This window comes from Ornithorhynchus anatinus, chromosome 12 (assembly GCF_004115215.2).
Source record: "Ornithorhynchus anatinus isolate Pmale09 chromosome 12, mOrnAna1.pri.v4, whole genome shotgun sequence".
NCBI classification, from domain to species: domain Eukaryota; kingdom Metazoa; phylum Chordata; class Mammalia; order Monotremata; family Ornithorhynchidae; genus Ornithorhynchus; species Ornithorhynchus anatinus.
In genome coordinates this window covers 59,025,972-59,277,618 of record NC_041739.1, presented here as the reverse complement: position 1 = coordinate 59,277,618, position 251,647 = coordinate 59,025,972, and the positions used below count along the sequence as shown (strand labels likewise).

Genomic DNA, 251,647 nt, shown 5'->3' with positions numbered 1-251,647 from the left:
TCATCCCCATTTGACAGATGAGGGAACTGAGGCACCGGAAAGTTAAGTGACTTGCCCAGTGTCACACAGCTGACAAGTAAATACGATCGAATCGAAGGGAATTGATTAGGCGACGGTCCCGATCGTCTCCGTTCTCCCTTCCCTCCACAGTCCCAGGTCCCCAAAGGACAGGCCTCGTCCCCCCCGTTCCCCCCTCCATTCATTCAATCGTATTTATTGAGCGCTTACTAGGCGCAGAACACTGTACTAAGCGCTTGGGATGTACAATTCGACAGCAGAGACAATCCCTGCCCAACGATGGGCTCCCAATCTAAACGGCGGAGAGAGACAACAGAACAAAACAAGTCGGCGTCACTACCATCAAGATAAATAGAATCATGTACATCATTACTAAGAGTAATAAATGATATATACAAATATGCACAAGTGCTGGCGGGAAGAGCTCCGCAAGAGAAGCAGCGTGGCTCAGTGGAAAGAGCCTGGGCTTGGGAGTCAGAGGTCATGAGTTCGAATCCCGGCTCTGCCACTTGTCAGCTGTGTGACTGTGGGCGAGTCACTTCACTTCTCTGTGCCTCAATTCCCTCATCTGGAAAATGGGGATGAAGACTGTGAGCCCCACGTGGGATAACCTGATTCCCCTGTGTCTACCCCAGCGCTTAGAGCAGTGCTCTGCACATAGTAAGCGCTTAACAAATACCAACATTATTATTATTATTATTAACCCCCGGTCCCGCCCTCCTGGTTCTCCCCTCCCTCCACAGCGAAGCTCGGTGGAAAGAGCACAGGCTTGGGAGTCAGAGGTCGTGGGTTCGAATCCCGACTCCGCCACTTGCCAGCTGGGTGACTTTGGACAACTCCCTTCACTGGGCCTCAGTTCCCTCATCTGTAAAATGGGGAGGAAGACTGTGAGCCCTACTTGGGACAACCTGATCACCTTGTATCTCCCCCAGAGCTTAGAACGGTGCTCGGCACATAGTAAGCGCTTTGCAAATACCATCATTATTATGAACTTCTCTGCGCCTCCGTTACCTCATCTGTAAAAATGGGGATCGAGCCTCTGAGCCCCACGTTGGACAAACCGATTACCTCGTAACTACCGCAGCGCTCAGTCCAGCGCTTGGCACATAGTAACCACGTAACAAATACCATCATAATGATGATTGCTCTTAGACCGCAAGCTCGTTGTGGGCAGGGATTGTGCCCCTCTGCCGCTCCACTGTGCTTGCCCAAGCGTTTAGTACAGTCCTCGGCCCACGGTGAGCGCTTAACAAATACGCCTGGATGAATGAATCAGCTGGTGTCCACCCCAGCCTGGGAACGGGGGCACGTAGTAAGCGCTCAGCAAACACTGAGCCGCTGGGGGCTCAGCTGGGGAGGAGGAGGAGGGGCAGAGCGTTGCTACAACGTAGGAGCGTCCTTGACAGCAGACGTCAAAGGGGCTTCAATAATCGGCCGCCTATAAATATGCCGTGGGACCGGACGGGCGGCAGCCACGCAGTAGGAGCTGGGCGACAGCGGCTGCAGCCTCCTCCTCCTCCCCCTCCCCGCCCCCGGGACCCCCTTCCCCTTTCCCCAGCCCCCCCCCCCAGTCCCGCCCCCCCAGGAGGGAGGATGGCCCGGCCGTTTGCACCCTGAGCTCGGTGGAAGGCTGCCCCTGTCCTGAACCCCGTCCCCCCAATCCCCTGTCACCCCCCGGCCCGAGGGCAGTGCCATGGCCGAGAGCCTGCGGAGGCTGGCCAGCCTGGGCACCTGCAAGCTGCTGCAGGACAAGCTGGAATCCTGGTACGAGGATTACCACGTGAGTCCCCAGGGGAGACCCCCATCATCCCCCATCAAGGCCGGACCGACCACCTCCTCAGCCTCCAGGGGTCCAAGACCCCCCCACTCCCACCACGACCCCCTGGGAGGAAGGTGGACCCCTCCCTGCCCACCGAGGCCCGAACCCAACCTGCTTGGTTTGGCTCCTACTTATGAAGTTCAACCGGGGCTGAGGGGAGGAGACCCCCGGAGACCTAGGGGGCTGTAAGGCCACATAAAATAAATGGTGGTATCTGTTAAGCGCTTACTATGTGCACTGTTCTAAGCTGGGAGATACGAGGCGATCAGGTTATCCCACGTGGGGCTCACAGTTTTAATCCCCGTTTTACAGATGAGGTAACTGAGGCCCAGAGAAGTTAAGTCACTTCCCCAAAGTCACAGAGCTGGCAAGCGGCGGAGCCGGGATCAGAACCCACATGTCTGGGTCAAGTTATTTTACTTCTCTGGGCCTCAGTTACCTCATCTGTAAAAGAGGGATTAAGAGGGTGAACCCCATGTGGGACGGGGACTGTATCCAAACCAATTAAAACTTGTATCTATTCCGGTGCTGAGAAGAGTGCTTGGCACATTGTCAGCGCTTGACAAGTACCATAATTATTTAAGGGAGGCTACCCTGGGCTGGGGGTTCCCTCTGCGTGACTCCCCCTCCCCACTAAGCAGCTCACCCTGGTCCAGATATAAATCGCCCCTCTCCTTCCCCCCCCCAAGGCATATAGGGGGAGGAAAATCCACCCTGCTGATGGGATTTATTGAGCTCCTACCTAACTCTTGGGCCCCCTGTGCCCGCAGCCACTCGGACAGCTAAGATACCCACTTTAGTCTCCAATGTTCAAGGGTAACACTTGGCTGGCACCTTCTAGACATAGGTGTGCAGGGGCTTGAGAATATCGTTCTCATTAGGACTCAGCCTCTAGACCGTGAGCTCACTGTGGGCGGGGATTCTGTCTGTTGTATTGTACTCTCCCAAGTGCTCAGTACAGGGCTTCAGTAATAATAACAACGGTATTTGTAAAGTGCTACGTGCCAGGCACTAGAGTGGATACAAGCAAATCGGGTCGGATAGATTCCTTGTCCCACATGGGGCTCCCAGTCTCAATCCCCACTTTCCAGATGAGGTAACTGAGGCACAGGGAAGTGACTTGCCCTAGGTCACACAACAGCCACGTGGCAGAGATGGCATTGGAACCCACTATGCCATGCTGCTTCATCCATATGATTTAATGAATTAATCAATGGTTTTTAATCACTCAACCGCATTTGAGCTCTTACTGTGTGCAGAGCACTGGTAATAATAATGATGGTATTTGTTAAGCGCTTACTATGTGTCAAGCACTGTACTAAGCGCTGGGGTCGATGCAAGGTTATCAGGTTGTCCCATGTGAGGCTCACATTCTTAATCCCCATTTTACAGTTGAGGGAACTGAGGCACAGAGAAGTGAAGTGACTTGCCCAAAGCCACACAGCTGATAAGTGGCGGAGCCAGAATTAGAACCCATGACCTCTGACTCCCCAGCCCAGGCTCTTTCCACTAAGCCACGCTGCTTCACTGCACTAAGCACTTGGGACAGTACAACGTAACAGAGTTGGTAGATACATTTCCTGTGCCACATATTGAGCACCCACTGTGTGCAGAGCTCTGTACTGAGCTCCTGGGAGAGTGGAAAACAACAGAGTTGATAGGCACTTCCTGCCCAAAACAAGCTTACAGTCCAAAGGGGGAGGCAAACATTAATATAAATAAATTACAGATATGAAAGTAAGTGCAGTGGGCTGACTGAAGATGAGATGAAGACCACAGGGGCGCAAGGATGACACGCAAATTCGTGAAGCGTTCCATATTTTTATATATTATTTATTACCCTATTTACTTTGTTAATGAGGTGTACATCCCCTTGATTCTATTTATCTTGATAATGTTGTCTTGTTTTTGTTTTGTTCTGTTTTGCTCTGCTGTCTGTCTCCCTGGTTTAGACTGTGAGCCCATCACTGGGCAGGGATTGTCTCTATCTGTTGCTGAATTGTACATTCCAAGCGCTTAGTACAGTGCTCTGCACATAGTAAGTGCTCAATAAATACTACTGAATGAATGAAGTGCATAGATGACGCAGAAGGGAGAGAGAGAAGGGAAAAGAGGGCTTAATAACATAGGTTAACACAGCCAAAGTGTGTTCTGGGTGCAGAACACTGTAGTAACACAAGCAACTCCATTTATAATATTACTTGTGGTATTTGTTAAGCACTTACTATGTTCCCAGCACAGTATTAAGCACTGGGGTAGATACAAGATCATCAGGTCCCACACTGGACTCAAAGTCTATAAGTAGAAGGTAGAATAGCACTTGTGTGTGTAGATGTAGATATTTATAATTCTATTTCTTTAATTAATGATGTGTAATAGCACTTGTGTGTGTATATGTAGATATTTATAATTCTATTTCTTTAATTAATGATGTGTACATATCTATAATTCTATTTATATTGACACTATTGATGCCTGCTGACTTGTTTTGATGTTTTGTCTCCCCCCTTCTAGACTGTGAGCCCGTTTGGGCAGGGATTGTCTCTATTTGTTGCTGAATTGTATTTTCCAAGTGCTTAGTACAGTCTCTGCACACATTAAGCGCTCAATAAATACGATCGAATGAATAGGTACTGAATCCCCATTTTACAGCTGAGGAAACTTAAGCACAGAGAATCAATCAATGGTATTGATTGAGCGCTTACTATGTGCAGAGCGCTGTAGTAAGTGCTTGGGAAAGTACAATGCAACAGAGTTCGCAGTCACGTTCCCTGCCCACGAGCTTTCAGTCTAGAGGGGGAGATGGACATTACTATAAATAATTTAAAATACATAACCTAAAGATCTGTACATACATGGGGTTTTGGGTGGGGTGAATATCAAATGCTTACACGTCATGGATCTAAGTGCAGCCCAAGGTCACACAGCAGGTAACTGGCAGAGCCAGAATTAGAACCCAGGTCCCCTGTTCTTTCCACTAAGCCACGTTGTTCCCCAAGGGTTCCCGGCCTGGTGAAAAGAATGAGGAACTGAGAGCCAGGAGACCTGGGTTCTGGTTCCGGTTCTGCCTCTGGCCTGTGGGATACTCTCGGGTGAGTCAATGAACCTTTCTGGGTCTCAGATTCCTCGTCTGTAAAATGGGGATAAAATACCTACTCTCCCTCTTTGTGAGCTCCATGACGGGCAGGGACTTTGGGACCTGATGATCTAGTATCTACCCCAGTGCTTTGAGCAGCGTTGGGCACAGAGTAAGCCCTAATAATAATAATGATATTTGTTAAGCGCTTACAATGTGCCAGGCACCATTCTAAGCGCTGGGGTAATTACAAGATAATCGGGTTGGGCACAGTCCCTGTCCCACCTAGGGCTCACAGTTCAGCGACAGCAGCTGGTTCCAGAAAAAACATCAAGGGGGGTGGTGGGCCAGAGCTGGATCCTAATGAGAAGCCAGGAAGCAGGGACCTGGGCACTGAGGTGCTGCCCGGGTGGTGACAGGAATTGATCAAAGGCCCCAAAATCCTGTTCCCGAGGTACGACTGAGACTGTGAGCCCCACATGGGACAGGGACTGTGTCCGACCTGATGATCTATCTACTCCAGCGCTCAGTTCAGTGCCTGGCACATAGTAAGTACTTAACAGATACTATATTAAAAAAAAAATTGGCTGGCAACCCCTCCCGGGGCTAGAGTGAGAGTGACCTCACGTTCCAGATTTTCAGGGCGGTCTCGGCTTTGGCCAGCCCAGCTCTCCCCAGAGGCATTCTTGGGGTGGCATATGAAGTCCCCTTTTTTGGGGGGACAACCCGGCCTTGAGCCAATACCCGCCCTCCTCCCCACCACCTCTCCCATCACTTATTTTCCAGCAGGGAGCTGCCTGCCTCCCCTGCTGCCAGCAGATGCCAGGGAGGGTGGAGTGGGTAGGGGAGACAGAGAAAGCGGGGGGCGAGTTGCAGACTGGAAACAGTAGGGAGTAGAGAAAGAGCATGGAAAGGTTACCGAATCAATCAATCCATCAGTCGTATTTATTGCGTGCTTACTGAGTAACGTATTAAGCTCTTGGGGGAGTACGATACAACAATATAACAGACACGTGCCCTTCCCACAACGAGCTTACAGACTACAGGCAGGACGAGTTTATGAGAGATGAAGACATGCTTCTACTCTAGTGAGCCCCACAGCTTCAAGCTGGAGTGCAAATACCACTGTGGGGTTGCCGCTTTCTCAATCACTGATAAAATAAGTAGCTCATAAATAAGCTCTGTATCTCTGGCAGGTTGTGATCTCATTAATGATGAGAGCTGGGGAGGCTGGAAACTCTAAGAACACATTTACCTGGCACTAATAGCTGTTTCCTGCATTCAGTGACATCTTTGCTGCTCTTTTCCTTAGTCAGGTTGGGCTAGCCCGGCCAGCAGGAATACGTGGTGTTTTCAAGGGACGGGATTGGGGGAGTCTGTGACACCCCAGGGTCGTGCTTTGAGGTCGGGGCAGAGCTCGGAGGCTTAGCTGTGGCTTCCCCTACTCCTGAGAAAACACAGGAGACCCCAGACCCCAGGAGGGGGCATCTGAGGGGACCCGACCCTGGCAGTCACCAGACCGGCCCTCTGCAACATGGGGCATTTCCCGGGTTGACTGGTGGCTGCCCATCCCCTTAAGGACGTGGTGATGCACCAGTACCTCTCAAGCCCCGGGGTGCTGCTTACCGCTGACCACCCCACCTAGACTGCCCCCGGCAAGCCGGGCCACAGAGCCGCAGGGAGATGCCCTCGGGCCGGAGGGGCTCCATTTTGGCGGCCAAGCCAGCCCAGTTTCCCCCCCGAAACCGCTGGGCTGGTCTCCCTGGTCCAGTGTCTCTCTAAGGTCTCCCAGGCCATGGACCAGTTTCCCTGCATCCTGCTGGCACAGTCCTGCGGGGTGGGTCCGGGCCTGGCCACTGACTGGCCCAGTCTGGCTGGTCTCCCCAGCCTCTCCTCCTGGGCCCAGGCCGGTCCAATCTGAAGGAGTCTCCCTGGGGGTGTTCTTCTAGGCTCCCTTTACCCATCAGTCTGTGGTATTTACTGAGCGCTTATCGTGTGCAGAGCACTAGGCTAAGTACGTAGCAGAATACAACACAGTACAGTAGGTAGAAACAATCCCTACCTGCAAGGAGCCGACAGACAAGAGGATCAGGCCCCTTTCCTCCCTCTGCCTTCCCGCCTGGCCGTCTCCACGGGGTTGGCACAGTGAGGCCCGGGCAGAGGGCCAGGCAGAGCCCTGGGGCAGCCAACCGGCAACAGACTCGAGGTCTCTAGCAGCCAGCCACTCGGTGGGCTCGGAGTGCCACATGGGACCTATCCCAGCCCAACCCCAAGGGGCAAAACGGATGAGCCAGCCGGCCACCCGAGCTCACCTTAGCTTTTGGCCCGTCAGAGAATTTCCCTTTCCCCACCGTGCCCATCGCTACCGGGTTCTGGGTGTGAAATAATCCCCATTCCACCACCTGTTGAGCCTTCAGCCTGCACCTTTTACCGGCTGAATGGAAATCCAAGGAAATAAGGGAAAGGAAAACACACCCTGGCCTTCCGCCTTTTCTGTGGGTTTCGCAACGACCTCGTGGCCTATTTGTGATTCTACATTAGCCGAGATGTCGGATTCTGGGTACAAAGGGGAGTGAGGGTTGCCATAGTGGTGACCCAAACAGAAGATTTCTCTTTTTCTGTCAACAAGATCTTGGTGATACTATTCGGGAGGCTTTAATCACCTGTTACCTAGACAGCACGCCGCCTGACGAGGCAACCAAAGACAAGGAGTAACCAAAGACAAGGAAGTAGAAAATGGGATCGAGAAGGCCGGCACATCCTTGGGGAGACCGTCAAACCGAGTGTGGAGGAAGCAGGGCATCAGGCTGCAGCCTGAGCTGAAGGTCTATGGAACTGAAGTGATGCCCATATTTCCCTTTGGTCGCGAGACCCGAATTCCTACTCCGGAGCCACATCCGGCTCCTTGAGCAGTAGCATCACCGTCGTTCATGGGGCCGGCATGACAGCAAATGGTACCACGAGATTGCAGCCCACCATAATAATAATAATAATTGTGGTATTTCTTCAGTGCTTATTATGTACCAGGAACGGTACTAAGCACTGGGGTAGGTACAAGCTAATCAGGTTGGACACGGTCCCTGCCCTACATAGGGCTCACAGTCTTAAACCCCGTTTTTACAGATGAGAGAACTGAGGCCCAGAGAACAACAATAATAATAATTATGGTATCTGTTAAATGGTTACTATGTGCCAAGCACTGGTCTAAGCGCTGGGGTAGATACAAGGTAATCAGGCTGTCCCACATGGGGCTCCCAGTCTTCATCCCATTTCACAGACGAGGTCACTGAAGCACAGAGAAGTGAAGTGGCCTGCCCAAGGTCACGCAGCAGGCAAGTGGTGGCAGAGCCTGGATTAGAACCCACGTCCTCTGATTTCCAGGCCCGTGCTCTTTCCACTAAGCCATGCTCTTAGCACACCTCACCTCATTCGTGCTCTGCCTCAGCCCGTTGAACCCCCCCAAAATACCCGCTGTTGAGGCCTTGCTATCAAGACAACACTCTCTCATCTAGAGATGAATTTAAATGATGATGATGATTATGGTGTTCATTAAGTGCTTACTGTGTGCCAGGCACTGTACTAAGCGCTGAAATGTAGCCTGGGCTTGTTGCTCAAATCACAGATGTATTATACTCTCCCAAGTGCTCAGTACAGTGCTCTGCCCACAATAAGTGCTCAATACATACAACTGAATGAATGAATAAATGATACTGGTGGTGCCAGTGGTGGCGAAACTTCGATAATCAAAGTTCAGCATAGATTCGTGGATCCAGAGAGACCCTTGGGAGTTTCGGCACGTGTGGCTGTCCTTGGCATGCAGTGGCTCCGGTTAGTTTCGTGAGGGTCCCGCCCGGGCACTGACACGTATTCCGCCACTGGGCTGAGCCCCGGGGTGGGTACGCACTCGTGGCATCCGACTCAGCCTCCGTCCCACCCGGGACTCACCGTCCGAGTGGAAGGGAGAGTGGGTGATCTCCTGCCCATTTGACAGAGGAGAAAACGGAGGCCCAGAGAGGGTCAGCAGCTTGCCCGTGGTGACCAGGCCGGCCAGTGGCAGAGCTGCGAGAGCTGCTTCGGGCCCCGTCCCCACCCTGACTTGGCCCGCTGAGTTGAGCTGCCTGTCTCTGCCCTAGCCCCCGGCCAGCCTGTCTTCCCCACCCCCGGACACCCCTCCCCTGCCCCCGGACGCCCCTCACCTGCCCCTTTGCCTCTGCAGCTGAATTCGTGCGACGAGAACGTGAACCGCTGTTGCGAGATCATCGAGCTGAGCTCCCGGATCCAGGGCCAGCTCTTCTCCATCCTCAGCCTCACCGCGCAGGAAGGTCAGAGCTGCTGGAGGCAGGCCAAGCTCCGGGCCGGCACGTGCCCAGCGTCCCGCTGCCCCCCGAGTCCCACTTTCGGCCTCGGCCGTGCCCCTGCGAGACAGGCTCACGCCTGACTCTCGGATTCCCTTAGGGGGCTACTACGCCGGGGTGGAAACCATCAAGACCCGCCTGCTGCCGTGGTTGGGGAACTGCTTTGCCAGCACATCCTGGAGCCCATCCTGGGACACCCCAAAGACCCTCATTCAGGTACGGCGGGTCCCTGGGGGGGAAGCCGCTTGCAGGCTCCAAGTTTCTGGAGGTAAAGTGAGGCACGGGGAAGACAGCGTAGGCTCCTCCGGGACAGGGATCGCATTTTCTCCCTCTACTGTTCTCTCACGGGTGCTCAGGCCAGTGCTCTGCAGACAGAGCACGCAGAGAAGCAGCACAGCCTCGTGGATATAGCACGGGCCTGGGTTCTGATCCCCACTGTGCCACTTGTCTGCTGTGTGATCTTGGGCAAAATCCTGAACATCTCTGTGATTCAGTTATCTCAACTGTAAAATGGGGATTAAGACTGTGAGCCCCATGTGGGATGTGGACTGCGTTCAACCTGATTAGCTTTTATCTACCCCAGCGCTTAATACGGCGCCTAACACGTAGTTAGTGCTTAACAAAAGCCATAAAAAAACAGGTGTTCAATAAATACTAGTGATTGATTAAAATCACTCTGATCAGCATCGACAGCAATTACAGGGCCCCCATGGTGGGCAGAGTGCTGTTCTAGGCACTTGGGACCGTACAGCCAAAGATACGATCCCTCCCTTCAGGGAATTTACAATCTAAAGGAAGAGATGAGCAGAAATAAATCGACAAAGCTATGATAGGCTAAAAACAAAAATATTCAGTTACAGGGATAAATACTGAGTGCTTTGGTGGCTGGGACAGAAAAATGACCAGGAAGGTGGGAGGATGAATCAGGGCCTCTAAGAAGGGTTGTGGCGGGGATTTAAACAGGGAGGGAGTTCCAAGCGGGCGGTCACGTCAGAGGCGAGTGCCAATAAAGAAATCCACGGTTACGGAACCGCCGCCTTGACGCTTATGGTATTTGTTAAGCGCTCGCTATGTGCCAGGCACTGTGCTAAACACTGGGGGTAGATACATGTCAATCAGGTCAGGCACGGTCCCTGTCCCACATGGGCCTCCCGGAATAAGCGGTCTGAACCCTATCCTAGACAGGCCCCAGAAAGTGGGCTTTCCTTTGATTTCACTGCTCTTTACCGAGCGCTCAGCACTGTACTGAGTAGTCAGGAGAGTACAACAGAAACAAGACTCATGTTCCCGGCCTTCAAAGAGCCTACGTTCATGGGGACAAACAAGGCTATAACAGGCGGTAGCCAAGAATGTCAGGGTGAGTCGGCTGAATAAAGAATTGAAGGTACTTATGTATGGAAGTGCTGAGGCTGGGAGGATGTCCATAAAGGCTGACTGGTGATAGACTTGGGGTTGGGACGATCAGGGAAAAACCCCAGGAACAGATGAGATTTTAGGAGGGCTCTGCAGTTGGGGAGAACTTTAGCCTATCCATCATTTGTATTTTTCTTGAGTGCTTACCGAGTGCAGGGCACTGGTACTAAGCGCTTGAGAGAACACAAGATAACAATATAACAGTATATCCCTTGGCCACAAGCTTACAGTCTAGAGGTCTGGCATGTCTGGGGAAGGAAGGTGCTCTGGGGAGGAGTGTGAGCCAGGGGTCAAAGCCAAGGAGAGTCATGGAGGTGAGAGGGAGAGGAGAGCGGGACGTGAGAAGGGGCAGAGAGCTCTGCGGCCCTGTGGGCTGAGCCAGAGAGGTTCTGTCCGCCAGCTCCGCGGACGGAGGCGGGGAGGAGGCTGAGGTCTGGGCTGGCCCGTCTCGTTGAAGGAGTCCCTGGAAAAGGACCGGCAACTGAGGGCTCTCTGCAGCAGCCGCGATCGGGAGCTCCAGGACCTGGAATCCGAACTGACCACCATGCGCTTCCAGCTCGGCAGGGTCCAGCAAGAGTAAGAGAGTCACGTGCCTTACTGGGGATTAAGACTGTGGGTCTCATGTGGGACAGGGACTGTGTCCAACTCAATTAACTTCTATCTACCCCAGCGCTTAGTACAGTGCCTGGCGTATAGAAAGCACTTTAATACCAGAATTATTAATTCATTCATTCAATTGTATTTACTGAGCACTTACTGTGTGCAGAGCACAGTACTAAGCACTTGGGAGAGCATAATTATTACTACTATTATTATGTTTCCCAAATAGGACCCCACCCTGAGTTTAGCAAACAGGCCCGAGGGGCGCTGAATCAGTGACTTTGGTTAGGGGCCACTTTCAGGACCCCAGTATCGGCCAGATAGGAGGGTCCTGAAGTCAGTAAAGCCCCCAGTCTGGCCATAGCCAGTTTCTCACCCTCCACGCCACTGGCTGAACCTAAAGACCCGCCCGATTCCACCTCTGCAGGACACAGGGAGGTGATCACACTGCTGGGGGAGCCCAGGAAGGGGCAGTCTCACTCTCTGGGGGGAGGGTCTCCTTTGACAATTCTCCTCTCCCCACCCCCAGCCCCTGCTTCCCTCTTCTGTAAAATGGGGATTAAGGCTGTGAACCCCACGTGGGACAAGGACTGTGTCCAACCTGATTACCTTGTATCTACTGCGGAGCTTAGAACAGTGCTTGGCAAATAGTGAGCGCTTAACAAATACCGTAATTATTATGATTATCTCAGCCCTGGGCCGTTTCTCTCGGCTTCAGATCCTCACCACCCCCAACTTGTGGGAGGACTCCTTTTCTGAGCCCCGCCAGGGTCCCAGTCTCCGCTGCCCCCCGGCCTTGCACCGAACACACTAGCGAGCAGGAGTCCCTCCTTTCCCTCCCCCCAGCTGGTGGTTTTCCCCTGATTCTGGGACTCCCGGGACAGACTGGCACCAGTGACGCCCGCCGGTGGCCTCGAACCAAGAGCTCGTAGCCAGCCGGGACTCCCACACCTCTCGCGCCCGGTTTCTCTTGCAGTCTGGCCCAAGCCCAGCTGGCTCTCGAAGACACCAAGGCCAAATCCTCCACCACCCTGCTGGCCGCTGAGGAAGAGATAGTCAAGCTGAAATCCGAGTAAGGAAAGCCTGGGCACAGAGATGCTGGTGGCTGCTAGCCAGGGCCACCGCCTGGGGCCGCATCGAGCCCGAGGTGGTGGGAGAGGGGGTCCCTTGCTGGGGAGGCCACGGCCTCGGCGGGGTCTGATCTGGCCGGGTGGGCCGTGGGGTGTCAAGCGAAGGAAGGCCGTATCCCTTCGATCGGTCAATTACACTGACTGAGCACCCCAGGGACAGAACACTGTACTGAGCACCTGGAGTAGCACAGGAGGGGGCAAAGAAACAACCCCTGCCCTCAAAGACCGCTCAATCAATCCAGTGCCCAACTCTGTCCCATGGCCTCCTGCGGTAGAGGGCCCAGGCGGTGCCTTCGGTCTGCTAGGGCTTCTTGCCTGCTCAGAAGCCCCAGTTCTTGTCGGAACCCCAGGGGGACCGAGGCTGGCGGTCCAGGCCAGACTGCCAGGCCGGGCTCCCGGGGCTAGTCGGGGAGGGGAGTGGACTTCCACCCGTGTGGTTCTGCGTGGCCCAGGCTCCAGGCGTCCCAGGCCCAGGATGAGGCTCACCAGTGGAACCTGGCCCGGCTGGGAGACTACGAGCGGCAGATGCAGCGGTTGAGGGATGAGATGGCCAAGCTGGGCGGGGAGAAATCCACTGTCCAGAACAGGTAACGGCAATCATCCCCGGTCCCGGGGTCAGAGAGGTGCTGCTGACGGCAAGAGCGATAATACCCCCGGGAGTGAGGGGCACACGAGAAGCCCTCGCACACTGGCACTCTGGGGCCAGGAAACTTTCATCGGGCACCTTTCCTGACCCCCTGCCCTCGGGGGTGAGCGCTGCTCAGACCCTGATGGTGAAAAGGTCAAGGGATGTCCTACCTCCAATGGGACCTGAGCTTTAGTAGCATCTGCAGCACTGAGCCGTCTACTGGCCCGGTATCCCGTGCTCAGGCGTAGGCCCGCGTTTTGAGGCGGCCGAGAGGGAGAACAGTTACAACGTGTGGGTCACTGACCAGAACCTGAGGTCACCCTGGCAGCAGACCGCTCCCGGGATGGTCCACCCTGCCTCGGGATGACTCTCCCTGTGACTAGGGAAGTGTTGGGGATCTCCAGGGTGGGCCCCAGCTGCCCGGCTGGCTCCCCCATAGCCCACGCAGCAGCAAGCGGGAGTTAGGGAGGATTTTGAGGGAGCTATCTTTCTGGGATCGGGGCGGGAGGTGGGAGAACCCTCACCCGGTTCAACTGTGAATGTGGGACCAAGAAACAGTCATAACGACAGCCACGACCCTGCCGCCACTAAGAATTCAAGCGGCACTTTCCCCTCAGCGACGGCATTTGACCCTCAGGCCAGCCCCATTTCCCAGATGGGGAAACTGCAGCCCGGAGAGGTTCAGCAACTTGCCCAAGGTCTCCCGGAAAGACTAGTCTGCTCTTCCCACTCGACCACACTGCCTCCCCGGGCTCCAAGGGCCAGGACCATCCATGTCGGAGGCCGGATGGGCCCAGCCCCCTGATGTCATCCTGGCCACTTGGGTCGGGGGCAGGGGGCTGCATTTCGCCTGCCCCCAACCCAGGAGGGCTTGTTAGTGCAGTGGGAGGTGGTTCCTCTGGATCAGGATCCCCCAGCTTCGGGCACCTATCTTCCATCCTAAAATACATGTTCTCCCATGAAATGACGGTCCCCCACAAAACGACAGTCCCCCACTAGAATAGGCACGGACCTTAAGTTTCCCCAAAGTCCCTTCCCATCTGTGACCTTTCATCCTTACAACACCCACCGTTGAGGTAGGGAGCGGCAGCAGCATTCTCCTCCCGGGACAGGTGATGAATCCGAGACCCAGAGAGGGCAAGTGGCCTGCCCAGTGACACCCAGCGGACCGACGCGGCAGAACCCCGTACCCCTCCACCCCCGGGCCGGTCCCACCTCCCCCTTCGCCGTCCCTCTCGGTCTTTCTCCGCCAGGATCTCCCGGAGCCGGTCCCCCAGCCCCGGCCCCCGTGGCAGCCGGTCCCCCAGCCCCAGGCCCCGGCGCCCCTCCCCCAGCCGCCCCTGGCCGACCGACGCTTCACGCCAAGCCCACCTGGTGTCCCGCTTCAACGCCGTGTACTCCCAGGAGCGCCGGGAGGCGCAGGCCCTGCTGACGCGCTACATCGAGGACCCGGAGGTGGTGCATCGGATCCTGTACATAGCCACCGTGGTACGCGCTACCGGGCCGGGGGGGCGGAGGGAGGAGGCCGTCAGTTTAGCGGAAGGCCATGAGCCTCTGAGAGACCCTGCCTCCGGCAGATGCGCTGGGAGGACAGCCTGGAGCCACCCCCCAACCCTCCTCGCTAGTACTGACTGAGCTCCTAGTGGGTGTGGGCCATTGGACTAAACCCTAGGATGGGTACAGAGATAGAAGTCACCACCCCTGATCTTTAAGAGTTTCCAGTCTTATGAGGGAGACAGACCTCCAAATTAGTTACAGATGGGAGGAAAGAGACGAGAGAGCGATGGACGGGTGAATAATAAGAATGTAAATAGGGTAGGTAAATCTATTATGTACAAAATGCAACAGAAGCATGTAAATGCATGAGTGCTGAGGGAGTAGTTGACAGGATAAGACCTGGGGAGAGGGAAATTAATTGTTTCATGGACCCAGCACAGACCATCCAACACCCATGACTCTCCCCTCTCCATCCTCGACTCACCCCCTGTGTTCCAGCACAGACCATCCAAAAGCCTCAACTCCTCCATTGACCCAGCCTAGACCATCCAAAAGCCCTGACTCTCCCCTCTCCATCTTCGATTCTCCCCCAGTAATCCAGCATGGACCATCCAACACCCCCGAGTCTCCTCCAGCAACCCAGCATAGATCATCCAACAGCCCCGACGCTCCCCCAGTGAACCAGCAGAGCGCTGGTCCATGGTCTAATCCAAATCCCTCTTGAACTTGTTGCTCCCTTCAGCTGCACGGGTCCCCACAGGAGCCGATTCCCCGCTTGGAAGATGCTCCCTTGGGTCTGTACTGAACCCATCCTCGTCCTGCTCCAGAGGGGCCTGTCTCAACAGCCTTGTCCACTTCCCTGCTGACTCCATACTGCTGTGGACAACCCCCAGCTTTCATTCTGGGGGTCATAACCCATCATTCAATTCCATTCAATTCCGTATTTACTGAGCGCTTACTGTGTGCAGGGCACTGTACTAAGTGCTTGGGAGACTACAGTATAACAATAGACACATTCCCTGCCCACAACCAGCTTATAGTCTAGAGGGAGAGAATGACGTTAACAGAAATAAATACATGACAGAAATGTACATAAGTGCTGTGGGCCTGGGAGGAGGGATGAATAAAGGGAGCAAGTCGAGACGATGCAGAAGGGAGTGGGAGAAGAGGAGGGGCGGGCTTAGTCAGGGAAGGCCTCTTGGAGGAGATGGGCCTTCAGTAAGGTTTTGAAGGAGGGGAGAGTCATCGTCTGTTGGATCAGAGGAGGGAGGGAGTTCCGGGCCGGACGCAGGACGTGGGGGAGAGGTCAGTGGCGAGACAGACGAGATAGAGGTTCAGTGAGAAGGTAAGGATTAGAGGAGCAAAGTGTGCGGGCTGAGCTGAAGTAGGAGAACCCCAAGCCCTCCCCCGCCCTCCCCCTGACACCCCACTCTTGCAAAACCCCAGGGCCCTGGGTCCTCAGGTCCCATTCCTCCCTGCCAGGGCAGACCCATGTCAACACCCTCAGCTCAGAGGCTGGACCTACCTCTCGGGGGATGCTGTGGCCATCCCGAGCGAGGATCCGCTCTGACCCTTCTGGCCCCTCTTCTCTTTCTCTAGCAGTAGCAGTGAGCACCCCACCCCCCACCACCCCACTGCGGGCAGGGCACTGTCCTGAGTGCTTGAGGAAGACTGTAAGATCGCTGTGGGTAGGGAATGTATCTGTGTATGGTTGAATTGTACTCTCCCAAGCCCTTATAGTGCTGTGCACACAGTAAGCGCTTAATAAGTAAGACCGAATGAATGAAGTTCAACAGAAGCAGCCGGGGATACATTCCCTGCCCATAAGAAGTTTCCTCTCTAACCGGGGAGGCAGCCACAAATCATGATGAGCCGAGCAATCAGAAGAGCCGGGCGACTACGTAACTGAATGATGACGATTAGAGAGCCGAAGAAGGAAAGTGCTAGAGATGGAGGCTGACGGGTCGATATGGTTCGGGAAGCTGGGAGTTCATCGGGAAAGACTTGCTGAGGGAGCTGGGATTTTAGGAAGGCTTTGACCGTGGAGAGAGCCACGGCCTGGTGACTTACGGCAGAGAAACAGTGTGAGCTCAGGGGAAGTATGGTCTAGTGGATAAAGCATGGGCCTGGAGGTCAGAAGGACCTGGGTTCTAATCCTGGCTTCACCACTTGTCAGTTGGGTGACCTCGGGCAAGTCACTTCACTTCTCTGTGCCTCAGTTTCCTCATCTGTAAAATGGGGATTGAGACTGTAAGCCCCACATGGGACAGGGGCTGTGTCTAACCTGATTTGCTTGGATCCATCCCAGTGCTTAGGACAATGCCTGGCACATATGGCAGTGCCTGGTAGTGCTTACCAAACACCACAATTATTCTTATTATTATTCTTATTATTATTACTTGGGAGGGAGGTGGACCGCGGGCCATGGGGTTTGTGGCCATCTGACCCACAGGAATCCTTCCGGGCGGCCAAGACAGCCTTCAGGCACTTCAAGATCCGCGTGAGGAAGTCGCTGGCCCCGTCCCACGTGGGGCCCGAGTCCCTGGAGGATGCCGTCCTCGACTACATCAGCCGCCAGCAGGAGCTGTACGACGTCCAGGGCAGCGTCAATGTGAGTCCGGCCGGGGCGGGATGCCACCGGCCGGGGCCCCAAACTGGGAAGCCCTCTTGCCCCCCGCCCCCCGGGTTGAGAAAGACCATAGAAAAGATGTGGGATCAGGCCCCGCTGCGGGAAGCTCGGAGCTGGCAGGGGGTCCGGGGATCCAACCGGCCCCACCTGGGTCCCGGCGGAGCGAGGGGTGAGGAAGAAGGTGTGGGTTCCCCGAGACGCTTGCCCCCGACCCCTGGCCGGGCGCCGGGCCCACCTACTGCCCTCTCCGGCAGGATGTGATCCGCGCCATGAACGTCCACCCTAAGATCTCGTTCCCACCCGAAATCGACTTCATCCTGCTCAGCTCGTTCATCCGGGAGCTGTGCCGCATCGCTTTCGCCATGCAGACCCTGCAGCCTGCCCTGGACATTGCCCTGGGCACCGACGGCGAGCTCTTCAACGAGCGCAAGTAAGAGCTGTGGTGGACCCCGGAGTCACAGGGGGTCCCGGTGCCCAGAGCCCAGAGCCACAGGGGCACCTTGTGCAAGACCCCAGAGCTGCTGGGGGGGGGCCCAGTGCCAGGAGACCAGAACCAGAGGGGGGCCCAAGGTCAGAGCCAACCGGGGACCCTCAAGCCAGAGGGGGCCCTAGAGCCGCAGGGGGGACCCAGCGCCTAGAGTCCAGAGTGACAGCGGGAACTGACCTCCAGAAACACAAAAGATCTCGATGCCCAGTGCCGCCCTCTCTCCCCGGTATCTGGACCCGCCACGTGGCCGGGCTCCCCCTCCTACCCGGCCGGTCCCTCGGCCGCCGCGTCCCCCTTCCCTCCCACCCCCTGCCCCGCAGCACCCTCCGCGCTCCCTGCAGTGGGCAGGCCCCGTCACCCTCAGCCCATCTCTCGGTGGGTCTGGCCAGGTACCGCCGCACGTACGACTCCGACTTCACCGCCCCGCTGGTGGTCTACCACGTGTGGCCGGCCCTTATGGAGAACGACAACGTCGTCATGAAGGGGGAGGCTTTCACCAAGAGAGGAGTTCTGGTAGGGCCAACGACGCGGTGAGGACTGGGGTGGGGGGGTAATCCTGGCTGCTCTGGGCTCGCCCTGGGCGGTGGCGGTGAGGCTGGTTGGCCCAATGGGACACTGTAGCTCTCCCACATCCTCCACTTCAACCAGTGGCACTGAGCCCTTACTTTTACTGAATACCATCCTAAGCGATGTCCCGTCTGCCCCTCTCACTCTCTGTCCTCTGGTTCCCTTGTTCTCCAGCACCGGGGAAGGGTCTTCGTGAGCGCCCGTGAAAGAGTGTTGGGGGGAGGGGACTGTCTCTGGGAGCCCTGGATCCAGCTCAGCCTCCCCCTCAAATGGAAAAGTTGCCTCCTGCTCTTTGAGGAGATGTGCCTGGAGAAGTCAAATCTAAGTATGAGGGAGTCGGATTTAATCCCCATTTTAAAGATAAGGGAACTGAGGCCCAGAGAAGTTAAAGTGATTTGCCTAAGATCACCCAGAAGACAAGTGGCGGGGCTGGAATTAGAACCCAGGTCCTCTGACTCCCAGGACAGTGCTCTTTTTCCACTAAGCCGCACTGCTTCCCTAGGTACGGCACTTTTTGTTTCCCCAACCCCGAGTTCTCTCGTATTACGGATCTCGTCCTGGGGCAACCTTGTGGGGCAGGGGTTATCTTCCCCATTTTCCAGAGGAGGAAACTGAGGCCCAGAGAAGTTAAGGGATGTGCCCGAGGTCTCACAGGGGGTCAGGGGCAGAGCCGAGACTAGAAGCCATCAGGCCGCCAGCTCTGCTCGCTGTCTACCAGGTCGTGCTGCCCTACGGAACCTTAAAGAGAAATGGCTACCCCATCCATTGACCTACCCGGGGCAGGCCTCCCAGGCCCAGACCCCACAGTCGGCCCGACGGCAACCCCTGCCCTGGCCGCCCACCCCCGCTCTGTTTTGCAGTGGTGCCAGACGAGGAGCCGGAGCCGGAGCCGCAGTCGAAGTCGGAGCCGGAGTTCCAGCCCCGTTCGCTCCCGCTGCACCTTCCGCCAGTTTATGGTAGGGGCCGTGCCGAGGTTACATTACAGCAGGAGAACTTCGGGTTGGGAGTCAGGAAGCCTGTGGGCCCGGGTCACGGAACCTCCGGGGAGGGGCCTGGGTTCCCCGGGAGACCCTCAGCGAGACCTAAGCACCCGCCTAGATGCGCCCGCCTAAATTCCCGCGGCCGGTCTGGTGCCATCGGGACCGGAGGCGCGCCGTGGCTCGGCACAGAGGGCCCAGAGCGTCGACCTCCCAACATCTGGCCCTCACGCCCTCAAAATCATGTTCCGGACACACAGAGGCCACCGGGTCCTGGTCTGAGGGGAGGAGGCTGGGCCTAGAGCTGGGGGTGGGAGAGAGGACCCAGGGAGGTGGGGATGGGTTGACCCTTAGCCACAGTCGGGGGTAGATTGAGGGGGGGGAAGGGGAGCTGGCCGGCCCATTTCATTGCCTGTGCGGGGATTCGAAGGGAGGGAGGGAAAGAGGGCACTGATTAGCCTCTGGCACTCTGTGCCTTCCAGCTGTCTCGCAGCCGCAGCCCCTCCCCATTCAGGAGCCCCAGCCCAAGTAAGTGGCGTTTTCCCCATGGGGAAAGGGGAGGCACGGGGGTGGGGGGGGGGGTGAGGAAGGGGGGATCAGACTAGGGATGGGAGCTGGGAGAGGAGCCAGGAGGGGAGCCGGGCAAAGCCCCTGCTCTCCTGGTGCTGGGGAGCTCCATCCGGCTGGTCATCCCCACTCTGTCCCTCCTGATGGGCTGAGTGCTGGGGGTGGAGAGGGGACACCCCTGGGATCCCCCAGGGCTCCAGAGGATGTCCCGAACCCTCCCCCGGGAGAAGACAGGACTCAACACAGCACGGCTGTTCCACCTCGGTCCCCGGAGGGTCTCTCCGGGGGTCTCTGATGGGGGATCTCTCCGCCCCCAGGGCTCTAGCAGGGCTGGATGTGCACCTGGAGTCCGCCCGTCCGTCCATCTGCCCGCCCGCGTCCCTGGTGCTTCCTCCCCTTGCCCCCAACCCTCCCTTACGATACTGTGAATGCAAATTCTGTCATCCTGGCAAGGGTCAACTGTCGTTTTTCTTTAACTGGAGGGTAGGGACGGGGAGGCGGGTGGGAGTAAGCAAGCCCCAGCCCCGGAGACCACACTGCCGGGCCAGGCCGGACCCACCCCAGTCCAGGGCCCAGCCCCAGGTCTTCTCCACTCTCATAGGCCAGCGCCCAGAGGGAGGCAAGAGTCGGTCCATGCCCGCCTCCCACCGTCTCCAGGCAGCGGAGTAGGTGCCCACAGTGTGCGAGTCCAATGAAAGCCTAAGACACAGTCCCTATCCTCAAGTAGCTCACAACTGAATGGGGCAACAGGCAGACAGGGAGAGCACAGGTACCGTGGGAAAACGGATGTAGCTGGAAGTAACAAACGACGAACCGCTAACGGGAATAAATCTATCGCTAATACACACGAAGGCTGAGGTGACTGATGGGGTGGTCAATCAGGGGAGCCATCCTGGAGGAGTGGCTCTTTTGGAGGTTCTGAGGACTGGGAGGGCAGTGGTCTGGCACGTTTGAATGGGATGGGCGGGGGGGGGTCTCCAAGCAGGGGATGAATGAGAGCCCCGGTGGAGGCAGGAGAAGCAGCGTGGCGCAGTGGAAAGAGCACGGGCTTTGGAGTCAGGGCTCATGAGTTCGAATCCCAGCTCCGCCACTTGTCAGCTGTGTGACTGTGGGCAAGTCACTTAACTTCTCTGTGCCTCAGTTCCCTCATCTGTAAAATGGGGATTAAGACTGTGAGCCCCACGTGGGACAACCTGATTCCCCTGTGTTTACCCCGGCGCTTAGAACAGTGCTCTGCACATAGTAAGCGCTTAACAAATACCAACATTATTATTATTAAGCAAGGGTTGCCACAGAACAGACACCTCCACCCCCCGCTGCCTGGACTGAAGAAGGGTGCAGGGGGTGGGGGCTGGACCCCAATTTCCCAAGCGTCCCCCCCCCACCCTGGGAGCCGGCGGGATTGAGGGGAGGGTTCTTGGACACAATCCTGAGCCCTGGGATGCCACCATTCATTCATTCGTATTTATTGAGCGCTTACTGTGTGCACAGCACCGTACTAAGTGCTTGGAAAAGTACAGCACAATAATAAACAGGGAAATTCCCTGCCCACAACAAGCTTACAGTCTAGAGTGGGGGAGACAGACAACAATACAAATAAAAAGACCCTCAATCTGCTCTCCCCCTCCTACTGTACCTCGCTGATCTCCCAATACAACCCAGCCGGCCCCCGCCAATTGAACAATCAAACAAAGGTTTTCATTGAGCGCGTACTGTGTGCAAAGCACTGATCTAAGCACTTGGGAGAGTACAGTATAACACAGTTGGTAGACATGTTCCATGCCCACAATGAGTTTACATTCCACTAACACCAACCTACTCCCTGGGCTTCCATCTGGTCCCTCCCACGCTGACTCCTCACCCACGTCCCATGTCCACCCTCCAGCCTGGACTTCAGGAATTCATTTAGTATTTATTGAGCGCTTACTATGTGCAGAGCACTGTACTAAGCGTTTGGAATGGACAATTCGGCAACAGATAGAGGCCATCCCTGCCCAATGACGGGCTCACAGTCTAAACGATGTCTCGGAGACAACCATAAGATGGGGCTGCTGCTTCAGTGATGGGGAGAACAGGAGAAAGGTGTCACGGAAGCTTCCTTGCTCGAGAGGAAGGGAAGGAGGGAGAGAGGGAGAACGGGAATCTCTTCCTCCTCTCGCCAGGGATCGCAGGGGCTGAGTCTGGCCAGGGGTTGGACTGTCAGCCCCGGACCGACCGGCCACAGCTCGATCCGAGGGCCGGTGTCGGCTGACCCAGGGGCCCTCACGACTGAGGCCGCGTGGCCCGACGGGGGAGGAGAGTCCAGATCAGTCCCTGGCCTGCTGTGTGTCCTTGGGCGCTGTGCCAACCTTCTCTGGGCCTCGCTTTCTTCCCTTGTAACGAGGATGTTTGCAGGCCACGAGGGCAGGAGGTGCTATGGGAGATAACTGCTGTTGGGGTGGAGGATTTGCCCGGGTTCCAGAGTAGGCAGAAGCCTCCATTTCCTGTTCAAAGAACCCCCTCCCCCGCCCCAGTGCCCACCTTGGGGGAAGAGTTTCCCCCACAGTTTGGGGGAAGGGGGATTCCCCGCTCCACTGTCTTGTGCCCACCCTTCCCCTCCACACCTCTCCCCCCTCATCACTCAGAGAGACTGGGCAGACGCTCTGTCCAGAAATCTGTTCTATTAATTCCTCCTCTGGGCGGTTTCACTTTTCATCCTTTGGGACCAATGAACTAAAACCATAAAGCCCGGCTGGAGGGCGGGCCGCAGGCCAGGGGAGGACCAGGGGCAGCAGGCGGGCGGCAGGCCAGGGGCGACAGGCGGGCCAGGGGCGAGCCGGCTCCAGTGAGCAGCAGGAAGCGGCAGTTTGGAGAAGCGGGGGCTCGGCGGCTGTTCGCCTGCTTCCTAATCACAATGGCTACCTTGGGGCTAACCGGGGCCAGCGGCAAGGACGGCCACTCTTGAGCAGGCCGGGGACCACCTAACCGTGAGAAGCTCCAGATGCCACGGTCGGAATCCGGGGGAGTCTGAAGAAAGACCCGCTGGAGACCCGGGAGAGACAGGAAAACCATCACCTCTTCTCGGGGCGGCACGGGACACAGGGCATATAACAGACAAGCTAGCCCTCAACCAGCTTACAGTCTAGAGGTGGAGACAGACGTTAATTTCAATAAATTAATTACGGATATGTATGTAAGTGCTGTGGGCTGGTCGAGGGGGAGATGAATAAAAGGGAGCAAGTCAGGGTGACGCAGAAGGGAGGGGGGAAGGGGAAAGGAGGGCTTAGCAGCATGGCCTAATGGAGAGAGGCCAGGCCTGGGAGTCAGAAGGACCTGGGCTCTAATCCTGACTTTGCCCCTTATCTAGTGTGGGATCTTGGGCAAGTCACTTAACCCGGGCAAATCCTCAACCCCAACAGCAGTTATCTCCCATAGCACCTCCTGCCCTCGTGGCCTGCAAACATCCTTGTTACAAGGGAAGAAACTGAGGCCCAGAGAAGGTTGGCACAACATCCAAGGACACATAGCAGGCCAGGGACTGATCTGGACTCTGTTACCTGTAAAATGGGGCTTAATCGGTCAGTTAATCGGAGAGCTTATTGTGTACAGAGCACTGTATTAAACACTTGGAAGACAGTTACTGTCCCCACCTTCCAAGGCACATTTTCTCCAAGAGGCTTTCCCTGTCTAAGCCCTCCTTTTCCTCTTCTCCCACTCCCTTCTGTGTCGTCCTGACTTGCTCCCTAAATTGCTCCCCCCTCCCAACCCCACAGCACTTATGCACATGTCTGTAATTTATTTCTATTAACATCTACCTCCCCTTCTTAGACTGTAAGCTTGTTGTAGACAGGGAATGTGTGTGCTTATTGTTATATATATCGTTTCCCAAGAGCTTAGTACAGTGTTCTGCACATAGTAAGCACTCAATATGATTGATAGAGTACAAAATAACAATATAACAGACACACTCCCTGCCCACAACAAACTTAGAGTCTAGACTGTGAGCCCTATATGGGGCGTGGACTGTATCCAACCTGATTAACTTGAACTTACACCAGTGCTTAGTACTCTGCCTGGCACACAATAAATGCTAAACAAATACCATAAAGGAAAAAAAGTGAGACAATTACCCTGATTTTTCCCATCTGAGAAAACAGAGTTATTTTGTTTGCCAGGGCAGGTGGGCGCAAGAGGACAACAAATGGACCAAAGTTCAACAAACCAGGGCCCTGGAAAATTAGGGAAATTCCTCTTTCCCGTCAGAAACTTCTCCTGGGGGTTCCCAGCTTCGGTAATCCACGGATCTCTGGAAGTCACGGTCCCATTTTGCCTCTGCCGTGCTACCGGGGAAGGTGGAGCAAAGGGCACACGAAGGCGTGTACTCTCCCTAGTGTACGGGCAGCCTCTCGGCCGGGAGGCCGGGGAACGAGCACACGCAATCGGCTCATCGATCCACCGCTCCGTAATAATAATAATTATGGTATCTGTGAAGCACTTACTATTTGCCAGCCACTGCACTAAAGACTGAGGTAGATAGATAATTGGGTGGGCCACAGTCCCTGTTCCACACTGGGCTCCCAGGCTTAACCCCCATTTTACAGACGAGGTAACTGAGGCCCAGAGAAGTGAAGTGACTCGCCCTAGGTCACGCAGCAGACAATTGGCACAGCCGACGTTCCCAAGGGGGATTTCTCCTAGCACAGTTACCGATTTATATTCCTCTCCCTCTGCCCCTCCAGCCTGTAAACTGGGTATGGGCGGGGAACAGGCCTACCACGACGGTTGTAGTGAACTCTCCCAGGCGCTCAGTATAGCGCTCCGCACCCAGTAAGCGTTCAGTAAATACCTTTGATTGATTACAGCCCTCCACACTGTACGAATGATCGAACAAATACGATTTTTTAAAAAGTGGGAAGTGACCGTTAGGCTGTGGATTTTTGGTAGAATGGCCACTAGGTGGCAGTCAGGGCCCACGCTTTCCTTTCCATCCATTCAATTCAATCCTATTTATTGAGCGCTTACTGGATGCAAAGCACTGTCCTAAGCGCTGGGGATCCCCCAACATAATAAACATACCCATTTCCTGCCCACAACGACCTAACAGTGCAGAGGGGGAGACAGAGATTAAGATCCATCAATCACTAAATAACAGATAGGGCCAGAATTCCTCCCAGCTCTGGGTGCACGAAATTTTCCTTCTCCAAATCGTCCACGCCCGACCCCCATCTTGCAGCAGTACTGACCGGGCTTCTTTAGTGTGCAATTATTCAGTGTGTATACGGATGAAGTGATGAAGGTGGCGGGCTCGATCGGGGTGTGTGCGAGGCCTCAGAGAGGGAAGGCCCGGAGCTGGGTGGGTCGTGATGGCTTGGGCGGGAGCCGTGGTGAAAACCAGCTGCCACAATGGTGGGGTGACAGTCGGGAGGCCTGTGAGCTCATTGTGGGTGGAGAATGTTTCTGTTTATGGTTCTACTGTACTCTCCCAAGCGCTTAGTTCAGTGCTTTGTGCTCCATAAATACGATCGAATGAATGTGGAGAAGAACCACCACATGGGAAAAATTTGATCGATAGGAAAGCAAGGCAACTTGAAAGAGCAGGGGGTCAGGAGACCCGGGTTCTTGTCCCAGCTCTGCCCCTGGCCTGCCGTGTGACCTTGGGCAAGTCCCTCAACCCCTCTGAGCCTCACTTTCATTCATTCATTCAATCGTATTTATTGAGCGCTTACTCTGTGCATAGCACTGTACTAAGCGCTTGGAATGTCCAATTCGGCAACAGAGACAATCCCTGCCCAATAACGGGCTCACAGTCTAAACGGGGGAGACAGACAGCAAAACCAAACAAGTAGTCTGGCGTAAATATCATCAAGGTAAATCTGTAAAATGAGGGTGTCATTCCCTGCCTCGCAGTAGAGGTGTGGGTGTGTGGATGAAAAAGGACGGTGCGCGGGAACAGAAAGAAAACCTGGCAGGGAATGAGATTGTAAGCTCACTGTGGGCAGAGAGGCACTTAATACAGTGCTCTGCACAGAGTATGTGCTCAGTAAATACGACTGAAAGAATGGACTGAATGAGACCCCGGCTCCAAGCCCACGCCCTCCCAACAATCTTAGAGCCAGAGCCATACTGGGCAGAAGACCTCGCCCACCCTGACCGGTTGGTAGCCCAAATTCCAATTCGGCCTGGAGTTGGCCCGGCCTGGCTTGGATCCCTCCGGTCGGGCCGGCTCCGGTCTGAGCGAGACCTCCGGCCGTGAGGACGGCGATGATCTCACTCCAGGTGGTCCCCGTCGTCGAAGCAGGCGGGGGGACCTGGCCCGGGGTCTGGGCGTCTGGCCCTGAGCCGCAGCTTTGAAGTCCAGGTGGCTGGAGGAGCTGGAACACCACACCTGGGAGGCCCTGCCTCAACCCCTGCCCACCGGGAGCGGTTCCTGGTGGAGGTGGGTGGGTGGGCGGGCCGGAGGGGCACACTCCTGAAAACTGGTTAGATATTTCAGCTCCCTCCAGACTAAATTTATTATGGGCAGAACATGTCTGCTAATTCTGCTGTACTCTACTCTCTCAAGCGCTGAGGACAGTGCTCTGCACATAGGAAGCACTCAGTAAATACCATTGATTGATTTCAGGTAGGCACTCCCGTCTGCAGAGCAGAATCAGTTGAAAGGGTCGCTTTCCCCAAGAGGCAGCAGAGCAGCTCCAGAGGAAGCCCGAGCACACGAGCCCGTGAGCGTGGCCATCCCATCCCGGGTCAGACTGCCGTCCTCCCAGGGCAGGGCTCTGCCTCCGACAGGGAAACTGGGATTTCTGCACTGTACTCTTGGAAGCCCACCCTTCTGGCCAAGAAAAGAGCAACCAACACACCCGACTCTCCCCTAGTGACGCAGCACAGACCATCCAGCCCCTCTGTCTCTCCCCTTTCCAACCCTGACTGTCCCCATTGACCCAGCACGGACCGTCCAACCCCCCCTGACTCTCGCCCCGGTGATCCAGCACGGACCAAACACCTCCTGACTTTCCCCTCTCCATCTCTGACTCTCTCCTGGTGACCCAGAACAGACCTTCCTGCACCCCTTGACTTTCCCCTCTGTTCTCAGCTTCCTGTAGGAACAGCTAAGCCTGTTCTTACCTCACTTCCCACTGGAGGAAGAAGATTTTCTGGCTGTACTCTCCCAAACTGCTCTGTACACAGTACGCTCTCAATAAGTACAACTGACTGATGGATTGGCCCGAACCTGCTGATCTCCAGCTCCAATCAAAGTGCTTGGGAGCCCGCAATATAACAATACATATACACATTTCCTGCCCACAGAGAGTTTATAAGTCTAGAAGGGGAGACAGACATTAATATCAATCATTAAATAACAAATATGGACACAATTCCTCCCAGCTCTGGGTGCACGAAACTTTACTTCTCCAAATTATCTACCCGCGTGCCCCATCTTATCCCGTTGAGGGGGGGATTAGAGGGGACAGCCCTAGTCCATGTGTGTTCTGTCCACCCTGGTATCAGTCCTGTGCAATCCAACGGTTTGGGGTTAAATGACTTTCAGGTTTTAATTAGAATTAGCAGACAAGTTCCCTGCCCTAATCTCCCAGCAGACTGAGCTGGACCTGCCTGCAGACAATGCTGGTGCTCTTTATGCCCACCCTCAGGTGCTGAGAACAATAATAATAATAATTTAGGTATTCATTAAGTGCTTACTATGTGCCAAGCACTCTTCTAAGCACTGGGGTAGATACAAGATAATCAGGTCAGACGGTTTCTGTCTGGGTCTTAATCTCCATTTTACAGCTGAGGCCCAGAGAAGTGAAGTGACTTGCCCAAAGTCACACAGCCGACACGTGGCAGAGCCAGGATTAGAACCCTCGTTCTCTGACTTCCAAACCGGGGCTCTTTACCTCTCAGAAAAGGCTGGGGTCTCCCGGCTAGGAAGGCAGGGTCTCCGGGGGTCGGGTGGGGGGGTGGGGGGGGCAGGTGGGCTGGTCAGCAGGTTATTAGGCCAAGGACCCGGCCTGTGCCCGAGCAGCTGGAGGAGCCATCAGGGGCCCGGGGCCAGGGGCCAGATGCAAGCTCCACGAGGAAGGCGGTGGTTTGGGGGAATCCAAGAACCCTTGGAAGCCCAGCGCTCAGCCTCTCCCCGCACCACACCCCGTCTCATTATAAACATCCAGAAAATTGCAGGGTCCTTGTGCCTAATTAGCAGTGCCGGACGGCTGGGAAGCACCAGCCCGCTGCTCCGTCCCACTGGCACCGCTGCAGAGGGGCAGGTTTGCCCGCCGAAGCGAATCTCAAACTCGGGCGAAGCGCTTGGGTCCCCCGTGGCCTCCCCTCACCCAGGCCACGTCGACCGGTCAGAAAATGTTTGGGAAGCAGCACGGCCTAGTGGATAGAGCCCGGGCCTGGGAATCAGAAGAACCTGGGTTCCAATTCCGGCTCCACCTCTTGTCTGCTGTGTGACCTTGGGCAAGTCACTTCACTGGGCCTCAGGCACTTCATCTGTAAAATGAGGATGAAGACCGTTAGCCCCATATGCGACGGGGACTGTGTCCAAGCTGATTAGCTTGTATCTACTCTAGTGCTTAGAACTGTGCTTGACACATAGTAAGCACTTTACAAATATTATTATTAAAATTATCTTTCTAGGTAGCCAATTAGTCCAGCCAACTCTCGACTCTCCATGGCATAGGGGCAGGGGCTCTAGAGTGTAAGCTCCTTGTGAGCAGGGAATGTCTTATATTATTGTCCTCTCCCAAGCGCCTAATACAGTGTCCTGCACACAATAAAAGCTCAATTAATACAATTCACTGCATCAAGGGAAAGCCGGTGGGAAACGGTCACAAAGGTCCACAGAAAAGTTAAGTGACTATAATAATCTCCTCCAAGAGGCCTTTCCTGACTAACCTTTTTATCCCATCCCAGTTTCCCTTCCATGTCATCAATGCACTCACTCCTTTAATACTCAATCCTCCCCTGCCCCAAAGCACCCACATAAGCTCCCTCTCGACTAAGCGCTTTGTGGGCAGGGAATACGTCTGCCAACTCTCTTACTTTGTACTCTCCAAAGTGCTTAGTACAGTGCTCAGCACACAGGAAGTGGTCCGAAAATTGGATGGCTTATGTGCACATCCTTTTGCTCTGGCATTTCCCTACCTGCAAATGATTTTAATGTCTGTCTCCCCCTCTGGTCTGAAACCTCCTGAGGGCAGGGATTCATGTCTCCTGAGGGTAGGGATTCATGAGAAGCAGCGTGGCGCAGTGGAAAGAGCACGGGCTTTGGAGTCAGGGCTCATGAGTTCGAATCCCAGCTCTGCCACTTGTCAGCTGTGTGACTGTGGGCGAGTCACTTAACTTCTCTGTGCCTCAGTTCCCTCATCTGTAAAGTGGGGATTAAGACTGTGAGCCCCACGTGGGACAACCTGATTCCCCTGTGTTTACCCCAGCGCTTAGAACAGTGCTCTGCACATAGTAAGCGCTTAACAAATACCAACATTATTATGTCTACCAAGCTGATTGTTCTCCCATGAGTGCTTAGCCCAATGTTCTGAACCCGGTAAGCAGTCCCTTTATTTATCTCCCCCTCACAGCCCCACAGTGCTTATGTACATATCTGAAGCAGTGTGGATCGGTGGAAAGAGCCGGGGCTTGGGAGTCAGGGGTCATGGGTTCTAATCCCAGCTCCGCCACTTGTCTGCTGGGTGACCTTGGGCAAGATACTTCACTTCTCTGTGCCTCAGTTCCCTCAACTGTAAAATGGGGATGAAGACTGTGAGCCCCACGTGGGACAACCTGATGACCTTTTATCTACTCCAGCGTTTAAAACAGTGCTTGGCCCGTAGTAAGCCCTTAACAAATACCACTATTATTATTATTATTCTATTCATGTCTGTCTCCCCCTCTAGACTGCAAGCTCGTTGAGGGCAGGGAATGTGTCTGTTACATTGTTATATTGTCCTGTCCCGAGCCATTAGTGCAGTGCTATGCACCCAGTAAGGACTCAATAAATTCGACTGACGATCAATAAAATACGATTGATTGAGTTGGCTCCAAGCGGGGACCTTTCAGTTCCTTTAGAAATCCGCCGTGCGCAGGCAGAGTTTGAGCCAGCAGGGGGCAGCAAAGGCCAGAGTCGTTTAATAATGTTGGTTATTTTTTAAGCGCTTATTATGATAATAATAATAATAATAATGTTGGTATTTGTTAAGCGCTTACTATGTGCCGAGCACTGTTCTAAGCGCTGGGGTACATACGGGGTCATCAGGTTGTCCCACGTGAGGCTCACAGTCTTCATCCCCATTGTACAGAGGAGGTCACTGAGGCCCCGAGAAGTGAAGTGACTTGCCCCAAATCACCCAGCTGCCAGGTGGAAGAGGCGGGATTAGAACCCATGACCTCTGACTCCTAAACCCGGGCTCTTGCCACTGAGCCACGCTACCTTTGTGTCAGGGACCCAGGAATCCGGGCCGGTGGGGGAGAGGGAGGAGGAAGATTTGAGCAACCCAAACTCCAGAACCAAAGTGGCCCCAGCTCTCCATCTCCCGTCCTGTTGGGCCCCGCGGGCCGGGCCTAATGACAGCAGTGAAGCCTAATGGATAGAGCCCGGGCCTGGGAGACAAAAGGAGCTGGGTTCTAATCCTGACTCTGGAGACTGTCTGCTGTGTGACCTCGGTCAAGTCACTTCACTTCTCTGGGCTTCAGTTCCCACCTCTGTAAAATGGAGATTAAGGCTGTGAGCTCCATGTGCGACCGGGACTGTGTCCAACCCGTCCACCTTCTATCTACACCAGCGCTTAGAACAGCCTCTGACACATAGTAAGCGCTTTGCTGTGAGCCCCATGTGGGACAACCTGATTACTTTGTACCTCCCCCAGCGCTTAGAACAGTGCTCTCCACATAGTAAGCGCTTAACAAATACCATCATTATTATATTGAGAAGCAGCGTGGCTCAGCGGAAAGAGCACGGGCTCTGGAGTCAGAGGTCATGGGTTCGAATCCCGGCTCGGCCACTTGTCAGCTGTGTGACTTTGGGCGAGTCACTTAACTTCTCGGTGCCTCAGTTACCTTATCTGTAAAATGGGGATTAGGACCGTGAGCCCCAAGTGGGACAACATGATTCCCCTGTGTCTCCCCTAGCGCTTAGAACAGTGCTCTGCACATAGTAAGCGCTTAACAAAATACCAACATTATATTGTACTTTCCCAAGTGTTTAGTACAGTACGCTGCACCTAGTAAGCCCCCACAAATACGATTGATTGATTGAACAAACAGCATCCTCTTCCCCCGAGGGGCCGCCAAGGAGGGGTCCACCCAACCCCAAGCGCCGGTTTTGGTGGGGAACAAGCCCCCCTGGGTTTGGTGTTTTGCCAAATACACACTAGTAGGGACAGGCTGTTGCCGGGTAGAAGTCACTTCACCTCAGCGGACCCTTCCAGAAGGCCAGAAGACAAGAAGGAGGGTCGAAAGCAGCCAGAGTCTCCCCAAAAAGATCCAGTCCAGCACCCTGTTCACCGTGGGACCACCATCTGGAAACCCCCCCCCCCACCGTGGGACCACCCACCCAATGCTCCAAGCTAGTCAGTTGCGGGGCTGCGAGTATCTTTTCTAACCTGAGCAGGTTTTCTTTTCTTTAATGGTATTTGTTAAGCGCTTACTAAGTGCCAGGCATTGCATCAAATGCTGGGGTAGATACAGCCCACGTCACACAGGGACTCACTGTCTTGATCCCCGATTTACAGATGAGGAAACAGAAGCACAGACAATAATAATAATCATCATCATGTTGGTATTGGTTAAGCGCTTACTATGGGCCGGGCACTGTTCTAAGCGCTGGGGTAGATACAGGGTAATCAGGTTGTCCCACGTGAGGCTCACAGTTAAATCCCCATTTTACAGATGAGGTAACTGAGGCACAGCGAAGTGAAGCGACTTGCCCACAGTCACACAGCTGACAAGTGGCAGAGCTGGGATTCAAATTCATGACCTCTGACTCCCAAGCCCGTGCTCTTGCCACTGAGCCAAGCTGCTCCTCTAGACCAGCAAAGTGACTTGCTCAAGGTCACGAAACAGACAAGTGGTGGAGTCGGGATTAGAACCCAGGTCTTTCTGACTCCCAGGGCTCTAACCACTAGACCACGCTGTTTCTTGCCTCTTTGGGGTCAGAATGTTCAGGTTTCCTCCTCCCTCAGGTGGGGAAGGGTGTGTCATTCCCACCTTGGTGGAAAGACAGTGGATTGTATAATAATAATTTAATAATGTTGGTATCTGTTAAGCGCCTACTATGTGCCGAGCACTGTTCTAAGCGCTGGGGTAGACACAGGGGAATCAGGTTGTCCCACGTGGGGCTCACAGTCTTAATCCCCATTTTACAGATGAGGTCACCGAGGCACCGAGAAGTTAAGTGACTTGCCCAAAGTCACACAGCTGACAAGTGGCCGAGCCGGGATTCGAACCCATGACCTCTGGCTCCAAAGCCCGTGCTCTTTCCCCTGAGCCGCGCCGCTGCCATGCACTGTTCTAAGCACTGGGGTAGATCAAGGAACATGTCTACCAACTCTATATTGCACTCTCCCGTGCTCCGCACACAGTAAGCGCTCAATAAATACGACTGAATGAATGCTTAGTTCAGTGCTCCGCCTACAGTAAATACTCAATAAAAGTGGCTGATTGATTGAAAGAGCGTACAGCTGGCAATCAGAGCACCTGGTGCTACTCCCAGCTCACTTCCTAGCTTTGAGACAGTCATTTCACTTCCCTGTGCCTCAATCTCCTCATCTGGAAAACGGGTATCCAATACTTGTTCCCCCCACCTCTTTAGACTGTGAGCCCCGCGCAGGACCGGTTCTCCGCCTGCCCTGATTATCTTATATCTACCTCAGTGCTTGGCACCTAAAAAGCACACGGTAAATACCACAATTATCTGTAAAATGGGTTCAGGATCCCTGCGCGCTCCGTCTCTCCTAATCCACCGTGGGACGGGGCCTTTGTCCATTCTGATTATTTTAGACCAATCCCAGGGCTTAGTACAGAAAGCGCTTCACCAACAGCCTCGTAATCATCGTGATGATTATCCGAGTGAAAGTTTTTTTCCGGTGTTCAGGAAGCAATTTCACGGAGAGGGGCCCGGGGGCAGTGCCCACGCTGGGCTGAAAAGAGACCGAGTCCCTACCTTCCGTTACTAAGCAGCAACCCAGAGCGCTCTCCTATTTGGAGAGTTGGCTAACAAGGCACAGAGGTTTGCAAGCGACGACGGGGGGGTCGGTGTATACACATGTCTAGATACACACACGTGGCGGCGACCAGGGTTTCACACCCTCGTGCGTTGCCATGGAGAGGTGGGTACCACACTCCCGCAGGCAGTCAGGCGGCTGGCAGCGTGTTTGGATTTGAGGCGGGGATTTAGGTGGCGGCCTGCCAAGCGCTATAAAACCGTCAGAGATTAATGAGGGGCTGGGGGGAGACTGCACTCAGGCCCCGCAAAGGGGAGCTGGAAATGTACCAAGCGCACGAACCACCGAACGAATGGAAAAATTTTAGTCGCCCCTTATTGAACTCCCGTGGTCGCCCGCCTGACCCAGGCAATTACTGCATGGCTCGGTGGCAAGAACACGGGCTTGGGAGGCAAAGGACGTGGGTTCTAATCCCCCCTCCGCCACTTATCTGCCGTGTGACCTTGGGCAAACCACTTGGCTTCTCCGTGCCTGTTTCCTCATCTGTAAAATGGGGGTGAAGACTGGGAGCCCCACGTGGGACCACCTGATGATCTTGGGCTTGGCACCTTCTAAGCGCTTAAGAAATATCATTAATTAATGAGGTCCCGGAGGATGGAAAGCTTATTCTCCGATGAGTGAGTGAGGCACCGACTTGGCTCCCGAAAGGCCTCACCCCTGGAGGTGAAGCAATCGATCAATAATAGTCGGGGGGGGGGGGGTCCACGGGGTGCAGAGCATCGTGCTGAGCATTTCACAACACACGGTAGGTGTAAGAGACGTGCAAAGCTCCCTTGAGAGGGGGAGGGTGCCAATCCAACAGTCGCTCTCCTAATCGCGCAGCCCCCAAACAAATCTGCCCAAACCTCCAAAAACCTTGGGGGGGAAAAGGGGAGTCGGGGCAGGAAGAGACCCCCTCCCCACCCCTTATGTCTTGTGCCCCCATCACCCATCTGGCGACATTCCTCTTGCAAAAGGCAACATTAAAATCAAGGCCCTACCAGGCTCTGAAACCTGGCATTCACCGAGCCCGTTCCTGTAGCCCCTCTGCGGGCACCGGTGCCAAGGCTGGGGCCCGGGACCTGCCGAGCCCCCCTCAAGCTCGGGGCAGCAGCAGACACCCCCGGGCTTCCTCTCTGGGCCCGGCGGGAGTAAGAGGGATTCGAGGAAGAAGAAAGGAGGGACAGATGGGGAGGGGGAGAGAAAGGGGAGAGGGGAGGGTAAGAGGGAGAAGGGAGAATGTGAGGAGGGGGACGGAAGGGGTCGGGGCACCGTGGGCGAGGCCCGGGCAGGAGGGAGGGCAGGTCAGAGGGGGGGGAGTTGAGTGGGGAGGGGGCGCCGGACCCCTGGACGCCCTCGGGCCCCCGGCCTAGGCAGCCCTGACCTGCGGTGACCGCGGACCAACCCCGAAATCGCGTCTTACCTGAGTCGTTGTCCAGGGTCGGGACGAGAAGAGCAGAGAAGAGACCCCGCCAGGGCCGGGGCGAGGTGACCTCGGGGAGGAGACCCCCGCCGGACAGTGCTCCGGTGGCCAGGGCCGGGGCAAGGTGACCGTAGGGAGGAGACCCCCGCCGGACCGTCCCTTGGTACTGTGAGCCCGTCTGTGGCCGAATTGTCCCTTCCAAGCGCTTAGCCCAGCGCTCTGCACATAGTAAGCGCTCAGTAAAAACGATTGAGTGAATGGCCGGGATAGGGCGAAGTGACCTCAGGGAGGAGACCCCCGCCGGACCGTCCCGGGACGATCACGGCGGGGCGGGGTCGGGGGCGATGAGGGGCGGGACGAGGGGAAGCACGTAGCAGGAGGGAAACAGGTGGCAGGAGGGAAGAAGCTCGTGGAAGGAGGGAAACAGGTGGCAGGAGGGAAGAAGCACGTGAAAGGAGGAAAACAGGTGGAGGGGGCAGGCCTGGAAGCTCCGTCGGGGGTCCCGGAGGAGGAGGGGAAGGGGGCCAGCACCTTGGGGTCACCTTTGCATTGATACACTTAATAATAATGTTGGTATTTGTTAAGCACTCACTATGTGCCGAGCACACTGTACTCAGCGCTAGGGTAGATACCGGGTCGTCAGGTTGTCCCAGGTGAGGTTCACAGTCTTCATCCCCCTTTTACAGATGAGGTCACTGAGGCACCGAGGAGGGAAGTGACTTGCCCAAAGTCACGCAGCTGACAGGTGGCGGATCCGGGATTAGAACCCACAACCTCTGACTCCTAAACCCGTGCTCTTTGCACTGAGCCACGCTGCTCCACTTCCACCGTTAGCGCTTTTGATGTGAATAATGACTTATGGCACTTTTTAAGGACTTATATTCATGCATTCATTCAATAGTATTTATTGAGCGCTTACTATGTGCAGAGCACTGTACTAAGCGCTTGGGATGAACAAGTCGGCAACAGAATATGCATCATCATCAGTATTTATGATGGGCTTGGGAGTCAGAGATCATGGGTTCTAATTCCGGCTCCACCGCTGGTCGGCCGGATCACCTCCGGCAAGTCACTTAACTTCTCTGTGCCTCAGTGGCCTCATCTGTAAAATGGGGATGAAGACTGTGAGCCCCACAAAGGACAACCTGATCACCTTGTACCGCCCCCAGCACCTAGAACAATGCTTGGCACATAGTAAGCACTTAACAAATACCATTATTATTATTATTGAGTGCTTACTAGGTGCAGAGAACTATACTAAGCATTTGGGAAAGTACAGTGTAATAGATCTTATTTATCGAGTGCTTACTGTGTGCAGAGCACTCTACTAAGCGCCTGGGAAAGTACAACAATATACAGTGACATTGCCTGTCCTCAACGATCTTACAGTCTGTGGGGAGAGACGGATATCAATACAAATAAATAAAAATACAGACGTGTACATAAGTGTTGTGGGGCTGGGAAGGGGGAAGAGCAAAGGGAGCAAGTCGGGGCGATGCAGAAGGGAGTGGGAGATGAGGAAAAGTGGCGCTTAGTCTGGGAAGGCCTCTCGGAGGAGATGGGCCTTCAGGAAGGCTTTCAAGGAGGGGGAGAGGAATGGTCTGGTGGATTTGAGGAGGGAAGGCGTTCCAGGCCAGAGGCAGGACGGGGGCCAGGAGTCGGCGGTGAGGCAGGTGAGATGGAGGCCCGGTAAGAAGGTAGACACTAGAGGAACGAAGTGTGTGGGCTGGGTTTTAGAAGGAGATAAGCGAGGCGAGGCAGGTAGGGGCAAGGTGATAGAGGGCTTTAAAGCCAGTGGTGAGGAGCTTTTATTTGATGTGGAGGTGGATGGGCAACCACGGGAGTATTTTGAGGAGGGGGGTGACATGTCCTGAATGTTTTTGTAGAAAAATGATCCGGGCAGCAGAGTGAAGTCTGAACTGGAGTAGGGAGAGACAGGAGGCTGGGAGGTCAGCAAGGAGGCTGATGCAGGACTCATTCCTCATGCCCTCCTGCCTGCCTGGAACTGCCTCCCACCTCAAATCTCACAAACCACAACTCTGTCCATCATCACTACCCTTCGGAAATCCCTCCTCCTCCTGGAAGCTTTCCCTGATTAATCTCAAATCTCCCTAGGTCATAATCCAACTTGCATCCCAGCACCTTTGCATTTATGCACTTCTACTGGTAGGGCTTTTGATGTGAATACTTATTTAACTATTTAAGGACTTCTCTGCCTCCTCATCATCATCATCATCAGTATTTATTGAGTGCTTACTATGTGCAGAACACTGTACTGAGCCCTTGGGAGAGTACAATACGAGGTTGGCAGACATGTTCCCTGCCCAAAACAAGCTTACAGTCTAGAGGAGGAGACAGGCATTTTTATCCATCTTTCCAGCCTCTTCCTTCTAGCTGTAGCTCGTCTTAGTGCCTGCTTCCCCTGGTAGATTGTATGCTTCTTGTGGTCAAGGATCGTGTCTACTGTTCTCTCGCAAGGCGTTCTCAGGCCCCTTTTCTCCTCGGGACAGAGTGATTTCATGGGCAGCTGGCAGTGATAAATCTCTAAAGGGCCCCAGGACCCAGGGCCCCGCGTTGGGGGCCCTCTGTGGTAGCCCTTCCTTTGCCGCTCGGAGCCACAAGCTGAATGCCAGATCTTCACTCAACACCTGCTTTCCCACGGTCTCCGAAGTCACTTCCCGCGCTGCTGGCCGCATCGGTCCCATCCCACAAGCTACTGCGCTTCGCCTCGGGGCCGGCCTCCAGAGGGATCGGCCTCCAGAGGGACCACGGCTCCCAGCCCGGTCTCGGTCTCCTCCCCCTCCGACTCTGCTTGGCATCCTCAAACCCAGAGCTTTTACTTTCCACAAACTGTTTTAAAGGCAACGTGTCAAACTGCCTGGGATTTCGCAAGGTTGGACATTAACGCTTGAGGTCCTTGGGTTGACTACTTTAAAAATTTAGGTAGGTTAGTCAAAATCAAAACGCGGGTTCCTAGCCAAACAATCAAACCCCACACCAGTACTAGAAATATTCTGGTTTGGTGGAGATGAGTGAACACGGCCCTGGGAAGAGCAGGCAGGAAGAGAGCATTTCCCTGACCCAAGCAGAGTCTAACATAGCAGTAGATCATAAGAAGCATCCTGACTTGTTCTCCGGGGATGGAAAAGCCACCAAGCACGGGATGGTCAATGCATTATGGCCCAGCAGCAGGACGATGAGGGATCAGGTCGTCGGGCAGCAAGGGGTGAGGCCCGGGACCCAGAAACTAAGACCTCGACTCCAGGGAGAACCAAGCTCGGTCATTCTCCCCGCGGGAGGAAATCCAAGGCTCGGGATCTGCTTCGGACTTGGTACCACTCATTCTTGGACCGGTTTTGGTTCCCTCCAGTGAGGTCTGGAAGCCCCAAACCTCCCAGACAAAACGAGTAGCAGTGAGGTCTTAATGGAAAGAGCACGACCCGGGAGCCAGAATCTAATCCCCGCTCTGCCACATATCTGTGTGACCTCAGGCAAGTCGCTTCACTTCTCTGGGCCTCCGTTCCCTCATCTGTAAAATGTAAGCCCCATGTGGGACAGGGACTGTGACCAATTCGATTATCTTGGGTCTACCCCAGCACCAATATGGTGCTTGGCACATAGTGAGTGCTTAACAAGCATCACAATTATTATACCAACAACCCACTATGCCAGCTCCACTCCCCTCCAGCCTTCCTCCTTCTCCTGGCCTGCTGCATCTGACCCCAGCCTGAGCCCACAAAGCCCTCACTCGCCCAAGTTGAGCCAGAGGAGCCGGGCGGCTTGCTAGAGGATCCTTGCCCTCCAGGGCCCCAAGGAAATGTGCCATCCTTTGCTCTCCCCAGACAGCGAAGATGGTGTTTCCAGGGCCAGCAGGCGGGGAGCGGAGCGGGGGTCGGCCTGTAGGCTGGGTGTTTTCCCGGGGTGGTGGCCGGAGAGGCCGTGACGGTCCCCACCGCCGCCAGCACTACCTCCTGGTTTTCCGTTTGGGTCCGGGAGCCGGGGAACGCAAAAAAGCCGGGGAGACCGTGGCTCATCGTGTCTTCCGGGGACGGAGAGCCAGTTCTCTAGCCAGGCCAGTTCCTCCTCCCGCAAACCTCTGCCGAAGATCCCCTTCTCCTTGCCTTGCGCGACACGCTAGCTCCCACGGGCCCGGGTGTCACCCGCTCGCCTTCCGGGTCCAAACGGTCGGTTCGGAAGGTCCTGGTCGACCCCTGTGCGTGAATAGTCGAGCGCCATTACAACCCGGTTGGGGACGTCCGCGTGGTTCCGACAGTCTCCCTTCCGAACAGAGATACTGTTTCAATAAGCCAGCAACAACACGGCGACATTCAAATAGGGTTTTTAATCACCTTTCCCACAAAGCAAATCGTCATCCGCAGCGGACGTGATCCGGCCTCTCCCTCCACGCCACGTTCCTTCCACACGAGTCCTCTTCCCATTAGAAAGTGCATTTCCTATTGCCCTCTCCCAGGCGCTCCAACAATGTTTCGCACCCAGGAGATGCCCGGTACAGTATTCTGCACAAACAGTAGATGCCCAGTACGGTGTTCTGTGCCCGGCACGTACACGGTACTGAGCTCTGCACTCAGTACGCACCCCATTTAGTGCTCTGCCCACAGCAGGTGCTCAGTACAGTGCTCTGTACACGGGAGGTGCTCAGTAAATACCATTCCCAGGCTAGCAGAAATCCCAATTCCCAGCGGCCATTCCTTTGGGAAACCCAGAGAGGCCGGGAGATCCTCGGGTGTGGATCCTGAGCAAAGGCAAGGCTCCCTGGCATCGCCGCTTTCTGGCTCCCACCCCTGCCGCGGATGCTGTAGACGTGGGGACCCACTTGTCTCGCCTGCAGTGCCGACCTATTTAGAGGCCACTGGGCCTTCGGCTGCTGCCTGCCGGACGCCAGTCCACCCTGCGGCCTCGGCCGGCGCCCGGGGGGCGGGTAAGGTGACGAAACCAGATCCCATTCACAGTAGATTTTAGCTTAAGGGACTCCGGGACCTCAGCTGGACAGAAGCCGAGTGCTGGACTCAGAAGCGCTACAGGTAGCATTTGCGGCGGGGGTCGGAGGGGAGGAGGAAAAGAGGGGAGCACAACAAAATCCTGGCCAAATGTCCACATCACAGCCGCCCCCTAGGCAGAAAGGTCCCGGGTGACGGGCCTTCTAATAAATACACGAGAAATACAAAACGGGAGGAGGAAATAGAACGAGCTGAGGTTTCTTCTGGGGTCTCCTCTGGCCGGACCCCTGAAGGAGCCCTCCGTGCGGGAGACCTCGGCGCGGCCTCCGCGCCCCGCACCCAAACCGGCCCTATCTCTCCCTCCCGGCTCCTCTTCCCGCTGCGCTGGTCCCTGGGCTCCCCGGAGAAGTCGGCCCCGGGTCACGCTCCCGCGGGCCGCCCAGACCCTCTTGGCGGGGGCTCGGAAGGAACGTCTGGAGTGGCCGGCCCCAACCCGATGGGACGGTCACGGCGGCGTTTCCCCGTCTCCCGGCGTCTGGAATCTTCGGAAGGCCACGGGTCTAGGCGCGCTTGGAGCCCGGAGCCCGGCTGAGGAGGCTCAGACTTGGGGAACGTCGTCACGCCGACTGCCGGGTTCTCGAGCGGAAGGTGGGCGGAAGGCCGATGGTTCTTGCTCTCGCTCGGGTGGGGTCCCACCCGCCCCGGTCTCCCACCGCTGGCCCAGGTCCACCCTGCCGCCACCATCTAGGAGCCAGAGGCCGAAGCCCAGGCTGGCCGGCCGTTCCCGGGAGAGAGGGCCCCCGGCTATCCACGCCGCTGCCGCCCGCAGATGCCACGAGCGGCATCCGGCGGAGGTCAGAGGAGAGGGTCTTTGGGACTTGGGCGGCGGCGGGGGTCTGTGTCGACGCCCCCCCCCCCGCCCCCGGCCCCGGGATGCGATCCGGCAGCTCGGAGACTCACTCCCTGGACTGGTAGAACAAGATGTAACCGGACTCGGAGTTTTTGGAAATGTCCGACGTCAGGCCGTAGAACTCCTCAATGGCTTGAGCATCGATCTTCTGCACGGAAAAAGACCAGACACAAATTGTTTTTGATGCCAACTTCCCGGGGGAGAGGACACCACTGGAAGACGGCAGATACACAGACACAAGGCCGATTCGCTGGCAAGGCCAGAGCCCCAACCAGAGGGCAAGGGTGGGGAGGGCATGTCACCGGGAGACCGACTGCCCCGCGTCCTCCCACACACAGTTCACGGCACCTCGAGCTTCCAGGGGGCCGAATGTACACGGTCCCATCGCCATCCCACAAGACCAGCACAGACACCAAATCCCGCCGCCCTGCCTTGCATCCTCTTGCCCGTCAACCGATGCCCGACTCGCTACCCAGCTTAGAGAAGGAGCCTGGGCTTGGGAGCCAGGTGATCTGGATTCTAATCCCAGGTCCATCCTCTATGTGACCTTGGTCACGCTTTCTCTGGGCCTCAGTTTCCTCCTCTGTAAAATGGGGATTAGAGTCCTCATTTGTAAAATGGGGACTGGATCCCTTGCTTGTAAAATGAGGGTTTAGACTGTGAGCCCCGTAAGGGACGGGGACTCTATAATCTTGCATCTACCCCAGTGCTTAGCACACAGTAAGCGCTTCAGACATCCCACAATTACTACTATCATTACCGTTATTCCCAAGGAGCCTGGTCACCGCTCCACCTCCTCCCACCTTGTGGCAATTCCCCCTAGTTCAGGCACTCGATCGGCGGATTGACCGAGCGAGAAGCACTGGGCTGAGCGCTCTACCGCCATGTTGCATTCTCAACGGAGCCTTCGTTGGCAGGACAACGTTCGCCTGTAGGCTGACAGCAGGAGCCCCAAGCGGGGCACGAGGGGTTTCTTCGGGCCGGCTTGTTTGGAATCCATGGTCGGTGACCTACTTTCCGGAGTGAGACTCCAGCTCACTTTCCCCCTTTTCCTACCCAACAGATTGGGAGCCCCGTTTGAGACAGGGCCTACGTCCCACCTGAGCGTACTGTATCGACCCCAGCGCTTAGTACGGTGCTTGGAATCGACCACCATATTATTACTGGAAACCCAGGATCGTCATCCTCTTTTAGGACAAAGCACGTGCCGGGGAAAGAAGATCCGGCCTCTGACCCCGCAGAAACCTCGGGGAGGGTCCCGCATGCCCTAACATCCAACAGTTTGGGGGAGTTTTGTCGGTGGCGAGGGGAGCCCTGGATTTCAGCCCCCACCGGCAGAACTAGAGGGATTTAGAATGGTTTTCCTCCTGTTCTCAAATCTGTTTTTTCAGAGCATCTGCTCCATAATCTGACCTGCATCTTTGGCCCTGCCCCCACTAAAATGGAGTCCCCCTCCCCTGGTGGCCCCCGGCGGGCCCAGGCCGTCAGCCGCAGGCGAGGATTCGAGGGAGCTGAGCCCGCAGCTTTAGTTCGCCCCTTCTCCGGCCTTCTGCCCTCCTCCTTCCTGCCCCTCTCGGTGGCTGAGGCAGTCCCAAGGCCCACGGAGGGGCTGGCCACCGGCCGAGGGCAAGGAGGTGGGGCTGTGGCTCGGTGGACGAGGAGAAGCCGGGAGCCGGGGCGGGTGGAGCCGGGATGGAGCCAAGCACGCGCCACCCGGGTTGGAGCTGGTCTAGGGCATGGAAAGGCACTCACCAATGACAGAGGGGACGTGAAAAGGGATTCCCTACAGGCCAGACACACAGATGTACAGTCTCCCCCTCTTTACTGTAGGCTCACTTTGGGCAGAGAATGCGTCTACCGACTCTATTATACTGTACTCTCCCAAATGCTTTCTACGGTGCTCAGCACACAGTAAGTGCTCAATAAATACGACTGATTAATGAGCTGACTGATGTACCGACCTCGACGATGTCATCGTCAAACAGGAGCCAGAAGCCGTGACTTTTCACGATGGTGATGTAATGGCCCCGGTTGGGGCCGCTGGAAAGACAAAGGAAGTTGTGAGTCTCAGTCAGGGGTCACTCACACTTACCTCCCTGGCCCCGATCCTCCCCCATCCCGACCCTCACCCTCAACTCCAGGTTGTCGGGACTTTCGGTGTCATCCCTAACGGCCTCGGGCCGGGGACGAGGGGCAAGGAGAGGCTGAGTGGTCTGACCGTCCCCCAGTCCGAGCATCGGCGTGGGAGGTCACGTGGTCCACATGGCCACGTAGAGAAGCGGCATGGTGAAGTGGATAGAGCACGGGCCCGGGAGTCAGAGGACTTGGGTTCTAATCCCGGCTCTGCCACTTGTTTGTGTGACCTTGGGCAACTCGCTTCCCTTCTCTGTGCTTCAGTTACCTCATCTGCAAAACGGGAATAGAGACTGTGAGCGCCACTTGGGACAGGGACTGTGTCCAACCCGAGTTGCTTGTAACCACCCCAGTGTTTAGTACAGTGCCTGGCAGATAGTAAGCGCTTAACAAATATCATTACCATTATTATTAATGCTATTACTGGTCCAGGCCAGACGGTACCCGGCTGAGGGTCAGGAGGCCTGGGTTCCAGTCCCTGCCCCTGGCCCGCTGGTGACCCCGGCACGGCGGGCTGGTGGTTCCGGCCACACAGCTCCCCGAGGGAGCTGTTTCCCTTTGGTCACCCCCTGCCGGAGGAAGGCGCGTCTCCGTCCTTTCGGTTTGGGCCTCTTGCACTCTGACTCCACAGGGTACCCCCCCTTCCCCGGGTCGGTTTAGGAACGGCAACCGTGGTTCCCCCCCGACATTCCCGTACATCACATTTTGGGACCTCGAGCCCCCACCTCCTCTCCCCAGGAGCCTCTCCCCGACTGCCCGGCCCCCGTTACCTGCCACAGTGCACCACCACGGCCACCAGGTCATACATGCGGTCCAGGTTGACGGCGTCGCTGGACGTGTTGAAGAGCCGGAGCTCCAGCGGGAAGACCACCCGGTAGGACAGCTTGGTGTAGCGGTGCAGCTGCTCCATGTACTTGAACCTCTTGAGGTGGAGCGCCAGGATCATCGGGAGCTTCTTCACCCTCATCCTGGGAAACGCACGGGCATCCCGCTCCAACCACCGGCTCCGGGGAGACGCCCGCCCGTGGTGGGCGGCGGAGGGGAGGGACTGACCCGACGGTCCCGGGAGGTGCGGGATTTGGGGCAGTCCGGCTCGGCTGGCTGTGCGTGGCCGGAGCCAGTGAGTGGGGAGGGCGGAGCGGGAGGCCCCGGACAAGGAGGCGGAGGAGGAGAGTCCCCAAACGCCCCCGGGAGGGCCGGTGGGCAAGGGCTCCGGTCCCCGGGGCGGCGGTGGAGGGGGTGAGGGGATTGGTGATTTAGGATGAATCAGAGAGGGCTTCCTGGAGGAGGTGGGTTAGCACCAGGGGTCTCCCCTTTAAGAGCCACATTCCCCCTTTCTCCCCACCTTTTCTGGGCCTCCTGTTTACTGCAGCAGGTTTCGCAGTAATACTTCTGCTCGCTACACAGGGTCTCCGTGTTGCTGAAGTCTCTGCGGGGAAACACATTCCAAACCGAGATTAGGGCTTCACTGTGAACGCCGCCCACGGCCCGAGAACATCAAACCCACCCGGTACCCAGCCCCTTTTGAGGCCAGAATGCCGTACTGGACTCCTACTCCGTGAACAGCGCTGTATTGGATGCCTGCAGTGCGCAGAGAACTGTGTTGGGCACCTACTGTGTGCAAAGTTTAAACTTGGCAGCTATCAATCAATCAAGTGTATTTATTGAGTGCTTCCTGTGTGCAGAGCACTGTACTATCCGTGTGTGAGGGCAATGCAGGGAGGAGTGAGAGAAGAAGAAACGAGGGCTTAATCAGGGAACTCTGTGTAGAACGCTGTTCTGGGCGCCTGCTGTGTGCAATGCTGTGCTGGCTCCACTTCCTGCCTCACTTCCTGCCCTTGCTTTCCCCCGCCGCTGTCCTGATGGCTCCTTGGTTTCATCCTCCCCTTGCCCCTCTGGGGACCGGCCGGCCACTGGCCATTGGCCACGCTGAGAGCTGGGACCCACACGGAAATGCCTCCTGAGGTGATGACGATTGTGGTATTTGCTGAGCGCTTAGTTTGTGCTTGAGCGCCGGGCTTCTCGGGTTGAACACAATCCGAGTCCCACCTGGGGCTCACAGTCTCGGTCTCCATTTTACAGATGGAGAGAAGTGCCCAAGGTCACAGAGCAGGCAAATGGTGGATCTGGGATCAGAACCCATGGCCTTCTAACTCCCAGGCCGGTGCTCTTTCCGCTGTGCCGTGCTGCTTCCGACCGTCGCTTCGGGACACGTTGTGTTCCTGGATTCTTCTCTCACGAGCTGCCAGTACAATGCTGGGCAAACAGCCTGGAACCCAGAGCGATGGGGCAACCCAGAGGAACCCCCAGGGCTCCTACTGCACATCAGTGCTCTGCTCTGTCCCTCCCTCTGATCGGGCGGGGGAAAGGGTGAGCTCAGGGGTCACGAGTCTGAAAGACACATGGCTACCTCCCCACGTTCCGCCGCCGCCTGGGAAAGAGTCCTCTGTTGACCTAATTAGAACTCAGCCTCAGGGAGGCCGGCCCGGCTCAGCCAACACGGAGCTGCGTTTGCCAACTCCACCCAGCCAGGGCACCCGTCGGAACTTGTGGGTGGCGGGTTCGAGATAAACCAAAGGAAACACTCCCTCGCCCAGCAAGAGGGTGAGCGTGTAGAAGTCATTCCCACTGAGAGATCTGAGGGCAAAACATCAGCAGGTTCCACAAGGATTGGGACGATCCAGGGATGAGGAGTCCATCCTGGATCTCGGGGGAGAGTCGGGGATAATAATAATAATAATAATAATGTTGGTATTTGTTAAGTGCTTACTATGTGCAGAGCACTGTTCTAAGCGCTGGGGTAGATACAGAGTAATCAGGTTGTCCCATGTGAGGCTCACAGTTAATCCCCATTTTACAGATGAGGGACCTGAGGCACAGAGAAGTTAAGTGACTAACCCACAGTCACACAGCTGACAAGTGGCAGAGCGGGGATTCGAACTCCTGACCTCTGACTCCCAAGCCTGGGCTCTTTCCACTGAGCCACGCTGCTTCTCTAATAATCTCTAATAATAATAATCTTGGTATTTGTTAAGCGCTTACTATGTGCAGAGCACTGTTCTAAGCGCTGGGCTAGATACAGGGTAATCAGGTTGTCCCACGTGAGGCTCACAGTTAATCCCCATTTTACAGATGAGGGAACTGAGGCACAGAGAAGTGAAGTGACGCCCACAGGGATGGAGAGGGTAGAGGCAGGGGTGTCGGATGGCTCTCCCGGGGTCACTGGGGGGAGAGTCAGGGATTTAAAGGGCAGAGTCGGGGTGTTGGATGGTTCCTGGGGAGAGTCAGGGATGGAGAGCAGAGAGAGAGGGTGTTGGACGGTCCGTGCTGGATCACTAGGGGATAGTCAGGTAAGGAGAGGGGAGAGTCAGGGGGGTCTGATGGTTCATCTCTAGCCGGGAGAGGTCCAGGAGGGTAACTACTACATGCTTCCCTCAGGGGCCCCCGGTGCCCTCAGAGTGACAGGCAGAGTACTGGACGATCCGGCAGCGACCAAATCCCACACAGGCAATCTGTCTCCTTCTGACTCTGGCGCTGGGAGGACTAGATTGCTAATGCGAGAAAACCCTCAGGGGTTGATTGAGAGAAACTGGAAAAACACTGAGTGTTGCAATTTGTTTTCCCGCGGGGTGGGGGTGGGGGGCTTGTTTGTTCATCTGCAGGCAGAGGAACTAAAGATACAATCTCCTGGTGGGAGACGAGTGTGGGCGTGGAAGGAAGGAAGAAAGGAAGGAAGCAAGGAAGGAGGGAGTTCAGATAAGCATCCTAAACCAACAAATCTTCTTAAACCATGAACTGCCCAGCACCCCAACAGAGCCAGCTCCCCCCAACCCCGCTCCCCGGGGAACATCAACCGTGCTCTGGACCGCTCCAGAACGGAGACCCTGCTCCGCACGTTTGGGAAAACAGACGGCACGAATCTCCTGCTTGGACCTTTAGGCCCCACGGGGCGGGGGAGAGGTCACACTTCCTTTCAGCCCTCCAGGCGGGGTCCAGGTCCCGGCCGAGGTGAAGACCACGAGTGTCCAGTGTGGTCCCCGTCCCTGGCAAGGGCACCCCTGCGTAAATTGGCTGTGGACCGTCAGCCCTCTGAGACTCCTAGGAGCCGGAGAGAACCGCGGGCCCGGAGAGACTCGGTTGGAGCTGGGACACTGGGGTCCAGTTTCTACTCCCGGCTCTTCCGCTGGCCTGCTGTGTGAGCTCGGGCGAGAACCTTAACCTCTCGGGGCTCCCGTTTCTTCCGATGTCAAAAAGGGTGAGAATCCCTTCCTAATTCTGCCTCCCAGGGATGCTGTGAAATGGGAAAGGGCTTCTTCGCTTGGGAAGTGGAGCTGGAGATGGGACACAGAAGGGCATCCGAGATGGGAAGCAACGTGGATTAGTGGAGAGAACATGGGCCTGGGAGTCAGAAGGACCTGGGTTCTAATCCTGGCTCCACAACTTGTCTGCTGTGTGACCTCGGGGACGTGCCTCAGTTACCTCTAATCCTCTAATAATAATAATAATGTTGGTGTTTGTTAAGCACTTATTAGGTGCAGAGCACTGTTCTAAGCACTGGGGTAGATACAGGGTCATCAGGTTGTCCCACATGAGGCTCACAGTTAATCCCCATTTTACAGATGAGGTAACTGGGGCACAGAGAAGTTAAGTGACTTGACTGTGAGTTCATTGTGGGCAGGGAATGCCACTGTTTATTGTTGTATTGTACTATTCCAAGGGCTTAGTACAGTGCTCTGCACACAGTAAGCATTTAAAAAATACGACAATGAATGAAATGGGGATTAAGACTGTGAGCCTCAAGAGGGACACAGACCGCGTCCAATCTGATCACTTCATATCTACCCCATTGCTTAGAATAGTACCCGGCACATAGCTTAACAAAAACCATTATAAAAAACAAACCACCAAAAAAAACAACAACCCAAGATAGGAGGAAGGGCAGACTGAAAAGGTTAGGACTCTTCAGCTTGGAGAAACCCAGGCTGAGAGGAAAGAGTTAGTGGTGTTGGATGCTCTGTGCTGGGTCACTGGAGGACAGCCAGTTTGTTGTGGACAGGGATTCTCTCTATTTGCTGCTGAACTGTACTTTCCAAGCGCTTATTACATTGCTCTGCACACAGTAAGTGCTCAATAAATACGATTAAATGAGTGAATAAATGGTCCCTCCCTGACCACGAGGTCGTCGTCCAGAAGGGCAGGCAGCCCACGGCTCCTCCCAGCATCCTGGTGCCGTCCGAAAGAGTTCTGGGCCGGAAGGGGTTAGCCCTGTGCCCTGGCCCTAGGCCCGCCGTCCTCGGCTCCCCGGGGAAAGACAATAGACGCAGCCGGAGCCAGGAGCACCCCCACAGTCGGGCCTTCGGCCAGCCCAGCCTCGGGGCCCCCAGGGCTCCTCTGGGGAAGCGGCTCCCAGCCAGAGATCGCACCCCGGACCAGCGGGAGGAAGAGCCGCCAGCCCCCGGACCACCAAGAGTCGCTCTGCCCGTTCTCACGGGACTTTCTCGCGTTCCCCACAGGGTCAGCAAGCACCGGCCAACACCGACGCGACCCGACACCACCCGGGGAAGTAGGACGGAGCTCCCGCGGCCCCGTCGTCCTCATCCCAGATTCCGCTCCCTCTGAGACCTTCTGGGCCAGGGGCCCCAGTGTCCCCTCACTTCCATCGGCTCCAGGAGTGGGTCCCAGCCTTCCCTTTCCACCCTGGGGCCACCTTCTCCTCTGATCCCCAATGGAACCGCCCCCAGGGCGTCCCCCCCCCCAACCCCCGTCACTGCCATGCCAACTCAGGGCAGCCCTCGCTTGGCGACCATGGCATAGTGGCAAGAAGCGGCATAGAGTAGTGGATAGAGCACGGGAGTCACAAGGTCATGGGTTCTAAACCCGGGTCTACCACTGTCAGTTGAGTGATCTTGGGCAAGTCCTTTCACTTGTCGGTGCCTCAGTTACCTCATCTGTAAAATGGGGATTGAGACGGTGAGCCCCACATGGGACAGGGACTGTGTCCAACTCGATTTACTTGTCCCCACCCCAGCACTTAGTAGAGCGCCTGACCCATGGTAATCACGTAGCAAATATCATCATCATCATTATTACTATTATTATTATTTGCAATGCATGGGCCGGGGAGGGGGAAGGGGAGCTTGGAAGGGGCAGCTGGTCCAACCCCTTACCATTCACATCTGGGAACAGCTGTCGAGAACCCTGCAGCTCTGCTCTGACTCGAGCTGTGGAAACCCAGGTATCCTGAACCGCCCAACCCACCCTGAGGAAATTCTAGTCCACAGACAGGTTGGCAGTGAGGACAGGGTGGGGCTCTGCCTGGCGCTGCCCGGAAGGGAGCACTGGGAAGGCATAACCAATCCTTTGCCCAGCTGCGCCCTCCCCTCCCCACACCCAGAGAATCCTCATTCACCCCTTTCCAGAGACTGGGGAGAAATGGGGCCACTAGAAGGAAAGGTAAAGGAAGAGATGACCCACCTCAGTGGGCAGGGGAACCCACACCAACCTTGGCGGGCTTGGGGCTTCCTGCATTGTCCAGACGGTTCCTGGCACAACAAGCAGGCCAGCTGGCGTGGCCAGCTGGCTAGCAGTTTGACCCCATAAAGACCTCCTGTCCATGAGCATTCCTGTCATGGGGTCTGACGGCCCGGGCCTAAGGACCAGCCACATAAAACACCGGGCACCCTGGCCCTATGGGTACCCTACCACACCGCCGCAGCCCCTCACCCCTGTGTGCCCTGGAAAAGGATGGTGGATCGAGGGGGTGGGGGTCGGTTGCGGATCTCAGCCGGAGACACCGTCTCACCTCGGCAGAGCCGCCGTGGTCTACCGGCCAAGGGCAAACTGAGACCACACGTGAACACGGACGGACAAACCGGGCTTCACTTGGGCCTGTCGACATCCTTTTTTTTTTTAATGGTATTTGTTAAGTGCTTACTATGTGCCAGGCACTGTTCTAAGCAGCGGGGTAGATACAAGGTAATCATGTTGGACACAGTCCATGTCCCACAGGGGGCTCACGGTCATAATCCCCATTTTACAGATGAGGGGACTGAGGCGTAGAGAAGTTAAGTGACTCGCCCGAGGTCACAGAGCAGACAAGTGGCAGAGCTGGGATTAGAACCCAGGACCTTCTGACTCCCAGGCCTGTGCTCTAGCCACTGGGCTATGCTGACTTCCCTCCCTCCCTCTGAATCATGCCTAAGGCAGTGCTCGGGGAGAGGGCCAGGGTTTGCATTTGGAGGGGGAGAGGGGCGGTGGTTCAGAGAGCCAGGAGGTAGTCCCAGCCTGTCCCATTCTGCTGTGTGACCTGGGGAAAGTCGCTTAAACTCGCTGGGCCTCAGTTTCTTCATCTTTCAAATGGGGAGAATAATTCCTGGGACTCGTTCTTCAAAGGGATGTGGCGAGGATAAATGAGATCACTGATGCGAAGGCACTTGGGGAACAGAAGAGTGCCGTGAGTTATAAAGACTTATTTAGAGCTTTTTGAGGACAAAAAAACAGACCTTAAAAGACGCCTGAGGTCCTTCTCTGGTCGCCGTCAGAGGGCTCGCTGCCCAGGCGGAAATCCCCATGGGCGGCTGTGCAGAGAGGCCTAAAGACCCTGGGCCCAGACACCTGTCCCCCGCAAGGCCGGGTGGGGTCACGGGGCACAGCCCCCGGGGCTTACCTCAGGCAGTGAGTGATGGACGTATTCTGCTCCACATCCACAGAAAGGTCCAGAAAGTCTTCGTCTTTACTGCTGACCTGTGGCCACGAAAGAAGGAGGCGGCGGCAGGGAGGGGTAAGACCCAAGAGGCGGAAACAGTGATGGCACGGTGACTGGGCAGGGGGACTCCTAGCCGCCGTGGAACGCTGACATCCCCAGAGGGGCAAGGCTCAATGACCCGCCCGGTGCCCTCCTCACGCCCATCAGCTGGGTAGCCCTGTCTTTCCCCGGAGAGGCCAAGCAGGGGAGGTCAGGGTTGTGTGGGAGCAGAGGGGGCCAGAAATGGCGGAACATTTGCTCCTCAACCCTGCCCCTCACTCTCCCACCTGGGCTGGGAGAGAGTCTTAGTCTGGCAGTCACTGGGAGAGGGGCTTGGGCATCTCTCTCCCCCCGATTTTTAATTTTTTTTTAAATGACATTTTATTGAGTGCTTACTCTGTGTCAAAAACTGTTCTAAGCGCTGGGGTAGGTATAAATGAATTAGGTTGGACAGAGTCCCCATCACACAAGGGGCTCACAGTCTAAGTCGTGGGAGGGAGGGAGCGAAGGAGATGGCAAATGCACCCCCAAGATGGGAGCGGACGTGGCTCAGGTTCCAGTGCCTAACCCGGGCCAGGGCTCAACGCGTGTCGGGGCGGCGGCTCACCGTTTCGCAGTTGAGGCACCGCGTTTCGTTGGTCAGCGTCCCCTGGAAGATCTCGTGGACCCAGGTCGGTTCCGACTTGTCGTTCTCCCCGGCCTCGCTCAGGTGACCGTTTCTCAGTTTCCCGTTGGGCTTCTCCTGCTTCTTCTCCTCCTGCAGGATGTCGGCGATTGTGTTGAGCAAGTAATTCAGAAACTCGTGGGCGTCCTGCTGCATGTAGTTGTCGAAGAGGTCTGGAAAGAGGACGCTCGCGGTCACGCGGGCGGGGGGCCGGGCCGGTCCCCTCGGCCGCTCAGCTTCATCCGGGGTCTCTGGGACCGTGACTCTTTTCCCAAGAACGAAACTCCCTCCCTCGCCAACGGCGCTTCTGAACTACGAGACAAAGCTCGGTTCAGAGGTGCCCAACTGGGGGGCGGGGAGCTCCCCTCAATGCTCTGGGGTGGCCGAACGACAGGCTACTAGTCAGCCATTTCGTTCCGTGCCGGGAGGCCAGTTCTCCTACGGCCCAAGTCCATTTCTCCTGGTGGGAAGCTGGTGGGAGCATGAGGAGCAGTAATCGGTCCAACCTACTAGGAGGTGTTTGGCACATGCCCATCTACAGGCCCCAGGCCTAACAGCCCCATTATGCTCCCGAAGAGTTGCTGCTCCTCCCAAAGTGCTTATTATGACCATCATTATCGGGTATTTATAAACCGTTTACTATGTGCCAAGAACTGTTCTAAGCGCTGGGGTAGATACAGGATTCCTGCCTCGGGCCTGGAACGCCCGCCCTCTTCAAATCGGACAATTACTCCCCTCCCTTCCGACCCCCTTCAAAGCCTTACTGAAGGCACATCTCCTCCAGGAGGCCTTCCTTAAACCCCTCCTTTCCTCTTCTCCCACGGCCCTCTTGTGTGTCACCTTGAGTGCTCCCTTTATTCTTCCCCCCCTCCCAGCTTCACAGCCCTTATGTACATATATATCTGTCATTTATTTATATTAATGTCTGCCTCCCTCCTTCAGAACTATAAGCAAGTTCGTTGTGAGCAAGGAATGTGTCTGTTTATTGTTGTATTGGACTCTCTCAAGAACGTAGTACAGTCCACTGCACATGATAAACGCTCAACGGACTGAATGAAGGAATGAATACAAATTAATCCCCGTCTCCCATGGGGCTCACGGTCTCATACCTTTCCCGGACCAATACGGGCTCAGTCACTTCTGACCTATGGCCAGGGAGTAACCGTAAGGTATTGGAAAAATCAGCACCATTCTGTTTAATTAATGAATCGACTAAGGCATATATTTCTTCTGGCTGGGATCCTGGGGAGTAGGGAAGCTCGGAGCAGTGAAAAGCAGCGGGGGCCGATAGAAAGGGTAAGAGCTGGGCAGTCGGAGGACCTGGGTTCCAGTCCCAGCTCTGCCACTTGGCCATGTGGCCTTGGGCAAGTCACTTCACATCTCTGTGCCTCAGTTTCTTCATCTGTCAAATGGATGGGGGAGAATTCAATACCTGTTCCCACTCGTAGTTAGACTGTGAACCCAAGTGGGACCGGGACTTTGTCGGATCTGATTGTGCTGTATCTAGTCCAGTGCCTAGTTCACTGCTTGATAAACAGTGAGTAAAAATAAATACTGTAATTATTATTATTACATTAGCACTTAGCACACAGTTAGAGCTTAACAAGCCTCGCAATTATTATTATGACCGTGAGCACGCTGTGGGCAGGGAATGTGTCTGTTGTCGTACTGTACTCTCCCAAAGGCTTAGTGCAGTGCTTTGTGAACAGTGAGAGCTCAATAAATACCACTGAATGAGTGAATGGTGCTTATTATTGCCCCAGCCTGCAGTGGTCCTACGGGAGACTGTCCAGGATGGACTGCAGACAGACCGGCCCCCTTGGCCCGGTCCTGCCCACTGCCCTCCTTCCTGGCACAGGGGCGGGGGTGCCAATCCCCGCCTGGCACTGCGGCCCAGCCCTCATCCCCTCCTGCTGTCAGCCCCTCACCATTCTCTTTCCGTAACCTGGAGATGAACTTCTTGGGCGGGATGACCCCCACTTTCTTCTTCTGGGTGGCGATGCTGTGGAAGAGGTCCGCCAGGCAGGCCAGCAGGTTCTCCTTCTTCTTCTGCTGGGCCTTGTAGGCCAGCACGTTCTCCCGGAACGGGCGGCAGAAGTACAGGGCCTGCAGCACCGAGTTACAGTAGCAGGTGTTCCCAAACTGCCGGGGCCGGGGAGAAGAGAGAGCCTCAGGGGCCGCCCATCCACCTGTCCATCCACCCGCCCGCCCGCCCAGACCAGGGCACCGCTCGCGGGATCCCGACCGCTGGAGGCTGGGTGGGCTCCGGTTCTGCCAGGACCCGGTAGGACACACAGCAGATGCTCGGTGAATACCACCGACTGAATGATAACGTCACTGGCTCTGTTTATGGATTTTAAGATGAGCCCCTATCCAGGGAGAAAGGGAGCGGGGTCTCAGCACTGAACCAGGAAAACGACGTGGCCTTGTGGCAAGAGCCCGGGCTTGGGAGTCAGAGGATGTGGGTTCTAATCGTGGCTCTGCCACTTGCCTGCTGTGTGACCTGGGGCGAATCACTTCACTTCTCTTTGCCTCAGTTACCTCATCTGTAAAATGGGGATCGAGAATGTGAGCTCCATGTGGGACAGGGACTGGGTCCAACCTGGTATCTTGCAGGTACTCCAGCACTTAGAACAGTGCTTGGCACATAGTAAGTGCTTAACAAATACCATAATTATTCTAGGTTCAGGACCAGGAGCAGGAGACGGAAGTGAGTGGTAGGGAAGAGGTGGCTCCAGCCTCTGTGAACATCCTGACCCTCAGCTCCCGCCCAGGACTTCCCACCCAACAGACATTTCAGGAGCAAGGGGTCATCACCGTAAAGGGCCTAGGGTTGGCTGAGCAGAGATGGGGAAGGAGATGGGCACAGACAAATTGGCGACAGCCTCCATACTTTTGAACCAGGTTGTGCAGTTTACCAATCAACCCACCTAGCAATAGTATTTACTGAGCACTACTCTGTACAGAGCACTTGGTAGAGCACAACAGTGTTGGAAGACACAATCCCTTTCCCGGAGGAGTTTACAGACCAGTCAGGGGAGACAGACATGAAAACCAATTATGGGGAGGAGGAAGTTATATGACTATAAAGATATGTAAACAAGTGCAACAGGGTGTGGGGACACCCAAATGCATCAGTGATGAGGAAGTGCTGAAGTCGAAGAAAAGGGGGAAATAAGGTGGGGTTTCGAGAAGGTAATCGGGGAAGGCCTCATCTTCCCAGAGGGAAGTGGTCGTGAGGAGGGGCGGGACGGGGCAAGATTGACCTAAAGACTGCCCGATTTGCTCGTATCCACCCCAGCACTTAGTAAAGTGCCTGGTCCATAGTAAGCACTTAACAAATACCATTATTAGTATTATTATCATGTCAAGAGGTGGGCCAGTATGGGTTCAAGGGTCGGCTGGTCCGGGGCAGACCAGCTGCTGATTTGGCCTGGGAAGGCCCAGCCAGCAAGAACCCTGAAGCCAGGGAGGACCCTGAGGAAAATGTCTGGGGGAGAGCCCACAAAGAAGACCCCTAGAGAGAGCACTCAGGCCGGGGTGGGGGGGACCCCACCTCTGGAGAGAACCCCAGCCCACACACTTCTCTCCTATAAAATTTAACTACTCACTGTCCTTCGCTCTCCTCTCTCGTCGGTGACCCCTCGCTCTCACCTCACCCCCACGCCTAGAGCTCCCTCCCCCTACGCATCTGAAGACCACCACTCTCCCCATCGTCAAAGCCCTATTGAAATCATATCTCCTCCAGGAAGCCTTCCTTGACTAACCTCTCATCCTCCCACCACCCTACTTCCTCACCCCGACCCCCACGGAACTTTATGTACATATCCTTATACCCGGTTGCTTCCCTTACCTGTAATGTATTTTAATGGCTATCTTCCCCGCTGGTCTGCAAGCTACTTGAGGGCAGGGATTATATCTACCAAGTGCACGGTACCCTCCCAAGCCCTTAGTACAGGGCTCTTTGTGCTCTGGTTAACTGATCGAGCTCCAGGGGACAATCTTCAGGAAGGGCCCCTTCCCCCGGCCGCCGTGCCCCGGACGAGACCAGAGTGTGGCTCCAGCTGCCCCCCATCCAGAGGCAGAGGGTAAACCGGAGGGGACACGGCCGATGACGGCGACGCCGAGCAAGAGTCCCAGGCCCGGGGCCCAAAGCGGACTTACGTTGACCAGTCCGAAGTAGTGCTCGTTGATGGGAAACTGCTCTGGGCCGATGTCTTTCTCCAGAGCCGAGGCATTGGTGCCCTGAGGAAAAAAGAGCAATGGCGACTCAGTCTGGGGTCAGGCAGTGGTCACCCGGAGGCCGAGGGGCCAGGGATGCCTCTTCCACAGCCTCTGATCCAATCGCACCTGGAGAGGCCAGCCGAGAGATGTTCTAGGTGAGGGAGAGCCCGGGGGAGGCCTTGTGAGGCCCAACATTTCTGTCTCTAACCGATTTCCCACACCCGCCCCTTTCCTCTCCACCCTCCTCGGCACCACGCCGGTCCCACATTTTCAATTATTCTCTATTCATCGGTTTGTGACTCCAGGTCATTCCCATTAGATTCTGAGCTCCTCAAGGACAGACACTGCGGCCTGTACTTTTCCTGTAGGCCCCCAAGTGACCATCACAGTCCCTCGGCGGCTGACACGGCTCCCGGTCCGCACCCAGTGGGGACCCAGCATGGGCTCCCGTCTGCACCCAGCGGGCCCTCGATGACTAAGAAAAATGACGACGACAATGACGCTCCTCAGCTTGGGGAGAGTCTCCCCGATGGAGCTCCACGTTCAGTGCATCGGTCAAAGGAAGCTGGGGCTGCAGGCCTGCCCATCCAGGGACCGTCCCCATCGCTGTCGCCAAGGGTCGATGGAGCCCCTCTTTCCCTCCGGTTCTGTGGGGAGCAGGGCCCACCCACACGGGGAAGCTCTGCCCAGGGGAAGCAGAGCAGGAGAGGCAAGAGCCCCCCTGCAATCACAGCCACAAACCGACCCTCAGAGAAGGCTCCGGACCTGCTGCTTCTTCCCGTGCCCCGAAACCGGGACCCTCCGGCGAGCTCTGAGAATCACTCCAAGGCCGAGAGAGACATAAGCTAGTCTGCTTTCAGAGTTCTGCCCGCTCTGGCTGGCCCCCTGGCCCGCAGCTTTCTCCGAGTTTATTAGCCACGGGAAGAAACAGTTTCCGGCCAGCTGAACGGGTTTGCGCAGGGTTGGCCCGGCCTGCTGGGGTCTGTTCCAGCCTGGAGAGCCAGGCGACCTACTTAAACCAGAGGCCGGGTTCTTCCTCCCCAAGTCGGGTCTGCCCGGCTCCCCGATTCCCTGATCTGCCCCTGCAAATGCAAGTTCACCTGAGCCATCCCACCTTCCCAACCCAGGGGGGCAGCTGGCTGCCCACCGTCCTCCCCCACACTCCCGGCTTCCTGGGTTGGAGCGAGTCGGTCCCTGAGCGGATCCAAGAGATGAGAGGATGAGGGACCCCTCGGGGACACCCGTCGGGAGACCTGAACCTGCCACCAACCCTTATTTACTATGGAGAGAGGCATTCCCGTGAGGATCCTCGCTGGACCAATGCCCTGCCAAGGAAACATCCTGAGCAGAATCTGTCTTATCTAGGGGTCCCACTAGGCTGCTTTGGGGTGAGAACAGGGGTCATATCTGGGACAGTCCAACACCTGCAATTTTCGGGGGTGAGAACAGGGGTCATACCTGGGACCCACATCCACAACTTTTTGGGGTGCTAATGGGGGACAGGTCAGGGTTGTCCCGCCATCTGTGATGTTTCAAGGCGAGAACAGGGGGAGGGGGTTGCCTCAAGCCCCCAGCTGTTGCCCCTCCGACCCTTCTCCTTCCTCCCCCAGGGTCCAGAGGCCACGCCAGCAAAGCTCAGCATCAGGAGGGTCGGGACTACCGTGGACGGTCTGTGCTGGGGCAGGAGGTGCCATCGAGGCCAGCTGGTGGGAAGAGGCAGAATGTGGCGCTGAGTCTCCACGTCAGGATCCGGGGGTGGGCAGCCACCGCCCCACCAGCGGGTGTGTAACAAATCCGACGGGCACGTCACCAGGGAGGGCCGGGGGCCTCGGGACCCAGGATGTCAAACCTCCATCTTCCTCCCATCTCTCAACAGTCGGGACCCACTTCCTGTCAGTCAGCCAGTCGTATTTATTGAGCGATTACTGTCTGCAGGCACTGTACTAGGCGCTTGGGAGAGTACAGTACGACAATAAACAGACACATTCCCTGCCCACAACAAGGTTACAGTCTAGAGGAATCAGATCTGAGAACAGATCTGACCCCAATTGGTCCCCACCACATAGGCCGAGACTCAGCCAAGCCAGAGAGGCGTTCCGGGGAAAACCAATCCAAGGTCTCAACTGATTGAACAAGTGACCAAGGGGAAAACTCATGGAAACCCCTTATCCCGACCCTCGGGGCCTGTTGGGATTGGGGGACCACTCTCAGCGAGAAAACAGCTCCCTCTTCCTGCTGGAGAAGATTCCCCAGGCTCTTTCTCACTATCAATCAATCAATGGTCTTTATTGCATGCTTATCGTGTGCAGAGCACTGTGCTAAACACTTGGGGGAGTACAATAATACAGAGTCAGTAGACATGTTCCCTGCCCACAAGAGCTTGGTCTAGAGGGGCCCCAGGGCCCCAGTACTCTTCCAGCCTGGTATGGGAGGCTGGCACCAAGCAACATAACTTAGTCTTCATGTCTAAGCTGCTTCATGAGAAGCAGCGTGGCTCAGTGGAAAGAGCACGGGCTTTGGAGTCAGAGGTCATGGGTTCGAATCCCGGCTCTGCCACTTGTCGGCTGTGTGACTGTGGGCAAGTCACTTCACTTCTCTGTGCCTCAGTTCCCTCATCTGTAAAATGGGGATTAAGACCGTGAGCCCCACGTGGGACAACCTGATTCCCCTGTGTCTACCCCAGCGCTTAGAACAGTGCTCTGCACATAGTAGAAGAGAAGAGCGTGGCTCAGTACCCCAGCGCTTAGAACAGTGCTCGGCACATAGTAAGCGCTTAACAAATACCAACATTATTATTATTATGTCAAATCCCGGTAAGGAAGCTCTTGTCCTAGACATCATCGAACTGTCATTATCGACAGCATTTATCGAGCACCAGATTAGCGGGCTGGGGAACACACAGAAGGGGAATAAGACATGATCCCTGCCCTGAAATTACTTACAACTGGAAGTGACAGGAGGCAGTTTCTGAGATAACGACGGCTACCGGTGTTGGAGATCTTTGTTGCGAGTTGCCCTGGGGCCAGCACTCATTTCATCCATTCCGGCAATACTATTTATGGGCCGACTACTGTGTGTAAAGAGCTCTCTAATGAGCACCTGGGAATACACGATCAAACTAAGGGCCAGGGACCCTCCCCTCAAGGAGCCTGCAATTTCATGAGGGAGACGCACATCGTACATGAGCCTTCCAAGTCTCTCTAGTTTTGCAGCAGGGGTGGTTTTCTATCATGGGGCGAAAAGCGGGTGGAGGCAGAGAACCCGGGGGTTTCCCTGAGTCACAAGTGCTACAATCACGCACTCTTGAGAGCAAACCACACCCCGAGGTGAAAGGCCTCTTCCCCAAAATGCTGTGCCGAAAAAACACAACCCGCCCGCACTTCATTGGTACCGATGGCCGATAAGCGTCCCTGGAGCTGAAAAAACTTTCCCAAACTCAGCGACCTCCCCCCATTTCCAGACAGGAGAAGGTTGGAACCCCGAGAACCCATGGAGCAGCCTGAGGGACCCAGAGGGCCCAGTTCCATCCGGGGAACAGCAGTAGGGCTGCCGATGTTTCCCTTTTGTGGAGTCCTGCAGGGCTGGTCTGTAGACCGTTATCCAGCGTGGCTCAGTGGAAAGAGCCCGGGCTTGGGAGTCAGAGGTCATGGGTTCGAATCCCGGCTCTGCCACTTGTCAGCTGTGTGACTGTGGGCAAGTCACTTCACTTCTCTGTGCCTCAGTGACCTCATCTGTAAAACGGGGATGAAGACTGTGAGCCCCACGTGGGACAACCCGATTACCCTGTATCTACCCCAGCGCTTAGAACGGTGCTCTGCACATAGTAAGCGCTTAACAAATACCAACATTACTACTGTATAGATCTTCATCACCCTATTTATTTTGTTTATTTTGTTTAATGAGATGTACATCACCCTGATTCTATTTATTTGCCATTGTGTTTATGAGATGTTTTTCCCCTTGACTCTATTTATTGCCTTGCTCTTGTCTGCCTGTCTCCCCCGATGAGACTGTAAGCCCGTCAAAGGGCAGGGGCTGTCTCTATCTGTTGCCGATTTGTACATTCCAAGCGCTTAGTACAGTGCTCTGCACATAGTAAGCACTCAATAAATACTACTGAATGAATGAATGAATACTATTATTATTATTATTATTATCTCCCCGCATCTAACCCCCTGACCAGCCCGCCTAATCCACCAGCCTCTGCACAGCTGCCAGCGGCCTCGGCCGGGGTGGTCACAGGGCGCCAGAGCTTCCAACAACAGAGACACGGACCAGGGACCGGAAGCAACTCGGCCGGGGTCACGCGGCAAGGGGGCGGGAGAGCCGAAAAGAGCCTTAACTCGGATGGGGTGCATCACCCGCCCCATTCGCAAGTCCACAGGATCCGCTCGACTTCCTGGGGGCCCGTGACCCGTCACCCGTGTTCCGGCGTTGGCCGGGCCTCTCCGACAGCCCTGGAGAAGCAAGGCCTCGCCAATGGAGGAGTGACCGAATGGCACGGTCCCCAACACGAGCATTGGGGGAAGGCTGGACATTCCCAGTGGCAGTAAACTCTACTACTGCTCCTAGTCGGGATCTCCGGTGAAGCAGTGTGGCCTAGTGGATAGAGCACAGGCTTGGGAGCCAGAAGCACCTGTATTCTAATCCCGGCTCTGCAATTTGTCTTCTGTGTGACCTTAGGCAATTCACTTCACTTCTCTGCCTCAGTTACCTCATCTGAAAAATAGGGATTAAGACTGCGAGCCCCACGTGGGACAGAGACTGCATCCAACCTGAAACCTTGTGGCCCAGCGCTGAGAACAGTGCTTAGCACATAGCAATTGCTTAACAAACACATCATCATTATTATTATCTCTTCCTCCTCCTCAGTAAAGTGGTCCCTTCAGGAAACTCCTGGACCTCACTGAAAATATCACGTCCAGAGGGGAACTGGCCAAAGCAAAGAGACGGTAGCCGCTGGCTCTGCCGTGGCTCTGGACATTTCCGGCCGGTTCGGGATAAGGAGGGAGTCATCACGTTCCGGCCGAGACCAGCCTTTTAACGTGGGCCCAGCCCTCCCCGCTCAGCTCTGGTTTGAGCGGGCTGATGGAAAGCAAAGGGCAGGGCAGATGTTGATGTGGAAGAAGGGTGGATGCAGACGGCTGAAAGCCTCCAACTCCGCCTGGGCCGAGAACACGGTCCGACTGTTCCTTGGGGATACGGAGATGTCGGGGCCTCAGAGTTGAGAGGATTAAGCTCCCCTCTTCCCCACCCACAGGACAGGTCTGGTTTCTCAAGGGTGGGGAGATTTGTTTCCTCTAAGTCTCTTCCCATTTGGCTGCAAAAATGGTCTCTCTCTCTTCTCCACCCCGTCGACCTCTGCTTGGGTCTGCTACCAAACAGAGTTGAATTCCTTCACATAATCCCTGGAATTTGAACAAAGCTCTCATTTCCGAAAACAAGTTCACATTCCTGAACTCATTTTCACCTCTCAGCATCCCTGGGAGGCTCAGATTATCCACCCCATTTTACAGACGGAGACACCGAAGCCCAAAGATCATTCGGGCAGAGCTATGGCTGAGCCCAGACTTATAATAATAATAATGATGTCGGTATTTGTTAAGCACTTACTATGTGCAGAGCACTGTTCTAAGCGCCGGGATAGATACAGGGTAATCAGGTTGTCCCACGTGAGGCTTACAGTTAATCCCCATTTTACAGATGAGGGAACTGAGGCACAGAGAAGTTGTGACTTGCCCACAGTCCCACAGCTGACAAACGGCAGAGCCGGCATTCGAACCCATGACCTCTGACTCCCAAGCCCGGGCTCGACTAGAACCCAGGTCCTCTGGCTGCTGGATTCCCAGAGCTCTCCACTACCATTCTCCCCAGCCCTTTCCCTCTGCTCCCCCTTCCCCTCAGCACTGCGCTCATTTGTATATATTATTTATCACCTTATTTTGTTGATAAGGTGTTTTTCTCCTTGATTCTATTTATCTTGATGATGTCGTCTTGTTTTTGCTTCGTTCTGTTTTGCCTTGCCGTCCGTCTCCCCCGTTTAGGGGGGGATTACGGACGGGGAAGCGAGAATCCGTAGGAGACCCACCTGAAATCAATTCATCATCAAATGCGGACGCTCACACCCACCCAGCTGGCCTACCTCCCTGGGTCAGACACAGGCGAAGGTCCAGCTTGGCTTTTCCCCCCCGAATTGGGCAGGTGGCTCGGGTTCCACCTGAGGGAAGGTAGGACAGGAATTTTCAGTCCTCACCAACTAGCTGTCCTGCCTCGGCGGGCCAAGAGGATCCCCATCACGCCCTGGGAAAACGGAGGCTCAGAGAGATTAACGGCCTTGGCCGACATCACCGAGACAAACGGAGAATCGGGGAGGCCAAAGCTCAACGCCCCTGTAAGAGTCTAAGCTCCTTGCGGGCGGGGATTGCGCCTACCGGCTCCGTAGCCCTGTGCTTTTCCCGAGCGTTGGGTACAGTGCGCTGCACACGGTAAATGCTCCATAAAGACCACTGAACGATTCCACATTTCTAATCCGTGAACTATTCCACCGGGAGCTGTCGGAACTCACTGTGGGCTTCCCTTTGATGGACGGGGCAGAAGAAGGGGGCCGGCGCGGTTGGGGAGGTGAGCCGTCTTTCGCTCCGCCTTGCCTCTTCACCAAAAGCACATCCGGGCCTGTGCTCTCTCGTCCTCTGAGCTGCTCGGTGAACCGCTCTGGGCCTCAGTTTCCCCATTGGTAAAATGGGGTAGAGCCCTCCACTACGTCCTGCTAGCTCCCGGGTGGGGGGGGGGGTTGTAAGAATAAAATGAGATCACTGATGTGAACGGAGGAAGCCCACAGGTTGGAGGCCTCTCTCAGAGAGGGGCCCATCACCAGGCTGGCGTCCCTCACCCTGGTCCCGCACATCAGATCCGGTCTTGGATGCCGTCCCTCCGCACCGAGGGACGGGTCAGGGCCGGGGGATCCGACACCAATTCGCTCCCGGGACCAGGGACCACCGCTGCGTGGCCCTGGAGGGCAGGCTTGAGAAGCGGCATGGCGTAATGGAGAGACCGTGGACGTCAGAAGGTCATGAGTTCTAATCCCCACTCCGTCTGTCAGCTGTGTGACCTTGGACAAGTCACTTCACTCCTCTGGGCCTCATCTGTCAAATGGGGATGAAGACTCTGAGACCCACGTGGGACGACCTCATTACCTTGTATCTACTCCAGCGCTTAGAACAGTGCTTGGCACATAGGCAGCGATTAACAGATACCATTATTATTATTATTATATTGAAATTTAAATGATCCCTATTCTGGGGAACCCTGTCCCCCTTCCCATCCTGCTCTCCAAGCAAACCCCAAAGGAGCCAAGCTGGAGCCACCACAGAGAGGCTTTTCATCGTCGAGAGAAACTGAGGCCGCAAGAGAGAGTGAAAGAGGAAGGTTGGAGGGCCGGCTGGCAAGAGCACGGGCTTGGGAGCCAGAGGTCATGGGTTCCAATCCCAGCACCGCCACTTGTCTGCTGGATGAGCTTGGGCAAGCCAAGCAGCCCTGTTCAGTGGCAAGAGCCCAGGCTTGGGAGTCAGAGGTCATGGGTTCTAATCCTAGCTCCACCTCATGTCAGCTGTGTGACTTTGGGTGAGTCACTTAGAGAAGCAGCGTGGTGCAGTGGAAAGAGCACGGGCTTTGGAGTCAGGGCTCATGAGTTCGAATCCCAGCTCTGCCACTTGTCAGCTGTGTGACTGTGGGCAAGTCACTTCACTTCTCTGTGCCTCAGTTCCCTCATCTGTAAAATGGGGATTAAGACCGTGAGCCCCACGTGGGACAGCCTGATTCCCCTGTGTTTACCCCAGCGCTTAGAACAGTGCTCTGCACATAGTAAGCGCTTAACAAATACCAACATTATTATTATTACTTAACTTCTCTGTGCCTCAGTTCCCTCATCAGTAAAATGGGTATGAAGACTGTGAGCCCCATGTGGGACAACCTGATCACCCTGTATCCCCCCAGTGATTAGAACAGTGCTCTGCACGTAGTAAGCGCTTAACCAATACCAGCATTATTATTCTCTGTGCCTCAGTTCCACTCATCTGCAAAATGGGGATGATGACTGTGGGCCCCACATGGGCCAACCTGATTACCAGCGTGGCTCAGTGGAAAGAGCACGGGCTTAGGAGTCAGAGGTCACGGGTTCTAATCCCTGCTTCGCCACCTGTCAGCTGTGTGGCTTTGGGCAAGTCACTTGACTTCTCGGGGCCTCAGTGACCTCATTTGTCAAATGGGGATGAAGACTGTGGCCCCCACGTGGGACAACCTGGTAACCCTGTACCTCCCCCAGCGCTTAGAACAGTGCTCGGCCCATTGTAAGCGCTTAACAAATACCAACATTATTATCAAAATGGGGATGACGATTGTGAGCCTCACGTGGGACAACCTGATGACACTGCATCTCCCCCAGTGCTTAACCCATAGTAAGCACCTAATAAATACCAACATTATTATTAAAATGGGGAGGAAGACTGTGAGCCTCACGTGGGACAACCTGATGACCCTGCAACTCCCCCAGCGCTTAGAACAGTGCTCGACCCATAGTAAGCGCCTAATAAACGCCAACATTATTATTAAAATGGGGAGGAAGACTGTGAACCTCACGGGGGACAACCTGATGACCCTGCATCTCCCTCAGCGCTCCGCACAGTGCTCGGCCCATAGTAAGCGCTTAACAAATACCCACATTATTATAACCTTGCGTCTACCCCAGCGCTTAGCACAGTGCTGGACACATCGGAAGGGCTGAACAAATCCTCTAAATCTTCTTCTTCTCCCCGGCTGCCCCGACCCCGAGCTTTGCCCGACCCCCTGCCCCTTTCTCGGGTTGGGGACCGGAGCGGGGGGCGACTCGGGCTTTGGGGGGGTGGTCGGGGCAGGGGAAGGCCCACTTGGCCGGTCACCCCCGGGGCTGGGGGCGCCGGGGGGAGGAGGGAGGAAGGGGGGAGGGAGAGGCGGCTTTAGCCCGGGGGTCTGCCCGAGGACCCCCCCCCCCGCCCTCCCGCGACCCCCGGCCCCCCGGCCGGCACTCACCATGTTACAGAGGGAGGCGATGTTGCGGACAGTCATGGGGCTAAAGGGAGCAGCGAGCCCGCACCGCCATCTTTACCGGGGGAAACCAGGCCCGCCCATGGCCGGGGGCGGCCGCGATGGGCCGCGATGGAGGGGCCGGACCCCGGGAGGGGCGGCCGGAGGACGGTCAGCCTCCCTCCGTCCGTCCCCCCCCCCCCCGGCCAGGAAGGGAGGGCAGGGCGGAGGTCCGCTCCGCGTTTGGGGTCACAGCCCCAAGGGCCAGCGGCGCCGCACCGGCGGCATCACCGTCCGTCCTCACCCCTTGGCGCCGGACAGGACCGGGCCGCAGCGGCTCCGGGAAACCGGGACCTGTCGGTCCGGTCCTGTCTTGTCCAGTCGTGTCCTGTCCGGTCCTGCCTTGTCCAGCCGTGTCCTGTCCGGTCCTGCCTTGTCCGGTCGGGTCCTGTCCGGTCCTAAACGGTCCTGCTTTGTCCAGCCGGGTCCTGTCCGGTCCGGTCCTGAACGGTCCTATCTTGTCCTGTCCGGTCCTGAACTGGCCTGTCTTGTCCGGTCCTGAACGGTCCTGTCGTGTCCGGTCCGGTCCTGAACGGTCCTGTCTTGTCCTGTCCGGTCCTGCACGGTCCTGTCTTGTCCTGTCCGGTCCTGAACGGTCCTGTCTTGTCCGGTCCGGTCCTGAACGGTCCTGTCTTGCCCGGTCCGGTCCTGAACGGTCCTGTCTTGCCCGGTCCGGTCCTGAACGGTCCTGTCGTGTCCGGTCCGGTCCTGAACGGTCCTATATTGTCCTGTCCGGTCCTGAACGGTCCTGTCTTGTCCGGTCCGGTCCAGCCGTGTCCGGTCCGGTCCTGAACGGTCCTATCTTGTCCGGTCCGGTCCAGCCGTGTCCTGTCCGGTCCTGTCCGGCCCTGCCCCTCCGGCCGGTGTCGGAGCGGCCTGCAGACGCCCGGCCGGGAGGCTGGGGGGGCGGGGGACCCAGGAGGCCCTTAGGGAGAGGCTCCCCTCCTCCAGGAGGCCTTCCCGGACTGAGCCCCCACCCCCTTTCCCTCTGCTCCTCCTCCCCGTCGCCCCGACTCCCTCCCTCCCTTCGGCCCCCTTCCCCGCCCCCCCCCCCCCAGCGCTCGGCTCCCTGTCCACTCCCAGCGCTCAGCACATAGTAAGCACCCGAGGCGCTGGAAGGAATATCTGTACGGATTTATTGCTCTCTTTTCCTGATTGAGGGGCATCGATCGGGGGCTCGATCTGGAGCCGCAGCGTGGCTCAGTGGAAAGAGCCTGGGCTTGGGAGTCTGGAGGTCATGGGTTCGAATCCCGCCTCTGCCACCTGTCAGCTGGGTGACCGTGGGCAAGTCGCTTCTCTGGGCCTCAGTTACCTCATCTGTCAAATGGGGATTAAGACAACCTAATTAGCCTGTATCTCCCCCAGCGCTTAGAACGGTGCTCTGCACATACTAAGCGCTTAACAAATACCAATATTATTATGATTTGGATGGCATCGACGCCTGTCCACTTCTTCGGTTTTGTGGTCTGCCTCCCCGCCCCCTTCGAGAGAAGCAGGGTGGCTCCGTGGCAAGAGCCCGGGTTTGGGAGTCAGAGGTCATGGGTTCGAATTCCGACTCCGCCACCTGTCAGCTGTGTGACTTTGGGCAAGTCACTTCTCTGTGCCTCAGCGACCTCATCTGTCAAATGGGGATGAAGACTGTGAGCCCTACGTGGGACCACCTGATGACCTGGTATCTCTGCCAGCGCTTAGAACAGTGCTTGGCACTTTGTAAGCGCTTAACAAATACCAGCATCATTATTGTTACTAGACTGTGAGCCCGTTCTTGGGGAGGGATGATCTCTGGTGCCGAATTGTACTTTCCGAGCGCTTAGGACAATGACAGTGACAGTGTGAGTCATGAGGACCTGGGTTCTAATTTCGCCACTGCTATTTGTCTGCTGGGTGACCTCGGGGAAGTCACTTCGCCTCTCTGGGCCTCAGTGACCTCCTCTGTCAAATGAGGATTAAGACTGTGAGCCCCATGTGGGACGAGGACTGTACCCAACCCTATCATCTTGTAATAATAATAATAATAATAATAGTAATAGTGGTATTTCTTAAGTGAACAGTATGTGTCAGGCACTGTACTAAACATTGGGGTGGATAATAAAAATAATAATAATAATGGTATTTGTTAAGCACTTACTGTGTACTATACTTACCATCAAAATAAATTGAGAAGCAGCATGGTTCGGTGGAAAGAGCCCGGGCCTGGGAATCAGAGGTCATGGGTTCTAATCCCAGCTCCGCCACCTGTCAGCTGCGTGACTTTGGGCAAGTCACTTGCTTTCTCGGTGCCTCAGTGACCTCATCTGTAAAATGGGGATGAAGACTGTGAGCCTCCCGTGGGACGACCTGATTACCCTGTATCTACCTCAGCACTTAGAACAGTGCTCTGCACATAGTAAGCGCTTAACAAATACCAACTTTATTATTATTATTATTAATCAATCCACCGTGTTTACTGAATGCTTACTGTGTGCAGAGCATTGTACTAAGTGCTTGGGAGAGTACAATATAGTGGAGTTAGTAGACATGTTCCCTGCCCATAGGTTGCTTCCCAGATGGGGAGAAAGACATTAAAATTTATTATCGATGTGAAAATAAGTGCTGTGGGCTGACGGGGGTGGAGGTGGTGAAGAACTCCAAGTACAAGGACAACACAGAAGGAGAGGGAATAGGGAAAATGAGGGGTTAGTCGAGGAAGGCCTCTTGGAGGAAATTCAGTCCATCGTATTTATTGAGCGCTTAGCGTGTGCAGAGCACCGTACTGAGCGCTTGGGAGAGTACAATACAGCAATAAAGAGAGACAATCCCTGCCCACAACGAGCTCACGGTCTAGAGGAAATGAGATTTGAATAAGGCTTTGAAGAAGGGGACGGGTTCTAATCACGCGTCGGCTGCGTGACCCTGGGCAAGTCACTTCACTCCTTCGTGCCTCAGTTACCTCATCTGCACCTCGATTCTATTTATTTGCTATTGTTTTAATGAGATGTTCATCCCCTTGATTCTATTTATTGCTATTGTTTTTGTCTGTCCGTCTCCCCCGATTAGACTGTTAGCCCGTCAAAGGGCAGGGACTGTCTCTATCTGTTACCGAATTGTCCATTCCAAGCGCTTAGTATAGTGGTCTGCACATAGTAAGCGCTCAATAAATACTATTGAATGAAAAAAATGGGCATTAAGACTGTGAGTCCGATGTGGGACAGGGACTGTGTCCAGCCCCATTTGCTTGTATTCCCCGGCACTTAGTACAGTGCCTGGCACATAATAAGCGCTTAACAGATACCGCAATTATTATTATGTCCTGAAGGCAGGAGGAAATACGAGAGTGCAGAGAAGGAGAGAGATCAGCGCTGGAGCTGTAGATTTGGGAATCGTCCGCCTAAGGATGGCAATTGAAACCATGGGAACAAAGGAGTTCTCCAAGGGAGTGGGAGTAGATGGAGAATAGACGGGGACCCAGAAATGAGGCCTGAGGGACTCCCACAGTTAAGGGGTGGGAGGCAGAGGAGGAGCCTGCGAAAGGGACTGGGAGAATGAGCAGACAGAAAGGAGATCTGGGAGAGGACAGTGTAGTGAAGCCAAGATGGGATAATGTTTCTGGGAGAAGGGGCCGATCCACCGTGTTGAAGGCAAGTGAGCGGTCGAGGTGGATCAGGACGGAGTACAGGCCATTGTACATGTCAAGAGGGAGAGCACTGGAGACCTTTGAGAGGTCTTTATAGTGTGTATTGTACGATATAAAATACAATCTTTTGGCAGCTTCTTTGGAATGAAGGGGAAAGAAGCCAGATTGGAGGAGGTCAGGGAGAGAATCGGAGAGGAAATGGAGACAGTGGGTCTAGACAATTCCCTCAAGGAGTTTGGAGAGGAATGGTAAGAGGGAGATGGGGCGATAACTAGAGCCAGGGTTAAGGCAGGATCTTTTTAGGATGGGGAGACATGGGTATGTTTGAAAGCAATGGGGAAGAAGCCATCGGAGAGTGAATGGCTGAAGATGGTGGTCGGAGAGGGAAGAAAGGACGGGGCAAGTGTTTTGATAAGGTGTGAAAGGACGGGATTAATATCTAACCACCCAGGTTATGTCCCCTAACTGCCTTTTCATCCCTTGTGCCCCATTAAGCGCTCTTTACCACCTACCACAGAAACTTCTTAGGTGCCTTCCAGCGTGTCTCAGTGGAAAGAGCCCAGTCATGGGTTCGAATTCCGGCTCTGCCACTTGTCAGCTGTGTGACTGTGAGGAAGTCACTTCACTTCTCTGTGCCTCAGTTCCCTCATCTGTAAAATGGGGATGAAGACTGTGAGCCTCATGTGGGACAACCTCATTCCCCTATATCTTACCCCAGTGCTTAGAACAGTGCTCTGAATGTAGTAAGCGCTTAACAAATACCAACATTATTATTATGCACAAACTCAATTTCATATCCCCTTTTACTTCTTCCTACTCTCTGTAGATTAGTGTCCTTCTCCCCTGCTAGACTGTAAGCTCCTTGAGGGCAGGGATCGTGTTTAATAACTCTATTGTACTCTCTCAAGTGTTTTCTACAGTAGTCTGCTCAGTAGACACGAGACCGATTGATCGATAGCCAGGGAACTTGCGGGGGAGGTGAGACTCAGCCTAGGCGGAGTGCAGGGAGAGGAAAAAGGGGAGGGTCAAAGATATTGCCAAGACAGAGCACCAGCTGGATCGAGCTGGACTGTGGCCTCTGGGGACAGCTACCCCATCTCCCATCCTAAACTCTAATTCTAGCTTTGCTCTTCTTGTAAAAGCCACCAAATTCACTTTTTTTAAAATTTTGGAAGAGAATCCCCAAACAAAGCTAATCGAATTAGCAGGAGCAGCTCCTGGCTTGGGAGCAATGAAACTGACTGGGAAGAAGCTGAGTGAGAACCAGGAAGGGCTTTCATGAGGCCTGGGGAGGCCGGGCATCCCGGCTCAAGTGATGGGCTGGGATCCTCCCCGCCAAGCAAGCCATAATTTAGTTATATTAATGTCTGTCTCTCCTTCTAGGTTGTAAGCTTGTTGTGGGCAGGGACTGTGTCTGTTTATTGTTCTGTTGCACTCTCCTAAGCACTTAGGATGGAGCTCTGCACAGAGGAAGCCCTCAATAAATACGATTGAATGAATGAATGAGAGCAAGTAGAAGGCGCCACCTGTTTTTGTCCTTCCAAAGCGGCAGCATGGGGAGGCCGGATCCCGGGGGCAGCGGGAAGCTGGACTTCAGGGCAGCAGAAAGTGGTGCCCCCTAAGCTGATGCCCCTGCAGCCTGGACCCTCGGGGCCTGCGGGATCCACCCCACTATCACTCTGACCCCAAAGTCCGCATGCGGGGCGGGAAGAGAGGCCTCAGAGGGGGCGGGAGGGGTGCCGGGAAGGGTAAGGAATAGGAGGGTGGGGAGGTTGACAGGGATGAGGGGAAGGGGAGAGGGCAGGAGAAGCTGGGAAGCTGAGGCTTGGGCTTTGGTCTACCCTGCTCCCGGCTGGTTGACTTTGCCCTGGCCCTGGAGGGCAAGGCCTGGGGCGCGGGGGAAATGTTTGCGAGCTGCCGGGGCTCCCACGCCTCACCGTGAGTACGGAAAAGATGGGAGTGGGATTCCGGAGAGGGGGATGGAGCTGGGGAAGAACAAGCAGGTTTTGCCGAGGGACTGAGTTTTGGCCTTCCGGGGCTGGTGGGGGGTTGGGCATCCAGCCCAGACAGCTGTGGGGGAGACAATGGCTTCACCCCCTCCGCTGGGACCCATGGGGGATGACAGAGGGAGGGGGGTAGAGGCGCCAGCCCCAAAAGAGCTGGCTCTTATGATGGCGAGCGTAATTCCGAGGATATCTACTTCTTCCTGGATTCGCCTGAAATGTCTGGCCCTCTCTGCGTCTTACAAGACATAAAATGATGATGACTGGAAAAAAAAGCATTGGGGAAGAAGCAATAAGGGCCAGTTGTCACTCATTCCTGAAACTCTACAGATGGTAAAAAACAGAGGCTCATTGTTCCCAGTGAGCCCAACACAAAGCACTGTGTCTCTCAGCGGACAGCTCACCCTTGTGTCCCCGCTTCTCAGCCAAGCCGGGACAAGCGTTCCGAGCTCAGGCGACTCTTCCCCACAGGTCGGCCGGCATGGCCGCTCCGTTTCCTCAAAGGCCCGTGAGGGTCACCGGTCTCCACGATCACCAGCTAGAAGACAACAGTGAGGAGAAGGGATACGGCAGAACCCGTAACCGTCTCTTCCCGGCAGATCATGGCGGAAAGCTCTGCTGCCGGGAGGAAGCGAGCTAGAGAAAACCCGGGCCGGTCTGGTCTCCTTGACAGATGAAGATTCAGAGTGATGTGGAGTTTTCCCTGATTAAATGCCTCCAATCGGGAAGATTCTCATTTCCCACAATCAGGATGAATGGGGGGTTCGTTCACTTCCTGTGCAAATGTTCCCATTCAAGGACTGAACATCGGTGAGTGGAGGGTTAGAACAGCTCGATGGATGTGACTGGTCAAAAGCCGTTGGCTTGACTGAGTGCGTCGTCGTCGGTGGTGACTGGGTCTTTACTGTGGGCAGGAAGCTGTGTGGGGCCTACTGTTTACTGGATGGTGTACTGGGCGCCTGCTATATGCAATGTATTGAGTGCCTTCTGTGTGCAAGGTTGGGTGCCGGGTGCCTATTACGTGCCGAGCACTGTACTGGGTACTTAGCGAGTGCAGGATGCTGTACTGGGTGCCTGTTGAGGACAGACTACTGTACTGGACCCCTACTGCAGGCAGAGTCCCGCCCTGTGCCCCTACTGTGGGCAGAGTGCTGTATACAGAGTGTCTACTGTAGGAAGAATGCTCAACTGGACACCTCCTGAGCATCTACTATGTGCAGGGCGCGGTATTGGGCACCTATTCAGAGAAGCAGCCTGGCCTAGTGGCAAAAACACAGTCCTAGGAGTCAGAAGGACCTTGGTTCTAACCTCGGCTCTATCGCATCTCTGCTCTGTGACCTTGGGCAAGTCACTTAACTTCTCTGGGGCTCAGTTATTTCATCTGTAAAATGGGGATTAAGAGGGTGAGCCCCATGTGGGACAGGGACTGTGTCCAACCTGATCGATTTGTATCTACTCCAGACCTTAGAATGGTGCTTGGCACAAAGTAAGCACTTAACAAGTACCAGAGAAATATATTTTTTTTGAGGCGAAGGGGGAAAAACAATCCCCAAAGCAAGCAGAGGGATGATGATTTATTGTAGCACTTGCTGGGAAGAAAGCATATCCATCAGAAAACACCTGAAAAAATCCCTTCCATCCACAATCCTTTTAAGAAGACTGCTTCGTGGCCAGGCAGGAGAGTTCCTTCATTAGAGTTACGATTATTAATCATAATAATAATAATGGTATTATTAAGTGCTTACTACGTACCAGGCACCGTACTAAGCGCTGGGGAAAGATACAAGCAAATCGGGTTGGACACAGTCCCTGTCCCACGTGGGGCTCACGGTTTCAATCCCCATTTTACTGATGAGGTAACTGTGTCCTAGAGAAGTAAAGTGACTCGTCCAAGGTCACACAGCAGACAAGTGGCAGAACTGGGATTAAAACCCATGACCTTCTGATTCCCAGGCCTGTGCCCTATCCACTACCCCATGCTCCTTCCCACTCTGCCATTCCAGCTGCCCCCTAACAGGCCCATCCCCGGGGAGCTTGGGGGGCATCGGGGAGCTGCATTTCTAATGGGGGGGCAGGGTGATATTTCCTCCTGCTGCCTTTGGCTTTTGCCACCGAGGTGCCGGGAAAACTGAGCCCTATTTCCTCTGGGGGCTTTGGGAGAGCATTTAAACCTCTGGAAGCCAGGCCCTGCCTCACGCCGGTGCCCTGTGATATGCCCCCCATCTGTGGGGACGAGGCTGGCAGAGCCGGCCCCCAGGCCCAGGGACTCTGCCACCTGCCAACGGATCCTGCCTGTTCCCCCCTCAGCCTCCCGGAGGTCAGCGTGGCGGAAGCGCCCGCCGGCCCCTCACCGTCTGCCTCGCCCAGCTCTGCCACAGCTCATGGACACTGGCCCGGGGGGGCGGGCAACGAGAGAGGAGCGGAGTTTTGGAGAGGGGAGATGGGGCCATTTGGAATATGGTCAGAGCAGTCCTTAAAGTAGGCCTGGCCAGACTGGGGAATGATCCAGAAATTAGATGGGGAGTGTTGGATGGTTTAAGAGAAGCATCGCTCCACCCCCTTCCATCTAACCTGGAGAAATGAGTTGGTCTCCCCACAGTATCGACAGTGTTTGATATAGTAAGCGCTTAACTGTTACCATTAAAAAAAGAAAGCTGGGCTGTCAGGTCTGTCAAATCATCTCTTGGGCCAAGAGCACGGAAACAGGAAGCGGCCTGAGGGTTGGAGGGAAAAGGCCGGAGGGAATCGGTACTGGAGTGAAGAGAAATCATGTCGCCACACTCTCCAGAGGCAGTTTGCACTGTCCTTTCTCTGCTGGGAGAACAGATAACCGTGAGTCAGGTCATTTCTGGGACCGACAGACATTCATCCATCCCAGCACAAACCATCCAACACCTCTGACTCTCCCCTCTCCATCCCTGACTCTCTCCCAGTGACCCAGCAGAGATCATCCAACATCCCTGCCTCTCCCTACAGCGGGCCAGCCCGAACCGTCCAACACCCCCTAACTACCCCTTCGACGACCCAGGACGGATCTTTTTATCCCCAGACCTGACAGCTCAGCTTTCTTTTTTTAATGGTAACAGTTAAGCGCTTACTATATCAAACACTGTCGATACCGGGAGACCAACCCAGTGTCTCCAAGCTAAGCACGTCTCTGTGGCCTGTATTATGGGCTTGACTCTTTTTTTTTCTTTAAATGGCATCTGTTAAGCCCTTACTCTGTGCCAGGCACTGTTCTAAGCGCCGAAAAATTCAAGCTAATCAGGTCGGACAGAGTCCGTGTCCCACGCGGGGCTCACATCTTAATCCTCATTTTACAAAGTAACCGAGGCAAGACAATTGAACTGACTTTCCCCAGGTCACACAGCAGAGCCGGGATTAGAACCCAGGTCCTTCTAATTCCCAGGCCTGCATCCAATCCCATCTATGTTGCTCCTTGAGGCTTTGCCCAATCCGGTGGTCCACATTTACCTCACAGGGTTGGGCCACTGTCCCTTTCCGCAAGAAGGAACTTTCTTTGGATCCTCCAGAACACAGTCGATACCTGCTGTCTGGAGAGTGAGATCATCTTGCAATAAAACACACCCTCTCTTCTTCCCTCCCGCTTAATTACATTTCCCGAAATGGGATGAATTAGGAGCCGCACAGCAACAACAACAAGGTGGCCCGAGTCTGGGGACGCTTCATCTCGTCTCGTCCCGTGTTCCCTTTTCTAGGGCTTGATCCAATTTAAAATATTCCTTGACTTTTATCACTTGGAAACCTGCTCGGGGCTGCCATCCTCCTCGAGATATCTGGCTCGGCGAACTGGCACGCCTATCGCCAACTTGAAATAGCTCTTCTCCCCCAGGAAACGACAACTGAAATGAGTGTAAAAGAGAGAAATAAGTCAAGCAGGAATATTATTCATTGGCCTGCCGACAGTTTCGGGTTTCTCTTGGCCCGACCCTGACTCAGACCCTAAAGTCCTTGGGATTGGGCTCCTGGCGGGAAAGCTGCGCTGGAAATTCTGGGAATTCTGTCGAGGATTCCTCCATGCCCAGCCCTTCTGGCCCGATTCATTCATTCAAGAGTATTTATTGAGCGCTTACTATGTGCAGAGCACTGGACTAAGCGCTTGGAATGGACAAATCGGTAACAGATAGAGACGGTCCCTGCCCTTTGACGGGCTTACAGTCTAATCGATTGCAACCACTCAATCAATTAATCAGATTTATTGAGCATTACTGTGTGCAGAGCACTGTACGAAGTGTTTGGGAGAGTTGGCTGTGTGACCGTGGGCAAGTCCCTTCACTTCTCTGGGCCTCAGTTCCCTCATCTGTAAAATGGGGATGAAGACTGTGAGCCTCATGTGGGACAACCTGATTCCCCTGTATCTACCCCAGCGCTTAGAACAGTGCTCGGCACATAGTAAGCGCTTAACAAATACCAACATTATTACAATATAACACAATCTGTAGTCATGTTCCCTGCCCACAGTGAGAGAAGCAGCGCAGCTCAATGGAAAGAGCCCGGGCTTGGGAGTCAGAGGTCGTGCGTTCGAATCCCGACTCTGCCACCTGTCAGCTGGGTGACTGTGGGCAAGTCACTTCACTTCTCTGGGCCTCAGTTCCCTCATCTGTAAAATGGGGAGCCTCACGTGGGACAACCTGATGACCCTGTATCTCCCCCAGTGCTTAGTGCTCTGCACATAGCAAGCGCTTAACAAATACCAATATTTTAGGAAACTGCAGGGCTTAGTGGAAAGAACCCGGGCTTGGGAGTCGGAGGTCGTGGGTTCGAATCCCAGCTCTGCCACTTGTCAGCTGGGTGATTGTGGGCAAGTCACTTCACTTCTCTGGGCCTCAGTGACCTCATCTGGAAAATGGGGATTAAGACTGTGAGCCCCACGTGGGACAACCTGATACCCTTGTGTCTACCCCAGCGCTTAGAACAGTGCTCTGCACATAGTAAGCGCTTAACAAAAACCAACATTATTATTCTCTGGGCCTCAGTCCCCTCATCTGTAAAATGGGGATGAAGACTGTGAGCCCCATGAGGGACAACCTGATCACCTTGTATCCCCCCAGCGCTTAGAACAGTGCTTTGCACATAGTAAGCGCTTAACAAGTACCACCATTATTATTTATTGAGCGCCTGCTATGTGCAGACCCCTGTACTAAGCGCTTGGAATGGACAATTCCAACATTGTCGAAACAGGCCGCGGCTCCTCACGAAGGCGGACCAAGGGGAAGCCACAGGGGCGCGGGGGAGACCAATGGCGACAGCCCCTTCCACCAAGTCTCCTCAGTGATTGGCTGCTGCGGGGATGGGGCGCGTGCGATCAACCAATAGCGGCGGCGCCCTCCACCGAGTCTCCTCGGTGATTGGCTGCTGCGGGGATGGGGCGCGCGCGGGAGACCAATGGCAGCGGCGTCCAGCACCAGGTCTCCTCAGTGATTGGCTACTGCGGGGATGGGGGGCGCGTGCGATCAACCAATAGCGGCGGCGCCCTCCACCGAGTCTCCTCGGTGATTGGCTGCTGCGGGGATGGACAGGCGGGGAGGGAGGAGGCGCCCCCGCCCTGGCTGAACTCTCGCGAGAGTAACGGGCTTTATTAGGCCGCCCCGACTAGGCCTCTCCCTCTTCGGCAGGACCGGCCGCCATGGCGGGGTCTGGCAGGGTCGGGGCAGGTGAGGAGGAGGAGGACGGGGCGGGTCCCGGGGCGGCGGATCCCCTCGAGCTTTGCCCACCGGGGGCCGCCCGTGCCTTCGGGTGGCCAAGAGGCAGGGGTAGAGCAGCCCCCTCCCCACCGGAAGTGACGCCAGGGTGGCCCCCTCACCCCGGCTCCTCGGGCGGGAGGCACAGGCCGCCTTGGCGCTTACTATGTGCCCAGCCCTGTTCTAAGCGCTGGGGTAGACACGGGGGAATCAGGTTGTCCCCCGTGGGGCTCCCGGTCTCCATCCCCATTTTCCAGATGAGGTCACGGAGGCCCCGAGGCGTGAAGCGACTCGCCCACAGTCACCCAGCTGCCAAGTGGCAGAGCCGGGATTCGAACCCGTGACCTCTGACTCCCAAGCCCAAGCTCTTGCCACTGAGCCATGCTGCTTCTCAGGTCGTCGGGTTGCCCCCCCCCGTGGGGCTCCCAGCCTCCTTGAATAATCATAACGTCGGGATGTGGTAAGCGCTTACTACGTGCAGGGCACTGTGCCGAGCGCTGGGGGAGGCTCGCAGTTAACCCCCCCATTTTACAGATGGGGGCACTGAGGCCCAGTGAAGTGACCCGCCCCCACTCACCCAGCTGACAAGGGGCAGGGCCGCGATTCGAACCCGTGACCTCGGGCTCCCCAGCCCTTGCGCTTCCCACGGAGCCTGGGCTGGGGAGGCAGGGGTGGTGGGTGCGAATCCCACCTCCCCTGTCACTTGTCAGCTGGGTGACCCGGGGCGAGTCGCTTCTCGGGGCCTCGGTTTCCTCATCTGTAAAATGGGGATGAAGACCGTGAGCCCCCACGTGGGGCAGCCTGATCACCTTGTCTCCACCCCCACAGTGATTTGCACATAGGAAGCGCTTAGTAGATATCACCACTATTACTATTATTCATCCCCATCTTGCAGATGAGGTCACTGAGGCCCGGAGGAGCGGAGCGACTTGCCCAGAGTCGCACGGCTGACACGGAGCCGGGATTCGAACCCACGACCTCTGCCGAGCCCGGGCTCTTCCCACTGAGCCCCGCCGCATTTTTTGGGGGGGGGGAATCCAACCCGCCCCCCCCCCCCCCCCCGGACCAAGCTCGTTGCGAGCGGGGAACGTGCCCACCCAACTTTAAGTTGTACTCATTCATTCCATAGTATTTATTGAGCGCTCAGAACGCACAATTTGGGGTGCATTCATCTAAGCGCCTAGTACAGTGTTCTGTACCCAATAAGTGTGATCGACTGGGGAAAACTGCACGGGAGTAACGCGATTTGAATCTCTTGTAGGGTGCCCAAGGGCAGGCCTGCCCACCCCTTTCGACTGTAGGATGGAGGAGAAGCTGCTGAAAAAGGACCTGAGCGGGTACGGTGCCACCCGTGCATATATACCCAGGCCGCCAGGGCACGGGATTGGGGTTTTGGGGGTGCAGAATGGTAACGCGACCCCTTTAATTGTGCTCCCTTAGAGCTGCTTGTGCTCTAAGGGGCAACACAGGAGGGAATAACATTCCTCTCTTAAACCCAGAGCTGAGGCTAAAAACTCTCCTCTGGATCCTGTCGGGAGGCACACTGGTTTGCTGCTGGCCGCTTGAATTTTAAATGACATTGAATAAGAATGGGATTTAATAATAATGTTGGTATTTAAGTGCTTACTAGGTGCAGAGCACGGTTCTAAGCGCTGGGGTAGATACTGGGTCATTAGGTTGTCCCACGTGAGGCTCCCAGTCTTGACCCCCCCATTTTACAGATGAGGGAACTGAGGCACAGAGACGTGAAGTGACTTGCCTAGGGTCACATAGCTGACATTCGAACCCATGACCTGACTTCCAAGCCCGGGCTCTTTCCACTGAGCCACGCTGCTTCTCTGTTTAATAATAATAATAATAATGTTGGTATTTGTTAAGCGCTTACTATGTGCCGAGCACCGTTCTAAGCGCTGGGGTAGACACACAGGGGAATCAGGGTGTCCCACGTGGGGCTCACAGTCTTCATCCCCATTTTACAGATGAGGGAACTGAGGCACAGAGAAGTGAAGTGACTTGCCCACAGTCACCCAGCTGACAAGTGGCAGAGCTGGGATTCGAACTCATGAGCCCTGACTCCAAAGCCCGTGCTCTTTCCAATGAGCCACGCTGCTTCTGTCTTTATTACGTGCAAGGCACTGTTCTAAGCGCTGGCGGGTGGATACAAGGTGATCAGGTTGTCCCACGTGGGGCTCGGTCTTCATCCCCATTTGACAGATGAGGGAACTGAGGCCCGGAGAAGTGCTTGCCCCAAATTACACAGCTGGACAAGTGGCGGAGCTGGGATTAGAACTCATGACCTGACTCCCAAGCCTGTGCTCGTTCCACTGAGCCATGCTGCTTCTCTTAATGGTTTTAGGTCACCGTTTATTTGTGCCTGGCAATGTGGGGAAGGAACCTGAGTACAAATCGTGACACCAGTGTAACGGGGCTTAGTGTAGCAGTTCCCATGCGCTTTTTCGCGTGGCATTGTTGGGTGCTTACTATGTGCCAGGCGCTGTGCACGGTGGTTGGGTAAAGAAGCGGCGTGGCCTGGAAGTTAGGAGGACCCGAGTTCTAACCCCCGGCTCTGCCACTGCGACCTAGAACAAGTCAGTTCTCTGGGCCGCACTTTGCACAGCCCCATCATGTCCCCCATGGAGCCCCGTCTTAATCCCCATTTTGCAGATGAGAAAACGGGCACAGGGAAGTGACAGGCTCAAGGACACCCAGCAGATGAATGCTGGAGTCCGGATTATCTCCATTTGCTTCCTGGTGTATTTCACCAAATACCAAGCATCTTTTCAATTTAAACTGTGCCAGTGTTTCCATGGCAGACACAAGACAGGACTTTACTTCTCTCTTCCCCCCCTCTTTTTTTTTCTTTTAGGAGGAATTCCCTTCCAACTAGGATTATCAGTTGTGACGTCCTATGATTTTCATCTCGGAAAGTTTAGAGCTGTCTTGAAGAGCAGCTTAGGTTTGTAATAATAATAACGTTGGTATTTGTTAAGCGCTTACTATGTGCCGAGCACTGTTCTAAGCGCTGGGGTAGCCACAGGGGAATCAGGTTGTCCCACGTGGGGCTCACAGTCTTCATCCCCATTTTCCAGATGAGGGAACTGAGGCACCGAGAAGTTAAGTGACTCGCCCAAAGTCACACAGCTGACAAGTGGCCGAGCCGGGCCACTTGGAGGTGAACGTCTCGGAAAGGACTCCCTTCCTTGGGACGGGCCACCGAAAGGGGTCTAGGTGGGGTGAAGTGTGAAGAGGAGGGAAGAAGATGTGGGGGGTCTGTGTATCATTCATTCACTAGTATTTATTGAGCGCTTACTGTGTGCAGAGCACTGTACTAAGCGAGAAGCTTCTGGGGAAAATGCGTATCCTTGCAGTGAAAGCTCTTCAAAAAGGATCTTCTGTTCTCCTAGGGCAGCTATGGAGATTCTGTTGCTAATCTTGTTTCACTGAAAGATAATACTGTGTACTTTGTATTTTAAATGTATTGCCTGTTTATAGCTGAATGTAATAAAGTATAGATTGCTGCCTCTAAGTGTGTCGGATCAGTTCTTCACGGCTGTGGATTTCCACCAAGGATTTTCCTAATAATAATTGGTAAGCCTGGTCCCTTCTTACAAGGAGCCTATGATCTACCATTAATTCAGTCGTATTTGTCGAGCACTTAGTGTGCCAAGCACTGTACTAAGTGCTTGGGAGAATACAATCTAACAAACACATCCCCTGCCCACAGTGAGCTCTAGAGGGGGAGACAGACACTAATAAAATGATTTATAGATGTGTATACGTACACATGCTGTGGGGTTGGGAGGGAGGATGAATGAAGGAGCAAGTAAGAGTGGTACAGAAGGGAGTGGGAGGAGAGGAGGGCTAGTCAGGGAAGGCTTCTTGGAGATGTGCCTTAAAAAAGGTTTTGAAGGGGGAGAGCAATTTTCTGTTGGATATGAGGGAGGATGTTCCAGGCTAGTGGTAGGATGTGGGTGAGAGATACAAGGGGAAGAATGCTAGGATGCTTATAAAAGTTGTCATCTGAGGGGCTCTACTTATTCTGGCTGCTCCACGTGCTTTTGTTAAATGCATCTTGACCATTAAAACGTAATGAATGGCTTCCCTCGCCTTGTGGTTTGTAAAAATGCCTTAATCCATTTCTAACCAATTCCGCTTCGTTCTGGGGTAGCTTCATATCTCTAAATGGAAGCGATGCCTATTAGGTGGTAAACTAGACTGGACCACAAGCAAACTTTCTCCATAATGGGGGGGGGAGAAAGTGACTTCATCTCTCCACCTCTCCAGTAAAACAAAACCAGAATAGAAAACATTCTCCATCAACCACTAGTGGATTTACCCCTAAGGCCTCTCCGTGACTGGCCGCAAGGAAGTTGAAGAGCCATGGTAGGAGAAGGCCGTGGGGTCAAGGGAGGGGTTTTAGGATAGGGGAGGCGTGAGCTTGTTGGAAAGCAGTAGGGAAGGAGCCAACATTGAAGATGGCAGTAAAGGGATGGGCGGACGGGGAGGTGGGTTGATAAAGGGCACTGGTAGAGGGGGTGGATTTTGAGAGAAGGCAGGCGATCTCCGGATACTGCTGGGAAAAATGGGAGAGTTGGAGGGGCAGGGAGACTTTAGGGAGCTCATGCCTGATTTGATCTTCTTAAAGGGAGCAAGAGTTGGGGGAGGGGCGTGTCAAGGAAGGAGTTAAACATGTGGAACAACCGACAATAAGGTCAAGGGGCTTCATCCATCTTAACCCCAGTAACTTGTCAGGCCTGAAATAATCCAAATCTCCTTGGGACCTAGTGACCCTTTAGGCCTGGCCAATGCAGCTTCCTCTGAGGCTGCGTCCACACTTCCACACTGGGCCAAGAAGTGTTTCCTTAAGTTGTTTCTGAACCTGCCCCCTCCTCTGAGTGCTTCACTGGGTGCCTCACCCTGGAGCTTTGGAATCTGTTGAACAACAATTAGGTGGGCGTCCTGGCCCTGCCCTCCCGGACTTTGAGAATCTTGACTTTCTCAGCCTCCGGTCAAACCAAAACTGCTCCCTGCCCCTTCACCCTCCTCCCCCAGATCACAACATGGCAGGTACAGGTGCCCCTGCCGCTTAGGGGATAGAGCATGGGCCTGGGAGTCAGAAAGACCCGAGTTCTAATCCCAGCTCTCTGTTGCATGACCTTGGGCAAGTCCCTTAGCCTCAGTTACCTCATCTCTAAAATGGGGGTGAAGACTGTGAGCCCCCCTGTGGGGCGTGAACTGTGTCCAACCTGATTACCTCGTATCTACTCAACTATATATCTTCATTACCCTATTTATTTTGTTAATGAGATGTACATCACCTTGATTCTATTTATTTGCTATTGTTTTAATGAGATGTTCTTCCCCTTGATTCTATTTATTGCCATTGTTCTTGTCTGTCTCCCCCGATTAGACTGTAAGCCCTTCAAAGGGCAGGGACTGTCTCTGTTACCAATTTGTCCATCCCGAGCGCTTAGTACAGAGCTAATAATAATAATGTTGGTATTTGTTAAGCGCTTACTATGTGCCGAGCACTGTTCTAAGCGCTGGGGTAGACATAGGGGAATCAGGTTGTCCCTCGTGGGGCTCACAGTCTTAATCCCCATTTTACAGATGAGGGAACTGAGGCACAGAGAAGTTAAGTGACTTGCCCACAGTCACACAGCCGACAAGTGGCAGAGCTGGGATTCGAACTCATGAGCCCTGCTCTGCACATAGCGCTCCATAAATACTATGAATGAATGAATCTACCTCAGTGCTCAGAAGAGTGCCTGGCACGTAGAGCGCGCGTAACAAATACCATTAAAAAACAAAAACTTGACCTTTTCTACCCCGAGAATTTCCCGGGTGAAGGGGTCCCTAACTGCCCATCGCATGCCACATCCCACAGCCCTCGGTGTGGGCTTGGAGGAGGTTGCTAGGGAAATACAATCAGGACACTTGGTGACAGCCGGTTGTGTTCAAATGAAACTGCAGCTTAAAATGGATTTCCTGTTAAACGGCAACATGGATTGGGGAGAGGTAAAATGGCTGATGAGAGAACAGTTTCTCCTGGAGGCACGATTCCAGTGAAACAGAAGGCACACGCTGATCAAGAGCTGAAAAACTCAAATCGCCTGGGGCTTTCTCCCTGGGCTCTCCAGCTGGCTGCTTGCTGACCACTGGACTGGACCAGGCAGAGCTGTCGATGCCTTCAACCGCTCTATTTTTCTTTTTCCCGTCACTTGAATCTGTGACCTTGGGGCATTTGATACTCACCCCACCCTCAACCCCACAGTAATAATCGTAATAATGGTATTTAAACGCTTGCTCTGTGCCAAACACTGTTCTAAGCCTTGGGGTAGATACAAGGTAATCATGTTCCCTGTGGGGCTCACAGTCTTCATCCCCATTTTCCAGATGAGGTAACTGAGGCGCAGAGAAATTAAGTGACGTGCCCAAGGTCACAAAGCAGGCAGGTGGCCGGGCCAGGATTAAAACATGACCTCTGACTCCCAAGCCCGGGCTCTTACCGCTGAGCCACGCTGCTTCTCAAGACACTGATGAACATATCTTTAAATTATATATTATAAATTATATTAAGGTCTCTCCCTAGACTGTAAGCTCGTTGTGGGCAGGGAACGTTTCTGCAAACTCTGTTGTATTCTCCCAAGCACTTAGTTCAGTGTTCTGCACATCATAATACCCTCAATGATGATGCTGTTGGTTAAGCGCTCACCATGTGCCATGCACTGTACTAAGCACTCCGGACGGGTACAAAATAATCAGGTCGGTCACAAGATAATCAGATAATCCCTGTCCCACATGGGGCTTCCACCTCTTGCCTAAGGGTAGGGGGTGGAGGGGTGGATAGAAATAACGAGATGCCACGAGAACCACCCTCAGACTGCTTTGAAGGAACAGGGCCGTGGAGCCTGGCAATCTATTTTTAGGGAAACCTGAAAGCTGCTATTTTTCTTGTAAAAAATGGATCCTCAAAGCCCGTAGCTCTGACTTGTTCATTTAAGGTCTGCTTCATTCCTCGATTTTAGCAAATGGAGTCGTAAACCCTTCCAGCTGTAATCAAAACAGCTTTAAGACAGTCCCAGAGGGTATTCCATTTTGTATTTCTATATAGATATATGGATATACAGAGATATCTATACACATCTACATATGCGTGATCAAGGGGTCATCGGACAGTATTCAAGCCCACAAGACACCTCGTTCGGAATGATTAATGTTGGTATTTGTTAAGCACTTACTATGTGCCGAGCACTGTACTAAGCGCTGGGGTAGATACAGGGTAATCGGGTTGTCCCACATGAGGCTCACAGTCTTAATCCCCATTTTACAGATGAGGTCACTGAGGCACCAAGAAGTTAAGTGACTTGCCCCAAATCACACAGCTGACAGGTGGCGGGCCCGGGATTAGAACCCATGACCTCAGACTCCTAAACCCGGGCTCTTGCCATTGAGCCATGCTGGGTTCATTTGCCTCATCTGTAAAATGGGGATTAAGATTGTGAGCCTCACGTGGGACAACCTGATGACCCTGTATCTACCCCAGCGCTTAGAACAGTGCTCTGCACATAGTAAGCGCTGAACAAATACCAACATTATCATTATTATTATTAAAATGGGGATTGAGACTGTGAGTCCCACGTGGGACTGCTTGTATCCACCCCAGCGCTTACTATGGTGGTGGGGTAGATACAAATAAATCAGATTGGACACGGAATATGTCCCACATGTTGCTCACAGTCTTAATCTCCATTTTACACACGAGGTAACTGAGGCCCAGGAAGTTCAGTGACTTGCCTAAGGTCACACAGCAGACACGTGGTGGAGCCGGAATTAGAACCCGGGTCCTTCTGCCTCCCAGGTCCGGGCTCTGTCCACTAGGCCATGCTGCTGACCCGTAGTAGACGCTTCACAAACGCCATAAAAACATGCCAAGGCGGTAGATTCCCCGTACTACATTTGCCGTTATGTAATCGACATTTGGAAAAGTCACTTTTCACCTCCTACCTGGGCCCCAGAAAGGGCCCCTGCCGTTAGCAGAATGTTTCTTTCCTTCCCAAAGGGACGTCACGGGGACGCTTCCAAAGAGGAGCCGGAAAGTTCCCCCAAACGGAGGTCTCTGAGAGCTGGTTAAAGTCAAAAGCCACGGCCCACACCATTCCCACCACCTGGCTCGGCCCCTCCTTCCCCGGTCCGTCACGGGAACGGCCCGGTGACCCGAGGACGTCACGCGGTCGCGGTGAACGGGCCCGAGTTCCGGGCGGAGTCGGGGAGGGTAAGGATGTGACATTTCAGATTCGAGGCACCGAGGGCTCGCCGAGCTCTTCGGCTTGGTTTCGGGTGGGGACGACGGCTTTCCTCTCGCCAGCGTAGAGGAAACCGGCCCTGACCGGGGCCAACAAATCGCCCTCTTTTGTCGCTTTCTTTTTTCTTGGTTTTTGATTTACGTAATCTGAGGCAAAGGCCCAAGGCTGACGTGAATCTGAAAAGTACTGCTGGGCAAGGCTTTTCTGTCTCCTTTCTCACCCACACATCTTTGACTTCTGCGCGTAGGGGAGCGGGGCTCCAATCCAGCCTCGAAATGTGGAACATCAAAGAGGATCTCCCATGTCGGTTTGCGATTCGGCGAGGAAATAACTGCCGGGAAAAGTAGAGCGGCCCGGATCGCTCCAGCGTACACAGTACCCGTGCTGGGCCGGCTAGTGTTCCCGGAGGGCCCAGCGAAAGCTGATTTTGGCCGAGACTTCTCCGGCACTCCTTTCGGTTCAAATCCCGGGCCGGGCCAGAACTGGTTTAACCCGTTCGAGATGCCAGCCTTTTGACCGCTTTAACTGGCAGCCAACAGGGCTGTGGCACGGGGCCGGAGGCTTTGGGGAGGGGTCTTTCGGGAGACAACACTAGGTCCACGGAGTGGGGAATGAGGCTCCTCCAGAGAGAGTAGACAAGATAGCCACAATCCCTCCCACTGCGGGCACTCCCACGGGCCCCCCTGTGGGAACGGTTGCAGGAAGGAACAATCTGGGGCAACGAGGGGCTGGAACAGCCCCTGCTCTGCGTCCCGCCGGCTTTGGGTAATAACTGGTCTCCCTTGAAGCCAAAATGGCAGCCACCCCAGCCAGCCATTTCCTCATAAAAGCACCACGGAGGCCGCCTGGTAAGACACCCTCCCTGATTGATCCTGCTCCGTCCCCCGCCCGCCCTCCTGGTATGGGATTGTGTGGAGGGGGTGAGGGGTAGGGGTCATAATAATAATAATAATGTTGGTATTTGTTAAGCGCTTACTATGTGCCGAGCACTGTTCTAAGCGCTGGGGTAGACACAGGGGAATCAGGTTGTCCCACGTGGGGCTCACAGTCTTAATCCCCATTTTCCAGATGAGGTCACCGAGGCACCGAGAAGTTCAGTGACTCGCCCAAAGTCACCCAGCTGACAAGTGGCCGAGCCGGGATTTGAACCCATGATCTCTGACTCCAAAGCCCGTGCTCTTTCCACTGAGCCACGCTGCTTCTAACACCCAGGAACCAAGGGAAGAGAAGCAGCGGGGCTCAGGGGGAAAGAGCCCGGGCTTGGGAGTCGGAGGTCATGGGTTCGAATCCCGGCTCGGCCGCTCGTCAGCTGTGTGACTGTGGGCAAGTCCCTTCACTTCTCTGTGCCTCAGTTCCCTCCTCTGTAAAATGGGGATGAAGACTGTGAGCCTCACGTGGGACAACCTGATGACCCTGTGTCTCCCCCGGCGCTTAGAACAGTGCTCGGCACATAGTAAGCGCTTAACAAATACCAACATTATAAGGGAGAAGCAGCGTGGACTAATGGATAGAGCACGGGTTTGGGAGTCAGAAGGTCATGTGTTCTTATCCTACCTCTGCCACTTATCCGCTGGGTGACCTTGGACAAATAACTTCTCTGAGTCTCAGTCCCCTCACCCGTAAAATGGGGGGGATTAAGACCGTGAGCCCTATGTAGGAAGGGGACTGTGTCCAACTTGACTGACTTGAATCCACTCCAGTGCCTAGAACGGAGTTGGAGCCATCGAAGGCGCTTCACAGATACCATAACCATCTGCCATTCAGCCCCAGACTGTCTCCACTCGACCCTGCTTTGTCCTAACTGGCCCCACTGGGCCAGGAGCTGCTCTTAATAATAATAATAATAATGTTGGTATTCGTTAAGCGCTTACTATGTGCCGAGCACTGTTCTAAGCGCTGGGGGAGCCACAGGGGAATCAGGATGTCCCACGTGGGGCTCACGGTCTTAATCCCCATTTTACAGATGAGGTCACTGAGGCCCAGAGAAGTGAAGTGACTCGCCCACAGTCACACAGCTGACAAGTGGCAGAGCTGGGATTCGAACTCATGACCTCTGACTCCAAAGCCCGTGCTCTTTCCACTGAGCCACGCTGCTTCTCTTGGTGACCTGGGTCCATTTGTCTGCTACGTGACCTTGGGCAAATCACTCCGCTGACTCAGTTACCCCATCTGCAAAATGGGGATTGATTCAGTAGTATTTATTGAGCGCTTACTATGTGCAGAGCACTGTACTAAGCGCTTGGAATGTACAAATCGGTAACAGAGACAGTCCCTGCCCTTTGACGGGCTTATAGGGGATAAAGAATTGAGCCTCACGTGGGACTTGGACTGTGTCCAACCTCATTACCTTGTATCTATCTCGGGAAGCAGCGTGGCTCAGTGGGAAGAGCCCGGGCTTCGGAGTCAGAGGTCATGAGTTCGACTCCCGGCTCTGCCACTTGTCAGCTGGGTGACTGTGGGCAAGTCACTTCGCTTCTCCGGGCCTCAGTGACCTCACCTGTAAAATGGGCATTAACCGTGAGCCTCACGTGGGACAACCTGATGACCCTGAATCTGCCCCAGCGCTTAGAACGGTGCTCTGCGCATAGTTAGCGCCTAACAAATACCAACATCATTATTATCTCAGCGCTTAGAACGGTGCCTGACACATAGTAAGTGCTTAACAGATACTATTAAAAATAAAAAAGCTCCTCTCTCCCAGTTCCCTGACAGTATGGAAGATGAAGAGCGAATGCTGTCTTCCTGCTATCGCGCTCCCCTGGAACGACAAATAGGCGACGGCAAGCGGGACATAGAATGGGCGGCCCGGACCGGCGGCGGCCCTGATGGGCCGGGGAATTGGGGTTTGGGGCCCCAGAGCCCGGGCTTGGGAGTCAGAGGTCACGGGTTCGAATCCCGGCTCTGCCACTTGTCAGCTGTGTGACTGTGGGCAAGTCACTTCACTTCTCTGGGCCTCAGTGACCTCATCTGCAAAAGGGGATGAAGCCTGTGAGCCTCACGTGGGATAACCTGATGACCTACCGCAGCGCTTGGAACCGTGCTCTGCACATAGTAAGCGCTTAATAAATACCAACATGATTATTCTTATTCATCCCAGCTCTGCCACTCGTCTGCTGTGTGACCTTGCAAAGTCACTTCCCTTCTCTGAGCCGCATCGGTAAAATGGGGATTAAGACTGTGAGGCCCATGGGGGACGGGGACCAGGCCGTTATCAAGCAGCGTGGCGCTCAGTGGCAAGAGCCCGGGCTTGGGAGTCAGAGTTCATGGGTGTGAATCCCGGCTCTGTCACTTGTCAGCTGTGTGACCGTGGGCGAGTCACTTCACTTCTCCGGGCCTCAGTGACCTCATCTGTAAAATGGGCATTAACCGTGAGCCTCACGTGGGACAACCCGATGACCCTGTATCTACCCCAGCGCTTAGAACAGTGCTCTGCACATAGTAAGCGCTCGATTAGACTGTAAGCCCGTCAAAGGGCAGGGACTGTCTCTATCTGTTGCCGACTTGTACATTCCAAGCGCTTAGTCCAGTGCTCTGCATATAGTAAGCGCTCAATAATTACTATGGGATGGAGAAGCAGCGTGGCTCAGTGGAAAGAGCACGGGCTTTGGAGTCAGGGCTCATGAGTTCGAATCCCAGCTCCGCCACTTGTCAGCTGTGTGACTGTGGGCAAGTCACTTCACTTCTCTGGGCCTCAGTTCCCTCATCTGGAAAATGGGGATGAAGACTGTGAGCCCCACGTGGGACACCCTGATTCCCCTGTGTCTCCCCCAGCGCTTAGAACAGTGCTCGGCACATAGTAAGCGCTTAACAAATACCATAAAAAAAAAATGAATGAACAAATACCAACATTATTATTATTATTAAACCAGTGCATAGTACAGTGTCCGGCACATAGTAGCACCTCACAGATGCCACTCTTAATAATCATCTGACATGGTCTGAGCCCCTGCTCTGAGAGGCTAGACCTCTCTTTCCCTCCGCTCCCTTTCCCAAAGGTGGATCTGCCCCCGGCCCCCGGGGACAGCTCGGCTGTGCAGTGGAGGAGCCGCAGCCCTCGGCCCCGGCACTGCTAACTGTCCATCCGTCGGCCCGCGGGGGCTCCGGGCGACGTAGGCAGCACCTGGGAACACACGTGGTGACTCACCCGGCCAGCCAACGGCCCACGGCGGGGTGGTCCCCTGCGGGGAGAAACACGTGTCCTTCCACGGAAGGCGGCTGGCTGGCACGGACCCTTCCCCGACGCCCACCTCCAGATCCCGGGCGGACCGCCGGGCTGCTGGAAGCAGGGAGGTCTTGGAACCAGGTCTCGGGCTCTTGGGCTACGTCTGCCCGCGCCACGTCCCAGCTGCCGGATCAGGGGCCCGCGGGGGGGGGTCTTCGCCGGCGAGGGGCCAGGCCCGACCGTGGCCCGGGCCGCCGGGGCTCTCCGGGCCCCGCTCCCCGCGGCCCAGACGGCGGGCGGTAGCGAAGGCACGGAGGGAGGCGGGGTAGGGGGCTGGAGCCCGGGAGGACCAGGGAGGAGGAAAGTGGCGGAGAGAAAGTCTGGGAAGCAAGGGAGGAAGCTGGAGCTCTGGCAGAAAGACCTGGGTTCTTATCCCGCCTCCGCCGCTTGTCTGCTGTGTGACCTTGGGCAAATCGCTTAACTTCTCTGTACCTCAGTTACCTCATCCATCAAATGGGGATTAAGAATGGGGATTAAGACTGGGACCGTAATCCCCCCTATTTTACAGGTGAGGGAACTGAGACTCAGAGAAGTTAAGTTGCTTGCCCGAGGTCACCCAGCAGATAAGCGGCAGAGGTAGGATAAGAACAAAGGAACCGGGTCCAACCTGATTAATTTGGATCCACAGCAGTGCTAAGTACAGTGCCTGGCACATAGTAAGCGCTTAACAAACACCATGAAGGATGGAGACAGCCAAAGCCGGAAGCAAAAAGCGCAGGACACCTGGTCTTCTATGGGAAGTGTGGGTCCAAGCGTTTAAGTATAGTGCTTCTCTCTCAGTAGGCGTTCAGTAAATACTATTGGTTGATTGATGGATGGCTAGAGTTGGCTATTCTGATGCCCTCTGATGGGGTGAGGTCAAAGCCACGGCCTCTTCGCACCTCCACAGGCCCTAGAGGGGCCTGCGCTTTGTGGGTTCCCCCGGGGGGGCTGGAGCTGACGCGGGCACCCCCGGGGCCACCGCTCCGGCACCCACAGCGCCCAGCCCATCCCCTGGCGTTAAGTGGCCAGCTTCCAGAGGAACCTACAGAAGGCGCCCGCGGAAGGTGACGCCCCGGTGCATCCGGCTCTGGCGTTCTGGACCCACTCCGTCCGCCACTTCTCGGATCAACGTGCGGGCAAGGGGCGAAGTCACGGGCAAGACGGTGGATTCGTCCGAGGCCCGCGGATGTCCCGTAGCCCTGAGCCTCGGGTCCAGCGGCAGCGCACCCCGTCCTGGAGGGAGACGCACCTCTCCCCACCCGGGGCTCCTCCGGACACGTCGGATTCCCTGCATCCACCAGGGAGAGGCGGCCGCCGTACCCCCGCACCACTCCTCTAATCAACCGTCTAGACGCAGAGGGCTCCCCGCCCCCTCTCCCGTCCCTCGGTCTGCTCGGCCGCCCCATTCAAACGTTCCTTACGGGCCTCGGGGGAGTCCTGAACCTGGCGTCTGGAAGCCCGCTCAGATCCTGGCTCTGACGGGCCCTTTTGGAATCGTGTCTGAGTGGCTCCCCGGGCGAATGCCACCTCCTCCGCAGACGGCTCCGGGAGCCGGCCCGTCGGTCGACAGCGAGTCCCGGGAGCCCCGGGCTCGCTGGGATCTGGAGCGGGCCGCCGGACTCTCTCCGGGGCAGTTGAGTCTGGGGAGAGAGCGCCCACCTACTCCGCCGGGGGGCTTCATTCCAGGAGCCCAGAAAAGTGGGCGTGAGAAAAAGGCGCCCATTCCCGCCTGTCCATCTGTCCCGGGCCTTTCTGGAAAACGCCCAGGTGGTGGCTCTGGGGGGATTGGGAGGTGGCACCCCCGCCTGGAATTGGAAAAGGAACCCAGAGGGCCAGAAAGGAAGCCCCGTCCTTCCCGGATGAGACTTTGGCTTCACTGTCCAGCCTCCACACCTGCCCCTGGAGTGAAGGCAGGGTTCAGGGAGGCGCACGGGTCGGGGAGAGGGTGCCCTCTTCCTGGCCGGGGTCACGGATGGGGTGTGTCGTCCCCTTCCCCCTACCAGGGACGCTGCCGTCCGCCAGGCCTGCGCTCTCCCCACGCCCCCTCCGGGCCGCCGGCCAAGGCTGGCGGCGAGCGAAGGCAGGCGCGCCGAGACACACGCCCTCCACCAGAGCTTCCTCAATTAGCCACTTCCTGGCTTCCCCTCTCTAAGAGTCCTGGCATCCGGCCTGCCGGATTGCTTGCTCAAGAGCCCTGACCATTTTCCCTGCAGCAGGGGGAAACGGAGGCGGTGTTGGGGAGAGGCGCGGACGGGATCCCAGATCTGTCCCGCGCCTCGGCGATAGCGCGGGGCGGGCAGGCGGCTCCTGGCTCTCGGCAGGCCTCGGTTTCCCTGCTGGAGGGGAAGGGGGATCAACAGGGTGTTCCCGGAGAGGATGCCCTCCCTGACCACTGGACTCGCGCACGCATGATGTCGGGCCTGGGTTTGCCTTCGTCATTCCCCCACGATCCCCATTGATCAATGGTATTTACTGAACACTCGCTACGTGCCGAGCACTGTATTAAGCACCTGGGAGAGAACAACAGAATTAGCAGACACATTTACCGCCCTGAACGAGCTGACAGTCCAGAGGAGGAGACAGACGTTAATATAAAGGAATAGTGGACCTCACCCATGAGAATCCGGGCCAACGCGGGAGCAGGAAGAAGACAGGAGAGGACAGAAGAACAGACCCAGGGATCCGGCCGAGGCAGATGGAGTTTCTCCACTGCTGCCCCTCTATCACTGCCATCTCCCCTAGATTATCCTTCATCCTCCACCAATTACCCCTCGTAAAAATTCCGAGACCGTCACTTACCTCGCTTGCCCGCTAAAGCTGGTCCTGCTGACCACAGATAACTTCTCTAGAAAGGAAGATGAGACAAGTGGAGAGGAGTGAGTAGCGGGCGCCTTTCCCCCCGATAATAACAATTCCCTGAATAGTTGAGTCCTTGTATGCCCCCGCTCTATTTTTTTTAAACACCACTTACCTCGGCATCCCTTTGAGGGATTATTTTCCACATTCCATAAGGGAGGAAACCGAGGTCCACAGAGGTTCGATGACTTGCTTGGGTTTGGGCAGGCCAGGGATTCAAATCTCCCTTTCATTTTGCTGGTGGAAACGGAGGCTCTGGATCCCTAAACTTTCCGGGCCACGTGGAAAGGAAAGGGGGACGTTGGAGAAAGGGTGTGGGTGGAAGAGGTTTGAGTTGCTGCATATAGCCCTTCAAGCAGGTAGGAAATGCCTAATTCCGTGCCTGCACAAGGGAGGCGTCCAGTACAGCAGCTGCTTATGATGGAGGGTCCACTCCTAGTGAAAGGCTGGGCCCCCCCAGGACAGGGGCCTGGGGCAGTTCTCCCTATCTGCCCTCCCCAAGAAGCTCAATCAATCAATCATAATAATGTTGGTGTTTGTTAAGCGCTTACTATGTGCAGAGCACTGTTCTAAGCGCTGGAGCAGATACAGGGTAATCAGGTCGGCCCGCGTGAGGCTCACGGTTAATCCCCATTTTCCAGATGAGGTCACTGAGGCCCAGAGAAGTGAAGCGACTCGCCCACAGTCACCCAGCTGACAAGTGGCGGAGCCGGGAGTCGAACCCATGACCTCTGACTCCGAAGCCCGGGCTCTTTCCACTGAGCCACGCAGCTTTCCTTGCCTGCTGCGTGGCCTTGGGCAAGTCACTTGACTTCTCTGGGCCTCGGTTCCCTCCTCTGTAAAATGTATTTTACATTTTGCAAAATGGGGATTAAGACTGTGAGCCCCGTGCGGGACAGGGACTGTGTCCAACGCCATTTCCTTGTAACCACGCTTAGTACAGAGTCTAGCACGGTATAGTATAGAGAAGCGGCGTGGCTCAGTGGCAAGAGCCCGGGCTGGGGAGTCAGAGGTCATGGGTTCGAATCCCGGCTCTGCCCCTTGTCAGCTGGGTGACTGTGGGCAAGTCACTTCCCTTCTCGGGGCCTCAGTGGCCTCATCTGCAAAATGGGGATGAAGACTGGGAGCCTCACGGGGGACCACCTGATGACCCTGTATCTCCCCCAGCGCTTAGAACTGTGCTTAACCAATCCCAACATTATTATTATTAGTCTCTGGGCCTCAGTGACCTCATCTGGAAAATGGGGATGAAGACTGGGAGCCTCACGGGGGACCACCTGATGACCCTGTGTCTCCCCCAGCGCTTCGAACGGTGCTCTGCACAGAGCAAGCGCTTAACACGTACCAACATTATTATTATTGTACAGCCCGAGCGCTCAGCACAGTGCTCTGCACCTCGTAGGCGCTCAATAAATACGCCTGGATGAGTGACTGAATGAAGCGGCCCTCTCCTCAGAAAGCGCGCCCCCTGGTCCGCGCGCCCCCGCTCACCCACGTGACCCGCCCCGGCCCCGCCCCCTTTCCGCGTGCCACTCCCGGCCCCGCCCCTTGCCGCGCGCCCCGACGGGCCACGGAGCCACGTGACCCCACATCAAGCCCCGCCCCCTCCGCGCGCCCCCTTGGTCCACAAAGCCCCGCCCACCCACGTGACCCCACCGCAAAGCCCCGCCCCCCTCCGCGCGCCCCCTTGGTCCACAAAGCCCCGCCCACCCCGCGTGACCCCCCCGCAAGCCCCGCCCCCTTCCGCGCGCCCCTTTGTCCATAAAGCCCCGCCCACCCCACGTGACCCCACCGCAAGCCCCGCCCCCTTCTGCGAGGCCCCGCCCCCAGCCCGTCACGTGGGCTGGCGGGCGTCGCTGCTAAAGATAATAATGTAGGTATTTGTTAATAATAAGAATAACGTTGGTATTTGTTAAGCGCTTACTACTACTACTACTAATAAAGTTGGTATTTGTTAAGCGCTTACTATGTGCCGAGCACCGTTCTAAGCGCTGGGGTAGACACAGGGGAATCAGGTTGTCCCACGTGGGGCTCACAGTCTTAATCCCCATTTTACAGATGAGGGAACTGAGGCACCGAGAAGTGAAGTGACTTGCCCACAGTCACACAGCTGACAAGTGGCAGAGCTGGGATTCGAACTCATGAGCCCTGACTCCAACGCCCATGCTGTTTCCACTGAGCCACGCCGCAGGGAACTGAGGCCCAGAGAATAATAATAATAATCATCATGTTGGTATTGGTTAAGCGCTTACTATGTGCCGAGCACCGTTCTAAGCGCTGGGGTAGACACGGGGGAATCGGGTTGTCCCACGTGGGGCTCCCGGTCTTCATCCCCATTTCCCAGATGAGGTCACTGAGGCACCGAGAAGTGAAGTGACTCGCCCAAAGTCACACAGCTGACAAGTGGCCGAGCCGGGATTCGAACCCATGACCTCTGACTCCCAAGCCCGGGCTCTTGCCACTGAGCCACGCTGCTTTGTGCCCAGCACTGCTCTAAGCGCTGGGGGAGATACAGGGGAATCAGGTTGTCCCACGTGGGGCTCACAGTCTTCATCCCCATTTTACAGGTGAGGTCACTGAGGCACCAAGAAGTGAAGTGACTTGCCCACAGTCACCCAGCTGCCAGGTGTTGGAGTCGGGATTAATAAGAATAATGTTGGTATTTGTTAAGTGCTTACTATGTGCTGAGCACTGTTCTAAACACTGGGGTAGATACAGGGTCATCAGGTTGTCCCACCTGGGGCTCAAATCCTCATCCCCATTTGACAGATGAGGTCACCGAGGCCCAGAGAAGTGAAGCGACTTGCCCAACGTCACACAGTTGACCAGTGGCAGAGCAGGGATTAGAACCCACAACCTCTGACTCCCAGGCTCGGGCTTTTTCCACTGAGCGCCGCCGCTTCTCAATAATAATGGCATTTATTAAGCGTTTACTATGTGCCAGGCACTGTTCTAAGCGCTGGGGTAGATACAGCCCCACGTGGGACAACCTGATCACCTCGTAGCCCCCCAGCGCTAGAGAAGCAGCGTGGCTCAATGGTAAGAGCCCGGGCTTGGGAGTCAGGGGTCACGGGTTCGAATCCCGGCTCTGCCGCTTGTCGGCGGGGTGACTGTGGGCAGAGCGCTTCACTTCTCTGGGCCTCAGTTCCCTCACCTGTAAAATGGGGATTAACTGTGAGCCTCACGTGGGACAACCTTGACCCCGTATCTCCCCCAGCGCTTAGAACGGCGCTCGGCCCATAGTAAGCGCTTAACAAATACCGCCATTATTATTATTATCACTTAGACCGTGAGCCCCACGTCGGACGGGGGCTGCGTCCGATCTAATTAACTTGAACCTCCCGCAGAGAACAGTGGTTGACACATAGCGCTTAACCGATACCATCGAAACATAATTTCTGTTTCCCCCTTTTAGACCGTAGGATCCTTGAGGGCCGGGAATATGCGTCCCTTTTTTAAAGATCTCCGCAGACAGTAGGCACTCGGCGCAGCGCCCTGCGGACAGTGGATGCCCAGTACCTCCAGTGTAAAAAACGCCCAGTGCAGCGCTCCGGACCCAGTCGCCGCCCAGTAAATTCAACCGGTTTGACTGAGCGAGGCCCGCCTACCCAGTTCAAACCAGTTCCGGGCCAGGCTGGAGATCTCCCACCTTGGAGCGGACCGGAGAGCCCAGATTTACTTTCCAGATGCCGCGTTAATGGATTTCACACGCCGGCCCGGCTGAGGCGCCGGGGTGTTCGGAGAGCGAGGAATGTCTCGCTCCTCCCGGGCGGCCGCTCCCGTCGTGCCGGGCTCTGTCTCGTCTCCACCCGGGCAACCCCTCCGATTTGTCCATTCCAAGCGCTTAGTACAGTGCTCTGCGCCTAGTAAGCGCTCAGTAAATACTACTGAATGAACGAATGGGCCCTGCGAGCAGTGGAAAGAGCCCGGGCTTGGGAGTCAGAGGTCATGGGTTCGAATTCCGGCTCTGCCACTTGTCAGCTGTGTGACTGTGGGCAGGTCAGCTTCTATGTGCCTCAGTTACCTCATCCGTAAAGTGGGGGTTAACTGTGAGCCTCTCGTGGGACAACCTGATGACCCTGTATTATCTCCCCCAGCGCTCTGCACATAGTAAGCGCTTAAGTACCAACAATATTATTATTATTATTATTATTATCCCCGGCTCTGGCCAGGTCTCCTGGCCCGCTCCCAGCCCGTCCCTGGCCTTCCTCCCGCCCAGGAAGAGATGGAATGAGGACGATGCGGTTCTGGAAAAAAGTTCTGGAAAAAGGGTCAGGATTCCCTATGGAAAGCCAGCTGCCGGGAGTCAGTAAATAAAAACCTGCCATTAGCCTCCGCTTGTGCCATAATGAGAGACCCTTGAATCTACTCCAGTGCTTAGAACAGTGCTTGGCACATAGTGAGCGCTTAATAAAGAAGCAGCGTGGCTCCGTGGAAAGAGCCCGGGCTTGGGACTCAGAGCTCATGGGTTCGAATCCCGGATCTGCCACTTGTCTGTCGTGTGACCTTGGGCAAGTCACTTAACTCCTCTGTGCCTCAGTGACCTCATCTGTAAAATGGGGATTAACTGTGAGCCTCACGTGGGGCGACCTGATGACCCTGTATCTCCCCCAGCGCTTAGCACAGTGCTCTGCACAGAGTAAGCGCTTAACAGATACCGACATCATTATTGTAAGTGCCATTGATTGGGGGTTCGTCGCCGGCTCCGTCACCAGGGCCGGGTGCGGGGCCGGGAGGACCCGTCCCCGGGGATTTGCCTTCCAGCCGGCTCTGGGCCCCCTCTTGCCGTGGAGTGGCCGGAGGAGGACGGCCGCCGCCGGGAGCTGAGTTCAGGGGAGGCAGATCTGGGGGACCTGTCCTCAGCAGGAGCGTAGCAAGCGTCACGGTGGAAGGGTTGGCTCAGGGGAGGTGGAGGGGAAAGCCGGCGGGGCCCAACTCCCCTTCCCCAAATGATGAGGGGCCCACAGGTTCTCCCCCTCTGGCCCGTAAGCTCGTGAAGGGGCAGGGAACGTGTCTGCTAATTCTATTGTACGCCGAGCCAAGTGCTTAGTGCTCCGCACATAGTACGCGCTCAGTAAATTTAATCGGTTGATTGAGAGCTTTAATCGGAAGCTCTTCGAGGACGGGGGTTGGGTCTTCTCCTGACGTACGTTTCTAAAACATCGCTCTGTTCCCCGAAGACGCGGTCCTCTGCAACCTGTGAAGACGCCGAGCAGTGTTCTGCACGGTAAACACTCTGGGGGTGTGTGGGGGGGTTGGTGTGTCTGTGAGGGAGGGTTGGAAGGACATCTGTTGCCGAATTGTCCATTCCAAGCGCTTAGTACAGTGTTCTGCACCTAGTAAGCGCTCAATAAATACTATCGAATGAATGAAAGGAAGGGGGGAGGGGGAGGTGGACAGGGAGGGAGGCAGGAAGAGAGGGAAGGGCAGATTTGACCCGTTCCCTCTTCTCCCAGAAGGAATAAATGGGATAAACGTGGTGCTCTCTGGCCCTGGCGATCAGTCCTAATGCAAGATCAACGGCTCCCCCTTTGACTTCATTCGTTCCCCATCTCCCCCCCCCCCCCACCCATGCCACTGCGTGGCTCAGTGGAAAGAGCACGGGCTTTGGAGTCAGGGTTCATGAGTTCAAATCCCAGCTCTGCCACTTGTCGGCTGTGTGACTGTGGGCAAGTCACTTAACTTCTCTGTGCCTCAGTTCCCTCATCTGTAAAATGGGGATTAAGACTGTGAGCCCCACGTGGGACAACCTGATTCCCCTATGTCTACCCCAGCGCTTAGAACAGTGCTCGGCACATAGTAAGCGCTTAACAAATACCAACTTTCCCCCCCAAGGCGTCCGAGTCACCCACCCCAGGCCGGAGCGGCCAGGAACCCCCCGCAGCAGACTCAGCCGGCTTTCTCCATGACCCCTCTTCTAATCTCGGGGCCTCCTGGAACGGCACCGGGGAGAAAAAAAAATAGCCATAATAATGATAACGACGATCACATTCCTCTCAAGTTGGAAAGGGCAGGGCAGTTACCGACCGTTGGGCTGCCAGGGGCTGAGATTTTTGAGTAGGGAATTTGAGAAGGCCGTAGATTTCAACGTGGCCTGGCAAAAAAGAGCACGGGGCCAAAGTCGGGAGACCGGGGCTCTCGTCCCAGAAACTGCCCCTGGCCTGCCGTGTGGCCTTGGGCAAGTCTATTAACCATTCTGGGCCCCGGGGTCCTCCACTGAGATGTTTGCGGTCCCTCTTTCCTAGATGGGGAGTCTCATTTTGCGCAGACAGTTGAATGTGATGATCTACCTCAGCGGTCAACACAGTGCTTGGCCGTAGTAAGCTCCTAATGAATACCATAATAATAATCGCTGCTTCCTTCCTGGGGTGCGGAGGCTCAGTGGCTATGGTAACAAAATTGTCGTTTTGCTTCCTTCGACCAGTGGTGAAGCAGAGGGTTATGACGGGGAGGTTTTTTTATGAGTTTGTACGGTTTCTGTCTTTCTCCATCCAAACTCTCCTTCTCTCCCCGCCACCTCCACACCCACCCACTTCTCCTCAATCCTGTTTCTTCTCTCCCTAACCGTATCTCTCTTTCTCCCTTCCTACCTCTGTCTCCCTCTCCAACCCCGGCCCTATCTCTCCCCTCCCCAATCTCTTTCTGTCTCTCTCCCCAATCCTGGCTCTGTGAGAGGGAAGTTGGTGTCTTTCATTCATTCGGTAGGATTTGTTGAGCGCTTACTATGTGCAGAGCGCTTGGAATGGACGATTCGGCAACAGGTAGAGACCATGGGAGACGGACGGACAAAAACAAGACAATTCATCACGATAAACAGAATCGAGGGGATGTGCACCTCATTAACAAAATAAATAGGGTAATAATAATGCTGGCCTTCCCACCGGCGGGTGTGAGAGCCCCCGCTGGAACAAGTTCTGGAAAAAGGGTCAGGGCTCCCGGTGGAACGCCAGCGGCGGGGAGTCAGTAAATAAAACCTTTCCGTCGTCAGCCTCCGCCCGCACCCTAACGAGAGAGCGACCTTCTGCGAAACGGACCCGGGGATTGCAAGCCGGCACGGTCGGCCTGATCCGCGCTCAGGGCGCCAAGGCGGAGAGCGGCCGGAAGGGTCCCCTGACCGCTGCCGGGGCCGGCTGGAGCCCCACGTCCGAGCACGGGCCCGGAGTCTGAAGGACCTGCGTTCTAATCCCGCCTCCGCCACTTGTCTGTTGTGTGACCTCGGGCAAGTCACTTCTTCACTTCTTTGGGCCTCAGTTCCCTCATCTGCAAAATGGGGATGAAGACTGTGAGCCCCATGCGGGACGGGGACCGCGGCCAGCCCGAGAAGCTTGTATCTACCCCGGGGTTAGAACAGAGCTTGACACGTAAGCACTTAACGAATGCCATTATCGTTATTATTATTATTTTTACATCCGCCCTCCGAGCAAGGGAGTGAAGCTTACTGTGTGTGTGTCTGTCTGCCTGCTGTGGGCAGGGAATGTGTCTGTTATATTGTACTGTACTCTTCCAAGTGCTTAGTACAGAGCTCTGCACACAGTAAGTGTTCAATAAATATGATCGATTGTGTGTGTGTGTGAGAGAGAGAGCACGGTTGGCCGAATGAATGTATAAATACATATCTTTCTATGTATCAGAACAGGGCTCGGCACCTTTATACGCTTAGGACAGCGTTCGGCACAGAGTAAGCGCTTAACAGATACCGTTAAGAGGTCAGTGCGGCTCAGTGGAAAGAGCCCGGGCTTGGGAGTCAGAGGCCGTGGGTTCTAATCCCGGCTCACCGATCAGCTGGGTGGCTCTGGGCAGCAGCGTGGCTCAGTGGAAAGCGCACGGGCTTTGGAGTCAGAAGTCACGGGTTCGAATCCCGGATCTGCCCCTTGTCAGCTGGGTGACTGTGGGCGAGTCACTTCGCTTCCCTGTGCCTCAGTGACCTCATCTGTAAAATGGGGATTAAGCCTGCGAGGCCCCACGTGGGACAACCTGATTCCCCTGTGTCTACCCCAGCGCTTAGAACAGGGCTCGGCACATAGTAAGCGCTTAACAAATACCAACATTACGTCACTTCACTTCTCCGTGCCTCAGCGACCTCATCTGGAAAATGGGGATGAAGCCCGTGAGCCCCAAGCGGGACCACCTGATGACCCTGGATCTCCCCCAGCGCTCAGAACAGGGCTCGGCACGTAGTGAGCGCTCGCCAAATACCCGCATTATTATTATTATTATTATTACGGAGGACGGGCGGGGAAGGATGCGGCCTGTCGAGCGGAGGGCTGGTGCGTGTACGTCAAGGGGTGTCCGTGTGCAGGACTGAATATCCCCCCGGCTGCGAGTGCGTGTGCCCGGCCCACGTGTGCCCGCCCTGCCCGGGCCCGGGCGGGGCCTCGGGGAAGGCCGGGCCGGGATTGGGGGTCCGGGCCGGGGGCGGGGCCTCGCCGGGACAAAAGCGGCCTCCGGCCCCCGCCCTCGCCCGCTTCTTCGACCGCCTGGGCGGCTGCGGACCTCGGGCCTGCTCACACCTCGAGATCGGAGGCGGCCCCCCCCCCAATCTCCACCCGCACGGACCTCTCCCCACCTGCAGAGACCCCCTCCCCACCTGCAGAGACCTCCCCGACCTGCAGACACCCCCCTCCTGACCTGCAGAGACCCCTCCCCACCCACACAGACACCCCCCCGACCTGCAGACACCCCCCTCCTGACCCGCAGGGACCCCCCCCCCCCGACCTGTAGAGATTCCGTCCTGACCTGCAGAGACCCCCCGCCCCCCCCCCCAAAGCCGCAGAGATGCGCCTGCTCCCCAGCATGGGCACCATCGCCGAGTCCCCCGGGACCCCCGCCCGCCGCCTCGTCAAGATCGCCGTGGTGGGAGCCAGCGGGGTCGGCAAGACCGGTGAGCCCCGACCCCCCCCCCCGGAGGGACCCCCCGACCCCTGCCCTTCCCCTGAAACAGCAGCCCCCTTCCCCCAGCCGCGGGTCGGCGCCCCGGGTGACCCCGGAGGGGCCCCAAGCCCCAGCCCGGGCCCTGGACGTTTTGCCCTCCATCCCCCTGAAATGGGGGGATCGGGGGCTACGACTGACCGGCTCTTTCTTTCCCTTCTCTGGCTTGCAGCGTTGGTGGTAAGGTTTCTCACCAAGCGGTTCATCGGCGACTACGAGAGAAACGCAGGTGAGCGCCAGGTCCCCCCGCCCCCACCCCTTCCTGGGCAGAACTGCCCTCCCCCGGGAGTGCCGGCCCCTCATTGGGCAGGGATGGTTCTCTCTGTGGCAGACCTGTCCATTCCCAGCGCTTAGTACAGTGCTGTGCGCAGAGGAAGCGCTCAATAAATACGAACGAATGCTGCCGAGCGGGCTGGCCGTCCTCCACCAGATGCAATCATCGATGGTCCCCAACCTGCGAGCCTCCTTGGGGGGCGGGGGCAAGGGGCTTCGTTTTGCCTCGGGTCACTCATCCCTTTACCAAGGGGGTCGGACCGTTCGATGCCCGGGAACTCTCCCTTTCCGGTGCCCTGGTGCTAATAAAGCAGGTGACCGCTTCCCCCGCTCCCAGGGCTGGCTTTCCAGCGTGTGCCCCCCGACCCTGAAAGGGGGCATCGGGGTCAGGATCCCGAAGCACAAGGCGGAGGCGGACGGCAGTCCGCCCCGGGACCCGTAAATAGAGGGGCACCCTTAGACTCTGCTGCCAAAGAAGGTACATTCATGGACTGTAAGCTCTTTGAGAGTAGGAATGGTGTCCATGTACTCTATCGCATTCCCCCAAGCGCTGTAAAAAATGTCGGTGTTTGTTAAGCGCTTACTATGTGCAGAGCACCGTTCTAAGCGCTGGGGTAGAGACAGGGTCGTCAGGTTGTCCCACGTGAGGCTCACGGTCTTCATCCTCGTTTTACAGATGAGGTCACTGAGGCCCAGTGAAGCGACTTGCCCACAGTCACACAGCTGACAAGCGGCAGAGCTGGGATTCGAACTCATTACCTCCGAACTCCCGAGCCCGGGCTCTTTCCACTGAGCCACGCTGCTTCTCCGTAGTAAAATGGTCTGCCCAGATTAAGCGCTCAGTAAATGCTGCTTGATGGGGTGACAGGGCACTAGAGCCACTCAGAACCGTCTCCGTCTGAGTCACTAGAACGCCCCCAAAATGTCTCCGTAAAACCGATCTTTCGATCAACAGCCGGGCAGTAAATGAGCCCTGGCGATCCTGTCGCTGCCGGGGGCTTCGCCGTCGTCTTTTCCCGACGTTCATCCAGGTGGGCCGGACTCTGCCTTCCGAGGATCAGCTCGAGCCCTCGCTTCTAGCCAGGCCCCGGGGTCGGACGCCCCGGGCGACGCTCGCCCTACAGCTCTGGCCGGGTTCCGCAGGCTGGCTCGGCTTTCGATGGTGTAACCGTAGTTGGGGTTTTTTGCTTTTTTTCAAAAAAAAAACAAACCACCCAACCACCTTGATTGAGCCTGTTAAATACATCTCCAGGCGCTCCGCTTAACTTCCTGGCCCGAGAGGGGCCAGGATGTGTTTTGTCTGAGTCTGCTCCTCCCATTGAAAACGCTGGGTTCTTTCAAAAGGCCGGACTGGATGAAAAAAAATCTCATAGGGTTTGTGGTTTTGTTGTTTTTTTTTTTGTCTTGGCAGGTAATCTGTACAGCAGGCAGGTTCAAATAGAGGGAGAGACGCTGGCTATTCAAGTGCAGGACACCCCAGGAGTCCAGGTGAGATGACGGGACATCCAGTTCTGCCTCCCCCTCTTGGACGTCAGTCGGTGTGGGCAGAGAATGTCTACAGACCGTGTCCTGTTGTATTCTCCCGTGCGCTCAGTACGGTACCCGGCCCGCAGTAAGCGCTCAGTAAACACGATCGCCTCACCCCTCGCCGATCGCCCTGGCTCCGTGCGTGCCGACGGGGCCCGGGTTCAGAGGGAGGGAAGGAGGCCGTTGCGGAGGGGTCGGGTGCCGCCCGTACCCGGGCGGCTGGGATCCCGACCCCCGGCCTCGAGAGCCGCTCGGCTGGTACCGGCCGTGACCGGTGGTGTTCCTCGAGGGGAGCTGACGACGGCAGCGGGGAAATCCCCTCTCCCGTGAAGAGGGCCGCTTCGGGGAGGGGAGCGGCTGACGAACCCAGACGAGGTTTTATCAGAGCTGAAGACCCCCCCCCCCCGGCCCCGGCCACGTACCGGACGAGGGGAAAACTCCCCGGCCCCCGGGTGCCGTCACCTACGGTCGGGAGGCCATTTTTTATTCTGGAAAGCTGGACCGGGGAACCGGGCTGGGAGTGTGCGTGTGCGCTCCTCGGACTGGGCAGCCCTCCAGCTCTAAATGCTTCCAGCTCCTATCTCCGCTTCCCCAGACTCCCTGTCTAGCCAGTTAATTTCCCATTTTGTGAAACTACAAAGTCGCTCCGCGAGTTGGCCGACACGGGTCGGCTTTCCCCTCGAGTGTGGCGAGCCGCGTCCGGTCCGGCTCCGCAGCTGGGTCAACAGACGCCCGCGCGCACGGCCTCCTCGAGCCCGCCGCCGCCCCGAGCGAAACGGGCCTGGGGGTCCGGGCGCTGACCGGGTGGTGACCCCCCTCCACCCTCCCGCCTTTTCAGCTTCACGACGGGCAGGGCCCGGGCCGGAACGAGCAGCTGAACCGGTGCATCCGCTGGGCCGACGCCGTCGTGATCGTCTTCTCCATCACGGACCACCAGAGCTACGAGCTGATCGGCCAGCTCCACCAGCGCGTCCGCCAGCTGCGGCCGGGGGGCCGGCTGCCCGTGGTGGTGGTGGCCAACAAGGCCGACCTGCTGCACGCCAGGCAGGTGGAGCCGCAGCGCGGCCTGCAGCTGGCCGCCGTGCTGGGCTGCCCCTTCCGCGAGGTGTCGGTCAGCGAGAACTACCACGACGTGTACGACGCCTTCCACGCCCTGTGCGGAGAAGTGAGCCGCCAGCAGCAGCAACAGCGGGCGGGCGGGGCTCCTGAAAAGCGCCGGTCCTCCCTCCTGCCCAGGCCCAAGTCTCCCAACATGCGGGACCTGAAGCGGAGGCTGAAGCGAGCCCTGTCCGCCAAAGTGAGAACGGGTCCGGCCGTCTGAAAACGGAACTCGAGGAGGCCGTGCGCCATCGGAGCCGGGCACGCCCCGCCCGCGGCGGCGGGGGTCGGAGAACGGGGCCGGGGCCCTCCGTGGGACTCCCGCAGGCGGGGCGGCTCGCTCGGCGGCAGAAGGAAGCGCCTCCGGCCGGACGAGAGCCGGTCCGGAGCGCGGGACCAAGCGCGAGGGTGGGGGTCTCCTCCGGGGTGGCCGCCCGAGCCCCGGTCGGAGCGGAGGGGCCGGGCTGGCCCGCCCTTTGGAGGAGACGAGGCCGGCAGCAAGGGGGAGGCGTCTGTGCCTCCCCCCGCGTTAGAAGCCCCGTCCGCGGACACGAGCGTGGAGGGCTCCGCCCTCGCGGGGGCAACGTTTGAGACGGGTGGGGGAGCCCCCCGGGTGCCTTCCTTGGGCATGAGGTGGGGTCACCCCCGGGTCTGGGTCCCCGCTGCACCGCGTGGGCACAGGAGGCAGCACGGAGGCCGCCGCCCGGGGCTCACGGGGGTCGGGCCGCGGCCGCACGAGGAACCTCTTTCCGTTTCGGCGGCCGCGGAGAAGCCGGGGTGGGCGTGAGCGCGTTTTGGGCGTGACGGTGTCGGCGGTGAGCGCGACGGGGTGGCGGGGCGCTCGGCAGAGCCAGGGCCGGCGGAGCGGCTCCGGAGCGCGGAAGCGGTCCCGAGCCCCCGCCCCTTTCCCCGGGTGCACCTTAAGGAGCCGCTTTTGCTCAAACTGTTGCTTATTTATTTTCTGTTCAATAAATGTGGTCTGGCAGCATGGCTGGAGCCCCTTTTCTTCTGACTTGCCCAGGTCCTGGGGGGGTGGCCCCGGGGCCGGCGAGCAAGAACGCGATCCAGCCCGCCCTATGCCCTTCGCTCCCCAGTGCGGGAAAGGCCTCTGTGCCCTTCTCTCTCAGCTCTGCCCCTTCCACGGCTCCTCGCGGCCGGGCAGAGGCCAACACCAGCCCAGGGGGCTGGCACAGTGGAGCGGGGTCCCCCGGGCCTCCGGTGATATTTCTGTCCTTTTAATAATAATAATAACGGTCCATGATAAGCACTTAGGAAAGGGCTTGGCCCGGAGTAAGTGCTGGGGTACATACCACTTAATCAGGTTGGATTAACCTTCCCCACATGGGGCTCACCATAATGAGGAACCGAGGCCCAGAGAAGCCAAGTGACCCGCCCGCGGTCACGCTGCGGCCGTGGGGCGGAGCTGGGGTCGGAACCCGGCTCCTTCTGCCTCCGTGGTCCAGGCTCTACCCGCTAAGCCGCGCTCCTTCTCTAGGGCGGCCTCCGAGGGTAGGGCCGGCTCCTGGCCTGCGCGCGCACACACAAACACGTGCCCCACCCCCCCCACGCCTCCTCAGCAGTGGCCCCCTGGCTGCCCTCCCTCCGGGCGAGTGTCGTAGTTGAGGGTCGGGGGAGTCCCCCCTCACAGAGGGGCAGGCTTCAGTTGGCCGGGGGCCCCGCGGCCCGCCGAGCCGCCGCTCCCGCCGCCCGCTCTGCCTCTCTGGGCCCAGCCGGGTCTGGCCCCGGGGCTCCCGCCGGCACGGAACGTGAGGACGCGGCGGCCCGCGGTCAGCCGGCCCCGGCACGCGACGCCCGTCTGTCGGGGCCCCCCGGCCCCCCGCCTAAATCCTCCTCCAGAGGGGCGCGGCCGCCCTCCCTTGGAGCCAGCCTCCGCTCCGTCCCCGTCGCCCTCCCTCTCCGTCCCCACCCCTTCGATCGGCCGGGCCGCGGTCCTCGGCCCCTCGGGCCGGGCCCGAGTCCGGCCGGGGGCCCGGCCCTCCCCAGACCGAACCGCAGACTCGGCCGGAGCCCGTCGTGAGCCCTGAGTGGGGGCCGCGGCTGCAGCTGCCGTTTCCATCGGACGCGGCGGCCCCCGTTTCGTGAGCCCCAATAAAGAGGGAGCGGAGGCGGACGTGGAGGCCAGATGCCTGTTCTCGTACGTAGCGTTTCCCAGACCGGAGGAGAGTTGTCTCTCCTTCCCGCCCGCCGCCGCGCCCTCCCTTCCTGCACTGGGATGCTCGCAGGGGATAAGAATGTTGGTATTTAAGCGCTTACTATGGGCAGAGCGCTATTCTAAGCGCCGGGGTAGACACAGGGTCATCGGGTTGTCCACCTGAGGCTCACAGTTAATCCCCATTTTACAGATGAGGTCACTGAGGCCCAGAGTCACCCAGCTGACAAGCGGCCGAGCTGGAATTCGAACCCGTGACCCCTGACTCCCAAGCCCGGGCTCTTTCCACTGAGCCACGCTGCTGCTCCGCCGGGCCCCGAGAGGACCCGGGCGTCCGTCCCGCCATCCGCCCGGCGGGACGGCCGACTCCCCCGCCGGGGCCCGGGTTCAGCAGGCCGCCGGGCTGGGATGTCCGGTACCGGCGACTTGGTGGGACTCCCCCGGATCCGATCCTGACTCGGCTCCTGTGCCCGGTTCCCCGCCTCCTGCCATCTCCACCCCCTCCATCCCGCCCCCTCCCAGTTGGCGCTGCTGTGGGGAGGAGGGGGTCGCGGGGGTCACGGGGGCCGGCAGGCTGAATGGGTAGAGGGAGGCAGGGGAGGGGAGGAGCCGGCGGGACGCATCGACCGCCCCTTTCGTTCCGTCCCTCGTCTCCCGTCCCGCGGCCGCCTCACGGAGCCTCCGGCGGGGACGGACGCGGGGTCGGGGGGCGGGGGTCCCCCGTTAATGAATGACTAGCCGAAAGCCATGAAACATTCAGGGTCCATCCCGCCTCTTGTCCCCCTCACCTCTCGTTCCCGGGCCCGGGCGTCGGCTCTCGCCACCTCCATCTGTCCCTCTCCGTCGGGCCTCCGTGCTCTCCTTCCTGCCGAGGGCTCGGGCTCTGCCCCAGGCTCGCTGCCATCTGTCTCCCTTGAGCCCCGCGGCCTAGCGGCTAGAGCCCGGGACTCAGAAGGACCTGGGTTCTAATCCCCGCTCGGCCACTCATCCGCAGCGTGACCTCGGGCAAGTCACTTAACCTCTCGGCGCCTCGGTTATCTCATCCGTAAAATGGGGATCGAGACTGAGAGCCCTCTGTGGGACGTGGACTGGGTCCATCCTCGTTGGCCTGTATCTACCCCAGGGCCGACTTCAGTGCCTGGCACCGTGGTAAGAGTTTAACAAGTACCATTTCAGAAGAACCAAACAAAAAAACTCCACGGCTCTGCCTGCCTGCTCCATGGCTTAGCGGATAGAGCCCGGGCCTGGGTTCCAATTCCGGTCCGCCACATCCCTGCTATGTGACCCTGGGCAAGTCACTTCACTGCTCAGTTCCCTCCTTTGGAAAATGGGGATTAAGACTGTGAGCCCTAGGTGGGACAGGGACCGTGTCCAACCCGACTACCCCAGCGCTCAGAACAGTGCTTGGCACACAGGGAGCGCTTAACGGGTCCCCAAATCATCAATTACTATTATTAGCATGACTGCGTTGTCTGTGAGTGGCTGTGTACGTGTACGCGTATGTGTGTACGCACGCGCCCGTGATGCTGGAGCTCAACGGAAGCGGGACCCCGACGGGGACCGCGGCCTCTGTCCCGCTTCCGGTCTGGATGGCCGGTTCCCCAAGGGAGGCAGGGAAGTGGCGTGGCTCAGTGGAAAGAGCGTGGGCTTGGGAGTCAGAGGTCGTGAGTTCGAATCCCACTTGTCAGCTGTGCGACCGTGAGCAAGTCACTTCACTTCTCTGTGCCTCAGTTACCTCGTCTGTAAAACGGGGATTAACCGTGAGCCTCACGTGGGACGACCTGATGACCCCGTATCTACCCCAGCGCTCAGAACGGTGCTCGGCACGTAGTAAGTGCTTAACAAATACCAACATTATTATTACCATTATTATTATGACTCCCCGGATCCGTGGGGTCTGGGGTCTGGCCCGGCGCCGCCCCCGCGACCTGCCTGCACCTCGCCCGCTCCCCGTAGGTGACCGGCTTGTGCCCTGCCTGCATTCTGCCTGACGGACGGCGCCCCAGCTCGGCTCGCACACGGCTCCCGGACGGCCCCCCCCCCCCGGATCTGTTCCCCCACGCCCCCTCGGTCGGTGAGAAAGGGCGCCACGGGCTCTGGGAAGGTTGGTGAGGGGGAAGGGGTTTATTTCCAGAACTCACCCAACCCACAGGGAAACACCTCAGCTCCATCCTTCTCCCCCAGACCGATCCTGCCTTCCTGCCCCCAGCTCTTCTGCCCCTCCCCGAACACCCCCTCCAGGCTGGGGGCGGCTCAGCCCGGAACGAGGGGCCCAGGCGTGAGCGGGGCTAGATCCACTCACCGGGGGGTAGGGAGGGGAGACCCCCCCATCAAGACCTCCACGCAGACGGAGGGAGGCCCACTCCACCCACCCGCTCCATCCGCGCGGCTCTGTCCGAAAACGGGGGGCCCAGCTGACCCGCCGCCCCGGAGTCCTTCTCTGGGCCGGACCCTCCGATGAGTCAAATGGCCCGGTGCCCACCCGGGCCGGCCGAACCGCTCGGGAGGGGCACGGGGACGGGAGGGGGTGAGGAGGAGGTCGGCGGTGGCTCAGAATTCGAGGTCGGGCGGCAGAGGGTCTGTGGCGAACAGCAGCTCGGGAACGGACCGGGGGTCCAGGAGGCGCGTGGACAGCACGAGGACCTGCCACGGGGAGGAGGCCGAGCTTTAGGGAGGCCGATCCCGGGGGAGCCGCTGGAGCTGGCCAGGCCGGGCGTGGAGCCCGGAAACCCCGGGCCCGACCCTGGCGGACCTGGGGGTTTTGGGCGGTTCACGCTGGGCCGCCGGAGGAGAGCTGGGGCCGGAGAGGGGACAGTCAGAGGTGGTGGACGTTCTGGGCTGGATCATCGGGGAAGAGTCGGGGGCTGGAGATGGGAGAGTCGGGGGTGTTGGGCGGTCCGTGCCGGGTCACCGGCGGACAGTTAGGGATGGCGAGGGGAGAGTCAGTGGGGTTGGACGGGCCGAGCTGGGTCTCCGGAGGGAGAGCGTCGGAGGTTGAGTCCAGCCACCGTCTGGGGAGCCCCGCGGAGCCGAGCCCGGGTCAGCAGCTCCCCTCCCTTCCCCCCTCTCCCCTGACTAGAAGGGACCCACCTGGGTGCCGGGCTTCAGAGCGGACACGAGGTCCTTGACCATCTTGGCTTCTGCGACGGTCACGCCGCCGATGACAAAGAGGATGAGGAGCGGGTAGTCAGCGGGGTGGGGCCGGTTCACCTGCAGCACGGACCCCCGGAGACCGCTCAGCGCCCACTCTAACGCCCCTGGCCCCCGCACCCCCGGCCCGTCACCGCCCGACTCGGGGGCCCCGTCGCCACAGGCCCCGCAGTCCCTCGGTCCCGCCCGGCCTTAGTCCAGAGGGCTTTCGTTGTTATTATTATTATTGTTGTTGATAATAATAGCAGCAATAACAACAACGGTGGTAGTCGTTAAGCAGCGTGGCTCAGTGGAAAGAGCACGGGCTTTGGAGTCAGAGGTCATGGGTTCGAATCCCGGCTCGGCCACTCGTCAGCTGGGTGACCGTGGGCAAGTCACTTCACTTCTCTGGGCCTCAGTGACCTCATCTGTAAAATGGGGATGAAGACCGTGAGCCCCGCGTGGGACAACCTGATTCCCCTGTGTCTCCCCCAGCGCTTAGAACAGCGCTCTGCACATAGTAAGCGCTTAACAAATACCAACATTATTATTATTATTATTATTATTAAGCGCTTACTACGTGCCAGGCATCATACCAAGCGCTGTGGGGGATACAAGCGAATTGGGTTGTCCCACATCGGGCTCACAGTCTTAATCCCCATTTTACAGATGAGGTAATTGAGGCATAGAAGTGAAGTGACCTGCCCAAGCTCCCAAAGCAGACAAATGGCGGAGGTGGCATTAGAACCCGTGTCCTTCTGACTCCCAGGCCCCTGCTCGATCCGCTAAGCCGCGCTGCCTCTTCTGCCCACGCTGTTCTCTGGGAGTGGGGCGGGGGCGGCCGCAGCTCTCAGAGAAGTAGCGTGGCCTCCCGGTGGAGTGGGGGGCTGGGAGTCGGAACGGACCCGGGTTCCAATCCCGCCTCTGCCGTCTGGCTGCTCTGTGACCTTGGACACTTCACTTCCCGGTGCCTCAGTTCCCTCATCTGTAAAACGGGGACTGAGACTGTGAGCCCCACGTGGGACATGGACTCTGTCCAACCTGATTAGCTTTTATCTACCCCAGTGCTTAGTACAGTGCTTGGCACACAGTAAGCACTTAATATCGTAAAAAACAAAAATAGGCGTAGCCTCGAAGACTCGCTTGACCGCACAGCCCGACAGGCAGGTGAGGGCCATTCTGTTCTCCCGGGGCCCAAGAGCTCCGAGAGCAGGGCGCCACGTGGGGCATTTTAGGAAAGGGCAGCCCCTGGGAAGACCCGGCTCTGGCAGCTAGGCTACGGAGCTCAGGCCAGGGCCGGTGCCGGCCGTGACGGTGACGAAGGGGGTGTGCCATGGGGGTGATGAGGCCAGCGCGCTGTGGGGGTGAAGCTGTCGCACGCCCCCCGGAGCTTAGTGGGCTGGTCTCCGGCTTTGCTCCTCGCCCCCCTGCCCTCCGGCCAGATCCCGGAGTACCTGCCCTCATCCTGCCCCTCAAGAAGAAGCTGTCTCCCCTCCCATTCAGCCCCCCTCGTCGCACCAACCCCGAAGGCAAACTCTCCCTTCGCCACCGCCGGCCCCAACCAGGAGGTCCTGGGGCGAGGGAGGAGACCGGCAGGTGGGGTCCCCCTCTCCCCAAATCTGGGGGCTCGCAGGAGGGGCGAGTCCATCCGGTCCAAGCCCCCGTCTCCTGGGCTGGCTGGAGGTGGTTCATAGTCCCGAGGAGGAGTTTCAAACGCCAGCTCCCCGCCATCTTTCCGGGATCTCAACACTCTCGTGACCGGGAAAAGCTCCCTCGGAGCTAACCTCAACCCCTGCTGCTGCAGCCTGCGTCCGTTTCTTCGGTGGAGACGGAGCCCCCTAGGCCGTAGGCTGAGCGAGGACAGGGGCCGGGGTGTTCCCGGATGGGTCGTCCCCTCCCCTGCCCGCGGCCAGTGCCCGGCGAGGCCGGCGGCGGAGCCGGGAGGCTGCTCGTGGGCGTGCGGAGCCCCTGTTCCGGCTGCGGCTTGATTAGATCAGCCCGAGGCCTGCTCCTGACGGAGCTCACGTCCGCGCGGGGAGGCGGGGGCGGAGGGCACCCAGGACGGGGCCCGGCTGGGAACCCGTGCCCGGGATGGGAAGAAGTTGTCCAGTGGCTCTTGCAGGTGGCGCGGGGCAGAAGCCCCCACCCAGTGGGGATGGCGGGACCCGCCCAAGCCGTCCCAGGTAGGTCAGAGGGGGTGGGGAGTGCCCACCGAGGCAGGGGGGCAGTTCTTGCTTGGCTTTCCTGGCCACTGGGAGGTTACTGGGGTCCCTGGGGCCCAGAGGGAAAAGCTATGACGCTACCTGCGAGCGGGGAATGGCAACAGCCCCGAGGTGACCGGCCCCCCCCCCCCGGCCATCTGGCTTGACCCCGAGCCTCCCGGCGTCTGGGGGCGCGACCACAGGGGATGAGACCCGTCCCGCTGCAACGAGGGGCCCGGGACCACTGGATGGTGACTGACACCCCCTCCCGCATCGGGGAGCGGAAGAGGACGGACCCCGGCTGGGCCGGTAACCGTCGGCTTTTTAGGGGTGGTCTCCGTTGATCAGAAAACTGGGCGCCTTCCAACCCCTTCTCCGAGACAAACGCAGGAGGGGCCTCTACCACGGGGACCCCTCAGCCCCTCTCGTCCCCGGGAGGGGTCTCTGTGCCGGGGAACTCATCCCTGACGCCTCCACTGAAGCTCTGGGCTGATGCCCCGCGGGAACGGGGAGAGTTGGGAAGGGGAGCGGGGAGGTGACGGTGGGGAGGGGAAGGGCCCGGTGACGGGCGGGGTAGCTGCCCACGGCAGCCTGGCCCGTGTCCCAAGCGCTCCTGATTTCAAGGGAGCACGAGCCCGGCCGTGTCACGGGGAGCCGGGTCACGGGTCGGACGGACGGACCCCGAGGGATTTGCGGCCTCGCTCCAACTCCCCGAGGGTCGGCGCTGGAGGGAGTGGGGGCCGGGGGGGGCGACCTCACCTTCATGAACATGCTGAATCCCGTTTTCAGGAGGTCCGTCAGGCCGGAAGACACGTATTCGATATCCACGGGATCCGGGCGGTCGGGACGGAAGATCTCCTCCACGACCTGCTTCAGCAGCGGCTTGTACGAGGCCTGAGGGGCGAGGGCGGGCCCGGCACCTCGGTCAGGGGCCGGGGCCGGGGGCGGCCGGGAGCCCGCCGCGCCTCTGCCGCCTCCCGGCCTCACCCGCGACCCTCCTGCTTGGATCACCCTCGCCACCGGCCACCTCTATGCCACTTACTACCCCAATCCTTCTCTTGGACACCTTTCCGATCTCGTCTTCCTCCTCCCCGTAGTTTATTTTGTGCCCGTCTCCCCCGGCAGCTCCTTGAGGGTAGGGCTCGTGTCCGCCCAACACAGCCTACGGCCCATCACGAGCGCTCGGTACAGCAGCCTGCCCCGGGCGGGCGCCTCGATAAATCCTGTTAATCGATGGGCGTTTCCGCTAACCACAGCCTCCAGGTTACGGCACCCCCGTCCCACGGAGGGATCTTCAGGCCCCTGCCCTCTGGGCGAGCACCGCTCCGACACCCGAGGCCAAGGAAGAGAAAGGGCTGTCCCTCCGCCGGCGGGGCCTGCTTGTCGCAGAGGCGACAGTCCGCCCTGAGCCATCCCTGCTCTTCCGCCCACACCCCCATTCCCAGTGGGGCACAGGTCAGTGCAAACTAATGGGGGAACCGGTGCACTTGGTAGCCACGACCGTCTAGGGAGGGGCCCGAGGTCCACCTGCCCGGCCACCACGCAGGGCCGGGCCTAGTCCCGCCGGGTGCATCCCCGCGGCCGGGGTCTTCCCGGCTGAGGCAGACGGAGGCTGGTCGCCCAGAAGGACTGTTCTCACGACGGTCACACCCCCCCCAGCCCTGTCTGCCGGGAAGGTCGGGCTTGACCCCGGGCCGCCCTGTCTTCGGGGGTGCCGCCACAGGGGGATGAGACCCTGTCTCGGTCCAACGGTGGGCCCGGTCCCACCGACGGCGACTGACCCCTCCCCACCCCCGGCACCGGGGGGGTGGGCACAGGAGGACGTACCCTGGCCGGGCCCGTAATCTCTTTTAGAGATGGTCTCCGTTTCCCGGCCTCCCGAGAGCGCCGATCGATCTATCTCGGGCTCACACTGGGCACCTGCCGGGGGCAGGGCGCTGCACCCGATCACTCGGGAAAATGGGGCGGGAACAGGACGCCCGACTCCCGCCCTCGAGGAACTTCCCCTCTAACGGGGGAGATGGACAAGAAGAGTGGGAGGAGGAGGAGTGAAACAGCGGACTGAATAACCGGACCGACCAAATGGAAATCCAAATGAAAAGAGACGGCGGTACATAAATGCTGAGGACAGCGCTCAGGGTGGCTTCTGGGTTGACGCGACTTGGGGTGCTGTGAATTGATGGGGGAAGGCTGCCCGGAGGAAGCGGAGGGACTCCAGGAGGGCCCTGGGGCTGGGGAGATCTAGCAGAGGTTGTCGGGGAGGGCTGGTTTCCGCGCTGGGAGAACAGTAGGGGCGAGGGGGTCAGAGGTGGGGGAGTGGGAGGGAGGTAGAGACGGTTGGGACGGATGGGAGCGTGAGCTGGGGAGGAGGCCGAAGAGAGCCGGCGGAGTCGGGGGGTGGGCGCCTGGAAGCTTCCGCTCGAAGCCGAGGGAAACGGGGGAGGGGAAGGGTGCGGAAGTGAGGGGGTGGGGGCCGTGGCCCCAGACTCCTCCCTGAAGAGGATCAGGCTAGGGCGACAGCTTCCGCTGATGACGGCGACGGTCTGTGTTAAGCACTTACCGTGCGTCGAGCACCGTTCCAAGTGCCGGGGTAGATAGGAGCTAATCGGGTTGGACACGGTCCCCGTCCCGGTCGCACTCTCAATCCCCATTGCCGAGACGAGGGAACGGAGGCACGGAGAAGTGAGGTGACTCGTCCACGGTCACACAGAGGACAAGGAACCGGCATCAGAACCCAGATCCTTCTGACTCCCAGGCCCGTGCTCTATTCACTAGACCCCGCTCGCTGCCCACGGTTCTGGGCAGGCGGGAGGGCGGAGAGGAGCTGTGGGCCGCGCCCCAGGTCCCGACCCCTGGCTCCTTGCGGGGACCCTTGCGGGGGGGGGATGGAGGAGGGGGACCATCCCTCTGGCCCCGGCCCCGGCCCTCACCTGGTGGGCGTGGTCCCCCGGGGTGTAGATCGAACCGAACTGCTTCAGGGCCGAGCGCGCTCCGCTGACGGCCCGGAGCTTCCTGAACAGCTCGTCCATCACCGTCTTGGCCTTAGGATAGGTCAGCTTCAGCGAAGACTCGCACCCTGAAAAGACAAGGGGAGACGCACGTTCCTAGGGGAGCTTTTTTTTTTTTAAAGGCGTTTGGTAAGCACCTACTGTGTGCCAAGAACTGCTCTAAACGCTGGGGGAGATACGGAATAATGAGGTTGGACGCAGTCTCTGCCCCTCTGGGGCTCGCTCTCTTAATCCCCATTTTCCGAGTCACGGAGAAGTCAGTAAGAAATGATAATTACGGTATCTGTTAAGCGCTGACTATGGGCAAAGCACTGTTCTAAGCGCTGGGGTTCATACGAGGTAATCGGGTTGTCCCACTTGGGGCTCACGGTCTTAATCCCCATTTTACAGATGAGGGAACTGAGGCACAGAGAAGTGAAGCGACTCGCCCACGGTCACGCAGCTGACGAGTGGCGGAGCCGGGATTCGAACCCATGATCTCTGACTCCAAAGCCCGGGCTCTTTCCGCTGAGCCACGCCGCCTGTACGCTCCCAAGTGCTTAGTACAGTGATCTCTCTACAACTGAACGAATCCAAGCGAATCGGGTCGGACACAGTCCCCGTCCCAGGTGTAGCTCCCAGCCTTCATCTCCATTTTCCAGATGAGGTAACCGGCCCAGAGAAGTGAAGTGACTCGCCTAAGGTCACACAACAGACAAGCGGCGGAGCCGGGGTTGGAACCCAGGTCCTTTTGACTCCCAGGCCCGGGCTCTATCCACTAGGCCAGGCTGCTTCTCACCTAAAACGAGGGAAGGTCCCCATCGCCTCCCAGATTCAGGCCCGTGGGAAACCCGGTCCGATCAGGTGCATCAGGCGTCGATGCCCCCCGCCGCCCCGTCAGGCGGGTGGAGTGCTGAAAGTCCGGAGTCCCAGAAGCCCCGAGTCCCAGAGGGTTGGGTTACTTCGGGCCGGCCGCTCCCACCCCCGAGCCCCTCCGAAGATCCCGCTGGGGTCTCGGCCGGGGCAGCGGGGACGGGGGAACGGCGCCGCGGCAGCCGCTGGGGTCTCGTAACGCTTCGCCGCGGGACCCGTGCCGGGCCCCCTCCGCCCCCCCGCCCCCGAGAGCCCCGCCGGGTGTCGTCGGCTGGGCTGTCGCGTGTGGGCGGACTGCGGTCTCGACGGATCGCCCGCGGGGCGAAATGAGCCGGCGGACTGTTCGCGCCCGACACCTCGGCCCCTTTCCATTTAATCGCTCCACACAATGGCCCCTTCACAGGCCCCGGACCCCCTCCCGGACCGACAGACAGACGGGCAGCAGGTAAAAGGCCTCCTGAGAACGGGCGGGAACAAAAGGCCTTTTAGTGGACCCTCAAACAACTCATTATGACTATTATTATTAATAACAATGACGAGACTATATAATTAGGGTATTTACTAGTCGCTTACTACAAGCCGGGCGCTGAGGTAGATCCAAGCTAGCCAGATCGGACGCGGGCCTCGCCCGCCACGGAGATCCCAATCCACCTCATTCCCATTTTAGAGCCGAGGACGCCGGGGCCCAGAGAGGTCAGGTGGCTCGCCCGAGGCCACGCAGCAGGCCGGCGGCCCGGCAGGGACCGGACCTCGCGTCTCCGGGTTCCTGGTCCGTGCCCTTCCCGCCAAGCCGTGCCGCGACGGGTGACCGTCGGAGCCGTTCTTGGCCCCGGCCGGATTCCGCTAGAGCCGCGGCCGGGAGCCAAAAATCACTTCCCGACTCGGGCCCCTCGGGGATTTTCTGGGAATCCGAACGCCGGGCTGCCGCGCCTCTCCGCTCGGCCGCGACGACCCCGCGATCGGCCCCGCACACGCCGGAAGGCCGCCGGTCCCCGAGGGGTCGGCGACCGCACGGCCGTGGCGACGGAGCCCCGGCGGGCGGGGGGGGGGGGGGGGGGGGGCGTTGTGGACGTCGGGTCGGGGTTCCCGGCCCGCCTCCGCCCCGCTGCCGGGGGCCGAGTCCCGGTCTCCCCGTGGCCGTCGGGCCTGACTCCGGCCCCTCTCCTTGCGGGCCTCCGGTAGGACTGGGCCGGTCCCCCCGGCGGCGATGGTGACCGGACGGTTGGAGGGGGCCGGGGCCCCCGACCCCCCGGTTCCCATTCCCGGCCCGCCGCACCCCAGGCTGCAGCCCCCCGGCTTCGGCCGCGTCACCCCCACGGTGGTCCGGGCGGCGGCGAGAGAACCGGCCTCACCGCTGCTGCCCGCCGGAGTGGCCCAGCCCCACGGCGGCTAAGGACCTGGGTGCCGAAGGCGGGGACGCCGCAGCCCCCGCCCCTCTGCCAGCCCAGGGAGCCCCCACTCGGGGTCGCTCTCCCCCTCGGGTAGATCACGGGCCCCTGGGATCGAATCCCAGCTCTGCCGTTCGGCTGCCGTGTGACCTTGAGCAAGTCATTTCACTTCTCCGGGCCTCAGTTACCTCATCTGTAAAATGGGGATTAAGCCTGGGGGACAGGGACTGGGTCCAACCCGATTATTTTTTCCTCATTATTATTTCCAATTATTTCATTCCTGCTCACTGTGGGCAGGAATATGTCTGCTTGTAGTTAAACCGTAATAACGTTGGTATTCGTTAAGCGCTTATTATGCGCCGAGCACTGTTCTAAGCGCCCGGGGTAGACACAGGGGAATCGGGTCGTCCCACGTGGGGTTCACGGTCTTCATCCCCATTTTACAGATGAGGTCACTGAGGCCCAGAGAAGCGAAGTGACTCGCCCACAGTCGCACAGCAGACAGGAAATAATAATAATAATAACGTCGGTATTCGTTAAGCGCTTACTATGTGCCGAGCACCGTTCTAAGCGCCGGGGTAGACACAGGGGAATCGGGTCGTCCCACGTGGGGCTCACGGTCTTCATCCCCATTTTACAGATGAGGGAACCGAGGCACGGAGAAGTTAAGTGACTCGCCCACAGTCACACAGCTGACGAGTGGCGGAGCCGGGATTCGAACCCATGAGCCCTGACTCCAAAGCCCGGGCCCTTTCCACCGCGCCGCGCTGCTTCTCCAACCGTATTCTCCCAAGCACTTAGAACAGGGCTTTACCCACACTAAGCGCTCAATAAATCCGAATAAATGAATGACTGGGGTGTTGACGGAATCAGAACCCAGGTCCTCCTGATTCCCGGGCTCGTGCTCGGGACGGCTCACTGGAAAGGACTAAACGGGGGCGGAGGCCGAGAGGAGGCTCCGCCGGGCTGCCCCTCTGGCGCGCACAGAGGACGTGTGTTATGGGGACGGAACAATCCCCCGCGCTGTCCCCGTCCCCCGGGGCCCTGGCCGTGCGTTTAATGGCCGCTCGTAAACCCGGCCCCCGGCCCCCGGCCCCCGGCCCCCGGCCCCCGGCCCCGGTCCCGTCGATCGGTTGTCCCCGCCGGCTCCTGTTAGGGACCGGGGCCGGGGGGAGAAACACGTGAGCCCACCGGCCAGACCCCCTCCCTCCCCACAGCTAATCCGCCGGCCCGGTCTGGGCCCCCGAACGCAACCCAGCCCCGCCGGACCCCGGTCCCGAAGGGACCCTCTGGGGAGGGGACTGCCCTAAGTAATAATAATAATGGCATCGGTTAAGCGCTTACTATGCGCGAAGCACTGCTCTACGCGCTGGGGCGATACAGGGTGATCAGGCTGGCCCACGTGGGGCTCACGGTTTTAATCCCCATTTTACAGATGAGGTCACTGAGGGCCAGAGAAGAGAAGCAGCGTGGCTGGAGAAGCAGCGTGGCTCGGTGGAAAGAGCACGGGCTTTGGAGTCAGAGCTCGTGAGTTCGAATCCCAGCTCTGCCACTTGTCGGCTGTGTGACTGGGGGCGAGTCACTTAACTTCTCCGTGCCTCGGTTCCCTCATCTGTAAAATGGGGATTAAGACTGTGAGCCCCACGTGGGACGACCCGATTCCCCTATGTCTACCCCGGCGCTTAGAACAGTGTTCGGCACGTAGTAAGCGCTTAACGAATACCAACATTATTATTACTATTACTGAAGCGGCTGGCCCAAAGTCACTCCGCTGACAAGCGGCGGAGCCGGGATTCGAACCCGTGACCCCCGACTCCCAAGCCCGGGCTCTTTCCACTTGTGCTAAGTGCTTCGGGGAGTCCAAATGACCAAACCCTCGGCAGCTTCTCCTGCTCGCGGGCCAGGTTCCCATTGAGCGGCCTGGCTGACCGGACAGAGCCCGGGCCCGGGAGTCCCGAGGCCACGGGTTCGGATCCCGGCTCCGCCACTTGTCTGCTGGCCGGCCTCGGGCGAGTCACTTCCCCTCTCTGGGCCTCAGTTCCCTCATCTGTAACATGGGGGTAGAGACCGTGAGCCCCACGTGGGACAGGGATCGTACCCAACTCGACTTGCTCGTATCCACCCCAGTGCTCAGAACAGTGCCCAGCACCTGGCACCGAAATACCGCTATCATTATTGTTATTCCCAAGCCGGCCCCCGAGGAGGAGCGAGGAAGGGTCGCTCGGCCCGACCGTCCGGCCACCGGGGCCGCCCTGACTGGTTCCGCCCTGGGCACAGATGCCCCACAGCGGAGCAGGAGCGCGGGGGGCACGGCTCTCCGCCTGCCGCCCCCCCCCGGGGCCCGGGGCAGCCCGGGGTTCCCGCCTTGGTGACGTACGCCAGGCGACAGGAGTACCTGGGCATGTACACCCGGCCCCGAGAAGCAGCGCGGCTCAGTGGAAAGAACCCGGGCTGGGGGGGGGGGGGGTCAGAGGTCATGGGTTCGAATCCCGCCTCCGCCCCTTGTCAGCCGGGTGACCGCGGGCAAGTCACTTCACTTCTCTGGGTCTCGGTGACCTCATCTGTCAAATGGGGATGAAGACTGGGAGCCTCACGTGGGACGACCTGATTACCCTATATCTACCCCAGCACTTAGAACAGCGTTCTGCACGTAGTAAGCGCTTAACAAATACCAACATTATTATCATTAACAAATACCAACGTTACTGTTATTATTACGAACAGGAATATTCAACTGTTCATTTGTGGAACCACGTACTGGATTCTGGCTCTTCCTTCCGCTCCCATCTCTGTACGTGATTTGTACCTGTCTCTCCTCTTAGAACGCCATAATGATAGTAACTGGGGTATTCGTTAAGCGCCTGCTACGCGTCGAGTACTTCGCTAAGCGCCGGGGCAGAAACAAGATCATCGAGTCGGACACGGTCCCTGTCCCGTAAGGGGCTCGCGGGCTAAGCGGGAGGGAGACCGGGTATTGAATCCGCATTTTAGAGGTGAGGGAACTGAGGCCCAGAGGAAGGGAAGTGACTTACCCGCGGTCACGCCGCAGGCAAATGGCTGAGCCCGGATTCGAACCCAGGTCCTCCGACTCCCAGGCTCCGGGGTGAAATGATCATAATGATACTAATAATTATGGTATTTGTTAAGCGCTTACTATGTGCCAAGCTCTGTTCTAAGATCAGATCAGACCAGACCAGACCAGTCCAGACCAGTCTGGGCCCAGTGGGTCCCAGATCCAGGATCCCCGCGCCAACGGCGCCCTCTGCTGTCCCTTGCGAAAAGTACAACAGGCCCCGCCTGGATTCTCCTCCCAACGGGAAGAGCTTAATAATAATAATAATAATAATAATAATAATGATGTTGGTATTTGTTAAGCGCTTACTATGTGCCGAGCACTGTTCTAAGCGCTGGGGTAGACACAGGGGAATCAGGTCGTCCCACGTGGGGCTCACAGTCTTAATCCTCATTTTACAGATGAGGGAACCGAGGCACCGAGAAGTGAAGTGACTCGCCCACGGTCACACAGCTGTCAAGTGGCGGAGCCGGGATTCGAACCCATGACCCCGGACTCCAAAGCCCGGGCTCTTTCCACTGAGCCACGCTGCTTCTCGAGGAAGGAAGAGCTTCCTTAGGGAAGGCAGTTTCCAGGGACGTTTGCCCCTTCCCTTTATGCGGGGGAGAAATCCTGCACCCCGCTGGCCCCTTCCAGACTTCCCGAAGACCCTCAGGAACCCAGATCCTCACTCTAGGCTTCGAGGCTCTCCGTCACCTCGCCCCCTCCTACCTCTCCTCCCTTCTCTCTCTCCACCGCCCACCCCGCACGCTCCGCTCCTCCGCCGCCCGCCTCCTCGCCGTCCCCCGGTCTCGCCCGTCCCGCCGTCGACCCCCGGGCCGCGTCCTCCCGCGGTCCCGGGACGCCCTCCCTCCTCGCCTCCGCCGGACTGACTCTCTTCCCCTCTTCAAAGCCCTACCGAGAGCTCACCTCCTCCGAGAGGCCTTCCCACACTGAGCTTCCCCTTTTCCCTCTGCTCCCTCTGGCCCCCTTCACCTCCCCTCAGCTAAAAGCCCCCTTTCCGTCTGCTCCTCCCCCTCTCCCTTCCCCTCAGCACTGTGCTCATTTGTATCTATTTTTATTACCCTATTTATTTTGTTAATGACATGTCCATCCCCTTGATGCTATTTATTGCTATCGTTTTTGTCTGTCTGTCACCCCCCGATTAGACCGTGAGCCCGGCACTGGGCGGGGAGGGTCTCTATCTGCTGCCGAAATGTCCATTCCAAGCGCTTGGTACAGTGCTCTGCACATAGTAAGCGCCCAGTCAATACTAGTGAATGAATAAACGAATGAAATCCCGGCTCCCAAAGAGCAGCCTGGCCTAGTGGACGGAGCCCGGGGCCCGGGAGTCGGAAGGATCCCGGCTCTGCCGCTCTGTCTGCTGCGGGACTCCGGGCGAGTCGCTTCGCTTCCCTGGGCCTCGGTTCCCTCGCCTGTAAATTGAAGATTGAGACCGCGAGTCCAACCTGACCGGCTCGTATCTGACCCCGGTGCTCGGAGTAGTGCCTGGCACATAGTAAGCGTTTAACAGATAGCGTTATGGGGGAGGGAGGTGGAGTCTGCAGCGGGCGGGGGGGGGGGGGGGGGAAGGAGGAATTGGGGGGCGGGGGGAGCACCTAGGCGGGAGGAGGAGGGGCCGGGAATGGGAGGAGGCTGCGGGAAGGGGAGCACGTGTGGCGGGTGGGCGGCGTGTGTGTGTCTGTGTCACACAGCTGTGAACCAGGATTCAGCCCGTCCCCGAGGGACCGCTAACTTCGAATCTCCTCTTTGTGGAAACGCTCTTTCGTCTCTGGTCCTTGAGACAAAGGGGCCACGACGGCCCACATCTGGTCCCCGCGCCCGTTCCAGAGGGCCGGGAGCCCCGGCCGGCGCCGGCTCTCCGCTCGGACCGGCGCGGCCGCCTCCGCCTGAGAATCCCACCTCCGGGTCCCGGTGGACTCGGGCGGGCCGCGGCCCGCCGGGCGGCCACCCGGGCGTCGGGGACCGGCCGGCCGCCGGGCGGTCGGCCTCACTTAAATCGAGTCCGTCCGCTCCCGGGGGGCTGGGTGGGCACCGCCCCCATCCGCGGAGGTTGGAGGAGGTTAAATTCGACGCTTCCCGGCCTTTTCTTATCAGCAGCGCGGGGCGCTGAGCCATCCTGGCGCCTCCCCTCGCTCTTGCCCACACCCTCCTGTCCCCGGGGCTTGCCGTGCAATGCGTTCCCATTCCGCGGGCTCTGGCTGGGGGGCACGGGGGGCTCTCTACATAGCAGAGAAGGAGCTGGGGCCTAGCGGACAGACCCCAGCCCCGGGAGTCAGAAGGATCTGGGTTCTAATCCCAGCCCCGCCACTTGACTGCTGTCACTTTGGGGCAAGTCACTTCTCTGTGCCTCGGTTCCCTCTCTTGTAAAATGGGGATTAAGACTGTGAGCCCCACGTGGGACAGGGACCTCGATCGATCCGCTCTCCTCGTATCTTCCCCAGTGCTTAGTACCAGCGCCCGGCACATGTTAAGCGCTTAATAAATACCGAAAAAACCCAACCCCCAAACGAAAGAGACAGCACAGTCGTCTCTAACGTGTTTCCTGAACTGGACGGGGTACGTTGGGCCCAGACTCTAGCAATTAGCCTGTCAGCCGGCATTGTGAGAAATGAAATGTCTTGAAGCGACGGAAGTCACTCCTCCCGCGCGCCCCCGCTTCTCCCCCCATACCTCGGTGCCCCCGGACAACCCCCCAGGCCCTCTCCGGTGACCCGAGGCCGTCCCGTTTGGTCCACGTGCGCGTGGCGTCCGGACGGACGGACGTTTGGCTCCACCGGGCCAACCCTGGTCCTCCCAAGAAAACACGTGGCCGGCAAGGGGTCCGAGGGGCGTCCGATGGGAAATTTCAAAATCCCTGACGCGGCGGCCCGTGTTTCGGAGTCTCTCCGGACGGCCCCCCAAACCAAATATTTAGGCTTATTCCGCAGGGCCGAGCATTCAGGGTCTGTCTGGTATTCGGTCCCGGAGCGAGCCCGGGGCAGCCGCCTGGAAAACAATCCCCCGCGCCGACGGCAGACGTCACCCTGCTCCCTCCTACCGTCCGCCCGGCTTCAGATCTGGCTCCGGCCCCGGCTCGGGCTCCCACGCCGCCAGCAGCTTTCTCTCCCACAAAAACCCGAGAGGGGGCAGGGGGTTGCAAAATGCCGGAAAAAACAGCGGGAGATGCCCAGAGTGGAATTCCCCCGGCCGGGGTCCGAGGTGGACGAGGGCGCGTTCGTATCCGCACACGCGTTGAAGTGGGTGGGCGTACGCGTACGTTTGCACGTGCCTGGGTGGGTATGACTGTGTACGTGTGGGCGTGTCCGAGTGCGTTTGCGTGTACCCGTTCGTGTGTCCGTGTGAGGTTTCCATTTCCTCCTCTCCCTTCGGACCCGGCTCGTCGGCACCTTCGCCGAAGGGCAAGCGCGGGGGAAAGGACCCATCGGGGGCCTCACGACTCCCCGAGGCCTCCGGAAAGACTGGGGGCCACGGAAGGTTGAGGATTTGCCTTAACTGAGCTTCCCGTTTCTCCCGGCCCTCACCTCCAGTTTGACTCGGGCCTACCGACGCCGACCCAACGGGGTCGGGGTCACGCCGGTCCCACTGTTGGGAGGCGGACGGGCCGGCTCCTTTCTTCTGACTGAATGGACCTCCCAACTCGGCTAGCTCCACCCTAGGTGTGGCCCCCCAGTGCCTACTAATAACAACACTAACTGAGGTACTTGTTAAGCACTCACTATGCGTCACACCCAGTTCTAAGTGCTGGAATAGACGGAAGGCGATCAGATTGGACACAGTCCCCGTCCCACACAGGGCTCACAGTCTTAATCCCCATTTTACGGACGACTACGCGCCCGGCCCGCAAGCCTCGTTCCTCTAATGCCAACCTTCTCACCGTACCTCGATCTCGTCTCTCTCGCCGCCGACCTCTCGCCCACCTCCTGCCTCTGGACTGGAACGCCCTCCCTCCTCTTATCGGATTATTGTTATTATTCCTAATAATAAGGTAATACTAATACAGATAATTACTCTCCCCCGCCCCAAGCCTTATTGAAGGTGCGAGGCCTTCCCCGACTAAGCCCTCCTCTCCTCTTCTCCCACTCCCTTCTGCATGTCTCTGACTCGCTCTTTTTATTCATCCCTCCTCCCGGCCCCACACCGTTTACGCATTTATCTGTAATTTCTTTTATTTATATTAATGTCTGCCTCCCCCCCCTAGACTGTAAACTCACTGTGGGCAGGGAACGTGTCTCTTATATCGTTATATTGTAGTCTCCCAAGCACTCAGAAGAATGCTCTGCACATGGGGAAGTGCCGAATAAATAAGACTGACCGACAGTACAGTGCTCTGCACGCAGCCAGTGCTTCACTACAGTGTTCTGCACGCAGTCAGCGCTCACCACAGTACTCCGCACACAGTGGGAGAAGAGTGCAGTGTTTTGCGGGCGCCAGTGACCTCTCCCTGTGACTGACTCCGGGACCGTCCTCACGATCAGAGAAGATCATAATCCGACCCGAACCCCTCGGGCTGCGGCTTAAGAACACCTTCTCCTGAGCACGGGCCTGGAAGTCGGGTCGCGGGTTCTAACCTTGGCTCCACCACTTGTCTGCCGTGTGGCCTGGGGCCAGTCGCTTCACTCCTCTAGGCCTCAGTGACCTCGTCAGGAAAATGGGGACGGAGACCGTGAGCCCCACTCGGGACAGGGACCGTGTCCAACCCAATTTGCCTGTTTCCACCCCGGCATTCAGTACACGTAGTAAGCGCTTAAGAAATAACACAATCATTATCACTCCGTCCGTCCTCGGTGGAGATAGAGACGGCTGGGCAGAAACCTTCCGGGAGCTCAAGGACAGACGTCCAGGGCTAAGCGATCGGTTCCGTTGGCCCTTCCTCGAAGGTATTCCTTCCCAGTGTCTGATCGCCCCTGGGTTCCCCTTTAAAGCCCTACCAGGTTCCGCTCATCCCTCTTAAATCCCGGAGCACCGAGCCGGATGCAGGGCTAAAAAGGTCTGGCCAGCAAACGGTTCGAGGGACAGATCACCCGAGGCCTGAATTCAGAACGCCTACATCAGTTCATTCCATAGTAAATTACAGAGTGTCTACCGTGCGCACAGCAATGTACCCGATGGCTTCTGCCTAAAGAGCACTGTATTAATTACCTAATTAGTGTGAGCAGCCTGGCCGCGGGGGAAGGAGGAACGGGTTTTGGGGGAGGACCTCCGAGAGCAGGTGGGTGTCCCGGGAGCTCTGGAGGTGGGGAGTTCCAAGTCCTAGGTCATCCTAGCTTTGTTCAAAAATGACATACCACGATAAAACCAACCAACAGATAAACAGACCGAAAAACCAGGAAGCTTCCGGTCCGCTAGGGCACCGGGATCGATTTTTCCGCCCGTCTCGGGCAGTGTCAGCCATTTGGAACCTCACCCCCGAGCGTTTCTCCGGAGGGGTCCTCACCCCTCCCTAGCGTGCCACCCGGGAATGCCATCAGCTTGATCTCCAGCTCCCCGCGCCCCCTCCACCGCCCCGGCAATCATTAAGACGACGGTCACGGTAACGGCGTCCCCACGGCGGGGGGCCGGGGGGTGACGCTTCAGAAATGCGGAAAGCAGGCCCACCCGGGCAGGGTCAGCGAGGGTCCTGGCCGGGGTCGCTCACACACCCCCTTCTCCCTCGGAGTCGGGGGGGGGGGGGGGGCCAGTTTTCCGCCACGCCCCCCGCAAAGGCTACTTTCTTTGCGGGGATTCTGTTCGTGGGAGGTGTTTCCCACGAAAAGTTAAGGTTAAAGGGAGAGGCGAAGGAGAAGGCTAAATCGAAGGCTCACCCACCTCTGCCCTTGTGGTCTGCACCATCCCCCAGCCCCGCCCGGGGAAAACAGGCGGGACCCTCCAGAGTGGAAGATGGTGACTAATTCGGTCGTAGTCGATCAGTCAGTTGTGTCTACCGCACGCTTACTATGTGCAAGGCACCGTACTGAGCGCTTGGGAGAGTACAGCGGAATTGGCAGTTACGTTCCCGCCCACAGCGAGCGCACAGTCTAGAGCGGGAGACAGACGTTCTAACTAAACACATAAAGAGGCGGGGCGTTCTCTCCCAAGCGCTTAGGACGGGATTCTGCACATAGTAAGCACTCAATGATAATTTTGGTATTTAAGCGCTTCCTACGTGCCAAGCCCTGTTCTAAGCGCTGGGGTCGATACAAGGCCATTCAATAGTATTTATTGAGCGCCCACTATGTGCAGAGCACTGTACTGAGCGCTTGGAACGGACAGGTCGGCAACAGATAGAGACGGTCCCCGCCCGCTGACGGGCTCGCGGTCTAATCGGTCATCAGGTTGTCCCACGTGGAGCTCACAGTCTTCATCCCCATTTTCTAGATGATAATAATAACGTTGGTATTTGTTAAGCGCTTCCTATGTGCCAAGCACTGTTCTAAGCGCTGGGGTGGATCCAAGGTCATCAGGTCGTCCCACCTAGGGCTCACAGTCTTCATCCCCGTTTTTACAGATGAGGGAACTGAGGCACAGAGAAATCGAGTGGGGGTGAAGCCTGTGAGCCTCACGTGGGACCACCTCATTCCCCTGTATCTCCCCCAGCGCTCAGAACAGTGCTCTGCACGTAGGGAGCGCTTAACGAATACCAACGTTATTATTATTATTATTATTAAGTGATCTGCCCAAGGCCACCCAGCTGACAAGCGGCAGAGCCGGGATTAGAACCCACGTCCTCCGACTCTCAGGCCCGGGAGGAGAGTCAGTCAGTCTTCCCCCTTCTTGTCCTGCCAAAGTTGGCCAGACCGGGGCCATCTTACGTGTGTGTGTCTGGGTGTGCGGGTGTCAACGGGGGTGGGACTGGCTGTGAGTGTGTGTCAATGTGAGTGAAAACGTGCGTGAATGTGGGCGAGGGTGTGCGAACGGGGGTGGGAATGTCCATTTGGGAGTGTCTGGGCCTGGAAGAACGTGTACGAGCGTAAACGGGAGAGCAGGTGTGAGGCTGAAGGGTGTGAGGGTTGTGTGTTGTGTGTGTGTGAGAAGTCAGGATAATAGATCTGCAACGGATCCGGCGGCCTCACACGAAACCAGACGGCCCCCAGGCAGCGCCCTTGTTTACAGCGGAGGGGCGGGGAAGGGGAAAACACGGTAAACGATTGCCCAAGAGAGGAAATGGAAAGAGGCAAAACTCACATAAGAACCGGAGTGTGGAGAAAGAGACATTCCCAAAGACTGAGTTTCCACCGCCGCCGCCGCGACGTCGCGTTAAACCTCGGGTCCGGAACCGAGGCGCTCGATGCCCCGGGCCGGGTCGGGCCGGACGGCGTCGCACCAGTCGGGCGAGCAAAGGGGCCGCGTCTCGGCTCGCCGCCCGGTACCGACCCCGGCGCTCGGCACAGCACCCGGCGCACGGGTGACGGTTATCGTACACGCCCCCGGCAAAGCCCCCAGCCCCCAGAGGCCCTAAGACCCACCAGCCCCGGGCGGGCCGGCGAAGAAGGGGACGTCTGTAAGACTGCTGCGGACGGGGAATGGGTCCGTACTCTCCCAAGCACTCAGTACGGTGCTCCGCACACAGTTAAGCGCTCAGCGAATTCCATCCGTCGACCGATGGATCGACGACCGGTGGGCCAGGCCCCAGCAGACAACGTCCGTGGCCACTGGCTCCGCGATTACCGGCCGAGCTCTCTTCCGGGCAGGGTGGCGGGAACCGCATCCCTCCCCCCTCCCCGCCCGCCTCGCTTGTGCAATCCCGCCGATAAATGGGAACCAGATGGCCCCTTCGGGGAAACGGCCGGGGAGCTGGGATCGCCAGCGGCCCAGACTCCTCCGGACACGACTCCGAACCCGCCGGCGATTCGCCGGGCGAGAACACGTCTCCTCTTCCACGAACCAACCGGGAGCGCGGCGGTGCCCGGAGGAGGGTACGGCTCCCGTCTCTTGTCCTCGCCCCGGCGCTCAGTACAAGCGCCCCGCGGACAGGAGTCGCTCAGCCGGTCCCGCCCATCGTCCGACTGGGAGGGGCCCGGGTTTCGAAGGTGTCCACGGGGGGACCCGGCAGGGCCAGACGGCTCCTGACGCGTCCGGCCTCCCGCAAGGTTCCGAAGGGGTAAATCTGATACGTGTACCGGGTGGTGCCGGCCGGGTGTGAGCGGCGAAAGTGAAGCGGCGTGGCTCAGTGGAAAGCGCGGGGGCTTAGGAGTCAGGGGCCATGGGTTCGAATCCCGGCCCTGCCACTTGTCAGCTGCGTGACCGCGGGCAAGTCACTTCACTTCTCCGTGCCTCCGTTCCCTCGTCTGTAAAACGGGGATGAACCGTGAGCCTCGCGTGGGACAACCTGACGACCCTGTATCCACCCCAGCGCTTGGAACGGTGCTCTGCACAGAGTAAGCGCTTAACAAACACCGACGTTATTATTATATAGGTACCGAGTGGTGCCCGCTGGTTGTAGTTTGCCGCACTGGAGCCCTGGGGAAAGGGCAAGAGAAGGGCAAGACCCATTCCGGCCCGCCTGAAGGACCTCCAGCGAGCGCTGAGGGGTAGAGGGCCCAGCGTCGGGCCAGGGAAGGAAGGGCCCAAGGCAACCACTTGCGAACCCCGATGATCGCCGGACAGGGCGGCCCAGGGTCGGGGTCCTCTGGGGGGCCGGACCGGTGCCAACCTGCGGGCGTAGCGGGATCACCCGTCGACATCTTCCTTGCGGAGGCGGGCTCGCTCCCCGGTGGAAGGGGGTGGAGGGGTGGGCCGCTTATTTGCGGAGGGGGCTGGCGTGAGTCGCCCGGACTGCCCAGGCCCCTAGGCGGTGGCCCGGCTGTGGGAACGAGCGGCCGGGAGGCCCGGGCCCGCAAGCGGCGGCTCAGCCGGCTCCTCCGGGTTATTAAGGGAAGCTCTACTTTGAAATCTGCTCCCTGCCCCGCGGAGCCCGCCGCCGTCCACGCTCTCGGCCCGCGCGTGGCCTGTGGTGAACGCCGGGCCCACGGGCCGCCCTACGCCGGACAGACGCCGGGACAGCTCTGCCCCGGGGCCTGGACCGGCACCGAACCCGGGGCAGAGGCCGGGGCTCAGGACGCTGAGTCCTGGTGGCGCCAATGGGGGGGGGGGGGGGGCGGGTGACCCCTCGGGGCGGAGAAGAAACCTCGAGGTGGGGCGGGCGGGACTCCACCCCACGAGGCGGGTGACCCTTTACCCCAGAGCCCCGCAGTCGGCCATCACAGCGAGCTCCTCGGGGCCCAGGTTCGGCCGGTCAGGTGGCCCAGTCTGGCCTCGGCCACCTGACAGTCTTGGAGAACAACCCTTCAATCGATCAATCAGTCGATGACGATAATAATAAGACCCGGGGCGTTTGTTAAACGCTTACCACGTGCCAGGCAGCGTTCCGAGCGCCGGGGTGGACAGAAGACATTCAGGTCGGACTCGGTCCTCGTCCCACACGGGGCCCGCGGTCTTAATCCCCATTTTATAGATGAGGGAACCGAGGCCAGAGAAGTTAAGTAACTTGACCAAGGTCGCACAGCAGATACGAGGTGGAGCTGGGATCAGAACCCGGTTCCTTTTGACCCCCAGGCCCGGGCTCTCTCCACTAGGACACGCTCCTTCTCTCGCGACGTCCCCATCACCGTCGTCATCATCTGTTACTTACCAGGCACCGACTGAGTGCCGAGCGCTGCACTTAGCGTTTCGCACAGGGTTCTCCGTCGAGAGCCCACTCGGCCCAAGTTCTCTCCACGAGGAAGAGCGGGGATCCCCGCAAACATAATCGAGGTGAAACAGTGGAACGAGTGACTGGATGGACAATTAAAAATACAGCAAGAGCCCTCCGTGAGCGCTGAGGAGAGGGACGGAGCGCAAGTCTCTGCCACGGTTCGCAGCCTGTCTCAAAGGCACTTCGTTCACTCATTCAGTGGTATTTATTGGGCACTCACTGTGTGCACGGCGCTGTACTAAGCGCTTGGGAAGCACAACTCAGCAACAGAGACAATCTCTGCCCACAACGGGCTCGGAGTCTAGAGGAGGGGAGACGGACATCAAAACGAGTAACCAGGCCTCAACAGCATCGATAAAAGTGAAAAGAATCAGATACACATCGTTAAAAAACAGAATCACAATTATAAACGCGTACATTATATACACAAGTGCCGAGGGGCGGGGGAGTAGAACAAAGGGAGTGAGTCGGAGCGACGGGGAGGGGGAGCGGGTCGTTCTCACCCACCACCCCACGGGCCGAGCTTAAATGAGAGCCCAGCCCGCGTCCCGGAAACCGGTGACCGCCGGTCCCAAAACCGACTCCCCCACCCCGAAAGCTAACGGCGTGACTTCATCTTCTACACCGGGCCGCGGCCTCTGAACCTCTGCATCTCCTTCCTCTCCAGATCGACTCATCAGCCGCTCAGTACTCCTTACTGAGCCCCTGATGGCCCGCGCCGTACTCGGCGTTGGGAAGAGTGCAATAATAACGATAACGAACCCTGATATCCGTTAAGCGCTTACTATGTGCCAAGCGCTGTTCTAAGCGCTGGGGTTGATACAAGGTAATCAGGTTGTCCCACGTGGGACTCCCAGTCTTAATCCCCATTTTACCGATGAGGGAACTGAGGCACAGAGAAGTGACGCGACTTGCTCAAGGTCACACGGCCGACAAGCGGCAGAGCTGGGTCCTTCTGACTCCCAGGCCCGTACTCTATTCGCCAGGCCACAGAGCAAGTGAAGGCCCCGGCCCCCGCTACCGTGGAACTGAGAATCCAACGGGGTAGACGGGGGGAGGCAGATTATTCATTGTTATTATTAGAGAGAGAGCGCAAAGGGACTGCTGGCCCGCGGAAAGAGAAAACCCGCGAATAAACACGTAGATTATGAAGATCGCTCGCCCTCCCACCCTCCCCACCGCCAATCAAGGGACACCCGCCCTGGAGTGGAGATGGGTCACCGGAGGGTGAGAGGTCACACGTCACATGCTTGCTGTTGGGACAATTAGTATCTATTTCCAGGCTGGTGCTGGTGCGGGTTGGGCTAGTAATAAAACTTTCCTCCTAAATCTCTAAGCACCTTATGAATCTCTCTCTCTCCCTCTCGCTCCGTTTTTTTTAAGCCTAGAAACACAGAGCGCTCAGCTCGGGCCAAGCGCTCCGGCCTCCACAGCTGCAGGCTCGCCGTCCCTGGGGGTCTGCGGACGCCCGGCTCGCGGTTCTCATCCAAGCTGACCCGGCTCCGTGGGGAGGACGAGGAAGAGAGGGAAGAAGAGGACGAGGGGGGGAGGGGGGAGGAGGAGGCACAGAAGAGGGGAAAGGGAGGAGGAGACGGAGAGGAGGAGAAGAGGAAGATGAGGATATAAAGGAGGAGAAAGAGACAGAGGAGTAGGAGGAGGAAGAGGAAAGAGGAGGAGAGAGGGAGAAGGAGGCATAGAAGAGGAGGAGGAATAGAGGAGGAGGAGGAGGAGGAGGAGGAGAGAGGAGGAGGAGGCACAGAAGAGGAGGGGGAGGAGAAGGAGGCAGGAAGATGAGGAGGAAGAGGAGGCAGGGAGGGGGCACAGAGGAGGAGGAGGGAGAGGAGGAGGAGGTATGGAGGAGGGGGTGGATGAGAAGGAGGAGGAGGAGGAGGCGGCCCAGCTTTGAGGAGGAGGAGAGATAGAGAAAGAGGAGGAGGAGGAGGAGGTATGGAGGAGTGGGTGGAAGGGGAGGAGGAGCAGCTTCCAATCCCCTGCCACGGGACCTCTTCCAACAGGCAGCGCTTTCTATCTTCCCATCAAAAACCATTTCCTGTCCCACAGCGCCGAGAAACGGGAAACCTGTATTTAAGATTTCTCTCTCTCTCTGTTGCTGAGGTTTTCAACGGGGGAACTTGCCCCCTTCCCAGAGGCTGGCTCCTTAAACAACAGTCTCCTGACTTTAAATGAAAACAGCTGCACGCTCAGCCTCCGACCGGGACCGGTGGGCATCCGCGGCCCCGCTCCCGGAGAGAACCGGCACGTTGTTCTCCGATTTCCCGGAGCTCCCCGGACCTCCGGGCCGGGGACGACGGAGGAAGGAGTTTAAGTAATCACCTCGCGATCCGGAAGCAGGGATCGATCGATCGATCGTATTCATCGAGCACTTACCGAGTGCGGAGCACCGTACCAAGACCGCTCAGAGAAGGAGCGTGGCCCGGTGGAAAGAGCGTGGGCCTGGGGGTCAGAAGGACCTGGCTCCACCGTGTGTCTGCTGTGTGATCTTGGGCAGGTCACTTCGCTTCTCTGTGCCCCAGTTACCTCATCTGTAAAACGGGGATTAAGACTGTGAGCTCCACGTGGGACAGGGACCGTGTCCGACCCGATTCTCCTCTATCCGCCCCGGTGCTCGGAACAGTGCCCGGCACGCTGGAAGCGCTCAGATGCCACTTTAATACCATTTACAGAGGGCTCGGGAGACACGCTCCCTGCCCGCAACGAGCTTACCTTCCCTGGGCCTCAGTGACCTCCTCTGTAAACTGGGAATTAACTGCGAGCCTCACGTGGGACAACCTGATTACCCTGTGTCTATCCCAGCTCTCCGAACAGCGCTCTGCACGTAGTAAGCGCTTAACGAATACCAACGTCATTATTACAGTCTAGAGGGGGAGACAGACATTGACATAAAGGGCTTAACGTGTGCCCGGCCTTGGGCCGCGAGAGGCGGTGGAGGCCGTAGGTTCTCGGGGACCCCCCTCGACCACCCGATGCCCGCTCCCCCGCTCTCGCTTTGGCGTCCCGGCCCGCGTGTCGGTCGTGAGAACGCGCAGATTGTACCGGGCGCTCTCTCTCTCTCTCTCTCTCTCCCTGGCCAGCAGGGAAAGGTGTCGCCACCCTCGTCTCCGCGGGCACGCGGACGGCGTCGGCTGAAGGCGGAGCGGCCCTCGGCACCCGGAGCCGGGTTGAAGGACGGTGGGTGGATCAGTCGGCGGACTGCGTCGACTGGGCGCCTGCTAGGGCACTTGAAAGAGTCCAGCAGACCTAGGAGAAGCAATCCCTGGCCTCGGGCGGCTGAGGATCTTGTGGGGGGAGACAGACGCGAAAATAAACTACAGCGATGGGGAGGAAGGGAAAGGGGACGTGGACTGCAGTCGGTGACATCTGGTTGGCTTCCCGGGGGGATGAAAGAGAGCCGGCACACTGCACGCACGCCAATGCATACGCCCACACAGACGTGCACAAACACAGGCACACCCCCCCCCCACACACACACATACCCAGGCCTGCACACGGGCACACACAAATACCCACGTACACACCCACACAGACATGTGCGCACACGCAGGCTCACAATCACCCCCCACCCCCCCCCCAGAGGAAACCACACCCACGCACAAGCACAGACACACAAACCCACATCCCCCCTCCGGAGCAGCCCGGGGGCCAACGCTACCAAAGAGCTCGGAGGGAGGCCGAAGCGAGCGTGGAGGTCCTCGTAGACCACCGAGGGCGGGGAGGCGCAGGGCGACCACGGCCTCCGAGGCGGGCGCGGGCCGGCACTGGCCGTTCACCCCGCCGGCCTCGAACGCCCCCGCGACGGGATCCGGCGGCGAAGGGGTCGGCGGCGGTGCGTGTCCGGCCTCCATCGGAGGCCGCGGGCCTCCGCCGATCCGCTCGGTGTCACGTGTCGCGGATTACGCGGGGCCCCGGGGGCGGCCGTCTCTGCTCTCCGACCGCGTTCTCCCCTTTGAAGACTGTTTTTTTGATCGCAGATCTGGGGGCGGGGGGGCTTTTTTTTTATTCTCCCGGGGTAGAAACCAGCCCCCCAGCCGGCCCAGCCTCCCGAGGCTCCTGGGGGACCAGAGGCCCGGGGCCCGGGGCCGGTGGCGGCCGGTCGCCCGGCTTAGACACATCTGCGGCTATGGAGTCAATCGCCATCTGATTCGTTTTACTCAGCTTCTCTCCCCTGCCTCCCCCTCACCTCCCCTCCGCGATATTTCTTTTTCTAAACGAGACCTAATGAGAACCATGTTTCTGTGCTCAAAGGCACAGAGGAAATTCATGACTCTGAGGAGTAACACTCCGCAAGTGAAACGAGAGTCAGCTTATTTACGACAGGAAAGGGCCTCGGCGAGACCCGACCCGCGGTCGCCCTGGGCCCGCAACGCGCCGAGGCGCCCGAGGACCGGCCGGGGCCCGGGGGTGGTCGCGCCGTTCGGGGGGCCGGGGGTTCAAGGCCTCGATCCCAGAGCGGGCGGCCCGGGGGGGCGGCCACGGGGTCGCCCCGCCGTTCGCGTCGTCCCCTCCCAGGGCAGGCTCCGCTCCCCGGGCCCTCGCTTGCCCCAGGCCTCTCCCTGCCAGGCTCGGGCCGCGGGGCTTTCCGGTTCGATTCGGTCATATCTACTGAGCGCCTACTGCGTGCCAAGCACCGTACCAAGCGCTTAAGCTACTCGGGAGGTCTCCCCCCGCCCCCGGCCCGGACGCTCAGAGGGCTCCGACGACCGTAGGCCCGACCGGGCCGGGCCCGGTCATCTCTCCGCCCCGCAGCCCAACGGCATTTCCGAATCCCCCTCCCCCCAGCCCGCCGCCCCGCCGGAGACCCCTCCCCTAAGCGACTCCCTTTCCTGGAATCTCCGGTGAAGACGGAGCGGATTCCTAACTCGGCCTCCCCAACCCTGGGTACGCTCGCTCGCCCTCCGGCTCTGGGAAGCCCTCGCGGGCGGGCGGGCTCGGCCGGGACGCTGGGCCGGGACCCTGGGCCCGGGCTCCGGAGGGGCCGGCCCTCTCCCGCTCTTCGTCTTCCTTTCAAACCGCTCAGACCCAAAGAAGGCGGAAACCCCCTGCCCCGGGTCCGCCTCCATCCTGTCGCCCAAGAGCTCGGCGCAGCGCTCTGCACCCGGTAAGCGCTCAATAAACACGATTCATTCGTTGCATCGTATTTTCTGAGCGCTTACCGTGTGCAGAGCGCCGTAGCAAGCGCTTGGGAGATTACTTTTACGACAACCAACAGGCACATCCCGTGCCCACGAGGAGCTTACGGCCTGGGGTCGGGGGGGGGGGACCGACCGACTAGCTCCCGGGATGGTCAGTTCTCCGGAGAGCGGAGGACTCGCTCTCTAATGAGCTCTCCGCACCCGGGTCTGCCCCGGCTCGGGGCCACGGGCCGTTAAGGCCAGTGGGGCCCCCCCGAAATACCAGCCCAGGAAAACCAGACGCGGACCGCCGGCCGCAGAAGGAAAACGCCGTCGCCGTCGACCGAGTGACGTCGGGGACGGGGTGGGCGGATCCGGCCCGTCCTCCCTAACCTCTCCCCCCTCCTGCCCCTTGCCGGCGCGGGTCCCGGGGGGGCCGGGGCGAAGGGGGCCCTTTTCTAATTGTCCACGGGGGCAGGACCCCTCCCCGTCTTCCAGCGGGCACGGGTCAGGGTGCCCGGGATGTTTTCAATAAAAGGCAGAGGCTTCCGGCTGGAGATCTGGCAAAGCAAGCCAACGCCAGCCCCTCATCCGCGGGCTGGGGCGGGGACGGGGGCGGGGGGGCCGCGGGGGGGGGGGCACACGAAGGCCCCCCCCTTTGCGGAGAAGGGCTCCGGGAGGGGAGGCCAGACTGGGTAAAAGGAACCGCGGGTGGGGGCGGGGGTCTCGATTTATGGATCGAGGCCCCGAGAATACCCTTCTCCTCTTAAAAGCGGGTCGCTGGGTGGGAAGGGCCCGCGAGCGGCGGCCGCTCCGCTCGGATGCCGGCGGTCAGGCCGCCGGGAGGCGCTGTAAGACAGGGAATCCGAGGGTCACCCCCCTCTCCCCCCAACCCCCGTCCCCACCGCCCAATCCCAGACCCAGCCGGCCTGACATTCCACGCAAGGAACAACCCGTCGGTCGGTGGTCCGAGGGCGGTCGGGTCTGGGCTTCCGAGGACCCCCCCGCCCCCCCCCCCCCGGGGACCATCCCCGGAAGGGAGGAAGCCGCCGGCCCGGCAGAAGGGTCACGTGACACGTCGGGGGGGAAGGATGGGGGACTCGGATGGCTGGTAAGAGGGGTTCTCCCTCTGTTACGAACAAAAAGCCCAACGACCAAAAAAAATACGTGGACCCGAGCGAACCGCCGGAGCCTCCCGGGATCCCGGGCCAATCCGGCGGCCAAGAAGTGACTCCGATGTCACACAGCACAACGCGAGCGGCGCCCACCGGTCCGGGACGGGGCTCTGATGTCACAAACGGGAGGCGAGCGGCGCCCACCGGTCCGGGCCCGGGCCCCGACGGGCGACGCGAGCGGCACCCGCCCGTCCGGGTCAGAACTCCGATGTCGAAAACACGACGTGAGCGGCGTCCGCCGACTGGGACGGAGCTCTGACGTCCCAGACGCCACACGGGCGGGATCCGCCGGGCCGGGACAGAGTTCCCACGTCATAAACGCAGCGTGACCGACGGCCCGGGACCGAGCGCCGACCGGCTTGCCGAGGCGAGGGCGCTGCCGAACCGTTCTCCGCAGCCAGGCTTCCGCCTTCCGCTCTGCCGGGCAGACTTCCCCAACCCCCTCTCCCGGGGAGGGAGACGGGGGCGAGGTTCCCCGGGCGGTTCGAAGACCGGGCGCCCCGAAGGGCGAGGTCGGAACGGGAGGCGGGGCGGACGCAGACGGGGATCGCGGAGTTTTCCGCGCTCCGGCTGAGGCCGGTGGGAGGCGACGGCCCTCCCTCCACCCTCGTGGGAATCCCCACGTTGACTGGGCTCCCGATAATCACGGACAATCACGGGCTTGATGGAGAACGGTCGGCCCGGGTGCCCCGCCCCGGTGATCGATCCAAGATGACCAGGTCGGACACAGTCCCCGTCCCGTACGGTGCTCGGGGTCCGGGTGGGAGGGAGAACGGAGATTACCCACCCCCCCCCGCCCCCATTTTAGGGCGGAGGATCCCGAGGCTCGGAGAGGATAACCGACCCGCTCCGGTTCACCCGGCAGGCGGGGCCGGGATTAGAATCCAGATCTCCGGGCTTCCTAGCCCAGGCCCTGTCCACCGGACCGACGCTCACACGCACGAACGCGCCCATGCTCCTGGCCTTTCTCGGGCTCAACGCTGTACCCGGCGGTTTGGTTACATGATATCCGGTGACACGTAACCCAGACCGGCTTCTCTTTGCTTCCCGTTCCCCGAATCCGCCCTCCATTTCCGGAGATCAGCGAAATCCAGCTCTGCTCAGACCAAACGGAACACCGACGACCGCCGGAGTCGACGGCGTAACCTGCGGTCTCGGTCCGGCGGCTTCTCGATCACGCTCCGTCGAACGCTGGCAGAGCGGAAGCGAGCCTGCCGCGTGCGGGGTTTTCATTTCTTCGGTGGCATCTGTCGGGCGCTCGCTACGTGTCGAACGCTGTTCTGAGAGCCGGGGTAGCTACAGATTGATTAGGTTGGACACGATCCCTGTCCTGCTTGGGGCTCGGTCTAAGTAGGCTGGAGAACAGAGGCACCGAGAAGTGAAGAGACCCGCCCCGGCTCCCACGGCACGCAACTGGCGGAGCCGGGACGGGGACCCGGGTCCTCCGACCCCCAGGCCCGCGCTCCTTCCGCTGGGCCACGCTGCAGAGCGCTGTACTGGACTCCTACTGAGTGCACAGCACCGTACCGGGCGCCCGGCGTGCGCGGAGTGTGCAACCGGGGCTTCCAGGAACGTGGTCCTTTCCTCTGAGGTCACCGGGGAGGTACGATAAACAGGATTTTGGTTCGGATACGCATGTCGGGGCCGGCCGGCGTCACGGACCGGGGCCGACCGAGCTCCCGGAAGGCTCGGGGCGGCTCGGGGGCTCCCGCGGCCCAGGCCCAACCCAGAGCCGGCACCCCCGCCGAGAGTTCGCAGCGAACATCTCCCCGCGGACTTGACTGACCCACGAACTTTCCCATTTCCCCCGGGGGTTAGCCCGAGGGTCGACAGGAGCCCCCGGCATCTGTGCGGGTGCCCTCTCCCCCCCCCCGCGCCCGCCCGGGCCCCCGCGGCAGCAGCCCGAAGACCTCGAGTGGACAGGCCCACCCTGCCCGCACGACATCTTCCGCCCACCGGACCCCGGGAGGGCGAGGGACGTACACCCACGGGGAAGCCCCGGCCTCCTGGAGAAGGAGGGGAATCGGGTTGTCCCCCGGGAGGCTCACAGTTAATCCCCATTTTACAGAGGAGGGAACCGAGGCCCAGAGAAGTGAAGCGACTCGCCCACGGTCACGCGGCTGACAGGCGGCGGAGCCGGGAGTCGAACCCGTGACCTCCGATCCCCCTGCAGAACGGTGCTCTGCCCGTAGTAAGCGCTGAACAAATACCAACGTTATTAGGATCGCCGCCCTTGAGGAGCTTTTGGTAGAAATAAGCCGGGCACGAGGGAAGGCGCGGGGAGAGAGGGAGTGGCCAGAGGGAGGCACCGAGGCGGCGAGGGGCCAGGCCGGGGGGGGGGGGGGGGGGGGCTCCCCTTTCCAAGGCCCCGGGTGAACACAGCGAATGGTGGGGCGCAAAAAGAGCCCCGCCTCCCGGGCCCCGACACGCCCGACCGGCAGGCAGGCAAGACCCCCGGGGGGTGGGTCACGCAAACCACAGTGGCCGAGCCCCCCTCGGACGGCGAGCCGCCCGCAGTCGTTCGCCACAGGGCCTTGCAGTCAGGAGGTGCTCCTTTCACTCCTTCCATCGTATCTGTCGAGCGCTTAGCGAGTGCAGAGTACCGTGCTAAGCACCGGGGAGAGTCCAGCGTAAAGACGAACGGACACGTTCCCCGACCACGAGCTTGCGGTCTAGATGACGAGTCAACAGTCCAGAGGACTCCTTTTCCTCCTCCCGTCGCCACGAGGGCCCGGGGTCGGGGGGAAATCAGGGCGGACCGTGGACGGCTCGGTGGCGGGGATCGCATCTACGACTCTGTTGTACTGGGTTTTCCCAGGCGCTTTCCCCGGCGCCCTGCAAACAGCGAGCGCTCAGCAGACACCGCCTGGCGACGGATCGCACGGCACCGCCCCTCCCGGAGACCCGCGGGGTCCGGGGAGGCTCGGCCGCCCCGGGCACGCGTTTCCCCGGGCCTCCTTCCAGCGGCCGCCGCGCCGCTGCCTCGGAGCCGTGCGCTCTCCACCGTGGCCCACGGACCCGGGGCGGGGGGCCCGCGCCCTCCCCCGCTCCGCCTCGGGGCCGCGAAGGACCCCCGAGGGACCCCCCCGGGGGCTCTAGCCGAGCGCTGCGGCTCGCCTGACTCCACAGCTGGCTCGGGCCCGCAGAATTTGAGTCACCGAAACTTGTTTTCGCTCTTCTGGGACCGGAACCAAGAAAATTCCGGAATTCTACCGTCGCAGCAGATCTGTAAGGTTGTCCGGAACTCTCTCGCCTTTTGAAAATCGAAACCGCCCCCCCCCCCCCCCCCCGGGCCCTTGCGGGAGCCCCCCGGTCCCCCCCCCACCCCCCGACCCCCGGCAGTCCGGGTTGGGGGTGCTGGCCGGGATGGGCTGGAGCGGGTGCCCTGCCCGGGGCCCTCGGGGGCCCGGGGGGGGGCGAGGCCGGGAGAGCGGGCTGGCCGCTGGGAGGATGACCTCAGCCCTCCCAGGGCCGGAGGAGGAGGAAAGGGAGGAGGAGGAGACGGCACGTCAGGCGGAGCCGATCCGGCGGCGGAGGGAAACCAGGTGAAGGGCGAGGTCGGGAGCCGGACTGGAGCCGGCGAGCGGCGGAGGCTGAGCCGAGACCCCCGGGTCGGTCGAGCCGTCGAGGGCGCGGGCGGAGAGCCGGCGTGCCCGCCACGGGCCCCGGGCCGTCGAGCCCGCTCAGCTGACCCTAACCCTGACGCTGACCCCGACCCCGGGCTTCGGGACTCAATCCCCCTTCCCCCGAGGCCTGGGGCGCCGAGGGTCCTGATCACCCCCCCGGCCCCTGGGGCGCCGGCCCCGCACACCTGGGGAGAAGAAGAAGCAGTGCGGCCTACTGGATAGATCCCAGGCCCGGGAGTCCGAAGAACCTGGGTCCCAATCCCGGCTCCGCCACTTGCCTGCTGGGGGACCTTGGGCAAGTCGCTTCACTTCTCTGGGCCTCAGCGACCTCATCCGTCAGACGGGGATGAAGACCGCGAGCCCCACGTGGGACGGGGACCGCGTCCACCCTGACCAGCCTGTGTCTGCCCCGGAGCCCGGGACGGTGCCCGACACGCAGTAAACGCTTAACGAGTACGACCGACATCATCATCTTCACCCGGGTCACCCGTGGCTCCGTCCTCTTCCGCGGAGACCCGAGCACGGGGACTCGCCCCAGGGGTCCCCCCCCAGGCCCCTCTGGGCCACGCTGCCCAGCCTCCAGCGAGCCCTGGGACCGTCCCCCCCGGGGAACGTCTCCCCGGGATGCTCTCGCTTCCGTGGCGGGTCACGGCTTCGCCCCGGAGCCGGGACCCCCGTGCTGGACCCGCCTCGCCGCGCTCTGCCCGGTGCTACCGCGGCCCCGGGGCAGGCCGCGTCCCCCCGCCCCGGGACGCTCCCCGGCCCCGCGGGCCGTGCCCATCGGCGCGTCCGCCCTGGCTGCACCGGGTTCTCGGCGACAGGTAGCGGCACCCCCCGTGTCGGCTCAGTCGTTCAATCCGCGGTATTAACTGAGCGCTTACTACGTGCAGGACGCTACACTGAGCCGTCGGGAGAGCGCCGTTCCGTAGCCACAGAACTGAGTTAATCATAACGAGAATAATAACGTCGGTACTCCTTAAGCCCTTACTACGTGCCGAGCACCGTTCTGAGCGCTGGGGTAGACACGGGGTCGTCAGGTTGTCCCGCGTGAGGCTCACGGTCTTCGTTTTCCAGATGAGGGAACTGAGGCGCCGAGACGTGGAGTGACCTGCCCGCAGTCACCCGGCTGACAGGTGGCGGGGCAGGGATTCGAACCCATGACCCCGGACTCCCAGGCCCTTTCCGCTGAGCCCGGCAGGCACGTTCCTCGCCCACAAGGAGCTTTCGGTCTAGAAGGGCAGACGTTAAAATCGATTACGGACATGAGGGCGGGGGATTTGAGGGTAGGGGCGAATGAAGGGCGCACATTCAAGCGCCAGGGTGATGCGAAAGGGAGAGGGGGCGGGGAAAATACGGGCTCAGCTGGGGAAGGCCTCTTGGAGGAGACGGGAGTTTGGAGAAGCGACGTGGCTCGGCGGAAAGAACCCGGGCTTGGGAGGCGGAGGCCATGGGTTCGAATCCCACCCTCGCGACTCGTCAGGCGTGCGACTTCGGACAAGTCGCTTAACTTCTCTGTGTCTCGGTGACCTCATCTGTAAAATGGGGATTAACCGTGAGCCTCGCGTGGGACGAGCTGATGACCCCGTGGCCCCCCCCCGGCGCTCAGAACGGCGCTCCGCACACGGTAAGCGCTTAACGGATACCAACATCATGATCATCCGTAAGACTCCGAAGGTGGGGAGGGTGGCGTTCGACGGATATGAAGCGGGAGGGGGCCCCGGGCCCGAGGCAGGATGTGAGCGAGGGGTCCTCGGATGGACCAGAGACGGAGGAAAGGTGAGAAAATCGGCACCGGAGGTTCGGCACTCTTTCCCCAAAGACGCTTCCCGACACTGACCTTCCGGCGGCCTCGCGTGTCCCGCTGGGGCAGCAGCCAGAGGCCGGGCCCGTCCCCCCGCGTCTTTTAGAGGGAGCCGAGGTCCCCGGAGGTTCAGCGAATCACCCGGGGTCACCGTGCCGGCCCTCCGCCTGGGCTCCCCGGGCGTGCTCCCTCTCAGCGTCCTTCCCACCGGGCGGCGGGCAGAGGAGGACGACGCGAATGTAGATTTTCATTACCCTATCTATTCTGACACATAACGGGATTACGTCGCCTCGTTTTCGTCCGTCCGTCTCCCCCGATTAGACTCTAAACCCCTCGTCGGGCGGGGACGGTCTCCATCTGTGGCCGAAGCGTACGTTCCAAGCGCTCAGTACAGTGCTCCGCGCACAGGAAGCGCTCAGTGAATACTACCGAACGAACGACCGAACCCCAGGTCCGGGAGGGCGGCGTGGAAACCGACGACGGTTCCGCTCGTCTCTGGGGCTAAAAATGACAACCGAAGACGGAGCTCCTCTGGTCTCTACCCCGGCGCTCGGCGCAGGGCCCGACACGTAGTAAGCACTTGAGGAACACCGTTAAAAAAAGGAGACGCCGGGGGGGGGGGGCGGGTGCGAGGACGAGCGCGTGTGCGTATCCGTCTGGGCGCTGGGAATGAGGAGGAGCAGAGAACTAAGGAGCTACTGATAGAATCGGTGGCCAGAAAGCGGCCCTTGTAATCGGGACACTCCCGGCCACGCTCACCCAGTCGACGACGCCGGCCGCCCACGCGGCTGCTCTTCCCCGCGTCCGAGAGTTTTAACTCTCACCCTCCCCGGAGGGAGCCTTGGAAATCCAACCCCACCCGAGCCCGGAGCTCCCGCCCCCGTCCAAATCTCCGCCTTTGGAGCCTCCGGAAATGCCCCGCCCCGCGACGCCGTCCCGGATTCATCTCCACCTCCGCCCTCTCGGTTACCTACGCGACGCTTCGGACCCTCACTGCCATCCGCCGTCACTCTCTCTACCGTTCTACTCGGAGAAGCGGCGCGGCGTAGCGGACAGGGCACGGGAGCAGGAGTCAGACGGGTACGGGTTCTAATCCCGGCTCCGCCTCTTGTCCGCCGCGTGACCCCGGGCGAGTCGCTTTACTTCTACGGGCCTCAGTTCCCTCATCTGGAACATGGGGACTGAGACCGGAGGCGCCCTCGGGACTGGCCCGGATCCGTCCGAGGACACGGCAGAGCGCCCGGCGCCCCGTAAGCGTATCCCATTATCGTCAGTCAGTCGCCTATCCGTCTTTTCGGCCTCTTTCTCCGATCTGCAAATCGTTTCAAGCGTGTCCCTTCCGCCGGACCGTAAGCTCCTCGAGGGCAGGAACCACGTATCCCGGCTCTCCTGTACTCTTCCGAGTGCTCGGCGCCTGCTGCTCCCGGCTGCCGTCCAAAGATCCCCGAGCGGGGCACTCCTTGCCACCCGCCGTAATCGTGGGGTTGAGGGTCGGGGAGTTTGGGAACGTCAGCCCCCCGTCCCCCCGTCCCCCCCGCCCCCGGCTGGCACCGGGCCGTATTTCAGGAAGGCGAAGGGGTGGGAACCGGGTGGAGGGCCGTGATTAATTAATGGATGTTGGTATCGGTTAAGCGCTTACTATGCGCAGAGGTCGTCCCACGGGAGGCTCACGGGCTTCATCCCCATTTGACAGATGAGGTGACTGAGGCACCGAGAAGTGAAGTGACTCGCCCACAGTCACACAGCTGACAAGCGGCAGAACCGGGATCCGAACCCACGACCACGATCTCCAGTGGACCCCCCGATCTGGGGACAGCCTAAGCTGCCGTGAGAGCCGAGGGGAGGGTTCTCGCCTCCCGGACTCGCGGGGGCCGAGGGGCCGCGCGGAGGGGGGTTCCCCGAGGCCCGAGGACCTGAGCTCTCGTTTCCCGTGACAGCCAGCGTGGACGGGTCCCGCCTCCCCGGGGACTACGGGGCGGCAGGGTCTCCGGGCCGGTTTGACACCGGGGGCGTCAGGCTCCCGTCCGCCTCGGGTGTGCGGTGTTTCGATCCCCGGCCTCCGGGTTCCCTCCACGTCGGCTCCCGCCGCCCGGGCGCTCGATAAATAGGATCGAATGGAGGCATGAACGCCGAACCTCGGCAACGACGCGGTAAGCGCTCCGTAAACGCGCCCCAACGCCCAACGCCAGTGTTCCCGGGGACCCCGGCGGGTCTGGAGCGAGGTGGAGTTTCAGGTTCGGGCGGGCTTCACGCCCCGCCGCGTGCCCGGCATCGACGTCGCGCGCGTCCCGTTCGTTCGCTCGTCTGCATTCGTAGCACCGCGCCAAGCGCTCGGGAGGGTACAGTACGGGGATAAACGGGCGCGTTCCCCGTCTGTGAGTCGAGCGCCGGTGAGGGTCGGCGGGGCCCGTCCGAGAGACCGGCGGCTGGCTGCCCGGGCCCTGGGGAGGGGAAACGGCCGGAAGGGGAGAGACGAGTCTCGCGGGGGAGTCGGTCGGGCCCCGGGCCACGCTCGCGTGGGGAGAGCCCAGCGGGGCGGAGCCCAACACTCGAGTAAATTTACGTCCCTCTCCCCGTCTAGACCGTAAGCTTGTTGTGGGTGGGGAACACGCCCTTCACCCACGCCGCTGTACCGGACTCTCCCAAGGGCTCGGTCCAGTGCTCCGCACGCACCGACGGCTCGACGAACACCACCGATGATCACGACGCCGGCGGGCGGCTGGGGCCCCGGCGGGCGATCCGGAGTCATTTTCGGTCTCGGGCTCTGACCGGAAGCCAGGGAGTGGGGTGGGAAGGGGTCACGGGGAGTGGGGGCTCACGGGACAGGAGGTTAAGCAAACAAACCCGGCCCAGGGCGGGGCGGGATCCGGGGGGGGGGGGAGGGGGGGGCGGCGGGATGGGCGGAGGCAGACGCGGCACGGGGATCTCGGGGCTTCGGGCGAAATGAGAATCCTCAGCTTGGAAGAGACGTGGGGGAGAGCGCCTTATTCACTCGTTAGGATTCGGTGAGCTTGCAGTGGCCCGAAGGGAACCGGATCGCCCTCCCCTCCGCGCGCACAACGCCGGACCGGACACCCGCCGCGTGCAAAGAGCTGTACGGGGTGATCGGAAACACCCGACGAGAGCGGACGACTGGGTCCCCGGCCCCTGAGGTCCCTACCCCGGAGGAGCACTTATTCCTCCAGGGGCCCCGGAGGCCTCACGGGCACCCGGGAAGCCCCGCCGGGGAATCTCCGCCGATCCCACCCCGGGGCAGCCGTGCGTCGGACCGGCCCCTGCGTCCGAAACGCGAAGGGTCCCGGGCCAGGGGCCGATCGGAGGCGGCCCGGGGGGCCGGGTCCCGGACGGACGCTCGCCCTAGGGCGAGGGCGGCCCCGGGCCGCCCCTGGGTCATCCGCTGCCAGAGGGCGGCGGGCCGCCGGCGCCCCCCAAAAGGCCTGGGCGCCTCCCGGAGCTCCTTCGTGTGGTTCGCTCCCGGCCCCGGGGCTCCGCCGAGAGGCGGGAGGCAGCGGTAGCGAGGCCGTAAATTAGGATTTCTATTTCTGTCCCGGTTGCCGCGGTCTCTCTCCTCTCGCTCCCGAAGCCGACACACCGGGCCGGCCCCGGCCGCGGGGGGATGCCGACGGGCCGCCCCCGCCCCCCGACGCGCGCCGGCCACTGGCCCGGCATCCCCGGCGGAGCCCGGCCCCCCGGCTCCGCGAAGGGGATCCCGGCCCCCGGATCCCCACCGCGGGCAGACCTCCCTGCCCGGACCTCGGGGGAGTCCGAGCGAGGCGCGGGCCCCTCCGTTCATTCAGCGGCACCCACCGGAGCCAACGGCTCCGGGCGGCGTCTACGACGTCGTCCCCCGACGCCCGGCCGTGCGGCTTCTCTTTCCCGTTTCCACGTGGATGCCCTCCGCGGGCGGCGTCCCCCACCCCCCTCGCCGCTCCTCTCCAAACGGGGGATTTCACAATAACGCTTCTGGCCGCCTCTTTCCTCTCCCCGGGGTCTTCCCGGGACACTTGTCACGGAATGCGGACCTCTGGCGTCTCCGTTCGGAGCGGAGGACGCTGACCTCCTTTCGTACGGGAAGCGCACGAGATTGCTGACCGGCGGTCAGGACCTCCGGGCGCCGAGCCCCAGGCCGGCCCGTGTCGGCCCCCTCCCTCTCCCTCTCTGGAGGGCAGTGGCCCGCTCGGGCACAGGGCGGGAGGCAGAGGCTCTCGTGGCAAGGGCGGGCGGCCGGTGCCGGGGACCCTCCCTGCGACCGCCCTCCGGAGTCAGGTCGGGCCCGCTTCGGAGGCCCCGGAGATCCGGCCTTCGGACCAGGCGGGAGGGACATCTCTCCCTCAGATCCGCACCATCTCGCAGCTGAGAAGCCCGGGGGGGGTCTGGCGGCTAGAGCCTGGGCTCGGGGGTCAGAAGGGCACGGGTGCTGATCCCGGCTACGCCCCCCGTCTGCCGCCTGTGGCCCGGGGCAAGGCACCTCACGTCCCGGGGCCTCGGCTCCCCCATCTGTAAAATGGGGATGACGACCGTGAGCCCCGGGTGGAACTGGGACCGCGTCCGACCCAATTATCGTCTATCTCCCCCTGAGCTTAGAACGGTGCCTGGCGCCGAGTAAGCGCTTAACAGATACCAGAATCATCATCATTATCCCTTCCGACATCCCTAGCCGTAGATATTCTGACGTCTCCTCCTCCATTAGAACGGAAGCTCCTCGTGGGCCGGGAACCTGTCTACCAACTCCGCTGCGCTCTCCCGAACCTTTAGCACAGTGCTCTGCCCGCAGAATGCATTCCATACCTACTGCTGATCGACTGAATAAGGGCTTAGCGGGTGCAGAGCACTGTAATAATGACGACGACGACGACGGCATTCAAGTGCTCACTTGGTGCCGAGCACTGTTCTACGCGCCGGGCGAGACGCCAGGTAATCGGGTTGTCCCACGTGGGGCTCACGGTCTTCCCCCCCATTTTAAAGATGAGGTCACTGAGGCACAGAGGAGTCAAGCGACTTGCCCCAAGTCACACGGCAGACGAGGGGCGGAGGCGGGATCAGAACCCACGACCTCCGACTGCCAAGCCCGGGCCCCTGCCACTGGGCCAAGCTGCTTCTCCGCACTGATTGCCTGCGGGAGTACAGCACGACCTAGGCGGCGGATACGACCCTCGCCCTCCCGGAGCTCACGACGTATTTCCCACGTGCTCAGCGCGGCGCATCGCACTCGGCGGGGTGCTCGGCGAATACGTTATTGCTACGGTTATTCCCTTACGGAACCCAAGTTCGGCGACGGAGGGGAAATCCGTCAGACAGCGGCATCGCCTGAGCACCTACCGTGTGCGGAGCACTGCGCTAAATGCTCGGGGGGGGGGGGGGGGCCCGGAGCCAAGGGAAGCGATTCCCGCCCTCGGGGGCTCGGGGCGAGTCCAGCCCCCGGCCGTGGCGCCCCCAAGCCGCCGAGGGTATCGGCAGAACGGGCGGAGCGGGTGGGATCTCTCCCGGAAAACGTGCCGGGCGTCCGGACCCGGGATCGCGGCTGTGAAAACACACGTCGCAACTCGAAAGAAATACGGAATATGAAGATCGCAGGTTCAGAGGGTCGCGAACTCCTGCGCTCGTCAGCCCCGGCTCGGGGGTTGGAATTCGAAACAGGTGTCTTCGCTCAGTCCTCCGGGGGATCCGATCCAGCGGATCGCAAATCTCCCAGGAATTTGGCCCCGACTACTGACCCTCCGTCCACCAGGGAGAGACGCGTCTCGGCCTCGGCGAGGACCACGGGGGCCAAGGTCACGGGGGGGGGGGGCGGGGGGGCCTGACCTTCGGCCCCGCTCACCCCGGAACTCTGGCAGGACCCGAGAGTTTCCAGTCGGGCTGGAAAGATCCAATACGGCAGCCTCCCGGCCCGCTGGCTCTCTCGGGCCTAGTCCCTTCCCGGTCCCGGACCTCCCCGCCCTCCCGGCGGAGAACCGGCCCCGGTGAAGAAGGCCCTTCGGACGATGGCGATCTCTCCACGGGGGGGGGGGGGGGGGGAGCGAGCCCCCGTCGACCGGTGCCTAGTTGGGACACGTCGCCCTTCGCGAGATCGTACCTTCCCGGGCGTTGGGTACGGCGCCCCGCGTGCCGCCAGCGCTCGATAAATACGACCGAATCCACGAGCGCCCCTTTCCCGCACCGTGCGGACGGAAGGATGGTCCTCATCCGCGTCATCAGGATTGCCCCGGCAACACCTGCTGACATCCCCAAGGACGTTCCGGGCCATCGCCACCGGTCAGAGGTCTCTGCCGGAGAGCTCCATCCCGTTCCTCACTGTCGTCCCCCCCCAGGCAGTCCTCAAGTGAGCGACGCCGCATTGAGTCCCCTCCTCGAATACGATCATCTCCTCCCGGGTCATCCTACGGTCGGGAATCCCGCCCTCCCCTGCCGGTATCCCGGAGCGCATCGCGGCCCCCCCCCCCCCCGGATCCGGGTGTCGACGGCGTGCGACGCCGAGAGGTGTGTGCCGACGCAGCGGAATCCAGGAGCGCGCTCGCCTCCGGGTTGCCAGGGAACGCTTTCGGTTCGGAAGGGTGACGCGCGGGGGCAGTCCGGCGTGTGACCGTAGACGTCTTCGGTCCTCCGGGAGTCCACGAAGCGGTTCACGACACCCCGGGTGCGCACGCGTCAGGCGCACGGGAGACGGACGTCGACATACCCCCACCGATCGTTCAAGATCCCGAAGAACCTCCAGGCTTTAAAGCGATGAACCACCTGGCTACTCTCCTACTACGGCCCAGCCCGCACACTTGGCTCCTCTAAATCCAACCTGCTCACCGTGCCGCGACCTCGTCTACCTCCCTGCCGTCCTCTCGCCCGCGTCCCGCTTCTGACCTGGAACACTCTCCCTCCTCCCGTCCAACAGACGGTCTCTCTCCCGCCGTTCAAATCCTTCCCGAAGGCGCATCTCCTCCAAGGGGCCCTCCTAGCCCAAGTCCCGCTCCCTCTCATCTCCCCCTCCTTCCCGCGTCGCCCTCCTTCCCTTCATTCACCGACCCCACACCCGTACTTTATTTATTCATGCTAACGTCGGTCTCCCGCCGTAGACCGTGACCTTCACCGTGTCTACGGAACACGTCCGTTGCGTTCGGGGCTCGAGTTGAGCGCTCGATCGGCGATCGACCGATCTTTCACGATGTTGGATTTCAAGACGTTCCCAGGGGGTCGGGGAGCCCGACGATCAGAACTCTAGGCACCCGGGCTGGGAACGAGCCCCCCCCCGCCCCCGTACAAAAAAACCGTCCGCCCCTTATGGTTCCGGTGAGCACGCTAATGGGATAAATTCCGAAGGCCCAAACATCTGCCCCAATTCCCTCCGCTGCACCTCCTTAAAGAGCAGCCCTTTGGGCGGGAAGCGGGGGGAGGGGAGGACCCCCCCCCCGAGCACAGACCATCTCTTTCGACCCCCGTGTCGATACGGCGAGGGAGAGAGGGCGGGCGGCTCTTCCCACAGCCCGGGGTGACGTCGGGGCGGATGCGCGGGCTTCGGAGCCAGGGGTGGGCTCAATAGACCCCGGTGGCTGGGACTCCTTACCTCGAGTGGCGCTTCAGTTCATCCCGAGCGGGGCCATTGAGCACAGGAAATGGGGCGGGGGGAGGCGGGCGGGCTCTCGCCCTGTGCGTTCACAGACCCCTCACAGAAGACTTTGGCAGGAGGCTGAGCGGCATCAAAAGTGGCTTTATCTGCGGGGCAGATTCGCCTCAAAGGATCCGCTGGGGGACCTAGGGGAGGGGAGGCCGGGCCCGGGGCGGCAATGGCTGGTTTATTCTCGCCCTCGCAGCGCACAAAAGGGGCACAGATTCCCCTCGGCGAGCCGCCGCTCATCTCGCACCTCGGAAAGAGCCCCCCGGCCCCACCGGCTCCCGCGTCCGGGGCCCCAGCCCCTCCTCACCCAGCTCGGGAAACCCGGGAGACCGGCCCGCTGGCTGGTATCCTCGGGAGGCGGTTTCGCGACCTTATCGCGGCTCAGGATGTCCACGGGGGCCCCCCGCCGGCCGAGGGGAAGGGGAGAGGAGGAAGCGGGGCTCGGCGCGAAGGCCCCTTCTCTCGGCTCTCCCTCCCGCCGGGCTTCCGGACCGCACCGGGCCGCGAGGCGAACCCGCTCCGCCGAACGGTACGGCCGCTAACGAGACCGTTTATTCCTACCACTGTTAAAGCGGGACCGAGACGGTCAGGCCGGGCTTCGGGAGCCAGGCGGGGGACGAGGTCGGTCGCGCCGGGCCTCCGGGCACCCCGAGGGGTCCGGGGCCAGAGAAGCGTCCGGTTGTGTCCGTGGCACTTGCGGACTCTTGGCCCAGGGCACGTTTCCCTTCTCCGGGGGGGCCCCCGGAAGAGAGCACTACGGGACAGGCTAAAAGCTCACTGTGGGCAGAGAAGGGGTTTATCGTTTCTCTGTGTTTATCGCCGAATCCCACTCTCCCAAGCGCTCGGTACCGTGGTCTGTACGCGAGAAGCGCTCGGTTAGATATGACCGACCGACGGCTGCCTTGAAGATCTTCTTGAAGATCCGTCGGGGCTATCTATTGAGCGCGGGGCACCGTACGACATAACGGAGTTGGCAGACACGTTCCCTGCCCACGGGGAGCCTGCGGCCTCGACGGGGAGACAGACGATAAAACAAATCACGCTTACCTACGTGAGCGTGTGTCGACCAGCTCTGACGAATTACACCCTCCTAGGCTCGTCGTGGGCAGGGAAGGTTGTCTGATGTTATACAGTGCTTCGCACTCACTAAGCGCTCAACCGATGCAGTCGAACGACTGAACGAAGCGCTCGGTAAGCGAGCGCTCATTTAACAGCGCCGACTGACCGAACGAGGGCTTACCGCGGCACCGGGGGAGAAAGGAAAACCGCGCCGGGCACCGCGGCCGCCAAAGGCACTACGGCAGCAGGGGAGCGCGGAGGGGAAGGGGCTGCGACCGGCCACACCCACGCACCCGCGGGACTCACCCCGCCGGCTTCTAAGCCGGCGGCCGGGGAGCTATCGAGCGAGCGAGGTGGAAGCTTCGCCCCCCCCGCCCCCCGCGTCGGCTGCGATCTCCCGGCGCGCCACTGGGAGGGCCCCGGCCCACGGGACAAATCTCCTCCGAGCTCCACCTCGCCGGACAAGTCCCGGCCACCTCCTGCGGCCGGTGAGCCGAGGGGGGTGTATCCCGCCGGAGCCGACCGGGACGCCGCAGAGAGGGCCGACCCCGCCCCGGGCGGACCCGCCGGAGAGACCCACGGGAGGAAGCCGAGCCCGCCAGGGTCCCAGACCCCGTGTCGGAGGGCGGAGGCGCGGGGGAGGCGGGGAGCCCGGCGGCCCCCCCCCCCCCGTCTCCTCCCCGCCCTCCCCCAGCCCGGGCCCGCACGAGGCCGCCCCGGCGGCTCTAGGTCAGCGAGCCCGGGTCGAGGGGCGCAACCGCCCGGGGGCGGGGGGGCGGTGGGGGGCCGGAGGGGCTGCCCGGCAGGACGGCCGCCCTGCGGCCCTCCCCGGTAACGTTCAGGCCCGCCCGGCCGGGCACGGGGCCGGAGTCCGAAACCCCGAGCGGTCAACCCGCCGTACCGAGCGACCGGGGGGGGGGCCAATGCGACGGAGTTGGCGGACACCTTCCCTGCCCACAACGAGCTGACGGCCCAGACCCCAGCCGCCCATCCGGGACCAGAGAGCCACCGGGCGGGGCGGGTCACCCCCTCCGAGGTTCGATTCTGCCCGCAGATTCTTATAACGGTGCTCGTAAAGCGCCCACCGGGTGCCGAGCACCGTCCCGAGCGCAGGGACAGATCTAGATCTGCGCACGGCCCGTCCTCCCGGCCCACGGGGATCGCCGGTCGGGGGGGGTGGAGGCGCGGGGCTCCCTCGGGGGCGATGAGGTCGATCCAGAGGGAGACGGGGACTCTTAAAGATTAATAACGATAACGGTAATTGTGGTGTTCCTCCAGCGCCCACTACGCGACGGGCACTGACCTCTCGGCCACATCCCGCCTCCGGCCCGGAACCCCCTCCCCCCTCGTATCCGACAGACAGCGACTCTCCCCCCGCCGTTTCAAAGCCTTCTCGAAGGCCCATCTCCTCCGAGAGGCTCCTCTGCTCTTCTCCCGCTCCCTTCCGCGTCGCCCTGACCCGCTCCCTTTATCCGTCCCCGTTCCGAGCCCCACGGCGCCCGTGTCCGCGGCCGTGATCCATTTCCGTTAATGCCCGTCTCCCCCTCTGGACCGTAAGCTCGTCGGGGGGCGGGGGGGCGCGCCTGGTTTTTATGCCGTACCCTCCCGAGCGTTTCGGGAGAGTCGGGGCTCGAGAGATCCGACGGAACTACGCGCTGGGGTACGCGCAAGCAAATCGGGTTGGACACGGTGCCCGTCCCACAGGGGACTCACAGTCGTGATCCCCGTCTTACAGATGAGGTAAATGAGGCCCAGAGAAGCGAGGCGACCCGCCCCGAGCCACACGACAGACGGGTGGCGGAGCCGGGACCGGAACCCACGTCCGTACGATTCCCGGGCCCGGGCTCTAACCGCTCGGCACGCGCACGCCCGCCTGACCGGCCACCCGAGGCTCCCCCCCCCCCCAGATCGGACCCCCGTCCACCGTGGCCCGCCAGGACCGAGATGGTGAGTGAGCGGACGGAATCCACTGAGCCTCCCAAACCCTAAAATGGATAAAACCCTCGAATCCATCTGCACTTGCGAGGAACAGCTCAGACAACTGTTTCTCTCGGAGCGCGGTTTTATACAGTGAAGGGATAAGACGGCACGGCCTAACGGAAAGAGCCCAGGCCTGGGAGTCAGGGGACGCGGGTTCCAAACCCAGCTCCGCCACTCGTCCGCCGCGCGGCTTTGGGCGAGTCGCTGAACGATCCAGCGCCTCGGCCGTTTCCGTCTGTAAAATGGGTTTTGAGACCGTGAGCTCCACGTGGGACCACGTCCAACACGATCATCTTGCACCCACCCCAAGGCATGAGTGCTTAATAAATTCCATTAGAAAAAAAGTCGGCCCGGGAAGAGCCCTCTGCCTTACTCCCTTTTGGCTGTGGTCGGAAACGCTGGCCTCGGCAGAATCTGGTTTTTCTCCGTGGTGTCCGTTGGCTCACTCACGTGTCGGACTCTGAACCGAGTGCCGGGGTAGATGCAAGATAATCGGGTCGGACGCAGACCGTGGCCCGCGTGGGACTGAGGATCTTAATCCCGCTCTTTCAGATGAGGAAACCGAGACCCAGAGGAAGTGAAGTGACTGGTCCAAGGCCACGCGGCCGACCAGTGGCGGAGCCGGGATTAGAACCCGGCTCTTCCGACTGCCAGGCCCGTGCTCGATCCACCGGGCCGCGCTGCTTCTCATCGCAGGCCCCTCTTCCCGGGCCAAAGCCGGCGGGAGAGACCGGTGGGCCCCCGGGCCGACCCGAGCCTCCGTTCGCGTCTGCATCGACGGAACGACCTGCGACCTTCTGGTTCCCTTTGAAGCCAGTTCTGACCCTCGTGGAAAAACCAAGAACGACGATAACGAACCGCGACCGAGGAGCGCCCAAAATGCAACCGTGCATTTACGTCTCTCAGTCGAGGCTCAGACTCGGTTGCAAACCAGCAGGTAGGTTCTCGGCGGGTCAAAAAGGCAAAAACCCTCGGCCTTCTCGGTGCCAGGCCCGAGCCCCGGAACAGGCGGCAAAAAGACGAAGGGCGAGTTCTCCCTTTCCCGGAAACGGCCGCGGCCAGGCCGGGGAGGGCGGGATCCCCCGTCGCGATAGAAATCCGAGATTCCCAGTGACGGAAATAAAGCTGCCGCGGGCCTCAGCCGACGGGGATCCGAGCCCAGGGAAAAGGAGGACAGGAGGGCGGAGGAGGGACCGGGGAAGGGCTTCCTCGTGCGCGTCAGAGATGGAGGACAGAGAACACTTTCGGCCCGCCAGTGCCGCCTCCGCGCCCAACGGCTGGTTCGCTGGGCCGTCCGGAGGAGTCACGTCACCCGCGGGCCTCAGAGACGCCGGCGGTTCGGTCCGACCGGTGGGCAGGAGGGAGGGAGCCCCGGCGGCGGATGCCCGCGTGGCGGGAGGCCGGGCCCCGCCATCCGGGTGCCAAACGGGGCTGGTGAATCTGCGTGTTCTGTTCTGGGCTCTGTTCCGGGACGGCTGAATCATTAAGTGACGGGCCAAATTTCACACCGCCCCGGGACTGACTTTTATGGCTTCCTCTCAGGGAAAAGCCCCCTCCGTCATTTTCAGGGCCTGGTCTCTGCCCTGACGGCGCGTGTGAGCCGACGGGATCCACCCCCGGCGTGCTCTCTCTCTCACATCTAACTCCGCGCCTACTCAATCAATCAGTCCGCCGTTCGATCGCGTCGTCTGAGTGGCTCCTCTGGGCAGAGCGCTGTACTAGGGACTCGGGAAAGCCCAGCAGAGGCCAAAGCTCCGGGCCCTGCCCTCGAGGAGCTTCCGATCTCAAGGAAGATCGCGCAGCCCGAGGGATGACCGTCCTGAGATGCCGGCAACCCCGAGGATCCGGGTCTGGGGCCCCGGAACCTTCCCCACCGAGAACGCCGGGTGATCTCAGCTCTAGGCACAGTACCCGCTCCAGACTTTCACTCATTCATTCATTCATTCATTCACTCACTCATTCACCGGTATTTACTGAGCGCTTACTACGTGCAGAGCACTGTACTAAGCGCTCGGAATGGACAAATCGGTAACGGATATTCATTCGTTCGTTCGTTCAATAGCATTTATTGAGCGCTCACTACGTGCAGAGCAACAAGTCGGCAACAGACGGAGACGGTCCCCGCCGTCTGACGGGCTCACGGTCTGATCGGGGGAGGCGGACGGACGGGGACGACGGCGATAAACAGAATCGAGGGGGTGAACGTCTCATTAAGACGATAGCAGATGAAGGGAATCGACAGAATCGGGCCCGGCCGACGGTCCGGGCCACGACGGCGTCCGTCCACCCGGTACGACAATCCGCCCACAGCGGGCGCCCGGTAGAACGCTCCGCACACTGGAGGGGCTCGGTGCAACGAGACCTCGGCGTGCGCTGGGAAGGTTTCACCGAATGATGGACCGGGGCCCCAAGATGGAGCGGAGGGTCTCTGAACGGGAAGCTTTCTAGACGGGTCCGAGGCCCGCCTTCTCGCAGATTCTCGCAGATTCTCGCAAAGGAAGGCCCCGTGTGGCATCCCGGGGAGGGACGGGGACCCCCGGCCGACGGACCCGGAACCGTCAGACGAGCCCCGTCTCTCGCCCGGACGGCTCCGGCGCCCCCGGGAGCGTGTCGCCGACAGATCCCTCGTGAAATCCGAATTTAACCCGCGAGGGACGCTTCCAGAAACCGGACGCCCGCACGGAAAGTGACTGACCCTCAGGGTCCCGCGGCGCCCCGTCCTCCCGGTCGCGTGACAGCTGAGGATTACCTCCAATCCCCTCCGTGCGCCCGGGCGGCCGCTCCGTAAACACGGCCCGAGGGCGACCCGTGAGACCGGACAGGGTGGGGGGATTAGCGGGGGCGGCCCGGAGCCTTCGCAGCGCCCGGTTGTGAAACACGGGGCGCCTTCATCCCTGCTTCATCCCCATCGCGTCACCGTGACGAGGGGCCGGTTCCTCCTGCTCATCTCCTGACGCCCGAAACCCGCGGCCTGCCCCCGGCGAGCCGCGCCGCCGCGTCTCTGCCCTGCCGGGACGGCGACGCCCTCCCGACGCTCCGGCCCCGGGAAATCCAGGGTCGGCGGCATCTGCTAGCGTCTTCGATGCTCAGCTTGGGACGGGAGGCGGGGAGCGGTCGGAAGGCGCACGGGCCCGGGAGTCGGGGGACCCGAGTTCGAACTCCGGCCCCGCCCCTCGTCTGACGCGTGACCTTCGGCGGGCGGCTTCACCTCTCTGGGCCTCAGTTACCTCGTCTGTGAAACGGGGGGAGTAAGACCGAGCCCCCACTGGGACACGGACCACGTCCGACCTCATCAGCTGCCCCAGGGCTTAATTCAGTGCCCGGCACACGGCGAGCACTTAACGAATCCCACATAAAAAAAAAAAAGGGAGAGATTTTTCAGTCCATGGCAAGCATCTACTGGGCGCTTATTTTGCGCAGAATGCTGTACTGGGCACCTCCTCCGCACTGAGCACCGCTCTGGGTCCCTTCCATCAGTAGAGCGCCGTAGCCGGTGACGACCGCGCGCGGAGCGCTGCGCTTGGAGCTCGGCGTTTGCCGAGCCCTGAGTTCGGGGCTCACTCCATTTGGGAGCCTACTGCGTGCAGGGCACTGTCCTGGGCACTCGGGAGAGTATATGAGAGTGGAGAAGGCACAATCCCGGTCCTCACGGACCTCCCGGTCCGCTGACATCTTCTCCTCTATTGTCCGCCCGGGGGTGTCCACGACGTGCCGAAGAGAATCCCGGGAACCACGACGATGGCGTCGGCATCCGTTCAGCGCTCGCTACGCGCAGAGCACCGTTCTAAGCGCTGGGGGGAGACACGGGGCCGTCAGGTTGCCCCACGGGAGGCTCGCGGTCTTAATCCCCATCTTCCGGAGGAGGGGACCGAGGCACAGAGAAGCGAGGCGGCTTGCCCACCGTCACCCGGCCGACAAGCGGCAGAGCCGGGATCCGAACCCACGACCTCCGACTCCCAAGCCCGGGCTCTTTCCGCCGTGCTCAGTAGATACAGCCGACTGAGCGAACGAGTCGGAGCACGGGAGGAGGGAGGGGGAGGGTAAGAGGGAGGCGGCCGGGAAGAGGCGGACGCGAGGGCGTTTCTGGGGGACGGCAGTCCGGGAAGCCCAGCTCCAACGCTCCGCGGCGTGGCTCGGTGGCAAGAGGTCACGGGTTCGAATCCCGGCTCGGCCACTCGGCAGCCGTGTGACTTCGGGCGAGTCGCTTAACTTCTCGGTGCCTCAGTGACCTCACCTGTAAAATGGGGATGAAGACCGGGAGCCCCACGGGGGGACCACCCGATTCCCCCGCGCCTAACCCCGGCGCTTAGAACGGTGCTCGGCCCATAGTAAGCGCTTAACGAACACCAACGTCGTCACTGTGATTATCAGGGGCCCGGAGGGCCCAGATCCAGGGTCGAAACTCTGCTGGCCGGCCCCGCCCGCCGTGCCGGGCGCCCCGGGCGCGAGGACGGCTTGTTTCCGACGCCAGCGCACCCGCCGCCCCGGAGGAAGCGGTGAAGACGCGCCTCATCTTCCAAGAAGGGGCAACGGTTTATCTCGTATCCGTTAGGGGTCCTCTTGCGTCTGGAATGTTCAGCCGATAGTCCCGATCGAGCGCTCGCTGTGTACTAAGCGCTCGGACTGTACAAATCGGTGACGGAGAGGGACGGTCCCGGCCCTCCGACGGGCCTACGGTCTAATCGGGGGAGACGGCCGGACGAGGACGATGGCGATACGTAGGATCGAGAATAAACAGAATCGAGCATAGAACGCGTCCGTTAACGCTGTCGTTCCGTACTCTCCCGAGCGCTCAGTACGGCGCTCTGCACAGGGTAAGCCCTCAATAAACAAAACCGCCCGACGGGGGCGGGGGGGACGACTCCCCGGGGCAGGGGGAGAGGAGCGACGGGCTGGGCCCCGCCCCGGATCCCAGGGTTTGCAAATCCCGAGCGGCCCTGCCACGTTCGGCTTCATCTCGGCAACGTCCCGGGGGGGCCAGGTGGAGTTCTCATTCCTGCACCCCGTGACCTCGTCCCCCATCCCGCCTCCTAGAATCCCAGGATTCCCAGGCTAGGATCGATGACAAAAGGCCCACTCACTGGTCAGAGCTATTCCCGAGCTGCTTCGCGTTGACATACCCGGAGCAAAGAGGGGCGGAGAGTGACAGTGAAGATGTTAAGAGTGACGGCGTCCGCGTGTCGGGCACCGTTCTAGGCGCCGGGGTGGGACACAGTCCCCGTCCCCCGTGGGGCTCACCGTCTCCAGCCCCATCTTACAGATGAGGCGACCGAGGCCCCGTGCGGCCAAGTGACTCGCTCGAGGTCACCGGACGGACAAGAGGCGGAGCCGGGGTCAGACCCCGGGTCCTTCCGTCTCCCGGGCCCGGGCTCCAGCCGCTAGGCCGCGCGGCTTCCCCAGCGTGGCCCGCCCCCCCCCCCCCCCCCGGGGCCCCGCCCGCCGGACCGCCGGGCGAGGCGGGCACGGGGCCGGCCCCGGCCGCCGGCGCGGTGACGGCGACCGGTGACGCCGCTCGGGGCCCGGCTGCAGAAGCTCCAGCCCGCCGGGCGGGAGGGGGGAGGGAGGTGAGAGGCTGTGCCCGGGAAGGGGCTCAGTGGGATTTCTCTGCCCCGAAGGCTCAGGGAGCCCTACGCGGGACGGGGATTTTGTCCAACCTGATCATCCTGTACCTCCGCCGGCGCCCCGTACCCCGCCCGGCCCTACGCGCCTAACGAATACCATCTGAAGGAAGAAAAAGCGAAGCTGACTCTCCGTTCCATCCACCCAGGTCCCCGCCACGTACGCGCGCTCCCGGCGGGCACCGGCGGCCTCCGTGAATCCCGGCCGAGGAAAGGCCCACGCCATCCCGGCCATCCCGCGGAGCACCCGGCCTAAGGTGATCAGAGCTGCGATCCTAGGGCGCTTCTGGGGGCGGGGGGGGGGGGGGGGACGGCCCTCTGGAGCCCCCGGAAACAGCGACCGTTTCTCCTTCTGACCGGGTCCCATACGGAAGCCGCTTCCCGGCGACCCGACCCGCTGGCTAATGAAAACGAATCGCGTGTCACGGAGGCGACCCGGGGGCGGGAGCGCGGCTCCGGCCGAGTCGCGGTCAGCCTGGCTAACGGAGGGCACCGGCGCGCCGTTCGCCCGGGGCGACGGGACTCGCGGCCGGAGACGGCGGCGACGACGGGAATGATGATAACCGCGGTATCCGGTAAGCGCTCACTGCGCGCCGGGCGCCGCACCCCGCGCCGAGGCGGGCACCAGACAACGGGGCCGGACACAGTCCCCGACCCACATGGGGCTCCTAGACCCGATCCCCGTTTTCCAGCCGAGTTAACAGAGGCCCGGAGAAGCGAGGCGACGCGACCGAGGCCCCGCAGAAGACGAGCGGCAGAGCCGGGATCAGAACCCGGCTCCTTCGGACTCCCAGGCCCGCGCCCTATCCACAAGGCGGAGTTGCCTCTCCGTGACGATGATCGCCGTCGTGGCATTTACCGAGCGCCTCGCCGCGGGCCGGGCACCGAATCAACGCTGGGGTCGATCCCAAATCGGACCCACCCACGGCTCGGTGGAAAGAGGGAGGGAAGACAGGTATCTGACGCCCGTTTCACGGCTGGGGTGAAGAACTGGCGGCCCCGCCCGTTATCCGTCAGCCCCGGGGACCGGGACCGAGACAGCGTGGATGATCCACAGCCTCCGGCTTCATTCTAGCCGAGTCTCAGCCCCTGCCCCGTCCCCCTCCACGCCCGGCACCGGCGCTTCGGCCGGTCGGGAAAGAGGTCCGAGGATCCCGGTTTCGGCCCGTCCGGTTCCGGGGGGCCGAAAGGACCGGGAAAGAGCGGGGCGGGGGGAGGGCGGAGGTCGAGGGAGGAGCTGCCGGCGGCGGGAAAATCCACAAGCGGCCGACTGGTCTCCTGACCGGGTAGGGTCACCCGCTCGTCCGTTCCCGCTCCGTCCCGCCTCCGGCCCCCCGATCGATCTGTCCCGGTTCACGAGGGCTAACGGGAGGAGAGGCCGGGGGGGGGGGGGGGGGGGGGCCCCCTCCGAGGCTCCGAGGGGCACTGCCCTCAGCGGCCTCCCCAACCGGTAGCCGCGGTCTGAGCGACTCAAACGCGGGGGCGGAGGGCGCGTGGGGGAGACCCGGGTCACGGATCCTCCCCCGGCACGCCCCTCCGGCTGCCCGATCCCCCGGTCGCGGGTCGCCGGGCCCTCGGGGGCCGGAGTTACCCTTCTCCATTCCTTCCGCCGGACCTCCGCCGCTTCCCGGCATCGGCGGGTTCCCGGTTCGCCCCGACGTTTAGTGGGCCCTTTCTACCCAGTGCCTGGCGTCTGTTAAGGGGGTTTATTAAGCACGTCCCGTGCGCGGAGCACCCGGGAGAGCGCGAGACAACAGAGTTCCCCGCCCACGCGGGCTTCGGTCTAGAGGGCGAGACAGACGTCGACGTAAATCACTCACACGCGACGATCGGATCGGACGCGGTTCCCGCCCCCGGGGGCTTCCGGTCTGAGGGAGGAAGGGCCCTAATTTGACCCCCGAGGAAACCGAGGCACGCCACGGCCTAGTGGACAGAGCACAGGCCTGGGAGTCGAAAGGTCCCGGCGTCCTCCGGCGGGCCGGTTAACTTCTCCGGGCCTCGGTTTCCCCATCTCTAAAATGGGGGAGACAACCCCCTGGCCTCCCCCACCTCGCCGGGGTGCAGCGAGGTTGACGATAACGACGACGATGACGACGGTATCCGTCAAGTGCTTACTACGTGTAAGCGCCGGGGGATACAGGGTGATCAGCTCGTCCCGCGCGGGGCTCACGGTCTTAATCCCCATTTGACGGACGAGGTCGCCGAGGCCCAGGGAAGCGAAGCGACTCGCCCCGGGTCAGGCAGCTGACGAGCGGCGGGGCCGGGATTCGAACCCGTGACCTCCGACTCCCAAGCCCGGGCTCTTTCCACTGAGCCGCGCCGCTTCCCGAGGAGGAGATGGCCGACGCGAACGCGCTTCGGGCAAAAGGCGTCGCTCTCGCTGTCACCACCGCCATCGGTAAGGACCGAGTCTTCCGCCCGAGAGACGGGTATCGGGCGCGGGAAAAGCCTCCAGGCCAGAGGCCGACCGCCCCCCCCCCACCCCCCCCCAGGCTCCGCCCGCCGGGCGCACGAAGCCCGTCGATGGGCAGGGATCGTCTCTGTCTGTGGCCCGCTCGTACGTCCCAAGCGCTCAGTACAGGGCTCTGCACCTGGCAGGCGCTCAATAAACGCTACCGAATGAAAAACGAAGCCGGACGGCCGAGGGGAACGCGCCCCGTCGCCCCGGGCCGGTCGGTCCGAGCCCCGGGCCCGGCAGACCAACGCGCCGTCGCATCTGCGCGCCGCAGGACGGCCAACGCTGACGAGCGTCGCGACACATCGGTTTCCTGTTCCAGTTGGCCGGGCCGGCCGGCGGCGGGCGGCGGGGAGAGAGAGAGACGGAGACGCAGAGAGACGGACCGAGACAGAGGGAGAGAGACAGAGAGAGACAGACTGATAACAGTAACGAGACGACGACGACGACGACGACGACAAGGGGCCCGGCCGAGGGCTTATTCCTCGCCAGGCGCTGGGGCGGGTACGAGTAGATGGGCTCGGACGGAGCCCGCGTCCCACGTGGGGCTCCCGGTCTCGACCCCCCCATCTCGCGAACGAGGGAACCGAGGCACGGAGGCAGTGAAGTGACTTTCGGACGCGGAAAGCGCTCACGGGATACCGTCACTAGACCGACCGGCTGGGATTTACCGAGCTCTCACCGAGTGCAGGATGCTGCCCGAAGCGCTCGGGAGAGTTCCGTAAAATCACGCGCCCGCCGGCCGGAGTCTCCTTCTGGAAGCGGGGAGCCGGTCCCACCCCCACTTTACGATCAACCGTACGTGTCGAGCGCCCGCCGCGCGCAGAGCGCCGTACCGGGCGCTCGGGAGGGTCCGACGCAACGGTCAAGAGACACGACCCCCGCCCGCAACGAGCCCGTAGTCTAGGGGAGAAGCAGCGTGGCTCAGTGGCAGGAGCCCGGGCTTTGGAGTCAGCGGTCACGGGTTCGAATGCCAGCCCCGCCGCTCGTCAGCTGCGTGACTTTGGGCAAGTCACCTCACTCCCTTGGGGCCTCGGTCGCCTCATCTGTAAAATGGGGATGAAGACCGTGAGCCCCACGCGGAGCGACCTGACTCCCCTGTGCCCACCCCAGCGCTCAGAACGGTGCTCGGCACCTAGTAGGCGCCTAACAACTACCAACGTTATCATCATCATCATCATCGCCGGGAGGGGGACGTTTGCAAAGGCTGATCGCTCCGCGGGAGCCAACGCACCCCCAAGCGGCGCGGGGCCGCCATCGGGCGCCGGCGCGGCGCCGGGTCGGGGAAACGGAGAGCTCTTTCCGGCCGGAACATTCCGGGCGCTTCGCTGAAAACTCTCGCTCGGTTCGGCCCCGTGACAAAACCGTGACGGTGCTCCGCGGTTCGGTCTAAAAGACTCCCCCCGCGACCCCCTTCTCCTTCTCGACGTCCGGGGTTTCTGCTGGAAACTCTGATGAAGAACACACGTCTGCCCTAAATCACTCCCACGAGAAATCCTGGAACAACTGTTACATTGCGTTTTATTGTCCAACTATTACAACGGTCCACCACGACGCACGTTACTCAACAGCTACATCAAATGAGGTCGACGACATTCGGTCTGCCTCTGAAATGGGCCGAGCCCCGAGTGGAAAGAATACCAGAATTTCCAAACCGGGACAGCTCTCTTGTTGAGCGATCCTAGCGGGTTACCCTAATGCCTTATTCCCGTCGTGATTTTCCCCCGGCCGCAGGGGAAAGAATTTCATTCTTGTCCGTGGCGCAAGAGCAGGTTTCGCTCAGAAGAAACCCGGGGAACCGGACGGCGCATCCTCCCCTCGGAGGAAGCGGCCGACGGTCAGAAACGCTCCGGCCGCGGGTCTTCCCGCGCGCCGCCGCGTCCTCCCTGCGGGGATTCGGGCCTCCGATTCTTCGGGCCCTAACATTCACACCGCTCGGGGATCACAGAGGGCTCGGGAGTCCGAGGGTCACGGGTCCTAATCCCGCCCCCGCCCCCCCCCGGGTCGCTGCGTGATCTTGGGCGAGTCGCTTTGCTTCTCGGCGTCTCGGTTCCCTCGTCTGTAAAATGGGGATCGAGCCCCAGGCGGGACAGGGACTGGGTGCGGCCAGGTTACCTCGTATCCACCCCGGGGCTCGGCACAGTGCCCGGCGCGTAGTAAGCACTTCAGGAACACCACAGTTACGATTATCGTCACGACGACGCTGCGGTCTGCTCAGTCGTCCCTCCGGGACCATCCGGTTCGGCCAAGTCCTCCCGCCTCCACCATCTGCCGGCTCGGACTGCCCTGCCGCCCCGGGCTCCCGCAAGTCCCCCCGGGCACTGGGCGAGCGGCCCGAGCCTCCCGAGGGCCCAGGCGGACGTCGCCGGGGACCGCGGCGGCGGGGTGGGGAGGGTCGGGCTTCGGGAAAATAAAACAAAATGAACGGTGGTATTTGTTAAGCGCTTACTATGTGCAAAGCACCGTCCTAAGCGCTGGGGGATACGAGGTGATCAGGCTGTCCCACGTGGGGCTCACGGTTTTAATCCCCGTCTTCCCAGACGAGGTGACCGAGGCACCGAGAAGCGAAGTGACTTGCCCGAAGTCACACAGCCGGCGAGTGGCGGAGCCGGGATTCGAACCCACGAGCTCTGACTCCCAGGCCCGCGCTCTTTCCGCCGTACCACGTGGCGACATCCGGCGCGGGCACGGCTGGCTTCGGTGTCGCTCGGCGGCTCCCGAGGGAGCCCGGCTCACCTTCCAGAGGGATCTGGAACCACAGCCCCGTTCTCAGGGCCAGATTGGCTTCGTTTTACACCAACTGTTTGTTTTCGCCCCGTCCCGGTCCCCGTCCCCGTCCCCCCGTCCCCCCCCCCGTCCCCCCCCCCGTCTCCGGCCCCTCCCCTCTCCGATCCTGACTTCGCTCCGCCGCCCGGATCGTCGTTCCGGAGAGGTTTACGGCGCAAATCTCCCCACTCCTCCGAAACCTCCCGACGGGACCTCCGTCCCTCTCCGCATCCGGCGGAAATTCCTCGCCCGTCGGCTCTAGGGCCGAGCCGACCGTCTCGCGCCCCCGATTTTTCGTCTCTCGGCTCCCACCGTTCCCCGGCCCGCCCGCCTCACCCCTCTAACGCCAAGCTACTCGCCGGGCCTCGATCTTGTCTCTCGCCCCCACCCGGCCCTCGCCCCGATCCTCCCTCCCTCCCTCCCTCCCTCCCGCCCGGAACGGGATCCCTTCCCCTTCAGAGCCGACGCCGGTCTCCCCGTCTTCGAAGCCCTGCGAGAAGCATATCTCCTCCGGGAAGCCTTCCCCGACTAAACACCTCTCCCACATTTCTCGCGGACTTGCCTTCCCCGGGTAACCGACGGCCGTCACTCTTCTTTACGGACGAAGGGCCATAAGGTGCGGCGAAGCGATAACGACGATAATGACGTTGGCGTCTGTTAAGCGCTTACCACGCGCAGAGCACCGTTCTAAGCGCTGGGGTAGATACGGGGTCATCGGGCCGTCCCACGTCAGGCTCACAGTCTTAATCCCCGGATGAGGGAACTGAGGCACGGAGAAGTGAAGTGGCCTGCCCGAAGTCACCGAGCCGACAGGTGGCCGAGCCGGATTCGAACCCATGACCTCCGACCCCCAGTCCCGGCCATTCTCCCCGCCCAGGCGCCGAGGATACGAGGACCGACCGTGACCTCCGACGACGACGGAGAAGGGCCGGACTATCGGGAGGGGAAAAAATCCCCGACTTTCTTTCCTTTTAAAATACTTCCAGGCGACCAGATTCCACCACCCCGTCGCCTGCTCGCGATCCTTCTCTCTCGCACGGTTCCCCCGGGATCTGCGAGAGTGCTTTGTTCGAGGCGGACGGACAAACCGTTACGCCAACGCAGACACCGCTCCGAGGAGCGACGCGGTCTAGCGGGACGAGCCCGGGCCCGGGAGTCGGAGGACCTGGGTTCTCATCCCGGCCCAACCACGTATCCGCTGTTGGGACCTCGGGGAAGCCACTTCACTTCTCTGGGCCTCAATTACTCGCCCGGCAAGATGGAGGCTGGGAAAGCGAGCCCCACGTGGGCCACCAGCGGCGTCCGACCTACCCTGTATCTACCCCAGTGCTTAGTACAGGGCTTGGCACACAGTAAGCGCTTTAACGAATACCACTGAGAAAAAGAAGAACAGCCGGTGACGGTGATCGATAATAATAGCAGCACCGGGGTTTGTTAAGCACTGGCTTAACGCGGCTCCAAAAGGTTCTTCTGCTCAGTGCAGTTCACGCTAAGGGTCAGCGGGTTCTCGGGGGGCACTCTGGACGGTGATGACGACGACGACGACGACGACGTTGGCATCTGTTAAGCGCTCCCTGGGTGCAGAGCACTGTTGTGAGCGCTGGGGGAGATGCAGGGTCGTCGGGTCGTCCCACGCGAGGCTCCCGGTTAACCGCCATTTTCCAGATGAGGTCACCGAGGCCCAGAGAAGCCTAGTGACTCGCCCACCGTCACCCGGCTGACGAGTGGCGGAGCCGGGGGTCGAACCCGTGACCTCTGACGCCGAAGCCCGGGCTCCTTCCACTGAGCCAGGCTCCTGGAGGGGACGGGTTGGATTTCTCACTTAATTCAGGGTACTTACCGAGCGCTTACCGTGTGCCCGGTACTGTACTAAGTGCTCGGGAGAGCACAGTAGAGGAGGCAGACGAGACCCCCGCCTTCGAGGAGCTGACAACCTAGCGGAAGGAGCTTACGACCCGCTCCCGAGCAACCAGTATATCGCTCTACGTACAAGAGGCGTCCGGGAATAATAACGTTGGTAGCCGTTAAGCGCTTACCGTGGGCCGAGCGCCGTTCCAAGCGCTGGGGGAGATCCGGGGTCATCGGGTCGCCCCACGTGAGCCTCACGGCTAATCCCCATCTGACAGCCGAGGGAACTGAGGCACGGGGGAGCGAAGCGACTCGCCCACCGTCGCACAGCTGACGAGGGGCGGAGCCGGGAGTCGAACCCGTGACCTCTGACCCCGAAGCCCAGGCGCTTTCCGCTGAGCCATCTGTCTTCCCCTTGTTTCGGCTCGGCGGAGGGGGCCCGGCCTTGGGAGTCGGAGGCCGTGGGCTCGAACGCCGGCTCCGCCCCCTGTCAGCTGTGCGGCTCTGGGCGGGTCACTAAACCTCTCGGTGCCTCGGCTCCCTCGGCTGTCGGATGGGGACTGAGACCGTGAGCCCCAGGTGGGGCGACCCGATTTAACCCCGCATCTACCCCGGCGCTTAGAACGGTGCTCTGCCCGTCAACGGGCGGGGGCCGTCTCTATCTGTTACCGATCCGTCCAATTCCAAGCGCTTAGTACAGTGCTCGGCACATGGTGAGCGCTCAGTAAATACTACCCAATGAATGAATGAATGCCCCGCACATAGTGGGCGCTTAACAGACACCAACGTTATTATTGTTCTGGTGTACTGTACCTCCCCAAGCGCTTAGTACAGTGCTCCGCACACGGTAGAGAGCAGTGGGGAAGCAGCACGGCCCAGTAGGTAGCGCGTAGCGCTCGGGCCGGGGAGTCAGAAGGAGCCGGGTTCCGATCCGGGCTCCGCCGCCCGTCGGCTGTGTCACCTCGGGCAAGTCACTTCACTCCTCTGGGCCTCAGTCACCTCATCCGTCAAAGGAGGATTGAGACTGCGATCCCCGCGTGGGACGGGGACCGGGGCCGACCCGCTTACCCCGTATCTATCCCGGTGCTTGGAATACACTGAGCCCTTACCAGATACCGCAGTTACTTTTCTTGGCAAACGCTCGGTAAATGTCCTCGCCGGATCGATCGCTACGAGCGGAGGACGGCTCGGGTCCCGGTTCGGCCGCTTGCCGGCCGCGTGACTGCGGGCAAGTCGCTTCACTTCTCTGTGCCTCGTCTGTCAAATGGGGATGAAGACCGGCAGCCCCACGGGGCCCGACCCGATCGCCCTGCATCCTCCCCGGCGCTTACAACGGTGCTCTGCACATAGCAAGCGCCTAACGGATGCCGTCGTCGTTATTCTGAAAGCGCGCAACCGGGGTCCCGAGGCCAGCGGGGGCCCGGGGCAGCGTCCGCCCCCGGCAAACAACCCCGCACCCGCCTGCCCGAGCGGAGGGGGGCCGTCAGGGCGGGGCAGCTGAGACCCGGCGCCGACCCCGAGCGAACAGAAGAGCGGCCGCCGAGGGAAAACAAGGCCCCCGGATCTCTCCCGGGTCCCCGCTTTATCTCCGGTTTGCGGCCGGCAGCTCCCCGACCCCGACCCCGACCGGCGCAGAATCTCCGGGATTTCCCAAGTCAACGTTCCGGCCGGCCCCCGGCGCCGGGCCGAACCGCTTCCCCTCGACCTCCCTTAAGGACCTCCGGAAACCCCCGCGGTCTCCCGGGAAACGAAACTCCGAACCGCGCGGGGCGGAGGATGTCCCACGCCGGGAAGAAGCCCCTTCCCCTCGACGGCTTTGGGCCCGGCGGGGGTCCAATCCCGACTCTGCCCCTTGTCAGCTGTGCGACCGTGGGCGAGTCACTTCACTTCCCTGGGCCCCGGTTCCCTCATCCGTAAGACGGGGCTGAAGACCGGGAGCCTCACGTGGGCCCGCCTCATTCCCCTGTATCTCCCCCGGCGCTTAGAGCGGCGCTCTGCACGCGGTAAGCGCTTAACAAATACCAACAGGATCATTACTGGTCGAAAGTGAGCCCGACACGGGGGTCGACCCCCCCGTCTCCGTCGCCCCCTCCCACTGGTCCCGGCCCCGGAGAAGCGCTCCCCGCCCCCACGACCGCTTTTAAGAGATCACGGCCTCTTGAAGAAGCGGCGCGGCCTAGCGGATGGAGCCCGGGCCCGGGAGTCAGGAGGATCCGGGTTCCGATCCCGGCTCCGCCGCTCGTCTGCTGCGTGACCCTGGGCAAGTCACTTCACTTCCCCGGGCCAGTTCCCTCCTCTGTAAAATGGGGTTAAGACCGTGAGCCCTGTGTAGGACGGGCACCATGTCCAACCCCCGCTATCCCGTCTCCGCCCTGGCGCTCAGAACAGCGCCTGGCACACGGTAAGCGCTTAACGTATTTATCGGTTACCCTATTTATTTCGTTAACGAGGCGCACCTCCCCTCGATTCTGTTTATCGTGATTACGTCGTCTCGTTCTTCGTTTCGTTCTGATTTGCCCCGCCGTCCGTCTCCCCCGTTTGGACTGCGGGCCCGTCACTGGCTAGGGACCGGCTCTGTCGCCGAACCGTCCGTTCCGAGCGCCCGGTCCGGTGCTCTGCACGTAGTAAGCGCTCAATAGATACCAGTGAACGAACGAACGGATGCCACGGTTATCATGGGTACTATCCCGGATCCCTCCCGCCGGCTCCGCCCCTCCGTCGGTCGCTCTTTTCCCAGCACCTGCCGCGCGCGGGGCGCCGCACGAGGCACCCGGGAGAGGACGACGTGACGGAATCGGCAGACCCACTCTGCCCACGGTGAGCCGCCCCTGGAGGAAGGCGGCCCCAGGCCGGCCGGCCGACCCCCTCCCGCTCCCCAACGTGAGCCCACCCCTCCGGACCCCGCCCGGGACTCCCCGCCGGCCCGGAAGCATCGGGACTCGTCCTTCCCGCGGGAGCCCCGCGAGCCCGGCTCTCCGGGGACCCCAGTTACCGATCCATCGGTAGCGTATCCCGAGCGCCCGCGGCGTGCAGGGAACTGAGCTCGAGGGTCCCCCCTCCTCAAGGCCCCGGGGGGTGGGGAAGAGCGCTCCCCGGGCGGCGTCTGGGATCTCTGAACTGTGCTCTCCGGCCCGCCCGGGCCGCACCCAGACTCTCCCTCCGATCCTCTGAATTTCCGCCCACCCACAGAGCGATGGCTTAACGTCAACCACCGCACAGATCGTGCGCCGCCGCTCCCCGTTTCGGTCTCCCGGGGAAAAGCCCGATGACAGAGATGACGACGGTAATAACAACGGGAAGCGGCACGGCACGGCGGACCGGGCCCGGGAGCCAGGGCCGTCACGGGTTCGAAACCCGGCTCCGCCGCTCGTCTTCCGTGTGGCCCCGTGGGTTTTTACTGCCATCGTTCTCGTCCGTCCGTCTCCCCCGGTTAGACCGTGAGCCCGTCGGACGGCAGCGACCGTCTCTATCTGTCGCCGACTTGTTCGTTCCAGGCGCTCAGTACAGCGCTCTGCACGTAGTAAGCGCTCAACAAATACCGTCGAACGAACGAATGAAGAGTCACTTCGCCCTTCCGGGCCTCGGTTCCCTTGCCCGTCACGTGGGTCGAGACCGTGAGCCCCACGTGGGACCGTGTCCGATGCGATTCGCTCGCATCCGCCCCGGGCTCCGTTGAGCGCCTGGCCCGCGGTAAGTGCTTATTATTGTTACGTTACACATTACGACGGTATTAATACTAATGATCATCACGGCACCTGCGAAGCACTTACTCTGTGCCACGCGCTATGCTCCGCGTTAGGGCCGGACTAAGCAAACGGGCCTCTCTGGTCCCAGACGGAAGGGAACGGAGACACGCGCCGAATTCACGACGGCGCCCGGACCCGGGCTGAACGTCTTTGGGCTCCTGGAGTCTGTTCCCTGGGCTCACGGTCACCTGTGCCGAAAGCCGCCTCGTAGCAGGAGGGGTCCGGGAGGTGACTCCTAGTGGGCGGGGACCGCGTCTGCTCGACAATGATAATGACGTTGGTATCTGTCACGCGCTTACTACGTGCAGAGCACTGTTCTAAGCGCCGGGGTAAATGCAGGGTAATGAGGTTGTCCCTCTTGGGGCTCGCAGTCTTCAGCCCCATTTTACAGAGGAGGTGACAGAGGCCCAGAGAAGTGAAGTGACTTGCCCACAGTCACCCAGCTGACAAGTGGCGGAGCCGGGATTCGAACCCGTGACCCCTGACCCCCCAAGCCCGGGCTCTTTCCGCTGAGCCACGCTGCTTCTCTATACGGTTACACCGTCCTCTCCCAAACGCTCAGCACAGTGCTTCGCACAACGGAAGCGCTCAGTAAATGAGATGGACCACCCGACCGACCGGGAGCACCCACTGGGAGCCCCGAAAGGGAGACGGGCCAGCCTTGGGAATGGGAGCTCGACAGATCCTCTCGCACGGGGGAGGAATAAGAACAACACTCGATTGTGGCCCGGGAGCGGAGAGACTTTCAGCCGGTCTGTCCGGGACCACGGATTCGACCCTCGGGACCACGAATTCAGCGGTCGTGTAATACCTGACGGACGCCGAAAGGGGAAAAAAAGCCTCCGCCTCGGCCCGTGAGAAGAGGCCTCGCATCTAGCATCCCGAGGGACGGCGACGTACTTAAACCCCGCAGATAGCCACGTTCCTCCATCCCGACCCCCTTCTGCTGCTCTAACCGGGGGAGTCCCTCCAGGAGACTACTCTCCCGAGCGCTCGGTACAAGCCTTCTCTGTACACGGCAAGCGATCGATAAGCGCCACCGACGACGATACCCCGGGCGGACAGTTCCGGGTACCGTGGATTTTAAAAGAGAATGTCTGCTCTGAGTCCTCCCGCCCGGCCCCGTAAGAGATCCCCGCTGAATCACCCGGCTCTCAGCCTGCGACGTCCCTCCCGACGTGGTGTCGGGACAGGGCCCGGACGGAGCGGCTTAAGCAGACGAAGCCCCGCTCCTCCCATTCCTCTTTGCAAGTCAGGGGGGAATCGGGTCCCTCCCCGGGCGGTACCGGCGCCTGACTAAACCTCGCGTCCACAGGCCCGGCGGAGTCCCGCCCGCCGCCCCCCCCGCCCCCCGGCCCGGGCCGGGCGGGCCCCAGGCGTCGGGGCGCGGAGCCGCCCGCTCACCTGTGATTTTCTGCCACAGCGGGGACGGCACCGGCTCCCGGCACAGGACGTCGGCCAGGGCCGCCTTCAACCGCTCCTCGGCGCCCTCCAGCTCGGGGCCGACACGGACGGCCCCCGCCACCGAGTAGATGTACACCAGCAGCACCAGAAGGTCTTCGGGGGCGAAGTCGCCGGCGGTGCGCCGGTCGGCCGGCTTGACGGCGGGCAGGAGCTGGTCCAGCAGGCCGGGCGTCTCCCCCTCGCCGATGCTCTGCGGGGAGAGAAGGTCGCCGTGGGGGGTCAGGACCCTGGAGGCCGAGCCACCCCGCCCCTCCTCTCCCCCCGCCCCCCCGGCCTGCGACCTCCCTGCCAGCCGCGGAGACGCCGCTGCCGAAACCGCCTGCCTCGCCGGGGTTCGGGCCGAGAACGGTGCGGGGAAATTCGGCCCCCACGGCCAGAGGAGGTTGGCATAACCCCGCGTGGAAGTTTCCCGGTTAGAAGGAGCCAAAATGAATGTTGGGATCTGCCAAGCGCTTACTACGTGCAGAGCACCGTCCTAGGCGCTGGGGTGGACACAGGGTCATCAGGTTGTCCCACGCGAGGCTCGCAGTCCTCATCCCCACTTTCCAGACGGGGTCACTGAGGCCCAGAGAAGCGAAGCGACTCGCCCACAGTCACGCAGCTGACAGGTGGCGGAGCCGGGATTCGAACCCACGGCCGCCGACTCCCAAGCCCGGGCTCTGGCCACCGAGCGACGCCGCTCCTCCAATGCCAATGTCGGAAGGAGGAGTGGCAATTTCCAGATAGCAGGGCCTCTTCCGGCAGTCGTCGGTGACGGTATTTTCTGAGCACCCTTGGGGCACGGAGCACTCCGGCGAGCACGACAGCCGCGAGACCTCGGCCAAGTCGCTTGATTTTTCTGGGCCTCGGTTACCTCATCTGTAAAATGGGGAGAGCGTCTGCTAGACCGTGCCACTGTAATTCTCCCAAATGGGATTCAGTACCAGTTCTCCCTCCTTCTTAAAACCCTGAGCCCCCGCCGGCGCGGGCCAGAGACCGTCTGACCTAATTTATTTGCACCGGCTCCCGCGCTCGGAACAGGGACCGCGGCCAGTGACCAACCCGGTACCTATCCCGGTACTCAACACACAGCAAATAATAAACGGACGAGATGTAACGGACACACTCCCCGCCCACGGCGAGCTCACGGTCTAGAAGGAGAGCGGGACATTAACGTAAACGAATAAATGACGGGTAAGAGCCGTAGGTTCGGAGGAGCCGACGGGGGGCGTCGAACACGGGGAGCAAATCAGAGTGACGCAGAAGCGCCGGGGGAGAAGAGGAAAGAAGGTAAGGCCCCTCGGAGGAGAATCATTCATTCATTCATTCAGTCATTCAGTCATTCATTCAATAGTATTTATCGAGCGCTTACCAGGCGCAGAGGACCGTACCGAGCGCTCGGAATGGACAAGTCGGCAACAGACAGAGACGGTCCCCGCCCCCCGACGGGCTCACGGTCTAATCGGGGGAGACGGACAGACGAGAACCATAGCGACGAACAGAATCGAGGGGATGTGCTTTCAGTAAGACTCCGAAGGGAGGGAGAGTCACTGCCTTCCGGATAAGAAGAGAACAGGGGCTGGGTGGGTGAGCCCAGTTCCCGCTGGGCGCACCGACCCCACACCTCTGGGGAGTCCAAAAGCGATGGGGCCGGTTCGCCCTCTCCTCACCCCGCCCGCTCCCCAGCTGCGGGCTCGGCACGGGCCCGGTCGGACGGCGGGGTCTCCCCACGCACTGGACTCCGGGGCCCGCTCTGCCGAGGACGGAGGCGCGAGGCCGCACCGTCAGAAACACGCGGGAACCGCTGGGTCGGCCCCGGGGCTTCCGGGTAAGGTTAATAGGGCTCTCCTCTGCTTATAGTGATAATGATAAAAATGATATCCGTTAAGCGCTTACTGGGTGCCAGGCGCTATATTAAGTGCTGGAGTGGATAATAATAACAGTAATAATAGTGTTGGTATCCGTTAAGCGCTTACCACGTGCAGAGCACCGTTCTAAGCGCCGGGGTGGATACGGGGTCATCGGGTCGTCCCACGCGAGGCTCCCGGTTAATCCCCCCTTTTACAGATGAGGTAACGGAGGCCCAGAGAAGCCAAGTGACTCGCCCACGGTCACGCGGCTGACGAGTGGCAGAGCCGGGAGTCGAACCCACGACCTCTGACTCCGAAGCCCGGGCTCTTTCCACTGAGCCACGCCAGCAGATCGGGCCGGATACAGTCCCCGTCCCACACGGAGCTCCCAGTCTCATTCCCCATTTTACGGATAAGGTCGCTGAGGCACGGCCAAGTGAAGTGACTCGCCCAAGGGCAGACAAGTGGCGGAGCCGGGATCGGAACCCACAACCTTCTGACTGCCAGGCCCGTGCTCTGCTTACTACACCGCGCCACTAACAGCCGCTCCACCCGCCCCGGGATTCCCTCGGCCCCAGTCGCGGTGAGACGGGCGAGGGACCTCCGACGTCCGCGGCTCAGTGGCGGCACCCGCCTCCCCGGGCCCCGCTTATCGTCGCTGGCCGCGGAGGGCGAGGGAGGGGGCGGGGGGCGCGAGGGCGAGCCGGGGCTGGGAGAGGGAGGAGGAACCCTGTGTTTATCTTGCCGTCCGGATCCGGCGTTTCTCTTGAATGAGCCCCAGCGCCCCGGACAATCCGTCCTCTGTACCCCGGGTCACCTCGGGAGGAATCCCGGGGAAACCCCTGCCCCCAGCCGGCTCACCTCCCGCTCCTACCTGCCGGGGCCGCAGGCCAAGCGCGGAGGGGAAGGGGGCTCCCCGGAGGGCCCAGACGCCCGGGCTCTCCCAGCGCAGACCACCGGGAGAGGGGAGCCACCGGGGCCCCCCGTCCGGGCCTCGCCGAGTAGGGCGGGCGGGCGGCACCCTCCGACCCGGCCCCTCCGACGCACCCCCCGGGCAGGCCGCGATCCCGTACCCTCACCTCATCTTTCTTGCCGCTGACCTCTCGGCCGCATCCCGCCTCTGGCTCGGAATTCCCTCCCTCTGCGAATCCAACACATCTCCTCCAAGAAGCCTTCTTTTCCTTCTCCTTTCTTCCTCTTGATGTCTGCCTCCCCCTCTGGACGGTAAGCCCGCTCCGGGCAGGGAACGTGTCTGTTTATTGTTGTATTGTACTCTCCCGGGTGCTTTCTCCTCCCTTCCCTCTCTCCACCGCCCACCCCGCACGCCCCGCTCCTCCGCCGCCCGCCTCCTCGCCGTCCCCCGGTCTCGCCCGTCCCGCCGTCGACCCCCGGGCCGCGTCCTCCCGCGGTCCCGGGACGCCGTCCCTCCTCGCCTCAGACAATCTAATACTCTTTCCCTCTTCGAATCCCGACTTAAAACTCACTTCCTCCGAGAGGCCTTCCCGGACTGAGCTCCCCCCCCCTTCTTCCCTCTGCTCCCTCTACCCCCCCCTTCACCTCTCCGCAGCTAAACCCTCTTCTCCCCCCTCTCCCTCTGCTCCTCCCCCTCTCCCGTCCCACCCCCTCGGCACCGTACTCGTCCGCTCGACTGTATGTGTCTTCGTCACCCTATGTATTTTGTTCATTTCGTTTAATGAGATGTCCATCACCCTGATTCTATTTAGTTGCCACGGTTTTCACGAGATGTTCTTCCCCTCGTCTCTACTTACCGCCGTCGTTCTCGTCCGCCCGTCTCCCCCGATCAGACCGTGAGCCCGTCAGACGGCGGGGACCGTCTCTGTCTGTTGCCGACTCGTTCGTTCCGAGCGCTTAGTACAGTGCTCTGCGCACAGTAAGGGCTCAATAAATACTATTGAATGAATGAATGAATGAATCGATTAATACAGTGCTCTGCACACAGTAAGCGCTTAAGAAATATGATCGACTGACTCCCTTCTGTGTTGTCCGGACTTGCTCGCTTTATTCCTCCACTCTCCCAGCCCCACAACACTTACGCACATATCTGTCATTTCATTTATTGGTATTAGTGTCCGTCTCCCCCCCTAGACTGTAAGCTCACGGTGGGTAGGGAATGTGCCTGTTGTATCGTACCGTACTCTCCCAAGCGCTCGGTACAGTGCTCCGCACACAACAGGCGCTCAAAGAATACGACTGACTGACCGATCTGGGGCACAGAGGCAGAAGGAGGTCAATGAATTGAGCCCCCGCTTTGCAGAGGGAACCGTTCTGGGCATCTCGCGCATGCAGGGCACGGCGCTGATGCCTACTGTGAGCAGACAGAGGGGTTCAGGGCACCTACAGGGTGCGGAGCGCTGAACTGGGCGCCTCCTGGGAGCAGAGCACCGGACCCCTGCGGTGAAACATCAGAGAGGATGGTATTCGTTCAATAAATGGTACTGGATGAATGAATGAATGGTCCAGCTAGGCCCGGCCCTCTGGGCGGGGGACGGGAATGTGGCGTCCGAGCGTCGGGATCCGTCGGTCCGGGTCGACACGCGAGGCCGTGGGGGCTGTGGTCTCGGGACGGGCCCGCCCGGCCGGAGCCTCTCTCGGGAAAGGTCCCCACCAGGGGCTTCTCCACCGGCTCCGCCCCGGAGAGGCCGGCTGCACGGCGGCTCCCGGGAGACAAACGGCGGAGCTCGCCCCGCCGGACGGGGCGGGCCGCCACGGCAACCGGGAGCTTCGCCTCGGAGCCTGGGCTGCCCCGGGCCCTCGACGTCAATTACGGACCCCGGAAACACGATTTGGAAAAACGCGCCCACCCACGACCTACGTTTCCCGCCGGCTGCGCTGGCCCGAGCTCGGCCCCGTCGGCCCGTCGTCCGGGGAGCCGATAAAAATAACGAGGACAGGTCACCGGCGCCGGGCCGCCCAAAGCCTCGTAAAAACACACCCGCGGCTCCACCCCGCCCCTGCGGCCCCATCTTGGGACGTTAACCCTGGACCGCTTCCGAGGGAACGGGCGGCACCCCGGTGCCGGGCAGGAGCTCGCTCCGCCTCCTCTTCCTCTCCTTCCTCTTTCTTCGCCTCCTCCTTCTCCCCTTTCCCTCCCCACCGCCTCCCGTCCCTTCCCCCACGGCCCAGCACGAGCGGGCGGGAGCGAAGACGGAGCCTTCGCTGACTTCAGCATCGAGCCCGCGCTCCCGGCCCGGGGGGGGGGGGGGGGGGGGTACGCGAGAACGGGAAATGGGAGCTTCGGGGGGCCCCCGACGGCGAATACGATACGGTGCTTCGAACGAACGTTCTGTCCGCCTCCGGTTTCAGAGGTCTCCGGCCCCGGGCGGGAGAGCGCACGCTGCGGAAAGGGTTCGGGGAGCCGGGAGGGAAAGCACGTCGAGGACTCGGAGACGATACATACATCATCCGGCGAGACGGGGGAGGGAGGGAGAACCACGGGGACAGTGGCGGGCTGGGATCTGAAGCGTCCTTCTGTTCTCCCAGACCACCTTCCCATCCCTGGCCTCGCGCTGCCCTCTCGGCGTCTCTACCGCCACGCTAAGCGCTCGATAAATGCGACTGAATGGATAATAACGGGGCCTATCTTCGGGGCAGGATTAACGCCGGGCTCAAGGGGAGACCGCTGGGACACAGAAGCCCCTCCTTCTCCTGACGCTGTACGGAGGAAGTCCCAGGAAAGGAGTGAGGCCCACGGTCCCACTTCGGTGCATTCATTCATTCGGTCGTACTTATTGAGCGCTTACTGTATGCAGAGCACTGTACTGAGCGCTTAGGAGAGGACGACATAACAACAGACAGACACATCCCCCGCCCACAGTGAGTTTACAGGCTAGAGGACTGCACGCCTCCCGCCACCTTCCAGTTCCCACGTTCGCGGCTCCTCTACCTCCCCTCCGCAGCCTGGGCCGCCGCGGCGAGGGAGCAGCGCGGTCTGACGGTTAGAGCACGGGCCTGGCGGTCAGAAGGACTTTTTTTACGGTATGTGTTAATAATAAATAATAACAATAATTACTATGGCATTTGTTCAGCGCTTACTATGTGCAGAGCACTGTTCTGAGCGCTGGGGTAGATAAAGGGATTGTGGGACTCGGATTTTTTAATCCCCATTTTTACAGATGAGGTAACTGAGGCCCAGAGGAGTGAAGTGACTTGCCCAAGGTCATCCAGCAGACAGGTGGCGGAGTCGGGATCAGAACCCACGACTTCTGACTCCCAAGCCCGGGCCACGCTGCTTCTAAGTTAAGCGCCTACCATGCGTCAAACGCCGTTCTGAGCGACGGGGGTGGGTACAAGTTAATTCGGTCAGACGCCGTCCCTGACCTGCATGGGGCCGAGGGTCTAAGTAGGAGGGAGAACGGGCATCCCCATTTCACAGTTGAGGAAACTGAGGCACAGAGAAGTGAGGTGACCTGCCCGAAGTCTTCCCCCGAGATTCCCGTCGCCGGCTCCCCCATCCTTCCCGTCTCCCAAGTCCGAAACCCTGGCGCCATCCCTGACTCCTCCCGCTCAACCCACGTATTCCAGCCACCGCTAAATCCCGTGGGTTCGACCTTCGCAACGTGTCTAAGATCCTCTCTGTCCAAACCACCACCCCGTTAATCCGACGCCTTGCCCTCTCCCGCCTCGATCCGCCGCATCCGCCTCCTCGCTGACCTCCCGGCCTCCTGTCTCTCCCCGCTCCGGTCCAGATTTCACTCTGCTGCCCGGATCATTTTCCTACAGGAACGGCCAGTCGATGTCTCCCCACGGCTCAGGCCGGCCGAGTGGTTGCCCGCCCGCCTCCATATCAGATAGAGACTCCTCCCCGTTGCCTTGAGAGCGCTCGACCGCCTTGCCCCCTTCTACCCGCCCTCGTTTACGCTCCCGGTACAACCCAGCCGAGACATTTTATTCCCCCGATGTCAACCTACTCACGGTAGCCCCATTAGACCGTGAGCCCGTCGAACGGCAGGGACCGTCTCTATCTGTCGCCGACTTGTTCGTTCCAAGCGCCTGGTACAGTGCTCTGCGCATAGTAAGCGCTCAATAAATACTACTGAATGAAATACTATCGAATGAATGGCCCAGTTGGGTCTGGCTCACCGCTGACCTCCCGCCCCCGTCCCGCCTCTGGCCTGGAACGCCCTCCCTCCTCACATCCGTCAATTAATTACTCTGCCTCCCCTTCAAAGCCTTATTAAAGGCCCATCTCCTCCAAGAGGCCTTCCCTGACTGAGCTCTCCTTCCCTGCTTTCACTCATTCAATAGTATTTATCGAGCGCTTACTATGTGCAGAGCACCGTACTGAGCGCTTGGAATGGACAAATCGATAACAGACAGAGGCGGTCCCCGCCCTCTCACGGGCTCGCGGTCTAACCGGGGGAGACGGACGGACGAGAACGACGGCGATGAACAGGATCGAGGGGATGAACGTCTCATTAAAACAATAGCACATAAATAGAATCAAGGCGATGTACATTTCATTGACAAAATAAATAGGGTAACGAAAATGCATACAGTCCCACTCCCTTCTGCACCGCCCTGACTTACTCCTTTTATTCATCCCCCTTTCTAGCCCCGCGGCGCTTACGTACATATCCGTCACGTATTTATTTATATCAATACCCCTCCCTCTAGACCGTAAGACCTCTGCGGGCAGGGAACGTGTCCGTTTATTGCTGTACTGTAGTCTCCCAAGAGCTCAGTACGGTGCCCTGCGCACAGTAAGCCCTCAATAAATACGGCTGTCTGACTAACGAAGCCACGTGGCAGGCAAGTAGGGGAATCGGGATTAGAACCCAGATCCTTCTGACTCCCCGGGCGCGGGGCCTGGACACTCACTCGCGACAGACGCCATCCCTAGCAGTTTCCCCACTAAACGATTCAAATTCATACCAGGAAGGGAAAAACGGAAACCGCGAGAAGCGGCGAGGCCTAGTGGAAGGAGCCCGACCCTGGGAGTCAGAGGACGTGCGTTCCAATTCTCGTTCTTCCGTTTGTCTGCTGTGAGACCTCGGGCAAGTCGCTTCTCTTTTCTGTGCCCGTTACCTCATCTGGAATGATAATTAACCATACTAAAAATAATCACCGTAGCACGCGTTAAGTGCTGACTATGTGCCAGGTACCGTACTATAAGCTCTGGGGTGGATACCGGCAAACCGGGTTGGACCCGGTCCCTGTCCCACATGGGATTCACCGTCTCCATCCTCGTTTTATATACGAGGTAACCGAGGCCCAGAGATGCGAAGTGACTTGCCCGAGGCCCCCACAGCAGACAAGTGGCAGAGGCGGAACTGGAAAATGGGGATTGGGACTACGTAAGAGCGGGACTGTGTCCAACCTCCTAGTCTCTATCTATCCCGGCGCTTAACACGGTGCCCGGCACATAGTAGGTGCTTAACAAATACCATAGAAAAACAACAGAAACAACAAAATCCCGCATCCGCCTGCGGAGAGACTAGAGGCCGTGGCCATTTAAAGAAACCGAACACGTTTGTCGGGCATTTTCAAACGGTTAACCGTGAAGACCGCCCGCCATTTAAGTAGTATTTATCGAGAACAAAGAAATGAACCGCCCACTGAAGGAACGAGGACCACGGGAGAAGTAGCCAAAACATTCCTACAGAGTTTCACTTTCCACGACTCATCCTTAGGTAAATAACAATTAGAATAATTATGGCATTTATTAAATGTTTACTACGCTTGGAGTGCCGGGACAGAGAGCGGGTTCCGTGATGGGCCGCGGTCCCTCTACTGCCAGGACGCGACCCCTTCCCAATTTAACAGATGAGGAAACTGAGGTCCAGAGAGGTGAAATGAGTTGCCCGAGGCCACTCAGCTGGGGCTCAAATCCGGATCTTCGGATTCCCGGTCCGGAGCGTCCCCTAGCTCTGAGGAACTTTGCACCTGGAATCTACCACCGTCTGTCCAGGTGGTGAAATCTTAGGGAAAAGCAGGGTGAGCGTCTCGGGGAAAGAGACTGAGGCTGGGAGTTACGGCGACATCTGTCCGACCCCATTTGCTCGTACCTACCCCAGCGCTTAGTACAGTGCCTGGCACAGGGTGAGCGCTGAACAAATACCTTAATTAAAGAACCATCATGAAGGCAGGGGTTCTAGGCCAAACTGTGACGCTGGGCAAGTCACTTAGAGAAGCAGCGCGGCACAGTGGAAAGAGCCCGGGCTTGGGAGTCAGAGGTCATGGGTTCGAATGTCGGATCTGCCACTTGTCAGCTGTGTGGCTGTGGGCCAGTCACTTCACTTCTCTGTGCCTCAGTTCCCTCATCTGTCAAATGTCCGTAAGCGTCTCCCCCGATTAGACCGCGAGCCCGTCAAACGGCAGGGACCGTCTCTATCTGTCGCCGACTTGTTCATTCCAAGCGCGTAGTACAGCGCTCTGCACATAGTAAGTGCTCAATAAATACCAGTGAATGAAAATGGGGATTAAAACTGTGAGCCCCACGTGGGACAACCTGATCACCTGGTATCCCCCAGCGTTTAGAACAGCGCTTTGCACATAGTAAGCGCTTAACAAATACCAACATGATTATTATTACTTCATCTCGCTGGGCCTCAGTTGCCTAACGATGTCAGAAGCCAGCTTTGCTTCACTCCGGGCTGGTGGCCTAAAGGACAGACGGAGTGCCCGGAAAAGGTGACGGTATGCCAGGAAACGGGGACTGAATCGCTCAACAGTGGTCCTGGGTATGACTCGAGTTTGTGGCGGGGAGGACACCCGCTCGCCCTGCGTCTTGAGGAAGAAGGCATTACCCCAGTGTGGCCTTCCAGGAAAGGACACCAAAAATCAACAGCCCTCTCCACCTCACGCACTTTTCAAGCACTTGTCTTAACCCGCCTTGATGACTGTCATCGGCCTCCTCGCCGCCCTCCCGGCCTCCCGTCTCTCCCCGATCCGGTCCTTACTTCATTCTGCTGCCTGGATCGTTTTTCTACAAAAACCTTCAGTTCATGTCTCCCCAGTCCTCGAGAACCTCCGGCGACTGCCGACCCACCTCCACAACAAACAGAAACCCCTTCCCCACGGCTTTAGAGCCCTCAATCCCCTTGCCCCCTCCGACCTCACCTCGCTGCTCTCCTACTACACAACACGTTAAGACACCCTACCCGACACGCTGAGTCACGCCGACCCAACGGCCACTCCGCGCGCTAGCGTTTACTGTGACTAAAACGCCTCACTCCTTCATTCATTGATCTTTCCTTGCTCTGTCAATTACCGGCTCCATCTCCGCACACAGAGTCGGCACCCAGTTGGCGCCCGGGACGGATTTCTGGCCTCGGCAGAGGATGCCCAGTGACTGCTACGAAGGGCGATGACGTCGAGATTGAACCCTCCCCCCCGCCTTCGCTCTCTGGTCGGCGGGGTGGGAAAGGGGAGGCGACGTGGTCCCGAACCCCGTGCCGTTCAAGCGGACCCCTCGCTGCGGGCGCCCGGTGGGCCGGGGGTCCCCGTCGGGCTTGGGCGTCGCCACGGCTCCCGAGAGCGATGGATGGAGAGGGCACTTCCTAGCGGTCGGGGCGGGCAGGCTGGGGTCCCCGGCCCGGGGCTCGGCGACCCCCCCCCAGCCCCGCGTCAGCCGGCAGGAAACGTCCCGGGCCTCGGCGGAAGGGGGAGGACTCGCCCGGGGAGGTTCATCCATCTCACCGTGACAGGTCCCGCTATTTATCGGCTTAAGGACGGGGCCGAGGAGAGTCGGGGATGGATTCGGCGAGGGGGTACGCGTCTCCGACGTTTCTGAATTCTCCAGTCGACCCCACCTTCCCGGCCGCCGTCCCGACGGCCTCCCTTGGCACACCGGGATCGTGTTCGCTCTCCCTTTCTTTCACTGTCGACTACCGGCCTTTTTCAGATTCGTTATGGTACTCGTTAAGCACTTACGATGTGCCCGGCACTGCCCCAAATGCTGGAGCGGATACACGATAATCGGGTCGGACACAGTCCCTGTCCCAGCTCACGGTCTTAATCCCCCTTTTTCAGATGAGGGAACCGAGGCCCAGAGAAGTGAAGCGACTTACCTCAGGTCACACAGCGGACAGATGACGGAGCCGGTGGAGAACCCAGGTCATTTTGCCTCCTAGGCCCGTGAGGCTCCCTACTTCTTTCCCCCACGGCTCCCGGATGATGACGACGATAATAACAAATAATAGTATCTGTTAAGGTCTTCCTCTGTGCCAAGCTCTGGGCTAAACGCCGGGGATAGAATGACCACAGGGGATCCAACAGTCCCAGAGAACAGGCATGAATTCCCATTTTACAGAGGAGGAAACTGAGGTCCGGAGAGGTCGATCTGCTTGGCCAAGGTCGCGCAGCAGGCGGGTGGAATATCTGGGCTCAGAACCCAGTTCTCCCGCTTCTCAGCCCTGTGCTCTCTCCACTGCGCCACGCTGTGACCGGACCCCACGGCCCCCGAGGGCGTTCAGGGGAGGAGTCGGGGGGTGGGGGGGTCCTCGGTGGGCAGTCGGCCGCACACCAGGAGGGAGGACCCCCCCCCCGCCCCGCTGTCCAGCTTGGACCCCCGGGGAAGGACGGCACCACGGAAACCCCTCGTCCCCGAAAGCAGTCTAGCGGAGAACAGGCTCGATCGATCAATAAATCAATCGACGGCATTTACTAAGAACTTACCGGATGCAGAACCGAGCACTTGCCGAAGTCTGGTATAACAAGAGTCGGTAGACAATTCCCTGCCCACAACGGGAATGTGACTCTTTTTGGTTATACTGGGCTCTCCCGAGCGCTGCGCACAGTGGTCCGCACAGAGCGAGGGTTCAATGAATACAACTGAACGATCAAACCGAATGAATGAACGAAGATACCTGAGGCGGCTCCATTTGCTCCGCTTAGGGGACCGTTCTGGCCCCCCCAGGGCAGACAGGAGTTGGATGTGGGTGGCGGACTGGGCTGGGCGTGCGGCCGAGGCGGCTCGGAGACGAATCGCACGGACGAGAACGTTGCCCGGGAGAAACCCGTCCGCCCACGGACCCATCGATGCCAGCGACAAGCAAAAATCGTTTGCGGAGGAAGTCGAGAAACAGGCTGGGAAACCTCCCCGAAGACCGGCGGCTTCCCTGGAGGACGGCAGGCGGAGGTAGGGAGGCCACCTACCTCGCCCTCCGCCCGGGCCCCCTTGCTTCGTAATAACAGTAACGACGACTGCGGTCTCCTTTAAGCGCTCACTCCATGCCAAGCAGCGGGGTCGATCTGAGTCGATCGGGTTGGACACGGTCCCTCGTGGGGCTCCCGGTCCGGAGAGGAGGGAGAACAGGGATCGCCTCCCCGTCTGACGGATGAGGACGCTGAGGTCCAGAGAAGTGAAACGACTTGTCCCAAGTCACGCAGCGGGCACGCGGTGCGGCCGGGATTGGGAACGAGGTCCGGGCCCCTTAGGCTAGACCACGCCGCTTCTCTGTGTGATCCGGCCTCCTGAACGTCCCCCCGCGGCCCCCCACTGGAACCCCGAGCTGCCTGGATGGCTTTCCTAGAAAAACATTCAGGCCGTGTTGCCCCACCCTCAAGAACCTCCAGTGGTTGCCCATCCACCTCCGTGTCAATCAGAAAGTCCTCACCATTTGCCCGTCGAAGGGCAGGGACCGTCTCTATCTGTTACCGATCTGTACGTTCCAAGCGCACAGTCCGGTGCTCTGCACACAGTAAGCGCTCAATAAAAACTATTGAACGAATGAATGAATGAATGGCTTTAACGGCCTCCGTCACCCCACCCCCCTTACCTCTCCTCGCCGCTCTGCTACTCCAACCCGGCCTGCACCCTTCGCTCCGCTGATGGCAACCTTCTCGCCGTACCTCAGTCTCCTCTAGCTCGCCGCCCACCCCTCACCCGTGTCCCGCCTCCGCCTTGGATCGCCCTCCCTCCTCATATCCAGTGGACGGTGACTCTCCTCCAAGAGGCCTTCCCAGACTGAGCTCCCCTTCTTCCCTCTGCTCCCTCTACCCCCCCCCCCCCTTCGCCTCTCCGCAGCGAAACCCTCTTCTCCCCCCTCTCCCTCTCCTCCTCCCCCTCTCCCGTCCCATCCCCTCGGCACCGTACCCGTCCGCTCGACCGTACGTATCTTCGTCACCCTATTTGTTTCGTTTAATGAGATGTACATCACCCTGATTCTATTTATTTGCCATTGTTCTCATGAGATGTTCTTCCCCCTCGACTCTATTTATCGCCGTCGTCCTCGTCTGCCCGTCTCCCCCGATTAGACCGTGAGCCCGTCAAAGGGCAGGGACTGTCTCCCTCTGTTACCGATTTGTCCATTCCAAGCGCTTAGTACAGTGCTCTGCACATAGAAAGCGCTCGATAAATACTATTGCATGAATGAATGAGTGAATCAAAGCCTTATCGAAGGCACATCCCTTCCAAGAGGCCTTCCCCGACTAAGCCCTCCTTTCCTGTTTTCCCACTCCTTTCTGCCCTGCTCCTTTGATTCATTCCCACAGCATTTATGCACGTATCTGCAATTTCTTTCTTTATTTACCTCGATGCCTGCCTCTCCCTTTAGACCGTAAGCCCTCTGCGGACAGGGAACGCCTCTATTTTTGAGCTGTATTCCCTCAAGCACTGAGTACGGGGCTTCGCACACCGTTAGCGCTCAATAACCGACACTGACCGGGCTCGCTGGAGCGTGCAGTCCGCTGCCCCGCCACGGGTCCAGCGGGAGGAGGCCGGCTCTGGGAAGCAGGAGCCCCGGCGGACCCGTGGCGCTCGGGGCCCCGGACGGCGGCCGGGGCCAAGAGCGTGAGTGCGAGGGGCGCCACGTGAACCGCCGGCGCTGGACTCCGTCCCCCCGCTCAGGGAGCCTCCGGGCCGAGGCTCATCCGTCGGGGCGGGCCGCTGCAGGGCTCTGCCCGGAACGGGCGCTCAGTAAATACCACCGTTGATAACCCAACAGGCCAGATGGAAGTGAAAAGTCGGCGGGCTCCCACGGCTCCGCCCAGGCCGGCCGAAAGCGCGGCGCCGGGGGACCACCCGAACCGCGCGACTCAGATAGAAGCGGGGGATCTCCGAACCGGGGGTGGTATTCGGGAACCTGAAATCGCCGTATGTGAAACGTCGACGGACGCGCCGCTCTAATCTCAAGCTGAAATCTTCCCTTTCGGCCCTTTTCGCCTTTTTTTTCCGGGAACGGATATTCCGGGCCTCATCTGTGTTCTATTAAAGATCCTAAAGGACGACAGGATTTCCACGATATTGTTTATACGCGTAACCACGCGAGACCAAGGGGTGAAATAAACCGAGATCTCCCCCGCCTCCCCCCACTTGGCCCGAAGCTGTACAGTAACATCCGCGGGGATTGTCGGCCACCGAATTTTCCCTCTTCGGCAAAGTTTTTCTGGTTCCGCCCTCGGTGCCAACAGGGCCTCGCCACCCGAACAGATCACCGGTAGGTGGTCCGGCTGTTCTTCACGAGCGATACTTTCATTAGGCCGAACCCCGATAGATTATCGGAGACCCTCTGGCCGGCCTTCGAACGAGAACGCGCACCGCCCATTTCACCGACGGTGAAAGAGCTCTCAGAGAGATTTCGTCGGAGATCGGCCTCCCGCTTCCCCGGCCCCGACGTTTATAACGTTTGTGTGAGTGGGGGGCCGGGGGGGGGGGGGGGGGGGGGGCATAAATCTTCCTCCAACGAACCCCCCGGTTCTGAAACCAGACTGCTCGTCGTAAACCGCCCGTTTCCGTTTCGCCTGCCTAGGCAGGGGAGGCCAGCGAGGCAGAGCCTGTTTCGGACGGACTGGAACAGATTTAATGCGCCCCAGGTTTAATCCAGGCCCCTTCCCCGCTCTCCCGGGGAGACCGGATAAGAGCGGATCACCGGGGACTCGAGAGGCCGCGGGTCGGCTCTCCGGCGTCGGGACCGGAGCCTCCCCGCCATTCCGCGGAGGCCGCCGCGCGTCCCGGGAGGGCGGGGGGGGGGGGGGGCGCAGAGAGTCCGGCGTCTCGCTCGGAAACGGCCCGGCGCGTCGAACGCGTGCGGCGGCGGTGGGGAGGGAGGGGAGGTGGGCGTGAGGACGCGGGGGCCGGGGGGGAGGAGGTGGGGGAGGCCCGCCCGGGGTGAATTCCGAGATTCTCGTTTCGCACAAGAACTCTGAGTCGTCTGCAGGCAGCTACATCTGGGTTTGGCCGGGGGCCAGTCTCTGCGCGGGTTCCACCGATAGACTTCACCGCCAGGCTCGCCCCCATTATTAAAAACACCGACGAGAAACACCGCGGAGAGACAAAAGCATCTTTCTTTTTCCAGCCTGAAAGATGCCCTGTTTGCCTTTCAGAGATTCAGTATTCCCCGAAACCAACGCTAATTAAAACAAACACTCGCACACGCTCTCTCTCACAAACGCTCCCCCCCCCCCGCCCCCCGGACCCCAGAAAGAGCCATCATTCAGGGACGGGAACAAAAAGATCCCTCTGTCCGACTCGGAGGAACGGAGACGGAATGACATCGATTGGAGGAAGAGTCGGCCGCAAAGAAAAGGCCGGCTCTCGCCGCCGGCCTCCGGCCTCGTCTCGGGCGGCGAGGAACGTGAATCGGTCGACGGCGACGAGTCGGGCGGGAGGGCGCGGGCACCGGTCCCCCGCCCGCCCGGGACCCCGGGAGCGGGTCGGCGGAGGCCCGAGGAGGCTTCGGCAGGGGGCACTCTCGTCCCGCGCTGCGAGCGGCTTCCCCTCCTACGGGGGAAACGGACGGGGTCAGAGTCATCACCGTAATTTATTACAAAATTTTGGGCTCTTTTTCTTTTTCTAACGAACCCCTCCCCCACCCCCAAACCGATCTGTTGTTCCGTTCTCTAAAAAATGCCTGCGAGGAAAACGTAACTTATCCGCCACCCCTCACCCCGCCGTCCCCTCTCGCCCCGAGAGGAGCCACGGACGTCCAGACGCGCCGGGGGGACCGGCGGGGTCAGGGGGAGGCTGCCCGCGGCTCGAGCCGGCGAGGGGGACGGCCCGACTGGAAGTTATGCCGGGGGAGGACGGGGGCTCCTCGCCCCGCTTGCAAAACGTCCAGATGGTCCTTATTAAAAGGACGCAATTCCACGGCTGAAAACGGCCCGGCCGAAGGGATGTCTCGGCGCGGGCTTAAGTGAAATGGGGAACAGGTTTGTAAACAGAAGTCGGGCCGAGCGCAGTTGGACGCTTGTTGCAAATATTTGGGACGAGAGAAGGCCGGCACCGAGTGCGGCCGCTTCCATCCACGTTGGGCGGGGCGGGGGGGGGGGGGGGGGCGGGACGTTTGCCCGCGTACGTTTGTGTCTCCGTGTGTGTGTGTGCGATGCTTCCCCCCGGCCCGTCCCCCCCAGGGGGTCGGCGACCCCGCGGGGAAGAGCGGAGAGCAGAGAGCTACACGACCATCCCCTCCTCCCTGCCCCCCAGCCCCCACCTCCCCCGGCCACACGGTGACGGGAAACAGACAGACGCATGCGGACGTCAGACGGCGCTGAGTAATTTGGGGTCTGGGTCGACACACGATTTCTCCCGAGGAAAAGAGGTGTCTCTCGATCCAGTCCAGAAAACCTGGCGCCGACAACGGGCCATACCACCGACGGTGGCATTTATCGAGCGACTATTCTGTGCAGGGCACTGTACTGAGCGGGTGGGGGGGGGGGGCGGGGCGACAGACACGAACCCCGCTCCCCAGGAGCTGGCAGTCTAGTGGGAAAAATAGGTAGTAATAATAACGTTGGTATCTGTTAAGCGCTTACTACGTGCCGAGCACCGTCCTAAGCGCTGGGGGAGAGACGGGGTGATCAGGTTGTCCCACGAGAGGTTCGCAGTCTTCATCCCCATTTTACGGACGAGGTCACTGAGGCCCAGAGAAGTGAAGTGACTCGCCCACAGTCGCCCAGCTGACAAGTGGCAGAGCCGGGATTCGAACCCGTGACCTCTGACTCCCAAGCCCGCGCCGCTTCTCAAATAAGTTGCGGAATGGAAGGAGGAGGCAAAGGGAATGCCTAAGTGAGTTAGTGCTTCGGTACTAGGGTACGTAAGGGAGGCCCAGCCCACCCCGTACCACCTAACAGAAAGCAGCGCCGGCCGCCCGGAGGCGGCGTGGCCCGGTGGAGACGGCACCGAACGAACGGGAGTCGGGAGAGCGGGGTTCTGGTCCCGGCTCCACCCCGGCCTGCTGGGTGATCCGGGGTGAGTTACCGAACCTCTCTGGGCCTCGATCTCCTCCCCTGGAAAATGAGGGTAAGGAGACGGCCCTCCCTACCCCGGGGGGCCGGATGAACCCGGACCCACCCCGGGGTTTAACGCCGCGCGACTCATTCATTCATTCATTCATTCAATAGTATTTACTGAGCGCTTACTACGTGCAGAGCACTGTACTAAGCGCTCGGGACGAACGAGTCGGCAACAGATAGAGACGGTCCCCGCCGTCTGACGGGCTCACGGTCCGATCGGGGGAGACGGACGGACGAGGACGATGGCGACGAACGGAGTCGAGGGGAAGAACGTCTCGTAAAAACCGATGGCGACTGAACAGAATCGAGGCGATGTACAATTCATTGACAAAATAAATAGGGTAACGAAAATATATACGGTCGAGCGGACGAGTACGGCGCCGTGGGGATGGGAAGGGAGAGGTGGAGGAGCAGAGGGAAAAGGGGAAAAAGAGGGTTGAGCTGCGGAGAGGTAAAGGGGGCGTGGCAGAGGGAGTAGAGGGGGAAGAGGAGCTCGGTCCGGGAAGGCCTCTCGGAGGAGGTGAGTTTGAAGTAGGGTTTCGAAGAGGGAAAGAGAATCAGTCCGGCGGAGGCGAGGAGGGAGGGCGTCCCGGGACCGCGGGAGGACGCGGCCCGGGGGTCGACGGCGGGACGGGCGAGACCGGGGGACGGCGAGGAGGCGGGCGGCGGAGGAGCGGAGCGTGCGGGGTGGGCGGTGGAGAGAGGGAAGGGAGGAGAGGTGGGAAGGGGCGAGGTGACGGAGAGCCTCGAAGCCTAGAGTGAGGAGTTTCTGTTCGGAGCGGAGGTCGACGGGCAACCGCCGGAGTCGTTTGAGAAGGGGGGCGACAGGCCCAGATCGTTTCTGCGGGAAGATGAGCCGGGCGGCGGAGTGAAGGATAGACCGGAGCGGGGCGAGAGAGGAGGAAGGGAGGTCGGAGAGAAGGCCGACACGGTAGCCTAGCCGGGATATGACGAGAGCCCGTAACGGTAAGGTAGCCGTCCGGGCGGAGAGGAGAGGGCGGATCTCGGCGATATCGTAGAGGTGAAACCGGCAGGTCTCGGTAACGGATAGGACGCGTGGGGTGAACGAGACGGACGGGTCGAGGACGACACCGAGATCGCGGGCCCGAGAGACGGGAAGGACGGTCGCGCCATCGACGGGGATAGAGAAGTCTGGGAGAGGACCGGGTTCGGGAGGGAAGACGAGGAGCTCGGTCTCGCTCGTGTCGAGTTTTAGGCGGCGGGCCGACGTCCGGGCGGAGACGCCCCGGAGGCGGGAGGAGACGCGAGCCCGAAGGGAGGGGGAGAGGACGGGGGCGGAGATGGAGATCTGCGCGTCATCCGCGTAGAGATGGTAGTCGAAGCCGCGAGAGCGGACGAGTTCACCGAGGGAGTGAGTGTGAATGGAGAACGGAAGAGGGCCGAGAACCGACCCTCGAGGAACTCCGACGGTTAAAGGACGGGAGGGGGAGGAGGCTCCGGCGAAGGAGACCGAGAATGACCGGCCGGAGAGGCGAGAGGAGAACCGGGAGAGGACGGAGTCCGTGAAGCCGAGGTGAGATGAGGTGTGGAGGAGGAGGGGATGGTCGACGGTGTCAAAGGCGGCAGAGAGGTCAAGGAGGAGCACCGTAGCGAGCGCCCGGAAAAGCTCGATACAACAGAGTTGACGGTCACGATCGCTGCTTGCGGCGACCTCACCGTTCTTAAGGGGCTTCTGATCTAACGTCAGAAGCGGATGCCTCCAGCTGCCTGCCTGACTCCTCCGCTCTTCCTCATCAACATAATAAAAACGGTGACGTTGAAAGAATAACACCAATCGTGGTACATATTAAACACCTACTGTGTGCCGAGCACCGCGCTAGGCACCGAGGCGGATGCGGTACGATCAAATCGGAGGCAATCCCCGCCCCACCCGGGCTCCCGGTCTGAGAGGTGGGGAATGTGTGGGTTCACTGTGATACTGCACTCCCCCGAGCGCTTAGGACAGTGCGCTGCACACAGTAAGCGCTCAATAAATACGCCTGAAGGGACGAATGAAGGGAGAACAGGTTCGGAACCCCCCTTTAACAGATAAGGAAACTGAGGCCCAGAGAAGTTAGGTGACCTGCCCGAAGTCACAGAGCAGGCAAGCGGCAGAGCCGGAATCAGAACCCGGTTCTCCCGACCCCCCCCCCCGCCGGCTCGGCGGACTTCCCACGCGGCCGCGCTGCCTTCCCTCTCCATCGTTCGCCGACTCCCGGAGGGGCGGGACGGGCTAATTCCCCACGACACTCGGAAGCGATCGGCGATAAGCGGCCCCTCCCCGCCGCTCCGTTTCTCCCGAGATTATTTTTCTTCTTTATTAACCCCGACTCGCCGGGGGAGCCGTCCGGACCGCGGCCCCGACGACGGACTCGCTTTGAACTCGAGCGGTAGCCGAGCGCTTCGGGGAAACGGACGCTTCCTTATTTGCTGATGCCGGGCGGTAGGCCGCGGGCCAGACCCGGTCCGAGCCCCCTACCTGTTCGAGATTTCGGAGATACGTCGGGACGTGAAAGCCGCCCCGTCACAAGAGAGGACGGCGGAGGGTCGGGACCAACGGGGGAGTTGTCTTTCGTCTGCTCGGGGGTCCTGTCATCTTAAAGGGATTCCGATTACGCTTTGCCGGATTGGATTCGGGAACGTTCCCCCCGGTCCGGCCCTGGCGGGCAAGACCGGGAAGGGGGAACGGTCACGGTTCCCGTCCTTCCAAATGAGGCCGGGCCACCGGATGGGAAGCCCCGCGGGGCCCGGGGCGACGATGACTCTCCCTCTTTCGGAGCCTTTATCGAAGGCCCATCTCCTCCAAGAGGCCTTCCCAGACTAACCCCCCCCCCCCGCTTTCCTCTTCTCCCACTCCCTTCCGCGTCACCCTGACTTGCTCCCTTTATCCCTCCCCACGGTGCTTATGTCCACGTCTGCGATTTTATTCATTTATATTAATGTCCGTCTCCTCTCTTCGACTATAAGCCCGTTGTGGGCAGGGGACGTGTCTGTTTATCGTTATACCGTACTCCCCCAGGTGCTCGGTACGGCGCTCCGCCCACGGTAAGGGCTCGATAAATACGGCCGGAGGACCGAACGAGGGGATGACCGGACGGGGTCGGGCTCGGAAACTACCTGGGCCACGGCGGCCGTCGTGGGCTCGATCGGCAGGCGTCGCTTTGGAGACAAACCGGGGACCGAGCTGAATCTTTTCCCCGGAGGGACGGCGCCGGCGGGTCGAGTCCGGGGTCGCGTCCTCGCGCCGCTCTGGCTCCAGGAGGGGGTCCGAGAGCGGACGCCCGCCGGGCCACCCGGGGGCTCCAACTCCACCCCACATCCCGCCGGCGACCTCGGACGGGTCGCTGGACCTCCTTGGGCCTCGGCTGCCTCATCTGTGAAACGGGGCTGTGACACCCGTTCCCCCTCGGCCCGGGAGCCCCGCGTGGGACCGTGAATTCCGCACAGAACGGAACCGCGCCCAGTCCACTTACAGACCGGGAGCTCCTCTAAACTGGCAGCTCCTCCTGGGCAGGGACCGTGCCTTACGACTCTCCTGGCGCCGCACTTCCCCAGGCGCTTCGGACGGCGCTCGCGACCCAGGAGGCGCTCGATGAATCCCGCCGATTATACCGCGCCCGCCCCCGCGCTTGGGAGAGCCCCAGGCGGGACGGAAACCGCGTCCGGCAGGTTTCCCCCGGCCCTGCCCCAGCACTCCGTACAGCGGTCAGGCCACAGTTTAAGCGCCCGACGGACGTCGCAGTTACTATCAGCCCCTCCCGCTATTCCTGCCGCCGTCCAATTCCCACGACGGGTAGGCTCCGGGCACCGGCGCTCTCTGAGGATCCGGGTCCCTTCCGGGGACCGCGGTCGCCCCGCTTGCGGGCCTGCCAGAATCGGGCGGGGGACGCGGGAGGTTGGCGCGTACCTCGCGTCGTGAGCCCCGTGTGGGACGGAGACCGCATCCCACTTGCTCATCCAGCTCTCGGGACGGTCCTTGGCCCACGGAGAGTGCTCGACAAACGCCACGACTATCCCCCTTTAACTCTCACCGTTCCCTCCCGGAATTAGTACAAGGGAAGCTCAGGGCCCACTGCCCCCGCTCAATCCGTCAGCTGCACTTACTGAGCGCCGACCGTACGCGGAGCGCCGTGCTTGGGAGGGTACGATATCTAGAGTTGGTAGTCACGTTCACGGCCCACGACGAGCTCACAGCTCAGAGGGGGAGACGGACACTGATATCGGTAAATGAGCGCCGGCCAGGGGATGAGTAAAGGGCGCGTATCTGAGCGTAAGCGCGATGCCGAAGGGAGACCGTATTCCTACCCCCCCCCCGCCCCCCGACCACGCACACCAGCCTGGGGGCCTGGACGCCTCGATTCCGTGACGCCGACCCGAAAACGGCAACAGGCGAGCAAGAGCCCCGGGGCCAGACGTCCGGAGAAGGACCGGAGCTGGACGAGGTAAACAGAAGTCATCGGAGCCCCTGACTCCCAAGTATTTTTCGAGGGTCGGGGTGGCGAAAGGGACCTGTTTAAGAACGGTAACGTCGGTAGTCGTTGAGCGCTTACTAGGTGCCGAGCGCTGTCCTAAGCGCTGGGGTAGACGCAGGGGAATCAGGACGTCCCACGTGGGGCTCACGGTCTTCATCCCCGTTTTACAGACGAGGTAACCGAGGCCCAGAGAAGTGAAGTGACTCGCCCACGGTCAGCTGACGAGTGGCAGAGCTGGGGATTCGAACTCATGACCTCCGACTCCAAAGCCCGGGCTCTTTCCACTGAGCCACGCTGCTCCTCTGCGGGCCCCACGACGACGGGAACGCCGGGGCCTCCCGACCAGTCTCCCAACCCCTCGGGGGATCCCGGCGCAGACGGCTCCGCCCGGGCTCCCGTCGGGCGCGTGCACGCGTGCGTCTGGGCACGCGCGTATCCCGTCTGCGTGCGCTTACTGGGTCACTTCTTGAAGCGAGGGCCAGGTCTCCACTCTCAGCGAACGCACGCCAGAGGGTCCTGGAAAAGGGTCAGCGCTCCCGACCCCCAGCTTGACAGGGACAACCCCGCAGGGGAGGGGGGCCCCCGGGCCAGAGGAGGGCCAACGGGGGCGGGGGGCCCGGGCTCTCCCAAGAGCTCGGTACAGTGCTCTGCACACGGCCAGCGCTCCGTAAATACGACTGAATGGGAAGTCCCGATCCCGAGGTCCCCTCCCCGCTGAACGACCGAGTCGCCAGGCTCGGAAATATCAGGGAGATGCCGGAACGTGAGCTCTTCTGGCAAGGTCCGAGTCTACAACTCTCCCCAGCCCCCTTTTATCATTTAAAAAAAAAAAACAAAACGGTATCTGTTAAGCACTTACTACGGGCCAGGCGTCGTTCCGAGCGTCGCCCACGGTCCGGGTCCCACATGGGACGCACGGTCTTATTCCTCGTTTTACAGCTGAGGTGACCGAGGCCCAGGGAAGCCGAGCGACTTGCCTGAGGTCACGCGGCAGACGAGGGGCGGGGCCGGCATCCAGGTCGCCCGAGTCCCAGGCCCGGGCTCTGCCCACTGGGCCACACCGCGCTCAGCGCTCCAAAGACCCCCGGGTGAATCGGAAGGCTTCGAAAGAGAGGAGGGAAGTGGCTCGGCGGGACCGGGGGGGGGACGGGCGTTCCGGGCAGGGGACCGCTCCGAGCGACGGGCCAGAGTCGGGCGCGTCGAGGGCAAGGGGCGGGAGCCGGGACAGAGCGGGAGCACAGAGGGGAGAAGGAAAGGGAGCCGGCGGGTAGAGGCCGGACAGGACCGAGGGAATCCTCCACGGCCGGATCCCCGTACGTCTCACCGCATCCAAAGATATCGCTTCGTTCTTTTTCCGCGGTACGTATTTACAAGATGTAGCCGGCAAGGGTTTCGGCCAGCCTGGGAAACACGTGCAGGGTTCGGGACGTTTTCTCTCCGGCCGTCCGGGAAGCCAGAAAACCTGGGTGGCGCCGGGGAATCGTCATCCCTCGTGTTTTCGGCGGAGGCTTCGCTCGCTCTTCCACCCGGGGACTCGGAAAATCTGATTCCTCTGCCGGAGGGAGCCGCCCCGGGGCTCCCGCCGACCCGGGGCCGGGCCGGCTAGGGCCGCCGGGCCGGGCTCGCGACTCCCGGCAGGCCCGGGGGGTGTGGCGGCGGCGGGGAGGAGGTCTCGGTCGATGCGGAACTGAAAATCCTAACCACGATAACGGCGGTATTTGAGAAGCGCTTACTACGGGTCCGGCTCTGCACTCACCGCCGGGGTAGAAACAACTCCCCGGCGGTGAATGCAGAGCCGGACCCGTAGTAAGCGCTCCGCGCTTCTCAAATACCGCAGTTATCATCTCCGTGCCTCAGTTCCCTCATCTGCAAGACGGGGATTAAAACCGGGAGCCCCACGTGGGACGACCTGATCGCCCTGCATCCCCCGCCCCCGGCGTTTAGGACAGCGCTTCGCGCGTAGTGAGCGGCTAACGAATGCCAACGTTATCATCACAAGACAACCGGGTCCCTCGCAGGGCTCGCGCTCTTAAGCAGCGGGGCTCAGCGGAAAGAGCCTGGGCTCTGGAGTCAGAGATCGCGGGTTCGAATGCCGGCTCCGCCACTCGTCAGCCGTGCGACTGTGGGCGAGTCACTTCACTTCTCTGTGCCTCAGTGACCTCATCCGTCAAATGGGGATGAAGACCCTGAGCCCCACGTGGGACGACCTGATTCCCCGGTGCCTCCCCCAGCGCTTAGAAAAGCGCTCTGCCCATAGCAGGCGCTTGACAAACACCGACGTTATCATCATCATCATTGTTAACAGATCCGGAATCCCCGTTCTGCAGATGAGGGAACCGAGGCGCGGAACAGTGAAGGGACCTGCCCAAGGGCACAGGCGGCAGGGCCGGGATTAGAACCCAGGCCCTTCTGGCTCCCGGGCCAGTGCCCTCCCCTCACTCCGGGGCGTCTGTCGGGAGACCCCCGGGCCCTCGAAAACCGACAGGTGTCCGACGGAGCCGGGCGGCACGGGAGAGAGTCGAGGGCGGAGAGTCCAGTCTACCGCGCGGAAGGAGGCGACGGTACATCGCGTCCCGATTTTTACCAAGGAAACCCCACGGGTCCCCTCCCGGAACGACCGCAGGCGGAGCCGGCGCGTCGGCGGGGGAGAGATAGTGATGTTGGTATCCGTTAAGCGCTCGCTACGTGCAGAGCGCCGTTCCAAGCGCTGCGGGAGATACAGGGGAAGCCGGTCGTCCCACGTGAGGCTCACGGTTAATCCCCATTTTACAGATGAGGTGACTGGGGCACAGAGGAGCGAAGTGACTCGCCCCCAGTCGCACAGCCGACGAGAGGCAGGGCCGGGAATCGGACCCACGACCTCTGACTCCCAAACCCGGGCTCTTTCCACCGGGCCCCGCGTCCGTGGGGTCCCCGTGGGTCAGGGACGACCCGATCAGACTGTGCGCCCGTCAGAGGGCGGGGCCTGTCCCTGTTACCGATCTGTACGTTCCAAGCGCTTAGTACAGTGCTCTGCACATAGTAAGCGCTCGATAAATACTACTGAACGACGGCATAAGATGAGGCAGGCCCCCCCCCCGCCCCCCCCCCCCCCCCGGGCTCGGAACGGAGCCTGGCACGTAGGAAGCGCCTAGAGAAGCAGCGTGGCTCGGCGGCAAGGGCCCGGGCTTGGGAGTCAGAGGTCGTGGGTTCTAATCCCGCCTCCGCCGCGCGTCCGCTGCGTGACCTCGGGCAGGTCACTTCTCAGTTCCCCCGTCTGTAAAAATGGGGATTAAAAAAAAAAACCGCGAGCCCCACGTGGGACGACCTGATTGCCCTGTATCTACCCCAGCGCTTGGAGCGGTTCCCGGCGCATAGCGAGCGCTCAACGAACACCGTAATTATTATCATTACTGTTAACCGACGCCGTCGGGGACGGTCTCCTCTTCTCCGTGCGGCCTTCTCCCACTTCTACCGCGAGTGGCCGGAGGGCCGGGGACCGGGTCGTATTTTCAGGTCCTTGCGGGCATCCCGGCGCTCCAAACAGCGTCTCGCGCTCGATCGACAGCCTCTCCCAACCCACGGCTGGGTGCCGTCGCCTTCGGACGGAAGTCGATCATTTTATCTAGACGGTAAATTCTCTCTCTTCCGTTCCTGTCCGACTGTAGCCCCCCCCGCCCCAAGCACTTAGTACGTGTTCCGCAGACAGTAGGTTCTTAATAAATACTCCCGACCGACTAATTACCCACCCCGGACGGCGGGGAGAGGCAAGGGTTATCACCGTCTTTTACGGGGGAGGAGGCCGTGGCTCAGAGAGGTTAAGAGACTCGCCCGAGGTCGCACGGGAGATCGGTGACCAGGCTGGGAGCAGAACTGCCACGTCCGGGTTCCCAGGCCCACGTTCTCCCCCCCGGGCCCACGGGGCCGGGCGGCCACCTGCACGGGCTAATTCCCGGGGCCAGCGAAAACACCCGTCCTTGCCGAGCTCGTCCGCACCCCTGCCAATTTCACCTCGCCGCAACTGCTGAACGAGGGGGAAAACGAAATCAAGAGGCTCCTCCAACAACTGCGGCGTCCACGTGCCGCTCGCTACCCACGCCGGACACTGGGCTGAGCACCGGGGTAGGCACCAGATCGGACTCAGCCTCGGTCCCAGTTCAAGGGGGCGCGGCGGACGGCTACCTTACCCCCATTTAACGGATGGGGAAACGGAGGCCCCGGAGACGCCGTGACCCGCCCGGGGTCATCCGGGAGGCCGAGGGCAGAGCCGAGACCGGCACCCCCGCCTCCTGACTCCCAGTTCCGGTTTCCCTCCACCGGGCCGGGCCGCCCCCACGCCTCAAGAGCCCGGGCTCGGGAGTCGGGGGTCACGGGTTCAAATCCCGGCTCCGCCGCCCGTCAGCCGGGTGGCCGCGGGCGAGTCGCTTCGCTTCTCCGTGACCTCATCTGTAAAACGGGGATCAACTGTGAGCTCACGTGGGACGACCCGATGAGCCCGGGTCTCCCCCGGCGCCCAGGACAGTGCACGGCACAGAGTAAGCGCTTAACAAACGCCATCGTCATTATCATCATCATTACGGTGTGGTGGAAAGAGCACGGGTTCTAATCTCGGCTCCACCGCTCGCCTGCTGTGCGACCTCGGGCCGGTGGCTCCGCCTCCCTGGGCCTCGGCTACCTCATTCGTAAAATGGGGACCGGGACTCCGGGCCCCACGTGGGACGGGGACCACGTCCCACCCGATCCGCTCGGCGGAGGGCCCGGCACACGGTGAGCGCTCAACAAATACCACGGTTACTACTATTAGAACCGAGTCTGCTGAACTAGCAGATTAGAATCACGGTATTTGTTGAGCATTTACCGTGTGCCGAGCACTGTCCTAAGCGCTGGGGTGGATGCGAGGCCATCAGGTTGCCCGCCCCCCCCCCCCCCCCCCACGGGGCTCGCAGTCTTAACCCCCATCGTCCAGGTGAGAGAAGTGAAGCGGCTTGCCCCAGGTCCCCCGGCGGACAAGCGGCGGAGCCGGGATCAGAACCCGCGTCCTCTGACTCCCGAGCCCGGGCTCCTTCCCCGAAGCCACGCGGATATAACAGCCATCTCCGTTCCGGGCTCCGCTGACACGGAGACGCGCTGGGCCGGGACCGGACCCGGGGGGAGGGGCCGCAGACCCGTCCCGCCGGGCTCCCCGCGGCCAGCTCGGTCAGCCCAGGGCCGACGGTCCCACCCCTGCTCTCTGACCCGCCTCCGGACGGAGGCCAGCCCGGCCTCCGCGCTTCCGGAGAGGAGGCCGGCCGGACGACTGGCAGAGCGCGCCCCGGGTGCCCGCCGCCAGCGGGGAGAACCAGCGGGGCTCAGCGGAAAGAGGCCGGCCTTGGGCGGCAGAGGTCACGGGCTCGAATCCCGGCTCTGCCGCTCGGCAGCGGTGTGACCGCGGGCGAGTCGCTTCACTTCTCGGTGCCTCAGTTCCCTCGTCTGTCAAATGCGGATTGAGACCGTGAGCCTCACGTGGGACGACCCGATGACCCCGGATCACCCCCAGCGCTCAGAACGGTGCTCTGCTTAACAAATACCGACTTCTTTATTATTATTATCGCTGCGCTGGGCGCCGGGGAGAGTGCAGCGGCGGGAAAACCCACCACCCCTGCCCCGCAGGAGCTCACGGTCACAAACGCCGGTTTCCCCTCGCCCACCAAGGGCGGAGATCCCTCGCCGACTCTGAGCCACCCAGCCCCGAGGGACCCCGGGGAGGGAAAGCCAGAGGCCTGGGACGGCCACGCTCCGGGAGCGGGGCCTTCCAGACGATAGCGACGTTGGCACTCGTTAGGCGCTTACCACGTGCAGGGCACCGTTCCGAGCGCCGGGGGAGATACGGGGGAATCGGGTCGTCCCACGTGAGGCTCACGGTCTTCATCCCCATTTGACAGAGGAGGTCACTGAGGCACGGAGAAGTGAAGCGACTCGCCCAAAGTCACCCGGCTGACAGGTGGCGGAGCCGGGATTCGAACCCATGACCTCCGACTCCCAAGCCCGGGCTCTTTCCACTGAGCCACGCCGACTCGCTCAAAGTCACAACGGGAACAGCGTGGATCTGGGAGAGGGTCCGAGACTCGGCTCTGCCGCGAGACCTCGGTCAAGTCACCTGATCTCTCCGGGCCTCGGTTTTCTCCTCTGAAAAACGGGGGTCATAATCTCGGCCCCTCGCTACTTCCCAGCGAGGTCAAAATGAGATCCCTGACAGGAAAGCGCTTCGGTCGACTGCGGCACTGCAGAGAGTCAGGTATCGGCGTTACTACGTGCAAAAGTACAATCTCTGTCTGAACGACCCAAGGCTGCCCTGAGCCAAGACTCTATTCACGAACAATATTTTCCCCTGGGAAGACAGGAGAAGAAGAAAAGTAGCAGGATTTTCTCCAGAAAATCTGAGCTTTGGTGAATTTCCAGCCCAGCTTAAGGTCATTTTTTTTTTTTGGTTTTAAAAAAAAGCATCTCCTCGCTGAACTTAGCATTACTGGCTAGGAATTCCGCCCACAGAAATGAGATACATCTAAAGTGGATTTCATTTTGTACCGTGGACGAGTGACATCCTATCCTCATAACCCTTCCAGAGATGACAAACCGTCGCTGATAAAAGTCTGTTCCCGACACTTAGCACGGAAACGCCGTTTCCATAACGTAGATGCAACGGGCCCCCGGAGACACGCGTAGGGTCGTTAACGTGTCGTCTACAATTGTTCCTTCCCTGGCCGTATTTAGGGGTCCGGGGCGAGCCATTTTTTTTTTTTTGCCGAGAACATTTCAGAAGCGAACCGGCAGCGAGATCCCCTCCGTGTTCCACGACATTTCTGCCCCAGAGGAAGCGTGAAGGGGAAGCAGCGCGGCCTAACGGAAAGAGCCGGGGTCCGGGAGTCGGGAGACCCGAGTTCCAATCCCGGTTCCGCCGCCTGCCCGCTGTGTGACCCTGGGCGACTCGCTTCGCTTCTCTGTGCCTCGGTCACCTCGCCTGTAAAACAGGGAGCGAGCCCGGGGGCCCCGCGCGGGCCGCGGACCGTGTCCGATCTGATTAACGCGGGCCTATCCCGGAGCTTAGCACAGTGCCTCGCGCCTGGCGAGTGCTCAACCGAGACCTTCAAAAAAGATGGGGAGAGGGGGAGATCCATACTTGCCGGCCCCGGCCCCCGCCCGCCAACTAGAGATCCCGGGCGTCACCCTGCATGACTGACAATCGGATGACGGCAGGGGAGTTATTTAACGACGGCGTCTTTACATGAAGTCACGGCTTGAACCCCCGCAGATGAAATTTTTAGAGCCCCGCCCAAGGGAAAACACAAGTGGCTCCTGTCTGCTGGGGGGAGATCTGGGAAAACGTTCCCGTGGTAGGCCGATCCCGCCTCCCTCACGGTCTTAAAAGGTCCTCGTCCAAGCCGAGCGAACGGTGTTGTGCTCGCGCCGACGGGGAATCGTATCTTGGAACCGCAACGAGGGGGTCGTCGGAGAGCCCCTCACACCCTCCACCTCTCACACTCCCTCTCCTCACCTAGGGAGCTGTCTGGCCCTCGTCCCATCGCCCCGGCCCGGGAACAGAGTAGCCCACCCTCACGGATACCGGACACCCGGACGCGTGCGCCGTCGGAGACGCACAAGCAGCAGTGCGGCCTGATGGAAAGGGCCTGGGCCTGGGAGTAAGGCGACCCGCGCTCTAATCCTGGCTCCGCCGCGCTGATGCAGGACCCTGGGCAAGTCGCTCGACCGCTCCGTGCCTCGGTCTCCTCACCTGTACGGCGGGGATTCACCCCCTGCCCTCCTTCGGCACTTAAACCGCGAGGGGCAGGGACCGTGCGTGACCCGATCGTCTTCTAGAGAAGCGGCGTGGCTCAGTGGCAGGAGCCCGGGCTGGGGACTCAGAGGTCGTGGGTTCTAATCCCGGCTCCGCCGCCCGTCTGCTGCGTGACGTCGGGCGAGTCACTTCCCCTCTCTGGGCCTCAGTGACCTCATCTGGAAAAACGGGGATGAAAAAACGTGAGCCCCACGTGGGACAATCTGATTACCCCGGGTCTAACCCAGCGCTTGGAACAGTGCTCCGCGCGTAGTGAGCGCTTTACCGATACCATAATTATCATCATTATTCTATCCACCCCAGCGCTGAGTCCAGTGCTCAGCACACAGTGAGCGCCTAAGAAACGCCACGACCGTTATCACCACTACTTTAGAAAGAAGACCGGAGCGAGCGGTGGAATGCGGGTGGAGGAGTAGGAAGGAGACATTAAGGCAGAGAAGACGGAAGACGGCAGGCCCCCGGCCCCCGTATTTCCTCTCCCGCTGCAGAGACTCCTCTTAAAAACTCGCTCGGAAAAGAAAAATAAACGGCGACAAATCTGAGCCCTTGGAATCTAATCCCATTTTCCAGGGGCGCCTTCCGGGGAAGAGACAGGCTTGTAAGATACGGTGATTTCCAAGAAAGCAGGGGCAGCGCTCCGCTCGGTCAGCTTTTCCGCGGTGAGAAGGGAAGGCGCGGGGGGGGCGAGGGGGCGGGGAGAAGACGGTCTCTGTTCTCGTACAGACGAGGACCGGGTTCGTGTGTTCAGCTCCCAGGGAACCCCACCGATGCGGCCCACAAGACTAACAGTGACTACAGCGGGACCTGCTCCGGGCTGACGATACGCCGAGCAACGTGCTACGCGGACACCCTGCGATCCGACCAGACGCGGTCCCTATCCCACGCCGGACTCGCGATCTCAAGGGATGTCGAATCCCCAACTTACAGAGGGGGAAACCGAGGCACCGAGACGTCAGGTTGCCTGCCCAAGGTTATCCAGCGGGCGGGTGGCAGAGCCAGGACCAGGGAGCGATTCGCCCTTTCCTTTCATGCGTTCGACGGTATTTACGTGCGGAGGACTGTACTAAGCGCTCGGAAAGTACAATTCAGCAACAGATAGAGACCATCCCTGCCCAACAACGGGCTCGCGGTCTAGAAGCGGGGGGGACAAACATCGAAACAAGAGGCATCGGCGGCATCAGTCGCCGCTCTAAGCGCCGGGGTGGATACAGGGTGATCAGGTTGTCCCACGTGAGGCTCACGGTCTTCACCCCCGTTTTGCAGATGAGGCAACCGGGGCACAGAGAACTGAAGTGACTCGCCCACAGTCACCCAGCTGACAAGCGGCGGGGGCCGGGATTCGAACCCAGGACCCCCGACTCCCAAGCCCGGGCTCTTTCCACTGAGCCACGTCGGCTTCTCAGAGAGTCCCTTCGGGTCTCCGTGCCTCAATTCCCTCAATGGGGGGGGGGGGGGGAGGGTTCACCGCCTGTTCTCCCTCCCCCTCGGACGGAAAGCCCCACGTGAGCCCAGCACTGTCCGGCTCGACTGCCCTGTCTCCATCCCAGCGCTCAGAACAGAGTTGGGCCCGGAGTAAACGCTTAAATACCGAAGTCACAGCAGGGAGGACTCGCAAATCTATCTTGGCCCCTGGACAGACAGGGGCGGCGCCAAGAGTGCCAGTGCGGGCACCGAGGCCGGCCGGCCGCCCAACACAGATCTCCCCTGAGCTTTCGCCCGCGGGCTGGGCGGGTTGGCGATCCCAAAACTCCGCAAGGGTGCCAGAGTCAAAATATTTCGGGTCCTCCTCTCGCTCGGACTTTGCCACCCTTTCCCTCTCTTCTTTCCCCTGGAAGCCGGGTCCGTCGGTCAGTCACGCGGAGGTGTTCACCGAGCGCGCGACGGAGAGGGAGAGTGCGGCGCCGAGAGCCTGGGAAACTGAATTCCCAGTAGGCGCGGTCCCCCGGCTCACGCGGCTTGCGTTCCAACGGACGCGGCCCGGCCCGGCGGATGGAGTCCGGGCCCGGCAGTCAGAAGGGCCTGGGTTCGGATTCCGGCTCCGCCGCTTGCCTGCAGTGCGACCCTGGGTAAATCATTTCACTTCTCCGTGCCTCGCAGTTACCTCATCCGGAAAATGGGGATTAAGGCCGTGAGCCCCGCTTGGGTCAGGGACTGTGTCCCACCTGATTAACTGATTAGAACAGTGCTTGACACAGAGGAAGCGCTTAACAACCTGCGGGCCGGGAGCACCTCCGAAAGAAGCAGGTAATCGAGAGGACGCCGAGCTCTGCCCCGAGGCCCAGCCTTTCGGGAAAGACGAGAGGTATCCGGGGCCCCAGACAGGCCCGGATGTCTTGGTTTCCCGCCCAAAATCATCCGGAGGGGGACACCTCGGAGCCACAACCGCAACCTTGGAGTCGGGCTGCCTCTCTGGGAAGAGGAAAATGAGGAGCCCGCCCGGCGACCTCCAAGGATCGCCTTCGGTTTGGACGTTTACCTCGGCCGACACCCCGTCCCGTGGGCACCCGAATGACGGACCGCCGAGCCCTCCCCAGAGTGGTGTGCGATTATGGGGTCAGGAGGGCTCGGGGTTGTTCGCTGGCTTGCAGAGGCTTTGCACCGTCCCCACCGTTCTCTCCCCCCGAACCGCTTCCCGCGTGGGCCTCCGCTCGGCCCCTTTACGCATCCGGCGAGGGACCGCCACGTCTCTCCTCCCTGTCGGGAGCTCGCTCGCAGGGAAACCGGGGGGCCTTTTTCGAGAGCCGACGAAAACCCGCTCACACCCCACCGGGCGCACTCGGGCCCACCCCTCCCAGACGGAGGCCCGTTGGCCAGGCCGGAGGCTAGCTGCCACGGGCAAGCGGAAGGCCGGCCAACCGGATGGCCCGCCCTTCCTCCGAACCGGCGCCTCACGGGGGTGGGCGGTTTAAGGTGACTCGGGGAGCCCGGTCGGGTCTTCCCTTCCCCGCCTCCCTCCGCCCCCGCGCACCGCGACTCGGACGGACCCTCCCGAGAGCGGCTCGTTGGGAACGGAGCCCGGTCTCTGGGAGGAGCGACGTGACATTCCGGTTGTTTTATCTGGAGAGGGAAGCGGCCGAGGCCCGGCTCATTGAAACCGCAAGTGGGCACGGTGTCTCTGCTGAAACCCATTCTGCTGAGCCAACTCGTCCCCATGTGGCGCCCCAGGGTCCTCTGGGGCTACCACGCGGCTCAGCGGGTCCCCAGTTGGCCCGTATCTACCCCGGCGCTCCCGACAGCGCCCGGCAGCCGGTAAACATTTAACGAATACCACCGTTATCATCATCACCCACCAGCCAGGCGGGCGGCAGCGCCGGCAGGGCAGAGGCCCGGGAATCAATTCTAGCCCCGGTTCCCCCACTTGTCAGCTGTGCGACCTCGGGCAAATCACTTCACCTCTCTGCGCCTCAGCTAGCTCATGGGGAAAACGGGGCTCGAGACTGTCAGCCCCACGGGGGACGGGGACCGGGTCCAACGGTATCCACCCCGGGACTCAGTACAGTGCCCGGCAGGTAGTAGGCGCTTAACAAATACCGCGATGATGATGATTACTCTACGACGGACCGGGGAACTCCTCGGTCAGCAGGAGTGTTCTCGGGGACGAGGCGCTTCAGGGAACGTAGGGGGGAATCAGAGTGAGACGGGGCAGGAGGGGATGTCGAAGGGAAGACCGTCAACAGGGTCTCCCCAGATGATACAGCCTCTACGGGGGAGGTCGGAGCCAGGCATCGGGATCTCTGGGGGTCCTGTGGGAAGCGGGAGCCAGCGAAGGGCGCTCTGTCGCCGGGTCCCCAACCTCTGAGGCACACGGGAACCCCTTGTCACATTTCACCTTCCCTAGCCGCCGTTCCCCGTTTTCCCCTTTAGACTCTGAACTCGTCGTGGGCGGGAAACACGTCTGTCGACCCCGTTGTAGTACCGTGCCCTGCACGCGGTGGGCACTCGGTAAATCCGCTAGCCTAACAGTGACCGTCCCAGCGGCAGGACTCCGTCCGCTCTGCCGTGGGACGGGCGTCCAGGCGTGAGGCGGTCGGAGAGGAAGGGGACGGCAGGGAAGTTCGGGGGAGGACTTCAGGTGAAGTCTCGGGGGAGCGGGGCCCCGCGGACCCGAGAGTTGAGAAGTCCCGCCGCGAAGTACAGAAACGCCGACGCCACCGGAAGGAACTCTGCCCACGCTAAGCGCTCGATAGATACGACCGAGTGAATGGATCGAACGAACCTAACAGAGATGCGATTCGCGGAACGCTGCCGAACGCAGGAGCGCCAGATTTCCACCAAGCCATGGAAGAGGTGTCACGGGTGAAGTCTGGGGACAACTCACCCGAAGGGAGGATTTGAAACTCGGGTCCCGGAAGCCATCGGCAAAATGCAATCCCCCGGCGCACGGAGCCGGCGCGCGACGCCGGCGACGGGCGGCGAGGTTCCCGCCTCGGGTGGTCCTACCCATCTCACTTTCCCATCACTGCAGACGGCACCACCAACCTTCCCGTCTCAGGAGCCCTAATCTCGGCATTACCCTCGACTCCCCTCTCTCTCATTCGACTCGCAAATTCGATCCATTACTAAATCCAGTCAGTTCCACCTTCGCGACAGAGCTAACATCCACCTCTCCGTCGAAAAACCTACCACGCTAATACAGTCACCTATCCTATCCTGCCCTGCTTACCGCATCAACCTCCTCGCCGACCCCCCTGCCTCCCGCCCCTCCCCACCCCGGTCCACACTTGGCCCTGCTGCCCGGATCATCTCTCAACGAGAACACTCGATCCGCGTCTCCCCCGCTCCTCCGGAACCGCCGGTGGTTGGCCAGCCACCTCCGCGTCAAACAGAAATCCCTCGCCGTCGGCTTCAAGGCGCTCAGTCACCTCGTCCCCTCCGACCTCGCCTCGTTACTCTCCTACTCCGACCCCAGCCCGCACACTCCGCTCCTCTGATGCCAATCTTCCCGCTGCACCTCGATCTCTTCTACCTCGTCGCCGATCCCTCGCCCACGTCCCGCCTCTGGTCCGGGACGCCCTCCCTCTTCAGATCCGACAGGACGGACAATCCCCCCCCCCACCCCCGGCTTCAAAGTCTTCCCGGAGCCACGTCTCTTCCAAGGGCCTTCCCTGAGCCCTCCTTTCCTCTTCTCCCCTCCCTTCTGCATCGCACATATTCGACCCCACTCCCGGCCCCGCGGCACCTCCGTCCAAATCTGTCGTTTATTTATTCATATTAACGTCTGTCTTCCCTTCCAGAGGGTAAGCCCGCTGTGGGCGGGGACCGTGTCTATTCAACACATACTGCTCTGTCGTCCTCTCCCAGCACGCGTTACGCGCCCGATCGATACGACCGACCGACCGACCGACCTGCAGGAGGAGTCGCTCGAAGGCCAGGAAGTTGTCCCACTTGGCGGCGTGGGGGTGCTCTAAGGTCTGCACGGTGGCCAGGCCCAGCTGCAGGAGCCCACAGTGGTTCTCCAGGGCCTTGGGGTTGCTCTTGAATAGCTGAATGTAGGACCGCAGCTGCCCGGGAGTCACTCTCCCTGCCAGAAGGAAAACACAGCTTTACCACGGGGCCGGCCGCCGGTCGAGGAGCGGCGCGGCCCAGTGGAACCAACGCGGGCCCGGGAACCCGAGGACCCGGGTTCTGATCCCGGCCCCTCCGCAGGGTGATCTCGGGGAAGTCGCTTCCCTTCTCCGTCACCCGAGTACCCCGTCCGCCCAACGGCTGTGAGCCCCGTGGGGGGGTTCTGCTTACTTGCTGTCGGTTTAATGACACGTCCCTCCCCTCGATTCTATTTATCGCTGTTGTTCTCGTCCGTCCGTCTCCCCCGATTAATAATAACGTCGGTATCCGTTAAGCGCTTACTGTGTGCCGAGCGCCGTTCTAAGCGCTGGGGTAGATACAGGGTGAGCGGGTCGTCCCACGTGAGGCTCACGGTTAATCCCCATTTTGCAGATGAGGTAGCCGAGGCGCAGAGAAGTGAAGTGACTTGCCCACAGTCACACGGCCGACGAGCGGCAGGGCTGGGATTCGAACTACAGAGCAGTCTGGTGAGAACGCGGAAGGTGAGACGGAGTTTAATCCGGGAGGCCCCGGCGGGATGCACGGGACGGCGAAGCTCGCGGAGAAGGGCCCGGGGCGTAACAGTTGGTGCTTGGGGGGGGTGGAGGGCGCACAGCGAAGACCGGGGGAGCCCAGCCGGGGGCCACCCGACGGCCAAGGCGGGAGAAGGCCGGGGCTGAGGTGAGGCCTAGGGCGGGGGCGGAGCGGAGAAGAAGAGCGGGCCCGGTCCCGCTACCGAGAGAGACGCCCGCCGGCGGCTCGTTCGCCCGTGCCCGCGGGCGGCCATCGTCCCGTTATTCACTGGGCACGACTACACCACGCGAGCAGGAACGGGGCCGGGGGAGTCCTCGAGGTGCGTTTTGAAAACCTCCACCTTCCAACCGCGGCCGGCCCTGTCCCGTGTCGGAATAACCCACCTCCCGCTTGATGGTGAAGTCGGTGTTCGCGATGGGAAACTCGCTATCTGAACTCTTCTGAAAAAAGAACGGTATTCGTTTAAGCCAGGCATTGCACAAAGCACCGGTGTACCCACAAGACAGTCGGGTCGGACGCAGTCCACGTCCCGCACGGGGCTCACGGTCTCAGTCCCCGTTTTCCAGACGAGGTCACCGAGGCGCCCGGGTGAAGCGACCCGCCCGAGGTTCCCGCAGCGGACGAGCGGCGGAGCCGGGATGAAAAACCACATCCTCCGACTCCCGGGCCTGTGCCCCATCCACTAGGCCACGCGGCTTCTCGGTCTGTAAATACGGCTGCCGGCGCCCCTCTGACGGATCACCCTCGTCCGTCGATCCATCAGTGGGACTGGGGCGCCTACGGCGGAAACCGCTCGGGAGAACAGTCGACCCGAAGCAGCGTGGCTCGGTGGGAGGAGCCCGGGCTCGGGAGCCGGAGGTCATGAGTTCGAATCCCGGCTCCGCCACTCGTCAGCTGGGCGACCGTGGGCGGGTCACTTCGCTTCTCTGGGCCTCAGTTCCCTCATCTGGAAAATGGGGATGAAGACCGTGAGCCTCACGTGGGACGACCCGATCACCCTGTATCTCCCCCCGGCGCTTAGAACGGTGCTGTGCACGTAGTGAGCGCTTAACGGATACCAACATAATTATTATTATTATTATCGTTTCACTTCTCTATGCCCCAGTTACTTCACCTGTAAAAGGGGGACTGAGACCGTGAGCCCCACGTAGGACACCGAGTGTGTCCGACCCGATTAGCTTCTCTCCACCCCGGCGCTTAGAACGGTGCCTGACGCCTAGTAGGCCCTTAACAAAACCATTATTAGTATTATTACTATTGTTTAATGGGGAGAGGTTGTCACTCTTCGGTGCTTAGTACAGTGCCTGCCACGGAGTAAGTACTTAATGAATACCGCCCCCCCAAACAAAGGGCAGGGAGGGAGAAGAAAGGGGGGGGATCTGAACGCGAGAAGCAGCGCGGCTCAGTGGAAAGAGCCCGGGCTTGGGAGTCGGGGGTCATGGGTTCGAATCCCGGCTCCGCCACCCGTCGGCCGGGTGACCGTGGGCAAGTCACTTAACTTCTCTGTGCCTCGGTGACCTCATCTGTGAAACGGGGATGAAGACTGCGAGCCTCCCGGGGGCAACCCGACGACCCCGTGCCTACCCCAGCGCTCAGAACGGTGCTCTGCACACAGTGAGCGCTTAACGGATACCCACATTATTATTAATTAGCGCTCAGGAAACAGGGTCTGTAATGGAGACGCCGCAGGCGCTCCAGGAGGGTGGGATTTCCCAGCTGCTCAGGTGGCCCAGGGCTACTCAACCGGCGGGAGAGGGTGTGGAAGGAGACGCCTCGAGAGACGCCTCGAGAGCCCCGGTTGCCAAGACTGACCGCTAGACCCTCGCCTCGCCCGTCAGAGAGAGGCCCCCAAGATTTCAAAAACGTCACCCGGGACCCTCTGCCACACTCCTCGGCCGGAGAGCCGCCAGCCTCCCCGCGGCCCCCCCCCGCAATCCGGCCCCTTCTCCGGATCTCGTCTGGAGGGCAGGGGTCACGTCTCCCAACCTCTTAGAACGGCGATCTGCGCACCGCAAACATTTGATAAACGCCACCGATCGAGGGGTGACCTGCCCGGCCAGGCCACAACGGCCCTTCCCGGCGGTCGGGTCGGGACGGTCTTCAACGGCCTGATTCTGCTTTGGGAAGAGGAAGGAATTCAGTCCCGTCCTCTGTCCCGCTTCACGGGGCACGCGAACGGGAGCCAGACGTGCCGCGGAGACCCATCCGCCGAGTGGGGTTTCGGAAACCAACGGCGAAGACGGCGGCCCGGCTGGGAGGGCCCCGCCCCAAATGCCCGAGGACGTTAACGTCGGGCGGCCCGGAGGCGTCTCCTCTTCTCCTCGTCATCGTCGCTACCGTTTACCTGAGAAGCAGAGTGGCCTCGTGGAAAGGGCGCGGGCCTGGGAATCGGAGGACACGGGTTCGAAACCCCATTCTGCCACCGGTCCGCCGTGCGCCCCCGGGCAAGTCCCTTCGCTGGCCGTCGCTTTCCTCCTCGGTAAAATGGGGCCGCGACACCTGTCGTCCCCCGCTCGGCCGGCCAGCCCCACGCGGGGCCCGCGGAGAGAGCACGGGCCCGGGAGTCGGGAGGTCATGAGTTCTAAACCCGCCTCCGTCTCGTGTCTGGCGTGTGACCTTGGGCAGGTCACCGCACTTCTCCGCGCCTCTTTTACTTCACCCGCAAAATGGGGATTGAGACGGTGAGCCCCACTTGGGTCAGGGACTCTGTCCAACCCGATTCGTTTGCATCCGCCCCACCGATCAGCACGGTTCCCGGCGCATAGTAAGCGCTTAAAAAATACATTATGATAACGTTGGCATCTGTTAAGCGTTTACCGCGTGCAGGGCACTGTTCTAAGCGCCGGGACAGACACAGGGGAATCGGGTTGTCCCACGTGAGGCTCACGGTCTCGATCCCCATGTTACAGATGAGGTAACTGAGGCACAGAGAAGCGAAGTGACTTGCCCACAGTCACGCGGCTGACAAGCGTGACCAGACCGAAAGCCCGTCAAAGGGCAGGGACCGTCTCTATCCGTTGCCGACTTGCTCATTCCGAGCGCTCAGTCCCGTGCTCTGCACGTAGTGAGCGCTCAATAAATACTGTTGAATGGAATAAATGCTACTGAATGAAAAGTGGCAGAGCCGGGATTCAAACCCGTGACCTCTGACTCCAAAGCCCGGCCTCTTTCCACTGAGCCACGCCGCTTCCCATAATCATCAGTACATCATCAGTACATTATCAGTACCCCGGTGGTCAGGACAGTGCTCGGCACAGGGTACGCACTTAATTCTACCGTTATTATTAGGGCGCGGTCCATCCACGGGCAGGGCCCGGTCCCCGGCACCCGGGTCCGCACACACACAAACACACAAACACACCCCGGGAGTAAAAGGCCTGGTCTCTGACCTTAGGACGTAGATCGTCGTCCACGGAAACGGATTCAATGGTATTTACTGAGCGCTTACTACGTGCAGAGCACTGGACCGACCACTCGGAACCAGCGATCCGGCAACGGATAGAGACAATCCCTGCCAGCCGTAAGGACTGCTGCTCTCTCCTAGATGGCGGGGATCGTGTCTACCAGCTTGACTGTTCTGTACTCTCCCCAGCGCCTGGCCTAGAGGAAAGAGCACAGCCCCGGGAGTCAGAGGACCTGGGTTCTAATCCCGGCTCCGCCAACGGCTCGCTGTGTGACCGAGTCATTTCACTTCCGCGGGCCACCATCATCCTCATCCGCAAAATGGAGATTAAAAATCCGTTCCCCCTCCCCCTAGGACTGTGAGCCCCACGTGGGCGGGGATACGCGCCCAACCTGCTAAACCCGTATCCACCCCAGCACTCAGAAGAGAGCTTGACGTGTGAACGCTTGACAGATCTCGCAAGGGGACGAAGCGCTCGGCACAGTACTTCGTACGCAGCGAGAGCTCAATAGATGCGATCGGACAGCTTCGTGCAGCGTCCGGTAGACGCCACCGATTGATTGAATCACAGACGCCCCCCGCCCGTCCCGGTGCGTAGGAGCCACCAAACAGGGGAAGGGAGGGGCAGCGTGGAAGGAGACAGATCGATCTGTGTCCATCTGTTGCCGACCCGTCCACTCCAAGCGCTCGGTACGGTGCTCTGCACGTAGTGGGCGCTCGATAAATACTACCCAATGAATGAATCACGGGGAACGGTTCTGGCCCAGAGGCGGCCAGCTCACGGGCAGCTCGGTGGGCTTCCCGGACTGGATTTCCCAGTGGGGAATCGAGGGCGGGCCCACCGTCTCCAACGGCCGCGCTCCTCCCGGCGAGCCGCCGGGAAGCTCCCGTTTACGGAGCCTGGGGCCCCCGGGCCCTCCCAAGACTCGCCGCCCCCATTCCGTCAAGGAGAGGAGCCGTCCGGGGATGGCCGCAGACGCCCTCCCGGGGTCAAGGGTCGCGAGGTCGGGGATCTGCCCCCGGTCCTTATCACGCTCTCACCGCGGCCCCCCCCGAGAAGACGGTCGCACCCAGCCCGGCCCGCTTTGGGAGCGGACGGAGGCTCGGGCCATCCCGGGCCTGGCTGCCCGGAGGCAAAAAGATCGCGAGCCCGCGCCCGGCAGCCCGCCGCTGCTTGGCTAACTTTGTCCCTCTGTTCCGAGAGGGAGGACGGCGGCTGGGACGGCGGCCTCTTCCGGGAACCGTCTCGGTTTCGCCAGCCTCTCTTCGCGGGGGAGGAGGGGGCTTTACTTCGTACTCGGCAGAGGGACCCATTTATAGATCTGCAGGCCTCAAGCGGCCTGGGGCTCTCCGGCCAGCACGGACGGATGAATTGATGTGGTATCCCCGTGGTGGGGTCGGGACAGGGAGATGTTGCTCAACGCATAAAAGCTTCCCTATTTTTGCATTTAACACCAATCGAATTGTCTCCCTGGGGGCCGGCGGCAAGGCGGAGGTTCAACAGCCTGTCACCCGACGCGGCAACCGTTCAAGTCAAACCGAGCAAAGGGGAATAATAACGTTGGTATTTGTTATCTGTCGAGCGCTCGCTACGCGCGGAGCGCCGTTCCGAGCGCCGGGGTAGACGCAGGGGAATCGGGTCGTCCCACGTGGGGCTCACGGTCTTCATCCCCATTTCACAGACGAGGGAACTGAGGCACCGAGAAGTGAAGCGACTCGCCCACAGTCGCACGGCCGACAAGTGGCAGAGCCGGGATTCGAACCCACGGGCCCCGACTCCAAAGCCCGTGCTCTTTTTCCCGCGGAGCGTCAGCCCATTTCATACCGAGGGCGGATTGGTTTTCCAAGTCTAAAACCAAGCCTAGGGGATCTGTGGGGCTTCACCCAGATCCCCCTCCCACCGTGCACACGGGACTTTGCGAAATACGGTGGGGCGGGTGGCGCAATAGAAAGCCAACTGCCTCTTTAATCATATTGGTCGAGCACTCGCGAGGTGCCAGGCACCGTTAAAAAAATAAAGAGATGTCGGTATTTGTTAAGCGCTCGCTACGTGCCGAGCACCGTTCCGAGCGCCGGGGTAGACGCAGGGGAATCGGGTCGCCCCACGTGGGGCTCGCGGTCTTCATCTCCATTTTACAGACGAGGTAACGGAGGCGCCGAGAAGTGAAGCGACTCGCCCAAAGTCGCCCGGCCGACAAGCGGCCGAGCCGGGATTCGAACCCAAGACCTCTGACTCCAAAGCCCCTGCTCTTTCCACTGAGCCACGCTGCTTCTCTACTACGCACCGAAACAGATAGAAGATAATCGCGTCGGACACAATCCGCGCCCTAGGTGGGGCTCGCCGTCTTAAAATCCCCATTGTTCGGATGAGGTAACTGAGGCACAGAAAAGTGAAGTGATTCGCCCAAGGCCGCACGACAGAGAAGAGGCAGGGTCAGGATTAGACTCCTAGGTCCCACCGCTTCTCCAGAGAGCCTGCACGACGAACAGCCCAGGGGAACCACCGTCAACTGGCTGAATGCAGAGACCGTGGCTTCCGACTCCATCGTTCTCTCCCAAGTGCTTAGCACAGGGCAGGCACTCAGTTAGTAATCTTTCTCCACCGCGTCTCTGGTGCAGGAGGGAAGGCGCCCCGCTGCCCGGACCCCCGATGCCCTGGCCCCGCTGTCCGAGCCACGGCAGCCTTCCCCTCGGGCTGAAGCTTGTCCTGGCTTTCAGTCGACCGTTCGATTTTCCCCACGCAGCAGGAACGTTACTACCCTGGATGCATTTTCATCTTCAGTCAGTCAATGGCACTGACTGTTTACTGAGCGCTATGCTGAGCGCCGAGGAGAGGACAAGACAGTGAGGCCTAGTGGACGGAGCACAGGACCTGGGTTCCACTCCCAGCTCCGCCACACGTCTGCCGCGTGACCGTGGGCAAGTCACTTCACTTCTCTGGGCCTCGGCTCCCTCGTCTGGAAAACGGGGATTGAGACCGTGAGCCCAACAAGGGACGGGGACCGCGTCCGACTTGATTTGCCAGTATCTATCCCCGTGCTCAGTGCAGTACCTGGCACATAGTGAGCCCTCTAACAGACACCATCACCGTTACTATCACCTGGGACGGGGACTGCGTCCAACCTGATTTGCTTGTATCCACCCCGGCGCTCAGACCAGCGACTGGCACGTAGTGAGCATTTAACAAATGCCACAATTATCATCGCTATTATTATCGCTATCGAGTGGGTAAACACAAGCAGCAGGATGACGGTTCTACAGACAGGGACGCGACCCACCATCTTGCCCGACGGCTTCCATGCGGGGAGGTCCCGGACGGCGCTCGTGGGACGCGGGATGGCCCTCCGCCTGACATCAGAGGCATTCACTAAGCTCCACATTGGTAGGAACAGTAACCGCATCTGTTAAGCGCCCTCCGTTAACGGCATTTCTTAGCTGAGTGTCTACGCGACAGGCGCTGAAGTTAGATGGAAGCAAACTGGGCCGGAGACAGTCCCCGGCCCACACAGGGCTCACAGTCTTAACCCCCGTTTTACAGACGAGGTAACGGAGGCCCAGAGAAATGAAGCGACTTGCCCAAAGTCACGCAGGGGACAAGTGGCCGGGGCGGGATTAGAACCCGGGTCCTTCGGACTCCCAGGCCCGTGCCTTCTTCTCTTTTCCCTCAGTTCCCTGATCTCGGCTCTGCCCGCAAAGGTGACCTGATCACTGTCACCCCCGGACTCTGTCAAAAAAGGGACACAATTCGTTGACCTTAGCAGCTTCCCTCTGGTCCCTAGTCACCGTATTTTTTTTTTTCCTTTGTCTCTCCGCAAAACTTGGGTTCCCAGATTAATGAAGTACTCTGCGTGTGTCATTATCGCCCCGTCGTAGAACAGAGAAGTCCCCAGTTCTTTTCACTTCCCCAAATGCTTTTCTATTTGTCTAAAAAAAAAAACAAAAACGTGTCATTCACCTCCTGTTCCTGTCGGTGACTTTATACTGCTCTTAAAATTTTTGAGCTAACGTCCTGAATTCCACTAGGCCACGCTGCTTCCCACGGAGCGTATCCTACGGTGACGATGTCACACGGAACCGTCTAGGGCCATCTGGATGCCCGGTCCCCCTTCCCGGAACCAGGGCGTCCCCCTCACGGGTCCCCGAGAGGGCTCGGGAGTCGAGGAGGAGGGAGGCCGGGCGTCGGGCACCCCACTGGACAGCCAGGCGTCCACGTGGGGCCGTCTCCACACCAAACCACGCTAGTTCCACGGCAGAGGCCTACGGCCAAGGCTTCTTCCTCATCTCATTTCCAAATACCTTCGGGATTCATTTCTTCACAGGCCGAAGCGGTGAGCCCGAGCACTGGTCACCGCGGTTTCTCCGTGGTCCACACCCACTACACTCCGCTGGACTCCGCTGGGTCTTGAAGATGCTGTTTCAACAGCGGGCCACCGGCATCGAGTACCATTCCACCTCCGTCTCCCTAGAGGTCTCTCATCGTCGCGTCGGGGCCGCGGCTGCCCGGGCACCGTCACCCTCCCACGGAGCTGGGTCGGGAGGAGCCGGCCTTCGATGCCAGCGGCCGGACTAAGTGCCGGGCTCGTGGCCGCGGCCGAGGCGGCCGATAAGTCATCGGGCCGAGATGCCGGCGGGGGGAGGCGGGCCGGGGAGCCGCCCGCCACGCAGCTCTTCGAAGGCAGAGATGGGCAACCATCTGATTTGGATCCTTTGGGTGCCGTCGGCCGGCGACCGCCGCTGTCCCCCTTCCACGCCCCCCGTAAACCCCGCCGGGTGTCCCGGGCGACGCGCTTCCGTGGTTCGGGGCCGCTTCGGGAATTCGGCGGCGGCGATCCGACCTCTCCGACGCCCGCTTCGACGCCGATCTCAGCCCCCTGCGGGCGCGGCGCCCCGGGAGGCGCGCTGGCGGCCCACGGTCCGGCGCGAGGGAACGGCCGCCGCTGGGGGCTGAGGTCTGGAGGGTGAACGGTTCCCCCTGAGAGCCGGGCAGACTTTCCGAGCGAAACCGGACACCGCCCGAAACAAAAGCGGTTTTGGGTCTCGTCAGTCTCCGGAGACCCCGCCGAACCTCTGGCCTGTGAACCCCGAGAGCCTCCCACCCAACTTGGGCTCTGCCCGGTACAGAGTCTGTCTGGGGAGCTCCCGGAGGGGCGGAGACCCGGGGCTTCGGTTCTGGCATCTGACCCTGACGATCCCATGACCCCAACCGTCTTCTCCAAGTGGAAACCTGGGTCCCTAAAGGGGATGGGCTGGGCCAGAGTTAGAGGCGTCAGCTCCGTGGGACGAGGAAAGGGAGACCACCAGCCTCCCTCCTCTTGGGTCCCAGACAAGACCCACGAGTTTCTCCTCAGCCCAGAAGAGACTTCAAATGGTGTCTTCCTGCTCCGCTCGCTCTCTGAAGTCTGCCCGCTCCCAGGCCCAGGCTCCCCGAAATCACTTTTCTTGTCGCTGCTGTTGACGGTATTTGTCAGCGCTTTACTATGTGCCGGGCACCGTACTAAGCGCTGGGGTAGACACAAGCTAATCGGTCGGGTCGGGCGCAGTCACGATCTTAATCGCCGTTTTACGGACGGGGTGACCGAGGCACAGAGAAGTCGAGTGACCTGCCCACGGTCACACAGAGCAAGAAGCGGAGCAGCATCAGAACTCAAGTCCCCTGACTCCCAGGCCTGGGCCCTACCCACTAGGCCACCCTGCTTCTCACGGGGCCGCGGTGCTTCTCTTTCCCTCTCCGCACTCCCAGAGAAAAACTGGCACCTCCGGACCTGGTCAAGGGGGAGGTTCTTCCCTTCCGCCAGGTCTGGCTCCATCTTTTAACTGTGAACTTGTGGGGGGGGGGGGGTCTTACCGATCAAGGGGAGGGTCGGTTAAAAATGATAATAATGATAATAGCGGTATTTGTTAAGTACTTACTGTGGACTGTACTAAGCACTGGGGTAGGTAATGATGATAATTTTGGTATTTGTTAAGCGCTTATTATGTGCAGAGAACTGTTCTAAGCGCTGGGGGAGATACGGGGTCATCGGGTTGTCCCACGTGAGGTTCACGGTCTTCATCCCCATTTTGCAGATGAGGTCACTGAGGCACAGAGAAGTTAAGTGTCTCGCCCACAGTCACCCAGGTGACGGGTGGCAGAGCCGGAATTCGAACCCATGACCTCTGACTCCCCAGCCCGGGTTCTTGCCACCGAGCCACGCTGCTTCCCTAGGTACAAGATAGTCGGGTCCCACACGGAGCTCACGGTCTAAGCAAGTGGGAGAACGGGTACGGAATCCTCATTTTACAGTGGAGGGAACTGAGACACAGAGAAGTGACTTACCCAAGGTCACACAGGGACAAGTGGTGGAGCTGGGATTAGAACCCAGGTCCTCTGATTTTCAGGCCTGAGCTCTTTCCATCAGGTCACACAGGTCCCGAATCTCTCTGATTCCAACTCTCCCCACTGATTGGGGGGGGCAGGAGGGTTGGGGAGAGGGGACAGTGGGATGGTGCCGGTGGGGGGGGGGGGGCGGGGTGTCGTGGGAAGCGGCGTGATTCAGTGGAAAGAGCCCGGGCTTGGGGGTCAGAGGTGGTGGGTTCTAATCCCGGCTCCGCCGCTCGCCGGCTGTGTGACTTTGGGCCGGTCACTTGACTTCTCTGGGCCTCAGCGACCTCATCTGTAAAATGGGGATGAAGACCGGGAGCCCCACGTGGGACAACCCGACGACCCCGCATCCACCCCAGCTCTCAGAACAGTAAGGACGGACTTGTAAGCAGTCACGGTGGCACGCAGTCAGCGCTTAACAAGCACCGCCATTATCCCGTAGCACTTAGATATATATCTCCGATTCTATTTATTTATACTGATGACTGTTTACTTATTTTGATGTCGGCCCGCCCCCCCCCCCCCCCCCCCCCCCCCCCCCCCGACCTCCTGCTTCTAGATTGTAAGCCCGTTCTGGGCAGGGACTGTCTGTCTTCATTGCTAAACTGTCCTTTCCAAGCGTTTAGTACAGTGCTCCGCACACGGTAAGCGCTCAGTAAATGACCGAAGGAACGAATGAACACGTGTGCGCATGCACGCACGTCCGTTCCCCAGAACTGGAAAATCCCACAGGCCTCGGGATGGAGAGTGAGCGTCCACCCCGGAGGCTGCCGGGGAAATCGTCGAGACACATTTCCAGTTATTGGGCCACAACTGAAATGCTGTGCCGTTGGCACCGCGCCCTCGTGGGTGCCCAGCCAAGATCTGCAGGGAGAGCGAGGCTCGGTGGAAAGAGCCCGGCCTCGGGAGTCCGAGGCCACGGGTTCTAATCGCAGCTCCGCCGCTTGTCAGCTGTGTGACTTCGGGCCGGTCGCTTCGCTTCTCTGGGCCTCAGTTCCCTCAACTGGAAAAGGGGGATTAAGACCGCGAGCCCTACGTGGGACGGGGACCCGATCATCTTGTATCTGCGCCGGCGCTTACGACAGCGCCCGGCACAGAGTCAGCACTTAACAAATACCATAATCATCATTACCACTGAGCGAAGGACAGCGTGCCTGGGTCGAGTGGAGGTTGTCAACCGACGCTCCGAGGTCAAAGCAAGAGAGTTCTCTCTCGCTACACCATGAGCGGTAATCGTTCCGGGCGCGAGCCGGCCCCTCGGCTAAGACCATTCTTTCGGGACCCCGGTGACTCCAAAATAGGTTGCCGAACCCACGCCACCCTGGACTCTGTACGTGGGCGGAGGGAAGGTAACGAGCACCATGAAAATCAACAGGGGAGAGGAAGAGAGGATGCTTTACTAGACCAGCGAGGGCCTGTTGTACCCCACAGACGGCCGGTCCGGGGCACGAGTCCGGAAGCGGGTCGGCCGGGTCCGCCCCGGAACTCCCACCGGCTGCTCGGCCCGGGGAGGCTCCTGTCCGGTGCCGTGCCAGCTGCGGGTACGGGTTGCAATCTCCCCAGCCCCCGGGCAGGGACGGCCCTTGGGGGCGGGCGGCAGACGCCCTGACGCACGACCCCTACGCGGGCTACCTCGGGTGCAGGTTCACGATGCCACCTGGACCGTTCTGGGTCCTCCTCCGCCCCGGGCCGGGGCGAACCCGGGTATCCCTTCCAAGCCACCGAACCCGGCGGCAGGAGCCGTGACCGAGGGAGGCAGGGTGTGGGAACCCCGGGGCCTGGACATCGTGTGCCCCCCGCGGGCAGGGGAAAGGCCGACTGGAAGGGGACGGTCACCGCAGAGTGGAACCAGCCAGCCAGCCACCCTGCCAGCGGCGAGCGGCGTCGAGGGGATCCGCGGCCCCCCGTCCCCCAGCTCCGCCTCCGGTCCGGTCCTCCCTGCGACCGAAACAACCGCCCCTCCGGTCGGGGTGAAGGGCGGAGACCCGTGGCACGCTCCCTCGGGCGCCTGCACTCCCGTGGACCCGCCGGCTCCGGCCCGATGGCCGCGGACCGCCCGTCTCCGAGAGGTCCTTCGGCCCCAGCGGCCCCGGCGGGGCCTCGACGAAGCCCCTGCCTTTGAACGGCGTTGAGCTCCAACCCCCTCCCTCTGCCCCGGCAGCCACCCGGGGACCTAGAGATTTACACACACTATTACCACCGTACGGATTAAGCCGCCCCTGTCAGACACCGGGCCGAGCACGGGGGTGGATATCAGATCAGACCGGTCATCCTCCCAGTCCCACGAGGGGCTCACGGTCCGAGACAGCGGAGGGCGAGATCCACGAGGTTAAATATCTCGCCTGAGGTCCCGCGGCTGACCCGGAGACCAGGCGTCCCGACTCACGTCTCCACGCTCTTTCCGCTAGGAAGATGCAAAAACATGAAGGACACCCACCCGCCAAGGATATTTAAAGATGCAGATCGGGCGGCTCTGTTTCTTCCCGGATGCCATCGTACGCTGACGAGCGTAATATCCCAACCTCCCCGCCTGTACTTTCCAAGAGCTCGGTACAGCGCTCCGCACACGGCGAGCGCTCAATAAATACGATCGAATGAGTGAATCTCCCCGCTCCACCAGGTTGAAGGGTTTTAACTGGGCTAGCGCCCACGTTCGCGGCTCCGTTCCCGTCTCGGACGTCCGAAGGCCCGGCGTGGGAGCCGCCCGAGATCAACCACCCCTCCGACCTGACTCCCAAGCCTGCAAGGCCGCTGGCCTGCCGCAGGCCGGGGAAGGGGTCGGGGGTGCGGTGGGGCCGGCAGATCGGGCCGGGGGTCGGAGCGTGGCTGGCCGACCAGCAAGCCCGGGCCGGGGGTCAGGGCGCGTCGGGACCGGCAGATCCATCGGAGACTTAGAGCGCAGCGGGACGGGCAGACGGGACCGACGATCAGAGTGCGGCGGGACCGGCAGACCGCGACGGGGGCCGGGGCGCGGCTGGACCGGCAGACCGGGCCGGGGGCCGGGGCGCGGCGGGACCGGCAGGCCGGACCGGGGGCCAGAGGGTGGTGGGATCGGCAGCCTGGGCTATAGACCGTGAGCTCGTCGCGGGCGGGGACGCGTCTGACGCTATATCCTACTCTCCCCAGTGCTTAGTACAGGGCCCCGCACGCAGTAAGTGCTCAATAAATACGACCGAATGAGCGGTCTAGGGGTCGGAGTGCGGCGTGACCGGCAGATCGGGCCAAGGGCCGGAGCGCGGGGGGACCGGAAGACCGGGCTAGGGGACGGAGCGGGAAGGGCCGGCAGACTGGGCCGGGGGCCAGAGGGAAGTGGGACCGAACGACCGGGCCAGAGGCCGGAGCGCGGCAGGACCGGCAGACCGAGCCTGCGTGGGGACGAGGCGCGCTCCGGTCGATCTATTCAGAGTGTCTGCGATGTTGCCACGGTACCGTATCACAGTGCGTAAATCAATCTTCATCACTCGCCGCCGCCCTGCTCTCAAACCACCGACGCCCTCCCGTCTCCCCTAATTTCTCGGCACGGCCGTAGACGCGTTACCGAGGCCGCCCCGTCGCGATGTCAGACGGAGATGTCCGCGTTCTCCGGCTCGGGCGAGAATCGGAGATAAGCCCGGCGCTCTCGCCCCGAGCCGGGGAGGCTCGACCGGAACGGGGCCCCCCCCCCCCCCGGCCTCCTCGTCCGCTCCCGGGAAGGCCGGCCGCAACGGGCCGCGTCCGAGTGCCGGATGCGATTTCGGGGAAGACAGTCCGGTATCACCCGGGCGCCGGTCTCCCCTCCCGGGGCTCGTGTGCCAACAAGTCACCCGTGCCGCGGTAGACTGGCTGGCATCTCCAGGAGGCGGCCCGGCGTAACGGAGAGACACGAGTCGGGCGGTCGGGACGTGGGTTCTCGTCCCGACCCTGCCACGGGCCCGCCGGGTGACCTCGGCCGGGTCGCTTCTCTGGTCCGGGCGGGTTCCCCCGCGGTAGAACAGGGGTAACGATTCCTGCCTCTCCCTACGCCTTAGATCGCTGACCCCCACGGGGGACGGGGACCGAGTCCGATCCGATCGTCCTCTATCCTCCCCGATTCCCCGACGGGCCGTAAGCGCTCAGTAGACACCACGACTCACACGCCTGGCATCCTTAGGGCACGAGAAGACCGCGTCTCGTCCGCCTCTCTGAACGCTCGAAGAATGAGATCCAGCAGGAATATCAACAGGGAGGCTCACTCCTCAAACCCGCCCTCCCGCCTGGCTCGGCGACGCGGTGCGGCCGGGAGTCCCCCGGCCCCCGAACCCGGCTCCCCGCCACTCGGGACGGTCCCCCATTACTCAGTCTCCCCAACGCTGCCCGGTGCCGGCAGTGGGGAAGCAGGGTGGCCTGAGCAGCGTGGCTCGGTGGAAAGGGCCCGGGCTTTGGAGTCGGAGGTCATGAGTTCGAGTCCCGGCTCCGCTACCCGTCAGCTGGGTGACTGTGGGCGAGTCACTTCACTTCTCTGGGCCTCAACTACCTCGTCTGTAAAACGGGGAGGAAGACCGTGAGCCCCACGTGGGACAACCTGACTCCCCTACGTCTACCCCAGCGCTCAGAACGGTGCTCTGCACGTAGTTAAGCGCTTAACGGATCCCGACGTTATTATTAATGGAAAGCTCCCCGGCCTGGGAGACAGAAGGCCCTGGGTTCCGAGCTCAGTTTCGCCACGCGCCCGTTGGGCGACCCTGGGCACGGCACCTCGCTTCTCTGCGCCTCAGTTACCTCGTCTGTAGAACGACCCGCCTCAGACTTCGAGCTCTTCGTGGGGCAGGGACTGCGTCCGGCCTGACTCTCCCGAATCTTCCCCAGCGCTCAGAACGGTGTCTGACGCACAGTACTCATTCGATGGTATTTACTACGTGCAGGGCACTGTACTGAGCGCTTGGAACCGACAAGTCGGCGACCGACGGAGACGGTCCCCGCCGTCCGACAGGCTCACGGTCTAATCGGGGGAGACGGACGGACGAGAACGACGGCGATGAACCGAGTCGGGGGGAAGCATGGTAAGCGCTCGACCCATACCACCGCTATTATTATTTATGTTTTCCTTTTTACTCCCACTCCACGTTTACAGCCAGCTCTGCCGCTTGTCTGCTGCGTGACCTTGGGTGAGTCACTTCACCGGGCCTCGGTCATCTCATCTGTAAAATGGGGGCGCAGACCGTGAGCCCCACATGCTGCGGGGCCCCCGTCCGACCCGATCTGCTTGCAGCCACCCCGGAGCTTAGTACGGTGCCTGGCGCAAAGTAACCACTTGACCGATATTTTCTGTTTGTTCGGTTTTTTTTTACAGCTGGGTCCACGAGCACCTCCGGGACGGGGAGAACGTCTCACTGTCGTCAGCCGCTCTCGCGGGGACACGGTCCGGCCCGGCCCCCCGGCCTCAGTCGGTGCCCGGCGCCGCGCCCCGCGCCCGGGGGGCCGCCCCAACGCCCAGGAAGGACGACCCCGGACGGAGACGGCCACGTCGGCATCTCCCGTCCGCCCGGGGCCTTTTCGGGGTTAACGACGCGAGACCCGCAGATCGGGGCCGTCTCGTCCGTCCCGCGGGGGGCGCGGGGGGGGGGGGGGGGGGGGGGAGAGAAAAAATACGCAAACTTCCAAAGCGGCAGCCAGATGACGAGGCGGCCTGGAGCGAGAGGGGCGGAGGATTGGGGGGAGGGGTCGGCGGCTTACCCAGGCTCATCTTAACGGGGAGGTTCTCTCTGCTGGCGGCCTCCACCAGATGTCTCCGGACCTCCATCACGGCCTCCTTCTGCTTGAGCGTCAGCAAGGATTCCCACAGGGCTTTGGCCTCCGCGTCGCTGCGAGGACACACGCGGGCAAAAGCACGCAAACGGGGTCACCGGGGCAGGCGCGGAGGAGCCCTGCTTTATGAACATCACCCCCCCCCCCCCGCCCCCGCCCCCCCCCCCCCCCGGCCCCGGCCCCGGCGCCCAGTTTACGGGGACCGAGCGGATACCGCGGCCCGAAGGAACGGCGACCCTCCTTGGACGGACGCCGGTCGCGAGGAAGCTCGATCGGCATCGTCGCGACAGAACCATTTGGAAGAGGGAAATCGGGCCTCTGACGGGGGACGGAGCTTCCGCCTCCATTTACGACGACGACGTCGGTAGCTGTTAAGCGCTTACTATGTGCCGAGCACCGTTCCGAGCGCTGGGGGGGGGGGATGCGGGTTGTCCCGCCCGAGGCTCACGGTCTTCGTCCCCAGATGAGGTAACTGAGGCACCGACAAGTCAAGTGACTTGCCCGCAGAGTCATCCGTCGGGCCACCGCGGTCCCCGGCTTCGAAGAGTACCGGGAACCCATCTCCTCCAGGAGGCCCTCCCCGATCGATCCCCACCGCGACCCTTAGCAGTCTCGTGCACGTCACTGATTTAGTAATAGTCTCTCCCCTTCCTCCCTGGCCGCGCTCCTCCCCCACGGTAGCAATAAACAGAATCGAGGGGATGAACGTCTCATTAAAACAACAGCAAATAAATAGAATCAAGGCGATTTCATTAACAAAATAGGCTAATGAAAATATATAAAATATAATGAAAATATGAAAAAGGGGAGAGCCTAGATCGCTCCCCTTTCAGACCCGACAGACCGCTGCTCTCCCCACTTTCAAAGCCCCCCTAGAGAAGCAGGAAGGCCCAGAAGACAGAGCGTGGGCCTGGGGGTCAGGAGGCCTCGACTTCTAATCGTGGCTCTGTGACCCCGGGCGAGTCACTTCTCTTCTCTGGGCCTCGGTTACCTCATCTGTTAAATGGGGATTGAGACCGTGAGCCCCACGTGGGACAACCTGACTCCCCCGTGTCTAGCCCAGCGCTTGGAACGGTGCTCTGCACATAGTAAGCGCTTAAAAAATACCAACATTATTATTATTATTATTATTCTCTGGGCCTCAGCGATCTCATCTGTAAAACAGGGACTACGACTGTGAGCTCCCCGTGGGGGGACTGACCGTGTCCGGCCCGATTTTGCTCGTGATCGCCCCAGCGCTTAGCACAGTGCCTGGCGCGTAGAAAGCGCTTAACAAATACTACGACAACTAAAATCCTATCTCCTCCAAGAGGCCTTCCGCATTTTAGCCCATCTTTTCTCACCCTATTCACCTTCCCTTCTACATCTCCTAGGCACTTGGGTCTGTCTCCCTGAGGCGCTTTGATTCTTTTCCTATCCCATTCCCACATCTCCTTTAGGCGTTATACTCACCCCTCCCCGAGCCCACAGAACTCACGTCCGTACCCTATGAGAAGCAGCGTGGCTCGGTGGAAAGAGCCCGGGCTCGGGAGTCAGAGGTCGTGGGTTCAGAGCCCGGCTCCGCCACCTGTCAGCTGTGTGACCGCGGGCAGGTCTCTGGGCCTCGGCGACCTCATCGGGAAAATGGGGATTCATGTCATCACGTAGGACAACCCGATGACCCTGTATCTACCCCAGCGCTTACAACAGTGCTCGGCACATAGTAGGCGCTTAACAAATCCGATTATCCTGTAAGCCCATCGATGGGCAGGGACCGTACCTGTTGCCGATTTGTCCATTCCAAGCGCTTAGTACAGTGCTCTGCACATAGTAAGCGCTCGATAAATACTATTGAAAAAATACTATTGAACGAAATACCAACGTCATTATTATTATTATTATTAAACCCTACGGTTTCATCTGTTTGTACTGAATTTCAGCATCTCTCTCTCTCCGCCTAGCCCGTCAGCTCCTTGAAAAAAGGGATCGCGTCTACCAACTCAGTTGAGCTTCCCTCCCAAGTACTCAGTGCAGAGCTCCGCAGGCAGTCGGCATTCAATAAATATCATCGGCTGATTGAGTTCATCCATTTCTCCGGGCACTCGTCGTTCCCGGTTCCGCACACGGTAAGGGCTCAACGAATACGCCTGAACTGAATTGAAGGTTTTCATCCTTTCCTGCTGCTGGCTTTCCACCCGGGTCTCCTTGCCTCACTGGACTGTAAGCGGCTCAAGGGCCGGGACCATCTTTCGCCTGTTACTGCAGGCGCCACGTACGGTTTCCCAGCCGCAGGAGGCACGCGATAAATATCACAGCCGAAACGAATCCGGTGTGTGAAAAACCAGAGACCGAACACCTACGCCGGCTCTAAAAACGAGAGTGATTCCGCATCCAAACTGCACCCTGGAGTTCCTGCAACCTGCCAAAATATTTTTACAACTTTGATTAGTTTTATGAACGGGTGGAAAAAGCTGAAGCTGCATGACACTGGCCAACAGGCTGCCATCAGTTCTGATGCCCAGAACTGTGCTTGGAAACTACGCCGGCCCGGGAGAACTTTCAAAGCATTTATTTAGACGCGCGATGAAGGGCTCAATCACCAGCACGGACTGATTCACGCGTTCACTCTTTCGACCGCCTTTTCTGAGCGCTTGCTGTGTGCAAGGCACTGCACTAAGCGCTTGGGAGAGTACAACAGAACAATAAACGGGCACATTCCCTGCCCACAGTGAGCTTCCAGTCTAGAGGGGGAGGCAACTCTGTTACACGGCAATATTCCAACTCTTACACTGTACTCTCCCGAACGCCCGGACCGAGGTGTCTCTAGCCAAGCTTGGGGCCACTGGATCTATACTTCGGACGCTCTCCTTCCCTCTCGGAAACGACCCGAGGACGTCGGGCAAGAGGTGGGCGTCTGCGTTCGCCACTCCCAGAGGAGACCCCATTTGACCGCTTCCAACCTGTGGCCTGGGACCACGTCTCGCTTCTGTTGAACTCTCCCAGCGGCCAGGATGGTGCCCGACTGACGCCGGGTGCTCAGTACAGAGCCTGTCGTACACTAGGCGCTCAGTAATAACGACGTTGATATTTGTTAAGCGCTTACTACGTGCAGAGCGGTGTTCTAAGCCCTGGGTTAGATACAGGAGAATGAGGCTGTCCCGCGTGAGGCTCACAGTCTTCACCCCCATTTTACAGATGAGGAACCGAGGCACAGAGAAGTGAGGTGACTCGCCCACAGTCACACAGCTGACAAGGGGCGGAGTCGGCGTTCGAACCCATGGCCTCGGCCTCCCAAGCCCGGGCTCTTTCCCCTGAGCCACGCTGCTTCGCCGTAATACAGTGCGCGCCCTAGACTGGGTATCCGGGACAGTGTCTGCCCCACAACAAATACCATCAGCCGGGTCTGCCTCCTCTGACGAAGCTCTCATCGGCCTTTCCCCTTTTTCCTCCCAACTGCGTCCAATATGCCTCGGGTTCCTAGGCCTTTAGCCCTTAACTACACCATCCCCGCCCCTGAATCACGACGTTGGTATTCGTTAAGCACTTACTACGTGCAGAGCACCGTTCTAAGCGCTGGGGGAGATCCAGGGGCATCGGGTCGTGCCGCGTGAGGCTCACGGTCTTCGCCCCCATTTTCCAGACGAGGTCACTGAGGCCCAGAGAAGTGACTTGCCCACAGCCACTCAGCTGACAGGTGGCGGAGCCGGGATTCGAAACCACGACCTCTGACTCCCGAGCCCGGGTTCTTTCCCCCGAGCGCCGCTTCCCTCAAGCGCTTACAGCTTCAGGCTACCCGTAATTTCTTTTAATCTCTGTTTCCCACCCTAGACTGTAAACTCCTCGAGGGCAGGAACGGTGCTTATTTTACTGCAGTCACTTAGTTCAGTGCTCTGCCCACGCTAGGCACTCGGTAAACACCACCGATCACCTGCTCGATCCAGCCTGGCGGCAAACGGCTCTTGGGAGACTGAGGGTCCACGTGGAAGGCTTGTCTTCCCTCGTGCAACTTCAACTCCTCCCACACCCCCAACCCTCCTCCAGATCGCTGTTCGTCACGTCGATTCCCGCCTCAGCGAGCCCTTCTTCCACCAAGCGGGTCGGCGGCCGCGGCGGGGCAGCGGCTTAGGCGGGGGATGCGCCTCGGTCTCCTCCGCGCAGAGCTCGGTACTGAGCGCTCGGGAGAGTCCAGTGAGGTTAGAAGAAATGATCTTTGCTCTCAAGGAGTCAACTGCGGAGAGCGGGCAATACGGCTACGTCCGATTCCTGCCCTCGGGGAGGAGACGGGGGCCCTCAGGCTGGTCTTCTTTTACGGGAAGAGCAAACCCTCCAATGGAAAACATCCGCGATGTGGGCCGGAGCCCCCCCGTCCGTACGAGAGTGGGAAAACCGAGTCGGGCCTTTCTGAGTAGAAGCCGACATTCAAGCCCCCGCTCCCTGGGAGCCCCTTACACGCCGCCTCGCCAGCCCCACAACCCCCTTTAAGGTGATCGGCCATCAGTCCGATTATAATAATATCGGTATCTGTTAAGCGCTTACTATGTGCAGAGCACCGTTCTGAGCGCTGGGGGAGAGACAGGGGAATCAGGTCGTCCCACGTGGGGCTCACAGTTAATCCCCATTTTACAGATGAGGTAGCTGAGACACAGAGAAGTGAAGTGACTCGCCCACAGTCACACAGCTGACAAGCGGCAGAGCCGGGAGTCGAACCCGTGACCTCTGACTCCGAAGCCCGGGCTCTTTCCACGGGGCCACGCCGCTTCCCTAGGCCCGGGGGGGGGGGGGGGGGGTAGGGCAGGGAAGCGACAGGCAGAGCGGGTCCCCGCGTGGGCCTCGAGTCCAACTTTCACCCCACCTTGGGTTCGTGGGGCTCAAAGCGAGGAGGGCTCATCTGGGGAAATCCTCCACCGTTGGCGAGAACGGAATCCGCGACTGCTCCCAACCGAATCGACGATAAGAACCACAATATCTGTGGCATCTGTTACGCGTTTCCTGGGTGCCAGGCACCGCCCCGAGCACCGCGGGGAACACAAGCGACGGAGGTTGGACACGGTTGCCGTCCCACGTGGGGCTCGCGGTCTTAATCCCCATCTTCCAGAAGAGGGAACCGAGGCACCGAGAAGTGGAGTGACCTGCCCGAGGTCACGCAGCAGACAAGTGGCGGAGTCGGGATTAGGAGGCAGAAGGTCGTGGTCACGCTCAATCCCCCCAGGGTGGCCAACGACGGAGTGGAAGGACTGGGAGGAGGGGAGGGCCCCGGACCCCCGGACCACCGGGGGTGACGTTCAAACTGGTGTGTCCGGGCAGAGGGCCCGGCCCGGGGAGGGTAGCCAGGACCACGGATATGGTATGGCAGGCTCCCTCGCCTACCTGGAAGGAGCTCCTTGCTCCCCTCGATGTGGCGAGAGACGGACCCGCCCCCGGAGGATTCTGAGGAGCGGGGAGACCCGCGCGGGACGTCCCGGAACCCAAGACCACCACGGCGGACGCCGTCAATCCCGTTACCCAGGGAGCCCGAGGGTGCCTGGTGGAGAGAGCACAGACCTGAGAGTGGGAAGCCCCCGGGGTTCTAATTCCGGCTCTGCCCCTTGTCCGCTCTGTGACCTTGGGAAATTTCATTCAGCTGTATCGACTGAGCACTTGAACGTGTGCAAAACACTGCACTAAGTGCTTGGGAGAGAACGGTCTAACAACCCACACAGTCCCTGCCCACAGGGAGCAAGTCGCAGCGTGGCTCAGTGGAAAGAGCCCGGGCTTGGGAGTCAGAGGGCTTGGGTTCGAATGGCGGCTCCGCCGCTTGTCAGCCGTGTGACTGTGGGCGAGTCACTTCACTTCTCGGTGCCTCAATTCCCTCATCTGGAAAATGGGGATGAAGACCGTGAGCCTCACGTGGGACAACCTGATGACCCTGTATCTCCCCCAACGCTTAGAACAGTGCTCTGCACATAGTAAGCGCTTAACAAATACCAACATTATTAACTTCTCTATGCCCCATCTGTAAAATGGGGATTGAGACTGTTAGCCCCGTGTGGGACGGGGACTGTGTCCGATCTAACCTTGGTGCATCCTAGCGCTTAAGACGGGCCTGGTACATAGTAAGCACTTTTATACCATTAAAAAACCCCCTCCAGATCACACACACGGAGCTCCCTGAGGGCGGGAGTGGGTCTTCTTCCCTGACCGGTTGTCCCCGAGCGCTCGGCCACGCTCCGCATACAGCAGGTGCTCAAGAAATATGTTTATTTTAAGGTATTTGTTAAGGGCGTACTATATGTCAGATACCGTTCTAAGCACTGGGGTAGACACAAGTCGATTAGGTCAGACGTATCCCCTGCCCCGCGTGGGGCTCACTGTCTTGAGGAGGAGGGAGAACAGGGATTGAATCCTCATTTTACAGGGGAGGAAACTGAGGCACGGAGACGGGAAGAGACTTGCCCAAGATCACGCGGCAGAAGGGGGATTAGAACCGAAGTCCCCTGCCCCCCAGGTCCGTGCCGTCTCCGCCAGGCCACGCTACTTCTCTACCGTCGATTAATTCGCCGATGGATTTCGTGTCCGGCCCGGCCACACCTGCCGTCCGAAGGACTTTGGAAGGGAAAGGGATTTTTTTTTTTTTTTTTAAGTTACGCTGCAGAGGTTGACAGACGAGAAGCGGAAATAGAAAAATATACGAAGTACAAATAAGAAACTATGCGAGGCATTTAAGACGCACCGTAAACATGCACTGCGCCCTTATTTTCCTTCCAGGCAACGCTATTTCTTCCCGGCTGCCTGAGGCTGCCGGGTGACCGCTCGAGGTCGAAGTAGCCTTGCACACCGGCGTACTCCTAGAACTCTCAAGTACACTCGTCAAAAACGTAACAGAATAAAAAACCAAAAGCAAAGGCTCCAGAGCAGCTCCATAAAGGGATCGGATGGGGCGTCCTCTGACGAACTAACACCGGCACCTGAAAATTCAAGGATCTTTATTGCCACCTCAAAGAACATCCTTTCATCAGCAGCACGGTGATTCTACGAATGGGAATCATGACGACCGGTGGTAGAAAGCCGGTTTCTTTCCCCACCGTCCCCTGAAATGATCGCCTCCGGCCAGGGAGGGCTGGAAGTGCGATCGGGGAGAGGCCGTAAATCGGGTGCAATGTCTTTGACGGGCCTGAAATCCCCGCCACGTGTGAAGACGACCAAATAAAGCCCAGAATGAAATCCCCTTCGGTTCCAGGATAAACACTGCGAGGCCAGGCTCGGCGATGCCGGGGCGGACCAACAGACCATCTCGGACCGACGGACCCACCCCGCTCCCAAAACACGTTCCCCGACACCCCCGGGCTCTGCGGCTTTTGAGCCACGCTCTCCGGCACGGACCCCGTCCCTCTGGCACCTACTCAGACGTCACCCACCCCAAGGGGTTGAGACGAGCAGAATGGCACACGCACACAAATACACCCACACGTGATGCAGCTGGATGACGTAAGAGCCAGGCTCACGCACACACAAACCCAGGTACGCGCAAGCGCTCACATCTGGCACTCCGGAACACGACGTGTTGAGTCACTGGCGATCCTTCCCCCGTCTATCCCCCCCGACGGAGTCCGTCCCAACCACGGCTCCCCTTCCGTACCTCGCGTCCGGCTCAGACCCAAGGGGGCCGGCTTGATTCATTTGCCGGCGGGCTGGGAAGTCGAGGGCCGGCGGCAGGGCCGACCGCTCGGGTCTTCCCGAGGGCCGGTGGGATTCGAACTTCCCAGATGACCCTTCCCCGCGTCCCCGCGACGCTGCCATTTCCGCATCGGCGATCCCGGGGCCCGCCTACTCCGACAGACAGGCCGACCGTGTCGCTCAGAGCGTCGGGGCCTGGGGGAGGCGCGGCCGCCCAGGACGGAATACCTGTAACAATAACTGTTATCGTGGTATCTGTCAAGCGCCCACTGTGTGCCCGACACCGTAGCGGGCGCTGGGATGGATACAGGCGGACCGGGCGGGACGCAGTCCCTGTCCCGTGTTGGGCTCGCCGTCTCAATCTCCATCTTACGGGTGAGGTAACTTGGGCCCGGAGAAGTAAAGGGACTCGCCCAAGGTCACACAGCAGGTAAGTGGTGGAGCTGGGATTAGAACGAATGACCTTCCAACTCCCAGGGCCCTGCTCCATCCACAACATCATCAAAATGGCCCAGTGCCCACCCGTGAGGATGGAGGACGGCGAGGTCGCCAGGAACTCTTGGGATATATATATATATATATAAAAATATATATCTATAAGTGCTTAATGTATACATATACCTTGGCATTGTTAAGCGCTTACCGTGCCAGGCACCGCACTAAACTCCGGGGTGGATAGAAGCAAATCGGGTTGGACGGTCTCTATCCCGCCCTGGACTCACAACCTTAATCCCCACTTTACAGATGAGGTAACTGAGGCACAGAGACGTGAAGCGACTCGCTCAAGGTCCCACAGCAGACACGCGGCAGGGAACCCAGGTCCTTCCGACTCTCAGGCCGGGACTCCCTCCGCTCGGCCACGCCGCTCCTCCGGAAGGTGGAAGGCGCCTCGCGTCCGGAGCGGGCGTGACCGCTTCCGGGGCGGAGCTGGGCTTGGGGTGCGACCGATCCCGTCCCTCTTTCCCGGGCGAGCGAGCCGATGGGCGAGGACGGAGAGGCAAACCGATTTACAGAGATCGGGGCGGGAACGACAGCAATAATTCAAATAGGGGCCCAAGGATGACGAGACGTAACGAAATAATAGCATCGAGTGCTCTTACTCTGCGCCCGACGCCGTGCTGAACGCTTCAGAGAGTTACCAGGCAGTCGTAACTGTGGCACTCAAGGGCTTACTCTGTGGTGCGAGCACCGTGCTAAGCGCTGGGGACAACACTAAATCGACTGTGGGGAACGAGTCCCGGCCCCAGGCGGGGCTCAGAGTCCGAGAAGGCGGGAGGACGGGTATCGGGTCCCCGTTTTACGAACGCCCAACGGAGACCCGGAGAAGTGCAGCAGGGAGCTGCCCAGGGTTCCACGGCAGGGAGGCGTCGGGGTGGGGATTAGAACAGGGGTCCTCCGCCTCTCAGGCCCGGGCTCTTGCCACGAGGCCACGCGGCTTCTCTCCGCTTTTCTTCTTCCCTCCACCTCCACCTCGGTGTCCCTGGACCGACTATACACACACGAACACACAAAAACGCACACACCAGCCCCCCCCCCCGCACCCCAAAAGATGTAGGGCACCAGCCCCCCACCCCAAGGGATGTCAGAAGCAGCGCGGCTCGGCGGAAAGAGCCCGGGCTCGGGAGTCAGAGGTCGTGGGTTCGAATCCCGGCTCCGCCGACTGTCAGTTGTGCGACCGTGGGCGCGTCACTTCACTTCTCCGGGCCTCGGCGACCTCACCTGGAGAATGGGGATTAACTGCGAGCCTCACGTGGGACGACCCGATGACCCTGGATCTACCCCAGCGCTGCACGTGGTAAGCGCTTCACCAACGCCAGCGTTATTGTTACGTAAGTTTGCCGAGGGCAGGGAATCTATCTGCCTACTGCCCTACCGTAGTCTCCCAAGTGCTCAGTACAGTGCCCCGCACGTAGTAGTCACTCAATAAACACAACTGAGCGAACGGACCCGCAGCACTTCCGTGCACTTCCTCTAGACCGGAACCTCCTGAGGGTGGGGATAATGTCGGCCAAATCTATCGCCCTGCACTCTCCCGAGCGCTCAGGACGGTGTTCTGCACACGATAAACGCCACCGACTGACTACACGCGTTACGCTAGAATCTCTCCGCACCTCCGTATCCGTTCGCTCTTCTTTCTCCCGACGTTATTTTGCGCCAGAAGAGCTCCAGGAGGGTGGGCATCCTGTCCGACCCTCCTCCTCCTCTCCCGAGCGCTTAGCGCGGTCCCTTGCCGCTCGCCAGGCGCTCCCCGAGTGGCAGGGAAAGAACGGCAGCGGGTGCCCGCGCCCGCCGACGCACCCTGAGGGACCCGGGGGGGGGGGGGGGGGCGGGGCGTCGGCCGTTCCTCCGGGACGGCTGACACAAATCCGAGCCCGGCACATTCCTGGAGCGTCTCCCACCCCTCGCGGTCGCTGTGATCTCGGGGGGCTGAGGCCGGGCAAAAATGTAAACGGAGAAAACAAGAGCATCGCTCGACTGGGATAAACAGAGCCGCCGCCGATCCGTCCCCGAGGCCCGCGGCGAGACATCGGCCCCGGGAAGGGGAGCTCGAGACCCCCCTCCCCGGCGGCCTCCGCAAGTGACCCCGACTAGGCCCCGGGGTGGGCGGCGCTTCTCTCTGCAGGTCCCTCCCTCTTTATTAAAAAACAAGGTATTTTTTATTATCTATTTTCATAATAACTACCGCGGTATCTGTTCTGCGCTTACTATCATGTTGGTATTTGTTAAGCGCTTACTATGTGCCGAGCGCCGTTCTAAGCGCTGGGGTAGACACAGGGGAATCAGGTCGTCCCACGTGGGGCTCACGGTCTTCACCCCCATTTTCCAGATGAGGTCACTGAGGCACCGAGAAGTGAAGCGACTCGCCCAAAGTCACCCAGCTGACAAGCGGTAGAGCCGGGGTCCGAACCCATGACCTCTGACTCCAAAGCCCGTGCTCTTTCCAGTGAGCCACGCTGCTTCCACGTGCCAGGCGCCGCTCTACCTCCCGGGAAGCGGCGTGGCCTAGTGGTCAGAGCCCGGGCCCGGGGGTCAGAAGGACCTGCGTTCTGATCCCGGCTCCGCCTCTTGTCTGTGTGACCTTGGGCACGTCGCTTCACTTCTTGGCGCCTCAGTTATCTCATCCGCAAAAACGGGGATGAAGACGGTGAGCCCCGTGTGAGACAAGGACTGTGTCCAATCTGATTAGCTGGTATCTACCCCAGCGCTTAGAACAGTGCTTAGATCATGGTAAGCGCTTAACAAATACCACAGTTATTATTATCACCAGCTGATCAGGCTGCACACAGTCAATGTCCCACATGGCGCTCCCGATCTTAATCCCCATTTTACGGATAACGCAACTGAGTCCCAGAGAAGTGAAATGACTTGCCCGGGGCCACAACTCGGGTCCTTCTGACTCTCAGGCCCCTGCTCTATCCACTAGGCCACACAGCTTCTCTCCTCCTCCTCGTCGTGAAGCAGCGTGGCTCAGCGGAAAGAGCCCGGGCTCGGGAGTCAGAGGTCGTGGCTTCGAATCCCGGCTCCGCCGCTCGTCAGCTGTGTGACTTTGGGCAAGTCACCGCACTTCTCTGGGCCTCAGTGGCCTCATCTGGAAAATGGGGATGAAGACTGTGAGCCCCCCGTGGGACAACCTGATCACCCTGTAGCCTCTCCAGCGCTTAGAACAGTGCTTTGCACATAGTAAGCGCTTAACGGATGCCATAATTATCATCATCTAGGATGGGGCAGCGTGGCCCAGTGGAAAAGAGCACGGGGCTTTGGAGTCAGAGGTCATGGGTTCGAACCCCGGCTCTGCCGCTTGTCAGCTGTGTGACTTTGGGCGAGTCGCTTCACTTCTCGGTGCCTCAGTTCCCTCATCTGTAAAATGGGGATTAAGACCGTGAGCCCCACGTGCGACGACCTGATCCCACCTGTGTCTACCCCAGCGCTTAGAACAGTGCTCGGCACACAGTAAGCGCTTAACAGATACCAACATTATTATTATTATTATTATGGGGAGAGGTTTGGTCAGTGCTGCTTAGAGAAGCGGCGTGGCTCAGTGGAAAGAGCCCGTGCTTGGGAGTCCGAGGTCATGGGTTCGAATCCCGGCTCTGCCACTTGTCAGCTGTGTGACTTTGGGCAGGTCACTTCTCTGGGCCTCATCTGTAAAATGGGGACTAAGACTGTGAGCCTCACGTGGGACAACCTGACGACCCTGGATCTCCCCCGGCGCTCAGAACGGTGCTCTGCACATCGTAAGCACTTAACAAATACCAACATTATTACTCTCACTTGAAGGCAGCAGAGAGGATTCTAGATAGGGGGAAGGGCTTGAGAAAAGGGGCGGAGGGGAGGGAGACGGGAACAAGGCACCGGGGGTGGATTGGAGAGGAGCAAAGCCCGTGAGCTGGGATGCAGTGGGGAGAAGGGAGAGCTGATGGGGAACGGGAACGGGCCACCGTCGGCGGTTTATGAGGTGCGGAGAGACGTGTGCGGGACGATGTTTGAGGAAAATAAACCGGACGGCCGAGTGAGGTACGGTCTGGAGGGGGAGAGCCTGGAGGCAGGGAGGGCAGATAAATCAAAGTGAAGCTCATTTAAGGGCGGTCGGAGAGGGTTACCTCCAATGAAATGGAAATGGGTTCTAATGCCGGCTCTGCCACTTGCCTGCTATGTGACCTTAGGTGAGTCGCTTAACTTCTCGGTGCCTCAGTTTCCTTAACTCCAAAATAATAACGTTGGTATTCGTTAAGCGCTTACCCTGTGCGGAGCACTGTTCTAAGCGCTGGGGAATACGGGGTCATCAGGTTGTCCCACGTGAGGCTCACAGTCTTAATCCCCATTTTACAGATGAGATAACTGAGGCAGAGCGAAGTTAAGTGACTTGCCCAAAGTCACACAGCTAAGTGGCAGAGCCTGGATTCGAACCCACGACCTCCGACTCCCAAGCCCATGCTCTTTCCACTGAGCCACGCTGCTTCTCTAAAAATGGGCATTCCACGCCCGTTCTCCCTCCTACGTAGACTGCGAGCCCCGCACGGGACAAGGACTGCGTCCGGCCTGTGTCTGTGAGGAGCAGCGTGGCCTAGAAGGTAGAGCAGGGGCCTGGGGGACTCAAGGACCTGGGTTCTAATCCCGACTCCGAAACCCGACCGCCACGTGACCTTGGGCAAGTCACTTAAACTTCTCTATGCCTCGTTTATCTCACCTATAAAATGGGGATTAAGACTGTGAGCCCTATTCGGGACAGGGACGCGTTCAACCCGATTATCTTGCATCTACCCCAGCACGCAGTAAAGCGCTTGAAGACCACAATTACTATTACTTCTAACAGAGCTTAACACATCGTGAGCGCTGAAGAAATACCGTTAAAAAAAAAAAAAAAATCGGGGATGGAGACAGATTCTGGGTTGTGCAAACATTTGAGAGCATTTTCTATTTAAGCTGTGGTTTTTCTTCAAAACCGGTTACGAGATGGCTTAAAACAGTCAGAGGAGTAGCCTTTACTGAGGGGCCACATTGCGCAAAACACCGTACTAGTGTCCGCACTTGGAAAGAATAGAGAATTAGTGAAGAAGAAGAAGAAGAATTGTATCTGTTAAGGGCTTAACTACACCCCAGGCACTGCAGTTTAGTGTTGGGATGGATACAAGAGTCCAACAGTGAAGCGACACGTCCCCCGCCCACAAGGAGCTTGCACCCTTGACAGGGGAAACAAATTTTAAAATACGTCCAACACCGTTAAAATAAATCAGTTTAACGAACGTAAATACAGGAGAGCCGAGGCGGCTATAAAGAAGTCCACATATGCCAGAGTTGCCCGAGTGGCTGATGTGCCTTGGGAAGCTGGAAAATTAACTGGAGAAAGCTCGGCGGCGAAGGGATTTTTAAGAGGGCTGTGGATAATCAACGTAACGATGGCATTTGTTAAGCGCTTCCTCTATGCCAGGCGCTGTTCTAAGCGCTGGGGTAGATACAAGGTAACTGGGTTGGACACAGTCCCGGTCCCACAGAGGGCTCGCAGTCTTAATCCCCGTTTTATAGATGAAGGAACTGAGGCACAGAGAGGTGACACGGCTTTATCCAAAGTGACCGAGCAGACAACTGGCGGGGCCGGGATTAGAACCCAGGTCCTTCTGACTCCCAGCCTCGTGTTCTATCCACTGGGCCGCGCTGCCCGTCCGAAGTGGGGAGGGAGGGAGATTTAGGCCAGGAGAAGAGCGTGAGGGAGGGGACGGAGGCGGGGGAGTAGAGAGCGAGGTACGGCTAGAAGGTTGACGAACAGAGGGTGAGGTGGGGCCAGAAGGTGGAGAGCCGCCCGAAGCTGACTGTGCGGAGCTTTTGTTTGATGTCTGAGCTCTTGTTTGTTTGCCTGAGAGACACGGGGGGCCACGAGGGGGGTCTGAGGCGAGCCGTGGGCCCGGCCACGCTCCGGGAAGCCGACCGGCGAGGCGACACGCAGGCTGCAAGAGGGGAGAAGCCAGAGACCGGGAAACCCGGGAGGAAAACGTACGCAAGCCGAGCTCCCCCGGCAAAGCAGGGGTAAAGCCGCGACCGTTAACGTGGTGAGGTGAAATGCCATAAACAGAGGAATGTTGTAAACTACCCTACTTTAAACAAAGAAATAAAATTCCACGGTCTGATAAAGCCATTTGTCTCTCCTTCCTGTTGAACTCTGCCCTCTCACCTCCCTCTCTGTTTATTTTCTCCATTTTCTGTGACACGAACATTCACTTAAACCTGTAAATTTCAAGGGCAACGGGAGGTGAAGCAAGTCAGGCGAATCTGCTAAGTGCAGCCACCAACCTGATAATTATTTGAATGAAGAGCTTGCTAGGTGCCAAGCGTTGTGCTAAGTCCCGGGGTGGATACGGGACAATCATACTGGACAGGGTCCCCGGTCCCACCGGGGGGCTCCCGGTCAGCTGTGTGACTTTGGGCAAGTCACTTAACTTCTCTGCGCGTCGGTGACCTCATCTGTAAGATGGAGATTAACCGTGAGCCTCACGTGGGACAACCTGACGACCCCGTATCTCCCCCAGCGCTTAGAACAGTGCTCTGCACATAGTAAGCGCTTAACAAATACCAACGTTATTATGACGAGGAGGCAGGGAGAGCACCGATAATGACAAACGATAACAACGGCGTTGGTTGAGCGCGCACTGTGCGCCAAGCACTCTACTAAAGACTGGGTGAGATACAAGGTGATCAGGTTGGACGCAGGCCCTCTCCTTCGCTGGGCTAAATAGGTTCCCAGCTCCACGTGTCTCCCGGTCACTCCTCCCCACAGCGATGGCTCTGGCAGGATGCGGTGCGGTCGAACCGCCCCAGCAGAAATCTGGGGCAAAACTGCAACGGGGCACCGCGGGACAGAAAAGGAGACAGCTGCATTTCGCGGGAAGCCAAGGGGCTAATCGCCTTCCTATCTTAAGCGGTCGCTGAGGGCTCTCTGGGAGGAATTGCGGCTACTTCCCGGGGCGAAGCCGACAGCCACCTCTGGGGTGAAGACAAGGTTTTGTAAGTTGTGAAAATTCCACAACCTCTTCGGTCCCTTGGTCTGACACCGGGAAGAGAAAGTGGCTCCCGGCAGGCCCTTGATCCATCCCGACCTTTAGGGCATGTGCGGAGTTTTCTCTCTGCAAATAACAATAGCAGCATTTATTAAGCACTGCGTGCCAAGCGCTGGGGTGGATACGCGCGGTCCCCGTCCCACGCGGGGCTCACAGTCTCGCTCTCCATTTAACGGATGAGGGAACCGGGGCCCAGAGAGGTGAAGTGACATGCGCAAGGTCACACAGCAGACAAGCGGTGGACCCGGAACCCATGACTTTCTGACTCCCGGGCCCGCGCTCCATCCACTGTGCCACGCTGCGTCCGTGTTTGTGGGAAAACAGGCTACCAGGGGAGCTCTCAGCGGTCGCGGTCTGCATTTCGGTCTCAGAATACTTGTGCTCCGTGACCTCGCCTGACCGCGCAGTAAGGAACCTCCTTCTCTCTCCGTCCTCTCTCTGGGAAACGCTTAGCTCAGTGCTCCGCACACAGTAAGTGCGCACTAAAGTCCACTGATGAGTCAGTACTGGTGACTGCAGTTTAAACCTCCACTGGTGCCATCTCCACCTGAACCGTCTCTTGCTCTTTTCCGGTTGAGTCACGGCTGACAACACGTTAGCAAACATTTAACGGAAGTTTAACAACTCTTCTTTTTTACGCTATTTAAGGGCTCACCATGTGACCCGCACTGTACTAATTGCGGTATTCGTTAAGCGCTTTGTGCGAGGCACTGTACTATGCCTGGGGGGGAGATAGAAAATAATCAGGTTGGACACAGTCCCCGTCCCACATGTCCCATCTTAAGAGATGAAGTAACTGAGGCCCGGAAAAGTTCAGTGACTTGCACAAGGTCCCACAGCAGACAGTGGTGGAGCTGGGATTAGAATCCAGGTCCTCTGACTCCCAGGGCTGTGCTCTTTCTGCTAAGCCACGCGGCTTCCCTATCTGGTTATTTTCTATCTACTCCAGGGTTTAGGTCAGCGCGTCGGCACATAGTTAAGTGCTTAAATGCAACGATTATGATTATTATTGCATTCTATTGGGGGACAAAGTATGGACAGAGGGCAGGAGCAGGCAGAAGCACCTTATAATCAAGGATTCACAGTTTCGTAAAGAGCCTTGGTAACTTCTCCCTCTAGACCACGAACTCCTTGTGGACAGGGAAAATGTCTACCAACTCTGTTGTACTGTCCTCTCCCAAGCACGTAATTCGGTGCTCTGCACACCGTGAACGCTCAGTAAATGCAACTGATGATTTCTTTTGACTGCCCTCTGTTTAGTAGGGATGTTTATGCTACCCTAGTGGGAAAGGGCAAAACCATCCAAGGAATCTCTCTCACCCAGGGGGTTTCCTTTCCCAAGTGAAAACATTCATTTAATCGCATTTAGTGCGGGCTTTCTGTGTGCAGAGCACTGTCCTGAGGGCTTAGGAGAGTACAATACAACAAAAAACCGACACACTCCCTGCCCACAATGAGCTTACAGTCTAGAGCACTATAAAACGGAGTTGGTAACAGGCCCTTGATTCACACAGGCTCCGGGCGACTCTGTAATTTATTTAACGTCTGTCTCCCCCTCTATTCATTCATTCGTTCAATAGTATTTATTGAGCGCTTACCGTGTGCAGAGCACTGTACTAAGCGCTTGGAACGGCCAATTCGGCAACAGACAGAGACAATCCCTGCCCGACGACGGGCTCACGGTCTAATCGGGGGAGACAGACGGCAGAGCAAAACAGAATGAAACAAAAACAACACATTATCACGATAAATAGAATCAAGGGGATGTGCACCTCATGAACAAAATAAATAGGGCAATAAATAATATATACAAATATTTATATTATTATTATACAAATCTAGACTGCAAACGAGTTGTGGGGAGGGACCGTCTCCTCCCAGCTCTATTATACTGTCCTCTCTCAAGAGCTTACTTAGTACAGTGCTCTGTACACGGTAAGCGCTCAGTAAATACACCCGACTGACCAGCGGAACCTTGGAGGTGACAGAGTCCAGGGGGACAGGCCCTCCTATCCCTGTCCGCACCAAGCTCACAGGCTAGAGGGGAAGGCGGACGTTAATAAAAATAAGCGAATTACGGATCTGTACGTAAAAGCTTCGGGACTGAGGGTAAAGGGAGCAAATCCGGGCGCCCCACGAGGAAGTGGGAGAAGAGGAAATGAGCGTTTAGTGGGGAAAGGCCTCGTCTTCTTCAATAAGGTTTCGAGAGGGAGGAGAATAATTGTCTACAGAATCGTTAGACACCTTCTTTGCCCTCCAGGGAGACAGCAGGGGCCTGTTGCTATTAGTAAATTGTACTTAGTGTTATATGGTAGTCTCCCAAGCTCTCAGTACAGTGCTCTGCACAGAGTAAGTGCTCAATAAATACGACTGACTGACAACGTGGGCTGTCGCTCTCCGTCTGCGCCCCGAGCTGGCAGGGGCTCAGGGCGGCAATGGCAGAGGGGGAATCCGATCAGACCGGCCCCGCGAGGGCACTCAGGGATGAGGCGTCTCCTCACCCCGGCACCAGATCTCCGGGAAGGGCTCGGCGGGCTCGGGGAAACACCATTAGACTGTGAGTTCCTCGAGGGCAGGGACGCCGTCTTCTCCTTGCCCAGCACGGTGCTCGGCACTCAGTCGGTGCCCAGCAGGGTGCTTGTTAAACCCTGCTCTTCCCGAGGCCACTGCGTCCACCCAGTTCAGGCCTAAAGCAGCCAGCGGCAGCACTTCAGGGGATAATACTAACGCAAGAAGAGTCAGAACTGTGTAATTCCCGGAAGAAACACGAGGACTCCGGCAGAAGAAGAACACGCCAAATGACTCTCCCTGCCTAATGGGACTGAGGCAAGAATAGCGCCCGCGAAGCAAAAAAAGGAGACCCTAAAAGTGGCCTGTCCGGGCTTTCACCAGGCGGAAATGCGGGCCCCTCTCTCTCCAGCCGCAGACACCTGGGGTTCTCGGGACCTGCTAAACCGGGAGGCGGGAGTGAGCCAGCCCAGCCGGGGGCGGGGGGGGGACGGGGCTCGCCGACGTGTCCGAGAGGCCGCGGGGGTGAAGGCGCCGCTGGCCGGCTCGATTCAGCAAATGGCATCTAAGCAAGCTGCCGCTCCCCAGCCTGGCCCGGAGTAACACCCCAAGACCGCCTTCTGGGGTACTCTACAGCTGGAACGGCCCGGCCCGGCAGCCCACCGGGGTACTTAAAAGCCAGACCGAGGGCCTCAGAACCTTCCCCTCCCCGCTCGAGGCCCGTGATACCAATAAAACCAAATATGCCCCAAGGCCCCGCCTTCACGCTCCTCGTCAAGGGACTGCCGCCGGTGTGGCTAGAAACCAGCGGGCGGGCTACATCCATCTGCCGCCGGGGCGGCAGGAACGCCGGCTCGGGTTCGGAAAGTCCCGCCCGTCGTGGGTCAGGAGTCTGCGCCCAAGTCGGCGTGCGTCCGTCCGTCCCCCCCGCTCCGCCGAACTGTAGGAGGGCCCGAGGGAGCGGGGCTGTTGGCGGGGGTGGGCTGGCAGAGGCGGGCTCTCCCCCCCGGCCCACTTCCTCACCAGACGAGCTCCTCCGGGCCTCTCCCCCACCACGATTCCCTCATCCACCACCATTCGGATCCTCCCCACCTCCCCCCACTTCACCGACGGGATCCCCGGGACTACTTTTCACCGCAATCATTAGAGGAGTCTCTGCTCCAGGCCACCCAGCCAGCCGTAAATAACGCGCCGGTGCCGTTGGCCGGGCCTCGAGCCGAGGCCACCTGTTTCCGTGGGGAGGCATCCCGTGCAACTTTAGAAGCGGGAGACTGAGGAAAGGGGTGGAAAAAAAATCCGGCTCTCCCCCCCGGCCCCCGGCCCCGCCAGCCAAGATTTAGTGTTTACTTGGAAAGGAACTGTAATATCATTCGGGGAGGTGAGCAGCAGGAATAATGAGACCCGGGATTCGTAGTCAGCTTTATTCTCCCTCGGCGCCGTCTCCTCAGTCGGTTCGCTTCACCCGCCCAGTCCCGGCGAGGGCGGGAACGTCCGCCCCATGTGACAGAGAGGTTAAGCGATTTGTCCGGGGGTCACCCGGCAGGCCGGGGGCAGAGCTGGGGTCGGAACCAGGGTTTCCCGAGGTTTCCCCCCCCCCCCGACAACCAATGCAGACTATCCTAGGCCCCCAGAGCGGGATCCCAACTGGAGTCTGACGTTCCAACGGCTACTGCCACTTGTCGGCTGTGTGACTGTGGGCGAGTCGCTTCACTTCTCTGGGCCTCAGTTCCCTCGTCTGTAAAATGGGGATTGCCCGCGAGCCTCGTGGGGGACAATCTGATTAAGCTGTATCTACCCCAGGGCTTAGAACAGCGCTCCGCACATAGCGAGCGCTTAACAAATACCGACATTATTATTATTATTATTACTGCGCATCCAGCCCGGTTACGGCCAAGGAGGGACCTTCTTAAATTACTTCCGAGAAAAGCGGGGCCTACCCGCCGGGCCCGCCGAGCACCGGACAACCGGCCCCCGGGGGGGGAGCTCAGCACCACACCTGGCCCCCGGGTAACGCTACTGGATGCACGTTCGGGCCCGGGGGGGGGGGGGGGGGCAGAGACGACGGGGCGGCGGAGGGGAGAAGCAGAGGACCGCAAGCATCTTACTTGGGTTGGGCTAAGCAGCCGGGGGCGATCGTGGCCCGGGTCTCCTCGTCCCCGGGCCGCAGGGCGGTGAGCTCCAGCATGTCAACCATGACGTCGTTGGTGTGTCCCGGCAGCTTGGGCAGGATGGAAAGCATCTTATCCACAAGGTTGTCTCCGTGGTGCCCAACGGCTCCTGTTTCAACGCAGATGGGAGATCGGAGCTGGGAGGGGAGAGAGCGGACCGTGGGGGGAGAGGAAGGGGGAATCTCGCACACTCCGCTCCTCACTCTGCCTCCATCTCGCCGCTGGACCCTGACCCGTGTCCTGCCTCCGGCCGGGGATGCCCTCCCGCTCTCCCCCCTCTTCAAAGCTCTATTGAAGGCCCATCTCCTCCAAGAGGCCTTCCCAGACTAAACTCCACTTTTCCTCATCTCCCACTCCCTCCAGTGTCACCCTGACTTGCTCCCTTGGCTCTCCCCCCCCCCCCCCCCCCCCCGCCCCCGGCACTTTCGTACCTATCTGCCATTTCATTTATCTGTATTGACGTCCGCCTCCCCGGCTCTAGACGGTCAGCTCGTGGTGAGCAGGGAATGTCGCTGTCGATTGCTCAGTACAGTGCTCTGCACACAGTAAGCGCTCAATAAATACTACCGAATGAACGCATTGCCGTATTATACTTTCCCAAGCGCTCAGTACTGTACTCTGCACAGAGTAAGCGCTTAATACATACGACTGAACGAATCCAAAGGCAGAACGGGCCAACCGATCGATCATCAGGAACCACGTAAATACTCCAGTCCTTACCGTCACTACGTATTTTACTATCTGTCTCGCCGGCTCGACCGAAAGCTCCTTGGAGTCGGGGATCGTGCCTACCACCAGTCATTTACTGAGCGCTTCCTGTAAGCAGAGCACTGTGCCAAGTGCCAGGACGAGTACAAAACAACAAGGAAGACACATCCCGGATCCACCGCTCGGCTGCCGCGGGCAGGTCACTTTGCTTCTCTGTGCCTCGGTTCCCTCATCTGCAAAACGGGGATTGAGACAGGGAGCCCGACACGGCACAGGGGTTGGGTCCGACTACATTTGCCTGTATCCACCCCAGCGCTCCGTACGGTGCCTGGCACGTGGTAAGCGCTTAACGGATACCATCGTCGTTAGCGGCCGCCTGCGGGAGGTGGAGCTTCAGACGTGGCCGCCGTCAGTCGACTGTATCTGTTGAGCACTTTCCGTGTGCGGAGCACTGCACGTAGCATTTGGAGGAGCACAACGGAACAACAGGTCCGTTCCCTGCCCACAGAGCGCTTACGGTCACAGCTCAGGGCTACCTTCAATCCTCTCTCACGTTTCTAAATCCCCCCCCCCCCAATCAATAAAGCCAAGTTCACACCAACACCACTGTCTTCACACACCTGGGGCTATTCCGGGTGCAAAACGGACCCGACTCTTCTCCACTCCTTTCCGTCTTGCCCTTGGATTTGACCCTCCTCCCCCTTCCCCTCAGCACCGGGCTCATTTATATGTATTTAGATATATTCGATTAGGCCGTAAGCCCGTCAAACGGCGGGGACTGTCTCTATCTGTTGCCGACTTGTTCGTTCCAAGCGCTTAGTACAGTGCTCTGCACATAGTAAGCGCTACGATTAATACTATTGAATGTTCTTTATTACCCTATTTATTTTGTTAACGCGGTGTACATCCCCTCGGTTCTATTTATCTTGATGATGTCGTCTTGTTTCTGTTTGGCTTTGCCGTCTGTCTCCCCCGTTTAGACCGGGAGCCCGTCGCTGGGCAGGGACGGTCTCTAGCTGCTGCCCAACTGTCCATTCCACGCGCTCGGTACAGTGCTCTGCACAGGGTAAGCGCTCAATAAATGCTATTGAATGAATGACTCTTTACGCGCCCTTCCCTCAGCTCCGCTGCCCTCGTGCCCATATCCACAATTTATTATTTCTACTCACGCCTGTCTCCCTCTCTAGACGCTAAGCTCGCTGAGGGTGGGGAATGGGTCTACCAGCTGTTATCCTGTATGGCCCCGAGTGCTCAGCACAGTGCTCTGCACACAGTCGACGGTTCCCCCCACTCGAGAACTCCGGGGGTTGCCCATCCACCTCCGTACGTCTGCCGGATGACCCGAGGCCAGCGGCTTCCCTTCTCTGTGCCCCGGTTCCCTCATCCGTCAAAGGGGGATGAAGACTGAGAGCCCCACGTGGGCCGACCCGATGACGGGAAGCAGCGTGGCTCCGTGGAGAGCGCCCGGGCTCGGGAGTCAGAGGTCACGGGTTCTAATCCCGACTCCGCCACTTGTCGGCTGTGTGACTCTGGGCAAGTCACTTCACCGGGCCTCAGTTCCCTCGTCTGTAAAACGGGGATCGAGACCGTGAGCCCCACGTGGGACTGCGTCCGACCCGATCGGCTTGTATCCACCCCAGCGCTTAGTAGAGTGCCTGGCGCATAGTTAAGCGCTTAACCAATGCCGTAATAAATAAATTGATTACCTTCTATCTACCCAGGGCTTAGCACGGCGCTGGGCACGTAGTAAGCGCTTAACAAATACCACAGTCACGATCGCTATTAGTAGACATGATCGATTATACGATCGATTGATTATAACCTGGGGCGGAGCACTGTACTGAGTGCTCGGGTAGGGTTAGTAGGCATGCTCCCTTACCTTCCGGGAGCAGGAAACGGCCGGCAGCTTGCACTCGCCCTGATGATCTCCCATTCTTTCTCCCCGAGGTCAGAGTCGTTTGGGATGCAATCCCACGCAGAGGTTTGGAGAATCATTTCTCCCACGTGGGAAGGACTGGGTCAGTTGTGGACAAGGAAAGATGAGGTGGGTGGCCGGGTGGGTGGGTGGAGGGGGATTCATTCCTCCGGTTACTTACTCGCATTCACTGAGCGCTTACTGCGCGCGGGGCACCATTCGAAGCCGCGGGGAGAGCACGGCGATATGACTGGGAGACCTTTCCCCCCCGTCTTTCCCCGGCCAGCCCCTCTCTTCGGGAATACCGATAAGGAGGAAAATACGCCGGAGACCACACTTCCACGCCTGCACAGTAATAACGGTAAGGTCGGTATTCGTTAGGCGCCGACTACGCATCGAGCACCGTTCCAAGTGCTGGGGCAGATCCGAGCTCAGCGAGCCGGACGCAGTGCGTGTCGCCGGGGGGCTCACCGTCTTAAACCCTATTTTACAGATGAGGCAATCGAGGCCCAGGGAAGCGAGCGACGGTGGCCGAGTCAGGATTAGAATCCAGGTCTTTTGGACTCCCAGCCCGCGCTCCGTCCGCTGGGCCACGGCCGCTTCTTCCGGGGCAGGCTCACTGGTGCGAAGGCGGAGGGACGACCTTCCGGGGATGCCCTGTGCTCGCTCACCCCACCTCCCCACCTCTGCCACCGGGTCCTTTCCCTCCTTCGAAGCCCCGAGAAGACGCCGTCCCTTCCGGGAAGGACTCCTAAATTCAGCCCTCCACTTTCCCCCGCTGTTCACTCACTCAATCTTATCTATTGAGCGCCGGTTACGGGCAGAACACTGTCCGAAGCGCCCGGGGGGGAGCACCGTTTAGCGATAAACCGCCAGGGTCTCTGTCCGCAACGAGGTTAAGGGTCTAGAGGGGGGGACCAGAGCAGCACTCGGGCTCACGGACCGGTGTTTTCCACCTCTCCGGTTATCAACTCTCCAACTCAGACTCTGCGGCACATTCATCGCTCTGCGTCTGCCTCCCTCGGAAGACCAAGATTCCCAAGGGTTTTCACTTCCTTTGACGGTTCCCTAGGACTCCAGTTGGCCCGGGGAATCGTACGCCCTGACGGGACGGGAGTCCGGAGGGCCTAGTCCTCGGGGGAGCGGCAGGCAGGTCCCAAGTCTCCCACTTCTTATCAGAGAGGTTCCCTTGGCAGGTCCTGGGCGTGGTTCTCTGGAATATCAGCAGGGTATTTTTTAAGTGCTTATCATCGTCACGGTACTCCAAAGGTATTTAATAGTGTGGGTAGCCGTTAAGCGCTTACTAGGCGCACAGCACCGTTCTAAGCGCCGGGGGAGATCCAGGGTCATGGGGTTGTCCCCCGGGAGGCTGACAGGTTCGTGGAGCGAACCAGCCCGTTTGACAGATGAGGTCACGGAGAAGAGAAGTGACTTGCCCCCGGTCCCACGGCCGACAAGCGGCGGGGCCGGGATTCGAACCCACGACCTCTGACTCCCAGGCCCGGGCTCTTGCCACTGAGCCGCGCTGCTTCTCTTGCGCCAGATACCGTCCCGAGCACTGGGTAGATAAAAGTTAAGCGGGTCGGACCCCGTCCGTGTCCCCCGTGGGGCTCCCACTCTCGATCCCCACTTTACCGATGAGGTCACCGAGGCCCAGAGCAGTGACTTGTCCCAGGCCACACACAGACGTGCTGGGATTAGAACCCAGGTCCTTCTGCCTCGCGGGCCCAGGCTCTTTCCCCCAGACCCCATTCCCTCCCACGTACACATCACCGCGTGTAGCGAACCAGACTTCACTACGGGACAAACTACGCCGGTGGGTCTCTCTCCGCGCCTCTTCACGCCTGTGGGAAATTCTGATCCCCAACGTCGCCAAGTCTCAACTTAATGATCATCATCCAAAAAAAAAAAACAAAAACAAAAAAAACCCCAGCTCACCGGTGGGATTTTTGTAAATATCAGAGTTCCCACAGGCTGCCCCGGGAACAAGTTCGACGGTCTACTCCGGAACGGAGGAAAGGGGTGACACAACCCGACCCCGTGCAGGGAGAAGCTTCTTCCTCGGGCCCCGCCTCGGCCCACCCCGCCTCCCTTCTGCTTTTACGGCATTTGTGAAACGCGCACTCTGTGCCAGCCGTCGTGCCGAGTGCCGGGGCGGGATCCGGCTCCCCGGGGTGGCCCCAGTTCACGTCCCTCACGGGGCTCTCCCGTCTTCATCCCCATCTCACCCGGGAGAAAACAGAGGCACAGCCAGGCGAATTCGGTCCGTCGGTCGCCTTTATCGAGTGCTCACCGCGCGCGGGGCACCGGGCGGAGCGCCTGGGAGAGTACCGTTTAGCCATCAACGGAGGAGGCCGCCGAGGCCCCGAAAGTAATGACGTTGGCCCTGGTTGAGCGCTTACTACGTGCCGAGCGCCGTTCTAAGCACCGGGGCGGATCCGGGGGAAGGAGCCGGTCCCCGGTGGGGCACACGGGCCTCGAGTCCATTTGACAGAGGAGGGAACTGAGGCCGCCGGGGAAGTGAGGCGACCGGCCCAAAGTCAGCCGGCTGACAAGTGGCGGAGCCAGGATTAAAACCCACGACCTCCGACTCCCCAGCCTGGGCTCTTGCCACCGAACCACACGACTTCTCAACACCAACGGTAGATCCCGGGCGGTAGGGGCTGGAATTGGAACCCACGCCCTCGGACTCCCCAGCCCGGGCTCTTTCCACTGAGCCCCGCTTCTCAATACTGGTGGGTCCCAGGCGTCGGGGCGGAATGAGAACCCACGACCTCCGACTCCCCGGCCCGAACTCTTCCCGCTGAGCCCCGCCGCTTCTCCATCCGAGTGGACCCCGGGTGTCGGCACGAGAACCCACGACCTCTGACTCCCCAGCCTGGGCTCTTCCCGCTGAGCCCGGCTGCTTCTCAATCCCAGTTTGATCCTGGGTGTTGGGGAATGAAATTAGAACCCATGACCTTTGACTCCCCGGGCCCAACTCTTCCCGCTGAACCCCGCCGCTTCTCCATCCTAGTGGCCTCCACGTGTCGGGATTAGAACCCACGACCTCCGCCTTCCCGGCCGGGGCCCTCTGCACCGAACCCGCCGCTTCTCCATCCTAAGGGCCCCCGGGTGTCGGGATTAGAACCCACGACTCTTGACTCCCCAGCCCGGGCTCTTTCCACCGAACCCGCCGCTTCTCCATCCCAGGGACCCCCGGGTGTGGGGATTATTAGAACCCACGCCCCTTGACTCCTTGGCCCGGGTTCTTTCCGCCGAACCCGCCGTTCCTCCATCCTAGCGAGCCCCGGGGGGCGGGGATTCGAACCCACGCCCCTGGCCTCCTCGGCCCCTGGCTCTTCCCCCTGAGCCCCGCCGCTTCTCCATCCTAAGGGCCCCCGGGTGTCGGGATTAGAACCCACGACTCTTGACTCCCCAGCCCGGGCTCTTTCCACCGAACCCGCCGCTTCTCCATCCCAGGGACCCCCGGGTGTGGGGATTATTAGAACCCACGCCCCTGGCCTCCTCGGCCCCTGGCTCTGCGCCCTGAGCCCCGCCGCTTCTCCATCCCAATGGCCCCCGGGGGGCGGGGATTCGCACCCGCGCCCCTCGCCGCCCCCCACCTGCGAGGTCGAGGGTCCGGTCGAGGCAGAGCAGGGCGGCGTCGGGGCGCGCGGGCGCGTCGGGGGTCCTCCCGGGGGCCCGGGCCAGGCGGCCGGCCAGGGCCCGGCTCCCGCCGCCCAGGGCGAAGCGCTCCTCCCGCACGCCCAGCGCGTCGCACAGGGCGGCCAGGGCCCCGGCCAGGCGGCGGGGCCCCGCGGGGGGCAGCAGGGCGAGGTGCGGCCCGACGGGCAGCAGCGGGGGCAGCGGGGCGGCCAGCGTCCGCAGCCCGGGGACCGGCGGCCCGGCCCGCCCGGCCCGCTCGTCGTCCGGGGGGGCGGCCAGGACGCAGTCCTCGAAGCGGCCGCGGCGCAGCAGCCCCCGCAGGGCGGCGAGGCCCGGCCCGCAGGGGGCGCCGTGGAGCACCACCAGGGCCCGGCGCTCGTCGGGCCCGCCGGCCGCCGCCCGGGGCCCGAAGGCGCGCAGCCGCCCCGGGCCCCCCGCCGCCGCCGCCAGCCGCTCCGCCTCGCCGGCCCAGTGCAGGCTCTCGGCGCTGGGCCCGTCCAGGTAGACCGCCGCCGCCCCCGCCGCCTCCGCCGCCACCGCCGCCCAGGCCCGCCGGGACAGCGACGCCGGGCCCGGCTCCGCCATGGCGCCCGCCGCTGACGTCGGTCGCGCCCCGATGACGACAGCGCGCCCTCTCCCGGTGACGTCACCGCCCGGCCCCCCCCCCCCCCCGTCGCTCCACCAAGTCCCCTCCGGGGGGGACCGAAGGACCCCGTTCGACGGGGTCGGACGGATGATTGAACGATAGTCGGGTCCTGGCCTGAGGGGGGATGGGTCATTCAGTCGATGGCACTGGATGGATGACTGGACGATAGTCGATCCTGGCGTGAGGGGGTCCCGGGTGGATGATTGAATGAGGGCGATAATGGCGTGAGGGGTCACGACTGATAGAATGAAGGCGATAAGGGAACGAGGCATCGCGACCGATAATAGTCATTCATTCGACGGGACTGGATGGAGGATTGAATGAGGGCGATAATGGCGTGAGGGGCCACGACTGATAAGTCATTCATTCGATGGGACTGGATGGATGATTGAACAAGGTCGATAATGGCGTGAGGGGTCACCACTGATAGTCGTTCATTCGATGGGACTGGATGGATGATTGAATGAAGGCGATAATGGCGTGAGGGGTCACCACTAAGAATAGTCATTCATTCGATGGGATTGGATGGATGATTGAACGAGGTCGATAATGGAACGAGGTATCGCGACCGATAATAGTCATTCATTCGATGGGACTGGATGGAGGATTGAATGAGGTCGATAATGGCGTGAGGGGCCACGACTGATAAGTCATTCATTCGATGGGACTGGATGGATGATTGAATGAGGTCGATAATGGAACGAGGTATCGCGACCGATAATAGTCATTCATTCGATGGGACTGGATGGAGGATTGAATGAGGTCGATAATGGCGTGAGGGGTCACCACTGATAGTCGTTCATTCGATGGGACTGGATGGATGATTGAATGAAGGCGATAATGGCGTGAGGGGCCACGACTGATAGTCATTCATTCGATGGGACTGGATGGATGATTGAATGAAGGCGATAATGGCGTGAGGGGTCACGACTGATAGTCATTCATTCGATGGGACTGGATGGATGATTGAATGAGGTCGATAATGGAACGAGGTATCGCGACCGATAATAGTCATTCATTCGATGGGACTGGATGGAGGATTGAATGAGGTCGATAATGGCGTGAGGGGTCACCACTGATAGTCGTTCATTCGATGGGACTGGATGGATGATTGAATGAAGGCGATAATGGCGTGAGGGGCCACGACTGATAGTCATTCATTCGATGGGACTGGATGGATGATTGAATGAAGGCGATAATGGCGTGAGGGGTCACGACTGATAGTCATTCATTCGATGGGACTGGATGGAGGATTGAATGAAGTCGATAATGGCGTGAGGGGTCACCACTAAGAATAGTCATTCATTCGATGGGATTGGATGGATGATTGAACGAGGTCGATAATGGAACGAGGTATCGCGACCGATAATAGTCATTCATTCGATGGGACTGGATGGAGGATTGAATGAGGTCGATAATGGCGTGAGGGGCCACGACTGATAAGTCATTCATTCGATGGGACTGGATGGATGATTGAATGAGGTCGATAATGGAACGAGGTATCGCGACCGATAATAGTCATTCATTCGATGGGACTGGATGGAGGATTGAATGAGGGCGATAATGGCGTGAGGGGTCACCACTGATAAGTCATTCATTCGATGGGATCGGATGGATGATTGAACGAAGTCGATAATGGAACGAGGTGTCACGGCTAAGAATAGTCATTCATTCGATGGTATTGAATGAATGATTGAACAAAGTCGATTATGGAACGAGGTGTCACTGCTAAGAATAGTCATTCATTCGATGGTATTGGATGGATGATTGAATGAAGGCGATAATGGAAAGAGGTGTCACGGCTAATAATATTCATTCATTCGATGGTATTGGATGGATGAGTGAATGAAGTCAATAATGGAATGAGGTATTACTGCTAAGACTATTCATTCGTTCAATGGTATTGAATGGATAATTGAATGAAGTGAATAATGGAATGAGGTATTACTACTGCTAATATTCATTCATTCATTCAATAGTATTGAATGGATAATTGAATGAAATAAATAAGGGAATGAGGTATTACTACTCATAATATTCATTCATTCAATGGTATTGAATGAAGTAAATAATTGAATGAGGTATTACTACTCATAATATTCATTCATTCATTCAATAGTATTGAATGGATAATTGAATGAAGTAAATTGAATGAAGTATGGAATAATAACCACTAATACTACTGCTAAGCGCTTCACAAAATATCATCCCTATCATAATAAATAATAATGGTATTTGTTAGACGCTCACTATAATAATGATGGCACTTTCTTAAGCACTTCACAAAATATCATCCTTATAGTGTATAATAATAATGATAATAATAATGCTGGTATTTATTAGGCGCTCACTAGAATAATGATGGCACTTTCTTAAGCCCTTCACAAAATATCATTATAGTATATAATAATAATAACGTTGGTATTTGTTAGGCGCTCACTAGAATAATGATGGTACTTTCTTAAGCGCTTCACAAAATATCATCCTTATTATAGTATATAGTAATAATAATGTTGGTATTTGTTAGGCGCTCACTATAATAATGACGGCCGTTTCTTAAGCGCTTCACAAAATATCATCCTTATTATAGTAAATAATAATAATAATGTTGGTATTTGTTAGGTGCTCACTATAATAATGACGGCAGTTTCTTAAGCGCTTCACAAAACATCATCCTTATTATATGATAATAATAATGTTGGTATTAGGCGCTCACTATGATAAGGCCGGCACTTTCTTCAGCGCTTACTCTGTGCAGAGCGCTGTTCTAAGCACTGGGGCAATGATAATAACAATAACGTTGGTATTTGTTAAGCGCCTCACCAAATACCACCCTCATTATACTGAGCGCTCACTATAGTAAGGACGGCATTTTCTTAAGCGCTTCACAAAATACCGTCATTATACGAAGCAAGCGCTCACTGTAATAAGGATGGCACTTTCTTCAAGTGCTTACTCTGTGCAGAGTGCTGTTCTAAGCGCTGGGGCAACGCTAAGAGAACCATGATGTTGGTATTTGTGAAGTGCTTCCTATAATAATGACGGCATTTTCTTAACAAATAGCATCACTATCATTATGACGATGAGCTTACAGCCGAGGGGGAATATACATAAGTGCAACCGGGGGAAATAAACTATATTTAAGCACTTAATCGTATGCCTGTGCCTTTTCTTTACTCTTCTCCTATCTGTAAATTATTTTGCGTTTCTCCCCTCTCTCCCTAATTGTAAATTCCTAGAAGACGGTGATCGTGTTCTTTAGACTTTAAGCTTGTTGTGGCGAAGGAATGTGCGTCTGTTATAGTGTACTCTCCCTAGCGCTTAGCACAGTGCTCTGTACACAGGAAGGGCTCAATAAATGTGATTGAATTAAGGTTCTTCTAACTCCACTGGAGTGATTAGTACAGAGTTCTGCGCACAGTAAATGCTCAATAAATACGACTGCTGGAAGGAAGGTTCTTCTGACCCCCTCGGAGTGGTTAGTGCAGTGCTCTGCACACAGTCAGCGCTCAATAAATACGACTGATTGAATGAAGGTTCTTCTAACGCCTTGTTGTGATTAGAGAAGCAGCGTGGCTCAATGGAAAGAGCCCGGGAGTCGGAGGTCGTGGGTTCGAATCCCCGCTCTGCCACTTGTCAGCTGGGTGACTTTGGGCAAATCGCTTAACTTCTCTGGGCCTCGGTTCCCTCATCTGTAAAATGGGGATTAAGACTGTGAACCCCACACACGACAACCTGATTATCTTATTACTACCCCAGTGCTTAGGAACAGTGCTTGGCACATAGTAAGCGCTTAACAAATACCATTATTACAGTGCTCTGCACCCAGTAAGGGCTCAATAAATGCTTTTTATTGAATGAAGCGTCTTCTAACTCCATTAGTAGAGAAGCGGCGTGGCTCAGCGGAAAGAGCCCGGGCTGGGGACTCAGAGGTCTTGGGTTCAAATTCCAGCTCCGCCGCCTGTCAGCTGGGTGACTTTGGGCCAGTCACTTCACTGGGCCTCAGTTCCCTCACCTGTAAAATGGGGACGAAGACTGTGAGCTCCACGGGGGACAACCCCATCACCTTGTATCCCCTCCAGCGCTTAGAACAGTGCTTGGCACATAGTAAGCGCTTAACAAATGCCATCATCGTTATTACGATTACAGTGCTCCGCGCAAAGCAGATCCTCGATTAATACCAGTGACTGGTTGATTGAAATGGCCAACGCTGGAGTCTTTGAGCTTCCGAGTTCCTGGGCGCCGAAGGAAATGGGCAACTCTTGAGCCTTTTGAGCTTCCGAGTTCCAGGGTGCCCAATAAAATGGGCAATTCTTTGAGCTTTCGAGTTCCTGGATGCCAAATGAAATGGGCAACGCTGGAGTCTTGGAGCTTCCGAGTCCCTGGGCGCCGAATGAAATGGGCAACTCTTGAGTCTTTTGAGCTTCCGAGTTCCTGGGTGCCCAATAAAACGGGCAACTCTTGAGTCTTTTGAGCTTCCGAGTTCCTGGGTGCCCAATAAAACGGGCAACTTTTGAGTCTTTTGAGCTTCCAAGTTCCTGGGCGCCGAATGAAATGGGCAACTCTTGAGTCTTTGAGCTTCCGGGTTCCAGGGTGCCCAATAAAATAGACAACTCTCTGAGCTTTCGAGTTCCTGGATGTCGAATGAAATGGGCAACTCCTGAGTCTTTGAGCATCCAAGTTCCTGGGTGCCCAATGAAATTGGCATCTCCTGAGTGTTTGAGCTTCTGAGTTCCTGGATGCCCAATGAAACGGGCAACTCTTGAGTCTTTTGAGCGTCCAAGTTCCCGGGCATATGAATGAAACGGGCAACTCTGGAGTCTTTTGAGCTTCCGAGTTCCCGGGCGCCGAATGAAATGGGCAACTCTTGAGTCTTCTGAGCTTCCCAGTTCCTGGGTGCCCAATAAAAGGGGCAGCTTTTTGAGCTTTCCAGTTCCTGGATGTCGAATAGAAATGGGCAACTCTGGAGTCTTTTGAGCTTCCGAGTTCCTGGGCGCTGAAAGAAACCGGCAACTCTTGACTCTTTCGAGCTTCCGCGTTCCTGGGTGCCCAATAAAAGGGGCAACTCGAGTCGTGGAGCTTCCAAGTTCCTGGGCGCTGAATGAAACGGGTCACTCTGGAGTCTTTTGAGCTTCTGAGTTCCTGGGCGCTGAATGAAACGGGCCACTCTGGAGTCTTTTGAGCTTCAGGGTTCCTGGGCGCTGAAAGAAACGGGCAACTCTTGAATCTTTCGAGCTTCCGCGTTCCTGGGTGCCCAATAAAAGGGGCAACTCGAGTCGTGGAGCTTCCGAGTTCCTGGGCGCTGAATGGAACCATCATGTTGGTATCTGTAAAGCGCTTACTATGGGCAGAGCACTGTTCTAAGCGCTGGGGGAGACACAGGGGAATCAGGTTGTCCCACGTGGGGCTCACGGTCTTCATCCCCCTTTGACGGAGGAGGGAACTGAGGCACGGAGAAGTGAGGGGACTCGCCCACAGTCACACAGCCGACAAGAGCTGGGATTCGAACTCATGAGCCCTGACTCCCAAGCCCGTGCTCTTTCCACTGCGCCCCGCTGCAACGGGCAACTCCTGCA

The 251,647-nt window shown here is 59.6% G+C and overlaps 4 protein-coding genes, 1 long non-coding RNA gene and 1 other non-coding gene across 8 annotated transcripts; 4 read left to right on the top strand and 2 right to left on the bottom strand.

The window, feature by feature from the left end:
• Nucleotides 1-1,589: 1,589 nt before the first annotated feature.
• Nucleotides 1,590-20,614, top strand: SPATA18 (spermatogenesis associated 18). Of its 2 annotated transcripts, none has more exons than XM_029076732.1 (13): nt 1,590-1,798; nt 9,130-9,235; nt 9,369-9,484; nt 11,139-11,257; nt 12,258-12,353; nt 12,864-12,998; nt 14,293-14,527; nt 16,989-17,147; nt 17,420-17,595; nt 18,042-18,165; nt 19,080-19,175; nt 19,679-19,724; nt 20,365-20,614. In XM_029076732.1, the coding sequence occupies exons 1-13, from the start codon at nt 1,712-1,714 to the stop codon at nt 20,430-20,432; spliced, it is 1,563 nt and encodes a 520-aa protein (XP_028932565.1). In that variant the 5' UTR covers nt 1,590-1,711; the 3' UTR covers nt 20,433-20,614. The 2 variants fall into 2 exon arrangements, with proteins under 2 accessions (XP_028932565.1, XP_028932567.1); XM_029076734.2 differs by lacking the exon at nt 20,365-20,614 and adding an exon at nt 20,081-20,215.
• An 18,073-nt stretch (nt 20,615-38,687) lies between these two features.
• On the bottom strand, nt 38,688-65,069 carry USP46 (ubiquitin specific peptidase 46). 2 transcript variants are annotated; one of them, XM_029076974.2, is made up of 9 exons: nt 64,061-65,069; nt 54,938-55,018; nt 52,702-52,915; nt 50,717-50,946; nt 50,032-50,108; nt 43,711-43,794; nt 43,136-43,333; nt 42,194-42,272; nt 38,688-40,380 (listed from the first exon to the last, which is right to left on the bottom strand). In XM_029076974.2, exons 1-9 carry the CDS (start codon nt 64,094-64,096, stop codon nt 40,279-40,281), a joined length of 1,101 nt encoding a protein of 366 aa, XP_028932807.1. In that variant the 5' UTR covers nt 64,097-65,069; the 3' UTR covers nt 38,688-40,278. The 2 variants fall into 2 exon arrangements, with proteins under 2 accessions (XP_028932807.1, XP_028932808.1); XM_029076975.2 differs by having other exon boundaries at nt 52,702-52,879.
• A 10,257-nt stretch (nt 65,070-75,326) lies between these two features.
• LOC107547237 lies at nt 75,327-78,958 on the top strand. Its single transcript, XR_003763189.1, has 4 exons — nt 75,327-75,405; nt 76,694-76,769; nt 78,299-78,388; nt 78,522-78,958. It is a non-coding gene; the product is annotated as an uncharacterized LOC107547237 (long non-coding RNA).
• LOC114815843 lies at nt 76,861-76,978 on the top strand. The gene has a single exon (XR_003763644.1). It is a non-coding gene; the product is annotated as a small nucleolar RNA SNORA26 (small nucleolar RNA).
• Nucleotides 78,959-99,566: 20,608 nt separating the features above from the next.
• Nucleotides 99,567-103,615, top strand: RASL11B (RAS like family 11 member B). Its single transcript, XM_029076397.2, has 4 exons — nt 99,567-99,679; nt 99,899-99,955; nt 101,411-101,487; nt 102,365-103,615. The coding sequence occupies exons 1-4, from the start codon at nt 99,574-99,576 to the stop codon at nt 102,845-102,847; spliced, it is 723 nt and encodes a 240-aa protein (XP_028932230.1). The 5' UTR covers nt 99,567-99,573; the 3' UTR covers nt 102,848-103,615.
• A 3,274-nt stretch (nt 103,616-106,889) lies between these two features.
• On the bottom strand, nt 106,890-246,010 carry SCFD2 (sec1 family domain containing 2). Its single transcript, XM_029076554.1, has 9 exons — nt 245,383-246,010; nt 239,092-239,263; nt 219,225-219,352; nt 203,037-203,212; nt 168,329-168,578; nt 113,055-113,200; nt 110,884-111,018; nt 107,885-108,004; nt 106,890-107,437 (listed from the first exon to the last, which is right to left on the bottom strand). The coding sequence occupies exons 1-9, from the start codon at nt 246,008-246,010 to the stop codon at nt 107,345-107,347; spliced, it is 1,848 nt and encodes a 615-aa protein (XP_028932387.1). The 3' UTR covers nt 106,890-107,344.
• Nucleotides 246,011-251,647: the final 5,637 nt, after the last annotated feature.

Bases quoted from the DNA above. Each gene is read 5' to 3' on its own strand.
- SPATA18 (XM_029076732.1), top strand. From the start codon at position 1,712: ATGGCCGAGAGCCTGCGGAGGCTGGCCAGCCTGGGCACCTGCAAGCTG. The intron at 9,485-11,138 runs GTACGGCGGGTC...GTCTCGTTGAAG, and splicing joins CCCCAAAGACCCTCATTCAG to GAGTCCCTGGAAAAGGACCG. The intron at 17,596-18,041 runs GTAAGAGCTGTG...GGGTCTGGCCAG, and splicing joins GAGCTCTTCAACGAGCGCAA to GTACCGCCGCACGTACGACT.
- USP46 (XM_029076974.2), bottom strand. From the start codon at position 64,096: ATGACTGTCCGCAACATCGCCTCCCTCTGTAACATG. The intron at 55,019-64,060 runs GTGAGTGCCGGC...TTTTTTCCTCAG, and splicing joins TCGCCTCCCTCTGTAACATG to GGCACCAATGCCTCGGCTCT. The intron at 43,795-50,031 runs GTAAGCCCCGGG...GTTTCCCCGCAG, and splicing joins TCCATCACTCACTGCCTGAG to AGACTTCAGCAACACGGAGA.
- RASL11B (XM_029076397.2), top strand. From the start codon at position 99,574: ATGCGCCTGCTCCCCAGCATGGGCACCATCGCCGAGTCCCCCGGGACC. The intron at 99,680-99,898 runs GTGAGCCCCGAC...TCTGGCTTGCAG, and splicing joins CAGCGGGGTCGGCAAGACCG to CGTTGGTGGTAAGGTTTCTC. The intron at 101,488-102,364 runs GTGAGATGACGG...CCGCCTTTTCAG, and splicing joins AGGACACCCCAGGAGTCCAG to CTTCACGACGGGCAGGGCCC.
- SCFD2 (XM_029076554.1), bottom strand. From the start codon at position 246,010: ATGGCGGAGCCGGGCCCGGCGTCGCTGTCCCGGCGGGCCTGGGCGGCG. The intron at 111,019-113,054 runs GTGAGGGCCGGG...CTCGCCCCTCAG, and splicing joins CGGGGGACCACGCCCACCAG to GCCTCGTACAAGCCGCTGCT. The intron at 107,438-107,884 runs GTGGGTCCCTTC...TCCCCGTGGCAG, and splicing joins CTCTGAAGCCCGGCACCCAG to GTCCTCGTGCTGTCCACGCG.